Source organism: Caloenas nicobarica, chromosome 1 (genome assembly GCF_036013445.1).
Source record: "Caloenas nicobarica isolate bCalNic1 chromosome 1, bCalNic1.hap1, whole genome shotgun sequence".
NCBI classification, from domain to species: domain Eukaryota; kingdom Metazoa; phylum Chordata; class Aves; order Columbiformes; family Columbidae; genus Caloenas; species Caloenas nicobarica.
This window is the reverse complement of record NC_088245.1, coordinates 201,102,250-201,390,607: the sequence shown is the minus strand read 5'-3', so window position 1 is coordinate 201,390,607 and position 288,358 is coordinate 201,102,250. Positions and strand designations below refer to the sequence as shown.

Genomic DNA, 288,358 nt, shown 5'->3' with positions numbered 1-288,358 from the left:
TATAAACTCAAAATTCAAAATGAACAGAAGTCTTTTGAACTTGTACCTTCATTATTTCTTCTATTTATTTCAAAATCCAGTTTAACAGGCTGATCATGACTACAAGCACCAGCTTTCAAAAATATCCATCAAAAATACAGCAAAGAAACTTGTACAACCAACAACATCAAGGAAAGAACAATATACAAATGGCACAATTTTTTTATTTTAGTGCCTATTTGAACCCAGGATAAGAGAAATTTCATGCCATTTAATAATCTATTCCATCCTATGAAATATGAAAGAGATAGGCCAGTTACTGGGAACACTAATAATAGCAAGGACAAAGGCCTGTTTCTCCTCTCTGCTCTTGTCTGTCCTACTATCCTTTGCTTATCTTCTCACCTCCTGGAGGCATCCTAAGTGTTGGATGTACAAAAGAACTTATCATGATTTGTCCCACAATTCCCTGAGACCCACTATATTCCTCCTTTCATGCTGTTCCAGCCCTTAATAACACAACCCATTTTACTGTTTGCTCCACTTGCTCAAATATTGTTATAAGACCCAATGGCTAAGAAGATTGCTTTGTCACTTTTAACCTGAGCTAAGGCTGTGTTAGCCTATATCTGATTATACAACAGTCATGGAGAATAGCAACTTGATAGTCCATCTGCGGTGATGGTTAATTGCACCTACACAGAATGTGTTAGAGTGTTGGTACATTACCATTATTATCCCAGTATACCATCTATTATTAGGAAGCTGAGTGTGCAATCAAGAACACAGCACGCAAAACATATATTTATTCTAACTGTGAGCCACAACACAGTAAAAAAGAAAATACCAACAACAACAAAAAGCAATTCACAAGATGCATCTAAACCCTGGAGCTTATCTTTCCAAAAGGAAGTTATTTCTTATTTCTGTTTTAATAGGAAGATATGATACTCTACTACATGCTAATAATGATTTTATATATTGGATTTGGTTAGTAAAAGAGCATTTGTATGGGTTTCATTCTAACTTGCATACTTTTAAAAATAATAATAATATTAATAAATATTAATATTAAATAATAATAATAATAATAGCTTTTCCCCAACGGGGCAATGCAGTCTACTGAAAATAGCTTCAGTGACAATGCACAGAATCCAAAGATTTTTCTGAAAACCAGTAGGAGGTAATCCAGTCTGTCTGACTTAGGTGTTTCTTCTGGACCAAGTTCAACACCTACTGCTTTCATCAGTGAAAAACCTGAGTCCCAGTTGCAAACAATGGCAGTAGTATTCCTGCTAGAAAAGCAACCTAACTATTGTGACTATGCAGTGGAAACAGCTATGTACCCAGGTAAATGATAAGCAGATAAAAAGCAGGTCACTGAGCAGGACCTCTTTTGTCACCAAAGGATTAACAAAGGTCCACACAAGATACCTGTAGCATTTCAGACACAAAAACATCCAGTTATACGTTCATCAGAATGTATGACTAATTGAAAATACAGGTGATGTTGAAGCTTGAAGGTACTTATCATATGGATAAAGTAAGCAGCCCTTAAAAGCAAGAAATAAAGATGTGACAGAAGATAACAAACCAGGAGACAAATGTTAAACAGACAGGTTAGGTATGTCTTGGATTTGGAGTGGTTTAGACTGGGCTCCTAAGCAGGAAACCCCACAATATGACAGCACTAGTACAAAAGTCTTACATTAACTACTTGCCTATTACATCCAATAAAGTGACACCCATTACAAAGCTAGTCTTTAATTCCATGGCTGAAGTTAAATGGGCCTACTTTAACTCTGGAGTAAACAATTTGATATTGAACAGCAGTTAAACTATTCCAGGGCCAACCCTGGAATAAATAGATTAAATTTCCAATATCCACACATTTCTGATTTCTTTCAGTGCAGCAGCAAAGTTCAGGGCTTCTGTTGTATAGAGGAGAAATTGGAGGAATGTATCCATACTATAATAATATCTGAACATAAAGACATGAGATCAACAGAGATGAAGAAACATCAGCAAAAGTTTACACAGATGATGACAGTAAAGAAACTACTGGTCCAGTCTGGTAGCCAGAAGCTCAGTGACTTGCTTATTGCACACCAGCTTTTTTTTTAATCCCGCAGTGTTTAGCATATAGCCTGACAAGTCCATAAACTGTTATATGGAATGGGAAAACTGGCAGCCTGTCTTCTACACAGGGATCCTGTCATTTTCTATCTAGCAGTCATCTGACAGAAAAGAACTCTCACTCCCCTGGACTGCATTTGTCTATACTAAAGTATGTGGAATGCCATGCAGACCAAGAAAATCTTTAATCTATATAATGATCTACATGAGTGTCCAGACATGTTTAGCTTGGGTTATTCTTAGTGAAAAATTGAGAAAAATTCTCTTGAATTTAGCTCCTAGGAAAATAATCTGTATATTGATATCTCCAGCATTGTTTTCGTTATTAGCTCTGCCATGAGCACTCTTTATGCAAAACAATTTTAGAACTATGCAATAGAACACAGTCAAAATCTACCTTGATGCTGGATAAGTTATTTCCCACTAAGAAAACTCTTGTATTATAATTCATATATTTTTAGAGCTTTAAGACTTAATAATGTCATCTCATATTTGAATACAGTGCTTATCTTGGATGCTGAGTTATGAAATGCTGACGTGTAATGCATAATCAAGGGTTTCCAAGTGAATAATGTGACAAAGGTCTATGAATATAATTAACCAGCTTGAAAAGGCAGAGAAATTAGGACTAGGCATATATAAAACAGAACTCCAGTCATTTAGTCACAGATTATACAGGGAAGATTAATATTTTTTAAAAAACACTTTAATCTTGATGTTGACAGTAGATAAAGTTAAGCAGGTGATTCATTTTTACCTCATACATGTTTCTAACATCTATAAAATGTACACGCTCTTGAACCGCTGTATAAATCTAATCTCACTCTTATAGCTTGCACATAATAATACTTGTTTCAGATTTTTACAGCTACCTTCAGATAAGAGAACTATTGTCACAGCACCTACAATATACATTTCACAGACTATTCATGGCATTTCATAATCAACAATATCTCAGTAGGTTCTGTTCTTTTGCATATAAAAGTCATCATCGGCGTTGATTACTCTACCCTTTATTTCCACAGTGTAATTCTTTTGAAGTACAGCCTAATAATTATATTATACAAATTGAGGTGTACACACTCAATGCAATTTAAATTATGTTTCCTCTACACTGAAAAAAAAAATAAAAAGACCATGGAAAAATATATGTGCTACTCTGCAACAAAAGCAGGAGGCACATATTTTTTATGTTCACAAAACTACATTTTAAATGTTATAACAGTTAACATTTATTTTAAAATTAGGATATGCCACTGCTGTTAACAGTCCTAATTGAGCCAATTTATGTACACACATTATTTTGTCACAGACTTCCATACAGAACTTTTATTTTCTCCCAAACTTCATCACTGATTACTTAATTAATTTTTCTTGAATAACTTGTCTATATATGCTGCCTTACCATATATAGATGATTCAAACCTTGCTCTGAAGACAAAATTATTTATTGTTAGATGATTCTATATTTCTTAATGATACTACATGCAGTTTATTAATAAAACTATATTTTAATAATGTCATTTGAAGAGGATGAAAGGAATTACCCCATAAACAGAGAAATTGGGCACAGGCAAATGAAGGTGGCCCTACTTTGGGAACTTTACCACATGCTGCTTCTGTTAGCAAAAAACATTAGACTGAGATGTTCCAGGAACAGCCATCTATTTGCAGGTATGAAGGGTTTTATTTAAACAGTCCCAAGGTATTCCAGCTGGGCAGCCAGAAAATAAAGAACACAAGTAGCAAAAGAAGTGGATGAAGTAATTTCTAATATCATGTAGAAAATATTATGGAAATAGCAGGAATCAGATGCAAATCTTTAGCACAGCATTCCAGAATCTTACCAATGATCACATATATCCTAATAAACAAAAGAGGGTCAGGAACTGATCTCTGACCCTGCCAGTGGTGCAGCCTGGCTACATCACATTTGACTTCAGGTCTCCTCTGAGCCCCCTGTGAAGTACCTGTGACCAGAAGACATTATTTTTATTGTTGGCAGATGGGTGGGAGGGTCTCAATTCAAAACATGCAGCTGTGCACGGATCCCTTTCATTTTGTGTCTACACTTTGGACTAGTCCCATCTAGAGCAGAACTGTCTTGGAGAGCACTAGTCCAAGTAGTTTAAAATAGTTAACCAATAATTTGATCTCACTTGGGAGATACTCCAGAGAAAGGGTATTTATCAAAATGAACAGTTCCTCATCGACACAGGTCAAAAAAACCCAAAAAAGTTTGCAAGAACTTCGTTCTTATTTGTATGCCTAAAGAACAGAATCATTTTTAATAACATCTGCCAGCTCCTGTTATTTTCAAAGGGGAGCGCCGAGCAGGCATTTATTTACTTCTAATCTCAACTGTATTTGTTCTGAGCATTTTTTGATTTCTGAGACATTGACAAGTCTTTTACTCTATTTGCCAGCCCTTTGGAAAAGTTTGGTGTAAGTTATGAGATTAAATCAAATATTTCTGAATTTTATATCCTACTATTAATGTTGTTTAAAATATAACTACTAATTAAACAATTCCCACTGATGTTTCATTCTTTAGTATTCTTCTCTGATGTTCATTACCACTATAGGAATGTAAAAGGTTGTTACTTTGAAAGTTGAAAGTATAGTAGAAAAGACTTGCTTTTTCCTTTTCATTATCCTCACTACATTAAAAAAGCCCTTTTGCCTTTGTAACATCCCAAAAAATAAAGAAAAAATATCCTTTTAGATTAAAACTTACTCTCACACTGTGCCTAATGGAACTATCTATTTACTTCTAGTACCCTGAATACTTTTTTATGTGTAGTGCTGTTATGCATGAAAAATGCTATAACTTCAAACCAGAAAACAGTATACTTATCGCACTGTGTTTTATGTTATATAATTGATCAAAACCCAAAAGCACTGTTTTTTTTCAGAGAAACAGACAAATGATTTAACTTTTTAATTAAACTTTAAAGCTTTTAATTAAATGCCTAAATTGCAAAGAACTGTTTCAGTTTAAACTGTCTTTAGATTGCTGGATATGTATTTTCCTATTGCTTCTCCTCTGACCTAGAAAGTAACAAAGAGCAATAAATCACATTCTTACTTCTTAATTGGTACCATTAACACTTCTTTAATTATCCAAGAAGACAAGCACTAATTGTGCAAATGCTGCAGGTAAAACAGAAACTGATGCTTTTGAACCCAGTTCTGTCACTAATGTATTTCAAATGCTTTTAAAGTATCCGCCAGCTGAATAACTTCATTTTCTTCTTTCCCACACTATTGTTGTGCTATACTTGCAATGCATTTCCAAGTGAAGTAGCGTGGCCCAGCAGATAAAGCACAACTTTAATGAATTCTGTAGTCTCTTTTCATCTGACACTAATTTGAGGTGACCTTGAGGAAGCAGCTTTCATTCTTTACACATCGGACACTTTTGTACCTTCTATATGCAGATGATAAACTCTTTGATACACGGAGCATTTCCATGTCTGTGCCCAGAAGTCCATGTTTGTGACTCCAATGAGGGATTCTAGACACCACCACTGTGCTAGAAATAAGAGAATAATTATAATTTCACCGACACCTGGATCTCTTCAGTGGGTTTGTTTTGTTTGGGGAGAACAGAACTGTTATCAGTCAAGACGGTGGTGAGGACAACCACAACAGAATGCAGAAATCAATTATATCAATAATCAAATATCAAAGACATCCACCAAATTTCTTTTCTGTTTTGAATCTCGACTGTGAAGGACACTACCTTTCCATGGAATATCCGTTGCTTTTTTATATGCTATAACGTTGCATTATATACTCATGTTCTAGACTAACGGAGCTGTGATATAAGTGCTTTATATTGCTTATGCGCTAGCCATGGTGTCAGATGCCTGGCCCCAGATATGGATTTGGTGGATAGTGATGGGGACGCAAGAGCTGCTGCTCCATGAAGAAGACTAAACCAGGAGCTGAGGGTCAGGGCTGTGCTCTCACTGACCAGTATACAGTCCCACAAGACCTGAGCAGGGCCACCTGGTGATAATAAGAGCTTTCTTCACCAGTGTAGTGCACTTCAGACACAGTCGAGCACTAAACATGGTTCAGGGTTCATCTGGAAAGTCTGATCAGAAAAAGCAGCAGACTGGGCCAGAGAAAGACCTGGAGATAAGACTATGATATACGTCCAAAGTCCATGCAACAAATGGGGCTGCAGACAGAATACAGATGCCATGGGCCTAAAGTGTGTGCAGAACACAAGGCTTCCTACAGCATCAATCCAAGGCCTCTCCCAAAGACCGGTCAGCCTCTCTGAGGAAATATAGTACGTCCCCACTACAACCTCACTTTGCAATTTAGAAAATGCAATCTCATTCTTTCCAAAGGGTTTTTGTCTTAAAGTCCTGCTGCAGCCAATGCTGAGGGAAGAGAAGGACATCAGAAAAGCTGAGGACTATAACATAATCCTCTTCTGATTTGGTACAAGCTAAGCAATATTGACTGGGCATGCTCCATCTCAGCTACCACAGAAGGATTTAAGAAAAAACTGTAAAACCTGTACCTAGCAGAAGCTTATTCAGCACTGGATGCCTGAATCAATCATTCAAATTTCCATTCTTTTTAAGCAATGAGCTCAACCTTTTAATGAACTGATACGACAATCCATTGAAAAGATAAAACATAGTAAGAATAGAGACATTCTAATGCACACAATTAAAATTGGTTTGGTTTCTTTACAAGAAAAACTATAGCTATAAAACTAAGAGGAATTTGGCCAACTTTTTTTTTTTTTTTTTAAGCACAGCACCTTATGCAACAAAACATTTTCTTGCTTTAAGTACATCCTTGAGGAAACTGCCAGAATGTGCTACTTGTTGAATTAAGAGTGAAGCAAAGGAAGTTACTGAAGTTTCATATTCTCTTTCTTTGCTATTTGTCTATGGAGATTTAAAAAGTTCCTTCTTTTATTCCCCAACACAAAATTTCAGTTAAATATAAAAGATCTCAACTTGGTACAGGCCTTACTCAATATTTATTAAATCAATGGGGCTATTTCTCTAACAGTTGCTGTGAAATCAGGGTATCACCTAAGAAATAATCTTAAAAAAATATGAAACCTAAACGTAAGCTTATGTTAATGTAGCATGACAAGTACCATACCCTTCTTATCACACTCTCTCAAGTTCGCATTTCTATCCTGATGACAGCTACTTTATGCTATTCTATTATTTACTTTAAACATCAGATGACATTAAAGCTCATTATAAAGTAAAATAAAAACACTTAAATAAGGCAAAAGTCAATCCAAGGTAAAATGTACCTTTTTATTCTGGTTTTTAAGAAGGTTTTGTATTTCATTTACAATTTGGTGTTAAATTTGCTCTGCTGAATAATGCCATCACACTATATTGGCACAAATTACCCAGCCTCAGGAGAGGAGGTGGCATGTTTTCATGCTATGTAAAATCAAAACAGATAATAAAGGTTTATACTTCACTGGTATCGACGTTCTGATGAAGAATACTATTCCTTCATACTTGAATTTATATATACAAAATTCACATTTTTACTCTAGACCAGAAAATTACTGGTCTTATATAATAATGAATCTGTAATTATCTTGAGTGATTGATAGGAAGGCTTCATCCAACTTTAGTTTTATCCTTCTGACTTGATGTGCAAAAAATCTGATAAGGAATAAATGTTGGTCATTGTAATATGCTTGACAAATGGATTAAACTCAAGAAGTTAAAACATTCACTGAACATGTTTAAATTAACAGTCCATAATGCTTTGAGAAAAATATTCAGACAGCTATTGCTTTTCTGAAGGTGCTTCACAAAGTCTGCACAATTATGAAAGTGTGAATTGCAGCAAAATAAAATATGAAAAAAGGGAATCTAAAGACAGGTTTGAAGGAAAGTAAAGATTTTCAAATTATATTGGTAATGAGAAACTCTGCTTATAGAATATGCCCATTATTACATTTGAGTGCACCCTCACCACGTTTGCAGATGACACTAAGCTGACTGGTGCAGTTAGTACACTTAGGGAAGCGATGCCATTCAGAGGGACCTAAATGCTAAATTGAAAGGGAATTAAGAATTTTGTGTTAGGGCACAAGATGGATTGTGTTTATTCAGATTTTATGCAAAATTTTCTGCAATTATTTTGAAATAAATCACTCCCGCTTACATAACTATGAAACACAAAGGTCACTGGAATTATAATAATGATGCTACATATGCTTTTATGTACAGTTGATTGCTGCTCACAAAGGATCTGAGTTTTCAAGCCCAAACAAATCACAATAGTGCCATTATTTATTGTATAAGTTCAGTTCCATCTCAGAATGTGGCAACAGGCTTCCAAAACTGGGAGGACCAGGTTCAGGGACAGAAGAATAGCTGGCTTGCACATCTACAGGCAACATAGACATGACCCTCATGCAGCTATTCATATCTACATTTTTTTTCCCTTGGATTAGCTCTCTAGACCCCACACCTGTTTTCCAGAATAGGTTTATGTATCATGTAAAGGCTTCCTTTTTTCTTGGGGGAAGAAAAAAAAAATACACCAACTCAGAAACACATCTCTCTTGCTAATGAAATCCCTGATTATAATTTTATTTAAAATATAGCAGTTGTGATGTCAGTCTGAAAAAAGGTAGTGATGTAAAGCAGGTGAGCACAGTTTGCAGCATTTCTGGAAGCACTGCCTGTGCCTTCTTTCCTTAGCTATTCATAGTCCCCTCTTTCAATTGAGGAAAGAGAGGTTCACAAGATCAGTTGTATCCAGAAGGCAGTCAGATTGACTTCTACAGTTTCTTCATGTTTGTTTATTATCAGTCTATACATGCAAGAAGCAAGAGTATAGAAACAAACCTTGTATGATCTTACAATAGTGAGTTTATTCGTATTTTTGAAAATAGGTGTTTATAAGACAGTTAAAAAACATGTTTACTGGAAATACTCAGCAACATATCCTGGTGAGCAGCTCTGGCACACATTGGCACACTTCCTGGGAGACAGAAATCTGAAGTACATGGCAAAGATATTTGCATGATCTGATTTTTATGCCATCAGAACTCATCCTGAATGAATTTCTAAACCACAGTGTAAAGCAGGTTTGAAAGCTGTAATATTTGAAGAAAAAGTGATTGTTATATAATTAAACATTGGCAAATAGGACTAACTTAGGGTGAGCTATTGATTCTAAGTAGTATTGGAAAGGCAGGAAAAAATATTTTCAGACAATGTTTAGAGTTTAGAACTTGGCAGGCTGCTAGGCAAAAGGCAAGATAGAGTTTAGAAAAAGAAACAGGAAAGTGATTCATTGGATAAAGACTATCCTCATGTTGTAGGGAGTTGGACCATAGTATTTGAATTCCCAAATAATGCAATATGTGATCATTTAGGTTCCTGTTGTGACTGTTTTGAAATGTTACCCTTAGCAACACTAATAAAAAGGTCATTTGTATTTCTGGTTTGTTGTGGCTCTATGCACTGCAGGTATTTTCATTGTAAGAGTAAATATCTTGGTGGTAAACATTCCATAGGTTCTGATTCCCTTAACCTTTAATGGAACATGACTGCAGATTGAGAACAATGATTTGCTCTGTACAGTTTTTGCTAACTTAATCAAAATAACTAGGAGGAATCTAGACTTCTGTATGAATAACATTATTTCCAAGCAAGGTACCATGAAGCCGTCCCATCCACTAGGACACAAACCATAAAATAATTAGATCATAGCACAACGGCAAAGATAAAAGGAGGAAGATCAGATCATGAACAATGATTTCAATGAACTTGTTGACTTAGTCCATCTCAGGATACCTACACCGATCAGGACCAAATTAGTCCTTAGTGAACTTTGATGGTCCTCAGTCTTGTCTTTGAATATTATATTGCTAATTGAGATCTATCCGTTTCTTCAACAATACAGCAACCAGTAAGTTCATAGCAAGGCAAATTTTAGGAACTGATTCTGTCTGTCGACTATGCTGACAGATGTTTTGAGGCTTGTCTGCCTTGAGAAAAAACACAGATTTTTGAAAGGAAAAAGCTTTTGAGGGCCTAGGTTCTGCAGATCAAACAGGCTGGTTCAGTTGCTGGCAGTAAATATCAACGTTATTTGATTACAAGGATTAGCTAATTGTAGGCTTTTTTATGAACTATTCTAATTTCACCTGCACTGGATATCTTCTTTTAGTCTTAAAAACAATTATATAAACTAAATTTATATTTTTGTTAATATTAATGGACTACTACAGAAAAACTCTGCCTGTGAGAGACTGCTGTCCTATCTTTTGACAATTTAGTCGTTAAAAATTGTATCGGTCTGCTGAACAGAGAAAAGGATTCAGGTCAGTCACCAATTAAATAAAGCTTTCAAAACCTGTAAACTGATAAGGACCTTAATCTCTACAAGAATGTCTGATGAGAGGTGCCTTTTTAATTAGCCTTGTCATGAAGACTTCTAGTGTAACATCAGACTTATTGTCTTGACACCAGATATGAAACAATGAGAAAGACAAGACACAGTACAGAGAATCTTTTTGAAACTATACAGCACGGGAAGATTTGAGGAGCCTACCTAGAAGAAGATGATTTCCAATACATCGAGTTATAGCTTGTCCTGGTTTTGCATTGGAAATCATCTTCTTCTAGGTAGGCCATATTTAAATACAATATCCACTTCTACTTCTCTAGATATATGCAATTAAGTCTGCAAGATAGTTACACACATTAGACACTGCATATTTTAGATTTTATGAAGTAACGCTCAGCTATCTTTTTCAGCAAGTAATTAGAGTATTTAATATTATGCACAAGATAATTAGGAAAACCAATTACAAATGGATTGAAATGGTAAACAGCCTAAGTCAACACCACCCAGAATGTATATACTTTATTCATGGTGCATCTTATAGCATTGCTAATACACAGTCAAATTAATCACGTCAGTAAGTGCCTCTAGATCAGAAGCGATTAACCCATCTAATTGCTACAGATTACAAATTTTTTCAGGGAAGATATAATTTATTATAAAATAGATGGAGGGCTCTCTTCCCTACAAGGTTCTCTTGTTTCGTTTGGGTGCACATGCAAATGCTACACGCTTGGTCTTTGTGAGTCATATTTTTTCTTAAACATTGTTTTATCAGTAGTTCTTATTTTCATTCTTCATACGATCAGGTCACTAAACTAAAATAACAAAAAAGGAGATAAGTGAAATGGGTATTTTTCAAAATAATTTAAATCAACAGAAACCATTAAATTTTATTGTAAAATAAATAAAATGCTAAAACTGGCTATCCACCTTTTTATGATCTTACCTACTTTGAAGTGCTTTTTTAAGTGCTCTCCTTATTGATTTACCTGTCCCCAAGAAGAAAGCAATAAAACTACCTGGCTGGTCTGAACATTTGAGCACCACGAAACATAAACCGATGTATCTCTTAAGGACTCAGGCTTTTAAAATGCTGACATTTTTATTTCTGTTTCACCATTGGGGTTGTCTAATCTGAGACATGAAAAACACAAAATGGAAAATATTTGAGAAACAGGGTTTTTATAAATGCTGGTGGCTAAGAGGAAAAAGCCTTTATTGAACTCCAGTTTTACATTATTTTCAAACCGACTTTGCTCCCACTCAAACATAAAAAAGTGGTATATCCAATGAAACTAACGAATTTAAGATGTACACTTGTATTTAGGGCCTCTTTTCCCTGGATCTCAATCCAGGACCTTTTCGAGGTTCCCAATGCAACATGTGGAATTAGAGAAGCAGGATTGTTAAGGGAACAATAGTTAACTCTGTGCTAGACCAGATAATAGATACATGAGCTTGCAGGCACATGCATCTCATTATATAAATCTGAATAACTCATATGTTAAAGAGAGGCCTGTCCCTGGTTACTGTGCTTAGCATACAGATTCAGGAGGCAAAATGGGACGTTAAGTGGGACAACATCTCTTTATCATTCTCCTTTGAAAAAAAAGCAGGAAAAAAGAAAAGTATCACTTCTTTATATTTTCTTGCCTTTGTATAAGAAAGCAAAATGTTATTTATTATATTTCATTTTTTTAACTCAAAACCTTTCTGTTGATATTCTTTCATCTGTACTTCGTTTAAACATACTCATTTTTTTTTCCTCACAGCTTCCCAAAAAATGCATAAACATGATATTATTAGGGATTAAGAGGTGCAACTTATATCAGAATGGAAATTAAAGTCTTTATATTTCACTGTATTTGACAAGTCATTTTGTCTTTTAATCCTTCTTAAATACACTGCATGAGAAATACTAATTTTTAAAAGTATCCAAACATTCAGTTTAGTCAACAGTGAAAAAGTATTGTAGAATTATTAACATCTACTTTATTATAAAATAATAACTGTGCTCTGTGATACAAGGAATTAACTAATTAACACTTGACTAATCAATACTTAAAGAACTAACAGTTAAGGAGCTAACGCTTAGAGAGCAAACCCTTAACCCACATTGCTTAGAACCCTTAACCCACATTACAATTGCTTAGCTTTGCTTAGCCTTGTGTAAGAGAAACAAAAGTTTATTGACGACTTTACAGGCCTTGCAGGGAGACAAAATCTCGGGTGCATCCTTAGTGCATCCTTGGGTGAATTAGATAACCGAAACTTGGACACAGGGCAGGAGATACGCCAGTTCTAGCCAACTCAGCAGTCTGAGTCCCAGCCAACTCATCACACCAGGCCAGAGGTGAACGTGTACAGAGATGACAACCCCAGTCCCTGATCACTGCGCAGGTGCAACCAGGAGGGGCCAAAGGTGGAGACTATGGAAATGATTTCCTGGAACTCATTGTAATAAGAACTGCCTTCTCGGGGACAGGTTATGAATATGTATAGGCATTCCTAGAACTTTCATGAATATGTAACACTTTACAGTATTTAACTAAGCTCACAGCTACTGGAAATTTGCACAAGTCTTTGGTGAAAATTATTTCCCCGTGTGTCCAGCGCTGAAATAAACATACCTGCTTTACAATCTTACAGGTTGTAAGGTCACTTTCCACGCGTCACTCTGGAGCACAGTTTGAGAAGAATTTGTTTCACAATTTTCCAGGCCTCCAGTATGAAAATTAGTATGGAATAGTAGGTAACTTTAAAACATTCGCTATAAACAGACTACTAGGTAAGACGACCACTTTATTTTTCCAAGAACAGAAAATACCAGACACCTGATATCTGATGTACTTATTTGTATAGAACGCCTCAGTTTTCTATCAATTTCTGCTTTTCCAGCATTTCCTTGTTAAATGAGATAATCACCTTTGATGACACTGGTAAGAGATTGCCAGAGTTGGTGTGTTGGCTCAGGTGTGATGGCCACAATCAGCCACACTTCTTTACTGTCTTACAAAAAACAATGGACTCATTATGCTCGTCATTTAACTAGTTGCATATGAGGACTATCAGATATAGACTGGCATTCAATCCCCCCAGAACCATTACTTATTTTTGCCTTTTTTTTTTTTTTTACTCGGTGTAGTAGGAATTCCAGAAATAGGGAATTCTAAACTGATTTTGAAGATCAGTTTAGGAATTTAAGACATCAAACACAAATCAAATTACAAGAGAGTAAAGAGTAGAAGATAAGAAAATAAAAAATTGGCATGATCTTTCAAAAATATTTCAGAATATAATGGTGCATTTCTTTGCTGGATGTAGTCCAGGGAGAGTCCTAACAATGCTTAAAGTTTTGCCTATATCTCATGGTAGGGCTGAATAGCTCTTAAGTTAAAAATAATGCATTGGCCATCCGAATTGGAGTTGTGCTACAGGACATCTGTTAAAAAAAAAAAAAAAAAAAAGTGAAGTTATGGAAATATAACAATTAAAAAAATGCACACCAAGCAACCTACTCTTCTTGGCGAGTCTTGCTGATTGGAATGCCAGGGCTACAAGAAGCTCTTTATTAGGGTGTAACAAACTGTGAAAGTAGATTTCTGGAACCGCACCAATACAATGCTGTTGCTAAAAAATTGGACGAATATAATTTTAAATCACTGCAATAAGCACGTCAATGGCCAGGAGCAAGCAAAAAGCAATTTAAGAATAAAAACAGAGTCATAAAATATTCAAGGAGGCCAGAGGATTAGCACTCAAAGCAAGTAGCATTAATTATGACTTCTAAAGCAGAAAAAATTGCTGATAGACCAAATGTCATTTAGCTACAATTGCTCTGAGCCAGGTTTTAAACACACTACATGAAAACAGTAATTATACAATGTTATATAGCAAGGGATGACACAAAGTTGAGATCAAAGGTTAATTCTACAATTGCCTCCAAACTTAGACTGACAAAATTCCCAAGACTGTTAAGGCCGGCAATGAGGGACTTCTTTGTCAACACAGATAAATATGAATAGAAGGAAAAATGGACACACATTTTCAAAATCAAAATAGTAGAGCACTAGTGAAATTGTGGGTAGCATCAGGCTTACAGTTTGTAGGTCATTCTTCCTGCATTTTCACCCCAAAATAAGCAGGAGTCTCAAGAAAAGTGATAGCACTCTAGAGGTTTGAAGGAAACTTAACTTTTTACCCTTCAGACCATCTGGAGGTGATGTTAATTTATGTGCAATATGATTAAAAATCTAACTCAAGAAAAATAAGTTTTCCACTATAACAGAAAGCTGATCTAATGCAAAAACAATTTTCAAGTTAACTAAACCATAATTCAGAGACCAATAGCATTAGGATTTGAAGATAATCATTAACATGATATCTATTATTTTCTTCATGACTTTACAATTGTTGTAATCTCTGTTATCAGTATTCCCAACAAGATCTGAAAATTGTATAAATAAGACAAGACAGAAACTTGTCATGCATAATATTTTTTAACTTAATTTTGAGAAATAATAGGGACATGAAAAAGCTATAAAACTTATGTGATATAAGGACTGATCAATAAACAGGTTTAGGTTATGGCTCAAAACCTCTTTCCACCAAAACCTTAAAAAGCTTTCCTCAACACAGATAAAAAAGAATAGACGAGCAACTGAAGAACTCTTAACAAGTCTTGGAAAGACCACAATCACAAGAAAAGTCGAAAATCATAAATGAATTGCATAAATATGACACTAGACTACCCAGCATAATAAAAAGCGACAGCATAATTGCAAACCTAACACAAAGTATATTTGCAGATGAAAGCATGGTCACTGCATATATGACAAAAACCCCTGTTAAAAAACGTATTTTTCAATACATTATGAAGAAAATGTGACTCAGTAAAGAATAACATACCATGTAACATTAAAAAAAAATAAATAAACTGTACAGTAATAACCTAATAAACACCAACATTGAGTTTGACCAATGAAGTGTACTGACATCTTATCTTATTGAAAGAGGTCAGGTTGAAGATCTGGGAGCTGAAGCAGCAGGTGGTGTTCCTATCTGGAAGACCATCTGCTTGCCAGGTATCAATCCCAAGCACAAATAAGAAAGAGTAAAGCAAACAGCAAAAAGCTCTTACAATAGACTTATCAGATTTTGAAAATGCATGCAATTGCCTTCATTGTAATTAATTGCAGAACCCACTCAAATATAATAATATACCAATAAATAATTAACATAATTAAGACTTTAGATCTTATACCCAGTTAAGATTGCACACTCAAACTAAGCTCAGGCTTAAGTAAATGCTTCAACATAATGTCAAATGGTGTCAAGAACATGTCTTTCTTGCTTGACATTGCTTCATTTTAAGAAAAATCCTACGTAGACACATTGTGTTGCTCCACAGGGGGAGCATGGAAGATGTAACTGTGACTAAGAAAATAGCTCTTGGAAGTAACAGCTTAACCAACATGCATGCAAGGAACAAAAATAGTAGACCATCACAAACCAAAATTTGAACACAAAAGTCTAATGAGGACTTCTTCAAATCAAAACTCAATATAACTTTAGAAGACAAGGAACATGAGAATTAAGTGAATTTGCATATTTTGGCTGTAAAAAGCAAGCATATGGGGACATCAACATATAAATTCTATTAAATCTGCAAGATAGAATCTTAAGAATTAACAAAAGCTTTGCTTAAAAATGTTCAACTTAAAGACCAAATTCCATATCTTTAATTCAAATTTAATTTTCACTCTTAGTATATAGATTTGAAAACTGAAAATCTTCCAGAAGAATAGACAGGTGCCTAAAAGCCTCTGGAAGAAAATACCTGAGAACATTTGTAGATATTAAATCTAACAAATACAGAATTTTCCCAGACACCTCTATCGCATTTTCAAATTCAAAGAAGACAGAAACATGAGAAGGTTGGAAGCAGGTAAAGCCAAACCACCTTCTGTGACAGATGCACTGGAAATTCAGATAGAGTTACTTTAACAGTACAAACGACCACAAAGGTCATCCAAGGACATTAGAGCTTTCCTTGTGCCAGTGTTACTTGTGATATTCTGGGCAAAATTGTTTGTATGTTGTTCTGAAAGTAGCTAGTGGAAAACACAGATGTTTCTCTTTGCAGCTTATTAAGTTCACCATGACTTTAACCTTTTCAAAATTGCTAATGCAGGACTTAATCTGATGCAACTTATTTATTAGTTAGCATGAGTTTGTTAGACTGGTGTTCTGCGATTAACAAGGAGGCTGTACACAGAGCTCCATCTGAAAATGGTTCAGAAGGGTTACTAATCATGGGAAACACATTTTTATGGATAGGTATGACACTGATAGAAAGTATTTGGAGGTTCAATGGCAACTATTAAACAGATGGCCTCACCAACATCAGGGTACCATGAATTAATATGATCATTATATAACTGTGAGTCTTTTATATGCTCTTTATAAATAGAATCTTAAACCCAGAAAATACTCCAAAGCATTTTACCTTTGAAAATGTCATCAAATAACTACTATTTCTACTTCTAGGTTTTATCACACAAATAGATCAGAAACGTTATACTATTATTTCCTACATACATACCTGAAGCTATCCTGGCCATAGTATTTATGTAACCTAATAAATAATTCTAAAATGCATAATTAGCCAGGCAAAACTATATTTGGAGATTTTCCTCATCAAATTTCTCATGCATCTAGTTTTGTTTGTAATACTTTTGACAGAAATACAACATTTTCTTGTTCTGTATAAAAGGATTTAAAATTCCAGATACCAAGATGTTAAAATTTAAAATATTTTTAATGTAATATATGTATGCATATAGCAGACATATAAAAATTTTCAATGGTTTGTGTTGTAAGTGGTATGTACTACCCCCATTGAACTTTACAAATATCACATTGGAGACAATGTGCCTCCTGAGGCTGCCAGCTGCTTACAGAGTATAGAAGACCTCCTTGGCCACTGAAATAAGGGAGATAATCTGTTCAGGAAGGAATCTATGACTAATACACTTCATGCCTATACAACTGAGAGGAAGAGTGGATACAGAAGGCAGAAGGCTCTGTTCGCCTCCTTCCCTTTTTGTATCTACAAAAAACCCAAGCTCTGTCATTGTGTCAACAGCTCCTTGATTTCTAAATAGCTTGTGAACTCCACAGAAAGCTTAAACATCATACTCCTGTGACAGGTAACGTGGAAAGAGATCCATTCACTAGAACTTGGAAGTTTAAATCTCAACTAGTTTCTGCAGGCTCACAGAGAGAAACAAGCAATTCCAGAGGGTGATTGACTACATAAGACACTTCCTTCTGGTCTCAACAGACCTGATGAGGTGCTCTCTGGACATGACCATAAGTTTCCACTGACTGCAATGGCAATTGGGTTGACAAGCTCAGATTTAAACATCATCTTTCACATATTTAAAGCTGGCTGAGGTGAACATCTACAGTGCAAGCATTGAAACCTTCTAAATATTACAAATAGAACTGGCTGGGTTAGTGGGTTTTTGATGCTGTCTCTCAACACAAATACAGAAATTAAAATCAAGTCCAATTGAAGATGAAAGTTGGGGGTTTTTTCTAAATGGAAGTAAAGCAAAAAAACCCACTTCAGATTGTACATATTTAAATTCTAAATATATTGTGAATTTACGCTTTTTTCATTCCTTTATTTCATATTCGATCTTGAACATGTTATTAATTCCTTTTCTATACAGCCAAGTATGAATAGAGAAGACTACTGTTTTCTATTATATTCTGTTCTTTGTAGGTGTTTAGTCTGTTTTCAACCAAATTTTAGGCTCATGCATGCAAGAAAGTATCCAGAAAAATCACTAAGATCAGTTATGAAAGGTTTATTATTCCTGTCTTCTACTCAGGAAAAAGCTCTATAAGACATGTATAGTTTCATTTTGGTGTGTTTTCTCAAGCTGTAGTGTAGTCTCATTACAATACAGTTTAGCAATTTGCCATGGGAAAAAAATGAAGAACTACCTAGTCCTATTTTCAGTGCATAGAGCTTATAGAAAGATTTTTTTTTTTCTTGATCAGTACTTAAACATTATTAAAAGCACGACAGAAATTAAGAGGAAAAACTATTATTTGCTTATGTGCTATATACAGAATAAAGGGAAGATAAACAAAAGAAATGTTCACTATATCCAGGTCAAATACAAAGAAGTATTTGGACTAGTTACCAGTGGTCTTCTTGTTCATTTCATTGGGTCAATGGGCCACAATACAGAATTCTACGCAGGCTACATAACAATTTCATGTATTTGACTTGCAGTGAGTGGTGTGGAAAACACCAATGCATTAATGCACCCCACACACCTCTTGCTTCTGCATGACTGAAATGATAGAAAGCCAGAACATGATATGAATTATATCTGTGCAATAAAGTACAACTTCTTGTGCATACAACAAATTATAGATGAAAGTTCACAGAACAGACTTAAGGGGAAACCTCACAGTACTTGAAGGCCTGGTGAGAGGGTGTCTTATAAGATAAACTGATTTTAGATAGATAGGTATACACACTGGTATGCGTTTTTGTTAGAGAAGAAACAACTAATGAAATGTACTTTGCATAATTAAAGTGCATCTTCACAGTGTTCAGCCCACACTCGTTCTGAAATGGGAAGTGTTCATTGCACTACTACTTTTGCATTCTCCTCCATGTTTCCTAAATATTCCATTAACTCTCTACTATATGTTCATACCCACTGTTTTTCATGAATTGCTGTAATTTTACCTCCAATGTTTTGTTATTGGAGGGCAAAGAAGGAGCCCTCATTGCTGAAATTATGAAAGCCAAGGGGAAAAAAATTGCAATAATCAGCTCTAACTAAATTTCATTCACTTAATTTTAGTTGCTTTCTTTGCCTGGTTCTTTCTCTTTTGCTTTTGAAATGTAAAATAAAGTAATTGCATTCATGTCATGGGAGTTATACCAAAGTTGGCCATACATGGTGTGTTTTACCAGCTCTGTGATACCAATTTATTAGCAGTCTTTAACTTTACAAATCACCTTGAATTCAAATAAATGATTCAAGAACACTTACGGTTTATTTACCTTACAAATTGCTTGTGGACTTAACAAGGAATTCAAGCAGCTTCCCTGGGGTTTGCCATTTGGAACCTGATTTATCCTATTATCCCTGAAATGGAGAGAAACAAAAAAGGCTCTTGAAGCTAAGGTTCACTGACATCAACACATCCTTAGTAATTTTTAAAATATAACTTATTTAGTAAAATATAATTACGGAGTGGCGTAGTGGTCCTGATCATCACACATGGCATGACCATGTACATGCACGACGAGCACAGCCCTCAGACCGGTGCTGCACAAGTTTTGGCTGCAGGACAAACACAGTCGACTGATTTTAACAGAGGAGCCTGCAGGCAGCTCCCACTCAGTATCAGCAATTACACCACCTGCCTGGCCTTGCTTTTATCTAACAGTGCAGCAACAAGTTCCCACGCGAACATCCCTCCTGTCTGACAGCAGAAATAATGAATAGAGTTGTTTCGTTGTGAGAAAACAAGGAATAGCTCAAAGGACCAAAAGCAGATAATCTCTTCTATGGACAGGGTCTGCACAGCGTGCTGCATGGGGACTGGAAGGCCATTTGATGCTACACCACTTGGGGTTTCAAGCATCTAAAAGGACGTAAGATTGCCTATACTGTTCTCTTCTTGTAGCATTAAACCTAAGAAATAGCTTTCTAAACGCTACGTTACAGAGTCTGAGTGCCTTTCTCAATGGGATCATAATGGACCAACAAGAACCTCCAGGTACAAAACAAGGTATTTTCTGTCATTCATCTTGAAAATATACTTTTTCGTTCCTATGAAATATATATTGCTGATGCAAAAGTTAGAAGTGAATACAGATGCCTCATTATCTAATTAAATGTCCATTGTGAAATTTCACCTTGAACTAAATGAAAATTGCATTAAATTAAGCAGATCAGTATTTATTTCAAGACCAAAATTGAACACTTCTTTTCTTGGTTGTACTTGAAGAACTAAAGAAAAAAGAATGCAATAGCAAGACTCAGAACCAAAAGAGATGAAGATGACATACACGGTCCTCCTAGAATTCCAGCTTTAACCCCAAATTCATTTAGATTAATGCACTGAAATACAAGTCTTCAAAATTAGTCTTTACTTTAAATGAAAATAACATAGAAGAGGCATTCAAGTAAAGGGCAAAGTATATCCTTCCTGGATTTTGTGATGTGCAGGTCCTTGAGAAGTGAAGGCCTCTAAACCTATGTCCATAAAGTTGAAATCTACATCCATAAAATCGAAGAATTGTATTTTTAATATTCCAAGGGCTTGATTAGCATAAATTAGTGCCCAGATGCCTGCAGTAAATTATAGGTGGAAAAAACTATTGCTTTCCAGTTCTACAGTGAGAAAGGGAGGAACAATAAGACCACACAAAAAAATTTCTTATTAGCAATTTTCTTTTGTAAGTGTTCTGTGTAATATCGATTGGTGAGATTTCTAAAGCGCTAGTAAATTAACATTAGGAGACAATGCAAGTGGTCCCGAGATATGCTTCTAAATTTAGTTTTGGTAGAGGCAGCATGTCCTTTTAGTAACCTGCTGTAGAGGAATGGATAATCTGGGGATCTACTTTGGTTTTCTTCTGCCTGTTTGAATGGTGTATAAAGTATCCCTTTGCAAAAGAAAGACTTGCTGTTCATTTTACAACTGAAGCAAGGGATATATTTCTAATGAAAGAATACCTTTGCACACCAAAGATTATGAAGGGGAGGGTGGCATAACTGAAATGTGTTCACTTCATCATTTTAAAATCTCCTGCTGTCTCCCTTTTCTCATCTACTAAGGAAGACTTCTAGCTGAGGCTGGATCTACTTTCTTTGCAAAGAACCACACAGAGAAAAGCAGAGAAAAGTTCATTTTTTCTGTTAAAATGAGTAATACAATTGTAACTAGTTGCTTACACTGGCTCAGAGCCCAGCATGATTAATGATGCTTTCAAACTGGTTTTAGAGGAGCACTTATGAATCTCGTGTCTGTCAGTTTTCCAGGGCTTTGCCTGTTTATTTGACTGCCCTGTTGCTCAGAGCAAAACAGCGGGCTTGGACTGAGGAATTTTCAATTTATATACTTATATGCTGTTAGATTTCTGCCAAAGTTTCTATGAGTAGGGAAAACTGTGAACCTTGGACTGAGAAATTAGTGTCAGTAGTGACAAAACAGATTTATTCAGTATCTGATTATTAGCTGCCTTGATCAACCTGTCCATGGTGTACACAGAGTCCAAGAGTGAAACTTCCTGCCTTGCTTTCCTCATGTACAGGAAGAACTGGAGATTGTGAAAAGGCGGGTTAACCAGGAGTTAAGTCAGTGTATGCATTTACATTCCTCCCTGAATTGTCCAAATTTTTAAAAAACAGACTGCAGTATTTCTGTAACTGATATCGCACACTGTATTTACAGTCCCTATAATACTTCCCACTTGCACTTAGGCAAAATTATTTGAAATTATTAATTCTGCATACTAAGAGGAGGCAGATAAAAGAATACCATAGCTTTTAATTTACTTCTTTGAAAAGATAATTTGCCCTATACCTAGGAGCACATTACCGCTAGAGGAATTTTGGTTGAGTAAGCAACCTCCTTCCACTTCTATCTATCCTCACAGTACGGAGCATTAAGTAAAGCATTCAATACAGGCAAATGCCAAATCCTCCCCTGGGGAGGAATAACCCCAGGCACCAGGGCTGACCAGCTGGAAAGCAGCTTGGAAGAAAAAGACCTGGGGGTCCTGTGGACACCAAGTTGACCACGATCCAGCAATGTGCCCTCATGGCAAAGGTACCAACAGCCTCCTGGTCTGCATTATGAAGAGCATCGCAGCAGGTTTAGATCCTTCCCCACTGCTCAGCAGGAGAAACTCATCTGGAGTCCTGTGTCCAGTGCAGTGTTCCCCAGTACAAGAGAGACATGGACATACTGGAGACCGTCTAGCAAAGGGCCACAAAGGTGATTAAGGGCTTGGAACACCTGTCATATGAGGAGAGGCTGAGGGAGTTGGGGCTGTTCAGCCTGGAGAAGAGAAGGCTCGAGGGAATCTTATCAGTGTGTATAAATACTCGATAGGAGCAGAGTAAAGATGACAGATCCACACTGTTCCCAGTAGTGTTCTACAACAGTCTGTAATTATGTGGTGCTATGATAAAGGCACAGTCATGTCAGATTTGCTGTCACAAAGGATAGTCCTTATAAATTTTAAAAAGTCACAGGTGGTAGAAATTAGTTTCTTTGCTTTATGCCTTGTGCCAGAAGCAAATAATTTATTCGTGCTATTAAATGAACTGTATAACAGTGACAGCAAAAATTTGAGCTTAATCTCTCTCAGCAAAGTATTACCACCTAAGAAACAAAACAATAGTGGTATGTAATATATAGGACATATTTCAATCAGGTTCATTATAGGAATGACTGTTGTAAAATATCCTTCTATAAGAGAAGTGGTGTCATGCTGCATTGAGTATTTTCTTATTTTGCATACATTAAAGTGGATAAACTGGAGGAAATATTTCATAGAAAGAAGATCAGCACACATCAACTGCTGTACATTTTTCTAATTTTCCAGATTTCCACATGTATTGCTGACTTACAGCTGTGCAAAACCCAGCAAATTTGCCAAAACATTATTAACATATCAGTCATATTTTGTGCATTAAAATTGGAAATTTAGTAACAGGAGAAAGACTCTGTACTCCATTTTCTACCACTTCTGAACAGTTTCTACCTAAATTTGCAAAACAAGCATTCTTCAAAGAGAGAAATACAGAAAAAAATATTGGTAAAAAACTCAGATACAGCATTGAACCCTATACCAATGATTACTGGAGTCTTAGTTAAGGAAGGTTCCAAAACATTCACCATTTCAAGCGAAAACAGAAATTTAACCCAACTCAAAAAAAAAAAAAAAAAAAATATATATATATGTGAAGAGATATGAAAAAGAGTAATTTTACCACCATTAATGTAGGAGACAAAGTGGTAAAATCAGTTCTTTTCAGCTACAAGAAAAGAATCATTCTCAGTCTTCTTGTTGTTTATGTGATGCATATGCTGCTGTCAGTAAAAACAGGAATTATCATCTTCATTAGAAATAGTATTTTAGAGGATAAAATAGTAGCGCTTTCTTAAAACAACAGACATTGAAGAAGAAGGATAATATGGCTCCTTATAGACATTTAGAAGGAATCTCAGTATTCCACTTGCTTTTAAGAAGATGGAAGATTTACTTGGTTTATGGCAAGGTTTTGGTAGTGGGGTGACTGCAGGTGTGACCTCTGTGAGAAGACACCAGGAGCTGACCCCATGCTCAACATAGCCCATGCCACCTGGCTCCAAGATGGACCTGCTGCTGCCCAAAGCCAAGCCCATCAGTGATGCTGGTGGCACCTCTGTGATAGCATATTTAAGAAAGGGTAAAAAACCACTGTGCAACACCTGGGATAGAGAGGAGTGACAAAATGTGAGAGAAACAACTCTGCAGACACCAAGGCAAGTGGAGAAGGAGGGCAGGAGGTGCTCCACGCACTGGAGCAGAGATTTCCCTGCAGCCTGTGGCAAAGACCATGGTGAGGCAGGTTGTCCCCCTGCAGCCCATGGAAGTCCACAGTGGAGCAGATCTCCACCTGCAACCCACCGAGGACCTCATGCTGGAGCAGGTGGAGAGCACATACCAGAGCAGGAGGTGCAGCCTGTGGAGAGGAGCCCACACAGGTTTTCTGGCAGGACCTCTGGCCCATAGGGGCCCCGTGCTTGAACAGTCTGCTCCTGAAGGACTGTACCCCATGGAAAGGACCCATGCTTGTGCACTTCTTGAAGAACTGCAGCCCGTATGTAGGACCTATGTTGGAGAAGTTCAAGCAGGACTATATTTTGTGGAACAGACCTCACACTGGAGCGGGGGAAGGAGCAGCAGAGATGAAGTGTTAATGACTGACCTCCATTCCCACGCGCCTGCGCTGCTGCAGAGGGGAGGAGGTGGAAGAATCAGAAATGCTGCAGATCTAAAGCTGGGAAGAAGGGAAGAGCGAGAGGAGGTGTTTTTAGCTTTGTCTTTGTTTCTCACTATCTTTAATTGGCAATAAATAGATTTAATTTTCCCCAAGTTGAGTCTGTTCTGCCTGTGATGATAACTGGTGAGCAACCTCCCTGTTCTTACCCTGACCCGTAAGCTTTTCTGTCTCCTATTCTCTTATTCTTCTTCCATCCTCTTGAGGAAGGGGAGTGATAGAGCAGCTTGGTGGGCACCTGGCAGCCAAGGTCAATTCACCACACAGGGTATAAAATTACCAAGTATTTTACCTGATCAGCAAGATGATATTAGATCTGGTGACAAAAGGAAAGGTGACGAGCAGCAAAGGTTTTGCGTTTTTGTTCAGACTTTTTAAAGATGGACAAAAGATCTCCTGGCAGCCACTGTGATTTTACTGGAAGTATCACAATATTAGATGTTTTCTAAATCTCAGACATCAAGCTGAAATGTACATACTTTATTCAGATGGGCTATAAGGGGTTTTTTTAATTATTATTGAGAAGAGTACTTAATTTACTATCTTCTTGTGAAAACCCCTAAATATTACCTAGCAGTCATTCCATGTGGAAAGACTTCTAAGTTTGTCAGTTCTTATTCTCTTATCAGAAGAAAAATATCGTCTTTATGAGGTATAAGGTAGACGGATGGGTTACTATAAAAATTCTAACAGGACACAGAAAAAAAAGTCTTAAGCATTTAGAAACTGTTCCTGTCACATAAATTTGACATGTACCTTTGCATCTTTCTTCCTTGCAGATTGTTCTGTTTCAAGACACAAAATACAATTCGACACTCCAGGCACAGACGGCAGCAGAAATAGGAACCAGAGACAGCAATATCTTCATTGCCTTACAAGCGTACCGCTGCCCCATAGAACATGGATAGCCGATGCTACCAGTCAATAAGAAAAGAGACAGCTTTACAATATTAAATGCCACCCACTCTGTAGAGAGGGTGCTGGTAAATTCCTTCTTCTCCTTTTTTCTCTCCACTATGATAAACTAGGAAGATCAGGAACAACAGCTGCATGAGGAAAAGATTATGTGCAGGAGACAAGGGAGTTTAGGCAATAGTACGAAAGGGTGGAGCAAAAGAGGATGTTGACACAGAGACAGAACATGAGGAAAAATTTATGCAATAACTTCTGAAACAAAAAGATTTAACCATTAAGGCTTTGTAATAGAGATATAAAGTTCAATCTTGAGGCTATTTGGTCCCTTGAATCACAAAGTTCCATTGTTATGATGGTATGATAGGCCATTCAGCAACACATACAAATAGCTTTCACTGAGGAAAGGACCAGACGTGTTTAGGCCACTATTTTCCAAAGCCTAACAAAAAATTATTGTAAACTCCTCAAACACTGAGCAGACCAAAAGCAGGCTACTCTCAGCAGCTACATTATCAGATAAAACCATCCTGCTGACCAGAAGCAAAATGAAAACTTTGAAAGTCTCCCTGTTAGATTAAAAAGGGAAACATATATGCCTCTCTGTTCTTATTCCAGTAAGAACTATGTATTGCCTGGCACCTACGGTTTACAAAATAGTGATCATATATTTTGTGAAATCTCGGTGCTATAAGACAGTTTTCTTGAATTATAAGAGACACTTTTCCCCTTGCAATATGTAATTGTTATAGCTTAACTTTTTTTTTTCCCAAAATAAAGACATAAGTTTGTGACCTAATTAAAGCCAAACTAATTCAATTCAAGACCATAACAGCAAGAAACTGCACTAGAAGATTTTATTTGCACATTTTTTTAGAGACAAATACAATGAGGAGAGCTAAGGCAGCCAACAGTGCAAACAAGGAAGCATTCTGAAATGAATAAACCATTGATATTGCACATCAGTAAGCAAAGTAACGGACCTGTGGCATGCGACCTGGGAACATAATGGAGATGAGCAAGCTGTTAAGCAGTGGACTTATGGTGCCTGAAAACTTGTGAGGATTCAGAAAATAACAAGAGTGTGAGTATTCGCTCTGCAGGAAGAGAATGACCATCTCCCTGACAGCATCCAAGCAATCTCTTGATATTTATAAAGCCACAGAATGGTGGAATAGACAATGAAAATACATCCTGAAAACATGGCTTACTGAGGCAGTATGCAGGAGAGCAGGTAGAGTGTTTTATTCTTTATAAATGGGTAAGCTAAGTCACACTCATGTTTGGGCCAGATTTTAGCAGATGAGGAGTTGACTCCAAGGTTTTCCTTGTACAATACCAAGAAAGAATCAGAAGAAGCTGGAAGATGAAGGTGCCAATTTAAAGAACTTTGAGTCCCACCAGCATTCAGCTGTTGAGAGAGATTTAATTTCCCTCCTTGTCTGCTTTATTAAAACAATGATTTTTCTTTTATTCTTCTAACAGGAAGCAGTATATTGTAGCAAACAAGATATCAAATGCTATTGTGTAACATAGCCAATTAGACGACCGTACTCTTTTAACACAAATTTCTATCCACTATCAAAGTGTAATAATTCAGTAAAATGAATTTTAACTCAGTTTAGTTAAAATGCCTCTACTACTAATCAGTGCTCACCTGGACAAAAAAGTTTCTGACCTTATATATAGTAGGTTACATTACTGCATGCATGCACAGAGGAAACATGCACATAATATATATATAATTGCTAGCATATTTCCTACTAGTCATGAAGAATTAATAGCTCCAAAACATAATATAGATTATCTATTTTAATGTACCCAAATACTTTTTTTTCTCCCCATGAGAAAACTCTGTATTCACACTTCACAAGGAGGAAAAACAACGGGTTCCAAGTAAACATACAGTAGTCCAGGACTTGTATCTGAAGAGATTTGAGATAAGTTAGTTGATCTTAAAGGATGACAGTACAAATACCAATATTTCTTGTGGAATGTTGTTAAGCAGTTCAAGCAGATTTCACACACCAGCTTACACAGTTATATCAACGACAATAACAAGTTCCAATTTTGATTAATACATTGAAGAAATATAAAAGAATAACACGCTGAGGCTTGTGTCCAATACTGACAGCACTGGACAAGGTTATCACAAATGTGATCAGTGACAAGCTGACAGTATTAGACTACCAGCTCAATCACATCATAAAGACTTACAGTCGATGAAAATCTTTTTACAGCCATCTACTCAAAGATAAACCTTGAGAAGGATAACTCCTAATTTACTTGTTTCTGTAAGTCTGATTTTTCGTCTGATTTGTAAGAGGCCAATATTTTGATGATTACTAGAAAAAATCCCAGTATCTGGTTCTGACAAATACAGAAGTAGTGCAACTACTACCGGTCTAAGGAACAACAGGGTAACACAAACAGTCTTTAAGTACATTATAAAGTGGGATATATAAATCAGCATATTACGTTTTTAATAACTCTAGCCCTTATTTGTTATGGAAATATGTTTTACTTGTGTTAACAACAAACAAATATTAAAAGGAGAATCTTAATGAGGTCTGTGATGCAAATGATGCATAGGTAATTGTGAGATTTCTGGGAAGGGGTGGAACATGTGCCTAAAGCTTAGAGAATGTGACCAGAGAAATGCACTTGTTATCTAGTAAAAATAGCCTTGTTAATTTATACGAACATTTTTAGAACTGCATGCTGGTTATCTGTGCACTTATAGCCAGTGAGAGACTCAGAGAGGTGCAAGCAAGGAGATAGTGATGATTTCATCTAACTCTACATCAGAAGCCTATAGCTGAAGCATCGTGGCGCACATTTTTATCTAGGTTGCCTTGTCACAGGGTGAAGTTATTGGTGACAAAATATTTAAAGCTTTGTAGCACACTTGGAGTGGGATGCCAGAAGGTGACGGGGACCCAAATAATGACTACTAATAAGCTTTAGATATGGGTACAGCTAAAGAGATTGTCCTGGGACTACATAGCTTTTGTTGGCTTATGGGGACTGTCTCAAGTTCAAGAGCAATAAACTGTGAAAACAATAGTCATAGGAAAGGCTACCCAAAGACGTCCAGGACTGCACAAAGAGCTGGAACAGATACATACAGGTGACAGGCCACTAACCAGCACTTGGGCACGCTGAGGTGTTGGAGTGAGTGTCCTATTCTGCCAAGCCCATGGCACCAGTCACAGCTGGAACACAGGGGCGAGGACCTGTTATACCCAGGCTGCTTAAATAAATTTCAGATTTTATTTCACTGAATGATGTGGTTTTTGTGGTTAGTCCACTGTAAATTCAACTAAGATTGTTCTCTGGTCTCCAGACCACTGTTTCCACCATTGCTCAAGTTTTCGCTGACAAGGAAGATTTTTAGGGCAAATAAACTGAAAAATGTTGCTAAGCACTATTCAGATGATGGCTGTGGTTAGGGAATGTTAAAGGTGCACTATTCCCCCTGCTAGAGTTGGACTTTTCTTCTCCTTATGCTTCTTTTCAGACTTTGGGAGGCTTGGTAAGGAGCCTTGCTTTGATTACCTGCATAGGAGAAGGTAACTGTTGCAAGTGAGACATTAAAGCATTAATAAATGTAACACAAATCCATTCATCTAAAATGTCTAGAACATGTTAAGTAATTTCTTGCTAGCACTGCCATATAAATATACTGACAACTATCTTTTTCTGGAACAATAATGGCATCTTGTGGACAGTAAATTAATATTTATGTGTGCAAAATTTACAAGAGAAGGCCAGACTATATTCAGTATCTATTCTCAACATTTAAGAAATAGAGGCAACAAAAAATCTAAGCCTCGCACACATCATTCAAGCTTAAATTTTTATCCATTTTCATCTTACTCACACAAAGTTCCAAAAATCAACCTAAAAGGTAATATCATTTTGGAGATAATATAACAGTATTATCCCACAGATAATTAAAGTATATTTTAATCACAAATCATTCACATATTCAGATTTATACCAAGGTAGATAAAATTAATAGTTCAAATGACTGCGCTTTGGGATTTTGGAAGGATCTTTCGTGAAAATTAAAAAATCAGCCTTGATTTCTCTGTCCTAAAGTAGGATTCAACGCGAGTAAAACAGGCTATAGCAGGATGAAGATTGCTGAAAAGTGCATCCCCAACAGTTCTCTCTCTGCAGCCACACAAGCTACTGTGAGGATGGAGTTCCATATTTAAAGGAAATATTAGACTAATTGAAAAGACCTAGAATACTGGTATTTTCACTTGTTCCCTCTGGTTTTCTCCTCTCATTTTCTCCCTCAACATATGCAATAATTAGTCACCATTGCTACCATATATGTCTGGCAATGCATAGTACTTTCTTTAGTAAAGAGTTAAGTGTCTCCCCCCAGCCATTTTATCACCACTCTGAAAACGTCAAGTTCGTATTCCTCTCAACTTCACAAAGTACTATTTCAGCAATCCTGAAGTTCTAGCCCTATTGATTTCCTTCAAATTGAACCATAAGAGAAGTAAATATTCTTTCAAGAAAATATAAAGAGTGGAGTTTTTTTTGGATCCTGAAAGCTCTGGATATTCAGGGAACGCCAGTGTTTACACTTGAGTACAGAAATTAGTGCTATTAGTTGTCCACAATAACAGAACTATAACTTAAGTCTCTTATGTGCCAGTGTTTATAGCTGCTGTCAAATTTAAATGACAGAATTTATCCCTCAAAAAATACCTATAACAACGCAATAACCACATGAGGAGCATACAATGAAGGGCTTGAGACTGGAATAAATCACTGGAATTGGTATGCTGGAAATGAGACTTAACTGATGGACAACTTAATGTGAGAATGGAATACCACCCAATACAGCTATCTATTAGTTCTTTTAGATCCATAATTTTCTCAATTAAAGGGCCTAAAAGTTGTGGGTTCTATCATCATGACCACCACATCACCATCCTCAAAGATGAGTACCATGGTGCCAAAAAAACCCGCTCAAAACCAAACACCAAGAGATCTACTCAACACTGCCAGTCAAAAGTTGAAACTAAATTGGTGCTATGTTCAAAGACCAGTTATTGTTCTACAGACACCAGTGAGGCTTACAAAACTGACATAAAAAAGTCAGATGAAGTCATCACACAAATATACCTCCATGAACCAGAAATGTATCTAAAGGCAATATTTTTAAAATGTAACGTTAATACTGTTTTGTCAGGTTGCAGTGCTGCTAAGCAGTGTCTATACTTTCCCAGAGCCATGGTTGCTGGTATGAACAACTGAAATGGGAAATTTCCATATGTGCTGTTCATCACTTTAATTTTTTGAACAATTATGTCTTGATCTTTCGAGGTCCCTTCCAATCCCTAACATTCAGTGATTCTGTCTTAAAAGAAGCAGGATCTTATTTTAATGATAAGAATTACCAAAGTATCTTTAGCCTGTGCCAATATTATCTTTAACGAGGAAAGTTATAAGCTTGTTCTGACTATCTATAGCGCTATAGGAAGAGATTTATTTATATATATGTTCATATATTTTAAAAAGCAGGGCTTTGAGAAAATAAAAGCTGTCATATTTTACACTTCAAATATAGCAATCACTTTCCATGCTTAAGACTTTTTAAAAGTTCAGAAGGACTTTAATGGCGACGTCCTGTCACACCACTAAGCAGTATACCACCAGTGTGTGCATACTCCAGAACTTCACTTAACTGTCTATCATACAGTGACCTGATTGCATTAACATCTTTTACTCTCTGGGCCCATTACTCCATCAGTACAACATAAGGCCATTTAGACCTCCCTTGTCTACTTATACGTTATAATCAGTTTGCGTAAGGGAAGGCGACTCTGACAGATCAGTGAACACCAGTGGTGAAACTCTTTACTCTCTCGTAGCTACAATTTTATGTTACATATTGGCTTCTCCTTGCTCCATAACTGCAGAATATCGGTATGTTAGAACTTGTAATTTTTTCCTAGCACACCCATTGCCTTCAGTAACATAATGTTTGTGTCCTGGAGTGGGGGAAAAAAACATGATGTCAACCAAAAGTGTTTTAATTCCAGAACAAGAAGATATATATTTTCTTTAGAAACATCTTTAAGTCTAACCAGCACTAGTTAATTTTTTCCCTTTCAAAATGTTTCATATTACACAGTCATAAACTTTAAATAACTTCAATATGAAATTCCTTCGAAATGCAGAAACTCTGCTGGATGATGTAATTCACATTATTCCATCAGTTTTCCCAACCTTAATCACTTTTGCTTTGCTGGCTGCCTGCTGACTGGGACCAGTAGAGGGCATTTTAGGACCGAGTTTCTATCACAAACTGTAGTTCGCTCACGTTAAGAGTAGATGTTTGAGAAGCTTATTAGAGTATAAATCGTAGCGTTTTCAACATAAATAGCAGATCCGCAAGTATTTAAGTAAAATTTCATATGCGACGTTTATTTTATTAAGAGCCATGTTTTCCAACTTGCACCTGTTTACTCTGCATACACTGAACTACTGCAGAAATGACATTTAGATAGCTAAATGCATAGGCACATTAGAACTTTATACAGAATACACTTACAAATTAGGGGGGGGAAAAACAGCACAGGAGTCAATGGCTGAAAGATTTCATTTTACTGAGCAAAATGCTTATTTCAGCAATATTAACCATTTAATTACATGTTCTTTACTTAAATTGTGAGATTATATGTAAAAATATGAGGTTAAAACTGGTTTTACACATTGGCTGATTAAATCCACACCATAAGTTTATTTATTCTTAAGTGGTATAGTTCTTAAGTAAAACCTTGTGAGTTTAGGATGTGGTTCTTCAAAATCACCTGAAAATCTGAATTTAACAATATGATAATGTTTAATTCCCCAGTTCCTACAAGTGAGCACGAATGGGAACAAGTGCTAAAAGCACAGTGTTACTGGAAGGTTTTAAAAGGTGTACACACAAATCTATTTGCCTAAGTACATGCTCAGTTACACCAGATGGGCTTTTCAAACGTGGATATTCAGTTACATGCCTTGATTTCAGCTTCTAGTTCTACTAATGGTGCTTGTGCAACTTCATACTGTTTGTTTGGAGTCTCAAGCTACAGACTCTGCAGAGTCAGCCACAACTGTACCCTCATTAAGTGCTTCCTCAGGTTACAGAGTTTTAGTTTGTGAGGGTGAATGACAGGGCTTCCACTGCAGTTTCCACAGGCTCAGATTGAGGACAGAGGAGGGACTTCATTAGTACAGTGATATATGTGTTCTCAGTGTACAAGGATGTTGCCTATTAGGCCCTGGGACAAGGTTTAGCCATGGAAGGTATTTATCATATCCCTTCTTTAGCCAGCTATGACATAGAAGATGTAATGTGACCTGCTTGTCTGGCTGTCACCTTCCACTGCATGACAAGCCACCCTGTCAGAAGCACATATTCGGGATCATTCACAGTTTTAGCAATGGTACTGAACATGAATTCCCACACACAAAGTATTATTTTGGGGAAGAACAGAATTCAAGTTGCAAACCTTCCTAATGTCAGTAAAACTGTTGGGTTCCCCCCTCCCCCACATGTACTCCCCATTTACTTTTTGGAAGAGAAACAACAAAATATTTCAAGTTTTCATCAAGCTAGTAATTTAAACCATCATTTAATATCAGATGTGCAGCACCCCTCTGGGGAGATAAAAGGCTCTGGAACCATAAGTACTGTATGCTGGCCACAGTCCTTGGTTGCACTGCTGGCTGGCAATTATTTGGCGAGGTGAAAGTACCTACATAAGAAAAGAAAAGTTTGTGACCTTGCTGAGTTTTCTAAAACAAAGTGCAGTTTTCCAGTCTACATGTTTCCATACAGTTTACCACCAAGAACCTGAAAAACCTGTTCTCATGTAAATCTGTCATGAAACAATATTACTTTTGGCAAGACACACTCCTGGGGGAAAATTCCAGTCAAATGAGCAGAGTGATACTGATCTAATGAAAACTATAATGATAATGACGGGGGGTGGGGGTGGAAAGGCAGAAAAAAGTCAAATGTCTACTCAAAGGTATCAGTATACATGCCTGACTTCAGAGGAGAAGTGAGGAGATGGGAAAAAAAAATAAAAGCACACCAAGCCCCCAAAAAAATCAGTCAGTCTTTTCTCTCAGGGTGATCCGACTAAATGAGGAACCTGCTTAAGGTCACCTCCAAACTCCACCTAAACATTTGCCAACAATTTAAAAGCTGTGTCTACACTGTGCCATTAATCACCAGTACAGGAGACTCAATATGGATTTTCAGTCACTTCAAGTGACAAGAGACTGGATGAAATACTGGTTTTCTGAAGCTAAATTCTAGAAAAGTGATTATGGTGGGAGGAAGATCTCTCAGGTGCAAGCTCACCCCACACCCAACGCAGCTTACCTCCTGGCTGATGGCAAGAGGGACTCCTGCTCACGCTGGCTGTGCTTCCTTCACATCGGTTCTGATGACCACCATGCCAGAGGCGACCTCCAGCCACCCCTCCCGGGAAGGGAGCAGCAAGAACAGTTTGCCCTGTGAGGAAGGATGAGCAGGAGCCAAAGGTGACCACAGTACAGGCAGCATCCTCACCAGCCAGGGCACAGTCCTGCTGCACCTGCACAGCAGTCCCAGACACAGCATGGTCCATCCAGATAGCCTGGTCAGAAGCCGCAGAAATACCGCCAGAGTGGAGACAAGACTAAAAGATAGGTGTGAAAACAATCAACATAGGTCTTAATCCATCCAGGAGGCACAGCCACGACCTACAGCACAGCTCAGAAAAATCTGTCTGCCCAGGAATGAGATTAATAGGAGCTCCTAGACCAGTGGGCTGCAACTGTGGATGAAGGTCCCAGGTGAGGCTGGTCAGGGTGGTTAAGGTATATTATTAATAGTTCTCTCAAGGCACTGATGTTTGCATCATGGAAAAATAAAGTACTAAAGAAAGCTGCACAATTACTAGGAACATTTCAAATATAAGGAGAGGTTACCTGGCTCTAGTCTCTTTAGTGTATGCACTAAATACACTTTTGATTTATAAATGAAAATATCATTTAAATAACTAAACTGATGAGCTTAACCTGGCCTCCTATTGCTGAAAACAGTAGCTAATCTTGATACCCTGACTCCCTCCCACTCAGGTTTTAGGCAATGATACATTAATGAAACAATGGCAATGTGCACTGATTTATGTCCTCTTATCTGCAGACAGATCTTGCCAACTGGAATTGTGCATTGGCGTCTCACGTCAGCAGCTGGAAAACATGATGAGGAGTTTACAGCTGTTCTTTACCCCATGGTTAGTAAAAGAATAACAGGCATTTGCTTTGTTAAACCTGAAGAATATGAGACTGCTTCAGAGGACCTGAGTAACTGCCATAAAGGCAGCAGTTCAAGCCAAAACGGGCAGAGGACTTTATAAAATAAAGCTCTTCTGGGAGGGTGAGTGTGTTTGTCTGTCTGTGTTTGCATTGAGGGAAGAAGTTTTTTTTCTAATCTGAGAAAGGAACAAACAACAGTTATCTGAAAACAGTTAAGATTTTTGGATCCAGGTAATAATTTAGAGGAAGACATACTAAAAGTAGAAGAATAGAGCAGTTTGGAAATTCATAGGCAGGCTAACAGGCATACATAGCATTTTGCTGATTCTTCATTTTCAGTTAAAAAAGTTCAAGCAGGAAACTAGGAATCGTGAATCTCCAAGAAAACAAAATAACAATGAATCAAAGACAATTTCCAGAGGGCTAAAAAAAAGAGGTATAAAGAGTGCAAGACCTGTCATGCACACAACTTCAGCTTCAAGGTACTTTGCTCTTGAAATGGCAGCAAATGTTCTGAGTTGGATGTCTAATTTACTCCATGTAATGGATAGGGTATATATAAGTTTTTGAAAGGCATTCACAGCAATCAGTATGCTGAGTATAACAGTGACTAAACTAGGGATGGATACAAGAATTTGACCAAATATCCATTTTTCCATTGCTTTTCTTCCAGCATCTTACCACAGAGAGGGAGAAGGACTTAGACTTGAGAATAAAGCAAGAAGGCACTTTATGTTCCTGTTGGAGACTGGCACCTATCCAGCTCCTGAGTCTTCTTGGTCCTCTTGGCAGGCAGGGTCATCCTTACTGGCTTTGTGATTACAGACTGTTGGAGGATTCGGGCTTCACAGCAGCCTTCAGAGAGCTTTGGTGTGAGAAGGGAGATATGTCTTCCCACCAGCTCAAATGTCAGGGTTGTAAGGAAGGTGGACATCAGGCCCTTGCTTTGGCTATATGTAAGGAGGATAGGAAGTTAGCACTAGGATTATGTCCAAGAACAACTGGAGCTGGACATCTGGGGTGTAGCAAGGCGTATGTCTGCCCAGCTCTGCAGAGGGTGTTAGGAGATGTGAGTTGGACTCTGGACCTTGGGCAGCTGTTAGGGCATTTTCATACAGTTGTGTATTCGAATCCTTTGGGAGCTGGATTGCAGAAGATGTTAATACTTAATTTTATGTAAAATGTATCTAATAAAACAGAATGCAAGGGGAAAACTTCGAATCACCCAAGATGCCAAATAACTCTGTGTAAAGGTTATGCTGAGGTTATGTCTCCTAAAAGGGAGCATTCAGATGAATTAATGAGATCCTGTTTCTCAGGAATGAACAATAAAGGTTTCTCACCATGTGGCTCATAATTCTAACACTTTCAGCTGAGAATGGAGACACCATCTACTTCAGGAGGAAATTCAAACCATCTTATTTAGATCCACCAACATTTCCCTGTACCGTGCTGAGGAGGCAGAAGAACAAAGCAAGTGAGAAGTCTCTACTCCTTGCTTGTGGTGGGGAAATACATAAACTGTAAATAACAACTGGAAAGTCTGAAGATATTACAGTAATAGACGCCATAAAAACAAGCTAAAAAGTCTCGTATTTCTTGAATGAGTCAGACTTCTTGGCAGCCTCTCATGTAACTGGTGAGGCCCAAGACTGTTTACCTCGTACAACAGCGAGCAGGTAAGGCTGTGTAAGTGATGATTAAAGATATAAGGGACAATCAAAAGAAGCCAGTTTCAGTGTAATGAAAATATAGGGCAAATAGCCCATGCAGACATTGAGTACACAGAAGTTCAATGACTGAGAGTGTCACCAAACTGGCAGTGGTACTTCAGGTCTGTAGGAATACACAGAACTCTACTTGGACCCTGTTTCTCCACGTGTTGGAATACTTCATTATATTAAACATAGCATTGGGCTACCAAAGAAAACAGAAAATGTTAAGCATGTAAACCAAATGCAGCAAGATCAAGCCAGCACAGCAGCAATTTTATATACAATTACTGCAGTATATTACAGGTTTGGTAGCTGAATCAGCAGAGCTTTCAGAATGGAAACCCATGAAATGTAAATCTGCACAAAGCTTATTTGCTATCCCGTATCGCTTATTTTCTAGAGCTACAAAAATCTGCTAGTGAAGACATCTTAAAGACATGTTGTTAGACATTGAGTTTTGTTTTTTCGTGTGCTTTAATTTTATGAGTCTAACTTTTTGATTTTCCATGGTGAAGATCACCAAAGCAGTACAATAAAAAAACTTCTTTCTTTGTTGTGGTGGCCTCTTTTTCCTGAATCATCCGATATTTTTCAGAAAATGGGAAAACTGTGTATTTTTCTAGTAGGTGATGTACACCTCTATGGAAAAATCATATTGTTTGTTAACATCGCAAGAAAGTGGGACATTCACTATATTAATGTAGCTCTTGTTGTAGGTAATATTACAAAGGTATGTATAAGTGTCCATAAGAAATTATAAATACTGTAATTTCTTATTATAAAAACTAGAGAATACTTACCAGTAGACAGAGAAAAGCTTTCTCCTCAATGTAAACTATTGCTTGTTCATAAACTTACCGTGAATAAGCCAGAGTATATATGTTCAAATTCATTAACATGAAATGGCAATTTTTTTAATATAAAATTCAAAATCAATCAGAAACTGGACATTCCAGTCTGAAATAAATTGAAAACAAGCAAATAAAATAAACAAATAAACCAAACTAAACCACACAATCAACAACAACAAAAAAATCAATCCCAAACCTGAATTTAGCTGGAGCTAAGCAGGTTCAGATGTTATAGTTTTGATTTCATATCAAAAGAAATAATATATCATTGCAGCCAATGTAAGGCTCAAACAAACAAGGTTCCTTAATACAGCAGTAGAAGTAGCCATGTTCCTAGTTTATCTTGCCCAAGGGTCATGTTTTATATTTCCTTGAGTTAAAAAATACTGATTTTCTTTCCAATTAGTGTGAACTGTTGCCTGTATTCACCTGCTGTATTTTTCTGCTGGTGATCACTGGTTTGATATGTGCTGGCCAAGCTGATTCACTTTCAGAACAAACTATCTCATTTAACTTAAGGAAGTGAGAAAATGCCAAGAAATAAATTACTTGAAACTCCAAATCTAATTTAGCAGAATTATTCCCCCCCCACCCCCTGAATTTCACAGATAACTATCAAAGTAGCAATGGCACTAAAACTAGTTTTATGCACAGTGATTCTTCATAGTTCTGCCTGATTGTTATGTCAAAAGAAGCACCAAACTCCCCAGAGTTATAAAAATCACATGGTTCAAAAGCAGCCTACAGTTTTTACTAAAGCATTGGTTTTTTACATAAAAGAAGCCAAAACAAGCTTGACTTTACTTTTCTACTTAATCTATCTTTTTTAAACATAGTATATATATTTTCCTTGCTTTTTGTGGTTGTTGTTGTTGTTGTTGTTTTTAACAACAAAAAGTAATATAGTGTCTGACCTAAATCAGATGGGTTTAGGATACATTAAAGGAATTACGAACATGAAAACCATAAAGACTTTTTGAGTAAGCTTTTTTAGAACTGCCTGAAAAAATAGGGCAAACGATTGTGTGTGTTGTCACTACAATGAAGGGAGAGCTCACTACCTCAGCTTAATTTCCAGAAAATGCAAGTAGCAGGGTAAAAACTGAGGTACCTATATGTGCCATTTTAGGAAAACTAATCTAAAAACTCAGATGCTCTTTCATGCAGGAAGCACCTACATTTTACCAGTGGAGTTCTCTATGGTCCTAGAAGATGCCCAAACAAGGATTTTTATGTACAAGCCCTCAAAACTCTTGTCTAAACTATTGGTTAAGTTTTAGTAAAATTTTCCATGGATCTCTGGTTTGGCTTCTGCACATACCCAGACCATCAGCTGGCACAACAAATCAGGTCTATAGTTGCTTCTGCGCTGATCCTTACAGAAATAATCAGACATGTTTTTTAACAACACAGATCAATAGTTCAACTAAGCTAATGCACTGAAGTAGTTCAATTTTATTTCTTTTCCCCTCTCACTTCCTGGCACTGGTGACATTTTTGTAGGGTTACTTCTGTGCTAGCATGTCTTCACTGAACCCCTGGGGTCAGAAGAAGGCAAGAGCAAAGGAAAGCGCAGAATCACACAGCCGTGGGCAGGGAAGAGCAGTGAACAGCCCCTTTCCATGGAGCTTGCTGCACTTCAGCTCAGATGCCACATTAACTGCACATATGTATTGCACTGTAGACTTGAGTAACAGATACAGACCAAACTAAATTCTGTACCGACACAGTGAAACTAGTCCTTTCACAACAGAAAATAAGACTATAATTTTTTTTGCATTTCTTGTCAGTTCAAACTGACAGAATATTTTCTGAAAGGTAAGGGCAGCCAGACTTCTGAGTCCTCCTCAGCTGCAAAGAGCTTTAAACTTTTAACTCTCTTTCCTCAGGAGCAGCTCTCCCATCCTCCTGCAGCTGTGTTACGACCCCACAGCACACACACGGCTCCAGACAGCTGGAGCACAAGTCTGACGAGGAGCAGCTGAGGGAGCTGGGGCTGTTCAGCCTGGAGAAAAGGAGGCTGAGGGGAGACCTTATCGCTGTCTGCAACCACCTGAAAGGAGGCTGTAGCATGGAGGGGGTTGGTCTCTTCTCCCAAGTAGCAAATGATAGGACGAGAGGAAATTGCCTCAAGTTGCAGCAGGGGAGGTTTAGATTGGATATTAGGAAAAAGTTATTTGCTGAAAGGGTTGTCAGGCATTGGAATGGGCTGCCCAGGGAAGTGGTGGAGTCACCATCCCTGGAGGTGTTTAAAAGACACATAGATGAGTTTCTTAGCGACATGGTTTAGAGGTGACCTTGACAGTGTTAGGTTAATGGTTGGACTTGACCTTAAATCTCTTTTCAAACCAAAACTATTCTATGATTCTATGGTTCTATGCTGCACAAGGGAATTTGATTTTGACCTGTGCTCCATCATGTTCTGTACATTTCTTTCAGAGTCTCTGCAGCATTTTTTTGCTTGTATTTAACATGTGACACATGCAGCATCCTGAAAAGCAGTCTGTAAACTTCATACAGGATGAATGCTTTAATTTTTCAGTTCCTCACTTAACCCCAGGGAAGTCTGACATTTTTTCTTCAGTATGAAAGCTTTGGAAAAGTGGTGTGGGGGCATTCGTGTCCATTTACTCTTCAGAATTTTTATAGAAAATGGTAACCAGAACACAAGTAGGCAATTTTTGCATTTTAAATGCTAGTTGCAGTTTGAATCAGCACAAAATTTATTCTTGGTGGGATGAACACTAGCATGATTAAACCAATTCCAGGAGAATGAGTTGTTTTGTAAATATAAGATAAAGCAGATGAGTTAGATACAGGGTTGTTGTTTGTTTGTATTTTTGTAATGTAATAAGTATCCCACGCACATTCAGAACAAGGAAACAATCCTTGACTGAAACAGTTTATAGCTAATGTTAAATCAGAGAAGTGAGAATAAAGAGATTACAGGAAAGTGACATAAACAGATATGGAAAGAGAAATCTATGTTGTTCAGTTTGCTTCAGGAGAGTTGAAGATCTACTCCAAAGTAAAAGCAGGTACCATCATTTGAAATATTTCAGATGTGAATTAAACCACTGTTAAGGCACAAATCCACATGGAAAAAAATATCCAATAAACCTAAAGGTCTGGTTGTGAAATGAAATTAATAGTAGAGGTGGCAGTGATAAACAAAGAAGTGGGATGAGAAAGGTAGTAGCTAGAAAACAAGAGATCTACAGGTGTGTGAAGATACTGCCAACACAGCATTCTGCTCTCCCACATTTAAGGCTTCCAGTCCAGAGAGTGAACCCTAACAAAACCAATGACAGGATAGAGATCACGCCTCAGGCAAAGATGTTTAAGTATAATGAAAACAGCTGTTTGTGGGAGGGGAGGAAAAATTTCCACTGTGATGTAACTTACCTTCAGTGAGTTTCCTGTCAAATATGTAGAAGATGTGACCTACCTCTCCCTACAAAGTTCCCAATAAACATTTCCTGTTCCACATCACATAGACCTAGAGACCAAGTCCAGGGCCTCTCCTTACTGTTAGAACCCATGGACAAGCCTTCTCTTTGGACTAAGCAAGGAAAACAGCCAGTTGGCAGAGGCACTGCAGATTGGCACTTTTCCTCTTGATTTTTGGATGAGAAATACATTTATTTGGCATATGTCCACCTCTGGTTCTGTTTGGGCTCTGTCCTGTCTCTCTGTCTCAGCAATCTGAGGCCACAAGGCTGCCCTTTCTTTTGAGAAGACCTAAATTATGTGGTTGGAAGATTCTGCTGCTGCCTGGAGGATGTCGTTACATCATGGGCATTACTGTTTCACTCAGACCTCAGACTGGTTTTCCATGTTTCTGTTATCACAATAATGTACGATTATGGTTCTTTTCATTTTCCTTAGATAATAATGTTTTTTCATAAAATAGAACCTGTTGTCAATTAAAAGGGAATTACATCAGTTTATTTAAGCAGACAAGTGAGAACTGTACAATTTATCCCTAATACTGATCTCATAACACAGAATCACATTCACACAATCACTAACTTTACTGAACCGCCCATCAGAACAAGAGAAAATAATGCTTGAGAAGCTGTAGCTCTAAATCCAAGCTCAAATACTTGAGTTAGCTCCATTCTCTATTGCAGGCTTCTAGGAAATCCTTGAACAAGTCATTTAAGTCACTTGCCTCAGCTTTCTTTCAGAACAGTACCTTACTTTCTCATAGCGCTGATAAGGCGAAGTTGTGTCTCTGTAGGCTGACTAACTACTACAGTCACTCTGCTTTTTTCTAATACCCCACATGACAGATATTATCAAAGCACAGCAGTCCAGCTTTCAAAATAGAGCCTCTAAAGCTGTACAATCCTCATAAAGGACATCTGAACTTACTACACAGTAGCTTGTAAGAGATTTCTAGAGATGAGCCTACGATAAAAGACCCACTAAAATATTTGTGTTGCAAGACACATTGGTAATTATACTACAAGCCTGCAAGTGTACAGAACAAAAAACTGAATTATTAAAAGTATCAAAAACTTCACTGCTAGATACATGCATAATAGGGAAGAGTTTAGTTACATATGTGATTTTAGCTTTATCATTTCCCAGCCTCTTCAATACATGGATAACAGTAACACTTCAAAATGTTTTCTTGAAAAGACAGACATAATTTGCTATTGTGAAACTCCCTGACTGCATGAAATCCTACCACTCTTCTCATGAGCCATGAACACAACTCAAATCTCAGCAGGATTTATTCCAAATCAGGGTTCTCACTCCTTTGCATTAGACTGAGATGTGACAAAATCTAAACAGCTCGACGTGACCCAGCAATGTGTGCTTGCAGCCCAGAAAGCTAACCATATCTTGGGCTGCATCAGAAGGAGCATGGCCAGCCTGTTGAGGGAGGTGATTCTGCCCCTCTGCTCCGCTCTGGTGAGACCCCACCTGGAGTCCTGTGTCCAGCTCTGGAGCTCTCAGTGCAGGAAAGACTGTTGGAGAGGGGCCAGAGGAGCCACAGAAATGATCAGAGGCTGGAACAGCTCTGCTGTGAGGACAGGCTGAGAGAGTTGGGGCCATTCAGCCTGGAGAAGAGAAGGCTCTGGGGAGACCTTATAGTGGCTTTTCAGTCCCTAAAAGGGACCTACAATAAAGCTGGAGAGGGACTTTTTACAAGGGCATGTAGTGATAGAACAAGGGGTAATGGCTTTAAACTGAAGGAGGATAACCTTCTAGTGGAAGGTGTCCTTGATCCTGCAATTCTATTATGATTTTTAATTCAAGTGTACTGAATGAGACCTCTCTTTGAAGTGGCAAGGATGTAGGAAGAGGAAATGTACTTATTTGTTCTAGATACATAAATGCTCACTTTGAGAAACCAGTGAAATCCTCTCTCTGCTACAGCAACCAAGCACCATTTCAGAGTTTCAAACCACAGAAAATTCCTTGTCTGCAGCAACTTAAGTACTTGGACAAAAGAGTCTGAGGTATTTTCTCAGCAAAAACTTAAATGAAAGAAACATTTAAAAAAATCCTAATGTATGGGGAAAATACACGTTTTGTTCCAGTAACCCAGTGACTTCAGCTCAAAATGACAAACTAAGTCATCTTTGGACAAAGACGGCTTACTCAATAGGTATTTGGGGTTAGAATGATGAGACCAAAGTAAAAGATACTTGACAAAGCTAAAATGATTAGATTCAAAACCCAGTGAAAACCATCAGAGCTTCCCTTGATACCAATTCCCTTTCAATTAGCCTTCATTAAGCTTAACTTTTGAAAAGATAGCCAAGAACTCATAGGCTTTCAACTCAAATATTAGGATTTTGATTATCTTTTCGTTTCTCAGTGAAGCTGATAAATTCCCCATGGCCAGGAACTATCAGTAGGAGAGAAAATGAGATAATTCAGAGAGGTGATGAAATCTAGAGATATTATACCCTGAAAAACAGGACCTAAGCGAAAGATTGACAGATTTTCTACTTTATACACAATTGACACTGCCTAGGGACTAGGATGGACTAGACAATTTTCTATGAAAAATGCAAGTGCTCTATTATTTATAGCTTTTAAGAATAAATGAGACTGTTCCAACATTTAAGTATTATTATCACTGGCCATTTTTTCTAGTCTAACCTGAACCTTGCATGCTGCAATTTAAACCAATTACGTTTTGTCTAGCTAAACTGAACATATAAACCAAACTAGGTACTCCTCTCCTCTTTCAAGCAGTCTTGTATCACCCCTCAGCATTGTCTCTGTATAGGACAAACACTACCTTCCTGCAGCATTTACTCATTTCCTAGATCTCTGATCATTATCACTGCTCTCTGCTTATCCCTCTTTATCTTGTCCATATCCTTCTTGAAACGCCATACCTGACAAGAGGACAAAGTAGTCCAGCACACCTTATCATTATAATGGAGCTGCTACACATTGTGCCTTTTCACAACAATACAACGTTGTTAATTCATGTTCAGATTGTGAACCTGCTATAATCTCAAGATTTATGTAAACTTCGATTTAAACAGCTGCTCCTTCTCTTTTATTTGCACTTAAGTATAGAATATTGTACTTATACTTATTGAGTAAATAACTTTTTCCAGGCCTTTTTTTCCACCAGACCACTTCCTCATTGGAACTACAGACCACTTTTTAATATCTGCAGAACCTGGCACCTTAGTGTCACCTACAAATATAACATAAATATTTTTTGCTTAAAAAGGAACTGAAAAAGTGGATTATTTTGTAAACTGGATGATAAATCTGTTAAGTCCTTTGATTATCAATGACAAATTTTATTTTACAGAGTAATCTCTTCATAGCAGTATTTCTTTTAGATACGATTTTGACCACTAGGAAAGCATCATCTTTAGGGGTGATCATTGAAGGACAAATGTTATTATTCTAATGAAACAAAGATTGCAAAAGTAGTTTAATAGGGCAAGAGTCTTCAGTAAAGCAGATCTCAGAAAACAGGGAGATGGTAAGTAAACTCATTTTCTGAAATAATTTGAAGAACAAAGAAGTACTGGTAGGAGTAGTTAAAGGTGATTTTGTAAACCAAACTATTCCAGAGCAAAAGACCATTATGGCTGCATTGAGAGCTCTTCAATAACTTGAAGCTGTGAAGAATGAATCATACAAAAACTGAAAGCCAGGATATATCAATAAAAGCTAAGATGTGAGGGGACATAATGTGGCATAAAGGATTATATGAAAAAGTTTTAGAAGTAAGAAGTAACAAGAAGACAAAGGGAACAGTGAGGACATCATTAAGAAACAAAAGATGCTGAGAAAGCAAAAATACCTAGAAGATGGAATACCAAACCACTGGCATGGATTTGTGAAGCACGGAAGATACTCAGACTGTTTAGTTTCCTCTTTCAGCAGAATAAATGGCCTAGTATATAACAAGGTGCAATAGACTTTGACATTAGCAAAATTTTTAAATGTTGGTTTGCACTGACATCCTAAAGCACAAGGCTAATGATGCTCTGATGAGCATGAGAAGGGTATACAAGCAGTTCGAAAAACTCACTTTCAAACAAGTAGTTTTCAGTAGCTTCCTCTCATACTGGGAGAACATTGCACAACTCCCAAAGAGATCTTTCCAAATTCCAATTTTCATTTATTGAAACCAGTCATGGTAAAATAGAAAACACTGTTGGTGAAAGGATCCAAATTAAAAATTATTTTGACAAATAAGATAACTAGCTTCATCTTCCTGGGTCTGGACCAAACAGAAGAACAAAATTATGTGCAATTGTGAGAAAATAAAATACGGAATACAGAAAATACAGAATGAGAAACATTTAGCTAGATGGTGGGAACAGAAATAGGCTAGCATTACAATGGTTTATACAGTGATGTCCTTCAAAAGAGCCGTCTCCTTCTAGGATGTAATAATGGGAACGATAATTAATCTCAGAAATTCCACTTTGGTGAGTCCTCACAGGAAATTCTCAATTCTGTGTCCGGTTTAGGAACTACATGTCTAACAAGAAACTAGAGAGAATCCTGATCAAAAATAAATCAATCAAACAAAAACAACCAAACAAAACAACCAACCAAACAAAAAACCCCAAAACAAACAAACAACCAACCCCAAAAATAACAAACAAAAAAAAAGACCAAGAGTTTTTAAGAAGAGGAGGAGTTTTTGGAAAAAAGAACAAAAGGCAGTGAGTTTGTTTGATCTAGAAAGGAAGATGGAGGACATATGATAAAAATGGCAGAGAAAGGTCTATAATCAATTGTTCTTCATGGCCAAGGGACAAGAAAAAAAAATACTATTGACAGCAAAGATTAAGGTTGGAGAACTTTTTCAGCAAGGTGGTGAAACACACCAGAAGACACTATCTGAAGAAACTAAGAAAATAAACTTATTGACAACATTAATAGGCACAAGTGAGTTTTTTTCTCAGAGATGGTTTAGGTACACTTGATTGAGCCTTAGAGAGGAAATTCATACTGCATGCTCCCTTTGATCCTCTCTAGCCTTACATTTCTCTATTTTATGGGAAAACATACTGCATTAAAAATGTGGAGAAGTGGAAGAAGGGAGAGTCATTACAACAGACAAATTACACTATACTCCTTTTCCAATACTAGGAGGCGAGAGCAACAAAATACATCATCAACGTCTAATTTAGCTTTAGAATTCCAGATTAGAAGCATTGGCTCCCTAAGGTAACTGTCTTCAGCCACTGTCATTTGTATAATTAAAATAATAAACAAAGACCACATGCAAGTGACTCTACTTTGAATAGCAAAATAGACTAGCAGCAGCTTCAATCACAACTTAATTTCCCATGGTGCCAAGTAACATCAGATAGGTTTGTGGGCCATGGGTACCACAGGCTGAGGACAGTTTAAACAGGTACCTTTGCTCCCTCTTCTCAGAAAAAACGGTATGATCATTGAGTAATGTTCCATTTTAAGTTACTAATACGACAAACAAAATCTGGATTGTTTTACATCATAGTACACTTCATTTCAGTGCTTCCACACTATTTTCTGTTCTCAGTCTTTATCAGTTACATGAAGAATTACCCAGATTAGCTATAACGACCTAATTTAACTGCTTTTTAGATGTGTAACTTATTTATTTTTAAATATGTTTGTAATATATTCGACATGCCTATTAAAATATTTCTGGTTAAACACTACTACTAAGAAAAAGCAGTTGTAACAAAAAAGTGTATGTTTTTTAAAAGAAATGCAAAACCAACAGGACTTCAAACAAAACAAGTTACCCTTTAAACTATAGTACAAGGATACACAGCTATTCTGTTGTCTACAGGAAGGCTATGCTGTTGCTCCCCTAATGTAATGAAAACATTATGAATTAAACAAAGAATGAAACACTGATGAGAAGAGGACAGAGTTCAAAGAAAGTGCACATTTCCCTTGTTCACATGAAGATCTATTGTGTATTCATAGATGGAGCCATGAAAAACAGCCTTCACTTATTATTTGATCTAGTTTTATGCTAAAACAAGAAGCACTTTCCTACTTTTTGGCAGTAAACACTTCAATATCTTGGAAGTTATAATGTAACTTACATGTTTCAGAGGAAAAAAGGGAAAAACCCATGTCATAGTAGTTTTCAGTTATACAGTAAATGGAAAAAATGCTAAAAACAGAGTTCCCATATAAATAAAGAATAAGAATATGTTTAGCTAAAGTATTCTTGGGGAGTTTAATGTTGCATTATTTATCTTCTATGCATTTTGAGATATACCAAAATAGTTATCCCTAATTTATTCTAGGATGATCATTTTGCTGTAAATCCTCAAGGGGACACTGCTATTCTATGATAGGTATTTTAGTAAACTTCCAAGTGTAGACAAGTTTATGGAAGTAACTTGCTTCTGGCCCATTAATCTGTCTCAGTTTCCCTACCTGTGAGCAGAAAAATGTATTTCACCACATGTATTCTATTCTGAACCTGACCCTAGACACCCAGAGTCATAGCTGGTGTCTTTCACCCTAGGACTGCTACTCAGTGGTTTTCACATAAATTGCTTGACTAGTTTTTGGAGAAGAATGGGACTAGAACATATCCTTGTAGGCTCTAATCACTAGGCACAGAAATTATTCTGCCCTTCTATGCCATAAAGAACACCCTTTTCCTGGATTCATGCAGAACTCAAACTCAAAGCTACTTAGCCCTATCAAGACCTTGGCACTTCTGCACATGCACGAAAGCAGAGCTCTAGGTAACACAGAGAGTTAGAAAGGCATTCAGGTAAACAAATTATTGATTTAGTTTCTGGTTTATCTACCTCCACAAATACATATTTAGATAATTGAAAAAATACTTAAAGATTTGCTTCAAAATGGCATTTGTTAGTTATTTTCTCCATCCGGAATTGCCCTACTTTCTAAGTGAACTTTTCTGTAATTAAAGTTAGTTTTCAGAGGAGAGATCGCTTTTGGTAAACCGGTAGTTCATGTGTCATCCAGTATTTCTATCACAGTGTTTAACTTGGCCAAGTCCAGATTTATCTTTTGGAACTGAAGCCAGCCTTTTACTTGGCATTTGCTTTCACTGCTTTATGACTGCCAAGAGGCTTCACACACTTGCCCTTTGGACAGGCACTTTAGCAATGGGCCTCCCCAGCTCATTACATGTACCCAATATCAGTTGTTACTGGAATCAGCTTGTTTCTCACACTTGCTCTGCAAGGGTGGACCTCGCAGATCTCAGCACTCCCAAGAAAAACTAGATGACACTGTCTCATAAAAAGACTTCCTTATCTTTTTTTTTTTTTCCGCAGTTATCTGCTGAGCCAATCTAAATGCAAATTATGTGCTAGAGAGTACGGAACACTGAGGACTTAAATTTTCCAGTGAATGGCAACTAATGTGAGACAGCCAGGAACTCTTGGCCCTACTGACTTGTGTGTCATATCTTGCTGACAGCCATAGCAAGAATAAACTAGTCTTTTTCTACTGAGTTAAACAGGCTGCAGCTTACAATTACTACTTCAAATTTACAAATAGTGAGGTATGAAGATTAGTCAGATTTCCTTTAAAGATCTTATGTACCTGCAAATCATATTAGAAAATTACTAGCTGGAAAAAATGATGCCATCTCACTGCCTTGTATTCATAGATCTGGTTCTGCACCTGAAAACCAAGAAGCATAGCAAAGACTTTACGTGTGATCTTCTACCAGTTGCCATCTCCTCATGTCTGTTACCACTACACAGTACGGCTGCAATTGCTATCTAGTTTCCATACAGTGGAGAGTCATAGGATCAAGAAGACGGCAGAGGTGTCTGTTCACTTTCCCTCTGTTGGTAAGGTTTTCTGTGGTATCCCTTCTACCATGAGCTTCCAAAGTGACTGAGCTTCCTTCAGGAATCTTGTGTTATTCCTGTCTTTCAAGGTCTATGCAGTCAGCAGTAGCCAGAGAAATCCACTTTGACCCAAACACCATGTAAAGGTGTAAGCAGAGGTCTGAGCCCTGCTTTTAGCTCATCTAGCACCACATGATCACCCAGTCCTTACCTGGTGCAGCCAGTTGACTAAGGACCGGACCAAAATTTGTTTACATCTGCCTGTAGCCTTTTTTCTTCTTTCATGTTCAAAGTATACAAGTGACAAGGCCAGTAAGGATGGCATCCACTTATGGAACCAGATTCTGGATGTGAAAGAATAATTTTGGATACTGATGTTAAAACTGAGTTTCTTTTCACCTTGATGATGATTTTAAGAGTCCCATTGTTTGCTTACTTATATCCAATAAACTACAGTAAATAAAACATCTAAGTTACTTACAGGATAATACAGACATCAGGCTACAACGGAATCCCAGCAAAGAATAAGTGAATTGAATTTCAGTTAAGATGTTACATCTACTGCCTCTCAGATGCTTTGCTTCCAGAGCAAAAACAAAAGCATGGGGGTACTTCTACATAGTACACAGACATGGAGAGTCATCCAAAGCCTTTTCATGCTGAGCGGAGCTCCCCAAAGCTGTCAAGAAGAAATGTGAGGCAAGGAGCTGTCTGAAGTTTCACCCTTCTAGAGATGGACACTGTGAATCAAGACTGCAGGAACCTAACACCTAACTTTCCCACTTTCTAAGCAAATGCTTTGGCTACTAAGATATATATATGAAACTGGCAGTCCTCATCACCTTGCTGTGATTTTTAAGGTGCCACATCTATTGCTTCATGTAGAACACTGAGTAGCCTTCCTCTGCTCAGTCATTTGTACTGTATCAATCCCACCTGGGATTTGGGAGCTTTTTGTCTGAGTGTCTGTAACTCACATGGTTTTATGCATCTACTTCTTCAGGTAAATGCTATTTTGAGCATACCATAAGGCAGAACCACAGCTGGCAGGGAGTATTCAGATTCAACAGAGACATACCCAGGAGGCTCGAGCAAACATAGTGTAAGAGTTACCAAACATGATTTTTAATTTCAGCCTTGAACTTTGCTCTTTGAAGCTTCTCCAAACCACTTGGAGCTAGTACAAGTACTAAAAAGACTAGAGTTTTTTCAAGAAATATTATTGTTCTGTAATTATTGATTACAATCTGAAACACTGACAGGAATGCGTATGTGAGTAGACCTTTGTGCACAGAGACCCATGTCTCAGGATAATCTGATCTGAACACACTAAATTACACGGTTTGGCTTTTAAAATATGATTCTGGCTACTTACTCTCCTCCTCTGACAATGTTAACTTGCAGTAAAAAAAAAAAATCCAAACAACGAAACAAACAGAACGCACTGGTAGCTATATCATCTGACAATCCGTTAACACCACAGAGACCATATTCCAGACAGAGCAGTATAGAGCAGTATCACTATCAGTTTATACCTACAAGGAATTATGAAACTTAGACTTACTTCCCTGGTTGGTTTGTTTGTTTGTTTTGGTGTTTGTTTGTTTGTTTTAATTTATCACTGCTAGCCAGTATAAACTTAGCATCTAGAATCTAAATTTAATAAGGAGAAACTGAAAACTTTTATCCTAGCAAGTTACTGGGAACCTTAACAATTCCCATGAAGAAACCAGTGGGAAACTTTGATAAAACAAGATCTTTAGAGAAGCTAAAACAAATTCAAATACTCTGTAAACAATTGCTCGAGTCTTCTATGCTATTACTATTTTCTGTGCTATATAGGTACAGAGCTAATCTTGTACCCTTGAGCAGTTCAAGTGGACTTAAAAGCATCACTATCCTTGCATTCTTTGGCTATAATCCCCCACTCTCTCAAGGGACAGCAGCAGTTTGCAGAAGACAGAGCAATGCCACACAGCTCTATATGCTCTTTTCCCATAATTGTGTACATTGAGGCAGAAGAAATAACAAGGAAGTTGGCAGAGTCTCTGTTCTAAAATATTCCCCTGTAGATAACAGACCCTCACGGTCCTTCTCGGCATTAACTGCTAAATTAACAGCATCTAACAGAGGTAGGTAGAGCCGTAACGCTGAGGAGTCCATGTGTAGCCACCTCCTCAGCACACGAGTAGGTGTGTATGTAGGAGTGCAGTCATTAAACCGACACACACCTCTCCTTTCCCCTTCCCAGGTAACCCAGCTAACAGTTCCAGGGTAAGGATATGCCCCAGGCATCCTCTGGAGTCAGGGAAGGGTCATTGATTGGAAATTATAGCTCAGTGTTTACATTTCAGATGAAGGAGAAATCTGCAGTAATGGATCTGACCTCATTAACACCTAAGATTTTAGGACAAGCTTAGAATAACAAAGAAAGAAGTGGATGAAACAGGACAAAGCTCCCCAGGGTACAGAAAAAAGGTATCTCACTTTTCAGTCATCTCTTCACAGCTAGTGATAACATCAGGGTAATTCATTTACTAGAACCTTCTACTTAAGGGACTGGTGCTTCTACCTACTTAGGTGTCTAAAGGAGTTCTCATTTAGTATAGTCCACCCTCTTCTAGCATACTGTAGCTTTCAAGAAAGAAGCTTTTCTGTACATCTAGGCTTCTCCTCTGTTTCTCTCATCTTTTGCTGAAACCTAGTGTTTCTACTAGGGCCCTGTAGTAGAACCTTTCAGAAAAAAAAAAATTAAAAAGAGAGACAAAGACAGTTATTTCTCATTTACGATAAAGCTTAGACATATTATGCTTCCCAAATGTATCTTCAAGTACCTTGTATTCTTTGGAAAACAACAAATTATGGGGTTCCACCTACTTACCTTTACATCAGGATTTTTTTGTTAACCTCTCTACAGATGTGCCGAATAATTCATTTAACAGATCCTCCTCAGATGCAGCCATAAATGCTCATTTTATCTGGCAGTGGAAGATAATGTAGGGTTGTGTTTACATCTAATCACTTATCGCTTCATGAAACGAAAATCATTCTTAACGAATCTATCTTCTGTAAAAGCCTTTGTTCTGAAAAAAAGGAATGGCAGTATCTGTGAACTAGTAGGATTTTTACATGGTATTCAATACACCGTATGCTGAGAAAATCGCAGTTCAACTAAGAAAGATGTGGATTATTTTGAGAAACATATGGAACCTGTTAAATGGATAATGTTAAGTTACCGGGAGGGAAGATGTCAGGCTGGAGGGAAGTTCATAGTAAATGTTGCTGAGTACATTATTAGAATTGGTCTCATTAATATTTCTGCTCATGAACCTGATACCAAAAGCAGCAATGGGGTTACGGAAATTCCGAAGATGAGAACATTATAAAGTAAGAAATGAGACATCTTGATTACCAGAATAATTGCTCTGAATTAAAAGGTTAAGTACACATAATGAATATTTCTGCTCTAATTTTGGCATCTGCTGGTTGAAAATAAGAGGGGGAAAAAAAATCAAAGTGAATTAGTGAACCCATAGAAATAATTTGGCCATAAACAGACAAATATAATCTTAATCAAAGGTATTTCCAGTGCAGCACTGTAGTCATTGATATGGCTGAACAAGGTCTTGTGCAGAATTTCAGTAAAACATGATCAAGTATTTTATTTTGTGACAGAAAGCTTTGATTTATTTAGATACTGTATGGAAGGTTTGGAGATGACATTATTGCATTCTATAACTACATTAAAAAAATATGGTAGAAGACAGAGAGTCTTTGTGGCTACAGATGACATTGAAGGACAAACAAGTGTGCCTAAAATAAATCTACAAATACACATAAGCCAAAATTTAGGTTTTTAATAATTGGAAAAATTCTATTCGGAACATCCTTCCAGTGGTTCAACTGAATTTTAAACGAAGCTTATTAGTTTACAAATAAAATTATATGCTACTACCTGTAAAGCAAGGAAATAAACTTGTTAATCCAAAAGTATTTTCCAGCCTTATTCTTCCTGTCGTTAGAAAAAGAATTTGTCTCAGGCAACATGTTAATAAGCAGAGTTTTGCGATCACTGTGAATTGAGAGTCTTCGGTGGGTCTGTTAATATCAACATTGACAGCTAGCTCAGAGATTGTCTTGTGGGTAGGAAGTTTCAGCCTTGTAGAAACAGAGAATTATTACTTTTTTCTGCATGTGATATAGTTAGAAATTACAGCCTCTTTTCCACACTTCTGACAGTCACAAAAATCTGTTGTGAAAACTAAGGATTTTCGACCAATGGTTAAGAAGTGTGAAGGAACTACAACATGCAACAGCTTTGAGCCTCCTCTGCTTTCGTGTTAAACTGTAAATATGGAGACTGTGATTGATGTGGTAGCAGGAGTGTGTGCGCAGCTAACACAGAAACATCACTGCCTTCTTTTTTGTCCTGAAGTACTATTACTTTTATGGCCAGTCTTGATGGTTGTTTCCAACGGAGCTATTGCTGGCTTGAAGGTGTGTTTACAGACAGCTCTCCTCGAACCCCACATGTACATTTGTATACAGACTTGCATACTGACTGGGTACGTCTGGAAAAAACGGCTCCAGATAAACACACAAGAATCATCCAAACGGCTTCTGTTTACTGAGATAAACCCACTCATGTACTTGGAAAGACACAACTTTCCTGTAGTAACCAGGCTCGCAGCTTCTTGAAGCTCCTCTCCAGGATGGATTTGGCCCAGCTGTATCCCCCACACCAACCAAGCGCCATGTCAGAACATGGACACTCCTATCTTTTAGTACTTCCCTGGTCTCCATCTCCCTCTCTCTTCCTCCTTTATGCTTCTCTACTCTCTCCTCTCACCATCCACCTCCCCTGGAGCAGTGCCCTGCCACAGGCCCACACACACACACCAGCCAGGCCGCCCAGGCTCTCATGGAAGATCCCCTGGCGGAGCAGGAGCGCCTGGGCTGTGCCCGGGCCCGAGCCCCGCTGCTCCTCCAGCTGCAGCTCCCGCCCGCAGCGGGGTGGGCTGCTCTCCTCCACAGCCGCCTCTGACAGAAACCGGCCTCCTCCAAGCGCACGGTTTTAAATCCCCCCAAAGGTCCCAGTCCCTGAGGTAGACGCTCGCTCTCTGCCTTCCTCTGGGCCTCCCAAAGCCCCGGGTAAAGGAGCAGCCGAGTGCGGGCCCTCGGGCCCGTGCAGATCCTCCCTCGCCCCGAGCCGGGTCGCTCCGAGGCCGCAGCCAGCCCGCCCGCGCCGCCGCTGGAGGGCAGAGCGCGGAGGGGGCGGTGGCGGGCGAGGGGCGGGCACTGCCGGGGCCGCATCCCGGCGTGTGAGCATGCCGGGGCGGGAGGAGGGCGTCCTCGGCCGGGCCGGGGGAGGTTCAGGCTGAAGTTAGGGCCGGGGAGAGAGGAAGAGGGAGCGCTGCCGGAAGCGGCGGCGGCGGCGCTGGGAGCCCACGGGCAGCATGTAGCTGGGTGACAGCCGCCCGAGCGCGCCGCCTCCGCCGCCAGCCGCCGTCTGCTTCGCTGAGGGGCCGCTGCAGCCGGTCGGGAGCTTCTCCGGGGAGGCGGAGGGGGCGGCAGCCGCGCCTCGCCTCGCCTCTCCCGCACTTTCGCCTCTGCCCTCGGCGCCGTCCCTCGGCTCAGCCGTCCCTCGGCCCGCCGCCCCTTCGCCGCCGGCCGGGGGCTGCGGCCGCCGCTGCCATGGGGCTGCCCACGCTGGAGTTCAGCGACTCCTACTTGGACAGCCCGGATTTCAGGGAGCGCCTGAAGTGTCACGAGATCGAGCTGGAGAGGACCAACAAGTTCATCAAGGAGCTGATTAAGGACGGCAGCCTCCTCATCGGGGCCCTGCGGAGTGAGTGGGGCCGCGGAGCCGGGGGCGGCGGGCAGGGGAAGGGGCTTCTTTTGTTTGAATGGGCGCCGGGAGCGGGCTCCCCTGCCGGCAGCCGCTGAAAAGCGCCTCCTAAACTTTCTGCCCCGCTCCCAGCCCGCCGCTCTGCCTCGCCTCCCCTCGCCTGCGGCGGGGCTGGGTGGGTGTCCCGGGGGAGCGGGGGCGGTGCGGGGCCCTGTCCCGGCCCGCGGGCCCGGCCGCGCCCTCCCCGGCGGGGCGAGCGGGCAGCGCGGCGGCCGCGGCTGCCGGGGGCGCGTCCGGCCCGGGCGGCCCCGCCTGGGGACGGGGGAAGAGCCCGGGCTGGGGCTGGGGCCGAGAGTGGCGGTTCAGGTCGCTGCACGGAGCGGGCGCGCGGTCTCTGGGACGCCGGCTGCTAATGAGGTGTCTTCAGATAATGGAGAGGTCCGTAATAAATGGGCAAAGCAAGACACTGAAGTGAGTTTTTACGAAGAAAGTTTATATCTCACCCCTGCCCCTCTTCATGTATTAGTCTACCTTCTATGTTTTCTGATTATGAAAGCGGAGATAAGGATGGACCGTTTCATGCTTTTAAAGCTCGGTGAGTTGAGCACTGACAGCTTCCCGGCCCCCGCGCTTTGAAGAGCATGAAGTGAAAACTAGGAATTGCCATGAGCATTGCTAGACCTGGCTTGCCCTCATCTCCTCTAACTCCTGGCCACCTACTTCTCGTCTTTAGTCGCTTTGGATCCCTCTTAGCTGTTGCATAGAGCTTTCCTTCAGGTAGAACAGAGAAATAACTTAGAGCTTCTCGTGCTGCAACATGTTGAAGGAAAAGAATCACTTCAGTCCTTAAAAATATCTGCCACATTTACATGGTATGCTGGTTTTTGTAGGTTGAAGGGTAGCGGTGTTGCTTTTTATGTGGACAGGGAACAGGTGTTAATCCTCTGAGCTCACAGGGAACCTGATGATGCTAACCTGAAACCTAAGCTCAAAGTTTGTCCATTTACCTGGGACAGGAGGTCAAATTCTGAAGATTTTGTTTGGCCAACAGTAGGATTGAATGTTAATTGTACTTGTTCATGCATCGACTGTACATAGTTTATTTACAGCACTGCATTTATATAAAGCAGCTACTGGCTTTTTGAGACTGTTTCATATAAGCGCATGCATTTCTGGACACATCTCTGTTTTAGTGTGTAGCTGGATACAAATCTAGCATCTTATGTGAACTCGTATTAAATTCAATAAATTCCCGTATTCATGCCCATAGAAAATGTGCATATATATATATACACGTGTATTATCAAGTTTTTAGCTATTTTTCTATATATATTTTTTCTCTTTCCAAAGCAAGAAAGTTTTTTAGTTGTACTTCAGGCCTTTCTCTTTGCTAAAACGTTTTCTCCATAAAACAGGAAGTTTGAGCTTGCTTTAAGTAGTGAAAATTTAAGCTTAATTAAACTTACTATTACATACCTAGTCCTGTGAGGTGGTGTTCACAAATAGCAATGGCAGGTTAGAATATCACATAGGTACATTTTCAGCCTGGGCTAGCACTGGAAATTGACTCATTTTTGTTCCAGATCAAATATGAACAAATACAATTTTTCTTAAGTTGTCAAAGACAGACTGCCGTGGAAGGAATATTGTTCTTGAGAAGTTATTTAGGCCTTGATTCTGAAATGAGTAATCCCATTACTTTTGTGAAGGCAGCTTGTGAGTCCTCGCTAGATTTAGGCCTTGTTATCTCCATGTTCAACAATTCTCTCCAAAGAGAGGCAGTATTTCTCTCAAGTAATGACTACTAAACTTGCAAGTTCTCCTGATTTTTGAAACTTTTTAGTTCAAATGTTACTGTGTTTGCCACAATGCTTATTGTGTTCTATTTGCAACTTCAAGATGCTGTGTGCTATAGTGTCATTTAGCAAAATCAGGTCTGCTCTGGTCTATTAAGAAGTATTTCTCCTTCATTTCAAATCCCTTAGTTTTGTGACCGTGCCTGCCACAGAGTACTGCCTCAGCTCCTGTGTTAGGGCAACTGGCGAAATATCTGGATTTTTCTCAACAAAATAGAAATCCTAGCTTTATACTGTACAGACTCAGGTGTAGGTGCTGCAAGGACAGTGTACCTGTTATGGCAAGTAGCACTATTGTGTATTTCCTAGAATAGAGAACTTTTGACTCATTAAAGCACACTAACTACTCCTACTCAGCTTTCAAATCGGTGGATGGAGTGTGGTTTGTTGGTTTTGGTTTTTTTTTTTTTTGTCTTTGAAGATCTAATCAAACAGCAGAGGAAGTTGTTGATTTTGGTGATGGACTCTTATAACTTGGTCTTTGAATACTTAATAACCTACAAGCCCTGAAGAACAACAGGCATTATTTACAATGTTTAATCTCTTTAGGTGATCTAGGAATTTTCATTTACATATTGGTTTTGAGGATCAGTTCTATTGGGGGAAAAATCCAGACTCTGCTGCAGAACTTCAGTGAAATGAGGTTTGGAACATGTCCTTCCTGCCTGTGTTTAGAGAAGAGACAGTGAAGCTAACTTAATGTACTTAGAAAATACTATACTCTTTTAAAGTTACCTAATGTAAGATATTATATGAAATGGCAATGCGTGCATGGTTTTTTCAGATAGAATTAAACTTGTATGTTACAAAAGTTAAAAGATATTAATTTGTGCACAATCCAGTATGTAAGAAGTTACTGTAAAAATGCAGTGTTTATAAATACCTGACAAAAGATTCCGCAAAAATTGAAGATAGAACAAATACACTTAATGTAGTATGCAAACATTTTGCATTTTAATTGTTGGAGAGGTCCCAAGATAAGGTCAGACTTTATTTTAATGTAGTTTTGCTACATTCGTTCTAAAGAATGCTGCTTTCCAAAGTAGTATGTAGAGCTGTAATATTGTGATCCATGAAGCAGCCGTTGACTATTGTGAAGGCAGTGAGAGCTGATAATACTAGGATTGATATAAAATCCTCATCATCTTTTCCTAGTGTGGTGTTTTTTTTTTTTTTTTGCACTGTTTTCTTCTCTGTCTAAATATGTAAGGCTCTGGGAGTACCCTAGAAGAGCACGGATTACATAGTCCAGTTTAGTTAGGTGTTAACATTGTGTTTGTAGTGTCTTTGGCTTCCTTCTGTCTTGTCCTACAATTAGTATTTGCAGTGAAAGACTACATTTTCTTTTTCAAATAACTGAGGTACAAAATATATTACTATCTCTTGAAAGGCTTAGTTTATGTCTGTGATAGATGTTCCTATTACATGAAAAAGTTGTCTTTCAACAAACATTTAACTTTATGTGTAGACACAATTAAGTAAGACCATATAGTTTTCTGTAGTGTACCTGGAGGCAGGTTTCTTTGTCATTAACTGACAAATTAGGGAAAAAGAAAAACTTCTAAGAAAAACTGATCTTCTGGTACAACAGGTGACCTTGATTATTAGGTAACTCTTAATTTCATAAGTTCTTCAGGTCCCTGGTTTAACAGATCTTTCAGATACATGTTTAAAATGTATATATATGTATACATATATGCTTGTATACTTCACATAGCGAGGTCTACCTGTAGCTGGACTCCTGAAGCAGAATTGGGATTTTTCCTTCTTATTGATTCCATCTTGTTTTCAGTTAAAACATCAAGTCTGTTTTTTCTGTACTTTTTGCTGGTAGCGTACTTCGTAATTTCATTGTAGTTGCCTTGTGAAGAAGCAGCCTACTCACAATCATATAGATTATAGAGGACATTTGATTATATAAATACTTGTATGCTTTCAATTTTTGTAATAGGCCTACTGTTCTGCCAAAGTTAATGAATGTTGTATTCAACAATCCGAAAAAGTAACATGCATATTGCTGTGCAGAAGCCTTCAGTTTTTCTCTCTGACTTTTGAGGCCTTCTCTCCACATCTTAAGTCCTACTTTAGCAACAAGTTCATGTATTCAAAGGTGAGAACTCTGTAAGTTTTGGTTAAAATGGTTGAAAGTTCAGTGCATTTGCAGCTACTTTAAGTAATGGTTTACCTTTTAAAGTGTTCTAAGATGGTGTAAACAGTAATGCAGTTTACAGTAATGCAGAGATGTGGTGTAGAATTTAACAGGTATCTTTAGGAATTTATAATTTAGTAGCAATCATCAGTACTTTAATGTTACTACTTAACACATGGAGAAACAGAAACAGGCACAAGATGGAAGTACCATCTTTTATAGGAGGTGTGAAGGGTTATTTTTTTTACCAGGTTTTTACAGAAATTCTACACAGAAAAGACTGCCTTGAAAGTGTTTTGACATACAGTTTTCCAGGGATGATTTTCTGCTCCTCTCATAAACCAAATTATAAAAATACAGTGATGAACCTGGCTATATATAGAAATTTTGGGGGTTAACTGGCTGTAAAAAAAAAAAAAAAAAATAAGGACAAAAATTACAGTGTAAGAACTTATGATCTTGTTATCTCTCTTGGGATTTTTTTTTTTGTGTGTGTGTAAAAAAAAAACCCCCCTTTGTATCTTTGCAGAGAGATGCATTTTCCCAGATATCTTTGCCTCACATATTTTAATGAGATTAAATCTTTACAATGTCTTTTCCAGATTACAACTGGAGCAAAACTGAGTTCATTGAATAATAACAACTTAAGTTTGGTAGCAATCATTCTCCTTTATTAATTTAGATTCTAAATAAAGCAACTGCTTCTTCATATTCCCCATGTGATACTATGATGGCAAATATGGAATTATTAAAGTATAGCTTCCTAGTGACAATTCCAGAAACAACTCGCATTGCCTTTGAAAACTGATTGCTTTTAGTTGTTTTAGTCATAAAATACAAACATGCACAACTTGCCTTTCATGTTATGGTTGGGTGAGAGGCAGGGCATTACAACGGATTACATTTCTTAGTCTCTAAATAAATTATTCCCTTACCAATGGGGAAAAAATTTCGCACTAAAAGGAAGTTGAAATTGAGTAATTGGCATTAATGTTTTGAAGTCATCTGCTATCATGTTGTTGTTACTTCTGATGGGTACTTGTTCTGTCCTGCTCAACTTCTGCTGATGTCTGAGTTGTCTGTGGATTATGGACATAATTTTCAAAAATAATTCCAACAGTGCTCAGCTTTTCATGCAAAGATGCCAATGATACGCTGGTTCCTGGCCAGAGAAGGAGCATATTTGCTTCCTCTGTTGTTTGAAGCAGCTGCAGTCTGTGTGTTATTATCTTTAACCAAATCTATATAGAGATAACAAATACTAGTATGTAGTGGACTGTTCCAGAGCACAGTATTTTCTGTCCATCACATGATGTTTCATTTTGAACTAAGGACCCCTGCAAGTGAATTCCCGTACTGTCAGTAGTGACCGCTGTGTTAATAAAGTCCTTGAATGACTCAGCATGGGTGTTCTTGTGCCTTAATATTGAAACAAGTATTCTTTAGAGAAATTTTGTAATTAGATGATGTCAGGTTACCAAAGGAGTGGGTTTGAGTTTCAGATGCCATATGAAATGATGTCTCTGCTTTAAGAAAATATTGCACAATGGTTTAAATTAGGATTGTCAGACTTCTAAACTGATTTCTGGAAAGGTCAGATGTAATCTATTTCTTAGTTGGCCAGTTGGCTTGTTGTCTACTACAAGCTTCATTTTCTGTGAATAAGATAAATGAATTCTATTAATAAGAGACCAGCTGCTTCATGAATATTGTCTTTACTACAATGGAAAATATGATGCTGTGGTCATTGAACTCGTACAGATCTCTTGGGTTTTTGTGGGCAGAAGTACTACAGCAACTTGTAGTTTCCTGTAATAGTAAATAACTTTGTATTCATTCTGTGTGAAAAATAGAGAGGACAATACAGTCCTTCTTACTACTGAATGACATGTAAAGCAGTGCTATGTCTTTGCCGTTTTAGTTTTTCCTATTGTCTCAAAATTGTAACTGTAAAGAAATTTGGAACATAGGAGAATTGGATATTTAACACTATTGCAGATTTCCTTTGTTAAATCCAATCTCTTCCTAGTGTCACATTATATAACCCCTACATATCAAGCTCCATTTTAAAAAGTTTTTATCCTTACTAGTTGTGCTGGAAGGCCATTCTAGAACTTTGTTACTCTGAAGGTTGAGTAACTAATTAAAAATAAATTTAATCTGGAAATTCAAACTTGTTTATGCTCATTTTCCTTTCACTCAACATTTCTGCGCTGTTGTTTACTTGGATTTGCTTGGGGAATAATCACATCCTTTCGCTAGACTGAACAAGCTGTTCTCATCCTCTTCTAAGAGCTTCTCTGGTTTCTTGGTCATTTCGGTAGCTCTTTTCTAAGCCTTTTTGAATTTCCTTTTAAGTGTTCAGGAGATCAGAAGTAAAAGTACAGGAAGCGAAAATAGTATAATGTTCACAGGTTTGATCTTTGCTTGTACTATTCTTTGAGAACACCAATCATTAAATTAAATCAGTGTTTATGGTATTGTTTTGACTATGTGGTGCTATGGATTCCTCAGCTCTATGATAAAAGATAAAAAAGTCTCGGGATCTCATAAGCTGTAGCAGTGAAGGAAATATTAAACTGAAGAAAAATAGCTTGACCTTCTTCCATATTAAAATGGGACTGAGGTACTGTTGGGCAGTAATCTAACTTCCCATTGGCACCCTGTGAAGTGCAAATAACTTTCATTAGAAAGACAATATATTTCACAGCACATTATGAACTCTGGGCTATGTTACAATACAGTTTTTCAGATCAGTTGGAAGTTATCAATTTAAATCATTTCCCTGTCCTGAATTATGCAAACTTGTGTTTCACAGGACACCAGAAGCCTAAACAACGTGTTGTTGTGCTGGTGTTTCGCTTAGTAATATTTAGTCATGGGGAAATGGTATGGAAATTCTGTGTGTCTTCAGAAGTCTTATCTTCTTTTAGCTTAATATTGAAAGCAGGATACAAGGTGCTGTGATACCTAGGCCATGGATGAGGGAATTGAGTGTACTATCAGCAATTTTGCTGATGACACCAAGCTGGGAGGAGTGGCTGACACACCAGAAGGCTGTGCTGCCATCCAGCGAGACCTGGACAGACTAGAGAGTTGGGCAGGGAAAAATTTAATGAAATATAACAAGGGAGAATGTAGAGTCTTGCATCTGGGCAGGAACAACCCCAGGTTCCAGTACAGGTTGGGGAATGACCTATTAGAGAGCAGTGTAGGGGAAAGGGACTTGGGGGGTCCTGGTGGACAGCAGGATGACCATGAGCCAGCACTGTGCCCTTGTGGCCAAGAAGGCCAATGGCATCCTGGGGTGTATTAGAAGGGGGGTGGTTAGTAGGTCGAGAGAGGTTCTCCTTCCCCTCTACTCTGCCCTGGTGAGACCTCATCTGGAATATTGTGTCCAGTTCTGGGCCCCTCAGTTCAAGAAGGACAGGGAACTGCTGGAGAGAGTCCAGCGCAGGGCCACAAAGATGATTAAGGGAGTGGAGCATCTCCCTTCTGAGGAGAGGCTGAGGGAGCTGGGGCTCTTTAGCTTGGAGAAGAGGAGACTGAGGGGTGACCTCATCAATGTTTATAAATATATAAAGGGTGGGTGTCACGAGGATGGAGCCAGGCTCTTCTCGGTGACAACCAACAGTAAGACAAGGGGTAATGGGTTCAAGCTGGAACACAAGAGGTTCCACTTAAATATGAGAAGAAACTTCTTCACAGTGAGGGTGACAGACACTGGAACAGGCTGCCCAGGGAGGTTGTGGAGTCTCCTTCTCTGGAGACATTCAAAACCCGCCTGGACGCCTTCCTGTGTAACCTCATCTGGGTGTTCCTGCTCTGGCAGGGGGATTGGACTAGATGATCTTTTGAGGTCCTTTCCAATCCCAAACATTCTGTGATTCTGTGGTATAGTTGGTTCTTCTACTGATGTTACTTGATATTTTGCAAGTTGCTTAAAAAAGAGAGGTTTGCATGTCAGATGTGCACCGTGGTGTCTGTTCGCAAAGGTACTCTTCTGTTCACTGAAAGATACTATGTAAATGAAAGTAGATATCGCCAATAGGATTATTTTCTTCTGTAAAGAGCCTTTAAGTTAAATAAACATCATGAAAAATAAAACAGGTAACAGTAAGAAGAATCAATGTGATTTGATCCTGTGTTACAGGGGTAAATAAGCCTCTCATTTTAATTATTCTTTGCTTTTTGTGCTGTAGCAAACTCTTTCTTCCTTTGGTTTCCTGTAGATGATGACACCTCAAACTTATTTTTTTTCTTTTTTTCTTTCTTTTTTTTTCCCCTCTCTTTCCCTCCTTTTCTCAGACACGAGTCTGGTGTTGTGTGTCAGTAATGCTTCGCTGCTCTGTGGTAGCAGCCAAGCTCTCCCAAAGTCAGGGTGGAAATGTTAAATCAGATTGATCTCAGCATCAGTCGTTGAATGATATTGAACAAAGACATTCCTCTTTTTGGATGTTTGCAGCAAAACCTTTTCCAAGTTGCTTCTTATAAGTTCTCATCTTCTCCATCTTAATTATTTTACTGCCATAGTAGCTTGGTATCTTGTGCTTTACTGGTGACTAGTTTATTACATCTATTGTGGTTTTGTGTTGTGTGTTTTTTTTTTTCTTTTTTAATAAATAAATCTTTCTGCTTGTGTAGAAGAGAGATCCACTGATCTGATGCAGTTTTTCTTTGATAAATCTCTGTTGCCTTTTACCCTATTTTCTATAAAGTTCTAAGCTTTTCTTTGTTCTTCAAACAGTGTTCCAAAGCATTGCTTGACTTTAAGGTCAACTTGATGAAGCATTAGTGGTGGACCATTATTCATTATCTTTGCTTCTGAGATATATTGTTTCTTCCCCATGAGGGTGGTGAGGCACTGGAACAGGCTGCCCAGAGAAGCTGTGGATGCCCCATCCCTGAAGTGTTCAAGGCCAGGTTGGATGGGGCTTTGAGCAATCTGGTCTAGTGGAAGGTGTCCCTGCTCATGGCAGGGCAGTTGGAACTAGATGATCTTTGAGGTCCTTTGAACCCAAACCATTCCATGATAGGTGTATATTTGCTATGAGAGCAGACTCCTTGACTCAATCAATTTAAATCTTGGGTACCAAGTCTTGCATTTTCATGTGGTAGTTTTATTGTTAAATTTTATCTGTCATAACCCCTGTTCGAGTTTATGGAGCTCTATCTTTTTCTTATGGAGCGCTATCTTTCTGTGTGATGGTGTCCTACCTTATTTGCCTTTAACCTTTTGCTTATGAATGGTGAGCAGGAGAGAAGGGAGGGGGAACGCAAGAACTCTACCTCCTTGGGATGTACTGTTTGTATAAGCTGTTATTTTGAAGCCATGAAAGTTATAGAGGGGTGATATTTTCCCTCTAAGGCTAAAATGACTTAAGTTGCAGGTAGCATCCAGGTGGAACTTGCTGCTTTGAAAAAGATTACTCCAAGCCTGAGGTTATCTGGTAAAAATAATTGTTCTCTTCTTGAACCTTTTCATGTCTAGCACTACCACTGCCATTAAAACAAGCTGTATAGTGATGTTTGAAGAAAAAATTGAAATATGCTTCCTTGTCCCTCTTGTGGTTTAGGAGTTAGCCTATATACAGGGAAGCTAGAGGGCTATGGAGCTGACCTTCTGGTGAGCTTGGAAATAAGTAAGACTTGAGCTTTACTGTAGGAGAGGTAAAATCTCCTTATTCTGGGGAAAGGCAGAAATTGTGAGAACATTTGATACTGCTACAGCTCAAACCAGCATGTATGTTTAGAAATACATGCCTTTGTCAAATATTTTACCTTCTAATATAAGCTGTATTAACTTGCATACTTCTATAAAGAGTCTGTTTTAGCAAAGAAAAATGATCTAATGGCTCCTTAATAAAAATTATAGTTAGCTTGTAATAAAGATGTTAGTTTGTTCTGTGTATCCAGAGATGCTTTTGTGAATCTTGTCCTGTGGTATGTGTTACTCTCATAAAAGGCTTGTTGATAGTTGCCAGTCAGTGCCTTCAAGAGTTGGGGACTGGCATTTCACAGTACCTCTAGTGGGTTGGATTCTCCACTCAAGTTGTGCTTTGAGGAGCCAGACAGTGGAGACCAGGCAGAGGTCCAGTAGTTCAAAACAGACCTGAGGAAAAGAATGGCTGCTTTCCATTGGGAACAGATCCGCTTAAACAGGACTTGGTTTGATCCAGAACAAAGTATGTGAGGTTAAAATAATCTTTTGGGCATATTCATTTTTAATTGACCACGTGCACATGCTTTTACTGAAATGTAAAATGGCTGGTACTACTTGCCCCCTGCTCTGGGTTCCAGCCTATTATTGTGCGAGCCTGCTTGTAAAACTAGGAAAAAATAGCGCAGTTTTGTGAACATCAATACATGAAGAGATGTTTTTTGATTCATGAATCTCCATCTAGGAATTAGTAACTGGGTATACTGTACAGATTGAATATTAGGATATGTTACCTTAATTTCATAATTTTATTGATGTATTCAGTACAACTGAAGTAGCAAGGAAGAGAGTGCACTTCAGCTTCTCAACATAGTTTCTCCTTGACAACTGCCAGTGCTTTGCTCTAGTGTTTTGAGGAAATTCTATGGCTTCTGCATTTTGTTTTTAGAAAGTATGGTGAGGCTCCTGTGTTGAAAAACTCGCTTTTCTTTTTTGAGAGTTGAATCACATCAAATTTCACTCTCTGTTGTATTTGCATAATCTGTTTGGGGACATTTTCAACAAGTCAAGAAGTAGTGAATGTGGCATGGTTACAGGCCAGTTAACATTGACTTTGAAAAGCAATTGGTTGGTGGTAGAGGAGGAGGAAGATGAGTATATTTAATAAATCGAGCACGGGCTTGCAGACTGACAGATGCCAGAAATGTATGAACTCTGCAAGTATAGGTTGAAGGGTTTTATGGATGTTGGCTATATTTGTTGAAGTTATGGGTGTTGAGTCTGATTCTGCTGCTTGTTTTCAGGAAAATGCTGAAAAATTGTGAAGGCTCAGGGAAGACCCTGTGAACATATAAAGGAGCACATGAAAGTGCTCAAGCTCCATGGAAACCACAAACACTATAAAGCATGTTTTTTGCAATTGCTTAATTGGAAGAGAAAGTTAAAGATTTATTTATATCACAGAAAAGAATCTTGATGGAAAGTTTCTGTATCTAACAGATCAAGTCATATGAAGAGCCGAGTGTTGGCAGAAGCTATACAAGTTAAGATGAGAAAAGTGCATCTGTGAAGTTAATAAGATATTTCCTTATGACTGTGATGGACTTTTCAATGCTAGAAACTCTTAAATTGTTTGGATTTTTTTTTTTTTTTTTCCACCCAAGACGCAGTCCCATGCAGTTATGCCTGTTGGACCTGAAGTATTACATCCTGAAGCTCCTGCTCAGTGGTAGCTGGTGTGTTGATTGCATTGCCAGCTTCTTGCCTTAGAAAGAAATGTTCTCAGTCTACCTTCAAGTCTTCAGGATTATATTAGTCGAATGTACCTGTGTATGTGGAACTTTGAAATCTGTGAAGAATACATCCTTAAGCCATTTTATAGATTAATATTTGTCATGTTTTAAAATGCTTTCAAGTGAGGCTTCAGATGGTTCCTTCTGGTACTCTCTTTGTTTCGGTGTCATCATGTGATTTGAAATGGAGGTGTTATGTTGGAATAACCATCTTGGGGGGGGGGTGGTTCATGCACGTATGTGGGTTTTGGTTGTGGCGTGGGGTTTTTTTTGTGTGTTGTGTGGTTTGTGGGGTGGTGGTTGTTGTTTTTGTTTAGATTTTTCTCAGTTCTGAATGCCAGACTGGATGGCTTAATTTAGTGTTTATACATGCATGTGCAAATATGTGTTGAAACGAAACCGAACAGTTGAAGATGGCAATACTACCTTTATTTCCATGTATACAGACACTAAATAAATATGTCCAGTTCAAGTTCCTATGCTACAGGTATGTAAAGATAGCAAAACTAACATTTTTTTGAAAGATCCTTAATGTTAGGAAAGTGGGGTTACGACCTTAGCTTTGTTAGCCTGTTGAGATATAGATTGTCTGAAGTACTTCAAACATCTTAAAATTCTCATAGTTCTTGTACATACATTTTTTTGTCATTTACTAGCATGAGTGGTTTAATCGGAAAACAGACAGATACGCTGATTTAAAAACACAGAAGTGCGTCTCCAAGCAAATTCTTGTAGGCATAAATGTAAGGCTTGGCAAGAGACTTAATTGATTTTTCTCACAAATACAGTCGGTACGATTGGCTTTTTGCTGTGTGAGCTTAGAGCTGCTGCATCTTCATGCTGTTTGGGAGCCTGAGGTCAAATGAGAAATCCAAAATATTTCATTTTATGAAGAGGAGTGTAGGCACAGCAGTACATTTCCTGTTTACGTAGCCAGATCTTCTTTGTATGCTGCGAGATTTCCTGATACACTCAGGCAGGATTTTTGAGTTTGCACTCTAAGCTATAAGTTTGTTGCTTAGCTCCCTGCAAATGCCGTCGTCTGCACCCTGGCCAGGGTGATGCAGCTCATGTGCCTGTGGAGAAGGGAACAGAGATGATGTTCATCTAAGTCTTGCCATCCCTAAGTAAATTTAAACCACAAATCCATGAAATCCACTGACTTCTTTTGGTTCCATGCAAATTAAAGAACTTCTAATTTTATATTCTTGAACAATATTGATAACTGTACATAATACGACTTTTTCTGTTTAGTGCTTTCTTTATGAGGTTGAAATACAGCCGGTTAAAAATGTGGTTATTTTATTTATGTTGCTACAGCATAGCAATGATGTAATTCTTTGTTTTGTTGATTCAGTTATTTTGTCTCTTAATGCAACATATCCCAAATCTCCCTGGGAGGGATAATCACCTTAAATTAAAAAAAAAAAATGTTGCAAATCACATCTTATTTTCCACTATCTTTCTGACAGTTTCCAAATCATTTGTCAGTGACATATGCATTATGTGAACTGTCACAATTCTTGTTGTCATTGGCACTCCAGAGCTTTTTTTCATTTGTCTTCTGTGAGAAGCTACAGTTCTCAGGGCACCTTGAGACCTTAAGACTATTTTACAATAAAAACTCACCTACTTTTGTCGCCTGTCTTGAGATGTCGTGAAGCACTGAGTACTGCGGTGATGCACTAAGCATCAGTCTTACAGTATTTTCTCAAACATTTATTGTACCCAAAGGAATTCCATGATATTTTGACAAACTCTTTCCTTGTCCCTTTGTAAATTAAAATGGCACTTAAACAATGATATATTTGTACAAAGGTAATGAAATACAAGACAGCAGTGTTAGGCTTACTAGTGAACTCTAGTGGGTTGGGGGGGCGATGTTTTAGTGGCTTGAGGAGGGGTTTTGGGTTGGAGGGGTTTTTAAATTCTTAAATAGACTTAATGATTCAAATATTTTTTTTTCATTTTTTTTTCCCCATTGTGGGGTGTGTGGAGGGGCTGTGTGCAGTGAACAGGAACAGGGACGACGAGATTCTGTACCAGTGGGAATTGGCGTTTCTACAAATCAAATCCCACATCTGGATTCTTGACAGATCTAAAAATTAGACTAGTTGAATGCCCAGTTTTTGCTTTCTTCTTTTCTCAGTTGTCCCACAGTAAAATAAAGCCTGTGGGTTTGGGGGTTTTATCTTAACATTATTATCTATAAATGTGTTAAATACAATTTTTCAAGAGTTCTTTTAATTTGTTTGATATGGGTGTTTCTAAAAAGTCCTTTTTAGTGTAGGAGTGGGATCTTAAAACAGATGATTAGTTCTTTTAAAATAAAATAGCATAGAAGGAGTTCAGCTTTTTTTTTCTGAAGCTAAATAGAGTATTCAGATAATAGTCACTATCAGTGCAGTAGAATGTGTCATACTGCAGTATGTCATACTAGCCAGTAGAAAATTTGTCATACTGTTTTCTTAAATTTTATTAAAAGTATGTTGGATCTTTAAATATGAAGTCTGATCCTCCATTAACTCCTTATTAATTCCAATGTAAGGATTGCATTTGTGTCTGAGAAATTCAGGAGGAGGGATTGATGGTGTTTTTACTACCTGAGAGATCCAGAGCTACTGTGTGGAATTGGGTCTCTCCAAAAGCTGGTTTCTGCTTCTTAAAAGGATGCCAGGTACAAGGAGAGTGTGGTGGATTTTTTTTTTTTTTTTTTTTTTTTTTTTTAAGAAAAAACCTTAAAGTGCTAAGATACAACAGCTTTTCCCTTTCTGCAAAACCTGATTGTTTCTGCATGGAACAAATTAATTCAGTCCGTAATTAAATCCTATTATTACTGAAATACACATTCCCGATTTTATGAGGCTGCTTTAGAGATGTGTCGGCATCTCTGCACTTCAGACCTCCAGAATAAAACTGGCCAGTTGGTGACTCATGCAAAAGTACTCAGCATCTAAAATACGTCAGACAAGGAGAACCTCTAAATTGCAGTAGCCACCTGCTAGAATTCCCTCACCTGTCCTCAAATAACCCATTTTCAGAAATGGCTTTATCTACCCTGGACTTGAGTGCAGGGGTCCTGCTGGGCTCCACAGCAGCCTGTGGCAGCCAGCTGGGAGTTTCACCATGTGTGTGCTGCAGGGGCAAAAGCTCCTTTGTCCTATGCCTGCTTGCTTGGTTGTTTTATCTGACGATGCTAATTTTTGTTCTATGAAAAATAGTGATTGTTGCCTCCATGCATTGCCGGTGCTGTTCATGTGTGGGTTTTTTGTGTGTGTGTGTGGTTTGTTTGTTTGTTTGTTTTAAAACCTTTCTTTTCTTTCTTCTTCCTTGCAGGTTTTGTTCCCCAGCTACTCTGAAAAGTTCCTGTCTAGTTGGTTTCTGCTTTTAAATAATCAAATCTGTCCCTCTGGTTGTCTTTTGCCAACATTCTTTGTGCCTTTTTCATGGTAACTGTCCCCTCTCTGAGGTGGATTGACAAGAAACTTCATGGAATATTTGAGGTGTGAATGCATGAAATATTTTCTACTTTGTGCTTTCTTTGTCTAATTAGCCTTAGTATTTCTGACTGTTCCTCATCATTGACTTGACATTGGAATAGCTGTAGACAGTGCTTTTACAAAATCTTTCTAGCGTATTAAAGCTAATGTAAATCCCATCACTACATGGATGTAATTGAGATTATTTTTTTTCAGGGGCATTAGCGTGCGCTTCCTAAATTTTATTTTCCTCTATCTTCTTACCTCCCTGACATTTAAGTTTGTGACATCCTTCTGCTGCTTTTCAAGAAAGGAAAAAATGAAACTGATTATAAACATCATTATAACCATCTATTTCAGCAGCAAAATATGTTATTGAGTATTAACACCCTTTTTCCAATCTGATCTCCAGATTCTTTGATGGATCTGATAAATAGTAAGGCTTCTTTGATATCCTGAATGGAATTACTTGGTGGAAAAGAGAAATGTCAATAGTGATAATACAGAAAATCTACTAAAATTTGATTCTGTTATAAGAAGCTGCCACAGAGTTAAGTACTTGTTGCTGTCTTTGTGTGGTGGCAGTTGTGAAACCAGTTTGGTAGGTCTTTCCTGTGAGATTCCAGATCCTTGAATATTTTCCTGGCTTAAAGCCCACATCCTCTTGTATTCCTTTGAAGACGAATGCTCTCACTCAGCTGGAATATGTGCTTTGTTGTGTTCATTACTTAGCAGAACTGAATCTTCAAGAGAAGTCTTCTGTAACCTTTTCTACGGCTCTGCTACTGCCATAGCATCCTTAAATTAAGAGTTTTGTTTGGATTGTAAAATATACCAGGAATATCGAGGTTGCTAATGAAATTTTCAGGATTACATAGGAATTACTGGAATGTGACTTTCAGGAATATGTATCTCTGTACTCGAAAACTGTTATGTGAGCAGCCCTTGGTATTCCTTTTTCTTGCTTGTTTTTCCATCCAGGTGAGTTATGTTCATGTCAGGGAATAGTCTTCCTTAATGTTGTATTAATTTGACTGGTTCTGATAGAGTGATAGTGTGGGGTTGGGTTTTTTCGTGTGTGTTTTGTTTGTTTGGTTTGGTTTGGTTTTTTTTGTTTTGTTTTGTCCATGTGTAGAAACACTTCCTGTCAATACCAGTTCCAATATGTGAAGGGGCAGTTGTGTGTGATCTTTTTGCAGTGATTGTCAGACACCTTTTCTGCTGAATGTGAGTGTGAGTGGTCCAGGCAGCCACCTTTCATCATTATGTACTGGTAGTCAGAATCCTATGTTGAAGAAAATAACACTAAACACTGGTTTCAAGGCCCTTGGCTTTTGAATTCTTTCACTTTTTCCTCCATTACACCCTTCCTAGAAAAAGAATAACCAATGGACAGAATGCACTTTTTTTTTTTTAATTCCTTTTCACCCCCTTGCCAGTAGTTAAATCAAGCTTGAGAGTGTCTCAGTAGCTATCTGCAAGTATTTGAAAGGATCACATTAAGGGAGAAGTGATTTGAGTTCTTAGTCTGTGTTGTGTGAAGGATATTCCTGTTTACAATTCTGATTAATTTTGTATTAAACTGAACACCATGGAAGTGGCAGTTTACTCTCTGTAAGTTCTGTGTTCAGATGAGGGCAATAAAATAGTTACTGTGAATAGCCATTGTCCAAGCAGGTAGGTTTTTGGAAAGATGACCATAGCTAAGAAAACTAATTTTGTTTCCTTTGTGTATTGGAAAGGTTTTGGACTAAAGTGATGTTTCCCAGATGTGGCTAGCATTTGAAAATGGAGAAATGTAGAATCATAGCATAGGATCATGGAATCGTTTTGCTTGGAAGAGACTGTAAAGATCATTGAATCCAACCACAACTTGGCACTAAACCATGTCCCTAAGAACCTCATTTATCTGTAAAGGTGGTATGGGAGGGGCTCAAGAAGAAAGGAAAATCTTTGGGGCTTCTAAACTAACCAGAAAACATCAACTGGGTTCAGTCTTCAGGGTTCCAGACACAGAGGAGAAGGAAAAACCATCTCAGATAACAGAGGTTGCACAAACCTGACAGTTCAGGGAATCCTAATCACGACAGCACAATGTGCACTGTTAGTAGATATCCATATTTCTTCTGTGCTTTCAGAAAAGGGTTAGACTATCTTTTTTTTTCTTCTTGCTTCAGAATTCATTCTCAGGACTTGTTCTCCTTTCCAATATACAGTCCTGAGGAAGAATTACATAAATTATGCCTTGCAGGGAAAAAGACTTGTTTTAGCAATTCCCTACTTAAAAAATATGCCAGACTTTCTCCATACCCTTGGGAGTAAACACCCAGGAGAAGATGATGAACGATATCTGGTAAAATATTTCCACGTTATGACCTTTAGGTGTATCACTAGGAATTTTTTTGAAGAATGTCGGAATGTTGTACCATTAGAGACTTAATAGCTCTGCTCTTCCATTTATCTTTTAAAATCTGAAATTCCATAGCAAAAAGAATGATCCTATAACATGGCGAAAACATGGTCTGAAAAAGATGGAAGTATTTATCAAAGTTTTCAACATAATATTTCAACATAAATACAAAATTATAAAATTATTCTGCCACTTGTGCATACAGATTCCTGCAATGCTTAATTAAATGATAAAATGCTTTTTTTATTTTTTAATGACCAAGTAACACATTTTGTGTCTATCACTTTCTAATGGAGACTATATACGGTATCTGTAGTATCTCTGAGTTTGTTACATTACTCTTAATTTTATGCAGTCTTCATTCTATGCATTATTTCCAGTTAATGCTAGGTCTGTTATTCCATTACTGTACTGTTCTTATTGAAAGAAAAAAATGGTATCTTGTTGAGTTTTGGTTTTGGTTTGTTTGTTTGTTTTTCCCCAGGTTATCTTTTGTTACTTCAAGTATTATCTGTGTCGCATAGCCTTCTGCATTTAATTTTAAAATAACTTGTGTCAGTCATAAGTTTTATCAGGAAGAGTTCTACCAGGCCATGCTGCAGTCACGCAGATGGTATTGATAAGGAAATATTCAGGTAACTGTACTGTTCTATGCTATTGCAGTAAATGTACTCTTATTTAATTTTTCTTGCAATAGTCATTTACGCATACACTTGAAAGTTATCAGAACTTCAGGCTATAAGATTTAAGAAGCCAAAATGGTCTTGAGCCCTTCTGCTTTGCCTATCTATGGGGAAACAATGAAAAAGAGGATCTGAGTAGTATTCACATCCAGAAACATGTTCCTTATTTTCATTCAGTAACACAAAACCCATGAATTTTAAAATCACTTTATTAGGTGTATTTTGGGAAGCTATATACCAACAAGTAAAGTTAGCAGCAGCATCATCTCTAAGCCACTGAAAATTCAGTTCAGGAAGACTCCTTAAACTGGAATCTTTACTGACTTTTGCTGCAAAGGCAGAACTTCTGAGGGTTATTATTAGATTTTGTTTTCCTTTCAGGGAAGAGAAGTTTCATTTTTCATGTTGGAAGTAGGAGGAGGAAGGAGGAAAAAAAAAAAAAGACAACCTGAGTGTCATTACTGAGAAAATGGCACTATAAGTCACATTTTTTGCTTGACTTAGTTGGTGTTCTTCTTCTTAGTAAATGTGTATGTCTCTTAGTGGCCTCCAAAACCAATAGGAAAATAATGCTCAATGAGGCTGTTTATGTCAAGCTTCATATTGGTTCTCTCATCCGTAATATTTTAAATTGACAGCAGAACACACAAGATTGATTTGTGCGTTTAGCTTGAGGGAATGATACCAAAGTTAAACTTATCAGCTCTTTGGCTGCTAAGTGGTGAGCATGACCAGCTTGCATTGAGGTAGCTCTGATTATGTCAGTGTTCTGGGTTCTTGTCTGTGCAGAATGGATCTTGGGAGTATTGTTTGCTATTGAAAGGTGCTTGTTAAAGATTTAGCAAGCCTATCTTCGTGCATGATGAGCTTGATAAGAGATGTTATGATACATTGTATTTTAGATAGCCAGAGAATCCCAGTCCTTAATAGATAAGCTGTTACAAGAGTCAGCAGGAGTCATTATGGTCTCTCTTGACAGTGTCTAGATTGGGGATCCTTAATTCAGAAACAATTAACAAAACAGAATGACTCCTTTGGAGAAACTATATATTGCCCTGTGTGTGAGACTCGAGGATATCTATAAAACCATCTGCTAATTGGATGCTGTAATTTTAAATAAAAGAATTAAAAGTAATAAAAAAATAACCTATTTAGTGTTATGTTTTTCTCCTCTTGCAGCCAATATTATAATGTACTCTGCCTGTGTCAAGGAAGCTAACATGAGTGTTTTGAGAAGAAGGTGTTTTACTTGGCTACTCGTATGATCTCTTGAGCAATTCAAAGATCATGGGCTGTTCACTGATTCATGTTTACTTACATGTTTAACTGGAGATGAAGCAGGATTACAGTCAATACACATTGATCTCTGAAAGGATGATCCGTTGCAGTTAAGCATTTTAAATGTTCATGAAAATTAGAAATACTGCATTTGGAAAGCAATGTCCAAAATCCAGACTACCATGTTTGTGCTCTGTCAGTTTGGTTCATATTGCTCCTTGTAAACAACAAATGTTGCCTAGACTAACTGAAACTTTTTTCCCCTTACAGAGGATTCCAGTTCTGTTTTAAAAAGAATTGATGATTTCAGAATTGCATCCAGTTACAGAGCTTGCTTGGTTTTGATCTTGCTAATGTTTCCCATGTTTTTTTGAAAAGCATAACTTAATGGAAATCTTCCCACTAGTATTAAATGGAGGGTAGAGAAGCCAGTATATTAAGTGCTGCTGGGCTTTTGAAATGCAATCTATAACTCCTTTAAGCAGCTTTTCATTGAGAAAAGGGAGAGGAGGATGTGCTGGAATGGAAATCCAGCCAGCCAATGAACTGTGAGTCATGAAGAGCTTGTGCTCCAAGTGCAATTTCTTGTGGCATGCTGGAGGGAAAATGATGTTATAGTGATGTCAGGGCCATTCTGCAGTCAGGTTTTGCATAAAAATACAGTCCTAGGGTTAAACACCAAATTTTGCTTTATTAGTACCTTCATTGCAAATAATTGGTTCAGGCTCAGAATATTTTGATCTTTTTCTTCATCTTCCCAATGAATTTTTGACTTATTAAAGCTGCACTGTGTGCAGAAACAAGATTGGTGGATGTTTTCCAAAAGCATTGTTATCAGCTATTCCAGTGTTGGTTTGTATGTTTCCAGAAGGAAATTTTCCCATTTTCTTGGAGAAGACCCATCTGGACTTCCTCTAGAACTTAGATGCAAGCAAAGAAGCTCTCTATTTTCCATCTCTCCAATATTCCCTTGAATATTGATTCTCGAGATTGAGCTGTGATGAGGTTAGATTGAAATCTTAGTGGGAATTAATCTCAATTAGTGGGAATTAACATGATTTTGCGAAAGAGAAATAAAATTCTGTAGCATCTGAAAACTAATGGAAACATTTTTTATGCAAAAACCCTATATTAAAGTTATTCAAATGTCAATTGTTTCAATTAAGAAACATCAGAGCTTAATTGTGCAAACCTTAATTGTTCTGTCCTGTTCTTGTTCCATTCTTCTTTTGTGTTTTTAAAGATGTTTTAACTAAAGTTTAGCAAGTGGCTGTTAAGTAAGCAAATATGTTTGTTTGTGGTGTGTTCCTCATTTTCCTAGAGATTGCAAACAGATACCACTAACTGCTGCAGCTGAAGTAACCGAGTGTTCTGTAGGGACTGCATTAAATGAGTCAAAACAAGGTTGTGTTGCTTTCTACTTTGTAATGAAATTTGGATTTTCTTCTCTCCTTTTAATATGAAAATCTACTTTTAAAAATTATGCCCCACTGGAAGAAAAAGGTTGCAGCTTTTGTGGGGACTGGGAAGTGTGAGGAGCTGCATTCTTTCCAGCTCTGGTTAGTATCTCCTGCTCTGCAGGAATGGTATCTGGAATAATGGGCATGAAGCAGGGACCCACAGGGCTCTGCCTAATCACCAGTTCAGTGTGTGGCCTTGGGCAGTCTTGCTTTCAGCATCTCCGTCTGTCAGATAGGGTAATGATGCTCCGTATGACATAAACATATCCTCCTTTTACCGTCTTCCTAGACTTGGATTGCATGAAGGCTGAGATAATTCTATATTCATTACAGGACTTGGATACTATGCAGTAGGCCATAGTGGGAGGAGAAGAGGAGAGAGCAATATTGAACTCTGACAAGAAAATCAAGTATTGAATAGCCGTCCACATAGTGACCATCCACGTGCTAAGAATAAGTTAGGAAAGGTTTCGAAGGAGGAGGGTGAAGATAATACATGTGTGAAAGGAGTAAAGCTGTATAAGCAGTCTTCATTTAAGCCATTTGGGTTTGGTATCCCAAATCAACTTTTGACAGCTATTTATTTATTATTGCAGTTATTTTTAATGTTAAAAGTTATGCTTAGCATACCTCATAGCACAAATAAGCAAATTCTTACTGGAAGAATTAGAGTCTTGTAATATGACTAAAGGCACAGTGGTCCACCTCTTCTGGCTCTGGAGCAGTTAAAGATGATACAGCCTCCAACTGTCCATCATCACTCATCCCCTGGAGAACATCTCCCACGGTTCAACCAGCAAGATAGAACATCTTTGTGATCCTTGATTTTGCAGCGTTAAGTCAGCTCTCCTTCCTTTCTTGTTGTCCATTGCAAAAATAGGTGACCCTAGATAGGTAGCTAAAGAGAGCTTACCTATGGTGGCGTATTGGCTCATCCATGAGAGTGAGAACATCCTGTTAGCAGATGGTGGTCATCAGCTAGTGGTGTCTTGAGTCATTCAAGCTATAGGCAAAACATACATGTTCAAATCTTCCTACACTGAGCTGAAGAACAACCATGCAAGGTCAGACTTGAGGCTTATCTGGTGTTATATCCTGTCTCTAGATACAACTGAGTGCTGTGCTGGGAGCTGGTTTGTCTCTCAGGCACAGCACGGGCTGCCGAGGGGAGGATAAGAACCGGCAGAATGTGGAGAAGCTTCCGCTGCCTCCGGCAGTTTGAGGCTTGAAGATTTCCTGGGCGAGGGGTTATGGTTTTAATAGCTCTCAGTGGATTTTTTTTTTTTTTTTTCTGTGAACTTGTCTAGGTCTTTCTTGAACCCACATAAAATTTTTGATGTCCACAGCATCCGGTGGCAGGGAGCTTCATGATTTCACTATGTATTTTACAAAGAAAAGCATCTTCTTTCTTTGTTTTGAGCTTATTTCTTGCTATGTTAATGGCCTTTTTGTTTTCACTTTGGAAGAGACAGCCACCATTTCTGTAATGCTTGTGAGTTTTGTAGAACTCTTAGGGCTCCCCAGTTGCCTTTTCCAGGCTGATGGCTGAATGCATTTCTTTAAACAAGATATTCTTACAATGATTTACCTTTAACTCATTTCCGTGTGCTTTTCCCAGATACTCTGGGATGGTGTCAAGGAGTAAGACAAAAATCTGTATATAATGTTTAAATGCAGGTCTCTCATGAGTTGATGGAATGACGTTAATGATAATTCTGCTTCTTTTTCGCAATTCAAAATAATTACTAATATTTGTTTCTTGACTGGACCTGAGCATAGAGTAATAAAACAACTTAGTTATTATTTATCCGTTTTAATGACAAAGGTCTCATACATGAGTGATAATAGCTAGTTCAGAACTCATTACACATGCCGTAATATAAACACTACTAGTACTAATGGATGGTAAGAGTATTAATTAAAGGATAGCACTCTGCCAGGAAGATAACAAGAGGATGTTCTCATACGTTCCTAAATCTTTTCTTGACAGGAAAGCAGAACAAAATTCCAGAGCATTAAAAGTTGAAAAAAACAGTAGATGAAATATGTAGAAGCCTATTTGGTCCTTCTTACAACGTATTTGACCTAATAAAAATTAGGCAGACTTCAGCAGAAGATCATTAAAGTTGTTTTTGTCTGAGAAATTAAGCAAAAGTGTCCAATGAAATGAATGTAAGGGATAGTTCTCGTTCCTGTAGCAAATGAAGAGCTTGTTCTTTGACATAGTTTCATGCGTAGAGAGAAACCTCATATGATTACTGCTTTTTATAGGGTTCATCTTTCTATCTCTGGCTGAAAGCGATAAGACTGCAAAGTATGTAAGATACAAAAACTATTTCATGACTGTTAAGGAAACAGTCACATGCAAATTGGAGTTAACTCCAAACTCCTTGGGAACTCTTGATTCCTGAGGTGGAAGAACAGGAGCTCACCTGGTGAAACAGGTTTGTCGTTGTGCAGTTCTTTATTTAACGAAGCATATTTCATTTGGCTGTTTTTTCTCCTGTTATCAAAATGTAGGTATTTTGGTAACAGATTTCTGAGTTTGGGATACTGTGAGTGATTTAATTTAAACTCTCAGAAATTTATCTTTGAGGCGTTTAAGTGCTTTCATGACTCTCATCTCTGCGTTTTCTGAATTCTTTTCATATTTTAAAGGTAGAAGAGGGTTTCACTAGCATATTAAGCTCGTTTGCTATATAAAACTTATGTGTTGAGTATCCATTCTCCCGAAGTAGTGAGAAGTAGTGATGTAGTGAATTCGCTTCATGATAGACTGAGTGCAAGAAACTTCTTTAGGCCAAATTTGGTAAAGATATTTAGTGCCATTTAACTTTACTGGACAAAATCCTGCTTGATACGGGGTCTCAGTTCTGTCTTCCCCATCTGGAAGTGTATATCTGACTCTCTAAACAAATGTTACATCTGTTTGTGTGTGTGTCTGTTAGCAAAAAACCTCACGCAACCCTGTTATGTGCAATACTGAAGTTCATGTGACTGTGATATTAGTTGTCTGATCAAAGGAATCTAATCAAGTGTTGTATTCCTGAGCTATAAGAGCCCAAAAGAATTTCATATATAAAGTGTTTCATTTCCTTTAAAGCGAAATGGTAGTATTTTTTTTTTTTAATGAGCTAAATATACACATTTTAATTTTTTCCCTCTCTCCTCCTCCTTCTATTCTTACAAAATATTCTACTTTGTTGCCCAAGTGCAGAAAACTTTGCCAGGAAGAAGGGTGAGCAAAGCTTCTGTTTCCCATGACCCTCAACTCTAATGTTGTTCCAAGAGCTCACTACTCACAAATGCCTTGATAACTGCTTTCATTCCTTTCATCCCTCCCCCGCCGTCCCGCACAGGCCAATGTGACTGATTCTCCCTCCAGCAGATCTTTTGCAGAACAGGGGAATCTACTTAATGTAAAAATCATGGCACATAAAAGCACTTAAAGATATATTGCAGAAATTTTTACAGCTAAAGATCTGCGTGATAATTACTGCAGTGATTTATTCTTGGTTTTCCTAGAAGCAGTTTCTTAATAGCTCTCTGTTCATACCAGAACTGACTAACCCTATTTTTTATTTTACCCACTGGATACATATTTGGGTAGGGGTGGTAGTGGGGAAATTGCATCTCATTCTACACACACACATATGCAGCACAGAACTGGCAGAACGGATCTTGCCCAAATAGTCAGGCCTATGACTCCTCACGAATGTGTTGCAACATAGGCTCTAAATATATTATCATATATTGCTTTGTGTTCCACTGTCTGTTAATAGGCACATGCATTTTAAAAATTTCTCCAGATACTCTGTGAGATTAAGAACAAACAGAGAAAGCTGTATTTTAAAGTACTACTGAAAGACCATCTGATGCACCAATACTTTACATCGCAGTGGAAATCTGGGAATTCCCATATTTTTTTCTGGCAACTCCTTGGTTGCCAGACAGGAAGTCATTCTTTGCTTTTTCAACCTCTGGCAGCATCTGCTCTTAGTTTCTCTGCCCTTTTTTGTGGTGCTTCTCTGCCTGCTCACTGCTCGCCATCTCTGGGATGTTTCGGGAGTTGTGAGAAATGACGCAGCAAGCCTGATAAACCCTGTTTCAATGGAAGAGGCTGGGGAGGGGAAAGACAGGGCTGGGGACCCAGCTCCCTGGAAAAGGCTGATACTGTTCTGGGAAATAAACATCTGTAGGGTGGGGGAAGAATGTGGAAGATCATGAAAGAGCATTTAAAATCCCCAGAAGGAGCAAGAGAATGTATGTTAGGGGTCAAAGCAAATTTTCAGGGAAGAAAGCTGAGGAACCTAGGATGGATAATGGAGTGGTAGAAAACCGTGCAGAAATTGAAAGTAGAATGGTATAGATGAAGGTATGAAAAACTAACAACAGCAAAAGAAAAAAAAAAGTGTAGGGGGAAGAAGTTAACATTCTAGCTTTTTCCAGTCCTTTAGGATTTCTGTGTAATCTTACACTAAGGCTGCTGTTTTAAGTTGTTTGCCATTTAGATGACTGTTGAAAAAAACCTTGAAATTAATTGTATTTGAAAAAGGGATGAAAACTGGTGTGTGTGCAGTGTTTGGTGTTGGCCAAACAGTTCCACATGGCTGTGCATCCTTCAGTTGGATAGCTTGGTGTGCTATCTACATTACATCTGAAGGAGGTTGTACACTTACACCTGAGATTTTTAGAGCAACCTTGAGTTACACCGACTTGAGATGTTGCACCTCAACCAGTATTAATGCAATTTTGTAGAGTGAGAGTTAATGTATGACAAAGACTATGTGAACAAAAGATCCATCATGTGGCTCAGCTACAACATCTTGTGTGCCACCATGACCCAGACTCTTTTGGTGTATGTATGTACGAAGTTGGAGACCAGCAAGCTGCATCTCTCTGGAAAGTGCAGCCAAATGTGCTGAAAGGCAACAGGCTTAGGAAAACACTGGAATACAGCCCTCAACTGAAGTGAGCAACTTGAATGTCAGGTAAATCTCTAAACAAAGAGGAGGGGAAAGAGTGATTATTTACTGTATATCAGATATAATCCTAGCTTCTTCTCAGGTATGTTTCATATGCTTTACTGAGTGGTTAAAAAGTTAGGCTAAAGAGTTGAGATCTTCCTGATGAAGAACTATGGAACGGTTTTATCAATAGACACAGGGAAAATACTACAAGAGTGCGGGGAGTATTGATTTTCAATTATTTGCGAATGGAAAAAAGTAGGGAAATGTAGTTTGTTTTCAAAGATTTAGTCTTCTCTAACAGAGAAGAACTATTGCAGTATTCCAGTATTGGAAATATTGGAATTCTTACTGTGGATCTTGGTCAAAAAGCTTACTGAATGAAAATAAGCATATCTGCAAAACTGGCATTGTACAGGAATGTTTTGGTTGACTGTAGTTTAGAAAAATATAATATTATGCTAGAAATAGTGTCAGAGTTATACCCCACAGCCAATCTTTGTCATTTCAAAAGTAAAATGAAACCAAATGCTTTCTGAAACTTTTAGCCATATTTATGGAAAATACTAAAAAAAAAAATGCAGTTGGTAGCAAAGGAAGATTTTCTGTTCTGCTTTTAACCATGTGATTAGTCACTTGTAAAGGCTTTATTGTTGCATAAGTTCTGTGAATATGGTTTGATTGGAAGGTATAGACCTCCGTAATTCCCTGCATAGTCAGTTTGGTTTCTAATCAAATGCAGCAGTATTGTTGAACAGTCTTTATAAACTAAAATATTGAAAGAAAGGATTTTGTAGCAATGAGGTAAGGAAATAAAATACAAGAATTGGGAATATTAAAACAAGATAAAATGTCACCACTTCATGTGGAAAAGCGTTATGTATGTGCCTTATATTTAGAGAAGCAGATGTGCATTACATATGGTGTGGTGTCCTCCACATTGATGGCCATAAGGCATACATTTTTTGTTGCATTTTCGTTATTTCGCATATTTATAACTATGCAAAGTCGAAACAATTTAGTCATTGTATAGAATTTACAGCTTCAGCATACTGCACTAAAATTCACTTCTTTATGTTCTTCTAATTATGTGAATAAAGTTAGGTTTCCACATCTATAGATGAAGTGAGTTGGGGTAAGGAGAGGAATAATAAAAAGAGGGATGGAATATTCCTAACATTGTCTTTTTGACTGTATAACATTAATTGGTTCAACTGTTGTTTCTGGGAAGTTTTGTCAAATAAGTTTTATCAGGGATTTTGTCAAGTAAGCATGCAAATGTGACCTGAAAGAAAAATCCCCCTCTCATTAAACGTCAATGTTGTTCTTGGGGTGGCTTCTTCAAGAATGTGTTGGATTTAGTGCTTAAACATAGGTAAATTCTAAGAATACCCAAAGTACTGTACAAGATTCTAACATAAGGAAGTTGGGACTTAAAAATGTTGGTCTGAATAGCTATGAAGTTTGTAGAAGGTACGGACTTTTCAATAGCTCTTGCATCATAATGTTAAGAAAGCGGGGACTTTGTTGTGTTTGGTCGGGGGGATTTCTCAGTACTTACTAGAATGAGAAAGTAAATTGTGAACTTTTCTCATAGAAATATTCATGAGTAAGAAGGCGACACTGAGAAATTTCAAACTGCTATAGTGCTTTATTTAACCCCAGAGGAATGCAGCAATGCATGGGCTGCATGTTGACATATTCTGCTGATGTCCTTTCCCTGGAGATTATGAGGAAGAAATGAGCTTCCCTGAAATTAAGAGCAAACCATTGAGCCTAAGGTGGAATAGTAATGTGGGATTGTTGGAGTATGGAGTTGTTTATTTTAGTTGCTTATTATGGTTCCATGAATAGCAAGTTGGCAAAGAATACACACCGATGAAAATAGCAAAGAGGATAAAGAGTTCATTGATAGCAACAATGAAATACTGTGTCAATAGAGAGCAATGGCCCTTGTGCTGCAAAATCTTTGGCACTGGATTCTGTATTCACTTGTGGTCTTTTCTTGTGGCTTCTTCGGAAGGAATTATGGCAAATGGCCAGCAGTAGCTCCATCTGTCCCTGCAGATAGTCTCCCCTATGCCAGCTTACCCTGTGTGTTGCCAAATAAAATTATTCTGCAGAAATCTGGGAAAAAAAAAAGTTTTCCTGTGACAATTGGAAAAGTTAATTTGATACACAAATAAATTTGTCTGAGAAATAAGGAAATAACATGTCTGTGTGTATGTACGTCATTAAATAGACTTCTAAAAATAGAAATGCCGTGGTCAATATTCCATGCAATGGTATAATCTGTGAACCATGAGTGGTAGGAAAGGCTCTAGTATTGAAAGCCACTTGAAAGCGAAGATGGCAGAAGCTGTATCAGCTGACTACAGATTTTTGTTCATGTTTTAAAGGCATAGTAACATGCATTTTAAATTGCTTTCTAACTACAGGTGACATGGACGTGTGCTGGTGGTGCTGTTTCATTAAGCTGAGGTTACCTGTTCTGGCAGCAAAACCCAGAATTCTTTTCACGTAGAGTTGAGGGAATTAATTGCAGTACTGAGATATATGCTAACGTCCTTTACAGGTCCCTGTGTTTGTCCTGACCTGCTATCATATATACATTATAATATTGGAAGATTTTCTGTGTGTGATGGTTACCTATGGCTGTTGATTTTAATTTATTTTTCGCTTTAAAGCAGTAGTGAGTGACAAAGAGTGGAAAGAGGCAAAAATTGTGGAGAAAATGCATTTTGGTGCTGTTTTCTGAATGAAGACCAACTGTGAAGCTGGGATTTTTAATGAGAAAGCCCTTAGGCAGGAAGAAATTTGAAATACAGTAGTGATATACACAGTCTTGTATGATCACTGCTTTTAACAACTTAATAATTCATACTGCCTAAATATAATTGTACTGCCAGCTGCTGTGTTTACAGTCTATGATGTGGAAAAAGATGTCCCACTGTGACATGTTCTAGTTACAATCAAATTGACTGTAGCAAACACAGAAGCTGTTGAAGTTCAGTGCTTCTCAGTGGGGTGTTCTTGTTCCTCCAGCTTATTTCTGGCTGTTGATATAGCTCATCTCCCTGGAGCTCATTCTCATATAAAACAACAAAACCAAGGCAGTTCCTGATTCATCTTCGTAGTAGAGAAGCGTGTCATGATGTACCTAAGGAGACATGTATTTCACAAGTATTTTTCTGGCTAAATAGTGTTTTACAGATATTTGTAATACTGAAAGGCCTTTTTTCACTTGTATGAATTTTAAAATATTTCTGTCATTTGGTGCAGTAAGAATGCTGCAAATCATGCTCGTAGCTGCTGTTTCACAATAATAGTGTCTCCGTTATAAATCTACTTGAAAACAATCTTTATTTGTAAAGCAATTAAAAAGCCAAACCAAACCAAAAAATTACGACAGTGACTCCTTTTCAGGTACCGAGGAGTGAAAGTCGATGAGCTAGAGAAATGGTTCTCTGCATTTTCGCATGCTGTTTTATCACGTATTTTGGCAATATTGTTCAGTAACTGCTGTGTTATACTCGCATATTATGGCTCCTTAATGCTCGGTTTTGTTGAGTGGCTTGGGTTTTAATAAACCTGCATATCAGTGCAGAACCAGATGATACAGCTCATCGAGCGCTGCAATGGATCTAGTCGTATCTGGTAGCAGAATCAAAACTGCCCAGAGGTTTGAAACGCTGAAGGAGGCTGTACGTGGTCTCCTTTCCAGTCTTCAACTGTCCTGAGATTCAGCTGACGGAAGAATTGCCTCTAATATCCTGCCAGCGCAGCCATCGCCCCTTTGCTCGGCTGGCTTTGAAGCGGTACGGTAACAACTAGCTTTGTGTCAGATCACCAGATATGTTGCTGTTACTATTTTAGCCGGAGCGTCTGCTGTTTGAAGTCCCGTTTGCTGCATTCCAGCTGGCACTCAGGAGTTCATTTAGGCGTGTTTAATCTTCTCACTGGGTTTCAACTGCTGTTTTTCTTTATTAACCCAGTGAATGATACCAAGCTTTTCCAGGATGATTGACATCAGTCAGGAAGAGTATTGGTTTTTGAAACTCCATCTGCTAATGAAGTCATCTTTGTAAGCAAACAAGTGGAAAGACTTTGGCTTTGATGTATTTGCTGAGGACAGTTTCTTGCAGGCTGTTATTAGGGCAGGGATATGGGTCCTTCGTTAGTGCATAAAGTTTCTGCTTTTCGAGCTTGTTTGACTCTTGTCAAAAGCTTGGGCTTTCTTCTTTTCTTCCAGCCAATCAGACTGCCAAAACCAAACAACAACCTTCCCCACCCCAACCAGAAAAAAATTACCAACTTATAGAAATGTTGTCAAGTTTCTTTATCTGCAGCACCTGATTGTTGTTGTGAAGGGCTGTGCCGAAACTAAGATACTCGTTGTTTTGTTCTTCAAGTAATAGCATCCATCATTTCACCACTTTGGTGTGATGTATTGTTCTCTCCTCCTCAAGGCTCTATAAAAGAACTAATTTTATGATCTCTTTAACAAGTCTAGGACAAGAAAGTTGAAGAACAATTCTAGTAATACAAAGGGATTGCATCATAATTTTATCATCCTGTATCCAGTATGTAAGGCCCTATCTGAAGCTAAAAATAAGTTAATGTATTACAGTTCAAATTAAATCTTCCTTTTTGACAATTTGAAACAAAGTGAATGTTAAATATGCCTGACTTCTAGGATAATGCGGAGGTTTTTTCCATATTTTTATTGGGTAAATATGTGTTAAGCAGTTTGATCAAAACCACAAACCTTCAGGAAGAAGAACAATAGAGTAATGTGTTTCCTGATTCCTCTGTGGCTTTCCTGAATGGATGATGACTTTTATTATTCTTTCATTAGCATTATGATGCTGATGGTTGGTATTATATGTATCCATATCTAATAGCAGTGTTATATTACTTTCTTGTGGTTAAGCTGCAATTATCCTTTTATTGTTTCCGGTCACGTTGTAGTCTGCTGCTTTTAATACTTCCTCCGTCAGAGCTCCACAAAAAAAAAAACCTTGCTGGCCAGTTGACTTGCTTCAGCCCTTACTAAAATAGGCTACTCTGTCTCACTTATTAATATCGCTTTCCACTGACTGTAAGTGGTGTGAGATGGTTACTCTTGACTATATGGCTCACTGCAAATCTGAACTGAATCCTCCTTTGGAGCTGGGGATAACAGGGAACAAAAGGTGCAGGTGAGTACTGTCAAAATAAATGTTAACAGAATTGCTGGTTAGACACAACATTTATGGTATCATTGAGACTTCTTGAGCAGTTGTCCTTTCCTGGATGGTAGAGTTCCACTGTCAGTCAATAAAGCTGATAAGGTTTTTATAGTAACTTAGAGTAGGTGACTCCATTCAAAAGAGAGTTTCTGTCCTGGGCTAAGTCAAATATCCTAGTTCATGTGGACTCCATGAAAAGAGGGACATGACTACCAAGATGTACATGTTAGAAGATGAATAAGAGTAACTCTTATAATGCCACATGGCTTGCAGATGATAAAAAGGTGATTTGTTTGTCATAGTTTACTTTACTACGACTGGAATGAGCAGGATGTATTCAGGGCTCTCAGGGACATTAGCACTCTGGGATATACAGTGGTAAATGACAGCTTGTAAAGCTGGACAAGGTCTCTGCTCCATCTCTCTGCTCCATCTCTCTACTCTTTTCATTTTTTTTGTCCAGACAAGATAAGGTGGTAGTGATATTGTTTGCCTCTGCTTGATTGAAGAGGCAGTTGCTTTTCAACCTGATTTAGTGCAGTTTTGAGTATTCATATCTCTTAAAGGAGGCCTGGTTATTGCACAACTGGTCCATTCTGTGACTAGGTGAATTTTATAATCAAGTAAAGTGATGATGCTCCTAAGAAAGAAATTGATAAGTATAACTAATTGCACTGTTTCATCCAGTGTTGGTTCAACTGCGATGTTGAGCTTTGAGTTCTTACAGAGTAATTTGTGTTACAGCCTCTTGGAAGCTGTCCAAGTAAGCTGGAATTTTCTGAGAATAATATTTTTTATATATTCAAGTAAAACTAACTTTGTACAGAACCTGTAAATTACTGTCACAAGAAACATCTTGCCTTGGAACTTCATTTTATTCCTTGCTACACCAAACACCTTTAACCTTAATATGGTATCTTCTAATACTTTCAGGTTATTAGAGTAGGTCTTATAGAGGCAGACATCTCCAAATAGTATTGTTCTGGATCATTTTATCAAATATGTACAGAGCTCATTAATGAGCTCTGTAATTCTTACTACATTCTTCATACCCACTATTTCGAAGTTAGGTTAAACATGCCTCCTTCACGTTCAAAACATAGAAGCATTAACACTGTTGGATTTGCTGACACAGTGAAAGAGAGAGCAGCATCTGTATATGACGAATCCGGGATATAAAATGGAGACTCTACCTTAGATATTTTTATCATTTGTTTTCCATTCCCTTGACACTTGTTCCACTGCGCCCTGCACGTGTGGATGAGTGATGGGGAGAGGCCACGTTCCCTCATTTCCTTTTGCATTCACAGAGATGCTGGTCATTGTGGACGGCTATTAGACTGCCCAGAGGAAATAAATCTGCATTCCTGGTAGTGATGGTTAATTTTTAAATTTCAGTGTACTTGCAATATAGAATCTTTTTCATTCAGTCACCTTAAGGTCATATTATTCCTTTTGGTATCAACTGCTATGCAGCAATTCTATAGAACGGTTTAGGACTCAGTGTAGTAACCTGGTGGAAGAGCCAACAATAAAGCTGTGTTTCTTTCCATTAAACTCAAAAGCACCCTGCTGTGATTAAGTTCAAGTTTAGGTCTTTCTAACAACTATAGGACAATCAGTTACTTAGAGAGCAAAGACGCTGTATTTGCATGAAATGGAGTGCTTCAGCCTATAAAAATCTATTTTTGTTTTTATACAAACAGTAAGAAACACTTTGTATTTAGCATCTGATTTGTTAATACAGCACAGTAGGAAATGTTCAGCAAGGATACATTAATTCTGGGGAGCGTTCTTTCCTGTTTTCCTTGCTTTTTACAAAAAGACACAGAATTTGTTTACCCAGTTCTTTACACCACAGTTATTTATCAGGTAAGCATATGAAATTCCATAATAATACAAGAAAAAAAATCTGTTAATGTCTCTGTTGTGTAAAGACTGCTGGTTCTCTTGTTGGACTGATGTTCTTTAAAGCTGCGTGTAAAAGTAAGAAATCAGCAGGCACTGGGTAAATACAGACCTGGTGCAAACTCCTCATAGGGATTCTGTTGCATGATAGTAGTTACCTTTAAAAAAAAAAATCAGTCATCTTACTGTGTGTATTCTTATTTGGAGGTGTTTGAAAGATTTTTTTCAACCCTTATTTCATTCAGGATAGTGGAATGGTTCTTACTGTTGGAGATTGTCCAAATTTAAATGACACATTTTTGTGTGTGCGTCTTGATTTGGGACACTAGGCCAGTTTGTGTGTTTATGTGCTAGGTTTTATTCCTGCCAGGAAAAAGGTTAGCCTTCTAATTTTGTGTCCAACATTGAATAAATGAGTATTTATGGCTTTACAATAACAGGGGGTTAAGGAAATTGCAGAATCACAGGATGGCTGAGGTTGGAAGGGACCTCCGGAGGTTGTCTGGCCCAACCCACCCGCTCAAGCAGGGCCATGTGGAGCTCATTGCCCAGGACCATGTCCAGACGGCTTTTGAACATCCGCAAGGATGGAGACACAGATACATGATGCTTTTAAACCAGAATTTATGATTTGTCTTTTGTTCATGACTTATCCTTAGCATGACTTCTGATTAGATTTAGCAGATATAAGAATCTTAATTGCCAATTTTCCTAGCTTTAAAATAGATAGTAACTACTCCTACATTTATCCAGTCCTAAAATTACATTCGGCCCTTTGAAGGCAACCGGCAGGCTGATGTGGCCCCCAGTGAAAATGAGTTCGACACCCCTGATCTCGGACATAGAGAATTGTTGCTATTTTTCTGAGCTCATCTGGACTGGTAGCAATTTCAAGTCTTCACCAAATTCATTAGTTATCACATTCATCTCTGTATGTGCCATTATATACCTAAAAAAGAAAAAAAAAATAGATCTATGTGGTTGCATTGATATTCTGTATTTATGTTTTGGGTTTTTTTTTTTGGAGTGTTTACGATTCTAATAGAATTTTATGCTATGGAGTTGGATTAGTTTGATGTTTCTTTAATCTGAAGGTCCACTGTGTGCAATTGAGTGAAAATAGTGCTCATAATACATGGACAACTTAGTTGATAGGCAAGCATTGTGGGTTATTTTTTTCCCTTCAATTTCTTTTTACAAAGCTTTTACATAACACTATGTTTTAATGTATCAGAATAGTTAGAATGTAATTATTTTGATAATTTTTACAAAAGAAACTGTCATGATCTTTATTTTAATCTGCAAACTAATCTTGCAGTATTTTAAACAACAGTGGTCTACTTACATATGGAATTTACCATAGACATTACCACTAGTAATTTCTTATTTTTCAAGAAGTATAACAGTTCTTCAGTTGTCAACATAATGCCTGTATTAATGTTTGAAATCTGGCATCAGCGTGTTTCATAGGTCTCTGAGATATCTCAGGTACTTTGATTTTGAAATGTGAACGAGGTCACTGTCCAAAAAAGATAGTAGAAAGGAAACTGTGTAAACGTAAAAATGTTTCATGCAGAGATTAATGAAACCTTGCTCCAGTGAAGTGGTAGTGGAGTAGTTCTGATATTTTCCTTTTCTTTTTCTTGAATTTTAGATTTATCCATGGCAGTGCAAAAATTTTCACAGTCTTTACAAGATTTCCAGTTTGAGTGTATTGGAGATGCTGAAACTGATGATGAAATTAATATTGGTAAGTACATTCTGTGCTCTGATTGCAGTAACGTTTTATATTGTTTCTCATATATTTAATATGACATTGCAAATATAGATGGGCAATTCGTGGTGTTTTTTTTTTAATGGAGCATGTAAAAAAAAAAAAGAAATATTCAATGAGTAGAAATGATGCAAGACTTTAAAAATACATGTCAAAAACTATGTCTTCATGATACAGCTCGGTTCATTGTAGGGGAGAATATTCAGCAGTAGTTCGTAAACTGAATCATCTAAATTCTGCTGCTATTTTTAATTTGCAGTCAGTTTTCATTGGGATACTAAAATGTACACAAGTTTCCTATGAAACAACATAGGTCTGCAAAAAAACCACTTAAGTGCTTAGTAAGACACAGGAAGTATTTAAGGTCTAAAACAGGAATATGTTCTTTACAACTTGTGCATTCCTAAGTATATAGTTGTGTGAACTTTTGCCGGTAAAATTTACTAGCTGCTTAATGTTCCACCTCTGTGCACACCCGGAACTTCTGCATTCAGAGAACTGAACAGCTCAGCTAGTCTTGAGTATAAGCCTCTTTAATATCATCAAAATATTCTTCCCCCAGCAGGCTAATCCTGGAAAGATTTGCAGGATTCAGAAATTCCATCACTTTACCGCAAGGCATTGTGGTGGTTGCAGTAATGCTTTTGGGCAGTGGTGCAGCAGCCGGAGCGCTCTAGCTCCTGTCGGTGAGAAACTTGGATTATAATCCATCTTCAGAATGGCTACATTCAGTGTCACAAGCCTTACGTACCACACAGCCCCCATGGCTCTCCTGAAATGTCTGAGAGGAAGAAAGATGGTTATTAAAGAGTAGTTGCTTCTAAAAAGATAATTTGGCAGTAGAAGATGGAATGTAGGACTTGTTAGTATTTTTTTTTTTAAATCTGTGTAATGCTGAAACGCGAATTTAGGCATATCCATTTTCAACCATATCTCATATTAAAACCTATTTTCAAGTCATAGAATGATAGAATCATAGAATCATTGTGGTTGGAAGAGACTCTCAGGATCTTCAAGTCCAACTCCAACCTAACCTAACTCTGGCACTAAACCATGTCCCTAAAGAACCTCGTCTAAATGCCTTTTAAACACCTCCAGGGATGGTGATTCCACCACTTCCCTGGGCAGCCTGTTCCAATGCCTGACAACCCTTTCTGTGAAGAATTTTTTCCTAATATCCAATCTGAACCTCCCCTGGCACAACTTGAGGCCATTTCCTGTTGTCCTATCACTTGCCACTTAGGAGAAGAGACCAACACCCTCCATGCTACAGCCTCCTTTCAGGTAGTTGTAGACAGCGATAAGGTCTCCCCTCAGCCTCCTTTTCTCCAGGCTGAACAGCCCCAGTTCCCTCAGCTGCTCCTCATCAGACTTGTGCTCCAGACCCCTCACCAGCTTCGCTGCCCTCCTCTGAGCTCTCTCCAGCACCTCAGTGTCTTTCTTGTAGTGAGGGGCCCGAAACTGAACACAGGATTCGAGGTGCAGCCTCACCAGTGCCGAGTACAGGGGGACAGTCACTGCCCTGGTCCTGCTGGCCACACTATTCCTGATACAAGCCAGGATGCTGTTGGCCTTTTTGGCCACCTGGGCACACGCTGGCTCATATTCAGCTGCTGTCGATCAGCACCCCAAGATCCGTGTCTGCCAGGCAGCTTTCCAGCCACTCTTCCCTGAGCCTGTAGCGCTGCCTGGGGTTGTTGTGACCCAAGTGCAGGACCTAGCTCTTGGCCTTGTTGAACCTCATACAATTGGCCTCATCCCAACGATCCAGCCAGTCCAGATCCCTCTGTGTGGCCTTCCTACCCTCCAGCAGATCAACACTCCAACACAACTTGGTGTCATCTGCAAATTTACTGAAGGCACACTTGATGCCCTCATCCAGATTGTTGATAAAGAGATTAAACAGAACTGGCCCCAATACTGAGCCCTGGGGAACACCACTTGTGACCAGCCGCCAACTGGATTTGGCTCCGTTCACCACAACTCTTTGGGCCCGGCCATCTAGCCAGTCTTGTCCCCTTCAATATTTCCCTTTTCCTGACTGAGTTACTAATAATTGGGCAGAAGCTCTGAGCTACTTGCTTTCCCTAGCAAGGTTTTCCTCATCCTTACCCCACAACATTATGATAGGTAGGGGACTGTCATCAAAGATGGTTGGTATTTGGTCATTGTCTTCCACTAACCTGTGGCAGGGGAGCAGGAGGGGAGGTTCAGTTTTGCTGATGTATAAAAGTAGAGGAGAGAAACCTCTGAGTGGCTTCTATTCTGATATAAAACTACATACATTCTTCAGATGTATCCAGCTTGGAAAGAGACAAAAAATGAATCGTGTGTACGCGCTCTTTGGCATTCTACATATTATTCCTTGGCTGTTAAAGTTAACTTTTAGATATTTTATGCATCTGAACTAAATATACAGTATCTCAGTTATATGTCTTAGAATTGATCAATAACTTTTAAAGACATAAGGTTTTGCATTTAAAATGAAGTGTCTGGGGACAAAGACAACTTTCCTTTTACCTGTAACTCAAATGTAGCAAAGAAAAGACATTTTATTGTTTGGACATTAAACAGACATTTACAACTATTTAGGAAAAAAACAGAGTTCTTGAAGCTCGACAGCTGATTTATTTCACTTGGAGCTTCAAAGAAGGGATTTCTAGCTTCTAAAGCGCTCACTGCCTGATGGATTGTCGTGTACATCAAAGAAGCTTATAAGAGTAAAAGGTAAACTGACGGGAATCAAATTCAAGTCTAACAAAGCTTGGATGATACTGTGTGCTTTTATAGAGTAAGGCTCAATTTTTTGTCTCCCTAGAGCAATGACCTAGAATTTGTCCATATCTTTAACATGTCCCAACAAGCTAGATGTTTGCTTATCATCAAAGACAGCTTTGTGTGGATGAATCCTGCTCTGCGCCTCCTTCTTCTTTCACCTCCTTTTTTTAAGAATGTCTACAACAGTGCAGCCCATTGGCAAGTTTTACTTCAGTCTGCAGTGCTATTCTGACTTGATAAGTTTTGTACAAAACCACTGTATACATAGGCGGACTACATTCTGAAGATTTTAAAAGACATCTGTATTTCAGGCTTAGCATTGGAAATCTACCCTAATCCACCTTAGCACTGGAAATTCATGAACCGAAAAAGGCTTCTTCTGTCAATATGTGATTATTTCTGTTAAAAAAAAGTTTCAACTTCTTTCAAAGTTGAAATACGAGTGATTTTTTTTTTTTTTCTTACCAGTAATAAGTATTTGAAACTGAGTTGATAGCTCCATGAGCTTATTTTTGAGGCAATCCTAGCGTTGAAGGTCTCTGTTCAGTAACTCAGTGCAACCTAGTTTTTGTTTGCTTTTGTTGCCAACCTGAGTTCTAATAATGGCGCGCAGTTTTATTTGCATTTCCTATAACCCGTGCCATTTTAGATGCTCTCTTTATACAATTAATCTATTCCAATAAGCCCATTACACATAATACATGAGAAGTAGTTTTAGTTCAGCTCCATGACACACTCAGTACGAACAGAATTATGATGCATGGTGTTCTTCATATTTGTTTTAATCCATCTGTTATTTAATCCAGTAATTTATTTGGGTTTGTTTTGTTTTCTTTTAATTCTTGCCTTTGACTTCTAATTTTTATGATTGCTTACTTTTTATTTACAAATGCTTAATTCTTCCATAGAAGTAGTGACAAAAAAAAATCTACGTGTCTTTTAGTGGCTGTATAATGCATTTTAGGTAATCTTTCCATGTTGTTGCAAATTACTCTGATCACTTACATAGCCATTTTCAGCTATAACATGCCCAGTTTAGAGTCAGACATTTTGTGCGTGGATTGTAAGCTGTTCCCCTGACTTTCTTGAATAAGCAAATGGGCTTGTTTCTCATATCATCTACAACTTCATTTTTTTTTAAACTGTGAACATCAAAAGATTTGTGCTATAAAAAGCTTTATCAGATATTTGCCTGCAATTTTGGTTTGGGAAATAGTGCTTCCCAGCTTTACTGGCTTTTAAACATTAAAAAATAAACAACTAGCAACAATTGCCAGTGTTGTTTCTTCCTACGTTTTGAAATGCATGTGGCAGCATGTGATCTGCAGCAGTGCAAGGGCCATAATACTGGATAGGGCCATACTAATAGATAGTAGAACATGGGTATTAGCTCCAGCTGCATGTGATTCAGCCAAGCTGTAATTTTTTAATGTCATTTAAAAGTTATGCAGGCAGTGACATCTTTAAAGTTAAAATAACACAATGAATGAGAGTGAATCAGTAATACTAAAAAGGCATAGTAATGCAGACTTGATGTAACCCACCCTTACTCAAAGAAGAGGGTGTTGCTTCCCCCATCGTACTATCAACCGTGCTTTCCTCAGTCTGAAATATTAATAGCCAAGACTTGACAACATTTTGCATTCACTCTTTTAGACATATCATCCTGTGCACAGTTACTCTCAGCTTTCTTTGCAATTAACATTTTGCACAAAGATTAAATACTTTAAATTGACAGTGAATGAATGTAAAGGAGGTCAGTGATTTGTCATGCCCAGTAAGAGTTTTGTGCAAAACAGATGCATAATTTTTGTGTTTCAAACCTTTTAGGTAACATAGAATGTTACGCAGACCAGATAGGTGCAAAAGCTATGTTTTTAATGAACGTGTGTCTTTTTCCTCAGTATACACGGTGCGGGCATAAACTTTGCAAGGAGAAGGTTGCCCAGCTCCTCCTTCCCTGCTATTATCCAGCTTGTGTCACCTGACTTCTTCCCCAGGAATCTCCCTGTTTTTGTTCTCTTCTGTTTGTGTTATCTGGATTGTGGCTGATACAGATGAAAATAATAAATATTATTATTTAACTCAGTGGCATTCTGTCTTGTTCCTTTAACAAGTTCTTCTCTGTTTTGTGTTGTGGCTAATTATAGATCAGTGTGATTTAATATTAGCAGTGTAAGACCATATTCTTCAGAACTAAAAGAAACCAAGACGAATAAATACATTCTGATATTCTGGCATTTTACTTTAGTATCTGTTTTTAATTACTGTGTGCTATTTAGGAAGAAGCACTGAAAGGAATATGTATTTCAGTCTGTCACTGCTGGTTTTGATTCCCCCCCCACCCCCCCACCCCGCCCCGCCCCGAAGAGAATTATATTATGACAGATGTTTCAGGTAGCATTGGATGCTCGATTTAGGAGTGTAATAGGATTATGATGATCTAGAAATCATTAATTGAGCCACAAGAAATAGGTCAGAAGTTCTAAAATGTGGTATCTTTCCTTGTGGGGACTGAATTCTTCTCTTGCTGCTAGCAGTTGTGGCTCGTGATCTTTGACTCACAGCTCAAGTCATTAATGGGATTATTAAAATTGCTAGCAACTAACCATCTACAGAATTGTTAACTCGTACCAGGCAATTATGTTGTATACAGCAGTTAGGTTCAAGTTGAACTTTGAAAAATCACCTAAAAGGTACTGAGCAGAAATAGTTGTTTGTTTTTTAAACAAAACAAAAATAAACAAACAAAAAACCAAACCCACACCAAAAACCACACCAAAAAAACCCAAACAGGCAATCTCCAAAAAAAACCCCAAAAGACCCCAACAATAACAAGAAAAACCACCACCAACAACAAGAAAAGCTTTAATAGTAGTTGTTAGAGTCCACTGCTCTGTTCTTAAGGCTCTCTTGTTTAAGCAGTGATGCCAGAAGCTCAGTCTTCTTTTTTGCTTGTATTGGCCATCCACACACACAGTGCTTTTGAGCTGGCAGCTGCTCTGACCTCTTGCAGAGCCTGTCAGAGGATGAGCATCCTCTCAGTCAAAGCAGCAAATAGATCTGTCTTGGGAAATAAAACTACACAAATATGGGGAAAAAAAAAATCAAAGTTTTGTTCCATCCATATCTTAAAAAAATATAAACGGTTAATAGGCATTGAGGTGCCAAATTCCACTTTTTTTTCATGGTACAAACTGTGTGTGCAATGCTCTGTTAAAATGAAGAGAATTTATAGGAGCCTAAAGTGCATGGAGGCAAATCTTGACATGTCAGTCTGTGGATATTGCAGCCTCCAAGTCAGGAGATTCTCTTTGGGAGCCACGTGGAGGCTAATCAGGAACCGCAGAAGGTGCCTGTCAGACTAGTTGCAATTTCAAGCCACTGTATTTCTGTTGTTTGTGGTGTGCAATGGCTTCTTGAGTTGCCTGCCTGTTTAGGAATTATTTATTAAATGCTGTTGAGCCACTTGGATATCTTGCAGGTCATCTCCTTAATCACTTGAGGTTAGCTTTGATGTTCAAGAAAGTTCTTTTTTAGGGTTAATATTCTACCTATTTTGCACTGAATTCCCGTTCGTAACCAGGTTTCTGAGTGGAATTACCAAATACCAATTAAGTCTAAAATGAATTCCAGTGGTTCAGGTCTACGACTGCCTTATCCAAGCCAAGGAAAGAGGAGGATCTTGTCACCACCTTGAGGGCAGAATTCTGGGGGTGGATTTTTTTTTTTTAGCATAAGCATCATCACAATAACTTTTGTAGTGCTTGAGTTTGCTGAACTTGTGGAGCATATTAGAGACATGGGTATTTACAAAAGGCTTTTTTTTAAGATGGGTGGAGAAGGGTTGAGTCTTGAATTAACACAGAAAGCTATTTGCAACTGAGAGTGAATTTGCATACAAAGATTGTATGCTGTTTTTTCCACAGTAATTACCTGCCTAGATTTGCCAGCTCTTTTTCCTCCAGTTGGAAGAATGGATTTTAAGATTAACTTTTTAGATGACCTTCAAAGCAACTTTGCATTAGCTCCTTATAAGACCTGAATCACAGGACACGGTTCTTAGGTACTCTTGTTGGACTATTTTTATCTACAAAAGTTAAATAGTAACAAATTATGGGAGGAAATCAGCACGATCAGGGTGTGAAATGCCTGAACTATTTGTTTAGAATTTGTTAAATCTGTTCCTAGCATTATTTTTTTGATCCCTGTTGCATATTTAAACAAATGCTACCTGTTTCTGGCATGCTATTGTTTCTTAACTCCAAGAAATGAGTGATTTTATGCTAGTCTTAGTATCCTATACAGCCTTCAAAGCAGCATCTGCACCAGGCAGTGAAGTTTGGCATTCTCTTGGTCCAGCCCAGAGCTCTTGTCCTTGCTGTGGAAGGTCAAATGAGGCTGACAAAGCAGGAAATAAAACAATGTTACAATCATCTGTGCAGGAGGAAAAGGAAAATTAGATCAACAACACAGGTCTTGTTTTTTTTTCTTCTCCAAGATACATACCAGAAGGTTATTAGAATTTGCATGTTCCATTCTCTGTTACCTTAAGGTGTGTATTCAAATGAAAAAAAAAAAATAGATTGGGGTGGCTGATGCAGTTACTGCCCCTCGTGTCTGTCCTACCCTTCTTCTGTGGCAGTAGTAGCTGGATCTAAAGTAGGAGATCTCCTGAGTCACTGCTGTTTGCATCCTGCTGCACTAATGGAATTTAAAATTCATGCTAGTTCATTTTATTCTATTGGACTGCAAGCTGCGGTGTCTCAGACTTTGCTCCACTTGCATTGGAGCTCACGCTGTTTACAGAAAGAGGTCAAGGCAGGCAATGGGCAGCAATTGCTTTGGTTGTCCTGGTGCTTTCTGCTGAGGAGATTAAAGGAGTCAACACTTCATCTGAACAGCTGAGTAGGCAAGTAGACAGGTCCATGCCACTCACTGATCAAGATGAAGTATCTGTTGTGTCTCTCATTAATAGTTTGATCTTCTGGACTCTGGTAGACGCATTCTACTTTATTTTCCTCATTCCATGCCTTCAATGTACCTCTTCTCCCCTCCTTCATCGCTTAGCTTTGATATTTCTAGAGTTGGGCATCCCAGTAGAAGTATGAATGTCTGTGAGGTGACAGGCCAAGGACTAGAGAATTGCCTTACAGAGCTGGTCTGAAAATAACTGGTATGTAGTGTTGCTGTGTACAATACACTTCTAGTGAAAAGGCATAATGCTTTAGAGTTGTCAAGCTAGTATATTATACCTCTTGAGCAACAGGCACTCATTTTCAAAAACAGGTAGTGGTTTGATCAACTCGGCTTTGAGAGATATTCATTTTCAGGTTTGAGCAAATAAGATGAAGAAGGATTTGTGCTTTCTGAAATCAAAATCCTTAGTAGAGATTAGAGTTTTAAGCCCAGGAAGTCCTTGATCCCTTTCTAGGCCTAAATTCAACAAAGCTATTATGGCAAATGGAACATTTGTTGAAGTATTTGGTGATATTTTTCCTAATTAGAGTGTTTCACCATTCAAGTAATAAATGTGCTGAACTTTACAAATCAGAAAAACACTATTAATGATTCTCAGCTGCATCCTGAATACATTGCTTTTCCTTTTACCTCTCCTGTTTCAGCACCCACAAAGAGCCACACACAAATAAGGTTTGTACAGCTGGAAAGATTGAAATATCATTTTTTTTTTTTTCCTTCCTTTAAAGTATGGATGTGCCTCTGAAGAATTGGGGATTGGCAAGCCTGAAATGTAGTCATAATGACTTCTAACTTCTTTGTTTATGGAATGCTAGGATTGAATATTACTTTTGCAGCTTACTAAGTTGTATGTTGCCTAGTGATTACTTCCCACGTGAGCATGAAATAGCAATTGTTTTCTTAGAATGAAAGATTTGTGTTCATAATCAATTTATATCACAATTTTTTTTAGTGAGGTTGGGGAAAGGAAAGCAGGAGAGGATGGAAAGAGACTCTGATTTAACAAGAATCCACATTTGATCTTAGCTATATCCCAATATTTCATGTTTTTTAAAGCTATTCGTCTGACAGGCTGTGGATATCAGTCAACTCTGGAGAAGTGTGATCTGTTCTAGTTAATGGTTAATTTATTTAAGGTAGAGATTAATTGGATTATGTGGACTTCTACAGTATAGGAAGTTAGGCTGTTTGTTTCAGTGGGTGCCAATTCAAGCTGCTGGGGTTTCAATGTAGGTCTCCTGAAGCACTTTAAGATCACTTCATACCTGTTTTACGAAAGATAATGTACTGAACATTGTTCCCCACCCCCTGCTGAGCTATGCAGCTGTGGGGCCCAGCCCCAGGACTGCTCTGTGTGTGGCTCCATCAGGTGGAAACAGAGGCTGGTTTCTCTTTGACAGATAATGAAAATATTAAACCTTATTTTGTAGTGGCATGGAGATGCAGCAGTTTTTATAAGCACTTCTTTAAAACCGTTCCTTTTATTCTGTGAGAACATGGTGAAAATAGATTTGCTGTGGCTAGTCCTGAAAGCCTCCGCTCCTTCACAGAAGAGTACAAGGAAGGGGAGAGACAAGAAAAGCAATTTACTAATTTGTGGAAGGATTTTGATACAGTGCTCTGTGAGAGCAAGTGACTGCCTGGGACATCCATTCAGTCCCATGTTCCAAACAAAATGGAAGAAATTGCTTAGATTGTTTAAAATGTTTCTGCTGTCACTTCAGGATGCCACGTTTTGGGAGAGACGCGATAGAGTCAGTAGGCTTTTTCTAGCACAGCCCTGCTAGTGTTGTATTCAAAAAAATGGTTATATTGAAGAATTCATGCTGCAGAAGATGAATTTCCAAATTGAATGATATATTTTCAAAACACTTGCTACTTTTGAAATCAAAGAACATTAACACGGGGTATATATTGCAGCTGTTTTTTCAATAAAGTGTTAAAAGTGTGGCTGTGGTATTTGAATAATTGTTTGGTGTGGAGTTGTTTTGGTTTTGTTGTTACTAACATACTGTGGGATAGGCAACCATTATAAACTTTAAAGATATTTCAAGACTTTAAGAAACATTTTGCCTTTTTTTGATCCATTTAAAGTATTCTACTTGTATTTGCTTTGTGAGGCTCTGCATGAGTAGGGCATGGCAATATACTGGTATTAAGTCAAGTAATTAGGCTTATTTAAATTGTGTAACATTGCATGTCTTAAGGTTATCTCTCCAAGTATTGTGTTTGACTAGTGCTGACAGTGGATCTGGAAATTATAGATAACCTGACTTTCTTGCAAGTCTTCTTAGTTTGTATATAAACGTGTAGCTTTTTTTGTAGACTTTTGTTGAAAAGGAGTGGAGTGGAAAGTGTAAATGTCTTGGCTCAAAGCATTGTTTTAATTTTTGTAGAAGGCTTATATTTGTTTAAATATTTGTGACACAATAGCTACTTCTTATAGCAAAGAATGCTTGAGTATGATACTGTTTGTAACTGGATTTATTAGGCAGACAAAGGTTTGTTTCGGTAAAATTCTGTAGTGGGGAAAAGGATTTTTACTCCTCATAGCAGCCCTACATTTTATGTTTTACAAATGTTTAGGAAAAAAACCCTCATAAAATACCGTGCCATATTTGCTTATTAGGTTTTGCAAGATGAAAATACTTTTGAGTTAAAATTCCAGTTGCGTAATATGGTATGTACATGTTATACTGTACTTACAAACACATCTCGCAAAGCTTTGGGCTTTGATTAGGCTTAGGTCTGATCTTGTTCGGCTATCAGTCCACTCCGCGAGGCACACGAGTCGTGCTCAAACAGGGGCTTCCATTGCTACCGGGGAACGTGCTGCCCCTTGTGCTGCTCTGTCTGGCCTTGGTGCTGTGGCAAGACCCAGAAGACTGGTCTGGGGAAATGCTCGTTCCCAGCAATGGAAGGGCTTTTGAACAGCTGTTTTTGGGGAACACTCCCTAAAAAACATAGAGGGGTTGAATGCCATAGCCAGGGGAGGAACACAGGAGACTGATACCGAGGCTGTGATAGTGTCACTGCTGGTTTTGTCTTCATGGGGAATTTGGAGCACTTATTGTGATCCCTCTGTCCTAATACTGCAAAGAGCCAATAGGCTCCAAATTATGGTGTAGAGGACAAAATACCACCACAGTTCGTGTGAGTTTACAGTGCTTTAATCAAATGAAGCAGAGAAATTTGTTGGGTTTTGTTTGTTTAGTTTTAGTTATACGGATTTAAGTAACTGTGCTCTGATAAAGTTCTGTGCTTGTCAGTATATAATGGAAGATATGATCATATTTGGAGAATAATACATAGTCCTTGAGGCATAAATTTGGGCACAGAAGTCTTAATTTTGTCATTTTTCTTGCTTCCTTGTTTGTGTAATTTCTTTCAAGAAGTTTTAAACCCAGACATTTTTCATATCTGTGTCTCTTTGCCTTTTATAATATTTTTCCTTCCCGATGTATAATGGGTTCATTTGGCAAATTTAGATTTATTTTTGTCAGGTAGTACACTCATTTTCAAGAGTTGAGAAACATTGGCAAAATACCTTTCCCTATGGTTCAAGGTGGGAATTCCCACGGGAAACAAAATTACCACTCTAAGTTGCACTCCCTGGGAGGATCTTAACTCTTACAGCAATAGTTACTATTTATTTTTTCTTATGGGCATGTCTGTGTTAAGTCAGGATAAACTATCCTTGAAATTGAATGGATTTTTTAAAAAAATTTTTAGTTAATCAGAGTAGAAAGTTTGAAGTCTAGATTAGGTAGAAATTGCTTCAAAATCTGAAAGATCATGGTGCTAATTCATAAAAAATCATTTGATTAAGCCCTTGCAGAGTTTACTTAGCAGATTAATTATAGAAGCAGATATTAAGAATGTTCATATATTGAGTCCAAAACTGCTTCAATTTGTCTGGTCTGTCCTGATTCTATCACAAGAGCAGCACAGACCAGAGTTGCCTCTATCTTTGAGTACCTTCCCATGATGGAATTCTTAAAAGATATTTGTGGTTATTTGGGCTGTGAATTTAAACCGCTGTCTGCTGGCAGAATTTGCCTTCAATTTGAGAGTGTCTGTCAGGGTATTTCCATGTAATTTTAAAACTTCTTGCATCTTTGCTTCAGCCTGTGTCTTTTACTATCAGAAGTATATTTCGTTGTATTATAGGAAGGTACAAATAGTTTTTTGGTTGGTTTTTTTTTTCCTGTTCTTGTGGAGGTTGTGGTAAATGTAAACAGAGACTGAAGGAATGCCTGAGATCCTTACTACAGATCCATAAAATCTGATACCCTGATTAGGAAAATAAGAGAAACCAAATAGAGGATAAGGCAGCTCATCCAATATTAATTTTCCAAATTTAAAAAGAGACTGAAACCCCATGAAGAGATGAACCATTATTTTACTATTCTAACTTTTTTCCACGATGGAATCTTCTAATGTAATTTATCTTTTGACACCAATACTCAGCTCAAAGTTAAAGTGCATCTGACATGCTGCTATTTTACAAACTGGAATTTACATAAATACCTAAGCAATATAACCTTAAACCTAAACAAACGGAAGTAGTTTCCTCTAATTTCTTGGGAATGAAACCCAGAGCAGAACTAAATTGGTAAGAAAAACAACAGTTTCAAGTTCTGCACCCCTCTTCCCTGCTTTTGTTTTCTGTTACGCTTTCCCAGTAAATATTACTTCTGGTACTGAGCTCAGTCTTCTGAACTAAGTTTTTCTAAAATGTTGCCACTTGGAAAGTGAAGGAAACAAATGCAGGGTAGAAGTGGCAGGGGAAATAGCAGCAGCCAATGAAACGTGAAAACCTGAGCGAAAATTGAGAAGATTTAGCAGATGCGTACTTGTCCAAATACAGCTTTTCTGAAAATCTGTTTAAAAAATATAATACTGTTTTCTGTAGGAATATGTTGCTGTTGTATTATACTACTGTTTCTTAAATTATCCTGCAGTGATACTCAGGACTAGTCAGCATTGGTTATGAAATATTTATAAATTGCACAAATTATTCTTTCAGTTTGCAGACTAAGGCACTGATCTAGCAGCTTGTTCTCTTTGGGCTAAACTGTAATTCCATTTGAAGCTGTAGATCATTGTACACTTTTAATGTATTATGGGCCTTATTCAGTAGAAAAAAAAAGGAAGAAAAAGAATTGTTAACAAATCAGTCCAGGTTGTGACAGTGGTAAAGGAAATCAGTGTTGTATAAGGTAAGGCTTTATTTAAATCCACAGCCAACATATTGAAAGATAAAGAGAATGGAAGGCTTTAGGAGCCTTATTTCAAGACAGTCCTCTTTTGGGTTTACATCTTGACATGTTGAACACTTGCCATAGTGGTGACCTTTTGAGACATCCCGTTTAGTTACCTTTAGAAACACACTATGGATCCTATATGGCTTTTGACATCCACAATTCTTGTTAGGTAGAAAGTAACGAGAAAGTAGATTATTGTCATACTTATGGCACCCTGTCAGTGTTAATCTGAAATCTGTGATTTTTCTGTCTGATCAGGAAAACCATGTGTTGCTCCTCTTGTTCTACTTTTTTTTTTTCCTTGCCCTTTTTCAGTATAGCTTAAAGCCACAGGCAGGAGGATGGAAATTTTATTTGATGTCGTGGGTTTTTTTAAAACTGCTTGAAGTAGTGTGGCTGCAACTAATGCTAGTCACTAAAAGCTCTGGAAATATATCTGTGAATTAGTAACTATTTAATAATATATTTACTTTCATTTTAGAACTGTAAAAGAAAGTCTTTTCCCCTAGCCCCCCCTGCTCTCATGGATCTTAAGTTTATTCTGCTTTGTCACTGAAGTCTAGTAAACAGATAGTAATCCTTAGGAAATTTCCTTATGGGGCTTAGGTCCACCTTGAATTCTTGACTTGGTAATGTATAATTTACTGGCAGAAACTCCCTTGGAGGCTTTAGCTGAAGTTTGTACTCAAGCATGAATTGGGAGCCTGCCGTAGCACATCCATGTGAGGTGTGACGAGGTCTGGAGGGAGGATGTTCTTGACTGACCTTTCTGCCCAAGTGTGTCAGGAGCACCGTGCAGGCCAGTCCTGGCATTTCCCCCATCACATCAGGAAATCTCTGACAGGCTTGAATGGTTTTGGCTCTTGTACACCAAGATGTCTGAAGAACAAATGATGTATTTCTATACGTATATTTTTTTTCCGTGCTGGCATTCACATATCTGAAGATGGTGGTGATATCTGCTTAGAATACTATAAAATGTTGTTTAGTGCACTTAAGAGGATTTAAAAATTGCCTTTGCATTGATTAAGACTGTATGTGCAAGTATAAGTTAAACCAATAGTCCATTTCACAGAAAAAAAAAATATTCTGTGTTCCACAGTAACTTTCCATTCTATCTTGAGTTAAACATTACCTTCCAAACTTGGCTTTGTCTTTGAGTTCAGTATTGGTCATATATAACTAATCTTAGGTAGTTGCTTTCCTTTTTTCATTAAATACAGATGGTGTCACACCTGTTGTATGTAACCTTTGGCAGTGCAGTGTAACACTGTACTCTTTAGTATTAAGCTTATTATTGAGTAGCTTCAATTACGTCCGAAAGCATATTTTTAAGGTGATACATTCTCTACAAAGTATATAACAAAAACTTCATAAAGTTTATTAAGTACGTGTTTTTGGTTTTTTTCCCAGGATCCCTGGGGTTGATTTTAATGCATTAAACCAGAATTCTAGATAATAAATGAAGCATATTTTTAATAATACATTATATCAATTCAGATAAATAAATTTGTATCCTTTTTAATTTCTCATTCATTCACTTAGTCCTACACTGAGCTTTAGTTCTTTTTTGATCATGCAGATGGAGCCATTTGTGGAGCTGTGCTGTATGTTTTAAATGATAGGGATTAAACAATTAATGAAAGACATGCATCTTTTAGAAAAAAAGGACATTGCTCATTTAGACCATTAAGATTTAAGCTGTTGGTACTGTTAGTTTGCTTCCTTGTGAAGCAAATTAATTAAAAGTTTTTTCATTTGAAAATAAAGAGGGTGTTGGGGTGTTGTGGGGTTTTGTTGGGGTGTGTGTGTGGGGGGGAGGGTGTTGTTTCTTTGTTTGGGTTTGTTTGGTTTGGTTTTTTAAATAAAGTAATGGGAGCCATTTCTCCTGAATGAGAGAACTTTGCAGCAAGCTACTGCTGAGTTGGGAACACTCCAGAGAAAACAGCTGGCAACCTGTTTTAATTGTGATGAATGAGACCACAAGTGTACAGACGGGTACATATACAATTGTTTTTACTTGTTGGGTGTTGCTTTTCACAAGCATTATTTCTATCATGATGCCAAGTGTAACTTACAAGTCCTTTGAATAGCCCTTAAATAAAAAGCAGACTGTAAAACTGGATTTTGTGAACTAGTATCTCCTAATGACTTAGAATAACATATTAAGGCAGCACTTTGTTTTACTTGAAGTGACCCACCAAGAACAATTTGAAAATAATTTAAAATACTTTCATATTTCATGTGTTATGTTACATATTGTACTTTATATTATTGGTATGTTGTCAGAATGTATTTCTTATCAGCACATTCCCACGACATTTCCTCTTGTGAAATACTTGACTCTTCCTCCCCCCTCCCTCTTTTGTATTTACAAAGTTCATTTTAATGCTTCTATTCTGATTAAAAAGAAGGAGGGGGGAAAAAAGTGAAAACGTTGCAGCATTAGTGATTAAAGGTTGTGAGGCTTCATGCGTAATAATTCCTGGGCTTCCTGACAGACAACAGTGGGCCGTATCTACCTCAAATAGTTTTGATTTTTACATCTGTTTTTTTAACTACACAAAATAACCTCAGATTATTATTGTTGAAATATTTTTGTTTCCTGTTGAGAGTATCCAGAATCAGGTGTGTGTCCCCTGTGCCTCGGGTTCGTGCTGCAATCTGGAGAGGGATCCCAGTTGTGGAGGGGAGCGATGCCCCTGCCCAGCTCCCCGGGGTGTCTGGTGCCATGGGGTGACCCGTGCTGGGGAGGCCTGAGGCCCCGTGGGGAGCTCCGAGCTGAGGATCCCTCCATGTGCCCTGGGGGTGACCTGTCCTGGGGAGGGCTGTGCCCCACAGGGAGCTCTGGGCTGGCGATCCCCCCATCTGCCCAGCCCCGTCCCCAGCTGGGGCAGAGCTGTCCCGTCTGCAGCCAGAGGGGCTGTGGGAAGAGAGGGGAGGAAGCGGGAAAGGTGTGCGCTGTGCAGAGAGGAGCCAGGGCTGCCTTGCCTTCCCTTTCCCACCTCCCACTGCACCTTAGAGTCATAGAATCATAGAATGTCCTGAGCTGGAAGGGACCCACAAGGATCATTGAGTCCAACTCCTGTCCCTGCATATGACAGCCCCGCAGTTCACACCGTGTGTCTGAGGGTGTTGTCCAGTCTCTTCTTGAACACTGTCAGGTTGGGTCCGGGACACCTCCCTGGGGAGCCTGTTCCAGTGTCCAGCACCCTCTGGGCTTCCAGCACAGATCAAGTTCTCTGGGGACAGAGCCTGGCTTTTAATGAGATCAGACTGTGTATGGGAAGAAGGATGTAATAGCATGAAAGATTTGGAAGTACTGCAATATTAATTGGTGCCGTAGAGAGCTGCCAGTAGTAAAGCCTTTTTTGATGTTCTGTGGTGCCATTGCAAGGGCAGAAGAACCAGTGGGGTCACCAGAGACATCCATATTGCTGAGCTCTGTCTGCATACTGACTGTCCATACTTCATTACGGTCTGAATTACACAATTCACACGTTCTCCCTGTGCACCTCCTGAGCTGGGAAAGGATGCTCCATGGCTTTGTGACCACTGATTGGGGCAAAAAGGGTGGATATGGATATTGGGCAGCAAGCAACAGAGGCAAAGTCGGTGTTGATGAGGTGTCTCTAGGGTCAGGGAATGGTTAGTCTTAGTGCTGCTGAGACTGTAGGTTCTGTGCTCTTACTGAAACTTTGACCTTTATAATCTCTCCAAAGGTGATGAGGCAATGGGGCAGACAGGGTGGAAACAGCTTCTCAGTCTTCAGCTGAGCCACAGTATAGCAGGTGTATTAGTACCTTTATACTAGTGTTAAACATTGAGGAAAATATTGATTTCTACACTTACAGAACATATTTTTATAGTTCTTTCTCTATCCTGGTCTTATTTAAATCCTAAGCAAAAGTTTTGACTCGGAAACTAAAAAACCCTCTGGTTCTGCCTTGAAATTAAGAAGGTGAATCAAAAGCTTCTCTTAGTGTTTTGTTTCTGTGTTGCTGTGGTTTTTGTTTTTTACTTCATCCTCACAGTTACCAGTCATGCTTCTGCCCCGTTTCTTCTTCCTGCTGTTCTTCCTTCACTGTCTTTTTGCTCCTAAAACACTGAACATTGCCTGACTGGAGAGGATTGTTGTTTTCTTCACAACCATATTGCTTTTACCTGCCTGTAACCTTCCCTTTCTATTTGAGTTAGATAAAGTCACGACTGTGTTTTGGGGCTGAGAACTGTCAGTGCTTGGCTGCTCAAAGGTGTAAAGTGTTAACTTTCTAACTGAAGATGATGAAGAAAAAAATTTCATGAACCTTTGTTGTTTTAAGAACAGCTTGAATGAAGTGATCAGCAGCTTAGGTGAAAAGCACCATAAGGATTGATGTGGGTAGGGAAAACTTAAATTTCAGTAGGTTCTGGATCTGCTGTCTTACAAAGATATAGTGCTTGGTATGATAATTTCTCTTTAAAATAGCTCTATCATTGTGAGTAACTCTACAGTAAAAAGTGAAAAAAAGAGGGGGATGGAGTTTTAACATGTGACTGCAGTAACACATCATCTTGTGGTTAAAAATGACCAACTATTTCACTGAAATAATCTGGGAACAATTTCTCTTGCTGGCTTTACTAGAAAGTCAGCTGTTTTTCTGAAGGGCATCCTAATTCCCTGAATAGGTAATAAAATTAAAACAATATGTTTATCTAGTTTATTTGAAAAGATTAATTCTAATGGCGGGTAAAGAATCACTCTGCCACATGCGCAAGGGATGAACTGGCTCTGTCCTGTTTCCTACAGTCAAGGGTATTTTCTCATTAAATTTTGGCAGATATGAGTGTGAAAATAAGAAATAGTTTGGCCACGTGCGTTTGGCTCATTGTTTATTTAAGGTTTTTTTAGGTTTTGTAGTGAATACATAAATATTCTTGAATGTAGCACTCAACAGATTTCTCGTCAGGTAACTTAACCAGTCAGTTCATCATCAATTTCTTTACCTGGTTTTGACAGATGGGTTATTATGAGCTGACTCTAAGAGATTGAGTTAATGCAGTGGATAGTAAACCTTCTTGATCTCAAGATGTAACTCTGATAAAGGCTGAGATGGTAACTATCTGAAAGTCAGTAACTGAAAGGCTCAGCTAGTAAACCTGAGTTGAGGAGTTCAGAAGGTTGTGCAGGAGGCCTAGAATTTATTTTACCTAAAAGATGACAAAATTTTCTGGTGTTCATCTTCTCAGGGAAAAATATTAAAGGAAAAAGGCTTAAGACCCAACTAGATGGACGTTTAACTTACCAGGTGTATTTGGAGTGAACAAAGTGCTCATGAGTAACAATGAGGAAAAAAGGATTTGTCAGCAAAGAGTTACTTTGAGGTCAATATATGCAGGTGTAGCATTACAGTTGCAAAAAATAAACTGTGTAAGGTCTTGCAGAAGAAATTGGAACAAACAGTAAAGTGTTCTTCAGCTGTAAAAGTTAAGAGAGCAAGAAAAATGCAAGGATGACCTCTGCAATGTCCAGATGGGATAAAGGAGAAGAGTAGTTTGGGTATGGTCCAAAAACGAAGTAGTAATTTGTGAATGCAGATGAGACAGTTAAGCTAAGTTAGACACTGGTTCCCTCTTAGAGGGTACTTGAACGTAACACATCCTCTAGACATTGTACTTATTTTCTTAAATCTTTCAGGGAAATTGAGAGGGGATGAAGCCATATGTTTAGAGAGTGACACATTTTGTAAAAACACTTCAGAAGATGGAAAAATAGCTAAGAGGGCAGGAATTCTGTTATCATACCCTCAACAGTGTATGTGGGTTAACTGCAAAGACTTTTTAAAGCCTTTTATTTTGAGAAATTCTGCAAGTTTTGTTTCCTTGTTTTCCTCTTTAAAAGAATATTTAGGTTGCCTCAAGTTTGTTTTGAGAAGCTGCAGGGTTTATGAATCTGCATTCTGAGACCAGAGCTTTAAACGATCAAATTTAGCATCCTGCCATTGGCAGCAATTACTGCTAAGATGCATCAGGAGAAAGGAAAAATAACTACTTGGCTCTATTTATTTAAATGGTTCTTCTCTGGCATTTTTATCTGTTGAACTGTGATGCTGAATTCTGAACAACCCATATGCCCTTGAGAAAGTAATGTAAATGAAAAGATAGATCTTTCTGGAGAGATTTGCACCACTCGCTTGCATGGGAGTAAAACCTTAAGAGTTTCTGGAATGTTTTTCCCTTTCTTGCCCTCTTTTACGGGTTAATACTTTTATTATGTTTCTGTTGACATCTGCTATAGCCCTTTGACTTGTATTTGAAGGCAGTTTCGAGCAAAGACCTTCTCCCAGTTGTAACAGAACTCAAAGCTTGCTTATAAATCAGTCATCTGTTCCTGTCACCTGGGAGCTTGTCCTTGCAAAACATAAAGCCAAAGAGCTGCTAAACCTAAACAGTTGGCATAAGTAACAAATTTCCTCTGAAATGCTGACTTTCAAATTTTTACCTGAATATTTTCATAGTACGTGCAAATGCTTGTTGCTGCATTTTTAGAGGAGAAGCTCAAGATTTTTCTTTGCAGTTTCTTTCTACTCTTTGTCTCCTAAAGTAGATTTTCTGGCTGATTGTAGAATACTTTGTTTTGAGACTGATCTATGCACATTTCAGGAAAATCAGCTTGCCATACTCCAAATTTAAAAAAAAAAGTTTTTAAAATACTCATAACTCTTACGATTCAGGTTCTTTTGCTTTGCTTTTTACTTGCTCCTGAGCTGCTGCTCACTTCAATCTGTCCCCAATTTAATGACTACTGATTTCAGGGAAGTACTTTATAAGAACAGTGTCTATCACTATGACTTCAGTCCAGATAATGGACTCATCTGATCTTAAAATGTGATGTTGACCCGGTCATTCTTTTTGTTTTCCTTTTAGCCCAGTCACTGAAAGAGTTTGCTCGGCTCCTGATCGCTGTTGAAGAGGAGAGGAGACGACTGGTAAGTTTGCTGGCAATAATACATTGCATTGAGCATATTTTTGTATAAAAATGTACAGTTTTCCTATTCCTTCTGAAGTGCTGTTTTATTTTTTTAATTCGTGTAGTAGATGTAGAGTATTTCATAAGAATCACTTGAAATTCTGCAAAGGAAGAAATGTGTTAGCACAGACTGCAGTAATTTTTAATGTAGTGTTGAGCCAAATACTTTTGCATGAATTTAAAAACTGTTTCCTCACAACTTCTTCCCTCCCCACTCCCCGCCTCAAAATAACCTTTGAATGCTGCTGTACCTTCCCTTTCTCCCATCTTGTCTTATTAGTCACAAGGCACAGCAATAAACTGAAAAAATAGAGCTTATAGTAGAAATGTAGATCGATATTTATATTTAAGGAAGTTTCAGTGTTGTCCGGTGAATGTATACTAGTAATCCAAGAATATAATAAATAAGAGGTAAGAAGAGAAACCAAATCATTCGCCTCTGGGAAACTCTTGCACAATACATTATAGATCAGACTTGTCAGATTTGTCCTTTTTTATGGTGTTCTTATTCCCTTTGTTTCCATACTGATGAATCCACAGTATTATTTCATTTATACTTCTATTCAGATGTAGCTTTGTTAAAGAAGTCTTAAGTATATTCTTGTACAAGTATTTTTTTTTTAAATTCACGTAAGAAATGAAACTGCTTTTTTCCTTCCTTGTAAGTCAATCATGAATAAAGAAGAGAGGTAAGGATTAACCTCAGTAGGGGGATTTTTAAATATTGTGAAAGTTTAACTCACTCAAATCCATCCAATGACTATTTTTGCCTTTGTTTTCCTCTTTCTTACGAGTACTTAGGGAGGTGAGGAAAGGGATTTTCTGACTCAGATTGGAGGAAATTTATTAATCCAGGAAGAAGCTTAAAGTTCTCTTATTCCTAGGAGTAAATAACCACAGAATTACTGTCCTCCCATTTCTGTTTACATAAATATTTTAAAGTTGCAAAATCATAGACATTTATATGGTACGGTTGCATAGCTAATATCACCTAAACCTGTAAAAGTGCAAAATATTTTGGTTCATGCTAAATATTTTTTCCTGGGTGGATGGAAGAGTGAGAATATGATTGTTCAGTACTTACCACCTTAAAAGACATTTACGAGAACAGATTACTTAGAGAATGTTTCAAATGAATAGCTTTCCAGTTTAGGTTAAAGATTATTGTGAACTGACAAAGCAATGAATAGGTGAAGGTTTTCTTTTTCAGACTGGTTAGTCTTTCATAATATGTATATGTAATTTCCCTTTATCTTTTGGTTGTTTTTTTGTCAGATGAGTCACTCTTTTTTTCACTTGTAGAAGTTTCTGGCCTCTCTATGGTTTATGATTTGATCTTTCCATGTGACTTTTTACTTCATGTCTTGTAGGAAGGCCATTAGAGCAAAAAGAGGAAAAATATTATTAAGTGAAAAAGACCAGTCAGAGAGAAGGATATTTTTTGTTCTATTTCAGTATGACTTTAGTGGGAATGCATGGATTATGTAGCTGAGCTGTTGGATCCAAATGGCAGGTGAGAGACTTGGTTGAGATTTTAGTCTCACAGAAAACTATTTTACACATGTCTATAAGTGTAGTAGAATGTGATCATCAAATAATTGTAAACCAAGTGGCAAATAGTATTTGTGTGCGGAGAAGCTGCTCTTGATGGGAAATCGTTTGCATCCAGCTCTTTGCTGAGTTTGAAACAGCCCCATTCTGTTTGTTCTTCAAACGAATGTTCATGCTGAGGCCATCGAGGACACAGTTACCGTGTTAGTGATATTTGAGTAAGAAAATTTAGCAAACTTAGAATTTCTCTGGTTTTAAAACCTTTGATCTGCCTGTTGGTGGAATTTATTTAATTATTATTGGAATTAAACTTCCAAAAATATTCATTCCTTCTAGACCCAAATGCAAGAATGGGAACCTGAGGCTTGAAAAAATACATGTAGGATAAACCAGTCCCACCTAGATCTCTACACAGTTACTGTGCCCGTGCTTTCCATTAGGGGTATGTTTTATAAATGAAGAAGTGACTTTGGTTGTCTTTTTTCCATCTTTCTGAGTTTATGCCCAGTGCTGCTTCACTTACTGCTCCAGCCCCGGGTCACAAAGTGCTAAATGCTCTGTAAAAGCAGCCAAAGCGCTGGTGCTGCACTCACTTCACAGAGTCGTACGAACTGGAGATCCTGCTATGATGCAGTGCACTGACTTACAGATTGTGTCTGGTTTTATTGAGAGGCAAAAGACAGGCTCTCCTGACGTTTTTCTGCTGCAACCCACTAGTTTGCAGCTTTTCATACTATAATGAATGTACATATTGTATTTTATGGCTTTGCTTTAGGGATTAGAAGCTTAAAAACAAAACAAATCAAAACAAAAAAATGACACAGAAAGTATCACCTTCATCAAAGATGCTTTTTTTGTTGTTGTGCAGTTCTCTCACTGCAGTTTCATGCATGCCATCATCAAATCCAGAGGTCCCTTTGAGGATCGGGGTGCCGTCCTAGATGCTGAACAGATTGCTAGTAATAAGAGGTTTCTGCTTGACAAACTTGTGATTTAAGCGTGAAATCTTCAAAACATTTTTTTGCCTGTTTCTGAGGAAGTATGGAGCATTATTTGTACCCTTTGATTCCTCTGCTAGAAGCACTTGAAGCCAGCCAATTTGCAGATTAGGAATGATTTTAGGAAAAGTTCTCAGATTGCTGGAAAGCTTGAGGCTGGGCATGCAGGTCTTTAAGAATTTAATTTCTTTTACTTCTGCATAAAAAGAGAACACTGATAAAAGTGATTTTTTTTTTTTAAAAAAGCTTGTTCTTTTTAACATTTTGTAGAAGACTTAGAGAAAAGCAGCTAGTCAGGGTTAAGACTTTTTCTGGATATGCTTCATCATACCATTTACAACTCCCTTTTAATTCTTGAAGTGTGTGACAGTAAAAGACAGTATTGTATCAGCATATGCTGCATTTATGGGAAAATGGAGTGGCAGACATTAATTTTACTTACCAGCTAATGATTGTATTTCATTGCCTTGAATTTTATATCATTAATTTATGAGCATGCATATGAGTGCATGATTCAGATTTGAATGTGGAAAGTATGTGTTCGTATCGCCAATTTATTTCTCACCTGATGCCCATTAAATTCTTCATCAGTAAAATGATATTTTTGTTTTGGTGAATGCAGAGAGATGTGTTGGAAGGCTTGCCCACTGAATGTATAAATTAAGTGTTTCCAGTGGTCAAGGAAATACTGAGAGAGGTACTTCGCAAATCCTCTGTCCTTTTTGCATAAAGAACCAAATGGAACTCATTTTTGTTTTCTTTAGAAGAAGCTAATGAAATAAGATATTATGAACAATATTACTGGGAAAAACACTGAAGCGTAAGGTTAAATAAAACTTTGTATCACATACATAAATATTCTGTTCTGTAAAGCTTTGCAGCCATTATTGTTTGCAGCAGTAATAATATGGTGATTATTATGAGTCAATTTCTTTTATCCTTGTCTTTTATTTCCTGATGCTAAAAAATTGACTGGTAGTCCTCAGAAAAAACAGAGGTCATGCACCAAACATTTTCCCTTAAAAAGCAAATAAAACAAAAAATAACTTTTAAGACACCTTTTTATGGTATTCTGCCTTATGTTTGATAACTGTCCTTTCATGCTGCTGTTAATTTAATGATGCTTTTGGTAAATGGTGCTTTTAAAAAAACCCCTAACAAACAGCTCTTGGGTTTTACAAGTAGTGTGCCAATAGGATAAAAAGTCAGATTGATTCCCACTGCTTTTCCACTGACTTCAGCAACAAGCCACCAGGGACTGTAAAATAATAACCTCCCTCTATTTCCCAGTGATTGTTAGGGAACAATAGAGACGCTATAATTTAATTTCATGTGAATATTTGCATCTATATCAAGGGAACTTATTTAAAATGCTTTCCTTCTGCTCTTGCTGGACTTTGATTTTTTCTGTTAAATAAGTGATATGCTTTTTTAAATTTTAGAGATAACATTCACTATTTATGTTTTCTATTCATTTGATATTGTTAGTAAACTTTCTAACAAATAGAAATGTACTGGGAGTCATATAAAATACTAATTCCTTTTCCTTTTATAGGATTATGCTGTGTTGACACAAGAATAGATGAATTAGTTCATTTTGAGATCCCCTATCAGTTTGAAGCATTGAAGGTGTTCTCTTGAGTGTTACGTTGTCTTGAACGTAACTCCTTGATTATTTCTGAAAGTTCACTAAATCCCTCAGTGAAACAGGCCTTTTAACTGGTACATTCCTTGCTATTTACCCAAGTTTGTATGGGTTGCTGGCAGGTGATGAATGGTCCCAGAGCTTTTCTCTCTGGCATCATGAATCAGTGAGATGTGTTTGGTTACTCTGGATTCCTGACTAATATTAAATACCTCAGGGCACGGTACAAAAATTCTGAAGGGAATAGTTGTGTACTATGCTCGAAGAATATTTTTCTTTCTAGCATCTGTCTCCTTGTATCTCATAATCTTCGTGCTTCAGAGAGTATCTCATTGTTGTGGACTTTTTTAATATAAACTGGATGTTCTCATTGTGGTTCTGTATGTGCTCTCACTCAAGGGGTCTGATGCTATCTTCTTCTAGGGAAAGCATCAAAATATTCAGTTTCAAAAGCTGCACTTGAAAAATAACTATTAAGACCAGGTATCCATGGAATGGTACATAAAATCAGATACAGGAGGACACAGCATGCTGTTGAGCAGAATTAACCTTTTCCCTATAATATGAAGGGGGTTACACATTCCATCAGAAGAGTAAGCAGTCTTCTGTCCACAGGTGCTGCTCTATTACTCAGTTTATAAAGGGGAGAAGCCATAAAATCACGTACACAAGTACCCTGAGATGGCATAGCATACACTTGGCATTTTGTTTCACATGGGCTCTCTCATAAAATGACAAAAAATAGTGTATGATGGCGTTTTGATATACTTGGTAAGTGCTTTCAGTGCTCTTCACCTCTCATCAATTTTGGCATATAAATTAACTTCTTTGGTGGGAACCTGCCTGCAAGGAGACTGTCTGAAGGCGTATTACTGCTAGTGAAGGAACACTAGTGCGAATGAGAGGGTTTCTTCTCTTTGCAGTTAGGACTGGTTTTTTGTTTTGGTTGCCTCCCCATTTTTGCAACTTTAATAAAAAAGCACCTCAAAGCTGGTTTTGTGGTGGTGGTGCTTTGTTTGTTTGTTTATGTTTTGTTTTGTTTTCCTTTACGTAAGGTGGGCTGTACATATCCTGTTGAGCAATTAAGGTAACATGTGATGTGTCATTAACCTGAATCTTTGGAAAGACTTTTTGAATTTGTGCATCAGTAATTTGGAAATACCCATTTCCTAAGTAACTGAGCTTTCTATTGAACAAGAAGCACTAAATCAGTACAGAGTTATTTTTTAATAAAAAATTTTTTATTCTTAGTTATTTATTTTTTCCCCTTTTCTTCCTCCTACCTCAGGTATAGTAGCTACTTATTTGATATTAATTGGAGAAGAGATCCCTGTCTTTGGTAAAAGGAATCCTGCAAGATAGGAAAATATTGATTTGAATAGTTTTGTTCATTAGTTGGTTTAGTTTGGGGTTTTTTTGTAGTCCATCATCTTACTGTCCACTTGCAGTCAAGCCAAGTTTTAGAAATCATTGGGAAAATGACTGAAGACAAATCACATGCCTTCATAAATCTTTTTGGTGAATCCCCATTTTAAATACTTGCTATATATAAGGACTAACCATTATAAACATTTCAGGTCTTACTTCAAATATAACTAAAAGTTTATGTTACTATAGCCCTGCTTGCTACCCAGTTCCCCCACTGCTTTTTATCTCAGACTCTTCTGCTCCACTCCCTCATCTGAGCCATTTGCAAACTCTGTGGGAAATGAGTGAAAAAGACAAGAGAGGAAACACCTCATCCTTCACCTGTTATTGAGTACATCACTAGGGAATTTATTCTCTGTGCAATGTAGAGGTATCAGTGCCAAACTAATATGTCCTCACCAGCATGATTTTTTGATGCCTGGAAGTGGACAGGAAAGGTCTGCAGAGTAGGGCAAAGCACCAGCAGGTTATGTCCTCGTCCTCTTTTGCCTTCTAGGCCAGGGAAGGTGGGATCTAAAGGACTGGTTGGGGAAGACGTGTACTTGTACGATCTCAAAGGAGTAGTTGCTTTGCTAGCAGAAAACCAAATCTGCACCGTTTGAGGACAGCTGTGCCTCAGAGTGCAGCAGTTGGTGATTGCTGCTTCATCCCATTTTACTCTAAATTGCTCCTGGAAGTCTTTGGACAAGCCATGGATACTTCCAAGGGCTGCAGAGCTTAGTAGAGTATCTTCTGCCTTGTTGTCTTCTTGCTTTCTTTTTGGTCCTTCTGGAATTTATCTCAGATCCCAAACTGTGAGAAGAATAAGTTTTGTCTTTACAGGTGAAATTTGCCTGACCTATGGTTGCACGTACACTGCAGTAATCTACATTTTTCCAGTCCAGACTCACATTATGGAGTCTGTGGAGAGAAATGGGAACTTTTCAGGTATTGTCAACCTTAAGCACATGCTTGACAAGTAATTTACTGACAGTGCGTGCATATGTTTCTCTTTGGGATGTGTGTGAATTTTTACCTTGTAAATGGTTCATTTGTGTGAATCTTATTTTACTTATTTTACATAATAGAATAATTTTTGCTTATGGTTTTCATTTGTCTCTTTTGGAGAAAAATACAGTTTGTCTTTACCTTACATAATATAATATAAATTCTATTTTTTTAAATATGTAATACAATTTTGTTGAGGCTTTTACCTGTTAGACTTGGAGATTATTGCAGAAGAGAGTGCATGTTGTCAGCAGCAGTGTGTGGTTTCCTGCTCTGTTTTAGCTCCAGAATGGTTGGAAGAACTGTGCTACAGAAAATTTTAACTAATGGATGATTTTCAGAACCAGCTTTCTACCCCAGTCTGAGTCAGCTTTGTGCCCCAGCTACTGTCAATGTAAAAATTGGGAGGTAACTCAAGTGGAGTTCAGTGAGACCTGGAAGAATGTTTTTGTATTCGTATTAATTGCATATTTGTAGAGTATTTTTTGGACCCTTTAAGAAAATGTCCAGTCTTCCCTGTTGCGTTCGTACAAGTGTTTGTTTGCATAGTGAACATAATTGGAGAAGTGATCCAGCTGGAAAAATAATTCCTTTGGCCCTGACTTTCTATCAACTCCTTCTCACTGCAGTGCACGCAAGAAAAATGATGACTTTCTGGTCCAGAATTACTATCAAGATGATAGTCATTTCTATGATATAATGCTATCAGAAAGATATTAGAACTATACCTTTACTTCCCTACAGATGTTATCTGTGACCACTATAACTGATAAATGAAATCAAGCAGTGATTGGCATATTTTTTCTCATGCAGGCTTCCTAGAGAGAAGATCTGCAACATGATCCTGTGTTGTGTTCTTGTTGAGGGAGAATTTGCAATGCAGCTTTCCCCCTTGCCGTGTCTTGGGCTAGAAGGAATCCTGTTTGCTGTCTTTCTCTGCACCACTCAAGTACAAAAATACACGTGTTCAGTGACTGTTTATTAGCACTTGTGCTCAATTAAAACAACAACAACAAAAGAAAATGAAAAAACACAATGATAAAAGTAAACTGCTCACATTCTGTTATCATTATTGCAGTTTAATATCTAACATCTCTATGTATGCATAGATATTTCTGAACTTTCTCCAAATAAAGGACACATACTAGACAATTTGTGGATAAAATTATGGGTGCTCTTTGTACAGAGCATTGACTGGCTCTCCCAGAGGATGCTGTGTCAGCTTCCATGATTTCCTTAGATAATAATGACTAGGAATGCATATGGAGCTCTTAGTGTTACTTTCCAGTTTTACACTGGGTATATTCCCCTAATTTGTTTATAGTTCTAATTTCTCTAATAATTTTCATTCTTTGGAGTAATTTGTTCCATTAGGACAAGAGGAAAGGGCGTCAAGTTGCACCAGGGGAGGTTTAGGTTGGATATTAGGAAAAAATTCTTCAGGGAAATGGTTGTCAGGCATTGGAACAGGCTGCCCAGGGAAGTGGTGGAGTCACCATCCCTGGAGGTGTTTAAAAGACATGTAGATGTGACACTTAGGGACATCGTGTAGAGGTGAACTTGGCAGTGTTAGGTTAATGGTTGGACTTGATGATCTTACAAGTCTTTTCCAACCTAAACAATTCTGTGATTCTATGATTATTTTTGTGGAAATGAAGAAAAAAAAATGAAGTCATCCTGTGACATTTGATTATGATAATATTTAAAACATCAAACTGGTCTCATTAGAAACTGTTTACAACTAGTCCCTCTCACATCCATGTTACTGCCCACCTGTTAACATCTGGGATGGAAAATATAGGTCCCTGTTTTCTTTAATTTTGCTGAAAGGACTTCTGGTATGATTTTAGTATGACAGAGTAATGCCATTAATACAGAATTTGCTCAGAGTTTTACGATGATGATGATGAAGTCAGCAGAATACCTATTGTTCGTATTTTGCACTGTGTTTCTTAGCAGCTTTCTCTTTTTTCATTTCCTTTGGAAATATGAATTGTTTCCTATTGATAGGAATGCCCACAGTGGAGAACCGTAGCAAATGCAAAGCCTTTTGCACCCTGTTCTGCTCAACTTGGTCCTAGATAGTTCCATTGCCTTGAGAACCTGTTCAGTTGCAGAAGAAAACAATCTGACTGTTTTTAGAGACAGTCTTTGCCCTTTTCCAATGTAGTTGTCATAGAGTTGAATTGTGATATAGTTATTTTCTTGTAGAAAACATTTTTGTCAGAGGTGTGAAAGCACAGGTCTGTCACCTTGATCTCTGATTTATGTTGGCTGGGTAGCTGGCATCAAACTGGGAGTGCTTGTTTGTCTTGATGGAGCCAATAGACAGTGAGTAGGACCTTGGGTGCTTGTTTGAGGGGAAAAGGGAGTGGAGACAAGGGTCTTCACTGGCTCTGGTCCTTGTTCACAATACTTCTTAATATTCATGTACCTGTAACATCATGCATAAACAGTAGTCAAAGCCTTAGTAAAAAGGCTTTGGTAATTAGTGTGCTTATAGTATTTGCTCTTCAGTTTTCTGCAGAGAATGGAAATGTAGGAAATCCATTTATTTTTAAAATATGTGTGTTGCAGGAGTACTACACTGTAGATTAATGTAATTGATTCAACTAACTATTACATTTTCTCCTGCTTTCTATGTTCATGCTACTTGTATTTGCATTTACCTCCAGATGGATATCCGACTAGGAAAGCACTAGGATGATTGCTCCCTATTACAACATAAAATGATTACAGGGAGTCTTTAATCTTTGGTCTATGAAGCTTTTTATTAAAAGATTTAACAGCTTGCCGTAAACAGTTCCATGATTTTTAGAGTGCACTGGTGAGCTGGCCTGGTGCCTTAGTAGCGTTCCTTGGAGTTCTTAATTGATTAATCAGCAGCGACTGCAATAAGAATAGGAAGTGATTATTGAAAACCAGTCATTAACACAGTAACTCATGGACAAATTTCTGAAAAATCCTGGTTTACTTTGCAGCATTTCTCTATTAGGAGAGGAGATTGCTTGCCATTCCCAATTTTGAAGAGTATAACTGGGAGACAGAGCAGTGAAATCGTCCCTTTGGTAAAATCACAAAATGGGGGGTTAGTTGGAAAGCGGCTTGCTACTTCTTATTTTATAAATCTCTTTTGGTCTTGATTTCATACACTCATTTCATGTTCCCTGTATTTCGATGCATATGATCTTGCATTACAGGACAGCAACTTCCCATATTGTTTTGAGAGGCATTCATCAAGTACTGTGGCTGGAATGAGTTTATTTTAATGACATTTTAGTCTTCACAGGAAGGCAGGTAGTTGCTATTTTAGCTTGTAGATGCTTTGGCTTTCAACACAGTCACTAACCAAGTGTCTTCTCGGATAACTGTTGATAGAGAAAAGAGAAAGGTGTTTGCACTTCTAAATGAGTATTTTAAAGGAATCTGAGTTTTGCTGGATCAGCCGACCTTATAGCCTTAAAGTTTTATGCATTTATTTTGTGACTGCAGAGGGAGGGAAGGGAGTTGCTTGTAGCAGAGGGTACATGTTGTGCCCATTACTAACCTGTAACAATGTGGGAGAATGCTGATATCTGACAATCTACCATTTTCTCAATTTTTTTAATGGATTCTGAATTTATCTGCGCTTCTCCAAGTAATATTGGAAAAGGTAGTTCATTCCTACGAACGATTTATTTTCAAATTTTTCTTCATGTTGTCTGATCACTGGAATAGTTTGAAACCCCTGGTTTTTGGTGGTTTTTTGTGTGTTTTTTGTTCGGTTGGTTTGGGTTTTTTTTTCTTAACTGTTATCCTGGGAAATGTGATTAAAAATGGAGAACAACACAAGCACTTTATGTACTAAGGGTATGTAGAAAAAAAGATGCCTTTATTTAAAACAAACACCACCAAAACAAACAAATGCAATCAAAACCAAACAACACCTTTTCACAAGAAATCAAGTAAATTATGTTTTTTGAAGCCAAGGCAGCTCAATATTCTCCCTTGGGGAACCTGTGTAATCCGCATGGGCCCATAGCTGTATTACACACAAAGATGTTTTATTTGAAGTGTTCTCATTAGGATGTTGTCATAAGGTTTGCAGAACACTCAGATTGCTTTTTAAATTATTTTCAAATGTCTGTAGGAGCTAAATTACTGTTACTTTGACGAACTTTCTTAAATACATCTCCCCAAGCTAGTGCTTTTACTTTGAACTAAGCTGGTTTTTTGGCAGCAGTGCCAGTTTATTATGTACCCACTTCAGAAAACTGACCTGGCTAAAAGCAAAACAAAACAAACAAAATTTTTTACTGCTTATTTTTCAACCATGTTGCCACAGGCTGTTTCAGCATCACAGCGACATAGGGCAAAGGAAGTCACAGAGAGCATGAAGAAGCAATGTAAGATCAGCAAATTCTGCTTAAGCTAGCAGGATTGCCAAAATAAATGCCTGTGAATCAAGCTCTCGGTGCATTTATTGCAGCCCTGCTGTTGCAACCAGTTGTGATCAAGGAAAGAGGTTATAGGAAATTGTAGCAAAAATCTGGAAGCCATATCACACAGTCCTGTGGAAAGTTCCAAATTACGTGGCCAAGGAGTCTGGGAGCCTTAACAATTAAATGTTGTGAGAGCTGCTTCTTTGGATACCCATCCTTCAGTAAAAGGCTACCTTTAAAGAAAGTGTGCTAGACACTAGAAACTAAATGAGCGCTTTCTAAATTGATTTATGTTGTTAGTGATATTTTCATGAGAGGATGAAAAAGACTAAGAAACCTGGATCTGATGCTGCTTCTAGTGCTTTTACTCCAGATGTCTTGTCATGACATGTCACCCCAAGTTCTGCATCACTTTCTTAATTATTTGTGCTGTTCCCAACATGCTTATTTTGAACTTTCACCACTGACCATTGTCAGAACCTTCTAAATTATAATTCTTAAGCATTTGAGGCTTAAACAACCCCTGAACATTTTACTGTGTCAGCTATCAGTAATGCTTTGTAGGCATGCGGCAATCAAATTGTATTTCAATTTAAATTTTTCTATAACTTCATGTATTCTATTCCATAACTTCATTTCATATTGATTTATTTACTGTTATGTCTATTTTTTAAAGGAACATCATGACATTTTCCTGTGGTTGTAAGGAATTAGCCTGAATAGCTACATTTCTAATTTTCTCTTTATTTTCTGATGGGATACTGGAGCACTGTACACACAGAGTTAATGCTGTCAATAGCATGGGCATAATTAAAGGTTTTCTATGGATCCTGCACCTATAAAAATTCCTTTATCTCTGAATAGTTCAAATCTGCGGCTAACCTACCTTTCTTCAGAATATATCTTAAACATTCATACACGCGCTTTTGTTTCCTGAAAGGATACGTACTTCCAATCTCGGAGTTAACAGTTCCTGGGCATGGTACCATTACAAACAGCTCAGCTGACTTTGGCTTTATGCCTGGACATGTTCATTCATGAAATAGTTGTTAAAACAAAATACAACTTCCAATTACATTCATCTCTTAGAATAGCTAGTTTCCTCAGCACCAACTTGTTTTTAAAAAAACATATTTTTAGTAGTGATTTTTGGGAGGATCGTCCTGTTGGTAGTGGAGAGAGAGCGAATAGCAGATTGTTTGGATACTGCCATGGCTCTTGTATCAAGAACCAGACCCCGCACAGAAGCAAAATCTTTAACTATCAGACTGCATTTTGTAGCATTTTGGTTTGGGGGGGGGGGGGTTTATTTGTTTGTTTGTTTGTTTTCGTAGCAGCTGTGCAATATAATGCAAAGGGATTCGTAATCGTAGTAAGTAGCAGAGCTTAGTAGCTCTTAACCCCACTTTTGCAGTTACTGGAATTGATCCATTGAGATCTGCAGTGTCTGTGAAGATGAAAATTCATTTTCATACTGGCAGGTAGCGCAGGTTGGTCACAACTAGTGACTGCAGGGCCAGCACAACCCTGCCTGGCTGCTCGGTCGCTTCTGAGCCTCACTGAGAGCAGCAGGCAGGGGTTCTGTGACCACCGATAAACTGGTGCATACAGAGTTGCTTAGTCCCAGTAGCCGCTACTTAACCACTGATGAAGCATTTTTAGCTCACACAGAAGCGATTGCGTGAGCTGCTGAAGAAGTAAGTAGGTAGATCAATAGTTAAGACCAGTTCCAGTCTGAACTGTTCATCTTGTCTGTCAAGCCATCGCTGTTTAATTTGAAACGGGGCTCAATGAATGGGAGTTGCAAAATAAATCAGACGACAAAGGGGGAAACCAGTGCGGTTACTGATGAGTTCATAGGCCCACGCAGCTTCGCTTTGTGCTCAGTTGTGTTTGAGCCTTTTTCTGTCACGTTCTAAAGCTTGTTACCACACCATGTTTGGGATTCAATCTTGTAACCAACACAGATTTCAAGTAAAGGACTTTGGATATTTATTCAAACCATTTCTAAAAGACAGAAGCCACTTCTGAGCTCAGGAGTGGCTGTGGATTGGGATGTGTTTACCCAATCTATATTCTGGTGCACCCATTTTGTATTTTAAGCAATCCTAGTTGTAACTTTCCCTGTGATCCTGGTGAGACTTATGTTAAGGGAGAGCTGCCAGTATGAAATGAATGCCATGGACCTGCCATCAGATATTTGTTTCCAAGGTGCCTGTTTTCAAAATGACAAACCAGGCATACTACTTGTTATGATAATGGCTGTCATGAAAAGGAACAGAGTTTTCAGTTTGGTTTTTTTTTTTAATAATTAAGGGGTACATTTGTTATTGTCTTTAACGGGGTAGCAAAAGTTACATTTGCAACCAAGCTGGTAGAAAAAAAAAATCAGTAAAGATTAGTCTAGCACAGTATCTTAAATGTGGCAAAAGCTGTTACAGGAGCATCTATGCCAGGAGTATGGTGTCGTTTCAAAGCTGTGATAATGTAATTGCACATTCTTCTATAATTTGGAGAGTTCGATTTCCAGATCAGCTTATAAAACTGAGGGTTAGTAACACCTAATATGTAATACTGTTTTTCCCTACCATAATTATTAAATAGGTTTAACAGGGCTACATACACTAGTAGTGAAGTTTTGATAGTTGATAACATTTGTATTCAAACCTCAGTCACGACAAATGGCTGTGCTTTTACAATGACTATAACTTACCCGTGCTATTAGTATAATAGTATATCAGAAGTAATTTCATAAAGTTGTTTGTAAGTAGTTCATACATCCTTTACAGGCTTTTTCAGTGTTCTGGCAGACCAAACAAATCACAGTAGCAGAAATAGATTAATATTTTGATGTTGGTAGCAGTTAAAAAGCATAAAACCATCTTTCTGAGTTTTGACTTATAGATTCCGTAACAAGCCAAGATTTTATATATATATATATATATATATATAAACAATTATGCAGTGTATTTATTGTCCTAGATTAAACACTTACGTAAGCGTTGACAGAGTTTGAATAATTATTCAAAAGATTGTAGATACCTAAGCATGTGTCTGGATGATATATGTATAATTTTATCTGCTTCTGTGTTCGTGTCTTTATCCTCATAATATTATGTAGGCATTTTCAGAACCTGCTAAGTGTAAAGGCAATGAGCTGATGAAAGAATGAGCTCAGGATCTGTTGGGTTTTTTTCGGATTGTCTCATTTGCCTTTTTTTTCCGCATGAGTTCCTGAAAAGAGGGAATTTAAACTTCTCCATTTGTATGTTATTAGCAGAACTTTTGTTTCTGCGTGTGGGAAGTTTCTGTGAGTGCTGCTTACATCATCTAGCTAAGAAGAGGCGATCATCTGACAGGAAGAAATTGGGAGAGAATTTAGGCTGAATGTCAGGAAAACTTCCTCAGGATGAGCTATGTTGTGAAATGCTTTGCCAAGGAAAATAGAAGTGTCTAAGGCACAAACTGAGATTGAGCCAAGTGTTGGAAAATGTAATGTAGAAACCGAGTACGTATCTTGTATTGCTCAGTGACCATGCATCCTTCTTAGCCTGAACCAGGGCTGATCACTTCATTGTTAAGGATTGTTTAATAACTTATTTTAAAGATGCCCTTCATGATAGTGGGCTAAGAAATCGTGCATTTCTCAAGACGACTTCCACTCTCTTTTTCAAGGGCAGGGATTATGGGGAAGAGGGCAAACACTTGGAAGCTGGACAACCTCTAATGAATATCTGCTTTCCGAGTTGGATTTAAGAGTAACTTCATTAGCCGTGACATTTTCCCAAGACCATTTTGAGTGAGGCTCTAAATACATTGATTTTAGTATTTAGGAGCCCACGCTTCTATGGAGAGTTCTGTAGCTGGCCAGTTTTTGTTTCTTTCTTTCTTTAAAGAAAATAAATGGAAGGAACCACTAAGTCAAATATAACGATTTCTGGCAATTTGGAAAATTTAAAATAAAATCCAAGCTCTAGTAAACTTTTCTGACAACATACTTTTATCTCTCACTGTTAAACTTTCATTTAGGGCTTTTGTTTGTTTGTTTCAGTTAAAATTTTGGTGTGTGCTTATTTTGGATTCGGAAGAAGTTGCTGATGACATATGGGCACTCAGGCTTTTGATCTCTTTTAGAAGGCTGCTGCTAAACAACATCTTGTCTGTCTGTTGTGAAGTCTCCAGCTTCTGTCTAGGAAGAAGGTACCCGTGCTCTCCCTTTCTGTTTTTTTGAGGAAAACATATTTCAAGTCAGTTTCAGAAATTCTGACAAAGCTTTTTAAAATAAATGCTGTGATGAGTCTGACAGCTCAACATCCCTTAAGAGATAATGCGTGCTAATTAAAAAGCATCGGTTTTCCTTTTCATAGTATGTCAGAAAGTTCTTACTTTGATTAGTTAAGTGTTTATTTATTCTTTTATCGATTTCCAACTTTCTCTTTGCATTGTAGTGGACCTCACAAGGAGGCCTCTTCGGGCTGCATTCCCTCCACTCTGGAAAAGTTTTGTTGACATCTGCACAGTGAGGGAAACAGGCCTGGCCAGGAAATTTACAGATCAGCATTTTGAAAAGCAAAGAGACCAAGTAATAACCATACAGAACTAATTTGGAGTGATTCTTAAGTAGGTCTGACAGCCAGAGTGAAAGCATCTGGGAAGTTTTAAAACAGGGACTTTGTAAAGTGAATCTTCTTGTTTATTTGCTAAGATTTATCTTAATCAGATATGTTCTGTAACCATTAATGCATTGAATTTTGAAAAAGGAAAAAGAAAAAAAGCCACAAAAACTCTCCACCAAAACAGAGATTCCTTCACTTGTTAAATTGAAGATTCCCACCCAATACAAGAAGAATTGGTTTTGTTGTGTTTACTTTTTCTTTGTGGGGAAAAAAATACTTGTGATAAATGTTTAAGAAGTGAAAGATATTTGTAATGTAGTAAAGTATCTACATTGACCAAAGTACTCAATAGAATAATTTAGCATTAAAAGTGTTGTGAAGCATAGGTATACTTGAATTCTGGAACTATTTTTTCTTAATTGGTTCTGTGCTCCAGTTACGCTGTTTCCTGTGTTTATGTAGCCATTTCCCCCTTGATAATATGTAATGTAAACATTCAAGCTGAGGATTTTTTTTGTTTGTTTGGAAAGCCAGAAAGGGAGGAAAAAACAGAAAACTTTTCTGCTGCTGCCTATCTGAAATAGCGTTCTGGAGTTCTCTTTTGCTTTCATTTATGGTTTGAACTCTCAGCTAGTCAAGAGACATGCACTGTTTGTACTAGTGATATTGATAAAAGAGTAAATATCCAAACTTGTAAGTACCCAACTGAACTGTTTTTCCTTCATCGTAGTTGTACTTGTGATTACTTTCTCTCTTACAGTTTTCACTGAGTTACAGTCCGTGCAGTAAGCCATAAAAATAAATGACATCTCTTACCAGATGATGAGCTACCTACCATGACCATATCCATTGCTGATTTATGGCTGTCTTCTAAACATTTTCATGGGCTTGCTAAAGAAAAAAGAGAAAACAAACAAAACAACTGGATTTTTTTAAGTTTTGTTTTTGTGGTTGGTGGTTTTGTTGTGGGTTGTGGGTTTTTTTTTTTTCTTTAACACCAGGTAGTTCTTTTTCCTCAGTGTATGTAAGTAGTGCCTGTTTAGTGTAGATGGAATACACAGAGAAAGAGATTTCTCTAGTTAAGTGTCCACAGTGCTGTGTTCAAGTTGTTATCTTCTGTCATTCACTTCTGGATACGGGGGAGTTACTTTTCAACAGAACTGTTTTGTTGACAGAGAAACCGATAATTTTGGTGAAAACCAGTAAACCATAGGGGGAAAAGGGTGTAGCTCCTTTAGTTATGAAACCTACCATCTTCAGTCATCTATGTAATTCTTCATAGATCAGAGAAAGTTAAATGCATTCTTCAACACTATGAAAAATGGCCCCATCTATGTAGAAAATAATTCTGCTGACACAACTAAGTAGCAAGACTAAGACATGAGAGACTAAGAGAGAGGAGGGACAGAAGGGAGATACACAGAGTTTCCAGCCCATGTTATAAGTGACAATAGTGACAAAAACCCCAGTGAAAACAGGAGTATAGGACACAGACAAATCAGAAGTTCTTTGAAGTGTGTCCTTGTGTACTACAGGAGCACCGTGGCATGCACAGTCTTTGTTATGTGAAAGGATTTTTAGGAAAAAAGAAAATAACTAGCATGTCCTGAAAAGAGATGAGTGAAAGCACAGCAGATCCACAAATGGAGCCCCAGATGTGTGCAGCAAACTTTTCCCAGTATATTATTATCTACTGGGCTTTTATGATCAATTATAAGGCACAAGTCAGTTGGGTTTACCTCTTTGCTTTTGAACTTACTGGCCTTTAGCTTCTGTTAGTCCTTAACTCTGTAGGGTTAAGCTATGACTGTTTTTCACTTAAATCAAAAAGATTTGGAGGGAAGGAAAACCTTAATGCACAGTGCTCTCTGCATTTGAATTTTACTTTACAATGATCAATGCATGTAGTATTCAGGTATTTATCCATAAGCAACCAGGTTCTTTGCAGTGTCCACTTGCTGCTCCAGCTCTCGGTGCAGTTGCTGGCTGAGCCTGCCCGGCACTGCCGAGTCCTTCACTGCCTGCTCGGGAAAACAGGTTTGGTAATGGCTAACACTGCCTTATAGTAAGTCATTCTATTTAAGACCCCCAATCAAGTGAAGAAGAACCAGTTCGTGCCTTTTGGTTTCTGATTTCTGAGCACACTGAAGATGAGACACTCCAGTTCTCCCTAAAACTTTTATCACCAGTACCTAGAACGGGAAACTTCTTAAACATGATCACAGGTTTTCTATTGGATCAACACATCTTAGAGTCTGACCATGAATGTATTTTGCCTTCATGTTGGCCAAGAACTGTTTTGAAGTGGTCTGTTCCTTCTGTGAATGATATGTAAGTATTGGAGGCTCTCCTCCCCATTAATCAGAGACACATTTAAACATCTTGCCCTTCAGGTTCCTGATGTTAACTCTTTGTAGCTGAGCTGAAGGAGGGATCCCGGGTCACTCTCCAGGCACTCTTCAGGCACATAATCATAATGAGTTCACCTATCCTAGATTCAGTATTATTTTTTTAATGTTAGGAATCTTGAGTTCTGCATTTTGCCTTCGGCGCCCAACAGGAGCTGTGTTAGTGACAAGAGGGTGGTTCATCTGTGTGAGCCCTCAGGCTGTTAAAGACCACTGACTCACAGCGGCAGGTTTGTAGATTGTCCAGTTTGTTTTAAATTCAGTTCTTAGAACTTTGCTGTGATGAATATTTCATAAAATGGATCTAGGTGCCCTGTTTTAAATGTATATCTGTGGCCTGAAAACCTGAATTAAAGATGGCTTAATAAAGGTAGTGTTATAGGAACTTAATTTACAATTCTGTAGATCCATAAGTTGCTTGAGGTAGATATGACAGGCTTCATTCTCAGACTGGTTCAGTGGTGCTGTCAGTAGTAAACATAAATACTTTACACTGTCACTAGGGTGGTATTCCTCTGAATAGTAGCAGGGAGATTTCTGAGCAACTTTGGCTGTTAGATGCTTTCCAGCCCATAACCACTACACTCGGGAGTGACCAACACCTTAAATTTTGCTCTGAAGCTAACAGAGAGCAGGTAAAAAAGGTCTGAGCATTAACAGTCATTACATAATTCTATCAGCCTTCACACGGCATCTCCCAGAGCACATCACAGAGCCCAGCTGGGGTTGAGAACGTCTGAATAGCCACTGTGAGCTCCGCAGTTGCAGAGAAGGCTCTGAGCTTTTGTGTTGGTGTGTGGATGCTGTACATTTATTTTTCTGTTGCCGTTGAGGAACCCGGGAGCAGCAGTTGACACAGTAGGACTGGCAGGCTGAGACTGGCTTGTGCAGACACTGTTAAGTAATTCAGCAAAGTGCTTTTCCTTGCGTGTACTTCAGCAATGCAAAGTTCAAGCAGCACTTCCACCCTCCGAACTTTTATTGCTAATGAGGGCCCTTTATTCAAATCCGTTTCTTGGCAAGGCACACTGTGAGAGGAACGGAGTCAATTTTGTTAAAAGTTACTGTGGGAGGGCAGTAACAGCATTGTTAAAACCCATGTCTGGGCAATTCCCTTGATACCATTCTTTGCATCCTAATTTCCCCATGAAGCCTAATTAACAATATGCCAGTGTTTACATCTTTATTCAGTACTCGTAATACTTGGGGGATAGTGTTTGACATTTGGAACAGAGACTTGACACATGAAAAGAGCTGTGCAATTTTTTATTATTATTATTTTATTCAAGCTACCAAGGGGGAAAGGGAGAAATAAATGAAGATGTAGCGAAGAAGTTAAATTAATCATTTTCATATGAAATTAATTTTGGATTTTTTTCCCTTACCACTTCACCTACACTATAAAGCGTAGCCTATCTGAATTTGTTTGGCCCCCTTTTGTTTGCAGATGTTTCTTCTTGGAAGTATCTGATGTTTGAATGAACACAGGACTCCTTTGCCAGAGTATGTGCAGAGTGGGAGAGGAAGTTGTGTGCTCACTTTGCAAACACTTTCAAGTCTAAGATCTGATTTCCTTCAATTCAGCGCATGTAACTAGTGTGAGTTTATTAATGGTCATGAAACTAGCCATGCCCTTTAATAATTCAGATGGATTTTTTTTTTTTGTCTTGATACTAGCCTCTGGCATTCAGTTTCTCAAGACCATTATGTATTACTATCACAATCTCATTTTTATTTCTTAGAATCCTTATCGGCTGCTGTTTTTCATTTATCCACTTCATTTTCTTGTTTATCTTGTAAGATGTATTTTGTTGCCTTTCTTGAAGGCTACTTTCATTTGTATTTGTCTTATTTGTAGATGATAAAACTATAGATTTTGTTATGTAATCTCTTATTTTAAAAGACACTTAAGTGTAAATTTTTGGTATAATAATTTTATAAAAGTAAATACATTTAAAAGTCTGTAGTAAAATCTTAGACATTTTTGAAGGGTAGCATCACATGGTTTTCCTATTGTAATCTGCGTTTGTAAAATACTTTTGTCATGACGGTAGCAGGAAAAAATATCGTTTGAACTTATTTGGGTGAAATATTTGAAGTATTTAACCTGTCTTCATTCAATGGTGTAAAAAGGAAATTTAGCAGTCTTTTGAGATTTGCAGTAAAATAAAGAATTATGAGAATATAAGAGAATGTCTTACTTCACACATATATACATTTATACATATACATATGCATGTATATGGAACATGACTGTTTTCACTAATCCATTTTCTTAAGGCTCTGTTTTGTGCATCTTGAAGATGTAAAATAGAGTTACCATAAAGATGTTTGTAGCAGTTTCACTTAAGTAGTTCTCAATGTTTAAAGCCATGTAATATTCCTCCAAGAACAAATCTGCCTTCTGTACGCAGATGGCATTGTATTATATGGTGTAAATAATTTTTGAGGCTGTCCATAAAATGTATTAGACATCTCATTGCCACTGCGTGTTATCAGAAGCAGTTTTTTCACTGGGTATGTGGCAGGTTTGTAGCCTCTGACTTTACTGCTAGTTGGAGTAATTGGTAATATGTATTTGCTGCACTTTCTCAACTCAGCAGGACGGTTTGAGCATCAGCTATCAAAATGTCTTTAACAATAAATTTGTTTTGTCAAACCAGACCATTTAGTAGATGGCGTTTATAATAAATGCAATTTCTGTTCCACACGTAGACAGTGGGAATTGAGTAGGTTCTTCTTGGTGCTGTTTAAAGTTGTGCTTGAAGTATTAGTGATTTGACAATGCCCAAAAATCTTCTGTTTATGACCAAAACAGATTAGCATACAAACATTAAAATTTAACTACTGTAAAATAACAACAATTCTGGGAGTTTAAATATAATGATATTTTCCCTTTAAATATTTATAAGGCAACAAAGATATTTTAAGCTTACTGCAAGTTCTCTAATGTGGAATTTAAAACAGATGGAATGAATATTTAGCTTTTCCCTCCAGAGACATTGCAGGCAATGAATGCATTGAGTGAACAAGATAGTTAAAGGGGAATAGCATTAAAAAGAAGTATTATATGAACATGTAGATAATATACTTTATCTAGATATGCTAAACACCATTTCTCCATCTTTAAAAAGTTTTAATATATGGAAATTTTGTGGCTAACTTTACTCTCTTTTGCCTGCAATGATAAGTTCAGCCAGAAATAATCTGCCTTATTATGCAAAACAAGAACCGTTGAGATGCACATGAAACTTGCTGCTGTAACTTCATGATACTGGTATCCTCACCAAAGAGCCTTTTTTTCCTTCCCTATGTGTCCTGTCATTCACTGAGCAATGTTGAAAATCAGAGTCCAGTCTTGCAGTCCTCAAGTGTTGTCTGTTGTGGTTCATGAAGAGGTGAACAACTCATTAAGAAAAATAATCCTGAAATGCTTGAAGTCCTTTATAAGACCTGTTACTTTCTGTATCATTCTGTTAAATGTTTGCTCTGTTGGGAACTTGTCCTTTACTTCTATAAGACCTTGCCTTTAGGTAACATAATGATGTTCAGATGTTTCTGGAGCAACATTAAGTGAATGGGGCCAGATGGTGGGAACTTCTGATTTCTGAAGATCTGTTTTCCCTGTTGGTTTCCGTCCTCAGCTGCGGTGATCCTTGGATGAGCCCTGTCTCTGTCAGACCCCAGTGAATCTGTTAGTGACAGAAAGTGCGAGGAGTAGAGGCGTCATGCTGCCGTGGGGCTCCGTGACACAGGGCGGAATGCTCATCTCTGAGACTGAATGAAGTCTCGTCTTAAAGAGAATTGACATGCAATGGCACGTTTGGATTTTAACAGGCAAAACAGCTTAGATCAAACCAGCAGTTTTGAGTGTACCTGTTTCAACACTCCACACATATATTGGTTGGTGATAACTGTAATAAGTGTGCCAGAAATAAATTAAATATAAGCAAGTCAAGAGGTATAAGAATATTATTTCATTTGTGCCTAATGATAAGCCATATTCTCTATTACCTAATATAATAAAGTTTAACTTATATATTCCATATATAGCACCTGCTTAGAGTTAAAATGTATTTAACTATTTTTTTTCTTGTAAATTCTGAAAGCAAGTAAGTTTTACCCAGCTTCATTGGTTGTAGTACCTTGGTAATGTAATCCTTGTAATTCCATAAGTATGACTAAATTGTAGGTCAACTGTTTGTTTACGTATTGGGAGTGCTATATACCTGTGCGAGTGTCAAGTTGGACTTTGGAGTTACCTGGATAGTAGCCTTTAGTGAATCCTGTAATGGCTGTAATGTTTATGCTGGCTGTGTTAAATCTGGCTGCTTTCTGCTGAATGAGAGGCCACTGTTCTGCCATCCCAGATTTTTTGGGGGTTATCCCATAAAACTTTAAATGGGTTTGCAGTGTCCCTGAGTAAGAGCAGACCTCAGGCCCAGTGGCCCAGACATTAATTTGCTTTCTTTCGGAAAGATCTAAACAAAGTTATATTTAGGCTTTATACATCATGGATTTTAGAAAAAAAATATTCCCAGAAAGGGTTGTCAGGCGTTGGAACAGGCTGCCCAGGGAAGCGGTGGAGTCACCATCCCTGGAGGTGTTTAAAAGACGCCTATATGAGGTTCATAGGGACATGGTTTAGTGGTGGACTTGGCAGTGTTAGGTTAACATTTGGACTCAAAGATCTTAACGGTCTTTTCCAACCACAATAGTTCTATGATTCTGTGGTGAACTCAGAATTATCTTTGTGGAAGCAGAATAGCAAACTTGAGTTTGGTTGCAGAGGACCTCACTATTCCATGATGTGATGCATCTTGTCTGAAAGGTGTCCAAAGGGGTCACAGAAATCATGTGTTTCTTTCTCCCGATTGATTGGAAAGGGACCCTTATGTGGCTGTATCATGCAGAGACTGTGGATATCTGATGTTGAGTGACTGAGTTAATTGTCTGGTAAGTTCTTGAGATTCTCTGTACTGGTGTTGTTATTGAGATGGTAATGTCCTCTGTCAGGTCTTGCTGTTGGCAGTGCATGGACTGATTCATTGGGGTACTCTTAAAGTTCCCAGATTTTGTGGAGGAGCTGTTAATTTGAACTCAATTTTTTTTTTTTTCCCCTCTCAATGCCAGTCCTTAGAGTTCTTATTTCTCTGTTGTTACTTGGCCCCAACGAAGGAAAACTACTGTTAGTATGGAGTAGTCTCAAAGATTCAGAGTTTCAGGGTCATTTACAAGGCTTATCTTCTGGGAGGAAGAAAGGAGCTGCTGCTCCACAGTCATTGCACACATGGAGGATGTTGGTGCCTCCTTTCTTTCCAAGAGAATCAAGTTACTGGTTTAATGAAAGGAGTACTGAACCTTGGGATCTTTGAGTACTGAAGTACCATAAAGATAGTTTGCTGTAGAGATGGAGATACCACAAAAAAGGCAAGATGCGTGAAAGTGGTTGGGCTGTATTTGGTAGGTACTTGCTATGTTGTACCCTCATCTGAGAGAGCACCTTGTTCAGGAGCATGTGGAAACAGCTCGGAGAGCACGTGCCTCAACTTTGAGACCGTTGGGTGTAAAATGAATGAAATGTGGTTTATATAAGCACTTTGTTAACGATTAATGTACTGATATCTTGAAAATATTTTAAACTTAATTATTTTAATAACATAGTCTGTCCTGTGGCATAGTGGATAGTTTAAAGATAGGTGAGAAAATATAGTAAAATGGAGGATTTCTAAAGTGGCATGTGCTTATTCATTCATGCCAGTGTGCTCACAAATGTGTTGATTGCAGACTGTAGCATTTTATTCCTTTCCTGATACTTGGGAGGAATAAAGGAAACTGCCAAATGGGAGAGAGAGACCGAGGGGACCTCCTAGTATTTGATGATATTCTCCTCAGCTTATGAGACAAGGTTGGTTCTGGTTTGTGATCACAGAGATAGTCACAGTACTCTCTGCAAGGTCTGCTTGTTTTTATACTGTGCTTAGCAATCTTCTCAGCATAAGTGGGACTGTTTGTTCTTTCATTTTATTTATTTATTTTTTATCTTTCCCTTTCAAATGAAGTCCTGGGAGTAATCCTTGAATTGGCTTCCCTCAGTGAGGTACTCAGCTTTTCTTTGTTCCGTTAGCACACAAAATAGTACAAGTAGAGTCCTGATGCTTTTCGTGCTTTTACGAACTATGTTTCTTTTCCCTCTTGAGAATGTAATTTCTTTCTTTTAGTACTGGTCTCAGTTACAGTTGGTATTATACTCCCTACCTTACCTGTACTAGAGACTCATGGAGGAAAAAGCAGAGTTAAAATTAATGCCGCATTGGTGGGCTGTTAATTTTGTGAAGTGTTTTACTCTGTGTAGAAGAGGAGAAGTGTTTTTCACAAAAAGTGAAAAAACTATGAAAATGTGCGGGGTCTCTTTGTATTAAAGAGCAGTATATTTACCTTGATATGTGTGAAAGATGCATTTTCTTGAAATACGCACGACTAAAATTTTTTGCAATAGCTTGCTTGAACTGAAGGCTTTAACAGAACTCAACCTCTGATTTAAAAAATAGCTTTTACGTCTTTATTTCCCTCCTCTTTCAGTCTCTGTTCAACAGCACATGCCTCTTGGAATTTTCTTTTTCGTCTCTTCCCTTTTAAAGCCCTGCAGTGTCACCGTGGTGAAGCATGGAGTCACAGGAAGGGCAGCAGGTCAGGTTGAATGCTTGGCTAATTGTTGTGGGATTTGAGTATATCGGGCAAACAAAGTTGGAGGTCTCCAGCTTGCCTGGAATTCTGAGTGTCCTGAAGGAGGAAAGCCGCCTGGGCCGAGGGGCAGAACGAGGGCTGGCTGAGCACTGGGGTGGCAGCCGGTGCCTCCAGCAAGGAGTCCTGCACAGGTGGAGGTGAGGCAGAGCTGACCATGGACCTGGAGAGCTCTGATGTCCAGATCACTCGCTCCTGCAGTCCTCACCTGAAGTTTTTCCGTGCCAGAAAGATTTGAACTTTGCGGGAGAATCTGGCTTTGGTCAGGATATGGGATTGTCAAAATTCTGTCAAAAGTTTCCTAAACTGTCTCAGATCTTAACATCTCACCAATGATCTACTTTTCAAGATCACATTTAGTTCTCCATAAATGAGGTTGTGTGCTTTCTAATAGCACTCGCCTCTGTCCTAGCATCACTCAAAAAACTGGGTACGCCACCAAGTTTCTTTTCAGATGAACCCTGAAGGTTACCACTTCCCAGCTGAAGGGGAAGTTGAGGATTTCCTCCTGGTTAGTACAGAGGTGGATACAATGTCTCTACTTGTCTCTAACTTTTTCAATTTTTCATTGCCTGGAGATAGAAAGAGACACTGATGGGACCAGAACAGGAATGCATATCATAGAATCATAGAATGTCCTGAGTTGGAAGGGAGCCACAAGGATCATCGAGTCCACCTCCTATCCCTGCACATGACAACCCCGCAGTTCACAGCATGTGTCTGAGGGCCTTGTCCAGTCTCTTCTTGAACACTGTCAGGCCTGGGGCCGGGACACCTCCCTGGGGAGCCTGTTCCAGTGTCCAGCACCCTCTGCGTGAAGAACCTTTTCCTCATGTCCAACCTAAACCTCCCCTGGCACATCTCCCTGCCATTCCCTCAGGTTCTGTCACTGGTCACTAAAGAGAAGAGTTCAAGTACTACAGCATTGTTAGAGGGCTCAGAGATAAAACGACAGACCATTCTTTCTGTAGGACATTTGTCTCTGAAATATAGATGCTTGCAATGAAACCACTATCTTACTTCATCTCTCTGAAAATCAGTATTTTTGGAATAGTAAATATTTCTGACTTTGAAAAAAGCAGGACAGAATCTGATGGCAAATACATTGAAAGATAAGGCTTTAAAATCTACTTTATCCAGTCACCCATAATTAGATGTTCTGAGGGAAAAATGCGTCAAGAAGCCTCATTTACCAAGACCCCTACCAAGTAATTGCAAAGTCAAGATACACAAAACCCGAAATCCTTATTGCAATGTTAAGTTTAAAATATTATGTGTATGTACCATATTTTTTTCTGTGTATATCTACACCTCGTATCAATGTGTACTTTTTAGAATACAAATGTTTAGGTTTAAAAAGTTGATGGTAGAATCTGAGGCAAGAATATTCATGAAAACTGACTTTATCCACAGATGGCCGATTTTTCTTCTTCTTGCTCTGTAATCAGTAGAAGAGAAAAACTCCTTGAGGAGATCTCACATCTGAAGTTAGATTCTTCCTCTATATTGTTCTTCAGGGGAGTGTTTCTCCCTTTAAAGTTATATGAGGACTCTGTAGGGAGACTGGCCTTTCTGTGCTAAAAGCAGCCTTTGTGCACATTCTCCTGGGTCATTTTTTGACTGCTTCAAGAAACAGTTATTTCAGGTATGGCATAAGGTGTGCGACACAGAAAATTAAAAAATAACGTTCACTTGAAAAAGTTTAGAGAAAAATAGTTTATTCAGCCATATATAACTACTCTCAGCCTTGACTGGCATGTGATTTATAGGCATCCCCTTGTGGCCATAAATTAGGATCACCTGATGCAGCACCAGGTTTTTGCTGAAAAGCTGGATATTGCATTACACATTATACATGGAAGTGTCCAACCTATGTAATTACTGGACCGTAGTTGAAGCTTTGTAATCTTCTGAGCCTGCCTGAACACCATCTGAATTTTAGCTCTGCTTGAAATAACTGACATTGCTAGGGATATTTTTAGAAAATTAACACAAGCTTGGATATTGTTTGATGTCGTCTTTTTTTGTACATGTGAGAGAGATTAAAATAAATTTCAAATCTATTTTTTGTTTTGTTTTCTAAGTAGATGAGTTATCTGTGTAGAGTTTTCTATACAAAGTTGTAAAAATATTTGTCCTACTAAGGTCACATAATTACAGGCATTGAAATTCACATTGTTAAGTTGATGTAATATTTACACTTTTAAACTTTTTAAGGTAGAAACTGAGGACTTGAGTACGTGGCTAATGTATTATCATTACATGTTTATATTCTTTGGAGCATGTAAACTTGATACATAACTAAGTTACATAAATGCTTGGTTGTATTTGATCTCTGCTGTTCTATTTGAAGTTGTGTTGATTAGGAGCTGTTGATACAGGCCGCAGACTGATAGAAGTGTTCTTTTCTGACACATCGGATGTTAGGAATTTTTAGGAACTGAGGGAAGAATTTCAAATTAAATTATTTCTTTTTATCTAGCAGAGCAATATATTTTCATACTAGAAAGGCATTACTATGCATATATTAGCTATGAGATTTGTTGCCACCTTTGAATGAATTTGTTATTTTCTAGAAGTCTTATACCAACATGAAGCAAATTAGTGTTGGTCAGCATTCAGAATTTGTGAGTCACTCAGTACTTCAGGGAAATGAGTTTTATTTCCCACATGAAAGTGTGGTAATTCCATGTTGCAGTTAAAAGTCAGATAAACTTGATTTAATTCTGAATTCTGTCACTGTTAAAGTGCCTTACTTGATATTGCTGCCATCATCTTCTGGCAATTGGGAATCCTGTTAACTTCGTTCTCTGTATGACCTACCTAGTCCTTAGCCCTACAAATAAAAATATAAGATGAAAAGGTATGAACTGTTCTTCTTACTGCAATTAAACATTGTAGATTGCCAGGTGAAGCTCAAAGCTTCAGGTCTTAAAATTTTTGTGTCTAGATAAAGCAGGTGCATCTATGTTTTAGGTAAATTTCTGCTTATATTCACTGGTGCTACCTAATAACCGAAGTGGTCTGCATACCACTATCCTAAATCCAAGGATAGGAAACTAATTAGAAAACTCTCTCAAAAAATTTACATTAACTTAAATTTAAGAAAATCTAGAAATGGCAATGTTCAGATATGTTTACAAAATCTTTATTCTTTCCTTTCTAAGATAGTGTAGTAGTTACGGTTCTCATAAGGATGTTAGTTGATGGTGAATTTTTTTTGTTCATTCTACTGATGATTGAAATGTTTAGTAAAAAAGAAATGTTTCATAAAAAAGAAATGTTTAAAAAAATGCTAGTCAATATTGTCTGCAAGTGTAGATGTGGGGGTTCTGTATGATGTGTGAAAACCACAGTTTAATCTCATTATTGGTACATTAATTCAATTTCACAGCTAATTTCTGAAAGCAAGGAGGGTTGGAAAGGTGGAAGATCATGAATCAGACAAGACAAATTAAGGTGTTTCACCAAATTGGCTCAAAGGCTGTCAGAGCGTATTGAAGTGTTGCAGTTACGCAAACAGAGAATGACCTCGTAAGTTGCCAAAGCTGGCTTAGAAAAAATATTTTCAATTTTTAATTTTTTTCTTTTTCAAGTGCTTTTTACTAATTCAATGTGATTTGGGTGGTACTTCTTTTAATGGTATTTTTATCAATAATGCTGAATAGAGTTATACATACCAAAGTTAAAAAGTTGATTCAGTTCTTTAGTTTAGAACAATCTGTTTCTTTTTTACTAGATCTAATATAGCGCTCTCAATTGTCAAAGTGATATTTTCCTGTTATGTCTGCCTGATACTTCTCTAGCATCTTAACTTAAAAAAGACTGAACTGACACTAAGTTGAAACTGCATGATTTTTTTTAATTTTTTTTATTTTTTTTTAAATATGGAGAAACATTGGTGCTTTTGCCAAACAAGAGAAACAATCACATTATTTGATTGCCACGTATTAGCTATGCTGGGAGCTGGAACTGTGTAGCATTCAATAACTACTGGATCAAGAAAGTATAATTTTTCTAAAGGTGTGACTAATCTCAGTAATCTTTTAAGGATAAGATCTGTGTTTTAAACACAACATGGATTTCTGATGTTGCTGTTTACAGAAACCATTGCAGTCTTTGACATTTTTTGCCTGTTCCAAGTGTCTGTGATTTCAACCTAGCACAATAACTGAAAAGGAGAAGGATTATCGTCTTGGCAGGAAGAAAGTTACTCTACTAGGACCACACAGTGAAAATTTCAGATTATCTGAAGCAATCAGATTTCTATAGAAATGGCTGTGGGAGGATTAGATTCCTAATTGGCGGGGGGGCCGGGGAGGGACTGTCTGCTGATTTGTAACCCTTAACCAGGAAACTGTAATGTAATGAAAGGAAACGAATAAATGCATGAATAAGGCAAAAATTCTTCTTTCTCTTTAATTTTCAGTTTCCAAAGCTAGGCACAACCTGGTGGAAATCAGTGGGGGTCTTTTCACAGTAGAATGTTCTGTGTCTTGTAATACCGGCTGTTGAAATGCGTCTGCCGGGACTCTGGTAAAGCTCAAGTTTTGCTTTGGTATTTTGCAGCTGTGTTCTCCCTACCCAAAGCCCAAGCCCGTCACTTGCCGAACTCCTCGTTTTGCTGGGAGGTGAATTGCCACATCGGGGCTCTGGTCAGTAGAAGCTTTCAGCCTGGGAGGAGCTTGCAGCATGTTCTGTTGATGTGGCTCAGCCACAGAGGCACAAACCCTGCCTAGATGAAGTGCGTGACATCTTTTAATTAGCCCTGTGACACCCAGTGTCCGCTCCTAGTTGCATATTTAACTGCGGGAGTAAACAACATTGTGCTTCAGCCCAGCAAAGCCACTGCCCAGACAACTCCTCTCGGTGCCAGATGCTTCCCATGAACATGTTCTTACACAGTGTTTGGAGCAGGATGTTTCATTTGCTTTGCAGCAGCATTGAGTGAGGCTGGTCATAGTTGTGTTTCAGTCATTTTAAGGCTGTCAAGGGGCTAAACTATGAAGTGAGGTCTCCTGGGGTGGTGTGGAGGCTGCCTAAACATAGCATTGAGCAAAGGGAAGAGCCATATTCAGCCCCACGTGGAGTTAGTTTGACTGGCAGTGACTAACAGCAAGACTAGCAGTGACTGCTGGTATCAGTAGTGACTACTTCGATAATACAAATGTATCTTAATTGAACTGTGACATATTTACTATATTGTTGCTGTATATAGCAATGACTCTAAAAGGCAGGGAAAAAGCTTACTTTTGTACACGAGAAAGAAAAGGTGCAAACAGAATCACAGAATGTTAGGGATTGGAAGGGACCTCAAAAGATCATCTAGTCCAATCTCCCTGCCGGAGCCAGAACACCCAGATGAGGTTACACAGGAACGTGTCCGGGTGGGTTTTGAATGTCTCCAGAGGAGGAGACTCCACAACATCCCTGGGCAGCCTGTTCCAGTGTCTGTCACTCTCACTGTGAAGAAGTTTCTTCTCATATTTAAGCGGAACCTCCTGTGTTCCAGTTTGTATCCATTGCCCCTTGTCCTATCATTGGTTGTCACCGAGAAGAGCCTGGCTCCATCCTCGTGCCACTCACCCTTTACATATTTATGAACATGAATGAGGTCACCCCTCAGTCTCCTCTTCTCCAAAGTAAAGAGACCCAGCTCCCTCAGCCTTTCCTCATAAGGGAGATGCTCCACTCCCTTCATCATCTTTGTTGTCCTGCGCTGGACTCTCTCCAGCAGTTCCCTGTCCTTCTTGAACTGAGGGGCCCAGAGCTGGACACAATATTCCAGATGCGGTCTCACCAGGGCAGAGTAGAGGGGGAGTCTGTACCAGTGACTCCAGCCAGCCTTTGTGGTTCCTGTATTTGCCAAAAGCCATGTACATGCTCTGTGAGCTCTCAAAGCTTCCAGCTGCTGCCTCCAGATGTACATACTTCAGTTCTACCTGATTGTGGGCAAGTCATTTCACGGGTTTGTTACCCTTGTTAATTTTAATCTGCCTTCCTTGGGACAGAAATTATCTTTTAAGTGCATGCACTTTGCCTTGCAGAAAGTGTTGAGTGTCAGATAGCTAGATGTTGCCCAAAAGTCTATATATTTTGGGGAAATGTTCACATGAAGAATGACATAGTTTTCTAGTCTGTTCCAGTCAAACTGATGGAGTATGTTGAATGCAGTGAAAATACTGCTCCCCATCCTCAGTGCCTGATTTTTATTTTTAAATGTAGCCTGTTCTGATCACGGCATCATCAAGTATGCCAAGTGTTGTCTTTGCTGTCTCGGAGTTTGTTAGTTTAGGATGTCAGAGAGAGTCTCGACTTCTCCTGAAATTCTGCCCTTCTGAGACAGATGTGGTGGTTCTGTGGTCTTTGGAATTGTAATGTTAGGTTTGGGAGGAAAGAAAATGTGTTTGTCTTTCAATGGGTTTATTCTATATGTTTATTATTACAGCCTTTTGGGAAGTTTTCATGCTCAACTGACAATGTAATTATCATTTATTGTTACAGAAGAGTCACAAGAGCTGTATTCATTCACATTTGGCTTAGATACATGTTAGATTTGCCCAGAGCTCCAAACCTGCCCAAGCACAAATGTGGAATGCGATTAGTATGGCACAGACTGGACTGGTGACGAGAAAAAAAAGCTATTCATACAGCAAAGCTCAAGTTTTGCTTATAGTTAGTATAGCAGCATATTGTAACGTGTTTTATTATGCTTTATTTCTGATGTGTTGGCAGTTTTCAGTTTCTTCTGATTTTTCTACAGTAAAATCAATGTAGTTGCTTTTTCTGTCTGTCCCTAAAAGGCATATGGTGAAGTCATGCTACCTTTTTTAAGTGAGTGGCACGATGGCACGTCTGGCATTTGTATTCTGCTGCATGTGTATTTCCAGCCAGGGAAATGACCAGGGACCACTTTGAGTGGTCGCTGCTGGGAATGGTCTTTAGAGAGGGGTTCCCAGGACTGGATTTACACTAAATAAACAGAGGCCACGAGGGGAAACTGTGATTCATTAGGAACCCTGGTTTAGGTTAAAGTGATAAAAATAGCTGGAGGACATATTAAATTAGTTTAAAAACTAGAAACGTGAATTAATCCAATCTAGAGTACTTTTTAAATTGTCTACTTTTCTTGTAGAGTTCTCTGTCCTACTCTCCTCTGTTCAGTATAACTAAGTATATAATCCAAAGAGATAGCTGAAAAGATTCGGCTGTCGAAGATTCAGATTCTGTAAATATGGGCTTTTTTAGGCAGTGCTGTCAGTACTACTGTGTTTATCTTCTCTGTTCTGCCAAAACATGTTCCTGGAAGTTTTCATTTTCTATTCTGGTTTTAGACAAGATGCAGGAAATGGAAGTACATTACCAGAAAACCCTTCTATATGTTGCTTCTACATCGTTCATTACAATTGCTGTAGTTTTGCATGGAAATATTCCATAATAGGCCAGTGAACATGCGTGTTGTATGTTTTGTGTAAAGAAGATGTAATTATTTGGCTCGTACCCATTTGCTCTTACCAGAATGTTATAGACATGACTTTTTCAGTCTTGCACGTTGGCAGAGTTGCAATGACTCCACTTTCTGCAAATACTCTGGATTAAAAAGCTATGCTTTGTGTTCAACTTTGCAGATCCAGAATGCTAATGATGTGCTAATAGCACCGCTGGAGAAGTTTCGTAAAGAACAAATAGGAGCAGCAAAAGTAAGTAGCTGTGGAAACAATTCTTTGTAATTTCATGTTTATTTGAGTTTATCAGTGTGTTTTGAAGGCTGGACTGAAAACAGACATTTGTATTCAAACATAATTGATGCCACCCTCGTTAATGTATTGGTAAATTATACTGAGTTCTTTGCTTCAGAGAAGGAGATGATTTAGAAATGGAGTTTAAAGACTGATTATGTGCATGGAGTACAGCTCTTGCTACTGTTGCATGTTCTTACCTTCTGGAGTTCTGTTTGCCTTCTGATGTCTGCATTTACCTTACGTTGCATCCTGGGTTAACCCAGAGCTGCAGCCGTGCGTGCAGCGGCCCTCAAAGGGCTGTTGTAGGAAGACCAAAAGAAGTCAGCGTGCTTTAGGCATGCCCTCTTTCTGTCTCTGCTTTCCCTCTCCACTTTACATGGCTGATGCACTGCAGTGATTCATATTCATATTGCCAGAGTATTCATGTTGCCCAGAGGTTCTCCCATGGGGGAAATGCTCCAGTTGATGTTTTAAGCTAGTTCTCTGGTGTTAAGTGTTACATCTGTAGGTTGTCTATACCAGGGTTCAGTAGTCAGCCTGGAAAATCGGCAATATTGGGGAAGGTGATTTTGGAATGAGTTGTTAGTCTAGAACAGCTGTTTCCAGTCTGATCCTGGACTCTTAAGTGGTTATCAGCGGCTGCTTTGATCACAATCTCAGAGAGATGCGTAAAGGCTGCGGTAGTCAATTAGAGGTATGGTTAATAACAGTTCTGTCTGTCGTCCTAAATATGCTAGTTCTGAAGCATTTTGCATCTTATATTAGCACTCATAAAATTTTCTGGTAAATTTTCCATTTGTAAGGTTAAACGGTATGAAAAAAATCTCTTTGTTGTAGCTGAGGTTGCGCTTGTGTGGTACTCAACCAACCTCAGAAGAACAGAGCTATTGGAGAGACCGAAGGCTTATACTTTTTGTACTGCTATTGTGATTATGTAGCAAACAGATGACACTTCTTCTGTACAGGAACTAAGTGAATGTTTGAGAAGAATTTTTACTGTGAACTTGAGGTCAGTTTTCTGTGAAATGGATGTTCTTTATCCTCTTACTTGAAATGTTTTTGTGTACAGCTGCATTCTTCTCTCGTCCCACCCCTATGCTGCTGTGAGATGCAGGGCTGGGAGTTTATTTACTGTGCTGCACAAATCAGACTTTAATCCCAGCACAAAATTGGTTTTAGTTTTCAGCAGGTTTTAGTTGCATTTTTCAGTTCTTTGTGCTACCATTTCATTTCATATACCTATACAGGATATCATTCTTCTTTGCAGAGAACCCTGTTTGAAAGCATAACCTGCCGTACTGTTGAGTGTCCTGGTATCAGCAGAGAGATGAGCTGCAGGTGGTTCACAAGGCTTTCTGCAGAACTCTATAAAACACTTATGTCTCCTTTGAACATATCACTCAGTAGATGTCAACACATTTGATGATCTAATTGAAGATGACTCCTTTATTTTTTCAATCAGCAAGTATTCAACTTTAAAGGCGGGGCACTATAGGGCAGGTTGAGTCCTCTCTATTCGGTATATCACAATGGCTGGTTTCTTTTCCATCCATATCCCTTCCAGATAAAATATGGGCATCTGCTCATCTTACATAATTTGTGAAATCAGTGATCGTTTTGACGTGTAAGTGGTCACACATCAGTGTCCTGAATGAGTTCAGGAGAAGCCTTTTTCCAGTGTCTAATGCACTTCATTGTGCAGTGCGATGTGTGTTTGGGGCAGTCCAGGATACTGGCTTGACACATTGATGCCATATAGAGAGCTCTCCCAACTCATTGTTCTATAAAATGTCAGATAAACTCATATTTTCTTGCACTATTCATGGAGTTCAACTGTCAATCTCGAAAATGAGCGTTTCAGACCACCTGTGTAACCCAGATTATGATCTAAACATTCGCCTCTGAATTGATTTTTATCAGCAGAAGCAATTACGGTTGGCCTTTAACTAAATGTAATCAACATAAGGAAATGAGAGATTAATTACATTTAATACTGTTTTTCTAGTAATTGCAAAATAGCAGTGTCTAATCTAGGAATAATGAGACCAGTACAAAATAGAGTAGAAATTTGGCCTTTCTGAAACTCATTGTTAGTGAAGTAGAGAATGTGGTCAGATTGCTTACCTCCACTTGTGTTCACTGGCCTTGACCCTTGAGCATTTATGAACTCTTATAAATATGGAATGAGTTGATCTTGCTAGTTTTTCATCTGCAGTTAATGAAGATTTGCCCAGAGATTTTGCTCTCTGAACTCCTCTGGGATGATCTGAACTGAGAGCCAAACAAAAAAACATAAATGCTTTCTTATTACTTGGATTTCAGCAGCAAGGTTCACAGGACACTGGTAATGTCGCTTCTTATTTGAGGGCTTCTCTAAACATGTCAGCTGTATGGACCATGCATCAACTGTTATTTTATGCTCTGAAATATCAGATTTGAGAGATTTTTTTCCCCAAATATTAATTTACAGCGGTGTGGAGGATCACATTAAATCAAACCAGACTTGCTTCTGTTTCTCTGCCATCCCTATCACCCCTAAAAACCCAAAAACATTTCTGTACTTCTGTTCCTCTCCAAAGAGAGGCTGAGGTGGTGCAGACTCCACGGGATAGATGATAGTTACGTCATATTATATATTTCTAGAGCTGTGAATAATTTACATCATAACATCTTATAGACCAACCTTTTAAGAGATTAGGTATGGAGACATGAGGTTCCTTGTGTATGCTTTTTGCATTGGCAATTTCAGCAACAGCCAGAGATGCAAGCATCTGGTCTTTGTGATCACCCTGTGTTGTGAGAGTGCGTTTTATAAGCAGTGGCGAGTGCTGGATTCTCTCTCTTCTAACTGAACTTTGAAATAATTAATTTTAGTACCCTGTTAAGCTGCATTTCCAAATTTCTGGAGGAAAAAAAATTATTAGATAGTTGTGTTACCAATATACATAATAGGAAATTATGTTTGGTACTACAGTCAGGTTGGATGGGGGCGGGGGAAGATCATGAGAGCAAGCGCTTAAAAGTGTTTACTGGGTTTTTTCTTTCTTTCGAAAACACCAGATAAAATTCAGCTGGACATAAAAACAAGCAATCTTCCCCACTGCCCCACCACAAACACATGGGGGCAGGGGGGAAGGAGGAAATGTTTTTAATTAATGACAGTTTTCACTGTGATAATCACCATTTTGTTTTAATACTAAGTATTTAGCAAGGTTTTTACTACCATGATGAGCTATCTAGGACTATCCTATTGTTGTGTTTAATATAGAGAACGGGAGTATTTTATTTTTCCTTTAAGACTATATCAAGTTTAGGCAAAAAATATAATCGCAGAAATCAAAGAGAATATGCAGGATAAAATATGTCCTGTTGATGTTACAAAGCTATATTTCAAATACAAGGGCAGCATAAACCCAGAGTGCAAAGTTCAAGTGGTTTTGGATTGTAACAAGAATAACATTAAAGAGCAATTCTTCACATGCACTTCAAAAACCTGAAGGACCCCAACAAATTTGAGAAACATTCCCCATAAAACATTAGTGTTTGTAATCAAAGTAGCAATACACAATTCTGCATCACTTGCTCTTCTGGATTTATGCTACTCGCTCTTCTGTTTTTATTGCACATATTTCAGTTCTTCCTTTTCTGTACACACTCAGTTTAAATAAAGCTGAGTTCTCTCCGGAGACTACACAAACCCAGCTTTGCATCGGATAGCCTGTTGATTTACTCCATCTGAGTTTAAAAAAATGACCTCTGCAATTATTGTAGAAACGCGAGCAAAAGCCGGGTGAGGTAACTGGGAAAGGATTTCAGGCACGAAGTGTTTTGCCTTATTTGGTAAATGTGGTTTGCGAGTCCCCAGCTGGTGACTTTGGTGAGATCATTGTGTGATGTGTTATGTACAATAAGGCCAAACTTTCATGTTTCTTTTTATCCATTTGGTACAGTATTTAGCAATATTTGTTCCAATGTTCATTGACCTTCAGTACAACTTAGATCAAAGACAACAGAAGCAATTTTAAGACTTAAAAGGAGAGTTTTGTTTCCTCCTTACAATTCCATCCGTTTGTTTCATAAAATTATTTACTTTGGCCAGGAGGATTATTTTTTGTTATTACCTACTTTCATTCATTCATTTGAAGCTGTGAATTCCATTCTGTTTGGGAAACAAATCCATGTTAACTGCTGGGATTAATTTTCCTGCATCCATGTTCACATCTATAGGCACATGATGTATGTAGGCATGCAGGGGCTGGCACGCTCTCTCTGTGTTTTATTTGGATTGTCCAGAAGTCGAGAGGCATAAAACAAAGAGAAAAACCCCCATTTTTTTGAAGTCTGTCAGAGAGCTGTCAAAGCAGAGTTTTAGATTGGTATCTACGATCAGTTAGAAATGCTGGCATGCCTATTTTGTGAACTAGTCTCCTTGGTATCTAATCAAATTACAGCACTTGTTGTTCCTGAGAAAAATGAATGACTTTGCTCTAGTAGGTATGGTGGAAGGTGTTTCATTATAAGCAGCATGTGTTGCTCAAGGTTTGGTCCCTGTGTCCACTAGTTTGGGATATTTTAATGTCAGCCTGAACCTTAGAGAGGAGGGGGCCAGGGGAAGCAGCAGAAGTAGAGGCCAGGCCGGGATAATTGATGGCCAAATGTTTTGAGTTAAAATGCAACATAGTTTCCCAAAAACTATTACTACCAGCATTACCTGAGATCTGTTTTTTATAAGATAACTTATTCTGTAGGCAGGAAAATGCAGTGGATCAAACCTATTTCTATTTCAGCAAGGCCTTTAAAGCACTCTGCATGAGAGCTTATAATTTAGTTTACATGGAGATTATTATAAGTAACCAAATCTGTGTAAGGAACTGGCTAATGGCGAAAGGGCAATGAGTTTTTGTTTATGGGAGATATTGTCTGGTTAGAGAGAAGTTACTGATGAGAAGATCCCAAGGGGCAATTTGAGATTGGTCTTTTATTTTCAGTAGTGATCAGGTAAGAACAGTTGGGTGGTGCTGACACAGCTTGGGGTTGCCATAGGCTGGGGCATTGCCAAGGCAGAGGAGGAGGAGGGCTGGAGGATTGGGAAGAAAGAGGAGAAATGACTGAGCTGGAGGAACTGAGGCTGCTTGACGGTCACTGTTATGGTTGGACTCGATGATCCTGAGGGTCTCTTCCAACCGGAATGATTCTATGGCTGCACACCAAAAATTTACTGATAAAAAGCTCAAGTGGCAATCTCTTTAGATACTATTGTCTTTAAGGATCTATCCCTGATAGATAGAGAAGTATGCATTTTCTTTAGGTTTTCTTTTACTGGTATAAATTGTTGGGTTTTGGATTAAGCTTGTGAACTGTGAAAGAGCTGTAAACTGCATTTGTAAATACATTTAATTCCAAAGTGTTAGTCCTAGGTCACTTTTATCTGAGGAATAATGCAGAATATGTTGTGTAATCTGATATTTAAACTAGTATTGAGAGATGCAAGAACTGAGAAATGAGAAGACTGATGTTAAAAATAATGTTGGTTTTATAATGGTAAATTTTGTTTGTGACAGTTGTAAGAAGAGTTGAAAATTTGAAAACTTCAGATTAAATATTGTTTAAAATGTTGTTTCATCCTGATTTTTGCTTTTTTCCTCTGGATTTTAGTGTCTATGTATAGAGTCTTCTGTGAATTGACCCAGATCCTAAAATTTGGAGTAGCTGGATTGTTGCTTTATCAGCTGCAGCTATCTACTTTTGGATTTGTAATTTGCATTTAACGAAAATGTATAGTATTAAAAAAATGGATCAAATGTATTTTTACTTTAAAATATAGCTATTCAAATAAATTTATGGAAGTAGGAAGCTGAGTAAGACCTGCATCAATTTGGTAATCTCTATTAAATTAGAAAATAATTGTAGTGCTACAGTGTGACTACCCACTGCTTCCTTTACACTTCCATGTGTGAAATGTTTGGGATGTTTCAAAAATAGTGGTGAAGAGCCCAGTATGCACGCACTTCATCTTTTCAGGCAGTCTTATTTTTTTTTGTGGAAAACCAAACCATTAAGTTGAGAGATATCTCTGGCTGAGCACCTGGATCCAGAGGCTTTTTGTCATTCTGCAAATACAGCAAAATTATTTTCTCATTGCAGTTTACTTCAGTTCAGTAACTGTTTTTGTTCAAAGTTGAGAAACTTTTAGGAAGTTAACTGAAAAAAAAAAAAAGGAACAATTCTAAAAGCTTGTTTCACTTTTAGTGTATTCCTTTAAAAACAAGAGCAAACACTCAGATCTCATAACTAAAAGATTGTGGACACAGTGATTAAAAACCATCAGTTCAATCCATTAACTGCAGGTGTTTGTTGGTAAACAGTTAATATTATGTAGAAAATCTGTTTTCATAAATTTTGTTAAATGCATTCTTTGTGTTAAAATGTAAGTATGATTAACTGGCTGACTGACTAAAACCAGTTTCTGAAGCTGTGTTTTTTCTGCACTTTAATAAAATTCTAATTTGCATCCCAAAGAAAACAGATATGAATTAATGGTAAATAAATTAGTCCTCTATAGTAAATAGGAAATCTAATTTATTGTGTTCTGCCAAAACATTTAAGAATTAAGGCTTAGAATAAATGTGTTAATTGGTGAAATTGCTGAAGTCAGTATACAGTGTATTTATGTTGGGAAAAAGAACCATTTATTAAAAAAAAAAATCTATGGTTAGTAAACCAGAAAAATAAAAACTTAGGTAGCGAGTATCAGTCCGTCAAGTGGACAACAACAGAAGAACATAAAAATGCAAGTGCGCAATTGCAAATTAAATTAAGGCTTTTTTCTTGCTAATTTAAATTGGCTCAGTGTCACCTGTGTCACAGGAGGGGTTCAGGGACACTGCGTCTGGACCCTACGCAGCTGCTCGAACCTGCTGGGCTCCTGAGCCAGGAACAAACTATGAGCAAGGACGTTCACCTCCAGACTTAATTTCCAGTTCACAGGGGAACTGAACTTCTTGTTGGGTACTTTGCAGCACCAGAGATTTGGCAACTATTCTCAGAAGCCCTACTCATCTATTATGTCCTTTCTAGCCTTGCTCTCGGCCACTGCATGGAGAGGATTACATTCCACACCTGAAAAACAGGGCTCAAGGTTGTTGATGAGACTCTTCAAGAATCTCAAGGAGGGCTTAAGAGAGATATAGAAAGTGATTGCCCGTGGCACAGAGCAGGACATGACGTGGGGGAAGCAGAGAGTTTAGTCTTTTGCCCCCTGCACAAGGTCTCGGTCTCCATCCAGCTAGTCAAAGGCATCTATTTCCCTGCTTCCCCAGGCTCAAAAGAGGACTCCACTCTGAATTTTGCCATCTTTATCAAACCAAATTCATAATGTTTTCAGAAAGGCAGTTGCATTCTCTTACCCTGCAGGGGTTACTTTAGAGGTGTGCTCATGGATGTTGCGTAGTCCCACAGCTGTACCAAACACGTAATACTTACATAAATCAGGAGGCTTTTTACATGGGCATAAATTAATCTGTGAATCTTATTCTTTTTCTCCATTGCTTCCCTTTTTTCTGTAGTGTATTTAAGATAAGAGCATAAAAATAGACGTATTATGTTTGGGCATTACTCAGATGATGCTGAGTCTATGGGTGATTATTCCACACCTGTGGCAGAGTTGCATTTTCCATTCTAAATAGAAAACAATTTGATTGAGACACTTGGCTGTACAACCATAGGTTTCCCTTTGTCTGGTATCTTGTTCGATCTATGCAGCAGGTTCTGCAGGGGCCTGGGAACATACAAACTTGAACTCTCTTACCATTGTAGCAATTTTGCTTTTTGCACGGCAAGTATAAAACATAATAGCTCTATTCCAAGGTGTTGTGGGTGATGGTAGTTGGCAAGTATCACTTCTGTACTGTAAAAAAAGATGGGCATCATTACTTGAAAGTTTAATGTGTCTTGGTGTAGATACAGGAGCACGAAGAGCCCCATCTTTCTGGCAGATGGAACACCTTCATTATTTCAGGATCTTTCAGGCTACAGTAGCCACCACAGAACCATTTGTTCCTGTGGAGCTTGCCAAGAAGGGATGGTCTCAGATGGTTGTTTTGATGAGAAGATCATCCCTCCATAAGAAGTGAACTGAGAACGTGGGTTGAGCTTAACAATGCCACTGGGGAGGCATGACTCTTCACCCCAAAGTGATAGTTTGTGTTCCTTTATCAGTGTTGTTAGAGGGACTCTGAAAATAGATGCTTTCAAAATAAAACGAAATCACTTCTGACATTAACCCCAGACTGTTTCCTTTTTTTTTCCCCTTCTCTATCTGTAAACAGCACAGCTTCCAGTTCTGTGTATTAATCTAAAAACTTTCTCATAGCACGCCTCAAGTGCTTCCTCAGGTCAGCGTTGCGGTCCCGCTGCGATGACGTGGAAGGTGGTGTGGGACCCTGAGCTGTGCTGGACGTGCTGCTGGCACGCTGAAATCGGGGATGTCTCTGACTGCTTGGCATAGATGAGAGAGAGATTCCCAGGGTATCTTTAAAAAGATACTACTACTTAAGGAAGAGATATGTTTATCTTCTGCTTTTAAAATAAAGCAGTGAGTATGTGACGTTATAAGCTAATCTCTCGGAACTGCTTTATTTGAATGACATTATATTCTTTGCAGCTTTTTTTGCATTTTCTTTCCTTTAAGTGCACAAAGGGAAGAAGATATTTGGTAACCATGTTGCTGAAATGGCCTCATCATGCACATTTTAGTTTACTGGCGCACCGAGACATTACTGAAATACACCTCGTTTGGGAGGGAATCTAGCATAGAAAGGAGGCGTGGAGAACCCGAAGTGGCTGTGTGTCCCCCATAGGGGGAAGAAGGAAAAAGCCAGTGCTGCTGGGAGGAATGTGGGCGAGGAGAGCAGCAGCATCAGGTGGGGGAAGCTGACGGGGAATGCTCGGGGAATGGGTGGTGGCCTCTTAGGGAGACAGAGGAACGGACAGAGAGAAGCAGCAATGGCAGGAAAGGGGCAGCAGTGGAAACCAAGGGAAGTTGTTGACTAGTGTAATACAGTTTTAAAAACTGGATGTTCTTTTTTGTAGTTGAGAAGTTCACCACCCTGACTGTTAGGATGAACCCGAACCTTGCTGTCAAGTGCAAAGATGATGCTACAAATGGTGTCGTGCCTGTAGCGACCCTGTGCTGTGCTTGCACTCCACGTAGCTGGACACTGTATCTTTAGTATTTCTGTGCACTTACATTAGTACTTGTAGAGCCAAGTCTGTCTTCTCTGTCCTTAGTATGAGAACCAGAGAATCAAGAAAAACAAACCTTTTTTCAGTGTTGGCACTGCACTGGATAACAGGTTGGTATGACTACTGAACTTGAAAGGCCAACTTCTAGATGTCTACACATGGATGAAGCTGAGATTTGTCCCTGCTTAGTCCAGGTGCTGATGTAGAAGATAAGGTAAAAATTGGAGCTGCCTGTTCCCCATGAGTAAGACCAGCCCACTTCAGTATCACCCATTGTCAGTGTTGCTTTTCTGCTGTCCGCGTGGTGGGTGTGAGGCACTGTTTGCATCAAAGAGTTGGCTGCAACCCACAGACTCATGCAATGCTGGTAGGTGTGTCTTTTCCTGTAAACCTCCTTTTCTTTATGTTTGCCGCATTTTGTCATCTGAACTGAGCTGAATTTGGTGCATGTTGAAATGAAGAACAAACCATAAAAAACATTGTGTTTTTCATTTCTTTTTAATGAACTTTAGGAAACTCTGTAAGCTTGTAGTGGAACTAGATAATGAGGAAAAAAAAATGTATATATAGAACTACTTTCTACTTTTGCAGACAAGCTCTCATCTCCCAACTGATTTTGTAAGCACTAATGTTAACAGGTTTACGTGGATAGTGTTGCCAGCTCAGTAACTTCAGCATATTGAATATTCTAAATCTCAACATGTGTTATTGCTGATGTGAGTGAGCTTCTGTCCTTTTGTCATGTAAGTGATAACTTAGAATTAGGTTGTATCTTTTTTTTTTGTCGTTTACTTTCTACTCAGCGCATATAGCTATATTGATTTCTAACAAATATCTGCATTGCTTATGACGTGGGCAGTTTATTCCGTATGAATTTTGATGAAGTATACGGAGTTAATTCAAGCTTCTTTCTAAATTCCTAAAGTGCATGGGTAAGTTTCTTTTTAAAATAAAGTCACAATCTTCTGTACAGGAGCAAGACACCCTTTTACTGTTCAGCTTCGGAAAGCTATCCTAAACCTGCTTCAGAGAAGAGTTTAAAAATTTGGTTTCTGCTGTTGTAGGGGGCTTCTTCATATTATTTAAGCAGTAACACACTGGTATCCTAAGTAAGATATTCCAGCAAAAATACTTCATGTTTAGTAGACAGTAAAAACAACAAAACTAGATTACGTGTGTAGACTCACCAGTCCTGCTGTTTGGGCAGCGATTTAACAGATTCCCAGACATCTAGCAGCTACTCCTGGAATCAGCAAGTGCCAAATCAACTCGAGACAGCTCTGCAGCTGAATAACAGGGAGTCGAACGTGTCCTGCTTTGCGACCTGCCAGTGCTGGCAGGTTTGCATGTCTTTTCACAGCAGCGCTGGGAACTTTCAATATTTTTTTCCATTGCAAGAGAGAATATTTTTGAGAGAAACAAATGGCGTTCTATGAACACATTTGTTCATTTAATAGTAACTGCTCCTTAATTTGAACAGAATTTTAGATCTCATAGAAACAGTGAAAATTTTCTGCAATTTTTTAATCTCTACTGGTAAGCACCCTCTGTCTGCACACATCTGATGGAATTAAATAGGGAAGTATTAGGAAATGGCCGTAGGATTCTTCTGTAACAGGAAATGCTTTTGAAAGTATCTGATATTTGGATCTGTCAAGACATTACACAGGGAAAAGAAAATTTTCTTCAGAATTTTATGAACCTGAAAGTAAATTATCTCTTGAAGGTTTATTTAGTGGTTTACACAGATGTCAACTCCATCCTAAACTTAAATTAGTTTCAGGTTGTTTAAAGTAAGTTTTTAGTTTTATGCATCTCTTACCTGATTTTAATTGAGGTTATTTTTTAAACTGACAGTTTTTAATAGCTGTCTTCATGGCTTTAATGCTGCTAAACATTCTTGTATTCCCAGTTTATTGCCTTGTTATACTTCATAGTTGCAATATGTTCTTTTTACTATAATTATTTGTGTTACACCATATTCTTTTCTGGATATTCGTGGTTGGCATATGGTTGTTGGTTTTTAGTAAATGAATGATTTAAAGATATATAGCGTTAGGACATTTAATTTTCTACATGATGCATTCAGCTTCAATTTGGAAGTGTTTTCACTAGCAGTTATGAGTAATATAAGTCATAATTTATGACTATATTAACCCTATTTTATATTAAGCATCTATCATTTCTTTATAAACTATACCATAACTTTGTTCCACTTAATGTTATTTGCTAACAATACATAAGCAATGCCCATTAACCTCCTAGCTTTCTCACAGATTTGGAGAGACACTATCACCTCATGATATGTCGAATTCTGATTGGGAGGAGGGAAGGAGTTTTACATCCCGTTTTCACCTTTCCTTTTGGAAAATGTCTTTTGGCCTTATCTTGAACAGTGACCATGCACATAACAAATCAAAATGTCTACCAAAAAGAAATCCCCCCATCCAGACATCTATCACAATGCAGTCTGTGGTCTCAGATGCCTATGATAATTTCAACTTTATTAAAACCAAACAAAAACCACCAGCCCACTGCATCAGACTGGTAGGAGTGGAATGGATTGAGGTTCACCTTCTCCAGCAGCTTTAATTTAAAGCCTGAAGTTTAAAAAGTTAAAGCTCTAGGTGGTACTTTGACAGAAATGATTGATGAGTTTCCAGGGCAAAGAGAAAGGATGAGGATTACTTGCAGGAAGGTCATGTGAGGAAGAAAGGTGACCGGAGGCTGCAGGGAGCAAGAGACATAGCCCAGAGGTCGGGAACAGTGTCTTCTAATGGCCACGTACCTCGTGCCTTGTGTCGTGGCTGGTGCTGTCTGTTCTGGTAACAGTACAGCATGGGCTTTCTTATCCGGCCACATCTCTTTTCTCCTTGGGGTTTGATCCAAAGTGGAATCTAGAGGCAGAAGCAATCCTCTGTCTCCTAACCTTTGAGGAGATAGTTTTGCATGGAAACTTCCACTGGCTTGTGGAAAAGTAGTACTGTCAGTCTCGTGGGCACAGAGTGTTTTAGGGGTTGCAGAACAGGCTAAAGCTGGAGTGAGATCTGTCTGTGACTCCACTTAGGATGCGCCTGTGCTGTGAGTCACCGGCTGAGTGTGCGAGGTGAGAGCAAACTTGGCATAAACTGCCGTGGTTCTTCTCTTCCAGAAAATGAATCACCTGCTCCTGAGTGTATCTTTTTTTGTTAATTTTTATGAAGTAAACAGTTTTCAGACGCTTCAGTACATTCAAATATGTGTTTTTTACTGGCATAACAGAAGACATTTCATGCGAAGGGGACTCACTCACCTGTTGGAGCCAGAGTTTTTTTAGACTTTTCCCATAAACATGCCTGAGGGATTAGTACAGTGCCAGAAACACTGTCCTGCTGGCACTGCACCCTTGTTCCCAGAAGTATTACCAAAGTAAGACACTAACGCAATCAAGACTGCCAAGTAATCTTTATTCTCAGTCTACTTCTATTTATTCCCCACACATTGTCTACTTGCAGCTTTGACGGGAGACATTTTGTTTTGTTAAAAAATGAAGAAGCAGTTAGGATGTGCTGCCCCTGGAAACACTGTGCTCAGACTAGAAGCTGTTCTCATGTCAAGGAAGCCCTAGATTGATATTTTCTCTGTCATTTAGCTGGTGTAAACACTGTAAAGGTGGTGGTTGAGCAGACGACTGTTATAGCAGAGAGATACAGTCTAAATGGTGGCCAGCAGTGCTAGCAGAAGACCAGGAGCCTTTAAATTCTGCGTGTCTTCACAGATGGTACCATGAAGATCTTTGTGAACCTTGTAGATGTCAGCACAAAATATAAGCAGCTGGATTTGGTGCGCTGGGAATAGCATTAAATGTGTGAAGGGATTCCCCTTGGCATTCACATGCATTTGACCTGCGGTATGGTAGAACAGGAGCCATTTCGGGTGGCCGGGTTCTGTTTTCACACCTTTGACTTTGATTCTCACCAAGCAGCTTAGACTTCAGACACTTTTCCAGGTCTTGTTGGTAGAGGTTGTGTTAATATGTTAATGTGAGCTCAAGTGCCTGACTGGACTTATCCATTTTCTGTATATCAGCTTGACTCTGAGTTCGTGAGGCAAGAGGAATATCTACTGCTTGTATCCTAAATCTATTAGGGAAGGAATCGGTGCTGACCCAGCTGGACTGGGTGATTCCTGGTCTGACACATGTAATCCTGCAGGAGCTTTGCCCGTGACTTCTCATCTCGTTCCTTTGGTCCAGTCTCTGAGGCAGAAATGCAAGCACAATGTCAAACCCAGGTGTGCAGCAAATGTCACCTGCACCCAGGCCTCTCCTGGACAGGGTATCCACCACTGAGCTCCAGCAGCTTGTGAGCAAAGGCTTCAATATTGTAATCAGGCAGATTCCTGTCCCAGCTTTCAGTGACGTGGGGAAAAAAAAAAAAAGTAATTATCTTTGCATTTTTCATTGCATCAGTTGAGTTTGCCCTTGACATGAGGGTTTCCTCAAGTTGGTGACATTACCACCTGTGTCTCTTGGATTTTAAAATAATCCAGTTCATTTTTTAGTCCAGCACCTTAACATAATTGTCTGAGAAGATAACACAGTATGCAACTAACTGCACCTTTTATTCAAAAGAAGCTTATCTGTGGTGTATGATCAACTGAACTTGGTTTCTGTGTGTGACCAAAGAAGATGTTGAGATACTCAGGTTGCTCTTGCTTGATCACAAAGACCCGTCACTTGAGTATTCCCCAGGAAAACTGGGGCTGTGGAACCAACGTGTTATTTCAGTCCCAGGGAAGTTTATTTATTGGCTGATAAGTCATTTGGTGAGTCCTGCCTTCTGCCTTCTCTCTTTTAAGAATGTCTTTGGGAAAGATTTTGGAAGATAATTGGTATACCTTCTTTTTCCCTTGCTAGGCAAAATACAAGCTTTTCTTTTTTTCTTTTTTCCTTTTTCTTTTTGCTTTTTTTTTTCCTTATATCTGCATAGCTGCAATTAAATAAAGAATAGTATTGGGAATTTTTCTGTATTGTTAATTAATATTTTGTTGGGTCAAATACCCGCTTTTCCCTCTGTCTTTTGAAGATATTTCTATTACGAGGTAATGAGAGCATTAAATTGTGCATATTTTTCATACTAAATATATTTGAACTTTCTGCAGGATAAAAAGTATATGATGTATTTTATAATCTAGTATAATTACCATTGTGAACTTTAGTCACTGGCGCTAATCAGTAAGTAGTCTGTTGTTACAGCTAGTTGATAAGCTTTCATTCATAGCATTAAATTCTTCCTTCTGTTTCTTATTTCTCTGACTGACCTGACTTTCCCATGATATGACAAAGAAAAACAGGGTGGTGCTACAATTTCCAGGGAGAAAGGAGTCAGGAAAATAATCACTACAGTTCTGAAGATGACCTGATGTTACTGCATTATGTCCAGTAACTAGTTTTTCCGCCATTAATAGCTTTTGCACATGTGTAAGTAGGACTGCTGGTCTTCAGCTTTCTTTGTTTTCTCAAAGTATTCAACTCGTTAGTCATTAGAAAGAATCATTAGGACTTACGTAAGATTGTAAAGGTCGCTGGCAGGAGGTTGTTCTTAATTGAGGGATATACAATTTTATAATTAAAAATTACATTTTTATCATTAATAATACTCTGCTGGGATATTTACTTTAATCCCTTCTGGTGTTTCCTAAAATTTGGCACTTCTTGAAAGATGGAAAAGCTTGTGAGAAAGCTTGCTTTTTCTTAAATTTCAGAATTAAATTTCAGAATATCCTATTTTTAAAAGTTGAAGTATAAATTTTAAATTAGATCACAGAAAATACGATGTTCCTTAATCTACTCATAGCAGTAGTTTTCTTTTGTATTATCATGTATTACAGTAGTTTTACAGTAGAAGTGTGAGGATTATCTGCACATGATGGGAAAAACTTAAGAGGAGTGAGAAAGGAAAAAAAGCAGGATAACTCTTCTCAATAAGACAAGCTTAAATATTCAGACACATCAAAACATTATTGGAAACAGACTTTTGGACCAATTTCCTTTTGCAACCACGTATGTTCTTTTCCATCATCCTCATATTTTAAGAATGTGGGTGGAAAATAAGCATATATAAGTCTTAAATGCAAGGAAGAGGCCTATATCATAAAATTTATTATACTCATCTTCCTCTTCCATAATGTTTTTATTCAGCAAAGACAGTGTGACAGGTAGATACATTTATAAAATTTGGAAAAGACTAGTTTGCATTAAATGTCTGCAAGATACCACCTACACAAAACCTCATGTATATTTATTATGGGCAACTATTTGAGTCTGTTGTATAGGTTTATTACTTATGGGGAAAAAATCCTGCTTAATATTGTATTGAATAATTGAATCACTCCTTCTTCTGTCTTCAGGCCCAATTCAGATTTAAACCCTAAAAACATCAAAACCAACAAAAATGGCTTTATATCCAGGCCTATTTTGGCACCTATTATTTCTCTTCATTTAAGTTACCTGGGATATTTAGTCAAATACTTTACTTGGCAATATTTTGTTTTTCAGGATGGGAAGAAGAAATTTGACAAGGAAAGTGAGAAATATTATTCCATCCTAGAGAAGCACTTAAATTTATCGGCAAAGAAGAAAGAATCTCATTTGCAAGACGTAAGCACTAAACACGTTCTTACCCAGTTTCACATTGGCGTAGAGATCATGATAGCAAAGTGGTTCTCTTCAAGACATGCTGTATTTCGTTAATGTGAAAGTGCACTGATTACTTGAGTCACACTTGTTGTGAATGTGAATTCTTCAGTGGGATTATAACCCTAGTAAGAGTTATATATTTTAACAAGGAAATGTTCTGCTTGTCCAGTTTTGTGTACTTTAGGTAGAGTTCATGTTTATTGGTTGCAACAACAGAATTATATTACTACAATAAAAATGTTAGTTTTATAAGGTATATGTGGAATATTTAAAAGACAAATAATTAATTGCTTTTTTTGCTGTTTAATTTATTACTTGATTAAATTATGCTTCTGTTTCACATAAATTTTAATCTGTGAGACTGAACTGAGGTCACTTTAATGGTCCTTTTTTGTGTCTTTTTTTCCCCTCTTTTTCACCTTATTCTGAGATTGGAGCATCATGCTCTGAAATTGTATCCACGACTTCAGCTTTGAAGAGTCTGTATGGCTAATTCTTTTCTGTTGCACAAACCAAACAAAACCAACAAAAACAAAACCACACCACTTCTAGTTTAACAGGAGGACTCCAGGGCTTTTCAGTATGCTGGTAGAAATAATTATAAATTGTCTTCGAGGCAAATTACAGTAAACTCAGCAATTTGATGTCAATGACACTTTGGGATTTGTGCCAGAAGTAATTACAAATTATTTTGATGGGATTACTGTTCTCACAGTGACTCTTAGATCATAAGGATTAGTTTGCAGAAGGAGTTTTCACAGAAGATATGACCATCGCTCAGTCAGATAATGCAGGATTTTTTTTTTCATGTTTACCAGTAGTAGTATAATTCGAATTAAATGAGGCTTAGCAATTCAAAATTTGTAATACTGTTTATACTCCTGAATTACCATTGCTGTCCATATAATAATCAGGCTAGATAAGGCATTAGTTATGTAGCATGGGTTAATTGTTCCACCTGTATGCCCAAGTTTTATATGTACAGCTTTCACTTTTCCTAAATATCGTGTATATTAATGAAGAAGCACTTCTGTTAGATGCTAAGCACCAGCTGAGAAAAAAAAACTCTTATCAAAATGTGGAAAAGTGAACTTAAGCACCAATATTCTCTAGAATAGAACTAAAATATATTAAATGAAATATTTTACTCTTGAGACATGAGAATAATTACAGTCTAAAAACAGCAACTGAAATGAAAAGTAACAACTGTGAATCTAATAAACTGTGGTAGAATAACAATGGATTTGGCTCAAGTATATAAACTAATGGAAAACCGCATGAATTTTTCCACTGTGTCCTTAAGTGACATCTCTGGATTTAAAAATCTTATAACTGAGGCTGAAGTTTTTTTGATTTTCTGGATGTCTTACTTGTAAAGCATCTGGGGCGTTGCTTATTTCTGTCTTCCCCAGTTTTGTGCAGCTATAGGTGTGCTGAATCAGCAGCACACACCTACCATAAGTAGAAGTACAATAGCAAATTAGTATCAAAAATGTTAACTGGGGAGACTTCTGGCCTCTATCCGTATCGTAAATAAAATGAGGCCAAGCACCAATTCCCAGCCTGAAATCCAAGTGGTAACTCTTGGCTTAAAAGTGGCCTATAACAAACATGGGGACAGACTTTTTAGCAGGGCCTGTTACGACAGGACAAGGGGTGATGGTTTTAAACTAAAGGAGAGGAGATTCAGGCTAGACACGAGGAAGAAATTTTCTACAGTGAGGGTGATGAAACCCTGGCCCAGGCTTCCCAGAGAGGTGGTGGATGCCCCATCCCTGGAGACATCCCAGGCCAGGCCGGACGGGGCTCTGAGCAACCTGATCTGGGTGAAGATGTCCCTGCTCATGGCAGGGGGTTGGACTAGATGAGCTTTGAAGGTCCTCCCAACCCAAACTATTCTACGATTCACATCCAGAGTGGTTTGGGTGAGCCCCGTGTGTAGCCCTAGTCCAGGACAGAGTTCCTTGGAGCAGCCAGACCCCAAGCAAAGAACCCAGCGGTGCTGGTGGCTGGGGCTTTAGCTTTCAGGGCAGGGGAAGGGAAGTCTTTGCCTCAAGCCACCATCATGCATTTAGTGAGATGGGAAAACCATTTTTTTACTTCTGCTGTCACACTGAAAAATACTTCTTGTTTAACCCACTGTTTCTTTTAATTGTTGAGGTTTCTTGGTACCTCATCACATTATTTGAGCTAAAGCATACAAGGAGTAGTTCTCGTACTGTACTGGGCTTTTTTACCTATCTCATATGAATGCAGCTGAGAGCACTTTAGGCATCTAAATTTTGATGATCTGAACATATATTGCATATATTCATCTAATTGAAACGTGTTGGATATTTTAAGCACCTGCAAGACTGGTTATGCAGTTTACATAGATAACGAGAGGTTTTTTCCTTTAGCATCAGAAAGAAACTTTATCGTACTGTCTTTTCACTGCCTACAAGAGTCCACAGTGGAGCAGAAAAGGGTCAGAATTGAGTGATGTGAAATTTAATAAACTCCTGATTTTGTTTCTCTGAAATCTGTTCCAGGCTCAGGCATAGAGTAAAGGCTTCAGTCTCCAAGATTATCTGAAGTTCTGGTATAAGTTTTAGCGATATCCTACGTCAATGAAAATATTACTCCCTATAACTAGATATCATACAAGTAGAGACTCAGAATCATATCCATCAAATCTTTTTGGTTTTTACATGCAGTTTGAAGTCATAGAAAAATGTGTGAAAATGTTTGAAACTTTAGTCACTTTCAAAGTGGTTCTTACATATCTGAATCCTCAGTGTTCACACAAATCCATAAGCTTCTACAGAAGATGTATTTTGGAAATTATTATTTAGTCCTTGTACAGTAGTGGTGATTATCACCTTAATTTCGGAATCCATGCATATTTCAGATGGCACTTGGTTGTCCTAAGTATCATTACAACTATAATCTGCTTAAATGCTGTCCAGAATAGAGATGGATTTAATTAGGTGTTTAAATACTTCTTCTGAGTCGAAGCCTGAAAGAGCTTATTTCTAAAACTAGATTCTATTATTTGCTTACAATTAAAAGTGAGAGCCGAGGTCTGTCTCAAGTGCTTATTCACTGCACTTCTGTGAGTGAGGGTTTGCTGGATCATGTCCCAGAGTGGTGGCACCTGCTTCTGTTCAGCTTTGCAGCAGTATTACCTTTGTGATATGTTTTGTGAAATAAAACTATTAACACAGAGTATCAAAGAAAACAGTAACTGAATGCACTACGTTAGTGGCACATATCAGAATTAATTCTGTGGTAAAGCACTTGTTTATTGGAATTTTGAGTGCTTGATTTCTGCTTTGTAATATTAGGTTTTGTACTTAATTTCCTGATTAGTTTTTTATAGGCATGGGAAGGAAATGCTAAGTGCTGAACCATTTGAAAGATACCACTGAAGCCCATGCTGTGAAGTAGCGCTAGAGCACTGCGCTAGGGAAGGGATCAATATTATTAAGAGCCTGTGTGGCCAAACCATGTCCTTAACTAAAGTGATGTTAATTATATATAATGTTATTGATGACCAAGCCCTGCCTGAAGAAAAACACTGACATTTTTGCATTTCTACTGTTAAAATTACTAAGCCTCTTTTATGATGTTTGCTGTTTTAAAGTTTGCTAGCAAGCGAAGACCATGTCTAGCTTTTCCAGTTTTCCCATATTTGTTATTTTTAGTGCCAGAATAAAACTAGAGAATGGCACACGTCAAAAATAGCTGAGCTGCTTTCACTCACATTGCAAATACCTGATAAAATTTCTTTTTGACCTAATACTAATGCAGCCCAAAAGGGATTTGCTTGAGAAAATGATTTGTTATGAAGAAGGATGAATTAAAATGCAATCTGTGTCTCTTCTTTAGGCATCATCCACATACTGCACTGCTTGTCTGTTAGGTCCCTCTCTTATGGCTTGTTTAAATTGAGGATAAAAGCCTATTACTCTTTATCAGCTGATAAGAGTTAATTCTTTAGTTGTTTAGGCAGAAGACTTTGTTTTGGTACTGGATCTTCATGTCGGGTGGTATTATTCAGGCACATCTGACAAGTATTGCCTTGTTCTTGCATGCAAAAATTAAAATGTGAAAAATAATTGATTTATGAGGTTAAGGACTTAAATATGTTTATATTCTAAAAGCACGTGACTCATGCTATGAAATAATTGGTTGCAAGATGTAGTTAAAGACAGTCTATTTAAGAAAGAAAATACCTTATTGGGAAGATATTTGAAGTTGAGAAATACATATATTTCAGTGCATGTGATACTCAAACATTTCAATAGAGATATTAATCTTTTTCTTTCTCCTTAATTACTCTTCTACTCTCTACTATTTCTAAACTTTCCATATACCAGAGACAGAGTTCCTGCTGCCACCTTTCTTTTTTTCTCTCCAGGCTCTCCTAAAAAGCAGAATATTAAAGTGCAAAAAGGAAGAGGAAATCAAAAAGGCACGGGACAAAGGCATGAGGCTAAAATGCGTAATGTTTGTTCCTTAAACTTGCATTTAGATATTCTAAGTTGGTATTCTAGTTTTCAGGAAGAAAACTGAATCCCATGCAGCTTGTAAAGCGATCTTATGGAAGATGAGTTTGTTAATGGCAAAATCTGGTTTTAAAGCAATCATGAGAGTAAATTAATGTTGTCTGTATTTCATTTTGTCTTTTAGGCAGATACACAGATTGATAGAGAACACCAAAACTTTTATGAAGCATCATTAGAATATGTTTTTAAAATTCAAGAAGTACAAGAGAAAAAGAAATTTGAATTTGTTGAACCTGTAAGTTTTGTGTTTCATTTTCTTTAGAATGCACACACTTAAAGCTGAAAATTGAATTAAAAATATCTGGTTTTTGCTCCCTTTTAAAATTGTGATAGCAGGTTGTTTGTATATAGACAGACAGTAAGATCTTGGCTTGGGCATTTTCCATGTTTATTGAAGGTTGATGTAAGAGTATCATATCTACTGTGAAGCGAAATGTCTGCTGACTTGAAGTGTGCGTAACATTTTAATGGGACAACATGTAATGTTGTGTCTGTGCAAGACATAATGGATGTTTCCTAATACCATGGTTTCATGGCTGAAATTTTGAGCTGGTTTTCAGATTTAAATACTCCATGTAGGCAGTGTACACATATGTTTTTCTGAGTTATACATGAAATACAGTGAAAAATCAGTTGTTCTTTAGGATGGGTAAGGGGTTTTTTTGTTCGTTTGGTTAGGGGTTTGTTCATTTGTTTGTTTTGTTGGTGGAGTCATTTGTCTTCAGTTTTCTTTGCACATAAAAGAAAGCATATGTTAACACACCATAAAAGAGGAAGATGAAGTTGTGTTTCGAAGTCCATATTTAGACCTTTGATTTTCTCCTGGACTGTGTTTCCACCTCTCACCCTTAACTATCTTCTGGGTCAGTCAGTACCAAAAGCTGCTTCGATATGACATGCTAGCATATTTCTGTGGCATATTAGGAGTATTGCTACTGTTCATGTCATACAGGAGTAGCTTGCCAATTGCCTGATTTCATTAGTACCTGTAGCCCTGGACAGAGGACACCCAGTGTCACCTGTCCCTTCCCATTAAGCACGCTGAGCATCGCAGAGCACCAGCTGTGAAAGACGAACATGACAAGTATAACTTTTTCTCTCTCCACGCCATCTTCCAGCTCCCTTGTAACTAACTGAAGCAGCATTCCTGGCTGTGAAACAGGTTGAATCACATCTCTAACACCCAGTGTCACCAAGAAGAGCTTCTCAGATGCCTCCCTTCCATGAGATGAGAATGTATTGTGTAGTGAATGTTTGACGTTGATACAAACTAATGAACCTGGATTCAGCAAGCAGTACTTACAGAAATCCTATCTTTATGGCATACAGCTGCCAAATCTTAGAGACTGAGACTTTGCTCGGATTCCTAAATAAGAACATTTTTCTACCTGTCACAGATTAATCCAGAGTGTCTCTCTCTGTCTGCTTCTGCAAAACTCTCACATCCTGGAAAAATCTAGCAGGCTCGACCTAGTTCTGGAAACTTTATGCTCCTGTAAAGTCACAGAAACTTTCTGTATTGAGAAGACTTTGTACATTGGGAAATATTATTGTCCAATTGCATATATTTAAAATAAGGTGTCTTTCATTCGATGTGCTAGATAGAGAGGAAAAATAAATTTGATTTTATATATTGTAGCTGAAGATACTAAGCTTTATCCTTTTGGCCAGGAGCTATCCCCATGCTATGTCAGCCATCATAGCAGCAGCTATGAATTACCAAAAGGAAAGAGTGATTTTTCAATTCATTAGTGCTGATACTGAGCAAGCAAGCAGGGGAGGTTACTGGTAAACTCAGTCGTGTGGACCTGGGTATTTTTGTCATCAGGTGTACACATCCAGTAGGTAAAACTGACTTTTGAGTGCATCAGTTGCCATCTTGTGTCAGATCAGTAGGCATTTTAGCCTGGTATGCTGTTTGTAACATGCAGGTATGGGAAATACTCTGGTGACTGGGTAATAATAGCTCTTGTAGGCGGCTTCTTCTGGCTTTGGGTGTGAATTTTTTATAATCAATCTGCATGTAAGTGGAACTTAAGTTATAACATCAGTTACAAAATTTTGAACCCTTAAAATTCTTAATTTTTTGTTTCTAATCTGTTGCATACAACATGATGGAATAAAATAATTTACTAAAACCCATAAGGCAAAGTATGCCAAGTAAATTATAATACACATCAGCAATACCACAAGACAAAGTTAAAAAAAAGTCTTCAAAATAGGCTTTCTAAAAATGCATACTTTATGTAAGTGATGTTGGAAGTATGAGAATGTGCTCCTAGATGCAAGTAGATGAGGACAAAGCCTAACACTTCAAAATCACCTTTCAAAAGATTTGCCATATTATTCATTTTCCGCTGTGTGTTCTATGGACACTCAGATGCTGGGAGGTGCTTGGCCGTGTGTCTATGTAGACATTCCTCCTCAGGAGCTCTGCTCATTGTGGTGCCTTTTAGTGCTTGTGCTGGTTGTGTCTCTGATTTATCAGCTCAGTGTCACATCTCTGTATGATTCACAGACTGATGTGTTACTAATAGACTCTTCGAAGGTGAGTTTAACAAAATAAAAGAAAGGCTGTTAGTGCAGTGAAAGAGGAAACTGTGATGCCCATGTGAAAGAAGGGTAAGTTCGTGACATAGGAATCGAACTTGAAAAGCACATGGTCTGCTGGAGCTCCTTCCGAAACCTTCAGTTTCTCTGCGTCAAAAGATAGGGATGGTCTGGGAGCCAGAGTGGGAGAAGCAGCCGAGCAAAAATGCTGGGTGGGTTACACCTGGAGCAGTAGGACGCTAGAAGTCTGTAAGAGCGGAGAATGTTCCTTCCTGGAGGAGAATGGGGAGAGATTTTAAGATACAAAATGTTAATGACTCATACTCTGGATAGGGGATTACAATATTTAGAGTAGACTTTTGCAGCTGTTCCTCAGGCCCTGGATTTCTCTGCTGTTCTCTGCATCTTGTCTCAAGGAGCTGCTAACATGTACTAGAATGTGAGTAACTGACAGCTGCCTATTTTTCATAAAGATCATAAATTTAAACTTTTTCTCAAGGACAAGTCAGTGTTAAAATTTAAAGGAAGTTAAACAACACAACAAAGTGAGGCACAACAGTCTCTGTTCTTAGCTTTGTCCTTATGGGCGCGGAGAAGCTAGTCCAAACCAACGCAACTTTCTGAGGATGTTACGGTTGCTAGGAGAAACACAAATTCATTCCTAGAGCTCTGCTTTGTCCCTCAGCAATGCCAGGGTTTCCTTGGCCTGTAGGAATCCGGGCACGGAGCTCATAAGCAGTAAACTATCTGAAATGTGAGGGTGGTCCGTTAAATGTCATGAAAGCCCAGATGTGTTTATTTAAAGAAAAAAAAAAAAGTAAAACAACCAACAAACCCTGCCTGTAATTGCATGCAGTTCCATGACACTTGACTGGGGGTGTTAAACTCAATTTCCTCTTCTTTGGATTTTCTACATTATTAACTGCATTCACTTTAATCTGATGGATAAGTACCTTCTGGTGCTATCTACTTATAAATAAAATGAAACCAGGGAGACAGGGACTTCTGGCTGATGTGCTGCAGGCCAAAGGTTAAATTCCTCCCCTATCCGAAACCTAAGTACGGTCTTCTTCCTGTGAGAATGAAATGACCAGGCAGTCTTGAGGTCACCAGCCCTACATAAAAATAAATAAAGTCTCAAGAAATAGCTGGATTTTGTTTCAGGTTCTGTGTTGAAATCCTCGCGGTGCTGGGGTAGTGAGTAGCATTGTATTACGGAATTCAGACCTTGCTTTGTGACTGATTAGATAGTCAGACTGAAGTAACTATAAGGCACTTATTGAAATGAAAAATTGTTGATATGAACACATCAGGCATTGTATGTGAGGTCTGGTGAAACAAACCACCTCTTTACGCATGAAGACCACTTTGAAATACATTCTGAAAATATTTTTTGAAACAAGAAAAGGGCTGGTTTTATTTTCTTTATTATTTAATACAAATCTTTTTAAAATTATGAGCCTGCCTTTAGCAGCAGTGCCACTTGTAACACCAGCAACAAGAGAAACCCACTGGGAACATAAGCCAAGCGCAGAAGTCCTTGGCTTTTAGATCTTCTCCATGCAGGGCTGTGGCTGTACCTGTCCCACTGGAAGTGGGCCCACTGGGTACGTGGTGTTTTCTGGTGTCTGTTCTTCCACCACTACTGACACATACATAGGAGCAAATACCATCCTCAGTGTCATTTTTTTCAATACAGAACTTGAATAAGCTGGTCTAAGACTTGCATATAATAAGCATATTTTTACTTTTATTCCTATTTTTTTAACTGCTCAGAATGTATTCGACCAAGAGAACCTCAAGGCTGGATCCTCTGCAGTGCACAACTGCCAGAATACCTGAGCAGTACTTTAACTAAAATGCGTTCAGATTTTTCTCAGGGTTTTTTTCCTGCTGTTTTTTTGATTTCTGATAAATTCAGCTTTGCTGCCATCTTGTGTTATTTTTTTTTCCTCCTCAGCATTTCTCTGCGTAATCTGTAAAAGCGTTTGGTGTGGTGGAAAATGATTTTCTTCAAGTATTGAAGCTGAAATTTAAACAGTTTATAGTACATTCTGCAGAAATGCCCTTTAAACCGATCTTTCATTCTGATCATTCAGGCATAAGCTGACATACTGAAACTTTCTCCCACTGATTCCTTTGTTGTAATTTTGGTTGCTTTAACATTCTGCTCTGGAGGCAGTTTTGCTGAACGCTCTTATTGCTCCTGCAGTGCTGCTTTAGCTGAAAAGGGTGGGTTTAGCAGCAGGCTCCTACTTACAGGTTAAGTTAATCCACGTCCTTTTGACTGAAACAAGTTGGAGTAAGCGCAGGAGTAGTTACGCTGCTGTATCTGAATCAGCTGTAGCTGGGGACATGGATGAGTAACTGGATCTGGACTGTGGGCTGGGGCTTTGCACAGCTGGAGCCAGAACAGAGCCTTGGTTATAATTTCCTTGTACCTTAGTAATAAAAAAGGAAGATTAGTTTTCTGTCTTTTCTTTTATGTAATTCTTTCTAGAATTACATTATAAACCTTAAAATTATAGAACTCTTTCTGTCCATTCACATAATTGGAGATTTGAAGATAAATTGTTGTATTTGGACCTTCCTCAGAACCACCTGAATAACCAGGAAGAGGTTTGCAGAGCCAGGTCCTTAACTGGGATAATGATTTCAGCTGGGCAGAAAACCATGTAAAGCTGAAACAATTTACACAAGCAGTGGAGCCTTTCACTTGATGCGGGATGTGGTTCAGGAATTCACACCCATTGTAGAAGCCCTACAAAAAGTGGCTTTTATGCCCAAGGATGTTCTCAGTTCTTCAGGCTCCATGACCAGCTCACTGGGCAGGCATTGGCTTTCACCATCTCTGCTTGAGGCCAGAGTTTCGTATGATGAGGAAAGGCTGAGGGAGCTGGGTCTCTCTAGCCTGGAGGAGACTGAGGGGTGACCTCATTAATGTTTATAAATATGTAAAGGGTGAGTGGCATGAGGATGGAGCCAGGCTCTTCTCGGTGACAACCAATGATAGGACAAGGGGCAATGGATACAAACTGTAACACAGGAGGTTCCGCTTAAATATGAGAAGAAACTTCTTCTCAGTGAGGGTGACAGACACTGGAACAGGCTGCCCAGGGAGGTTGTGGAGTCTCTTTCTCTGGAGACATTCAAAACTCGCCTGGACACCTTCCTGTGTAACCTCATCTGGGTGTTCCTGCTCTGGCAGGGGGATTGGACTAGATGATCTTTCCAGGTCCTTTCCAATCCCTAACATTCTGTGATTCTGTGTGATCCTGCAATACACCCTAAAAAGTCAAGGGAGAAGTCCTTCCCCCAGCCAAGTCTTCACGCTTGTGCCAGTGCTGATGATCTATTAACCTCAAACTGCTTTAACTGACCAACGCAGCAGAACAGCAGGCTTCCCCAGGCAGAGATGCTCACCGAAGGGCTCGGTGGTGCCAGAGCTGGAACAAGAATGTGCGGGATACGTGACAAAGCTGAGTGGGGAGGGGAGGAGGAGTGGGAAGGCGAGAGCACAACTCCAGTCTGGCAGCAGCAAGTCATCGCGTTAGCTCCTCTGCCCGGAGTGCTGCGTCCTGGATCTCTCATCTGCCAAGCCGTGGAAGTTTGCACATTAAAGGCTGTGCAATGTCTTGTGATGCTGCAATGGATGGGCCCCCAAAATTGCAAAATGTTATTTTAGCTATTCCCCTGATATATATGTGTTACCTTAGTCCAGCAGTCTCTTAGTGAGCAGTAGGAAAGAGGGAGGCAGAACAATTTAACTACATTTCAAGTAGGACTGAGTGTAAATTTAAGGAAAATATAAGCACAGTAAAAGCTGCAATTTTATGCTGTTTCACTTTCAATAATCTATAGCACTGGTAACACAAAGAGAAGTGCATTAAATATGAATGATAGTATTTTTGTTGCCTGAGTCTAGGCTACTTCAATAGTCAATGGAGAGAGATAAATATTTCCATTGGATCATCCTGAAAGAGAAGCCTGAAAAAAGGAAACAGAACTATTCTCTCGAATACCTGTGTTTTTTTACTGAGTTAGGAGGCAGCCTGGACAGCTAGTTACTCAGCCTAGATGATTAGCTTTTCAATGGCTGTAATACACTAAGATAAATCTGTCGTGCTGTTATAGCTTTTGTTATTGTACATCCAAGTTAATATATCTTCTTTTGTTGTTTTGTTTACTTGGATGTATATGAGCTAAATTATATATACAAAGAAAACAGTCCATAATAAAAAATTAAATGCTTGTTATTTAACAGCAGGTAAGAAGACTTACAGCAATGTCAAAATATTTTTTAAATTTAAAATGGAATAAGTTAGAAGGCTTTTAAAACTAGTAGGTGGTAAGAATGCATTAATTCAGCAGCTAGAATTAAGTGTTCAGAAAATCTAGTTGCACTTTTTACTACTTTAGCATTATTTTAAAGCAAACTTTAAAAAGGACTTTCAACTGGATATGTGCAGACTTCAACTGTTCTGTTGGAGTCAGTCACAGACATACCAAATAGAACTTGCATTTTGTTCAGAGCAGGAAGAAATAGTCTGGATTTCTTGTGTTGTGTTAAGCTGTCCAAAACATACTTTCAAGAGTCTCATTTGTGGAAAATAGGTCATAGCCCAAGCAATTACTATGAAGAAAGTGAAAAAAATATTTTGAAGGAAAAAACCTTGAACTCTGAAAGTATGAACTTGGAAAATGCACAGTATCAAAGACTCCAGCTGAAAAACTGGACGAAAGAACTAGGACATTGAATTTAATTATTATGGAAATGACAACTTCATGATGCAAAAGTCTGTTTAACACCTCTCTTCCTTAAGGTGTGGCTGTGGATTCCTTGCTCAGCAAACCTTTGCAATTGCACGTAATAAAAACTTAGAGTGTTCCAGGAGCTAAGACACAGAATGTTTTTTGCTGATGGTTTGCCATATTTTGCTGCTGAAAACTATCAGAAAATCAACTGTGCTTGGTTTTTGCTTTCTAATATTCACCTGAATAGAAAAAGTGTGTAGCAGTTGCTAAGAACTGCTTTTCACTATCGCAGTCAATACCTATTCCGTATAAGTTTGTGCATGTTTTATTGGTGTTACGTAGCATTAAGAGCGCGTGTTAAAAACATATAATGCTTCTCAATTTTACCTTTTCAGCTGTTGGCCTTTCTTCAAGGATTATTTACATTTTACCATGAAGGATATGAACTGGCTCAGGAGTTCGCACCATACAAGCAGCAGCTGCAGTTCAATTTGCAGAATGTAAGGATGATTTGTGTTTACACCATTTTGTTTGCTAGTTTAATTTCAGGATATTAAAGTAGACTCGTAGCACTTTATTGGGGCTCTAAATCTTGCAAGCTGAAGTCAAATGAATCTATGAATAGGCAGAAGTTATTTTTGGTAATTTAATGTGACGAAGATTTCTGTCAACAAATAACTTTGGAAAAATTAATCTGCAGAAAGTCAATTTGTGATTTCCAGGCCAAAATTTTGGGAGCGGGAACCAGAAAAGGACAGCAACCAAGTTTTGATTAGAAAACATAGCAGTCCAGATAGGTTTAAATATTCGTAAATGCTTTCTCAAGAGTGGGGCCTGTCTTCTGGAGTAAGTGCATGTCCCAAAAATGCTCCAACTAGTATAGAATGATGTGGTTTCTTTCTTTAAGATCACAGATTGCCACAAAAAGCTTGTCTTGCTGTGTGCTAGCTTACCGCTGTATATTAAGCATACTTGGGAAGCCGTGCTCTGGCTGTTCTCTGCATTTATTTTGTCCACATCAGAGAACTGGTGGGACCTTCCTCCACGGTGAGCAGCTCTCACAAGCATTCAGTTCCACTGGAAGAAAGGGTCTGTTATTTGTGTAGAGAGTTACTCTCAACTGAGCAGATGAATCTTTTCCTGTAGTAAGGTCTGAGTTTGGTGGTAAAAGACATACAAGATTAACTGTGCCCAAAAACACCATTGCCATCAGAAATACCAAAAATGCATTTAATCAGCATATTTTTCTGCTCATCATAACTGCCATATACAAGTGTATACACACATACAAGTGTATATATAGCAGGGTGGGTGTCAGTCTCTTCTCACAAGTAACAAGCAATAGGACAAGAGGAAATGGCCTCAAGTTGTGCCAAGAGAGGTTTCGATTGGATATTAGGAAAAATTTCTTTGCGGAAAAGGTTGTCAAGGATTGGAATAGGCTGCCCAGGGAAGTGGTGGAGTCGCCATCCCTGGAGGTGTTTAAAGGACATGTAGATGTGGTGTTTAGGGACATGGTTTAGTGATGGACTTGACAGTGTTAGGTTAACGGTTGACTTGATGATCTTAAATCTCTTTAAAAACCTAAACAACTCTGTGATTCTGTATTTATTTCACTGTGTAACTCAGATGTTACGCTTCCAGGGACATACAAGTAAGTATATACAAAACATCTTTACACCCGATCTGCATTAGAACTACTATCACTTGCTTTTAAGGCAAAAAGTGAAGTTCAACTTGTTAATGTTGGGCCAACCCTACATTTTTCATGACAAGTAACTTCAAATTCCAGGAAAAAAAAAAAGTGAAGAAATTCTGTCATTCCGTCATTTACTCCAAATGCTGTATTTTTGGGGTGACTCCATTTCTTTTCCATTTCATTCTTTCAAGAAAAGATACTCAACAGAAATTTTTGTAGCTCCATTAGAATCAAAAAATCTACAACAGTTTAGAAAATCTGGCATCAGCTTTTGTGGATAGTGCCTTGGTCACTGAACTAAAGGAATATGAAACAAGTGTGGGATTACAAGAGCACCTTACCCTGCTCAGCCGCTATTCCCTGTAGGTTACTGGAAAATAAAACACTTGACATTTTCCCTGTAGCATCTTGCTATTAGAGAGGCATGTGTTGGCTCCAAGTTGGACAACAGTATTGCTTTAGCACTGTTAGTGTAGATCTGCATTCTCAGGAGGGCTGCACTCTTCCAGGTTTGGCTGCAATTACACACAGCGTGCCTCTGTAGCCCCTTCCCCTTCTATGTCTGTTGTTCATATGTACGTATAGATCCCATTTAAAACACTGCTTCGGGAAATAAGGCAAAACCTTCTCCTTTTGGATCAAAATGCAAATGTTCTCTCAAGGTAGAGCATCTCAGCCCCTTGTCCTTTCAAATTATGTGTTTACTACTTTCGGTTTGCTACTGAGACTGTTTCAGGTAAAGGCACAAGGGGTCAGTGTTGTTGCACAGCACAGTTTCGGTGAAAGGGTGAAAAATGTGCTTCAGTCCAAAGATTCATTTACTGTAATATGGCAAGTTCTGAGAGGAGCAAGAGCCCACAGCACAGACCAAAACTGGCATTGTAAGCCAGAATATGTTAGTATCTCCTGTGCTCATATCTAGAGAAACAGAAATATTAAAGGATTTTTTCAGTTTCAATGTTAATTAAGGAATAGTTAAACTTAATATCTTCTTAAATATTATATAAGTGCAACTTGAAGTTGTAAATAGACTACAGAGGTAGAGAGAGATGTAAAGTTAGGCAGAATGATGTATTATGATATTATTTTTTATTATATTTATACATCAGAGAAACATACATGAAGATACAGTGGGGTATGGTATGTTGTTCACTCCTGTTGCACAGAAACTTGGATCCTGGCTCCAGATTTAGATCAAGAGCTTCCTTTTGCCAGCTGGGCTATCTACTGACTTGTCACTCAGAGCATCGCTCAGCCTCAGACTGAAATGAAAGATGTAGGGCAAGACAAACTGAGGACAGTGTTCAGGGACAATCGTGTTCAGCCCATCTGTTGTAGCTGTCAGAAGTACTCCTCTCCATTGCACTGTGTGTTAAGGTCTCAGAGAATAATTGACCTGAACTGCTGTTTCTGTTCTTAAAATTGTCCTACAGGTTAGAGCAAGAGCAGTAACAGCCGTGAGAGTAGCAGAATAGTGGTAGATCAACAGCTCTTCACAGGTCACCGCATCCTAACGTGCCCTGTCATTGTGTTCGCTGTTTCAGCTGGCCAGTGATGTGCTTTGTATGTCCATTTGGCTTTGTTTTCTATAGTTTAATTCAAAATCCTGGCTGCTTAAAAAGTAGTAATTAAAAACTTAATAGAAAAACAGCTATAAGCTCTCAAAATGGGGACATTCATTCTTCAATGGCAAGTCCTTCTTGAAGGTCTCAAAATGACTTCTGTTAACTTCGGTCTGAATTGATACTTCACCCTAACAATATAGTCTGGAAAGCTCAGAGAGGAATTTTACCTCCCTCTCTAATAATGTTTATCTTCAAGAAGAAGATTTAACATGTATGTTATTATACTACTGTGCAACTCTATGAATGGCCCATAAAGAGGGGAAAGTATTCACCAGTGTATAAAGCCCTGAGAGTATCTTTCTTGCTAGTCAGGATTAGAGTCTGTAAGATGATTTTGCAGAAACATTACAAAAATCTTTTTTTTCTATTACCTGTAGGAACAAAGCGTTCAACATCTGGTATGTTAGTAGCAACCTGTCAAACCTCTGGCACCTCATAATAATTCTCTACTATACCGTGCTAGGTGTGTGGAGGGAAACCTGGGCCTTACTGAACTCAACAGGAAAAAATGTCCATTTACATGCATATAGATATTAGCAAATATGAATAACCCACCTTTGTACCTCATACTTTGCTTGGCCAGATGCCTGGTTACACACACGACATTTAGGACAGACACAGTCCTTCCGTGCTTTTGGCACAGTTTGCACAATCCTATCAAAAAATGTTCATGACAGTGTGGTTAACCTGACTGTTCTTGACTGTTCTGAGTACCAGCAGCTACGGTATTACTGCAGATACAGATACACTTGTGGAGAGACTGCAGCCATTTGGAGACATTAGCCTGGCATTAAACCAAACTCATGTTTTCTGCACCGTACTTCAAGTGGTTCAGTGGGACTTCTTATGTTAGGTGTGGGGCTATGCCATCAGCAGCTTCTAGTTCAGCCTGGCTTCTGTCTGTGTATTCTAGAGTGCACGGAGAGAAAGTCTGCAAAATGCTGTGTAAGCATACCTGAAAATATGAAATTGCCTCCTTTCTGAGGTTACTGACCTGCAGAAAGAGGAAAGTTACTATTCTCAACGTTTCCTTTACACTTGTGTGCTTGAGTTCTTCGTTACTGTGTTATTCCTAGGCTTCTAGGGCAATGAAGAGTATTATTCTTGATTACTGTTTTTTTTGTTTGTTCTTCCTTTTTTATCTCTGGTAAATGCTTCTGTTGGTCTCCAGTACAGTGTCCTTGGCATTATTAACAATTAGTTCTTCATTGGTTTTTAGTACTTACATGAGTACTTTTTGTTTGCTTCTTTTTCTGGGTATTAGACCAGGAATAATTTCGAAAGCACTAGGCAAGAAGTGGAGAGACTCATGCAAAGAATGAAATCAGCCAACCAGGATTACAGACCACCAAGTCAATGGACAATGGAAGGCTATCTCTATGTGCAGGAGAAACGTGAGTAAAACAGATACACCTTTTGATTCGAAAGGCACAGCAACAAATGTAAGGACGAGAAAGTTGTTTAATTAGCAGGACAACACAACAGCTCTGTGTTTGAATGTCTGCAGACTTCTGCTGTGGTTGCCTTCCAAATGATTGAGAGGTTCAAATGAAGAATAAGTGTTTAACTTTTCAGAAAGCACTCAGAGTAGCTGCAGTCAGATGGGGTGGTGATCAAAATACTTGTAAGCAACTCAACTCCTGCCCCCAGGTCCTTGTGGGGTCCCTGCTACTGGCCACCCCAGTGGCTTACTGGTAGCAAGCTCTGCTCTGACTGGCTGCCCTTCACCTTGCAGTCACCCTAAGGGTAAATGAACATGCACATAATGGAAAACAAAGGTGTAAGAGGAAGAAAGGTGACCTAAATACAGTCCGCCAGCTTCAAAATAGCTGTAAACCTATCCTATGTTTCATTCACTTCATGAGACATAAGAATGAAGTGATGAACTAAATGAAGGAATAAAACTAAAGTTGTTGAAACTACTTTGAAGAGCCTAACAATACATGATGTTGTAAATGAAAACAGAACCAGGAAATATGTGAAAAGTCATATGAGAGAATTCAAAGCTATACGTCACCTGAAGTATCAGCTGCCGCTGTCTTATACTCTAACCAGTATAGAAAACCAAGCCCAACTAGCTGCATTAGGTAGGATCATGCAAAACCCTCAGAAGAATAGTTTCCATTACATGGGGTACCCAGATTTGTCTATTTATTTATTCATTTTTGTATTTGCTGTGGAATCAGCCTGACATTAGAAAAGTATATAGCAACGTTTTGAGATAGTGTGTACATGCTTGTACAAGTTTGATGTTTGTGCAAAAACTATTAAATACATCTTTACACCTTATTTCTCAATCTAAAAAAATAGAAGGCATTTGGATATAGAATTCCTGTGTCAGACTTGACCCCAGTTGACCTCAGCTTTGATGAGATCTTCTTCACTGCTCCCCTTTTAGATGATAACTCAAGAGACTACATGGAGTTATAGATAATTGATTTTCCAAATAACATCATGAAATTAATCTTTATTCCATATGTGAGCTAAAAGAAATAAACCTCAATGCTTGTCACCGTTAACCTCTGCCACTTTTGCCCTCAGTAGCACTGAAAGTTTTAAGAAGACTCTTTATGTTTTAATTGTGTAATAATGATAAAAGAAACCTGCATTAAGTGGAAATTACACTGAGCCCTGCTAATGGGGGAGGGAGAAAAGGAGTGAAGCACTGGGCACATGCTGTCCTTCATTAAATAGTGAGAGGCCAACTTGACATCCTCTTACTGAAAAGAAATTTGTTCATTAGTTTATTCTGGAGTAAAGAGTAACAGCGTCTGTGATCTCTGTGTCAGTGGGGAAGGTATTAGTTATGTATTTCCTTGTCATGTGGGTTTACTTTCTTAGAGCCCTCACCCCATAGGCTCATGTCAAATTTTGGACAACTGGGTTAAATACTTGATATTCTTGAGAGTAAAACTAAATCCTGCATATATTTATTAGTGAAATGCATGGTGGTAAATATGTTTTTTGAAAAAAACGGCAGTAGGCCATGAATTGTTTTTTATTCAGATGGACAGTCATGAGGAACTTAAAGTTTCAGTGCAGGTTTCTGGTTATGATTAATGAAAAAACAGGTAACTTCTAAACTCATCTAAAATTGCTTTCAGAGGGCTCGTCTTTCTTGTATATGCTAAAAGAGTTAATGAAATGCCATCAGAAGGAAAATTGATTTAGCATTATTATAGATTTTGTTTTGCTAAGTGAAAATAAGTTACATTATAGGAACAGAACAGTTAAATTCTGAGGCTGAGTTGACTTGTCAGTTCATGACATTACTTCCCTGTGAAACGGAAGCAACAGAAGAACTTTGTCTGAGTTGGCTTAACAGACTGTGTACATTTCCACATCTACATTTGTGGATTGCCAGACGTCCAACTTTTATGACCGATGCAATCTTTTGCATATCCACTACCTTTGTGGAAAGCTACATTTAGAAGACATTGTAGCTATAGCAAAACTACTAGATTTGGTTTTAACACCTTCCATTTTTACTTAACTGTTGACATTAAAAAAAAAAATGTATGCATATATATATCTAACTCAGAGTTTTTTCGTTTTAAAAAGAATTAGAAGGTCCAGATATACTATACTTTGAAAAATCAAGATCATATTTTCCCTTGAGTAACTCCCATTGAAATGAACTGGAAAACCACATGTGGGTTGAAAGTATCATCTAGTCCTTTCCTATTCTGCCTTTACACAGTAGTTACAGTACTGCATTATATACATGCATTTTACTTTGGCACCTGCCTTGGTGATGGCTCTGTAGAGGGGGACTGTGTTTGAATGCCAGGCTCTGAAGCACGATGCTGGCCAAAGGGAAAGAAACACTTTCCCTTCTTGGTACCTCTTCACACACAGCCACTGTGTTTGGTTTCTGCGACCCAGAAGCTGTGTCAATGCTGGTATTAATAAAATGAATGGGGCTGTGTTCTGCCACTGGGAGAGGCTTGCAGAGAATATCCCACCCTCTATGCTACATTTCCTAACCTCAAAAATCGAGAAGCTTTGTCCAAGTTACCTATTGACTATGTGTTACCTAGTGACCGTGAATGCTGCCAGCACTCTTTATTAACCAGTGCAGTTATAGCGATAATGTTCTGGCCCAAGGGGGAGCAGTCACACTGCAAAAACCTGAATTATCTTGTCCTCTGCAGTGCACCACTCCTCGAGATGTATCAGTAAGAATTCTGGGTGCTTATCTTGTTCTCTGTGCTATAGTAAACATTTTTTTCCAGAAAATTGTGAGAGATCTTGGCTGTACTTCTGGGATATGGAGAGAATTATGGAAATGGTGTCCTCACAGCAAAGAACACATTATAAATGCCTGTGTCTAAGCTAGGTTAGCGGCCAAAGTTTAAAATAACGTGCCACCTCTACCATCCAGCATTTTACTCCTCATCTCTAAACCACTATTATTTGAGAGTCCGCTGTTCCTCAGCTTCCTTTCCTTTTCCGTAATGAAATCACCCTCCAGTGCTCAGCTACATAAGATGAAACATATCTCTGAGCCAATGCCATTTTACCCACTCCCTTAGGTAACAGGTAGAAGAATGGAGTTCCTATGGTACTACCAGAAGCATTTATTACCTTTGAAAAGAGTTCTGAAAGTAAAAGGGAAATGCACTCTAACTGCATGACTTCATTGAGTTTTCTGTGTCTAATACTAGACTTCAAGGTTTCGCTCAGAGACAGGAAGTAATACTGAATCCTAGTGCTTCACTTGGGTTGGTAAAATCCTCAACTGTATTTCCTAGGCAGAAAAATCCTCAGGATCTTACCTGTCTCCTGCCTGTCTACTCTAGTAAAATGCTGTTACATATCCAGTTGCCAAAGAAAATCAGTCTGCTGGAATTTTCTTGGGCAACCTCATGAAGCTGCAATACTTGAGAATTATACCTGGAGAACGTGTTCAAATTAAAAAATTAGGGGAGTTGGTTTTGGTTTGGTTTGGTTTTTCTTTTGTAGGCTACATGTAGATGCTGTTGCTTCATTTCTCTGCTTTATCTAACTACAACTAAAATAATCATAAAATGCCAAAATAATTATATTTAATGCTATCTTTCTTTAATCTAGGACCTCTTGGATTTACATGGGTAAAGCATTACTGCACTTACGATAAAGGAACAAAAACATTTACAATGAATATAGCTGAAACAAAATCTGGTGGAAAAGTGGTAAGTTTCACATGCACAAATGCATACATGAACTCTATATTCCATCATTTATATTAAGCATTCGGGAACTGTTCAAGACAAAAATGTGGTGAACAAAGCATAAGGCTGTTTTCATACATGAAACAATGCATGTCTTGTATAGATAAATATTTAAATAAAACTATTTTTTTTAAAACTTACATAAACCATTTATTAAATAACTTCTCTAATGTGGTAGTTGCAAATGCATAGGAAATCAATCACATTTGCACAGAATGATAGAATCGATGAGGTTTGGAGGGGTGCTCTGGAGATCACCTAGTTTAATCTCCATGGTCACTGCAGGGTTGAACAGAGCAGATCAGCGAGGCCTGTGTCCAGTCAGGTTTTAGATGTCTCCAAGGATGGAGACCCCTCAACCTCTGTGGGCAACCTGTTTCAGCACGTGACTACTGTAAAATAAATGTTTTTCTTAAATTCAAGTGGGATTACCTGTGTTTCAGTTTGTGCCCATTGCCTCTTACCCTTTTACTGGGCACCACTGAGAAGAATCTGACTCGGTCTTCTTTACTCCTTCCCATCAGGTACTTATAGATAAATCACTGATAAGATCCCCTTCTCCAGACTGAACAGTCCCAGCTCTCTCAGCCTTTCCTCACATGACAGATGCTCCAAGTCCTTAATCACCTTGGTAGCCCTTAGCTGGACTTGCTCCAGTATGTCACCGTCTCTCTGGTACTGGGGGACCCAGCACTGGATCCAGCACTCCAGATGTGTCTCAGCAGTCCTGAGCAGAGGGGAGGGATCATCTCCATTGACCTGCCCGCAATGCTCTGTCTGATGCAGCCCAGGAGGCTGTTGACTTTCTTTGCTGCAAGGTCACATTACTGGCTCATGGTCAACTTGTTGCCCACCAGAACCTGCAAGTCCTTTCCTACCAAGCTGTTTTCCATCCTGTCAGCCCCAGCCTGTCCTGGTGCCTGGATTTATTCCTATTCATGTTAAACAGTGGTGGCCCCAGTATTGACCCCTTGGGCATACCACTACAGGGGACTTCTGCTGTGAGCTCTGCAGTTCAGCCAGATTTCAGTCCACTTCACCGTATCTTTATCTAGCCTGTACTTCATCAGTTTGTCTATGAGGAGGTAGTAGGAAACATCCTGTTGTATTAGGATGTAGTGTCAAAAGCCTGGCTAAAGTTGAGATAAACAATATTCGTTGTTCTTCCATCATCCACTGAGCCATCCATCACATTGTGCAGGGCTATCAAGTTGATCCTACATGATTTCCCCTTCATTAAATTCATGCTGACTACTTCCAGTTACCTTTCTGTCCTTAATATGTTTGGAAATGTTTGTCAGGATTATCCACTTCATCATCTTCCCAGGGACCAAGGTGATGCAGACTGGCCTGTAGTTTCACATAGGACGAGAGGAAATGGCCTTGCGTTGTGCCAGGAGAGGTTTAAATTGGATACTGGGAAAAATATCTTTACAGAAAGGGTTGTCAGGCATTGGAACACACTGTGGGAAGTGGTTGAGTCACCATCCCTGGAGGAGTTCAAAGACACGTAGATGAGGTTCTTAGGGACATGGTTTAGAAGTGGACTTAGCAGTGCTAGATAACAGTTGGACTTGATGATCTTAAAGGTCTTTTTCAACCTAAACAATTCTCTGATTCTGTATCCTTCTCCTTGCCCTTCTTAAAGACAGGAGTGACGTTCGCTTTCTCCCATTTCTCAGTAACTCCACTGACTGCATCAGTATTTCCAACATTATAGAGAGCGGCCTTGTGATGATGGTGGCCAGAACTGGGAGTTAGTCAGCTTCGTTCTTGAGAAATCTTTTTATCTGCATGTGAGAGTTGACAGAGTTACATGATATTCATTCTAACATGTAGCATACAATCATGTTATATATGCAGATGCTTGTAAAATTTTGAGTATTTCTGAAATATAATGATTAAATAACAAATGTGACAGGAAGCTATTAACTTTAGTCTTATTTTATATACAAATAAATTATTCTATATGTTCCTAAGTAATTTTAATCCCTATTTTAAGGCATATTCTTTGGACTGTTCATACAGTTGAATTTAAGATGCGAAGCCAAGGTATATCAGCATACTGCCTGTGGTAATTTTGTTTTGTTTCGTTTTATAGAATGGCCTTGTTACCAGCTCACCAGAAATATTCAAGCTCAAATCTTGCATCAGGAGAAAGACAGATTCAATTGACAAACGTTTCTGTTTTGATATTGAAGTTTTTGAGAGGTTTGAATTTTTTTCATTGTGTTGAAGTTAAACAAAACTGCACAGAACAATGTTTCATCTGAAGTTCTTTAAGTTCTCATCAAAGAGATAGTTGCAGACACTTTTCACATTATTTATTCCTCTAGTACGTTTTGATTCATTACAAATATGCATGGCCTACAAGTTAAGTGCATTCTGGAAACTTGGACAGAAGATTGAAAGGAGAGTAGAATACAAAGTTGTTTGGTCATTATTGTAAGGATATAACTTTCAAAGGCTGATAGAGAGTTCACTTTTCCCATTGATTTGGTATTCAGGAGGGAAGTAGTGAATTTTTGTACGAGTCAGCAGAGGAGATAAACAGACAACAAAATACCTAGAAATTTTTGGTGGGAATTTATATACAAGGGCAACATTAACGTCTTCTGAATGCCATGTTGGTAAAACTTGGTTTTCTCCTAAGAAAGAGAAGATGCACTGGCCAGTATTGATCTCAGTAATGACTAAGAATGTGAGCGACTTCATATAAATATCAACAGTGTTGGAATGCTGTCTCGTGGGCATTCTATGTTGGCGAATCAGTGAATTAATTTCAAATCATTTCTTGAAGAACTCATTTGCCTATGATCACAAATAGAGACTAGTTCTTTGTACATACACGTCTGTTCATGTAATTATTTCAGGAACAAAGATTGAAATTGGTTCCCTTTTCCTCTCTTGGGTTCCCATGACTCTTTTTCTATGTAGTGTCAAAGCTTCATCACCAGAAAGTATATGCCATGTTTTTAACCTCTATTGTTGCAGTTAAAGCAGAGCCCACAGAAAGAACTGGGTTTTTTTAATCCTCTCGCATAAAAAATTCCTTCACTGTGACAGTATTCAGCTCGATTGGCTTTACATCTCCGTACTTAAGATGCTATCTCAAAGCTCTTTTTAGGCAACCATTATAAGGCACACTTCTTTTGACTGGCTTTGAATGTCCATATTGTGTTATGATGACTTTCAGATTAAACGTACCTACTTCTTTTCATTTACCATGAAAGGAAGGTAGATAACCACCTCAGGCATAGACATATTTAATCACATTCAGCTGATGCATCTTGCCCTTAAGTTTTCCACCCTCAGCATCTCCTCACTGAAAAATGAGTTGTATTGGATCCTGTTTGTGGGTGTATAACTCATCTTGCAATATGGAGGCGCCTAATACCTGTTAGAGGGTTGTAGCGCTTAGGCATCTAAAATTATGTGTTGCAGTAGTGAACTTTTAAGAAACGGAAATGTTTTTAAATCTAGCTCAAAGTTACTGTGTTATGTCAGAAGCCATCAAATTTACTTAACTTTTCTGTCTTTTATGTATTCACATCAATATGCATTTGGGTTCTGACTTTGTATACTGTTGGAGAAAAAAAAATAGTGACTTCAGTATATATGTATATTTTTGACAGACCTGGAATCATCACACTACAAGCTTTTTCAGAATCCAACCGAAAACTTTGGCTCGAAGCAATGGATGGAAAGGAACCAGTAAGGATGGTTTTTTTTGTTTTCATTTCATTTTACAGTTTTGTGGCACAGTTATTAAAGAAAGAAGCTAGTATGCGTTTTAGATACTCTGTTACAGTACAGGCAAATACAGTTCTGTTCTTTGTGAGACACTATCACAGATACACAGTGAAGATAGGTACAAAGGAGGAAAGCAGAACTATTAGTGAATTTAAACCTTTATTTATATTTAATTATGTTAGGATATTTAATGTTTGAGTACTATGGTAGCATATTGTCTAATAAGATTCATGGTTCAGATCACATTTGTGAAATGGTAGTTTCTGCTCTGGTAAAGACAAACCATCTTTTGGGCAGCGTTGTGAGGTAAACAGCACCGTCTTGAAAGGCACTGCAAAAAACATAAAAATGTGTTGAAAGCTACTAAGAGATAGGCTTGTCTGAGATTTCCTCCCGCTGTTAGTCTGCTCTTGAAATAGTCACCGAGTGAGGGTGAAACCAGACCTGTATCCAAGGGGAAAAAAATGTTTGGTCGATTTTATGAGATAGCGGAGCGTTTTTACAAGCTTTTTGCTAGACTGAAACAGTACAGAAATTAGATCAGTAGTTGTACTAAAATTTAACCCATTTGGAGTCTGCAAATCTGACTTCTAACACATTTTAGTGCCCGTAAATTTAGTGCTATTAAATCCTTAGTCAATCTAGAATCTCCAGGCCAGCCTGAGTAGGTTTGTGGCACCCGTCCTGCTGGCCCTCTGCCTTCTCCCCAGCAGGGAAGGTGAGCAGCCGTGGAAAACTGCAAACACAACTAGTATGATCCTGGGTGAAAGGCCAGGCTGGCTTTCCCCTGCCAGCAAGCTAACAGACAGCACGTTGCAGCTCGCTTAAGAACTACCAACAAACCTGGCAATAAAGAATTTAAATCACAAACATTGACATGTTGCGGTTTTATTTTTTACAGATCTACACACTGCCAGCCATTATTAGCAAGAAGGAAGAAAGTAAGCTCTTTATTTATATAGAGTTACCAAATATTGCTAGATTTCTGTGATTTCCTGGTTTCTAGAAGTATGTGTGTGAGAGAGATTAATTATTTTACATTTTCTTTCTATTGCTGTGAAATAACTGTTCATTGGATTACATGATTGGGTTACACAGAATCACATCCCATGCTATGTAAACTGTGCGAAAGCCTTCAACTTTTGTATTACTATAAACATAAATTGGAAGAAACTTCATTGGCTCCAAAGCTACAATATATTTAACAGATCTGTAAAAAGTTTCAATCAGTAGTATCTGCCTAAATGTAAATACATGCCAGTGTGTTGAAATAATAACCCATATGGATCACATCTTTTTGGTTTTAGGTGTATATGTCTCTATGACACATACACTGAGTAATGAAATTATTACACTTAAGGATACGATTAGATTTATGTGTATAATTTTATTAACACATATATGTTGTTAACATAGTATTAAGAAAAATACATACAAATAATTTACATGCATGGGTGTATGTATCTCAGAGAGAGAGAGATTTGCCAGGTATGGACATACATCTTCATAGCAGGTATATTTGAGACTCTAGAAATCTAAAACTTAAGCCACTACCTCTGTTTTTTATATGATGATGTTTATTTTAATGGTGACAAATATGCTGCTTTAAGATCTTCTCTATACAGGTAGGCAGAGCAGCGAGCATTGAAGATACAAAAATTAACTATAAGTACATTCACTAGAAATAAGCTCACTAATTAAAGTCAATAACAAAGATTGTTTTCCTATGTTAGCATTTTACAAGCGGTTATGTGCATGTGCAAGGAGCAAAGAATGTTGTCGTATTAAAACCAATTAATATATTCTGTTCATAACGTAGGTCCTGAACTGTTAAAGGCATTTTCCTCAGCAGAAAGGAGTACAGGAATCCACTTTTAAAGCAACAAGGTTTCAGCTGTATTTGTAGAGGGGCTACTGGTTTCTCAGAAACCAGTAGTACAATATTCTGCTCGTAATGAATCGCTAATGATTAGAAAGTTGGATTTCGAGTGCTAAGGATTTATCTACAAGAATACTATTACAGAATGAGTATCATAATCTCCTGGATAGATGTGCATCAGTCCTTCTTGACTAACATGTGAATGTAGCTAAACAGGGAGATTTTGTGTATTCCTACATTAGAAAATAATGAACTTTTTTTCTTCTTTTTATAGTGTTCTTAAATGAAGCAGGTTTCAACTTTGTGAGGAAATGTATTCATGCTGTAGAAACAAGAGGTGTGTATTAAATAGCAAATTATGTATTAGATTATTATGACTATTTTTTTGTCAAATATTACTTCAGTTAATTCTACATATTTTACAGCTGTGCTTTGAAGTGTGTCCATCATTCGTTTTGTACTTTTCACATTTTATCCATGTGCTTTACACTTACAACTGTTGCCACAAGTTCCAACAGCAGTTCTTAACATATCATTTAAGTGGTTTTTTAAAACATTTTCTGCAATTTCATGTTGCTTAAACAGCTTAATAGTTTGCTAGTGGGAATGTACAAAAAAAATACTCAGTCTGCTGATGGGGTGATACCTTGCAACTCACAGCAAATTTTTAATTAACCCCTTTCAAATGAAGAGGTGTGGGTGTATTGTTTTCCATAAAAAGAGGGAATCTTCCTGCCCATGCACTGAACTGCCAGTGTGAAACTCCCTTCTGATCCAAAACCTCTGTGGCTGGTCTCCCTGGGCAACACTGAGCCCAACATGAATTCAGTTTCACAAGTAACAGTGTTATGTAGCTTTTGAATCATTGCTGACTCAGAGCTTGCATTTTTTCCTGTCGGGGGGCGGGGGGGTGGGGAAAAAAGTTTTCAAACCAAAACACCTAGGTTATCGGAGTGAGATCAGACATTGGAATGTTATCTTCGAAGAAAAATTGGGGAATTTTTAAATGGTAAGACCTGAAATGGGGAGAAGGGAAGACTGCTGGTGTTAAGAGGCTGTTAAAAACAATAAAATTAACATCATTGGAATACTGAAATACTGTGTCGTGAAGGTCACACTTCAAACCTTATTTTTTTATTAGTATCTGTGCTATTAAAAAAAAGTCGAAACTTATGGGTAAATTGGGACTTGACTGTCTCCATTTTGCATGGGGATCCATGCATAATATACAAATTCTCAACTGAAGTGTTGCCATGGTATACTATATATGTTTTTATTTTGGGTACAATCATTATTTCTCTATAGATGTCAATCATATCTTAATTGGAAGGGATGATGTCCTAAACAAATACAGATGTATAGTAATTCCACTGAAGTCTAGGTATGATAAACTTGTTTGACGTGTAATGTGTTTTAAGGCTGCTTTTGAGTCTTATTTTTCACTTTTCCCAGTGATCTCTTTGTTGTTTGCTAGTATGGGTAATTTCTATTCGAAAGGGTACTGTTAATGTAAAACTGCGATTAGTGTATAGTGTGGATTCAGTGGAATGCATTTGTTAATATCCCAGAAGATCATTCAGTAGGGTAAAGAAGTACTTAAGAATGTAATTGTACAATTTCCATAAATACATATAGACGATTTGAAAACATACACCAAGGACGCATCAGTGTATATTGAAATAACCATTATTTTCATTGTGTTTGTTTTCCTAATGTAGGTATTACAATCCTGGGGCTGTACAGAATAGGAGGTGTAAACTCCAAGGTGCAAAAGCTGATGAATACCATATTTTGTAAGTATCTGAAGTGAACCTTTGTCAATGTGCAGCATATGTGCTGTGGTCCCTTTTGCCTTAACTGCTGTAGTCAAAAGAGTGTGTCATAATATTTACAATTTCCACTAAATTGAGTTTGCAGTCTTAAAATGAGTGATCCATCTACCTAGTTTCTTGTATGCATTAGTATTCAATTTCTGAATGCAATTATTGACATACAGGAGCAAAATACTCATAAAATACACTTATTTTACCTTTAAAGTCCTATTTGGCATATTTCGGAAGTGTTCCAAAGCTTAGTTCTGTAACACAGCATAACTGTTTAATAGACAGTTGTTCTAGTCTTATATACATAATTTGGCTCTGTAATGCCTGTATTTAAATGTCTAAGCCAAATACAATAGTAATTCTCTGTTGACTTGGGCTTATTTTACACTTTGATACAGTGCATACAGTTAATGTTTACAGGTACTAAATAATGCTGAATTAATTTTTACTAATACTTTGGCAGAGATTGAAAGTTTCAAGTTGATCAGATTGGTAGATAATAATTTGGCTCATAAGTAATCATGTGAACTAAATGACTGATCTGTTAGTTTCTGTTTTGCTGCTTTTCTAGTTAGTGTGTTTGTGAAACTATAACACAATCATAATTAAAATTTCTACCAGCTCCTAAGTCTCCTCCTGATATGGATATTGATCTGGAACTTTGGGATAATAAAACAATAACAAGCGGACTGAAAAACTACCTCAGGTGAGTATGATGCTGCACAAATATCGGTATTCCTTTTCTGGCCTATTAATCTTTCTCTTATTAAAATCATATTACATTTCTTGTATCTATTAGCATGGTAATAATTGAGTATATTATTATCTCACCTAATGTCCCTGTGATCATGTATAATAATAAATCTAAAATTTGTCACATATTTTCTGCCTTATTAAGATAGTCATGCCTTATATAGCCCCAAATTTGCCAGAGTTTAATTAATTGTATGTTTTTATTTAAAAATGTTTAGGTTAACCACGACACATGTTGTGCACAGTCTTTCTATTCTGTATCTGTGCAAAAGCATAGGTTTTTATCCTGTGCTGTTCATATATTCACAAACAAAATATCCCTCCAACATTATCATTTTCTCTTAAAATTTTTTGCTAATAAGAGACAGAATTTTCAAGAATTATGGTACTTCCAAGATAACACTTTTTTGCATGTCAATATATAATATTCAAAATATATATAACATTCAAAAGAAACATAATAAAAAGCATTAAACCCAGATGGTGAGTGTTTTATGCCTTCTAAAAATCTAGATTTCCTAAACTGCTCCTCTAACAAAGGAAAGTATCACAGAAATCCCTATTCACTCTGGAAAATATGCCTAGGATTTATAGTGAAATGCTCATGTAAACCTCATTGAAAAGACTGGCTTTGGTTGAAGAAATTTTTAATACATCTTCAGAAGCACAAATCATTGTAGATACTGTGTGAAATGAGAACGTGAGCCTGCAGCAGCTGTGCGCTTGTGTCTGTAAAGCAAGTCACAGTCTGCTGGTCAGAGAATGACTCTTCTAGGATCTCTACAATCAGAATTTCAGTCCCAAATTTCATCATGTTTTTGCCTTTCATGGGTAAAGATCGCTTGTGCAGCCCACTGTACCATGTTCTGCAGCTGTATTTATTCCTATTCTACAGCTTGGGAATCAGAAAACAGTGAGTCTCTGTGCTGAAGTCAGTGCCAGTAATAGTTCTCTTATTAACTTAGATGGTGACACTGGATTCAGCTCAAGAGATTTTCAGACTGTGTACGTGACTGAGTTGTATATTACTTGTAATCAGTCATCACTGAATTGGGTTTCCTAGGACATACCAATATACTTTGTGCAGATGTTGAGGGCTGTCATAATCACACCCATAAAACTTAACAAGACTTTGAGTGATGGCTCTCTTTAAAATTTTCTTTTTAATATTTTACAACCAGGTGTCTTTCAGAACCACTGATGACTTTCAAGCTGCACAAAGATTTCATTGTTGCTGTTAGTAAGTAAAGTAATAAATAATCATTCATGAAAGTAATATGATTTCTGACTCGTAATCTCCTCAGTTTCTATCCTTATTTTTCTCCTTGGTCTCATATTCAGTGATCCAGCCATGGATCCGAGTTCTTCATGTCACTGTATGTGACAGCACAGTGCCACATGAAAGCCCTCAGAACAGAGAAGTCTCACTAGATGAAGCTGTTCAGTGGTTTGTTCTGTGTGACTGCCTTCTGCATGGAATTTTGAACCTTGATTTATATGTTGGTTTGTTTTATATGGGCTGATAACGCTTCTATAGCATTCAGCCCTCTGATGCAGGGACCTTTATTTTCCCAGTTTGCCTTGAGAAATGGAGAGGGTGATAATTATCTCCTTTTCACGAATGGAGTAATTAGATACAGAGATAGTAAGATTGTTTTTTATAATGACATCAGTTTAGAATTTGAAGTTATTTCCCCATTCTTGCCTTGATAAGAATAAAAGACACTTGAGAATTTTAGATGTTTCTAATATCAAGGAGTAAAGTCTTGGATTTCAGTGAAATGGCACATTGGGTCAAAATCACTGCAAACTTTGTTGGTTCCAGTATCAGTGATAACTACTTTTGGTGAGTTACGTGAAATACAGATTTCAGAATGTCGTAATAAATATAATAAAGTCATCCTCATCATTTTAAAGGCTTCTTGTAATGCATGTGTGTTGTAGTGTACAGGCATTTGTGCCATTTGTGGTCGTGTCTTAGAACATGTTCTAATTTATCAACAATATTTGTTCTCTGTTTAATAGAGTCAGATGACCAGAACTACAGAGTTGAGGCAGTGCATGCGCTTGTGCATAAGTTACCAGAGAAGAACAGAGAGATGCTGGACATCCTTATCAAGCACTTGGTCAAGTAATTATTTTCTTTTTATCTTTCATATTATTGTGAGATGTGATTATTTCTGCTTTAGATTTGTCAGTGTTGCTTAATCCATTCTCTGTGCTTAAACAGTATCACTAGATGTCGCATTTTGTTTCTAAAATGCTCCTCTCAACGTAGATGAATTCTACTCACCGTAGAAACAAAATAAAAAAACCCACCAGAGCCACCGAAATGACAAGCTATGTTTATGAAATGAACCCACTCGATGTTTTAGTTCACATTCCTATTTACTACAGGAATTGGCACTACTTAAATTTAGCAAACACATAAAACTATGCTAAGATTGTTAGAAAACACTGTGTTGAATCTGACTCGAGGTCCCACATTTCAGAAATGAATGGAGACTAATGTGATAATACTTGGCCTTCATGTTTGATCTTATTTTTCTGTCTAACAGTTCTGAACTGTAGTATCATTTGGAAACACTAATTTGAAGTATTATTATTTATATTTTTGATATCTATGTAAATGTCCAAACCTACTTTTGAATCTCCCTTGTTTCATCAGCTTCTCTGGGTATTAACTAAATGTTGGATCAAAAAGATTTTGCGTTTCTTTGAACTGATGACCCTCTGTCTTCACTGAATTACACTTGGCATGTGCTGTGAGACAAAAAGACAAGGTTTTATTCTTTGTCTCTCTATGTCAATAGCTATGATTACATGCCTTTATTACATTACAATTTATCATGTTTCTGCATCAAAAATTATTCATATCACTTTAGTAAATCTTTGGCCAGTTTTTCCTGGCATTTGCTGAATACTTTTATTATGTATTATTCTTTCTGATTTAGGATGCTATATATTCTAGTACATTTATCAATGATCTGGGAATGTGACTACTGAAACAGCAGTTGTTCAGATAAGGCCTGCATGACTGAGATATGTAGAAGACATAAGTCCATGTTGTATTCATTCCATTCCATTCCATGTTTTCATTCCATTCATTACATCCCAGCTATTCTGCTTTTTTGATCACAGCTTGAGCCCCAGCCTGCAGGGAGCTGTCTGCAGTGGAGCCTAATGCAGTTTTGCTTCCTCTTATAGACATGAAAACTTTGAAAATTTCTTTGATAGGAAATCGTTTAGCCCTAATAAATTATTTTTAGCCCTTTATGTCGTTAGCCCCCTGGAGAACTAACATGTTAACAACCTGCTGTGAATGCTCCCATTGCAAAAACTGATTGACCTTACATCTTGTCACACATGGGGTAACCTGGAGAACCAGATGAAAACAAGTTTCATAAGTTTTCTTACTCACAGAGTTGTTTGATTAGTGAAAAACATGTAATGTCTCCCCCTTTCTAACCCTCTAAAAAGTTAAAACATTTAATGAGGGCTTAATGATTTTGTAAAAGCTGCTGGTCTGGAAGCCCCAAAATGAGCTGTATATATACATAGGAATTGACTTATTTGTTGGCCGAATTAGTTATAGGCAAACATTTCTTTCTTGACCGTTTTCCTGGCCTCTTTATTCTCGATATGACATCAGATGCATTCCCAACAAAAAGCCTGCCTGCAGTATTCTCTTCTTTAATTGTTCTCTTTAATTCTTGCCTATCATATATTTGATAAATTTACAGTTTTATACTGAAAACTTTCAGTTCTTTCCAACGTTCAGTTTACTCCTTCTAATTTCTTTAATAATTTTCCAGCTGTTGTTTATGCTAGCAATTCTAATGAGACTGAATTCAAAATTAGTCTCTGGAATGTATTAACTATCTTTCTTCCTCATCTTTTTCCTACCACTGTGTAGAGATTTTTCAAAGAACAAATGACAGATAAAGTGCCTAATTTTATGTAAATGGGAAAATATGAAAAAAAGAAACCTAAACAACCGTCTGTTTCTTCATTCTTTTGTTTAAAATCCAGTTTCAAAATGTACATACTTTCCCTATATTTCTTTTAGCTGTTCAGTTCCTTTATGTGTGGTTTTGTGTCTAGCTGAAAATACTATACCTTTAACTACAGGTTATAAAACAAGAATAATATTATTTCTTCTTGATTTAGGTCTTAAGGTCTTTACATCTCTGCCTACCTTGACTTTTGTGTCACTGTGCAAAATTAAGTATGATCTGGATGCTGTAGGCTGTAAGTCATTCTAAAAACAAACAAAGCCAGCAAATCTTGAAAAGCAGCCTGCAGAGAGGTGATACTGCATGAGGATATACTCAGTCAGCTAGGCAAACATGGGAAGTTTGGTATTATTTTCAGATAACTCATTTTTTGTTTCGAAACCTTCGTAGTCAGATTACCTGTCTACTTTAAAGAATAAGGCATTCTTTGGTATGATTTAGTAACACCATACTTTTCTAAGGTAGATAGTCAGGAGTCTGCAGTCTGGTAGTATCAAAAATTTACTGGTGATCTATCAGAGAAAAGAGATTTTGAGGAGAAAGCAACTGTACCTTAATGAATGCCTTACAGCTACCTGAAATGCACAATTACCTTGGCCTATATCTGTTCAGCAGCTCAGCAACAGTAGGACTAGGTCAGAGAAATTGGTTATCAAAATGATTCACTTACAGGCCTGTTTTTTTTCTTTTTTTGCAAGAAATTGAGCCTTTGAAATGCTCTTTGGAAGGTCCTTGCTGGTCACAATGTTATTAAATTCACCATTCCTTTTATTAACCACGCTACCAAATTTGTAACCAAGGAAACCCAAACACAGGACAAACACCACTTTCTGTCTTACACTATAAGACTATAATGTTTGTGTAAGATACCTTAACAGTTACTGTGCGGCACAAAGCAGAGTAATATTGCAAAGGGTTATTTTTTTTTTAGGTTTTTCTAAGAAACCTAGAGCTAACTAATTCAAAATTCTATTTTCATTAGAATACTAGTGGACTTCCCCAACACCCCTTAGTCACCTAAGCCAAACATAAGATCTGTCACAGAAAAAATTAGATAATTGGCTAAAAAAGTGCTTTAACAAGATAGGTATTTTCATGATATGGCTTCCAGATAATGATCTCTGCCAGTGTGTCTGTCTGAAGTAAAATTTTGGAAAGTGTTTTTGGCAAAACTTAAAGAATCAACATTGGAAACACCTAAGAAGATGGGCATTTATTTTCCTGCAGTTTATAATCACATTGTCTCCAGTACAAACCCCTTTCCTATATTTCTTCTGCTTCTCAATGTAAATGGGATGCTAAAACATTCCTGTTCCAAATATGAGGGGAGGATTAGTTCATTATAGAAGTAATTGCATAGTCTATCTCACCTCTGTACCAAGGTAATTCTACTGTCTTATGAATTCTGTGTGTCCTTAGTGCCCAGTCAACAGTGAGAATGAGAGAAAGCGTAATGTGAGTCCAGACATGAGTTTGATCCTGATCTTAACGAAATCCTCCAGTAGCCTTGGAAAAATCTGATTTTTTGGCACTGCCTTTTTAATCTTTGTAAGGGGATAGTATTTATGTTATTTGCTACCAAAGTCTGGCCTCAGCTAATGCTTGTATAACATTTTAAGAATAAATCAAGCCAACTGAGAATGTTATTGGAAGGAAAACATAGCAGATGTCTCCATAAACCTGATTAATGAAGACTATCAGAGAAAACCCGGAGATAAAGTTTGCTCGTACCTGCTAGTCTGCCAATATTTTATAGATTTTAAGGTTTCTTCATTTTAAAAGGTACAAGGGTTATTTTAATTATGTGGGAAATAGCTAAAAATGCTCAGCTTGACAATGGTTGCAGATAGCAGTGAGAAGGAAGAGGAAAATGTGAACAAGCGCCTCAGTAGCTGATTCCATTTGGTAGCAGATTCATTAAAATTGAGCATTAAAGCAATTATCGATTGGGATGATATTTGTCAGACATGACGCAATAGGGCAGCTGTGACTGGGGAATCACTGGCAGTTATTTTGAAGGATTTATGGTGATACAGTTTTTATTTGGCAAATCTTATTCGTAAGGAGGGAAAGGGGGCATTGAGGATTACTGATTGGTGGTTTTAATTTTACTAACTGATAAATTATTGAAAAACTTAGTTTTTAAATCCTACATAAAGAAGAAAAGTGACAGAAAAAGTACAGTAAGTGATAACAGAATATACAGAAGTAAAAGGTTAATATATTTTAAAGCCAGAAGATGTCATGATGATCATTTAGTGTTATATGTACCACAGAAACAGTTATTTCATTGATCCCATGTTTTCAATGCATTAATAAAGAGATCCTATTGCAATGTAAGTGTTTTCAGTAACTAAGTTTCTTTCCTTTACATGAAAGCTGAGATATATGGTTGACCTCTGTTACGGTATTTTCAGCCAATCAAGTATTTAAGTTCCTGTGTAATCATTGGAGAGAGATGGGTGCCTACCCAAAGACTCCTAAACTTTACATGGTCTGGATCTCTCTGTGGAGACCTTCAGAGATTGTTGCTTTTGCTTGTCAGTTATGTCAGGAAATTAAATACTTCCTCTAGGAAGACATACTCATTATCTATTAAGTTACTGCAGGATGGGAACCTTAATGGAAACACAGTAGTTGTACTATATAGTCTTTTGACTCCAGTAAAAGTAAAAGTTTAAAAAATGTTCTTAAAGGGGAGGCATGAACTTGGGGTCTTGTTAAAGAAATTGTGTTAACAGGTTTTTGCCTGTTGGAATTGTAGTTTAGCACAACTATTTAATTGCATATTGTTTGTGTTCATTTAAAGGGTATCGTTACACAGTCAGCAAAATCTAATGACTGTATCCAACCTTGGTGTTATATTTGGACCGACTCTGATGAGAGCCCAAGAAGAAACCGTGGCTGCTATGATGAACATTAAGTTTCAGAATATCGTCGTTGAAATTCTGATAGAGCATTATGAAAAGGTAGAAAGACGTGATCTGACTGTTTTGTGATAAAGAGAAACTAAGATCTCATTTTCATTACCATCCTTATGTTCTTAAGAATAAGAAAACCAGCATTTGTAGAAGGTCATCGATAGAAAGAATACCTTCTTCCCACCCCACGCTATGGATCTGTATTCCTAGCAAGTCTTTTGTGGCTGTGCAAGGTACAGATCTGAGGCGTAATCTCCAATGCTTTGAAGGAGTTGCTCTGAATCATCAGGTGCTTTCTGAAGATTGCTGTGTCCTTCTTGTATCTAGAAACAGAATGAGAAGGTCATAACTTTGCTCCCAGCTCCTCCATCTCTCTCCTGCTATCAGTGTATGAAGGTTCACTCTGGGTCAATGCACGGATTCTGCTCTGAGCGTCAGGTCAGAGTCTTTCTGACCATTGCTGTCCTTTGGGGAGAGACCAGCTGCACAGTGGAGATCTAGTCTCACCTGACATCACGAAACCTCACCTGACATCAGTTCTCTTTTCATGAGCAGCATCAATGTGGAGCCCCAGCACAATCCCCCATTTCTGTGGACTGTGTCGTTTTTCATGTGCATAGGTACTAGAGCAAAGGTAAAAAGGCAAAAAGGAAAAAAAATATCTCAGATGAGGTTTTATTCCTAGTTACAGGTTTTAAGCCCATCATGTCCTTGCAATTTAAAAGTTCTTCAATACTCTGGAATATACAAACTTATCTAGTTACTTCTTTTGCTTTGAAGAAAGGCCTGTCTGTGCCTGCCTGTCTATTTTGTTTTCCCCAAAGAGACCAGTAAAAGCAAAGGTCCACCTCAAACTCTTTCCTGGAACATTAAATAAGAACTGTTTCATGTTTTGAGAAGGAAAATCCATGAAATATTAAACACTTTTGTCACTACCGTTGCAGGGATCAGTTTCACTGAAAAGCCTCCTCAGATTTTGTTTTATTTTAAACTGCTTGATTTCAGAACTCAGCAGAACAGTCCAGACCTCCTTTACTTGATCATCAAAATAAATTTTTTGGGGAGGATCTTTTGTTGAAATATATCACCTTCTCTGACTAACAAAACAAAGTGAAAAGGCTTTGGGGTTGTTCCATTTCATGTTACTCAGCTAAGAGGCGGTTCCCAATCAACACCAGAATCCCCTGCACTAGTTGGTCAGTAAGTACTGGCAGTACTGTTTGGTATCACCAGTTATATTTCATAGGGACTCCTCAAAATTGGTGCGATACTGGTAGCCTCCTTGCCTGTAGCTCCAAAACATACATAGTATGTGTTTCCAACACTGAATTTCCCCTCCAGAAAATTACAAGCTCTTACAATACAAAGACCATGACTGCACAACCAGAATCACCCTTACTTTGTTTCTCTGTCTCTATTTTTATATTGATGTGTTGCTCACCAATACCTAGTACAGTATTAATGTACTTCAAGAGCATCTCAAGAAATGCAGTATTTGTTACCATAGCAGTATAATTGCTTTCTTGTACTCCGTGAGTGGCATAGAGGTATCTTTTCATTGTTCACTTCATCCTCTTCTGGGAGTGCCCTATTGAATGGGGATCCAGAAATCCTTGCAGAGTTCTGTTCTGGCATTGCATGGTATTAACCTGTGACACTTGGCCCTCTCTGCAGTATGGAGACTGGACATTTTGGATTCCTTCAGCAGTTTAATGGAGTAGGCAATCTTTGTAAAACCTCTTCTCCATTCCACAGAACTAATTCCATCTCCTTCTACAGAATGCCATAATAGATACTCAGTTGAGTTTACAGCCTGCACTAGGAGGAATAGGTGAGAAAGGACACCTGGGAGAAAAACACACAAATATTTTGGTTATATCTTTTGCTTTCGTCGTCCTCCAAGGCAATTATCATTTTTACTAGAAGTATCCAAGAGAGTTTTTAGGGTCTTTCAAGACCTCTACTGCATGTGTCTTGGGTAGTGCAGAACAAGTGATACAAATGAAAGTCACCCAAATTACTGGATTTTCTGTATTGTCCTGGCTGGCAGGCTGGCCATCCTTAATCAGCATAGAGTTCTTTAAAACCTCATGTGTACCTGTGTCACAGGTACAGTAGTCAGATACCCAAAAAATGTTAGTATTTTCTGCAGCAATGAAGTTGTAAGGACCTATTGTACATTTCACAGTTTAGACTGTTAAGCACTTAATAAGGGCTAGAAAATAAAACTATTTAAATGAATATTTTAATAGAATTAGTATAAATTTTAAACACAGCTCAGTATTGTGGTTCTTGGATTGTAAAATGACATCAGAGCAAAGCTTATATTCTGTGAATTCACTCTTGCATGTGTCAGACCATTACAGCATTAATTTCAGGAGCTGTGGTGAGGAAAACATGAATTAATAACAGAAGTGGAAGAGTACTTCTATTATTTATGACATTTATTTACCCCCCCCTCTTTTTTTTGATCATGCAGATATTTCACACTGCGCCAGACCCCAATATTCCTCTTCCCCAACCTCAGTCCCGATCAGGTTCAAGAAGGACAAGAGCAATTTGTCTCTCCACAGGTTCACGTAAACCCAGAGGAAGATACACACCATGTCTAGCAGATCATGATAGTAAGTTTGTCCTTGTTGACTCATTGTCTTCCTTTTTATGTCTTGTCTTTTAACTTTCCTGAATAATATCCAAGAAGCATTGTATTCCGATAATTACAAGCCTGACATATGGGAATTTCTCAGCTTGTTTACTCCTGTGAGTCACAGCCGCAGTTGGATGACTGCATTCCGTGCTTCTCTCAGGCAAGGAAGGATGTTTGGTTTTAGGCAAGTCTTGCATTGCATACCATGTTCCTAAATCTTTTATAGTGAACTTTATATTCTAATCTAAATGTAGTCTACTTTGAGACTCTGAGGAGTTTATTACATGAAGTTCACCTCATTTGCTTGTAAGATGATTATTAAGGTTGGGAAACTGTAAATAGGATCTTTTCTCCTGTAATAAATGTATTTTAGTCAAGGTCAGGAGATCAAAACCATTACTTGGCTTTTTTCACATTCATGAAGCTGTGGTAATTGGTTCAAAGTGAGCCACTTTCTAGATTTGCCAAAACCACTGAAATGTTTAGTTTTTCTGGAGTAGAAACAAACTAATATTTGGGGGAGAAATGGTATACTTATCATATGGCTTACTGTTTAACAGCAGGGAGTTACGTGTGTAATTAGTTGCTGCTTAGAATGCTTATTCATTTTTATGTAAATGTGACTATTATAAAGTTTCACTTCATTCATTTTCATCTAGTGGGCCATCACTTTTTTACTTACTGGCTATACCATTGAGAAGTATTGAAATTGCAGCAAAGACCTTATCTGTAGTATTGTGTGTAGTTGCGGTCACTCGTTGCCAAGGATATTGAAACATGTGGAGGCAAAAGCAGCTGTATCATGTCGAATTAAAGACATTCATCAAATATTGAAGTTGTAAGGAATGAGTTGTTGTCCTTCTGCAGGATAGGTGTTTTATAACAGGTGTGACAATTCAGAAAGTAGGATATCTATAGACAGACTTATGGACTAGTCTGAGACTGCAGAGATCCTCAGCAGCTTAGTAGCCAAAGTAAAATTTAATTCTTGTGCCTGCAGGCTATACAATCCTACATTTAAGAATGTAAATGTGACAAGTATGACATTTGCCTTACCACGGAAATCCAGCAAGAGGCTCACCACAAAGATATTGTAACTGTTGTTTTTCCTAAGGATATTTATACTGCAAGCAGTTCTTTGAAAATGTAAACTTTTATGCAAAATAGTTTACCCTGAAGCCCATTATGTCCAACAACTCTAAAGAAATATCCACAAAATGCAGCTCTTCCAGGTTAAAGATAGGAATATGTGTGAAACTTAGAGTAACTAAATAGACATTTTGTCTTAAGAATCACTGCCTCTGAAACCACAGATTAATGAATTTGATGACAGGTAAGGTACAAGGGAATAGATGTGGCATGAGGAAAATGCATACGATTATAAAATGTAATTCTTTTTTTTGTTTCCCATTCTTCCCCTCCCCTCACTCCTCCCTAGGTGACTCATACAGCAGCAGCCCAGACAGCACTCCCATGGGCAGCATCGAGTCTCTCTCTTCTCACTCCTCCGAGCAGAACAGCACCGCCAAGTGCACGCCCTCGCAGCCCCGGGAGAAATCGGGAGGGATTCCGTGGATTGCCTCTCCCGCTTCTTCTAACGGCCAGAAGAGTTCAGGCCTCTGGACTACGAGTCCAGAATCCTCATCAAAGGAGGATGCAACCAGAACAGATGTGGAGTCAGACTGCCAAAGTGTAGCTTCTGTCACTGGGCCAGAGAATGCCTCACCACCAACAGACCTGACCAAAAAGAGTTCTTACAGTCTGTCTGGGCTGAAAAGGTCTTCAGCATCTTCCCTCAGGTCAACTCCATCAGCTGAAGGTAATGCCCAGGGTCTTTTAGGACACCGGTGTTTACTGTGAGGTATCAGAAAACAAGAGCTGCATCTGAAAGCTAACAATATGTATTGATATTTATTTTTCAATTTTTGTGGCATGTTCTTTCAGTTTTCAAACTGCTTCTGACATATTTCTGTTGATTGTTACCTGTGCAGTTCACACAGCTTAAAACATAAACACGTTTCTAGAATTTCGAGTGCTCTATCTTGCTGCGCCTCACCTAGACCACTGACTTGTCAGGAGATTGCTGATTTATAAGAGTTGGCAGGTATGGTTTACCACTGTGTGAAAGGAATGACATGTTGTAACATGATTGATACTGATCAAATGTAGCATTTAAATTTAAAAAGCACTAGGCTTAACATATCTAGTAAGTAACAGTTTTTTCACTCCTTGTCGATGTGGTGCCTGCCTTTTTTTTTTTTTTTGACCACTGCATCTCTTCAAATAGATTGAAATAGGAGATTGAAGGAAAGGTGTGGGGTTTTTAGTGTGTTTGGGTTTGGTTTTTTTTTTAGTTATGGATTTTACAGTCCATGCCATTAGTTGAGATAGGACTGGACAGATGGGATAAGAAGGTAATCCCTGGCATGAAATGTATATCTGAAAACCTGCTGAGGGAATGACTGCTTCATTCTTCTCTACTTGCATGGTTTGTAATCCAGTGCAGCAAATAGATTAGCTTGAACACAAGGTTATGGCTGAATGGTCCTGTATATGGATATGATGTGCAAGAACAACCACAAGTTTACAAATCCAACCTTAGGAATTCAATTTAACTGCACAAATTAGGATGTAAATCTTCCTGTTCAGTCAAAGGAGGATGCTGCTTCGAAAAACACTCTCTGAGCACCTAAACTTGAGCCTGTGCTCCAAATAAACCAGTAGACAAGGTTCCCCACGAGACAGAGAAGCTTAAAAATATGGTTTCTTAATTTAGACAGTTCTGTTGAATTAGCTGGAATGCCTGTGAACCCTTGCTGTACTCCTGTGAGTACAAGAGGTGATATTGCACTATATTGACAGCTATGTGGCAATTACTTTAAAAGAAACACCTTGTTGAAATCAGGATATTTTCAGTGTTTTGGATTATGAAGATTATCAGGCAGCACTGAAACAATGAGCTCCAGTGGACTGAGTGCTAGTGCCGAGTTTGCCACTGAGCTGTCAATGAGTAATACAAGTGCAGGTAGGGTAAATATGTGGTTATGTGCAAAACCACATATTAAAAGTTTAAGAAAGTTCTCTCCCCTCTGTGTGCCATGGAGTGTACAAGCTTTTTCCTGACTTCTAGGTATGAATTAGTGTTATACTAACAGTATTAATAATGTAGAATAATAATTATCATTAACAAAAAATCATAATGTAGGATAATACTATAGAATAACAGTAGTAGTAATATAGGAATTGGTTTTATATTTTGGAATCTCTTTTTATTATGACAGCTTTGGGAGCATTATTAAGCATCTGTTGTTCTTGGGAATAAAGAAACACAGAAGTAGATGCAGTTCTTGTCTCACAGAATGTATATGCAAACAAGGCAGTAGTCCACAGATTGGTCAGCTTACAGGACACGTGGCCATGCCTTGTATTCAGTAGAAGGACTTTTTGTGTGTGCAGTACAGTCTGTACAGCTATAGATTTATCATAGAATCATAGAACAGTTTGGGTTGGAAGGGACCTCCAAAGCTCCTGTAGTCCAGCCCCCTGCCATGAGCAGGGACATCTTCACCCAGATCAGGTTGCTCAGAGCCCTGTCCGGCCTGACCTCGAATATCTCCAGGGATGGGGCATCCACCACCTCTCTGGGAAACCTGGGCCAGTATTTTACCACCCTTATTGTAAGAAATTTCTTCCTCATGTCTAGTCTGAATCTCCCCTCCTTTAGTTTAAAACCATTGGCTCTTGTCCTGTCACCACAGGCCCTGCTAACAAGTCTGTCCCCATCTTTTTTACAGGCCCCTTTTAAGTACTGAAGGGCTGCAATAGGGTCTCCCCAGAGCCTTCTGTTCTCCAGGCTGAACAACCCCAGCTCTCTCAGCCTGTCCTCCCAGCAGAGCTGTTCCAGCCTCTGATCATCTCTGTGGCTCCTCTGGCCCCTCTCCAACAGGACTTGTTTTATCAAGTTACAGTAGTAATTGTTTTAGGCACCTCATAATCATTAATTACTACGTATTTGTTTTTAAACTGCTTGAAGCTCCTGTGGATACTGAAATATTAATTCTTACAAATTACGTGGTCTGATTTCATAGTGGATGCTGCTTTAAGCAGGAGTTTAGACTAGATGACTTCCTGAGATCCCTTCCAACATGAATTTTTTTTCTACAATTCTGTGCAGTGTACTATTTTATAAATGTTGGGTTTATTGTCACTTTTTAAAGCATGTACCATCTAGCCATTTAAGTGCAATGTAATTTTTTAGCCTTCAACTATTTAATGTAATTTCTTCATTCTTGCTGTTGGTTCTTTTCTCCTGACTTTCTCCATGAAAAGCTGTTTCTTCTGTGTCTTAGTAAGTACTTTATGTATTTTTCTTCTCTAAAGCAAAACAAAACAAACAAAAGAATCCCAGCAACAACAACAAAATAAAACCCACACCAAAAACAACGAAAAACCCCACCACCACTTTGCTTTGCATGTTATACATGTTGTGAAACTTCAAATTAGCTTTAATATTCCCTACAATGTGGTTGTTTTCTGTAGGTAACAAAAGCTGCAGTGGATCTATACAGAGCTTATCTTCAGCAGATACCAAAGATACACCAAAGGCTCCACCAAACCCCGATTTGCCTCCCAAAATGTGCAGGAGATTAAGGTTAGATACCGCATCAAGTAATGGCTATCAAAGACCCGGATCTGTGTAAGTCATCAAGGATCTTTGGAGATTTGTGGTGTTATAGTATTGTCTACTATAAACTGATCCCAGGGAGCTACACAAGTAGCTGAAAAAGTATCCGTGAATACTTTATTTGAATATTTCTGTATTTGTGAATTATTTATCTAGCTTCATTAAAATTGTAAACAAAGGAGACACGGCACAAAGTCTGTTGAAGTCAGTTGAAAGACTCCCATTGATTTCATGAAGCTACAGATAGGGTCTGTATTGAGGAAATGTATCTTTGGAAAGTGGTTAGAATTATTATCTCTGGTTCTTCTGGAATTTGAGGGTTCAAGGAGCATAAACTCTACTTACTGTCCATGCAGTTGTGTCAAAAGATCATTAGATCTTACTTGTGTGAGATCAAAAAAAAAACTTTTGCTCTGAAATTTCTTTGGTTGATGCATGTGAAATAGTTGATACCTTTGGTTCTTGTGACTGTTGAGGTTTTTTATGTTGAGAAGAGGATAATCCTAAGTAAAAATGAGCTTGTTAAGATTTGGTGTAGCAATGTTTCTCAGTGCTTTTAGCACAAACTTAAAGAGTCAGAAGATGTTTGCTGTAGTCCTGACTTTGACCCAGCATTTCTCTGTCCCCATGAACAAGTGATGTAAAGATCTACAGAATACCAAGAAGTTCTCCAAATAATGCAGGACTCCATTCAGCCTCTCCACTTTTTAAACTGGAAGGGATCACCGTAGTCATTTCACAGACTGCAGTGTCCTAAACAGAGAATCTTGCACAGCCCAGAGTTCCAGCCTGATAGTGACAGACTGGCAGTAAAAACACTTCCAATATATGTATTTGCCATCCATGAGTATAATTTTAAATATGGGGTGTTGAGATTTCCCTTGATGATTCAATAAGGCACTAGAGCATGTAGATGTCAGGCCCCAGTTAGGTTATGCCCTCAAGAATTCTGCTGAATAGGGACTTGAATTCAACTTTTGAATTTCCTCTATTTCTCTAAGTGAGTAATTAAAATTATTTTTTTAAATGTGTCCATGACTTTAGATGATTACAAGTGAAGTTAGTCTGTGTGTTTTATTAATGGGCAAAGTATAAAGGAATGTGATGCTTTATTTTCAGAGTGGCTGCAAGAGCCCAGTTGTTTGAAAGTGCTGGTTCACTTAAACAAGTTTCTTCAGGACGGTAAGTGTTTCATAGTACTTAATAGTTTGTAAAATCTCTTCTGTTTTGCTGGCTTCAAAGACTGAAATAGGAGTGTTGGAGCTTTGTTCTGTGTCTTTTGAACAGCATCATGTGGCATGCAAAATTTTTGTCGTTTATTAAACTCACCCTTTCTCCAGAAGAAAATAAATCTAATAGAGAATACCAGCCTGTCTAGCTAGTCTGTCACCTGGGGGAATTGCAGTGAGAGATGCTCAGGTTAGTGATCTGCTTAAAGACAGAGCTACAAGAGTAAATTAACAGGATTTAAATTAGGATGAGGGTGCTGTATTTATTCCATACAGCTGTCTGTATATACATGCATTCAGCAGAGTTGCAAACATGCTAGTTTATGGTAGTTTGCTCATGTAGGCAAGTCCTGAGTAACAGCTGCTTTAGAAAGTTCAGGATTAAGTTGATCAGGATTCCCGTCTTTGCCATCACTCCTTCCCCGCCTCAGTATCTGTCTGAAGAAACTGTTGCCCTTTCTTCTCAGTAGTGTGCAGAAGGAATGATTTACATTTTCTTTACATTTGCATGCATGGATTTGGTGGATTTGATTATTTCTTACATTAAGTTAGGATGTGTTGAGGAGTGTTTGTTGAGGAAACATTATCTTCCATGCATACTAAACAGCCTACAATTAGTAGGCTAAGGCAGATAGTCAAATAAATGGAAGTGCGAAAAAGTTCGTCTCTCTTTTCACGGTCTCTGCATTTCAAGTTCTTTGAAACAGAACATATCTTTTCGTCCATCACTTTACTCATTGATACCAGGAACTGTCAAGCTTACTGGAAATGTCAAGCCATAGATAAAAAAAAAAAATAAAGTAAAATGTTAATCCACAAATCCGAAAGTAGTAGTCTAAAGTAACACAGCTGTAAACGAAGATGTCAACATGTGCTGAGATGTGGGGCAGTGGAATGTGAGTGTCCTCTCTGACGAATCTAGCAGGGATGAGGAAGAGAAAGCTCAACCTGCACAGGCCCACTGATTTTGTTTGAGAGAGGCAGTTTACGTGAATCAAGGCTGTTCTTGTTTTTTATATTGCATGAATTGTAAGGTGGCAAAAAAAGAGGGTGGCGGGGGGAAAGGGAGATGGAAACAGCAGGACATTAATTTAAGGAAGAAAAGTATAAATGAAGAGACTGGAATGTTCTTAAGCCGGTGCCCTAAGCTGGGAGCGATGACTGCTTTAGCAGTTCTACATCATTTCACCTCCACTGCTGTTCCTTCTCTTATTTCGTATTGCTCCCTTCTTGTAAACTCTCCCCTGTTGTTCCCTCAGAGCCTGTGCCACCTCTATCTGTATATAAAAAGCATGTAAGAAGCAAAAATGTGTCAAAGGAAAAATGTAGCAGTTAGATAATGGATATGGACAGCAGATAACAAAGCCAAAAATGCTGAAAGCCTTAATAGCTCCTCTACTTCAGCCTTCCTGAGAAAGCAGAAGAGCAACAGTAATGAGGAGAATGGAAAACGAGAGGTCAGCAGGCAAAATGAGGAAGAAATAAGAAGTAGCTCAACTGTTCTTATAGTGCTGCTCAAGTCTAAGTAAGATTTTACAATTCAGAGCCAGCTTTTGTTTACCTCTCGTGCATCTTATGAACATGAAGGCTGATTTAAAACCTTTGGATAGTCTTTTTTTGCTCTGAAGTATGTAGAAATCATCGTAATTACACCGTGATCTGCCCAGTAGAAAGGCCTTGTGAGTTCATAACTCTGCTGTCTAATATACAGAACAGAGTGGAAGACAGAGAAACTATTTTTAAGGTGTCTGGTTTGATACCAGAAATGCTCAAATCAAGACAGTGTTGAACTGTGTGCAGGGGTAATTTACCCTGCTAGAAATAACTAGTTCTGAGCTTTTAAGCTACTGCTTACCTATGCATTATAGTATCTAAGTAGCTTCATTCTTATTTGAAGCACCTGTTGCCAGTTGTGGTCATTTGTACAGCAGGCGGACCAGAAGTACCTATATGGCTTTGCAGTCTCACATTCTCATCTATATTTCAGCAGATAATTTTGTACTCAGTGCTTTACCACCACAGTGGCCTGGTCTTCCTTAACTCCTTCTCCAAGTAGTCTTTGCAACCCTGCTTTCTGACTTTGTATAATGCAATATCTCTATTACGAGTGTGTGTCCCCCATCTTTATTTAATGCTGGGACATTATTTGACCTGGCTGCTTTCTCTCGTTGTACACATGAGTACATACCCCCATAGTGCTACCAGTTTGAACAGATTTCTTTTAGACAGAAAGAGAATGAAAGGCCACGGTACATGTTTTAGGATTATACAGGGAAGACCAAAATCTTATGCCCTGTCCAGCCTGTGCTCTCTTTTTCCAATTCCGTAATTACTTTGACTTCTCAGACATCCCATTTCTTCCCTACTGACTTCAAGTTTATTAATCATCCGTCTTCCAGACGGTGGTATTAAGCTACTGTGTACACTGAGACCGATCCCTATTGCTAACCTAGTATGCACTTGAAAGAAGTGAGTTTTCTTACTACTTTCACAAATATTGCAGTTACCCAACAGCCTTAGTAAGGCCTGAGGTCTCTTACTGCAGCTTCTGTGCAAAAATGCTTGAACATGTAATCCCTGACTTTGTCTTCTTGACTACGATTTAGAGCTACACAGAACACCAATGAATTTCTCACATAAAGTGAAAAACTGCATCATAAGAATAAGGCTTTTCGTTAGAAAATAATTCCTAGAAGGAGGAGCTGGTGACAGCAAACAGTTCTGGCTCAGTGTCGGGGTCTCTGGGTGCTGGGCTGGGACTTCAGTAGGAGCAGGCTGACAGTCTGAAGCCCTGTAGACCCATGCTCCCCTCCCAGCCATCTGGTTAAGTATCCTTTCCCAGTCATTCTTCTGGTTTTGTTTTCATGCTATATTTTGCATTCCTTTAAACACCTGGAATGCCTTGCCCAGCCTAGCCAAGTGTTTTCTACTCAGTCCAGCTTGGCTGTAAGTCTGCCACCTCCAGGAGTCTACAAACCTTTCTTCTCCCTCTAGGATAATATCAACAAATGAGTCATCTGAGAGAGATTCATGTGTTTTCCCTAATTCGTTCCTCTCCTGGATTTTGTGTTTGTCTTGCTAGACTGAAAACTCATTAGGGCAGGAGCATAGTTTTAAAGCTTATTTATAACTATTATTATTATTACTACTATTATGAAAGGGGCCTCAGGTGTTGTTGACTGCATGTTGTCAAGAAAAATAGTTTATGATCTGATGAGTGCTGATCCTTTGACTGCTAGTGTAAGTTTATTGTTATGGGCTGAAAAGAGATGTAATAAAAAGTAGGAAAAGAGAAAATGCTTTTTGTTTTTGTTTTTTTTTTTCTCATCTGGAGTCTATCCAGTAAAGTCATGGAAAAAAGAAATTTCTAGGAAATAGGGGTACCATTTTCTGAAGTTTTATTTTTCTGTGCACTAAACAACATAAATCACTCTCTTCTCAGATTATTAGCATCACCCTAAGAGAACTGTAATAGATTATGGTGATGTTATCACATGCTTTTTTGCAAACACCGTAAGTAAAAATGTCCACTTTCATAATTGCACACACCAAAAAAAAGCCCAAGAACCTGGAAGCCCTTTTCATTGCTAACGCTCCTAGCTGGATAGGTTGAAGTGAGAAATAACTAATATGAGAACCTAAGTAATCAAAGTGTGGAGGCCATAACCAGAGGCTTGAAAATTGCTCCAGAATGACGAGTAAATATTCGTAGAATCTGTCTCTCATTATACCATCACACACAGTTTGTAGATAACATTGAGATGTAATTACTCTGTGTCAGGAGACAGGTGATGGGGAGAATCCTGTAATTCATGAGCTTCTGAGAAACCGATGTCTTTGTACCCTGTGTTTGTGTGTCTGTCTAAATGTCAAATGTTGGGAAGTTTTCTCTTGCCAGAATTGAGCAAGTCAGAGCCCATGTTTTCATATCTTCTATTTATTTTTAAGGTAAACATACTTGGATCATGTAAAAATACAAGCTGAAAACAGAAAAATTTAGTAGACGTAAGAGAATATAGGAGAAAATGGCATTTATTTTTCTTAATTTTTTTCTAAGGGCACTAAAAACCAACATTCAAGAATAACTTAAATAATTCTACCTCGCATTTGAGTATTGCTGTTCTGGTTTATTGTTGTCTTAAATGTCTTTTATCACAGTATTTCTCAGGTGTCCCATGCTTAACATGGGAAACTGGCTTGGTAGTCACGCCACTTAGTAAAATCAGATTCAAAATCATCCCTGTGCTTTAGTAAATGAATTACAAAATATCCTATATTAATTGCAACTATAATAATTATTAACAGTTAATCTCCTCTTTTATATGTGTAAAATCCATGATTATGCCACACAGGAAAAAGCTGTTTTGTAAGACTGTTACTGATCTGGGTCAGTATAATTAGAACATCTGTAGTGCTCTTTGTTGTATTGACTTTGATGAAAAAGGATCTTGAGAGTAAAGAATGCAGTTCTAGTTTATATGTAACCTTCGGTAAAGTCATCTAATCTCCCTCTGTATATTTTAGTATATATTTTGTAGATTATTATGTATACATTTGTATGCATTATGTGGCATAATGAAACTTCACACCTGTCTTGTTGACTGTGGAGGGCAAGTTCTTCATAACACTTGGCACCAGGGAGTTGTCTTGGAAAAATGCTAAACAAAGCAGTCTGCGCCAGCCAGAAAACAAGCTAACATTGAAGCGAAGTAGACAAACAGGGGTCTGGTGCTCATGTTGTTCTAGTCAGCAGTGGGGATGAATCCAGAATGATGGTACTGAGAGTTGGAAATGTTTTCAGCATCCTGAAGATAAGGTGCCCTTGGATATCAAGGACACAGCTCAAAATTCTTGACCTCCTCTGGGAATCTCAGCCTGAGAGTCGAACTCTTGATGAGTCAGTTGTTCACTTAAGATGAAGGCAAAACACGTCACTTGATTAGTCATAAATCAGCTTCGGAACTTTGTCTTTAGAGGGAGAAATCGTTTCTGGAAAGCTTACACGTACAAACTTGGGATTATGTCCCTCCACTCATACTCTTTTAGAGACTGAGATGAACAATGGGTGATAGTACTGACTGGCACCAGGGTGTGAGGCCAGGGCAGAGGGATGCTCACTGCTCCCTTTTGGAATTCTGTCCCTGATTAACCTCACCAGGGGGATGTGGAGCTCCAAAGGCGAAGTGCCACAACCCCATTGACAGTACACAACATCAAGTAGACCTCTTAAGCTAATGCTTATGATGTGGCTCTATTATTAATCTAATTTATGACTCTGTTATCTCACTGGTTTGGGAGGAAAGACAAAATAGATTACATGTCACTTGCATATACACCCTCTCAAAAAGTATGCTAGAAATTTTAAATTTCACCATAGGTCACATACTGGGTCATTGAGATAAATGCTGACTGGAAGGAAAGCTGAGTCAGTAATGCCCCATCACATCATACAAAGGCGAAATAATCAAGTTCGTCTTCACTTGTTATAATGTGGGTTTCCAATAAGTTTTAAATTCATAAAAACTGGTGCTTTGCCTGTATAAATTGAAGGAAAGGTATTAGATAAAGCACAGGAGTCTGGAGAGAACTCCTAATTTCCATCTCCATGTTCAGTTCCTCATTTTGTATTTTGCAGAATCAGAGTGCTGGAAGCCATATCGAGAGCTCACCTAATCTGTCCTCCTCGTCTGGGATATAATCATTATATATCTAACTGTAGTTCTTTTACAGATACCTGTGAAGTGGCTTTTTTTAAATTGTTTTGTGGGCTTTTTTTAAATTAATTTTTTAGCAGTGAGAATTCTTCAGTTCGGGATTCTTGGCAGTTCCAGTGCTTCACTATTCTAACTGATAGTGGGGTTTTCCAGCTACAGATTAAGAGACATAAACTTAGTTGAGCTGTCTACCTGTAGGTGTCTTCATGTCAGGTATTATTTAAGGAAATATTTCATTGAAGGTTCCGCTGCCTGCAGCAAAGAGCCATTTGTTGCACTCTGATTGTTGAGAATGGCGAGAGCCATTTGTTGCACTCTCAAGTAGGCGTCAATCATAGCAGAAGCCAGGCTGGAATGGTCAGTGGAAGTGGCATAGAGGTTACTTATAGACATCTAATTTTAGGTGGGTGAAGTTGAAGCCCACCCCAGACACCCAATTTAACTCACAAGTCATATTTTTAGACCTTTAGTGATCACTTTTGATTTGTCTCCAGGCCATCCATCAGTCGCTTCAAGCAATATGCTCTGGTTCAGTAATCATTTGAATGACAACTTCAATGAGAATGAAAGAAGGATTTTTAGAGTTTTAAATCATGTTCCTGTTTCAATGTCTAAGTAGGATGTTGGTCTCTTTTCTGCAATAACATGCTTGTTAACTCCAGTAAGCTTGGAGTTATTATCTGCTGTAATAACACTCCTCTGACCTGCTGTGTAACTAGTCATTACCATCTTGTGTGTGTGCAACTGATTATTCCTACACTTCCCAGGTTTTAATTTCATTTCTTTATGTGTTTTTCCTTGTTATTTATTGCACGCCTGTATTTTTTTATTTCAGGCAAGCAAAAGCCATGTATTCCTGTAAGGCCGAGCACAGTCATGAGCTGTCTTTCCCACAAGGGGCAATATTTTCCAATGGTAAGAGTTTTACATTATCTTTTTACATTTTTATATAGAATATATGTGTGCATATATACACATATATATATTACTGAGCTGATTATCCACAAGGTGAAGAGAGCATAATTCCATTTTCAAATCTCAGTTTTGCCCTGATTTTTCCATTGCTCTTGAATCAATACTGTCTAAATAAATCTATTAACCATATATAGGATCTTTTAACGATGTTAATTTATTGTAAATATGTTTTGTTTGTCTGGCTCTTTTTTTTTTTTTTTGCAGTGTATCCATCAGTGGAACCAGGCTGGTTAAAAGCAACTTATGAAGGCAAAACAGGACTCGTTCCTGAGAATTATGTTGTCTTTCTCTAGTATTCTTTAGTGGACAGCAATATCTTCATGGTATCCATGGTAACAAGTAATAAGCACTATGATTTTTATCTGACACAGATATGGGATCAGCCCGTTAGCTGAGCGGTAGATTTCCTTCAGATACTGCAGCCGCAGGTTACACGGCTCCCGCTCAACGGAACAGAATGTAATGAAACAGTTAACAGTTTCTGTACTGAAGACGGTACTCTGTTTAAATAACTTCCATTGTTTGCAAAAGGTTGTTCTGTTCTTCTTTTATGGGTAAGGAACACTAGAGCAATAAAAATCAAAAAAGTTGCCATTTAGCTGCAGACCTTCAGGTCCTGGGATGTTGCTCACAGAAGTGTGAAATTTAGAGGCAATGCACTCTATGATGTTTCTTGCAATCTATAGTATTTAATATGGAAAATTGTATTTTTTTCCACAATGTAACTAATGCTTCTATTGTGATCTGAATGCTCCCATAGAAAACTTGATTGTAAAATTAGTCCTAATCATTTCAAATATGAAATGAGTTTTCCATAAATCAGAAGTTGGAACTTCTGTTATTCTTTGAGATTAAAATGTGTTGTAGGACTTATGCAACTGATAATGAAATCAGTTTATACACTGCCTGAGCAGTAAGTGCTCATTCAAAATGTGATATGTTTAACAAATGTTTCATTCAAATACTTCTTAGATTTATTTCCTCCTCTCTATATCAGTATAGATAATACTAACAACCTTTATTTCTGTGATACCCATCATCGGGAAGAGATTCTCAGTGTATCTCAGAACAACAGCTGTGGAAAACAAGGAGATGCAGAATCTGGAATGACTGGTAGTCACGTGAAGTGAGCAGTGAAAAACAGCAGTCTGTTTTGAAACCTGAGATAAATTGTAACCAAGTCCTTTTCAAACTTTTTCCATTACAAGTAAGACAAATGGCCTGTGAAGTAGCTAATTTTATAAGCTATGGATGCTGAAAGCTCCATGTAGCAATAAAGTGTTTAGTATTATTGCTCCTGGCTTCTGCTAAACTATTTGACAAAGATTTCTCCCATTCCACAGAATAAAAAAGCCTTACTTTCCAAAGGTTTTGTAAAGACCCATTGATCGCTCCTGGTAGGACTGAAAAAAACCCACCAGCAACAACAATAACAACAACAACAAAAAACTCTCCAAAACCATAAGCAGCTTTTTAGATCTGAGCATCTTCCTTGCACACTTCGAGGGAAAACATGCACTGCTTGCTTGGCTAGTTACCATGCCCGACTGAAAAACAAGATATTTAAGCTCCATATTAGTAATTCTCTGGCATTAGTGCTACAGAAAGAATTCACTGTTTCATAGACCTGTCAAGGCTTAGTTCTTTCTTCAGTAACAGAAATCAATATATCAATTTTCCATTGATTTCAAAGTTGTACACTACTTCCAGAAAGTTTTAGGAAGAACTTCTGTTAGGATTAAAAAAATCAGTAATCTTTTAATTGCTTCTTTTTTCCTTCCATAGCCTTTTTCTTCTTTTACTTAGAAAATAAGATTTATTGCCAGCATAAAGCAGCACATCAGAACCTTCTTTACTTGCATGTAGAGCATGATGTCTGCAGAGCAATTCTGTGTTGAATTCAGGCTGGTGGCGAAAGCCTGCAGGATCCCTCGCCTTGCTAATTAAGTATCAAGGGGCAATCAGGGAAAGAGAGAGGCTGAAAGAGCATCCTCCCAAAAGTGATCTGCCTTTTCAGAGGGCAGGAGGTTGAGGACAGACCCCTTGAATTGGCGACTGACTGCTCTGGGTTCTTTCTTCATTCTGAACAGTTTAATTCCCAAATCACATTTGACTTCTCCTTAAGACCAGACCGTGTTCAGCGCATTGTGATGAAGGGCAGTGCCGGACATCGTCAGGCAGTGAAGGCAGACGTGTGTGTGCTCATCTCATTTCCCCAGAGCAGGTGTGGAAGGAAATGAAGGTCTTTTCTCACCAGATTGAGCCTTTCTTATGTTTAAGACAAGCCAAAATTTCTGAGTGTAAGCTACGCCTGAAACTGCCATTGCCCTGAGAAGATCAACATGGGTTTGGTTGTGTTTTTGCTGTATTGCACAATCCAGAGATGGCAGGCTGTCCAAAGCTCTGGTGACCTTCCCAGCAGCGCAGGGAGGGAGGCAGAGCCGAGAGCTGGAGCCCCAGCACGTGTCTCACCCGGGCAGAGAAGTGCAGCAGTCCGGGGAAAAATCCCAACTTCTGTGTATTTCACCGGGGTCAGTGGCAAACTGACCCGTGTTGAACATCCTTTGATGACCTCTTACACCTCTTCAGAGCAATTTAATTGTTGTGAAATTCTTGAGGAATGGTGAAATAGCACACACTCTTATTTGCTTTGTTTTTAGCCTGATTTAAAAAGAAGCGGGGCGAGGGGAAAGCTGACCATAGGTGATCTTACAGCCTGGGTATGTCTGGGTGTTCTCCAATATTGTATTTTGCAACCAGCTGATCTGAGTGCAAGCTAGAGGACTCAAAGATGCTAAATTCATTAAAAATTTTGTAAAACTGCAAAGTTCAGTTACAGATTAAGTAGAGCCTGTGAGTGCTGAGGGAAAGGTTGTAGAAAGACCTGGAGGAATCCCTGTGGTGTTTTGTCTGTTCCCCTTCATTCATCTCACATTAGACACAAAACTGAATTGCAGAAGACAGCTCGATAAGAAACTGGATCTCCTTCATCCTTCTGCTCACAAAACAAATCTGTATTTTCCTCTGTGAGACTCTGCACTTTCTCAGGCCCTTCTTCTGAACCAGCCATGATGGTCACAAATAATTTTAAAGTAGCTTAGTTTTAAAACAGCATTTACATCCAGAAAAGGTTATGCTCATTCTTAATTACAGTTAAGCACGATGAGCAAGGTTTTTCATATTTTTGAAATGTGTTATGGTTTTTCTGTTCCTCTCTTCTGTGGTACACAACAAGCACTTTCTGTATATTCTCACTGCTGGGTTGGGGGTGCCCCAGCTCTTCCTTGACTTCCCAGGAGGGAGTTTCTCTCTACAAGAAGCTGCACAATGAACTGGAAAGTTAAGTAACGAGGTGTTCAAATGAGGGAGAGGGCAGCACCAAAGCTTGTCTGATGATGATACTCTCAGGCCTGACCAAAAATGTCTTCTGATAATAGCAGAGGATCAGAAGTCTGTTTAACATTTAAAGGAAGATACAATATCTTGATAGTGCATTACCAGAAAATTAGGCAAGCTGGATTAAGTTACTTGACAGTATTGATTTACTGTGTTTTTTATGAGTCAGATTCCCGCTACAAGCAAAGCTTGTGCAATATTTTTATTATAATTATTTTTATCCTTCCTAAAAGGATGCAGCATTTTTTTTTTCCAAATGTCACTGTAGAACTCAAGGTAGATGGTCACAATTCATATTGTGGTTTCTGTTTATCTTGTGGAAATAATGTCTGTACCCACAACCTAAGTAATTAGCCATGTTTTTTCTTTGTTAAACCTTTTGATACATGTTGCAGTACAACATGAATCCATAGTGTGAAGGACTGATATATTGTATGATAAATATGTAAAGTATATTAATATTTTATATTCACACTTTTTATTAATGATGATAAAGATGAAAAAATATTTTTGGTGTAATTCCTATGAGTTCAGTATTAAAATGTCTTTGCCATATTTTGGCATTTAGAGTTCTATGTAACAAAATGCTTAAATTAAACCATAGCTATCACGTATGTCCCTAACTGACCTATAAAGTCCATTGTTCAACTATTTCTGGAAAAATATTATGCACAGATTTGCTGACCAGCGCTATTCTATGATAGTAATAGTAACTTATTTTCCTTTTACATGCTTTATGGTGCTAATCTCTATTCTTTGCCTATAATTAGATTGAATTGTAAAGTGCCCTTAGGAAAGATATGTAAGGAGAGGAAAAGTTGCCAAATTCGGCAGTTCAGAACAAAAACTACAACAATAACAAAAAGCATTGTATGGCAGTAATTTGATTTTTTTTTTTTGTTACATTTCTCCACTGGTCTATTTTCTACTTGATAAAATTGCATCAGAATAAATAATGAAACTAGAAAGCATATTGTTCTTCAAACTTCTTTTGCTAAGGCAGCGGTTTGTGCAATTTTGGGTTGAGCAGCGAGAAGAGAAACCCCAGTAGGGGAGCACATCCTCCAGGCTGGGGTGGATCTTCTCCACTGACGGAAACTCCCAAAGCTCTCATGAAGCCCAAGCCAGACCTTCGGCAATTTGTAGTGAGGGTTTGCTGGCCAGAAGCCCCCAGAAAGTAAAGGGAATATTCTGCTAATGGGGTAACGTGATACAGCTTGGCATTATCCCTTCTTTCAGCATAGTGCCCTGTATGAATTATTCAATGAGCAGAGATGAGGCTGTAGGCAAAGCTCAGCCTCGCTCCGTGTGGTCACACAGCCCCGACAGCCGCTGCTGCCGCGGCCGCTCCAGAGCCCGGCTCTTGGTCTGGCTCTTGGTCCGGCTCTTGGTCCGACGCTTGGTCCGGCTGTGTCCATGCAAGGCAGGAGGTCTCGGTTTCGGAGAAGATTTTTCACAGGCTTTGGGAGTTTGCTTTGTTTTGGTTTAATAAGGTGCTTGGTATCCAAACAGCTACTAATTCAATGTTGTAATTTGGTCACTGAAGATCATAGCGTTGTTTTTCTTGTCCTGTATGTGGCAGTATTTAATAAGCCATTGGATGATCCTTGTTAAATTTTACATATAGGGAATGGTGCTTCAACCCTCGGGTGTCTCAGCTGAAAGCTGTTCTGCATCTGAGCTTTTTGCAAGTGTTTTACTGGGAGTTCTCATTTAAGTTCTGACACTAAAGATAGCACCACGGTCTCAGCACTACAAGTTTCTGTTATAGCAAAGGGCAAAGCAGCTAAACAGGGCACATGGATGGTTTCAATTTTCAATTGTATTTATAACAATTTTGAAGGTATTAGAGTTTATAGGGGTTGCTTTAGATACTATATGGTATTTTAATAGGAAAGTATATACAATCAATAACTATATATATATTTAATAAAGTCCTACTAAATTATCTTATTGAACTCTCTGTTTATTTTGTAGTGTGGTTTCAATAATTATCTGCACTCTGTATATATCTACATGTAAATAACTGGCATGACATGCATAAGCTGACTTGCAGACATAATTCTATGTTGTACCTTACACTGTATTTCAAAAATTTGAAAAAAAAAAAAAAAAGTTTTTCAAAATAAAATGCCTTTCTGCACAAACTGGTTTCTTTATTATTTTTAAATTTGTCTCTGGTTCAGCCTTTTCTTTTGTCCAATAAATAACACTTGTGTGCTACTTCCATCCATACCTGCATTTTTCAGTGGTTTCACCCATGAGGATGCTTTACATGGAGGACTTTACTCCTAACATTGAGCAATAGGTATGTGGATGAATACTAGACAATGTCACCTGTTGTCCTGGTCACATGGAAGTCTCCAAAGATATGGCTTTTGAGGAAAAGAAAATAACAACTTTGCACATTAGGTAAAAAGAAACACAGCGGTTGGTGAGGTCTTTGCCGCTGAAAATGAGCAGGTGGGCAGCTGGCGGGAGCGGGGTTTGGTGACCTCTGGAGATCATCTAGTCCAACCCACCTGCTAAAGCAGGTTCACCAGAGCAGATCGCACAGGAATGTGTCCAGGTGGGTTTGAATGTCTCCAAAGAAGGAGACTTCACAACCTCTCTGGGCAGCCTGTTCCAGGGCTCTGGCACCCTCAAAGTAAAGAAGTTTCTCCTCATATTCAGATGGAATCTCGTATGTTCCAGTCTGTGCCCGTTGCCCCTCATCCTATCGTTGGGCACCACTGAAAGAATCTGGTCCCATCCTCTTGACACCCACCCTTGAGATGTTTATAAACACTGATGAGATCCCTTCCCAGCTTCTCTTCTCCAGGCTGAACAGACCCAGCTCTCTCAGTCTATTCTCATTAGAAAGATGCTCCAGGCCCTTAATTATCTTCATAGCTCACCGCTGGACTCCCTCCAGTATTCCCTTGTCCCTCTTAAGCTCCTACCGTTTCTCCAAAGCTTTTCACCTCAGGGACCGCAGCTTTTCTAGCCCTCAGGAGGGAGTTCTTTCTATTGCCACCTGTGCCCAAGGCGAGGGCAGTGGTGGGGTGACCTGTCTCACCTTTCTCCTGAAGGGACTCCAAAAACTCAAGAGGCTTTTATACCCCTGAGGCAATCAGGCTTTCTTATGATATTAACTAAAAATGACCAGCCAGCTGATAAACTCTTTCCATGCCCGCTGTGTGGTCAGGCCTGGCTGCTGCCTGCACCCCCGGGCTGCCCGCCTGAGCCAGGGCACGTTTGCCCAGGCGCTGTCCCTGCAGCTGCCCCAGGGACACGGGATCCTGCACCCCGCAGCTCAGGGCAAGGGGAAGGGTCTCCATGGCAGGGACGGGAGAACGCGACCGGGCTGGTGAAGTGGTGACCGGGCCGTGTTGGCTCTGCTGGAAACCTGAGGAGAAGGGGCTGCAATGGGGGCTTAGGGCTGAGCTGTAACTTCTTGCCTTTACTTGGATCTTACTGAACTTACTGGGGCGTAACAGCGATGACATAACCTGTCACCAGAAAAAGGTTCTGTGACTGACCCTGTCACCACTCGTTCACCGAAACGCTCCCCAGCACTATGGGCACTTTAGGGAAGTGGGCGAATCTGAGGGCAGCAGCGCAGCTGAGCACGGATGCCAGGAGGTACCTGACCTGCCCTCCCGCGCCCGGCAGGTTGGGAGTAGATCTGCCACCTGTGCCCGTACCCGTATCGGTGCCTGGGGCCGGCACGTAGGGCTGGAGTCACCTCTGCTCCCAGAGACCGTGGGCGCACACGTGGTGAGAGCTGCCAGAGCCAGCCCTGCACAGCGAGCAGGCACGCGGGGAAATGAAGAATATGTGCGTTTCGATAGTTCATCAAAAATGATCGGTCATCATAGGTTTTATGTTAAAAATCCGAAATAAAGCAGTGGGTTTTTTCTATTAGAGCTTTCTACCGTCTCCCATGAGGTTGCAGGCTACATGGATTTCAGATCCTTTAATCTGCAGGAGTGAACACAGACTATTTTGTGATCTATACAAAGTCTTAAAATAGATCTTATCACTCATTTTCCCAGTGTCTATAGGGCCATTTTACTTGGCATGGAATAACTAAGATTTTTCTCTGTTTCTGGAATCAAATGTTCTGGCTTGCTATATTTTGACATTTCAGTAAGCATTTAAAAGTAAAAAGATATTCCTCTTAAACTAACTCAGTGTTGCTTATTATTGCTGAACGGATGAGACACTACCTGTGTTTCTCACCGGAAAGAGTGAAGAGGGAGTTCATCACTTGGTTGCATTAAGACGCTTTATTACAGCACGTGATTCTTGTCTGTTTGGAAAAGTGGATCTCCTGGTCCAGGGGCTTCATTGCTTGATATGCCTACAGTGTGGAGCATAGAGCGGTTGACTTGTGGAATAGTTACGGTATAAAGCGGACACCAGAGTGATCCGTGGCCACGTGGAGCCTCTGCAGCGCTCGGCCGAGGGGCAGCAGGATGCAGCCGGGGGCTGCAGCCGGGGTGACCGTGACCCCCGCGCTCGTGAAGAGGAGAAATGTGGGTGATGCAAGGAAACGGCACAGGCACGGGCTGAGCAGGCTGCAAAGTCAGCTCAGGTCCCGGTTGGGAGCGTTGTCTCATGAATCGGGCACTATCCATTCCTTCGAAACTTCCCTGCGTTTCTAACACGAACACTATGCTTATTAAAGACAGTAAATAAGGTATGTGCACTTTCATCTTTTAAAATTTTACTTCACATCTATAAAGCTTTTCCTGTGTAATTTGGATTGATCACTGATAAGGAAAAGAAGTATTCAAAGATTTTCTTGGCTTCTTTTGTAATGGTTGGTTGCTTTTCTATTGTATTTATGGCAACAAGCTCAAAAGCTGAGCTAGCCTAGAGCAAGTGCCTTTGCCAAAGATCACTGTGTGCTTTTCAATGTAAACATGCCAGGATTCATGGGAACATCGAGTGACCTCCACAGCCGGTACAGAAAGGAGTCTTAATTCACTTGAAAGCACTTTGGTAATTGGAATACATCTTTCTGCCAGTATAATTGAGGAGCTGATTAGTTAGACTTAGCACGGGTGTATTTCATTTAAAATTACTGTTAATGGCTCTTGGGTGCCCTTAGAAGGGATTAGAGTCCCATCTGAATGAAAAACACCAGCGATTTATTTTTGTTGATGGTCATTGCTTTTGCCTTCTTACCAAAAGGAAAAAAACCACCCCACGTTCAAAGGGAAACATGCGGCTTACCTGGATTGCGGGTATTTTCAAACGGAGAGCGGAAACGCAATGCTCCCCGCTACGGCGGGCACGGGCTCCGGCCCCTCCAGCGGGCAGGGGGCTGAGGGCTGGGGGGCTCGGACTGGCTGGGCTGGGGGGCAGACGGGGGGTGTGCGGCGTGCCTGGCACAGCAGGAGCCCCATGCTACAGCCAAGCTCATTTTCGGGGTTCTACAGCCCAGACGTGACCGTGTGCTCGCGGCATTGCTGGGGAAGCGCCAGCGTGTGCCGTGAGCAGGTGAGGTAACTGCGCGGTGGGAAGCCCCATGAGAAACCTCGCAGAGGACAGTTCACAAACCCGGGCGGAAGAAAGATAAGAAACGTGAGCTTGGTCAACCTAGACGGTGTTCCTCCAAATAAATTAACGGGCGAGCAGGACACAACTGGTTCCCAGAATGAAACAAATGCTGTTTGGAAGGGCCTCACAAGAAGATAACAAAGATTAGGGTTTCAGCGTGCCTGAGCTGAGCACAAAGCGCTGGGAACGGAGGCTGAGAAAGCGGTGATGACGCTGTCCTGAATTAAAACAAGCAGGATGCAAGGAAAATCCACCAAAAAAAAAGCATCTAGGGGCTTTGGCAGCACCTTCCAGGGACATCTGAAGGAAGCGGGTAGAGAGCATAAGACCTCAAGGAGATTTAGGTGCAAACAAATTGTTTTGGGCAGCGGTGATGCAACTAAATCCTTACATAAAACTACAGCTTAAATAGTCATTGTAAGTTTATTATTTCCTGCTGTTGCTGTTGGTGGGGGGATGCTTACGTTTGGTCCTGAGAAATAATGTTTCTCTTCTGTCATTATGACAAATTGTGCCTGCCTTGGATGGCAAAACCAGTGATTTGGCACAATGACCTGCCTGCTGTTACCAGCCCAGCATCAGGCACCTCCCCAGGCCCTTCCTTGGGCAATTTGCAGTGAGTGCCGTGGGTGTTTCACGCAGCTTCCAGCGGTGAGTGGTGACACCGGTGTGTTTTGGAATGGGTCCTTCTCCCTGCCCTCCCTATCCTCCTGTAGTTCAGATGATGCAAAACAAGCAAGCACAATTAATTTTACCTTTGGAGCGAGGCAGAACTGAGTTGTAAGAAGAGTCCAGGTTCTGCTACCACTGAAGCCTTTCTTTAATAATTTTTTCTCATCTTTGTTTAAATGATGCCTTGAAACATTTCCCCACTGAATGAACTGGGAAGCCAAATGTCCAGATATCTGTAAGTGCATCAGCATGAGAAACTCAGGCGAATGCTCTTGTGCTTTTTTTAGCTATCAGCAATTAGCTCTGCTGGGTGTTTTTTTATCCAGACAGAAACCGAAGGAACAGTGCTTCTCTATCACGATGTTATTTGTGCGCATCTCTCACAAACAGCTCCTCTCCTGCATGCAGCAGGAACAACCACAGCTCTTTGCTTTTCACAGTTTCCAAGGTCAGCCTTCCCCTGTACGACACAGAACGTTTGAGTGGAACAGCGGTAACACAAAGCCCATCGCCGTGGGTGATGTAGGACAAGGGACCGCCTCATAGCGCCGCCTCAACCTTGGCTTGGTTTGGTGCCTTCTCCAGTGCTGCAGCATCTTTATTATTGACACATACAAAGGAAAATGATGGTTTCATCTGAATTATGGCATGGCAAGATCTCTGGCACTGCTTACTTCTTTCACTTAGATAACAAAGTAGCAGGGCTGTCTTCCCTGTGAGCAGCAGATGAGTATTGCAAGAACTCATCAGTATGTTTAAGTGGAAGTTCGCCTGCACTGTGCAGAGATGAATCAGTCTCCGTAGCGCCTGCATCATTACTGAGTCTGAGATGTTACAATGAGAAAACACCTTGTTTAGGCAGACTCTTATTAGCTAAAGGATAAAGCAAAGGGCTTAAACATCTCATTTCAAATAATGAGTAACATTACTTTGCTCTTTATACCCTTCCATTATCATGCCTGTTAAAAAAAAAGACACACACCACAAACACAAACCCAAAACCATTTTTGAGCAAGAGTATGCATTCAGCCTGAATTTGGATGTAGCACATATACACAAAGTCATTCGTCTCACCAGAGGTACAGCATTGCATAAATAAATAATTGGAGACTAAATAAAGGTACCAGTGCAGTCCTGAACTGAATGCGTATTTAAGTTGGAGCATGGCCTTAAACTTTGACACCTTGTAGTTCTTCAGTGTCTCAAAAATCCTTTATTTTCTTCTATGTGCTAGCTGATAGTAGGACTTTCACTTTAAAGAAATTCATACATATTTTTGTACTGATCAAATGTCTTCCACTATTGTTTAATACCGCATGGAATGTTTTAAAACTAAATTCATTTGGACAAAATCATCTATGTGGTAAATCCCAGCCTGGTCGAACTGTTCATGATGTGCACATGGAGTGCTTGATACTCTCTAGGAGATCGATTCACAAGAACGAGGACGTTCAGAAATGAAACTGAAACATCACTTTCGAGATGTACTGTATTATGTGGAAATAACGTGGAAAAGTATCGTTGCTGCTGGCGCAGTTAATGCTGCTCTGAGGGCACATGAACATTGCAGCGTATCCTTAGCAGCCGCGGCACCAGCCCAGACCTGAATGACCAGTGCTCCCGCAGAACGAGAGGGGAGCTGGTGTCCCCGTGGCAGGAGCCCACGCGTCCCAGCCATCCCACCCGGCCCCAGCCCCGGCCCTTGCCCGTTGGGAGGTGTTAGTGATGGGGAAACGATCACATTAGTGCTGCAGCCAGGACCCCAAAAGCCAGAGCTGACGTTCCCTGTTGGGGCAACCAAGAAAAGGTGACACCAGGCAACCTCAACAACCCCTCTGTGCCGGGCAGCAGGGGAGGAGTCGGGTGCCCCGGGGCTGGGGATCGCACGGTGGGCAGCGTCTGGCTACTCTCAAAACCCCGCTATAAAATATACATAAATTTGTATGTTGCTGTACTAGTTGTGTTTCTACTTGGACATATTTTGTCTGATAAGGAGAGGCAGCAGAGCGCCAGGGCCCCTGCTCCCCATCAGCACCTGTAGCTGCTGCTGCAGTGCATCCACCTACCGCAGTGCAAGTCACACTTGTTCATGATTTTTTCCTTTCTGTGTATTTATGATGGAAGATCAGCAATGCATTGTAACTTATTTTTCTTTTTTTATATGCTAGCAGTTTGACAGTTTGTAATTTTTACTAAAATCATTACCTTCCACACGAGTAAAAAAAAAATGAATTATTGTCTCCCATTCTTTGAGCCTCGTAGAGGATCTGAATTGAAAACAAAATGGAAAGTAATTCCCCCTTCCCCATCTGGGTTTAAATTCAGTAAATAAGCACTGGGTGTGTTGTCTCTAACCTGGAGCTGCCAAAGTAATCAAATAGAAATGAGCCTCCCTCGTGGGTGCTGCTCCGTGTAGCTTTTCCAGCCAGGGGCAACGGGGACTTAAACACTTCTCGTACTACTGCAAAGTAAGCACATCGCCAATTTATTGGACATGACACAACGCAGCTAGACAACAACTTTACAAAAATACTTCAAAGCTATTATTTTAGATGTACAAATATATAGATGCAAGTTCCTCTTCACTGGAAAATACAGAAATCTTATACAAGTTTCTTTTAAAAAAATTAATAGCAATAAACCATAAATTATGGCCATCATGGTCTTGAATGTTAGATACAGAAAAACACTAACACCAGCCCAAATATGACTCAAAGTTCAGGATTATTTGGCTTTTTTCATGGAATTTTCCATCAAGGATTACAAAGCCTCCACAACATGCTCATGCATTACACATCCAAGTAATCTTTGGGAAAGAAAGTGTGTTGAGGGCAGCGAGGGGAGAATAAACATTTTACAAATATGGCATGTAGAGTTTATCCAAAATTCAGAAACTGCAAGAGACCATGTATTGCAAAAGTCCCCAGCCTGGTTTTTCATCCTTGGGTTTTCCTCTATTATGTAGTTTTTCTTAAAATTAATGGCTGTCTTCAGGGAAGGCTTTAAGGATACTTTAATTGAAAAATCTTCTTAAAGTAATATTTTCAGAATTTCATAGGTTTGGGGTTTTTTTAATGTCAGAGGTTTACAACCTTGCTTTGTGAGAAGACAACTAGAAACATGACCTGTATTACAAAGTTTGAGAAAGGACAGTGGTTTCTGCACACCAGTAAAATATAAGCTGGCTGTAGCCACCGCTATGAACTGCATATAACAGCAAACCCAATGCCAACAATCTTGTGCAAAATTATCCTAAGTGAACTGGCCAGTGCACAGCATGACTATATTGTGGGCTGAGCTTCGGGATATGAAACTTCCAGTTAAATTTTTAAGTGAAAAGCCTTGTCATCCTCAGCTGGCCAACCCATGGTGTGTGGTGACAACAGTCCCGAAAGATGATGTTCCCGTCCACAGTGCACAAAGCCGTCACCATGGACCCCAACCCACGGCCGCCACACCCCGACTCCTTGGGCATACCAAGTGATGTGAAACTTACCCGATTCTGCTGTCACATCTCTTCTGTTTATTAGTTTATAATTTTTGTCAAGTGTGTTGTACTTTGGTCTATCAAATAATATGCCTACATAGACCAGCAAAATCCACGTCTTACTGTTACAAATGTTGCTGGGATCCGGGAAAATGGTTGGGAACATGTTAATTGCTCTACAGATATCTTTGTCATTGCTCTGAAAGGGAAACACCACATTTCAGATACAACATCTCCAAATATTTCTACCAAAAGGAAGGTTCCTCCTTGTAACAGCCTGCCACCCGCTAGCCTGACATCTCAATTCCTTCACTGACAGTTTAAGTTGGGATCCCGACTTCTCTGAGCTAGAGATGAAAACTCATTTCACTCAAACTGCTTTTGATTCATAATGATGCACGAAGTGAATTATGATATTTATATAAATACATTTATTTATACAAAGGGTATGTACTAATAGTAATGTGTCCACCCCGCACATCCACCCAATCACTTGGGCAGCGTCTGGAGCCGGGCGCAGGGACGGTGTCACAGCATCTGCCTGTTTCCGTATGTGTGTCTGCATGTCTGTGATCTTAAACTATGTATGGCAGCTGTGCCTGCTCCATGTTCCCTAGTTGTCAGAAAAAGTACTGTGTGAAACACTACTATTTGTAGTGACTGCTTTAACTATACATTTATATATATTTGGTAACAGCTGCAGTCAACTGCCTTTTAAATAGATGTATCTATTTGAGGGAATTTATAAAGTTCATGGCTTTATGGTTTTCAAAGATTATATGACTCCTTGGAGCTTTTGGAAAGGAATTAGGGATCCTATTAAATTTTAGTATTCAATCAGCCTTATTCGGGCACTATATAATATAATCATACACTCCTTTGAAATAAAATTGGCTTTTAAAACTGCATAGTGGTTGCAGATCATTGGGTGTTTCTTTCTCAGGTACCCTAAGCAAAAGCATTTACACACCTTTCTGAAGGCACAATGCCATGTTTATGTCTGTTTGGTGCTCTGCTTATTCAAACTCCACACAGCCACAACAGACCCGCTGGAATAAATCAGGATTTTTGAACAGTGCTATGATGAGAACATTGTTCTCAACTGGAGGCATTGCACATCAGAGTCTCAGACTGGACAGAAACCAACACTACAAGGTATGGAATGTGAGAGCATTACTCTATTTTTATCTAGTATATAGGCATATGTGAAAACTGTACATGCAATATGGAATGAGCAACTTACACTGATGTTCATAGAAGTGTCACCTGTGTAACACGAGGGTCCTTGTACTGGTCTGCCCAGTTACTTCTGTCTTGATGGCAAAGATATTTATTATGCCCACGAGATGCCTTTCATCCCTCGTTTGAAAGTACGCAGTCATGGAGGTCACTGTGCAGAGCTCTGGATTCCTGTAAATTACATCTTTCTTCTTCCTCAATATAGCAAAAAGAGATTTTAGTACTAAACTGGCTGGGTGGATATTCAAATTGAGCTGTGGGAAAATGCAATAGAGTGAGACTACTCAAATGACACTGTGAGAACTTCCTCACTGAAATGCGTGAATGCCAAACTAGTGGAACCATTGTACCTGTAGATGTGAAAGGGTAATTTAGTTTTCATGGTCAGAAAAACATGATCTATGGCTAAGAGACTTGTGATGGTATTTTTACAATGAGCACAGCTCAGAGTGGCAAAGAACTGAAATGTTGCCAGTTTTAAATGATAAACTAGAATTAAAAGAAAGCTCACCACTCCTTGACATCCTTTATATTCTGTAAATACCTGGTACAGAGCATTCTGGGCCCAACCCAGGAAAAAAATGCCTAAATGTGAATGAAAAAATACATCGAGGGAGCAGCTCTGCTCATGTACTGAAGTTATGCAACTACTGCGTTAGTTCCAACAGCACTGAAAGATTATTTTCTGAGGGTTATGTTCTCTTTAAGGTGAACAGCCAGCTAAATTTTAACTTAGTTATTATTATCCACGCAGTTATCTTCTACTGCGTGTTTCTGTCCAAGCATCTGAAAAGCTCCAGTACCACACTGCACGTAAATAACATCAATCTAATAAATTAATAGCATTCATTGAAAAAAAATCTCATAATTTTAAAATAAAAAACACCTAAAATAGGACTTTCCCCCCCCCCGCCTGCTTTTCATCTTCCAAGGAGGAAAAGAGCTAAATTAAAAACAAACCCTCTGGTCAAGTCAGGTCATCATGACACAAAGCAGTACAAACCAATAAATCCCACGATGCTGACAGTCCAGCCTGGCAGGGCGCACACAGGCTTTTGAGCTGTGGAAAGCTGGGAGGGCTTTGGTGCTTGGCTCTGTGGCTAAAAACTGACTTATCGGAAGGAGAGAAAGGTCAGCGTGCCACAAATGGCCTGTCAGGCAAGAAACATGTACTTGGAGTTGCACCACTGCATGGGTGGAGAGCAGCCGCGTCCCCTCCTGCTCTGGGGATAAACCAAGCTTAAGTTTTGTGCAGGCAGGAGAGCAGGGGAAGGAAGGATCCCTACAGATATACTGTTCATGCTACTGATATGTCACTGATAAAGGAGATAAATATTTGGTTTCAGATAGGAACATGGGAAAGCAGCTGACCTTCCCAATAGAGATAATTGAGAGAGACATCTTACTGTACTTTAAAAGAAAAAAAACCCAAAAACCTAAGGTATTAATGAAGCATTGACTGGTCAGAAAACAACAACAGAACTCCCAGCTTCTCTACTGTAGATCTGACCCAAGAAAACACAACTGCAGTACAGCTGAAGGAACAGCTAGAGTTCAAAAATCCCTAAGCTTCAGTTTATTGTGCACACATACACCAAGACCATTCCAAAGCGCCATGAAATCAACTGAAAGTTTCTCAGACTGCATTTCCCCCTGTGACAGACGAGGTGTTGATGAGCCCACATTCCCCTTTCCCTACAGGCTGGTCAAAACTGTTGATCCAGCTGAGATCTGTGACAACGCGAGCCAAGCGTTTGGCCTTTTGCATTTCTTGGAGCACAGCAGGTACAACTGTGAAGGAACTTGGTGTGAAGGATCAGGACAGCTTGCCGGGGCTGGAGGTCTCCTCTCCTCCGCACCACAGTGTCACAGCTCTCCAAACACAGCCGAGCTCTGCAACCTGCAAAAGTCTTTAAAAACTACAAATGCGACACCTTTATAAAGCCGAGTAACAACAGCGGAGCTCAAAGGAAACGGCTGACCATGGTTTTGTTTGCTTCACTGGAGTACCAGCAGTCAAAAATACCTAAACTGTACAGAACAGGAGGGGCTTAGCTTCAGGCATAGCTGGCATTATTTAGTGTAAGACAAAGAACTTTTCATGACAGCTCAGACAAAAAGTTATGTCTGCAATGTGCAGAAGATGGTAAGCTTTTTGTTAGTACAACAGGTCTCATACCTTTAAAATGTCATCAGACACATCGTAAACATCGGAAAACAAAAAAGTCCATCTGCCAAAACCTCTTATTTTTAGTACGCAAAATGCAACATAAGAAGATCCAGCATTGTTATGCCTTGTCCAGCGTATTGAGAAGCAATACAGGATGGTTTGTAAAGCTCAGATCAAAAAAGACCTTAATATTTAAACAAATACTAATGCAGAGAAATACAGATAACTAAAACATCTGGTACTATCTAAAAAACTCCAAGAAAAAATTAGTTTGCTGATGGACGCTGCTGTAGTGTTGGAAAGTCACAGTACAGGAGATTCCTGTAGGCAAGGAAGCGATCATGGGGTTTGGTCACTGTTCGTGGGGTCTGTGTAATCCAGAGCAAATGATGGTATCGAAATGGAGACTCAAGGCAATTTTATAAATTGGGCTCAAGGCTGGAAGTTCTCAAAGTAAAACAGTTTCTTGTAACTTCAGACAATCAAGTAATGAATGCAGGACTTTCAAATTCACATAGCAGTGACATTTAGCCAATCTTGTTCTGTTTCGTGTAGCACATTTATCATGACCATGAAGTTCTGGGTTTTTTTCTGTCAGCTAAAGATCTTTAAGAAATAAAATTTGAAAATGTTTTTAACCTTTGCGGTCTATTCCCAAAAGGCATCTATTTTTCCTTTTTGCTTATGCCTTTGAGGCAAATATAAAGCATTTCAGACTAATCTGCCGTATTTATGGGACACGGTGACATGGGAGCCACTTGGAACAAACTTTAGGCATTTAGTAAAAGGCAGATGCAGGCTGATCTGGGGCATTGCTAAGGCAAGTATACTGCCTGCTCCATTTTCCAACTTCAGAATTAGGATGTCAAGGAATATTATTTAGTGTGGGAAGTTTCTGTTAGAATTTTAATCTAAACAGTAACATAGAGAGTCTGTTTATTCAATGGTAAATCATGTGGCAATGCTTCAATTTCCAAAGAATGCATGAAAATATTGTTGTTACACAAATGTAGAATGGTCGAAATGGACGTTTTTACTAAGTTTCACAATTACTAAATACAAATACAAAGAAAAATAAAGAAAACAAAACTTCATATGTAGAAATAAAGAATTTTGTGTTATTTATTAAAACATAATTGCCTTAAGGATCACAGTTAAAAGTCAGACTGTATTGAATATGAAAGAAATTGCTTGTCTCTGGGCAGATAGAAATGACGAATCTAGTCAACTAACAGAAAAGTCTGCTTACACCGTTTCATCTAGAGCTGTGTCTTCACACAAACTCTAGTGAGTTTTGGACAATTAAGTGGGAATCTCAAAAACATTTTTATCCCCAGACATAATGTAGCTTCTTCTTGCTTAGCTTTAGGAAATGCTAAATAAGAAGATACCTTTAGATCTACCTTTAGTTGTCAGTTGTTGACATTTTTTTCGAGAATCGGGACATAATTTTTATGAACAAGTAATATCACTTATACTTGTAATGAGGGGCACCCTGATTTAATCTGGGATACTGAACTTACATCCAACGGGCCTTTGTTCACGTGACAAGGATATGTCTGTATTTGCACCATCAACGTTATGTTGTCAGGTGGTGGGTGCATCCCACATGGAGTGGGGAAGAGCCAAAGCACAAGGCCAGCAAGTACCAAAGTACCTTTCCTACGTTGTTAGAGAATTTGAGAATCATTTTTAGTCACTGGCAAAATTTGTGGTATTTTAATACATTCTTCTTGTGCTTTATCCGTTCCGCTGTTGTTTGAATATGTCAACGATTTACTGCCTTAAATCCATGAGTTGCTCCATATTCACATCAAAGGAACAAACATCACCACATTATAACGTTTCAGTCTTCTTGAATGTATAAAGCTCATTTAGTCCGATTCCTCTTTTACAGTTGTCCCAATTATAATGGCATGCCTTTAAAATATAAAATATGTAACTCCGCGAAATAGTACTGAAATGAGCCAGATGTGTATCAAAATGTTTGTAGTCATATTTTCCATTTCTTTTTGCATTTAATCTCACTATAATTTGATGTTAATGACCGTTTGAGTATTCAGCAGTGGAATTCAAAACATTAAGACTATTAAGAGTTGTAGTCAGTGAAAACATCTCTATTTAAAGCTTCTGAAATACAGAATTTTAAAGATGATGAATTTAAGATAGCTAAGTGATTTTTAGCTTTAATAAGTGCTGAACTTTTAAGGAAAATAACAAAAACCAAAGCTGAGTTGGTTTGCATACACATCACTTCTAGTGCAATACACACTGATGTTTTCCTAAGCTTTCCCATTTTTGAAGGAGAGCTGCACCAAATGGCGCAGAGAACAGGATGCCGAACTGAGAGTTTCCATGCTGTATGAGCACAGACAAGAATATGAATATGAATGTATATTCTGTGGCTAGCACTTCAGTCACTCATGAAGGTATTGCAGTGACATCTACTGAACTCTAGACAGCCAACTTTGAAAGGATATTTCTGTGAGGCAGATTACATAATAAAAAGTGAAATACCCATGAAAATATGTGGGCACTATTTATTTTAATTTCTCCAAAATATTGTATTATGCACATGCCCACATGTACCCACGCACGCAATGTACTAAAGTAAAAAGTTTACACCATGTCATACCAGAAATTTTAGAGCATGTAAGAAAAATGTATAACTGTTCTTAGAAATCTGAAAACTCTATTCATTGTCATGCTTAAGCATATCTAAAAAGCAACCTAGCCGAGTTTACAAAACATTTCTTACCACTGTTGTGATTTTTGCAGTTAAGGAATCAGGAACTCACAATATGTACATCAAGCTTAAATGACTTGTGTATGTTACAAGTATAAAGCAGTAGGCAGGGTAAATATGACAAATATACTGAAGTCCTGACATTGAAAAATCTTGACCAAAATAAACAAACAAAAAAATGACCCAGAAATCATCCCTATGATAAGAGAAAAGACATTTCACTTTTTGTGAAACAGAAGAGGTTTCACCATCCCTGCCAGAATCTTGGGTAGCTGGGCAGCAATCACCTCTGACATCATCTCGGGGAATTCAACACTCAGTGCACGGGACTGAAGAAATGTGTTCAGACAGAAGAGATGGAGCTGTTTCACTAGCTGGATTTAATAAAATACAAACATGATAAATCAGGCTAAGAGTAATGCAGCCAGATAAACATGCTGTCAATCACTTATACATCCATCAGCTGACATCATTATGTACCTTCCTCTGTCATTCCCTGAATCAATAATGTGGGTACTTGTCGTTCCCTATCAAAATATCCTCCCATGCCAGAAAATCACAAATATAGCTAAGTGGTATGTCATATAAAAACAGTGTCTCACTGATATCATAAAGTGTTACTATCCTCACTCATGATATGCGCCATGAGCAAAGGCACTTACTGAACAACTATTCGGTCTTTCATTTTATCCTCCTGTTCAACCCTTGTCTCCATGCCTTGGTTACCACATGCTATTCACACATTGCTCTGAGGACAGCATGTGCTGTTTCCTTGTCAGCTTTTCCATGGTTCTGATGATGATCATGCCTGGGTATACCGCAAACATTAAACTCCGTAGGCACTCGTCCCTTGAAAGCAGCTGCTCAATGTATGTGACTCTTTCACCTCTTTTATCTTCTCTGAGAAGTTCCAATTACAAGTTTTCCTTTAAGACCTGTGACCTTTATGTTGTCAAATACCACACTATTTCTGCTACCCTAGGCTTTAACAACACACAGTCTCTCTAATGTGATTTATCTTTTCCTTGTATCCCCCATCACTATATCAGCCTGAGCTGAAACAGGGACTTGAACTAAAACACTCTATGGACCAAACACTCCTCTGACCATCACTTTGCAGGATATTTCGCAGCAAGCCTCACTCACTTCCCTCAGGCTATTTTTCTTTGTTTAAGTATTTGAAATGAAGAGATTGACTGTCCAGCCCAGTACTCAGAAGAGTTTTCCTGTGGATACTGTGACACAAATTATTACTACAGGTAAGGCAAGACCTTTTTTTCCCAAGCAAGACCATTCCAAATAGGTTCCTTGAGCACAGGGCTGCTGTGAGGAGTTCACTGACCAGGACTTGTTTTTGCAAGTCAAAGGTAACTGAACTCCAGGGAAAGAGGTTCAGAACTCACGGTCCTGAGTGACGACTGCAGTCTGACTACCAGCAAATACTTAAAGTTAAGCTCCATATCCTCCCTTCAGACTTTTGTACTCTTTGCCCTCACCTGTAAAAATGCTTTCTGTACTTGTCTCATTCCCCTTTTGCTGGTATCTGAGACATTGTAATAGCCAAATTGTGGATACGGCTTCTGTGGATGGCAGAAGCTGATGGAGAGGTTTGTGCATTGGATCAAAAGACTCCAGACCACCTGGTGAACCTCATAATTATCAAAATTGTTTCCTCTCTTAACTCCCATAAATGAGCTCTTCATAGTTTTTTTTTTTTTCCTCCCAACAGAAGGAAGAATTAGTGACAATGAGAGCTTTTTGATTAACAAATGAATTTATTCTCAAATGATTAAAATAAAATGCAGATTTGCCAAGTACAGAAGAATAGAAACATGCAAAAACCCCACCTTTCCCTGAACTCTCTGCGAGCCCCTCACAACCAGCACGGAACTCAGAAATGCTTTTCCTGAAGTACCTTAGTGCCGCTCCCTCAGCACTTGCTTAAACTCTCAGCTCTGGCCCTGTTCCTCTGCTTTCTCTGCTCTCTGCCCCTCCTGCTGAGATACATGAGCCATTACAAAACAACATTCATGCTGGTAAAGGTTTATACAAAATGTCATTCCTCAGTTTTAATGGATATTAAGCCAATAGGATACCTGCTGGAATCTCAGAGATGTGGAAACGATTCAGCCACATCTTTAGAGACACTTCTGAATCTCTATGATACCACCACTAGGGTTCTCAACAACTACTCAGTTCCCAAATATAGACAGATACTGAAAAAATGGCATAGAACATACACATAAAAGTAGTTGAACCAAGGTTGCGAAACAAATCTTGGTTGTCTTTCCTTAATTCTCAGTAGCCTGACTTTGCAACTTGAATAGCCTATTCTTTGCATTATTTAAATATTTTCATGAACCTGTATACACACGCACACACACATGCTGCCCCCTACCAAAAACCATAATTGTACTAGTTACGTTATAGAAATAATGAAACAAAATGGTAGCATTCAAATGCATGTTTCTCAAATACTTAAATCTTGTATACTATATAATACATAATGTATGTATTGATGTTGAATATACAGCTATCTATTCATACAAATATACACACTAAAGGAAAAATGTAGAGGTTTTTTCTTTTGTTGTTTAGAATTGTTGACTAGCTACTTTCCATAAAATTACGTTTAAGAAACACTAGTTCCTACACAATAAGCAAAACACATTAACGAGGAAACTTACATCATGCATGGAATCCATCAGCTTTGTAAGTTGATAGAAGCGCTGTGAGTTGGCCACAACACCTTTCTGGCGCAAACCTATTGCCTTCACCAGTTCTCTAATGTAACTCGTTCTCATCTCATCAAATTGGCTTTGACTTCTTAGACCTTCCAAAGGAACTAAAAAGAAAGTCACACTTGCGTTGCAATTTATTCTGAAGGCAATGAGAGAAATTTAAAGTACAAGAACAATTCATAATATTTCACGCTGTGCAGTGCAATTCATTATTATATGCGAGGTGCTTCTTCCCGTTCAACAGTTACTCCAGAAACAGTGATACAATTAGTTAAAGGGATATACAAGCAACAACCAGTTAATTGGGCAACCTGCTGATGTCTATAAGTAGCGTTAAGCTTCAGCTATGCCTGTTCGCTGAAATTAAGATGGCCAAAAGAACCACTCCTGTCCTTGAGGAAAGATGTTATGGACTGGCTCGTATTTAGAGTGCTGAGGGTCAGCCCTCTTCATAGCACATTGATCTGGGAGAGACCTAGCTGGGGTGGCTCAAAATCGAGTCAAGGAATGAACTGACAACTCGTAAGTAGCACAGACAGCGAAGCATCCAGGGCTCAGGCTTCCTGTTTGGACCTATTTCACTTAGCATAGATGCACTATCAGAGGCTTAAATGTGGACAGCTTTTTAGAGAAATTAACAGCGAGGAGTAAATGGTTGAACTCCCTCTTGATGGTCAGTCACAAGGACCAAAGTGAGGACACAGAGAGAACATTGAGAAATGAACCTGCTAGCAACCGCTAGTGATGACACCATATTTGATCACTGATGGTAAGTGTTGGTAGCATTGTAAGGCAACAGGTGTAAGCTCTAGACTCTCATTCACTTGACATGGCAGAGTGTAATACACAAGTTTTATACTTTATGTTGTCAGAGGCAACTAAGAAATGAAAAACTTGATGAAAAAATATTCCCATCTGGCAATCAAATCTAAATTGTTGTGTCGCTGTAATAATCATACATTAAAACACTGTCTTCTTGTTAAATCTATTCCCCTTTCCTTCCTCTCTTGCCAATGACATTTTACACTGCAACGTCACACTTAACATTTCGTATTCTGACAGTAAGCATGAGGGGAAGGATTCACTTCATCGAACTTCAGACACTTTCTAGTATAGGCAGCTCCATCCAAGCTAGTTACCACAGCTTGCTGCAGTGGTAGTGGGAAAAAATCAGGCAAGTCTTGGGCACAAAACATGTTCACTGTTTTAGAAGTAGCTTTAGAAAGAGAAGAATTATGCTGTAGAGAGGCTTATTTTTCTCCACAGATTCTAAAAGAATGTCACGGGGACTAGCTCACACAGTTAAATAAATCATCTGCTAGTTATCTAGGTATCTAGTACATCTTCACTCTGGTATCAGACCATAACTAATATCAGGCCACAGTAGATTTCATTTGAATCTATTTAAAAAAAAAAAAGAAGCTTGGTTCATCATGACATTGACTTATTCAATCAATAACACCTAACTCTCAGGTGATTTGTCACTTTCTGGAATTAAAACGTAAATAAATCCCTGTACTGACACTCCGCACAATGCATTGTATTGTTAGATACCTAGGAATGGAATTCTTAAAAGAGAAACCACCTAAAAAGCAGACAGCTGCACAGGGGTTGGACCTAAACCCATTCCTTGCAAGAGAATTAGGTAGCAAACCCTGCACTGAGATAAGCACTGCTCCCCATCTACAGATCAGAAACCCTGTGGTCTAAGTCATGTCTGGTTCCTCAAAAGAACGTAAGGGCAAAGGAGACACTTCAGGCAAACATATTAAAACTACATTTCCCTCACTTTGAACCCAAAGAGAGCTGAGAAGGCAGAAGTTCAAATCTCCACTCTACCTGAGTTAAGCAGAAGGCTCCTATTTTGTAGGAGATTGCCCAAAAGAGGAAATGATCCTGTTTGCTAAGGCTGTTCTTGCTCACTGTCTCCTCAGACAAGTACTGAATGTCTGGGGGAAGGAGGGAGACACATATACAGAAAATCGTAAGTTTACTTTAAAGACAAGTGTCTAAGCACAGAGCTGGGCTATGGAAGTCAGGGTCTGACTACCAACTAATATGGAATTCAAACAAAGCTAAAAATAGAGAATAGAAATTCTGACTGCTTCCACAGAAAGTACATTCATAACACCATATTTAACAATAGTCCAGCTTTTAGGGATGACATGTTAGATTTATTTTGGCAACCGAGGGAGATAAAATGCTGGACAAGGTGGAGCCTTGGTTTGACTCTGTACAGCCTCCCATGTCCAGGCAGACAAAGGAGGCATCTGAAAGTGTGCCTGTCACATCTGCAGCGAGGGTCTGAATGGAAAAGTTCAGTTTTGTGGAGAACGCAACGTGCTTAGAAATAATACTCACAAGCAGGAATAGTCACAGTGGGGAAAAGTTATGGCACGGAAAAAGAATAGCTTAATTTTCAAAGCCTGGATGGTTCTGGGTATGTCTAATAGCAGAATTACAGACATCTATGAAATCTTTTTTGCTTATAAAGTGACATTCTCATGGAATTTAGAGTTAGGTGGATGCTATCCTTGACTTACGTCTCTAAACCAGCAGTTAAGTCCTTCCATTTCACTTGTGAATTAAGTTAAAAGATCTCTTCCAGCAATTCATGGCCTGTTTCCCTAGAATTCTGCAAAAGCACAGTCACAGTCCTGTCTAATTACGAAAGGTTCCACTAAGCTATTTATTTGAGTGAAGAAGTACGTCTTACATGCATAAATTCAATTTAAACACAGGTAGCTCAAACGTTCCTTGCCTCCGAACATATGTAAAGAATGTGGATGCTTTTATTCAGTGGCAAGAGCCCAGCCAAAATCTTATGCAATAAGATTTTGCAATTCCTCTAAATCAAAAAGTCTGGAAAGTGTTAGAGCTAGAACTGAACTTGCTATATGTTTTTTTCTCTCTTTTTTTTGGGCATAGCTCTACTTTCTTAAATCATAGTGTTTCTGAACTATTCACAGTATTAGTTCCTAGATGTATGGCCTCTGCAAGATGGAGACTTATTTAGAAGTTTTGGAGCACTACTACAACACAGAAAATTACATATAGTAAATAAGGACCTTAAAATTGGAAGAAATGCGGAAAATAAAAATGTTGGCTTCCTTTTTGCAAAGACTAATTCTGTTTTCAAGACAGCTTTAAAACTGTCAGAAGTACAGTATAAATAAAAATAGTCTAAGGCACAGCAAACTCAATGGAAAAGCTGTAAAATCAAAAATAGTGTTAATACTTAAGCTGGGGTTTCTACACAGAATCAGAAATTTATTGAGACTGACATTTAGTTATGTTTAACACAAATTATTGGTTCTTCAAAATTATATAAAAAGTAAAAACCAGTTCATCTAAACAATAAATCAAACATGAGACAGAATGACAGACTAAAAGCTGGGACTTGATTTAGTCTGTGAAAGCTCAAAACGGCCATACTTGCACATTTGAAGATTAAGGTGAATACCATGACTAAAATAAAAGTACTCTTAAAAAACAACTTATAACGAAAATGAGGTTATATTTTTTTTTAAAACAGTTTTGTGGAATTATATTTATACAGTAGCAAATGTCTAATAAATGTCACAGCAACAACGGTTATATGTTTTCCTTTTCCCAAAGATCTGACAAAGTGTTTTTTCCTATAAGACAATAAGTGCAGGAGAGAACAAAAAGCAATACTCATCAGCACAGCTAGAAGTACTTTCTTTTTTTTAAAAAAACCTCATTTCTTGTATGTCTATAAACATATAATCTTAAAAATGAGTTTCTGAGGGCAATGCAGTTGATAAAGAATAGTAGCTGGATAAATACTGTTAAACTGATGCACTCCTAAATGAGAGGGATTGGACCATTGCAATATTTTTTGAATTTGAACTTTGTGGGACAGAAATGGAGAGGCAGAATATATACACAGAATATATACAGCCAGAATATATATACATATATATACATGTATACATACATACATAGATATACAGAATATATACAATATAAATGTATCTAAATTTCACAGACGTTTAGAATCTCCCTCTAAGATTCAGATAGACAAGGGAATTCATTTTGTGATGAAAACAAGGTGGAAAAATTTTAAATAGGAATACGTGTGAATTCCAGCAAAGCAACATTAGCAGAGTGTATGGTATTTTGCTACTAGTTTAGTAATTTTTATGTTCATATGAGGTAAATTCAATCTTTACTGCTTATGATCTGTTTTTTTTTTAAGCATGAGCTTATGCAAACACTGGCCAAGTACAGCTTGAGAAGGAATAAAATTCAGTTCGTTATCTTTTACTGAAACTTTGTACAACCAACAAGCTGGTTATGCAGGGTTTCCACATCTCTGACTCTGTGTGTAGAGAAACAAACTTCAACATTCTTCCAATTATATTTCTCTGAGCTGCTTATTCTCATTTCTAGTGGTACCTGTACTGTTTTAAAACTTCCTATTTGAGGATTCATAACTAACAATTATGGCCTCAGCACATGTACATTTTAATATTTTAGTTTTGGAAAATAACTTCATCAACAGCCACATTTCCCATTTAAAGTGAAATCCAGCTGTATCCTGGATTCTTTAAAAGATATGTATGATTAAAAGTGACCACAAACCAAAGAAAAGCATTTCCATTTGTTTACATCTGTGCTAAACTTGGCGTATTTATAACTACAAATGTTGAATAAATGTTAGTATTGTTTGCCATGTGCACCTCCCCAATTCTTTTGCGTAATCATGCTTTAAGTTCTTGGCCAAGATAAAGCCCTCAGTCCTGACAATTTATTAAATATTTTTAAATATATTTTCAATGCTTGTAAGTGGTTTTTTTATCTGTGCAGAGTCATTTAAGCTGAAGAGCTTCCATACAAAAATTCTACAAACTCTATTTTAAAATGTGTAATGCAGTATAGCAATATATCAAAAGGGATCCAACATTATGCCAGTGCCTTTATACAGAATAAAACCAACTAAGAATTGCAAATTATTTGTTCCTTATAAACACTAGAAAAAATATTTTTAGATCTTGGAATGCTAACATTCCTTATATAGAAGTTCCCATTTGTTAAGCCAGGTAGCTTAGCATTCGTCAAGTCAAACAACATGTTTCAAAATGCTTTTACTAATGATATGTTACAAAGAAATAGAAGAACCTACTTGTGTTGAGAAGTAACAGTGCTTTCATACACAGGAACTCTTCTTGGCTGACTTGAAGTCTGACAAATTCCTGTGGGAGTTGCCACATGGACAGGCACAGGGAATAGAACGATGATTCTTTCATCCTCTGTCTTACACCCAGAAAAGGTAAAAAAAAAAATAAACCCCATGAAAATAAAGAAAAGGAATGGCTCTGGTACTAGTTGCTTGAAGGAAATGTCTTGTTAGCATTTGAATTACCACATTACAGAAAGTAAAGCGGTTACACACACAAACGATCTGCTGACCTTTTTGTACCTAGACTAGTTTTTTTAATCCTAATGAATGTGCTGTTATTTTGCATGTTCAATCTGTTACTGCCGCCCAGAAAAAAAAAAAAACAAAACCCAAAACCCAAAGTCAAAACAAAACAAAAACCAAACAAACAAAACAACAAAACCCAGAAACCTTGGAAACTATCAAAGCTGAATGATAACCACCAAAAAAAGGCTTTTTATTAATTAAAAACATCCTAATAATTAATACGAAGTACCTTTTTTTTTCTTTTAGAGGTTAATAGATTTTTACATTCTCTGAAAAGATTTCAAAGCATAAAATTGAAGATAAACATGAAAGTTTACAGCAAACTTGTCCTTAGGTTTTGCAAAAATGTCTGCATCAAAATACATTCTATCTAACATTGTACTGCTAACAGCAATAATATTACTTTGCAGCATTTTATGCCATTAAAGAAACAGTTTAAAATGTTAAATGTAAATATATACAAAAAGTATTTAAGTAAACTTAAATAATACAGCCTTATCTAAACTCCTGTAGAACTAAATTGTGCAAATCACACAAGGAAATATACAAAACTGTGTAGTTTTTTGCAGCATTTCAAACTTACTTTTCTTTTTGAGATTTTGGTATACTATTTTATTGCATATATTTATTGGAAAGGCAGTTTTCAACTGGAATTACTGCAATTGTAGCATTTTAAATTTTGTAAACGAAACTGAATTCATTGTACATTAAGATGAAGACCCAGTAACACTGGCTGATTTTACAAAGAGGCATCCTCATCCAGATGAATTCGGTACAACAACAGGATTAAATTTTGCCCATCCCCCTTACAAAGTTCAGATCAGTGTTCCAACATGATTGCAGATACTACCATCAACAATGAAAACAGAAGATATTTTCCATGAATAAAAGACTTTTCTCAATGCACCTTTTTCTTCTATCATATTAAGCGTTATTCTTATCTCAAATGCAAATTATTTCAGCTTTGTTCAACATCTGATGTCTCACATCAGCTTTTAAATGACTTAAACACAAAAATTTAATCTGTTATGTCTGAAAGTACTGGCTACTTCTGTAGCTACTTTAAATCTCCCTACTTATTCCTTTCTGGTAGTCTCTGTCAGGGTATGCTTAAATGCTGTTCTTAGTCATGTTTTCAGACACTGTAAAGTATAAGCAATAGTAAATCCTTGTAAGGTTTTAATACTAATTCTTGAAATCATTGTCCAATTAACACTTCTTTCTTGGTCTGAAATCGATGGTACCAAACAAGCCATTCCCAAGGAGCACTACAACTCAGTTTGCCAAATGACAGATTGGCTGTGAAACAATCTTTGGATTGTGGTTTCACGGTCATTTTGAAACAACTCAAGTGTGTGTTGCCCCTGTAGAAGGCCTTTCCATTCTCCCTTTGCACCTCCAGATATTCACCCCTGCTATTCCGGCATCAGTGCCTGCACGTCCACGTGGTGAGTCAGGTCAGGGATCATCCTCATCTACTAGAGGCTTTTTCTGTGGTATTTCTCAAGCATATCATTTCCCTATCTGCTTGACAGTGCAACCAGATAGTGTTTGAGCTGTTAAGTGAAATCACGGAGATACATGACAAGGCAGGGAGGCAGGTGGAGTTGACTTTTTTGGCTGTGTTCAGCAGTTACCTTTGCTTAAAGTGATCGTGAAAGTACAATCTTAAACATCACCATAGACAAGGAAGTTGCTTATGTTTTACGGATCTAAAAGTGAATTTATTTCCCAATAAATAGTTGCAGCTATGACTTAGTGTACTCGTTACTTTCGATATCTAAACCTTTGTTTATAATGCTTCTAATATGACCCTGATGTTCTTGGTTCTACAACTAAGAGAAGGGCATGTTGCCAGCCCACCTCCTTCTCAATGTAGATGGTCTTGAGCTACAAACAAGAAGCTGTCTCTGAGGGATTATAATCAGGGTTCACAAATCTCAACCCTAGTCTCGAACAAAGTCTTCAAAAGGTGGCAGCAGTGGTCCACACACAGAATAATACTCCAAGACACGACATTACTGCCTAAAGCCACTTCACTCTGTTTCTTCTGAATGTAAGCAGGAGAAAAATCACAGACTCTGCTGGCACAGAATACAGTCAGAAATTCTCTCAATCTCATCCCTTCAAAGTATTTCAATTTGTACAGCATAATTAATACACATGGGAGAGGAAAGAATTTATTACTCTATAACCTCACAGTGATTTACAGTCATTTGGAAGAGGAAAGGTCAGGAGCTACAGGGCCAGCTCCACTGAATAATTTCTATGAAGAACTTCACTGGCAAGAACCTGCATGTCTATCGGTTTTAAATTCAGGTGGATGGATCATCTGTACATCCACCTCTTGATCCTTAAACAGGTATATCTTACAAGAAAACATGTTTAACTTTCATCTCACTTCATAGTAGTTCTTTTAGGATTTAGAGGAAAAATAACTAAGAAAAATGTATTCAGGAAAAATAAATAGGGAGATTAAATTATGTTTTACTATTCCTGGAAACCTCACATGTATTATACCCAAAGTACCTAAAATTACAGCTTTGGTAATATTAATTTGCAGAGCTGAAAAACTAACAAAGGCTGAAATGAAGAATATCTGAATTCATTGGCATAGTGAAGGAAAATCTAAGCCAATGACCTCTCCCCAAAACCAGAAAAGAGCAGTCTCATATGTTTTATCCTCGATATTAAAATTTCTTCTTGCTAAATTATTACAATTTCCAGACAAGAAACGTACTTTGGAAAAGCAGAGTTTTATCAGAAATTGTCAAAACTGAGTATCCTAGACTACATACAGTTGACAAAACCCACCCAAACAATGACCAAAGAAAATCCCACTTAATTCCATTTGTTAAATCATAAACTCACATCTTATTCAGATGAATTCAGGTAAATCTGACAGCATTTTTTAATTTTATTTTTTCCTTAGTTAATAAAAGTATTATTTAAACTCCTTTTGTTTGGCTATGTCAACATAATAAACCTTTCCCACAGTTACTGAATTTTAACATGATCAGAGGACTTTCATCTGCTGTTAATTATGAAAAAGAACAAGTAATGAATGAAACATTGGCCTCAACAAAGATGCATCCTCGTTGACAAAAGTAAGTTCAAAATGTCATTAATATTATGCAACAGCAGAGTCTACTTACTCATTTAGAATCAGATCTGGTGCAAAATATAACATCTGACCACTGACATGTTTGTATGATCTCCATCCCATCGCAAAAACCATTAGACTCATCCAGGAATACTGGATGAGGGTTATCTGATCATCAATATGTAAATTTCGAAATCCTGAAAATGACATTAAAAGTTAAAATACTTAATAATTCTAATTCAGACAACAGTTGAGGAGGTATTCTGAGATTACAACTTTGAGCTATAAACTAAGAACACCTAGAAAGACAAGTGCTTTTGGGGATGAAATTTGTGAAGTTTGTGTAATAACTGACTACCTCACCTTGATAGTTAATCTCTTGCCTTTTTGTTCTGATCCAATATTTTGGAATGATCAAGCCAAAATTAATTTTAGCAGTCAGAAGTGACTATTTCAGTAAGTAGGAATGGATTTCATTCTCCTTTGGTAAAAATATGACAGTTTGTAACATGATCACTGTAACCAACTCTTATTTAATAGAGAAAGCTTGGACTTAACAAGAGATACAGATGTAATAAAATAAACATCCACATATTAATATATTTCTTGCACTTAACTAAAGGGGATTCATTTGTGTGTTTGCCTTTGATAACTTTTGCTCTTTGAACTTCAGAGATTGCTATGAAGTATCTGAGTCAATCTATCAGCTTCCTGCCACTGAAAGCAGTGGTCCTGCTCTGCATTACCTGTCCTGTTACCTCCTTCAAGCAAGCTCTGGCATTCATGCCACCCCTCAGTGAACTGGTTCAGCTCATGAAGCCATCAGAAAACTACAGAGAGTAAAAAAAAAAAGTTTGTTTTCTTCTCACTTAAGGAGATGAATCAGTTCAACAAGAGGTCTGACAGCACAAGCTGCAATGGCGAAGGGCAGTGATAGGGACTGCCCTTTCCTGCAGCAGCGAAGTGTCAAACAGAGCTCACATGAAACTGTATTTCCAGGCTTTCTTGTCAGTATATTGATTTTTATATGTCCCAGGATCAGGCCCCTATAACCATACAGTGGATGTACATACATGACATGGACTTTTTTTGGAACCCGGTCTTGACTCTTTGTAAATTCAGTTACTTCTCATTACCAGTCTACTTGTGAGCTGCTTAGTCCTAACTGGTACTATTTATTGCAATTTGTTGCTTTCAAAAATTCATTTTCATAAGAACAAAGAATACACAGAAATATAAACACTTCTTTATGCTAAAAGACTGAAAAATAGAGTTGAGGGGTTAGTGGGGAACAGCTGCTATAACAATCATATGCAGGAACTCTTTGGGTTTCCGGGTTTTTTTGGAGTGAGTTTAAACATTCAGATGCATTCCTCCCAGAGCACCCTCCTATTCAAATGTATTTGATTGGTGCATATATTATCTGATGAAGTGGAAGCTTAATCATTTTAGAATTTGTTAAGAAATAATTAACAGGCAGACAATAATATTCTCTTTTGACTGCTCGTCCTATGATGTATTTGCTTAACTAATTCACTACACATAAGAAGTGCTATTACCTGGTAGCAATTTCGACCATTTCACTACACAAAGAAGTTGCCTCTCACAAAGATGATTTAGACTGGTCAGCAAGGAACTTGGTGTTTCAGGTTTTGTATTGTCATAACCAGCATAGACAACTTCAGGCTCAATGCCTCGTAGAACACTTATCATTGGGGGAACAAACTGTATTTCTTGATTTGGAGAAAAGGACAGCCTTTGGGTTAGAGATTGGCTTTCATCTTGAAGGGTTGCTGGCTGCTGGAGTGCAACATCTAATGTCCTCACAACCTTAATTTTGTTAAACTTTTTGAATTTTCGACCTGAAAAAGAAAATTGTTGATCTGTTAAAAAGAATTAACCAGAAACACTAATATTTTCCAGTAGCTCTGAATTACACTTTCATGTATACAAGGAAATTAGAACTGTCTTCTGAATAAGTTGTCCTTTTTTTGACTTTTTATATAATTAATAATAATGGAAAATTTTTAAGAGTTTCTCCCTCCATATCCTCCTCCTTTCACTAAGAGATGAATAGAACCCACCCATTAAAATTATTGCTATGAATTCTAGGTTACAGTAACCTCAAAGTGCTTTCTGGTTCAGTTCCCACTGTTCTATCATATGCCGACAGCTGAGCCAGCTGGCTCTACAATTCAGTTTCTATTCAATGGTAATTAAGGATACTGTTTCTTTTTTCTCCCTAATATTCAGAAACAAAATGCTAGTAATTAATTACTGCACATAGAAATTCCCCTCCTCCAGTTCCATAAAGGCATTTCAGTCTCACAGCTAAATTCTGTTTTGATGATCTGTAAAGTTTTCCTTCTGCTTACCAGAAAGAAAACAGAATTCAGGTGATGAGTGAAAAGCCGGAAATACTGTAAAACCAAACATCAACACTTACAAAACTCTTCACTTTCTAAAGGATAATTTATGTTTCTCAGTATTTGCAATTCTTATTTCCATACTGCAGTGGTTTGAAGAACACTAACTAAAAAAAAATAGTTGAAATGCTTTCCCAAAATAAGCACAAGTTCTATGTCTGCTGTGGCTGTGCAAACACACAGAGCTCTAGGTTGCAACTCTGCAAACTTCTTTCATGGCAACCGTCTGGCAGTGCAACACATAGACCTAGCAAATCAAACCTCAGGGGTTCAAAGACAATAACCCTCAGTTAGATATTGTCATTTTACTAGTTTTAATAAAAAGAGAAATCCGCATAGAGGTGGCTGCATGGAACACATTCACTTTAAATAGACTCTCAAAGGTGATGAAAACCGTGTTAGATAATTAGTTTTGCGAAACAAGTTTAGCTTAGTGAAAAAAGGGTGTCGCAACAAATAAAAAAGCCAATAAAGATACTGATACTTATGGTCTTATGGTAGACGAATGTGGGACTGTAAGAGAGATGCAGGATGATGGCACAAAAAAAAAAAAAGGTAAACCATTTTGCTAATGAAGAAAAATACAAAGTTTACAGTTTCGACCTTAAAGAAAATAATAAGGACGGGGAAGGGTTTGCTCAAAAAAACCCCAACAGAAATCACGTGCATATTTTCACTTGTTGAGGTGTTGCATCCTTTAACAATAGTAGAAAAAGAGATGCACCGAATTTCATCAGATGAAAAGAAAATCCACGCCTATCAAACTGCTGAACCACTGAGAAACTGCATTATGAAATGGCAATATGCAAAAAGCACTCTAAAAGTAGAGGAGGTGAAAGGTAATAGAAGCCTAATAGTAGGCATCCATGTGGTTGATTTAAAATCCAGTTTATAACATGCATATCAAATTGCCTTTTGAAAAACTGTACTTTTATTTACAAGTGAAAGATTAGACAAGGGAACTTACCACATCCCAAAGGAAGGGGACAAAGACTTTTCCATCTCTTACTGACTTTATTTTAGTTAAAAGTAGTGCTGCGCTGTCAGAATGCAACCAGTGCACCAAAGAGGCCCCTGGACACTGGGGTAGGGAACTGCACATGCTCTGAATTCATTCACAGCTATTTACTACAGCATAGTCAGACTTATCTATTACCTTCCTCCTTGGAAAGCTCCAGCCTTCCAAACTACACACTAAAATAGAAAGGTTCAACAAAAATGGCTTAGGAACATGTCTATTCCATTTTCTTCTGATGCTCCCATATCATACAAGAGGGCGAATTTTATGAAAATCCAGTGTCTCCATTTTGGAAGATCTAGGATGTACACTTCAGAGAATTAAACTGACCTTTTCAAAACATTCATTAGTACACAGGTAGTATAACTTTACACAAAATTAATACATCAAACATTAAAAGATTTCTTATGTGATTTTATTTTAAACAGAGCAAATTCTGTTACTTAAATTAATTATTCTTGATGAGGACTGGTATAACTGGAAGCAGAATCAATCCTCTTGTTTGTGAACTAGACAAGATCAAGCAGATGAACACAATCTAAAAAGCAACAATGGGCTTTTAAAATCTAATAATTTGTGTTATTCCATCATAAATATGCATGTTTATGCATTCCACACACAAAAAAGTAATTTGTACACAAAAATGCAAAACTTCAATTTAAATTAAGACAGTATTTAAAATCCAAAGGGAGTATACTAAACAAAATTTCAAGAAAGACACTTTATTGATAGTATAAATATGAGTGATGGGGTCTTCAGTTATACTTATCCAGTGAAGTCAGGAGTCATCCTCATACTCACTTAACTGTGAGCTTAATTAGTATTAAGTACTCAAAAAATCTTATGCTCATTTTGTCAATTGTGGTAAGAATACAAATATTTCTGATTAGTGACTCTTTAGTAAAGAACAAAACACAAGCTTACACCTTATGTTACAGCTGAACCAAAAAAAAAAAACCAAACCCGAAAGAATAGACAATATATTATGACAAGAGACCTAGAGCCAATTCCTATCATAACAGAGCTATACATAGTCCTAAACATGCTGGGAATTTCCCACTAACTATTGTTCAGTCATGAAGGAAAACAGAAGGAACAATGCATTTGATAGTTCATAAATAATGATTTCAGGTATTTTCTGAAATAATAGCTTCAGATACTTTTACAGTTCAGAGAACAAGTAAAGAAAGAAACCAAACAGACAGCTTATCACACGGAAATGTTAGCAGTTAATAAGTAGCCATGTTTCCAAGTGATTAAATGTACCAGAATTAATGTCACACTGGCTTGCAGAATTGCTTATATGTTTATTTCTAATTATGTTGCTTAACAGCCACCAGTAAAGCAACTTGTTACCTACCTACTGGAGAGGTGACTACTAATAAGTCAGAGTAGACTTCCCCATCTACCACAAGGAGACCATGTCAAATTAATGCAAACTCTTAAGGACATAGGGAAAACAACAGAGATGAGACAGTACCTTAGTTTTTCAACTGCTGCTTACAAAAATATCCAGATAATTTCCAGCTGTAAGGTAAACAAATGTCTCCACTTATTCTTAAAATGTGTAAAGGATATTAATCCACTCTGGAAAATATTTATCTTAAAATTAAAACCCGTATGTGCATATTTAGACAGCACACCTTTTCTTTGTAACACTTCCATTAATTTAAGATAGCCAGCCACTCAAGCAATTTCCTAGTACGCACAGTTCCCTTACCCTTGATCACTCTAAATAGCATGTGCGTAGTGCACGTGTACTACATGTACCTAGAAAACAGAGAAATTTTAAACATAAAATTGAATTAATCTCATAATCAAATATGATTTTATCCTTAATACATAATTCTGTATTTTAATATTCTTTTAGCTAGGTATCCAGAACCATACTGCCAATCAGACATTACTGATAGTGGGCATTTCCTATTAAAATGGTTGGGTTTCTAGTAAAAGCATAACATCTCACTATCCTTCTCCACACTCTGCAATCAGGATGTCAATGATTTATTATTCTTGACAGAACACCATGGCTCTGATTTTAAGGTCACTATGCTCTTACGTTTTGTGTGGGAGAACAAGCTGTGTACACCTTAGGAGGGTGTATACAAAATAAAGGAACAAAGCAGCAACGCAGAAATAATACATCTTGGTTTTAATAAACCATTTGATGCTACCACAGAAAATATTACCTGGAAAATTAATTCAAATTTGTCTGCATGTAATCATTGCAATGTGGACTGAAAGATGACTGAAACAATGAAGAAAGTGATAATTTAGCAATACAGCTGAACAAGAAATCTTTGATAGACAGCCTGGGAAATTAGATTCACTGATAGGAGAAAAAAAAGCGCTATCCTATTAGGTAGAAAAACAGAAAGGGGATAGATTAATGTGTCCAGTTATGAGATGATAAAATTCAAAGACAATTAGCACTTCCACAGAGAATGACAATTAAGGAATTACAAAAGATATTTTCCTTCAACATATTAGAAATAAGAAACAGTCCATATAGTTAAATTGGTTACTAAGGCTATTTGTTGCTATTCTATAATTTACTAACAACTAACTGCAATTTATTTTACAGCAATTCAGGTTAATTTAATTGCTTTGAAATCAAAGTCAGAAAATGGAACTATTGTCCATGTAATATTATGTTATTATCTATATGGTTGCCAATCTGTAACATTCAGTGGAAGAGAAGTGTACTTCTCCCAGCAGTAAGTTTAATTTAATTACTGTAATAAGAATCTTTAGAATCTCATAGTTAACATCCTGTAAAATCTTAGTCCTTCTCACCTTGATTAAGCAACATTGGAGGTCTGTGTTTAGTAACTGGAGGCTAGCATTAAGAAATTAAGGAGCAGGAGTAAAAGAACAAAAATGTATCTATGTAAGTTCTGAATGGCAGAAATCAGAAAACACACACAATATCTTAAAATATAATAGGCTGTAAACACAGGAAAATATTTAAAGCATTGAAAATTCAGATTTGTTAAAAATATCCATTTGCATAAAAATATGCAATTTGTTCTGTGAACTGGAAACTTGCTTATGGATTCTTACATCCTGGGGAAAATTATCTAAGCTCAGTAGGATCCCATAAGTGAATCATACTGTGTTGATCAGCACAGCAAGTCACGGGTAGGAAATATTGTTCACGTGATACAATAAAGGAAGTATAGGAAATGGCAGAAGAGCGATAGTAAGGAAGATGAGAACAACAGCAGAAATGGTTAAACTGTCTATCTTGAGTCTTTTTGTTGGTTCGAATTTTAAACCCTCATTTACAAATAATATAATCTGACTCCAGTTTTTCTCAATTTTTTGCCTACATTTGTCTTCTCTTTTCACTATTAAGCGCTCCATTTCAATCTGTATTGAATAATTAGCTTACTAATCCCCTCAGAACTGCTGACATCACTAAGAGCACCCAAAATACTACACTCAACATGAGGCAGCTGAGAAAAACCTAGAGATGCCACAGTCCTGGCTTCATTAGATATTCCCTTTTTTCCATTGTCCCTCTGTTCTCTTTTACTTCCTTTTTGCTGCCAAATGATTTATTTACAGAAGAACACCAGTCCCCCCCCAAAATGGAAGACAGCTTTGATTAGGTATGTTTAGAAATGGGCTAAACAATGCAATGAACTGGCTAGATAGAACGACTTAGCACTAGGTACAAAGAAACTATTTATACTTGCTTAGTAATGGCTGAGAAAAAAAGGTGATGCAAAGAGGAACTTTTTACTCTTCAAACCCAATGGTACAGAACTAAGAGTCAGAGCACCTTTATCCTCAGGTCTTGGTTTCAAGTATGAGGACATAACATCCTCGTATGAGGACAAACTAATACGGACAGACCATCTCAGAAATATTGCTAACAAAAGCATCCACCTTTTTTCATTTTATGTACCTCCACCCAGAGCAAAATGTATATATTAAAAAACAGTAGGAAAACTAGCATCCATAAATGCATGCAAAATGTAGAACGAAGCCAAACCTTCTGGCTACTCTTCCTGTGTAGAATTATGATGCAGAACAATGCTGAAACACAACAACTAGATGATGCTAGTGAGTCATCGCACACTCTTCTGCTTGTTGAAACAGGGCTGCCTGTGATGTTAAAATACTTGGGGTTTAGTTATTGGTGTTGTCCAGGCTATCATACGCAAAAATTCTGATTAGATCATCATCAGACTCTCGGCTGTGCAAAACTCACAGCCTGGAATGAATTTTTACCTGTATTAATTTACACCAGTTACAAGCATAGAATAGTTTGGGTTGGAAGGGACCTTTAAAGATCATCTAGTCCAATCCCCCTGCCATAGACAGGGATATCTTTTATAGATCAAGTCACTGAAACATTACAAGACAACCTTACAAGTTATCTCAAACCTTAAAAGACAGGCATTCTATCTGCCACATCCTCCTTTCCCAAGTCTCCATTCTTATCACACATTTTCCACAGCCCACTTTGGACCCCTGTCTTTCCCTTCTCCCAAACCTGAGGGACTCTTCTGTCACAATGCTTCAGGTTCAGGGTGAAAAGTCTGCCTTTGTAGTAACACTGTTTCCCTGATGCAGTCCTACCCCAGCCCTGAAACACCTGTTCTCTCTGATTCATCCCTCTTCCCTCATCTGGTGTCACCAACACGCTTGTCAGCTCCATTATTTTTCACCGAGAGGCGGCACTGACTGACCAAGGTGCAGGAAGGATTGAGAAACCGGAACCCCGATTAGATTGCTGGGTCTCGTTACTCTGTCTCCAGTGGTGTGGGGTGAGAGGGATGCAGTTTGGAGAAGACAACTCAAAGGTCTAGGGAGGCTGAGGGGCACAGGACACAGCCTGAACTGCAGCATCACCTCTCCCTCCTCTCACCCCACTGGCTGCTCCCGGGAGCTGCAGCACCATCGCTTGCAGAAGATGAAGTACCAAGAGCCAGCAACAGCTGCTTACTGGTTGGGAACTGCTGATTTATAGCACTGATAAATGTATAAACTATAAGAATGACACAATGGCCACGCATGCAGAATACTCCAACTCCATACAATACTACAGGAGCTGAAAGCGTATAGATGTGCAAGCAAAATATCAGCCTGAAAACTATATACACGTTTTAATTTACAAATGAACACGGATTGGCCAGATAGTACACTTACACACAGTATATAATGCCGGTTCTGACAGCGACAAAGAGCAATATATAAAATGCAGAGAGAATGGTGAGAGAGGTCTGATACACTAAAATAAATTATATTAGGATGAAATCAGCTTTTTTTTTGTTCTTTTTTTTAATTTCCTTTGAAAACATATTATTTCTATCTTCTTTACATAGCCATTTCTTACAGTCTTTGTCATGTATTTTGAGGTGTTGTGCTGGTCCAAAACTTTATACAGCTAAAGTTCTCATGAAAAAATATGAAAAAATACACATCATTCCTGCATGTCAGCACAGCATAACTTGCCATGTGACTACCTGATCCTATACCATTCTCTCCCTGTGGGTTTCTAAATACACAGTGCTCAATTTTGATTAAAGTTGCATAAAAAAGGCAAATCTGTTACAGCAAGAACTAATACAAAGATGAGAATTCCCAGCACGCAGCATGCAAAGTCTATGGTGCTGGTGCAACCTCTGCTTGGCCCTCTTCAGTGGAAGAGAAGGATATCATTTTATTGACATAATGATGGAGAGCACAAGAGAAAAGAGAAGGAGATAGTACCAATTCTTGATTTTAGCGTCAATCTTGATCTTCTTTTTATTTTTTACCTAGAGCAAATTCTCTGATCCAAAATTATTAACAAATACACACCAAAGACACAATTCTTTCCCTTGCAAGAAATAGTACAAGGGTACACCGTAGGAAAGAGACATTCCCACAGAAAGGTTTTTCTTTTTCAGGATTTCCAGACTCATTAAAGAAAAATTAAAGGAATTCTAAATTATTTTAAATATCAGGTAATTCTTCCAAAAATAACCTTTTAATGTATTTCTTTCCTTTGCAGTATTAAAGTTTAAACTCAACAGATTGAAGGTAGTGTTCTTGGTGTTCTTGACTGCCTGCTTTTCTGAATCAGATTTGAAAAGCAGCTCACCTCCCAGGACCATCCCAGCTTGACAGCACTTCCTCAAGCGACACGCCGGACAGTTCTTCCTACGAATTTTATCAACTATGCAGTCATTTCTTCCAGCACACAAATAGTTGTGCTGCCCTGTAGGCAACAGAAAAACAGAATTAATACCATGTTTTCTAACATGACAAAATTATTTCTGTGTATAAACACTCCAAAAATAACAGAGGTTCAAAAAAGTATACTCGACCCATTAAAGGACTCCTTCATTTTATGCTAACTTTTAAATAACAATGTATTCCTATTTAAATATAATAATTTATTTGGCCTGCTTAGGAGTGAAACTCCCCAACTACAAAGTTTCAAAAGAATTAAGAGACAATACGAACTACTTAAATTATCGCACTATCCATTTTTCATATGTAAATCAAGCATGAGGAGAGACCAATTTATTCCTTTCAAAATTATTTTTTGTTTACATTTTTGTTCCTGTTTTTAAAGTAATTAAGCGAATTTTGCTTGGATTGATGTGGAGTTTCCAAAAGAAAACTGAATGGAGAATTTGGAGCATTAAGTATTGCAAAAAATGAACCCTCTAGGCAGAGTAAATTACCTCTTGACAGAGAAGCAGTTTGTACTATACTTGCTGAAATACCAACTGAACAGATGCAGCCAACGTAGCCAAAAAGGACAAAAAGAAGGACACTGTAACTTTTTGGTTTAGGTAGGTTAGTTCTTAGTTTCTTGTTTAATTCTGAATGACTCAGTTAGGAAGAGCCTGTCATTACTGTGTTAAGATGGAATTTTTTAAATGAAATTAGCTTCTAGCTGAGCAAAAAATGAAATTCAGCTGATGTCCCAACATTCTTTTAAGCACAAGCTTCAATGATACTCACAAATTTCACTTGAAGAGAATAAAAAATAAGTATACTTTTATGCTTTAGTATAATATTGATTATTTCTGTGATCAATTTTAATTTTGAATAATTAAGCCAGGCTAAGGAAGTAGATACGTAAGAAGAAATCAAAGCTGATCTTCACATATCCTTTCAAATTAGGTCCAAGTTTACCCTGTAAGGTTTAACTTTAAAATCCTGCCTGTTTGTGCACATCATCCTCTATTCATTTCTGTATTTTCAGTTTCTTACCGGTACCTAGCATGAACACATGAAAACATAAAAACATTATTCATTTAGAGAGCAACAAAATACATCATAATAGTATGGACAGACTACAGGAAGTACTGATATCATGGATACATCCCCTATGGCATATTGTGGATGTGGACCTCCAACTATAACTGACATTAACATCAACTCTCTTAAATTTTCACTGATTTCTGGATCAGTATTACTTTGAGTGAGCCATCTGATGTCACCAGCAGCAAATATGTCTGAGATTATTATTCTACTCAGATGCTGCTATTCAGCTTTCTTTATAACTCTATTCTCTCCTTTCTCTGCACGTGGTAAAATGAGCAACTGTTCACCAATAACTTTTCTCCACAGAAGAAAGACAAACTGAAAATGAATCCTCAGATGAGAGTGCAGGAGAAAGAACATTCTATTCTAACAAAAGAGCTAGTGCTAAACCATGTGAAACAATATATTTGCTTCTGTGCTAACACATTTTTAGATAATTAATTTACTTCTTACCCACACTTTTAAGACTACTTGTTTGGTTCTAGCAAAAGAAACCTGATTGCCTGAAATTCATTTTTATAACATTTTTTTTCTTTTAAAAAACAACTGGTAAAATAAAACCAGCTGCCTCACGCATTGCCTGGCATTTTAAAAGTATTTAGTAATGCAATAAATCAGAAGAAATTCTCATTTACGTTCTCCCAATAATGCTAATCCTAGATTCCTTCTTACAGGAGACGTTACCAAAAGTAACCAAATGAATAAAAATCTGTCTTGCTTTTGGCAACAGACCAGGAAGCAAAACACTTTATTTTGAACACATCTTCCTTCGGATTATTTGCAGTTTTTCCTTGTCTTGCTTTGCCTTCATTAGCTACAAAAGCATTCAGTCTTTTCAAAGGCAAGAACAGCTTTAAAATAAGCATTTGCTTTGATCTTCAAAAAGTTAATATTATTTCTATTTATTTAATAAACTGTATTTATCTACAAATATAATAATGAACCATGACCTAATCTTTATTATATCTTTACCTAGTTTATTTCTTGCATAAAGTCTCCCTGATACCAGCATAAAAAAGCAAGAAAAAGCCAAAAACCTGCAAACCCAACCATCCCATGAGACTATGGTGATAAAATCTCAGGTGCTTCTTGATTCTTACTGTCAAACACTTCCTTGTCTTCAAGAGTATAAAAAAGCCACAGTTACATCCTGAGCTTGAATTACACTTTCCTGTGAGTCTTCCACTCTGCTCACCACTATCCAATCTCTACCCAACACCTCCCATCCCTAAGTGTACTCTACTCATTCTCATTCAGATGCAACTTATTTGGAAAACACATAAGGTTCAATTATTTTGTAGTCTCATCTCTCGTGGATTTTTTTATTACCTCAGTCATCTGATTGGATCCCATATCATAAAATCTAAGTAAATCTTCTCATCTGAAACAATTTCTACCATTCTGTGAAACTGCTATTTGCTTGAAATTAATATTTAAGTAGCAGCAATCATCTGACAGCTTGTGTAAGAAATGGAAAACATGCCAGATATCTAGTTAATTTCAAAATTATGGGACAATATTTAGTTAGATAAAGCTATGTGGAATTTTTTCATGGGAAGCTAAAATACTTATTTGAAAATACATATGCAGTATCTCAGTCTTTAGGATCATCTGTATGTTAATTGATTGGCTTCAATATGTGAGCATTGCAGTTAGTTATATAAAATGCATTCACTAATGAAGTATCCAAAGACCTCTGTCAAGATAAAATCCCTGTTCCTGGTAGCTGGTCATTCAGTGTCTTTTATATGACTACTGTCAGTATTAACAGGGAAAAAAAAAAAGAGAAAAAACGGGGTAACAGTCGAGTCACTAGAGCATAGGTCAGAAAGTAAAGATTGATATTTGTGTTTCTTACAAAAATATGAATCTGGCAACTTTCTGGCAACTGTCACTTTCTCAGAAGCCTTCACTCCATGTTATGTTTCTTATACATGTTTACTTTTCACCTCTTTTTGAAAGTGCACATTGTAGCTCTCTCTCAACTAATTAACATTTTTCAGCTTGTGACCTAGATTTGATTTAGAATATGGAGAAAAAACAGAGACAATTTCATCTGTAACTCATATGTTCCAGATTCTGGTAGGATAGCATTTTCTTTAACCTCCAGCAAAGTCCTTTTGTGTTAGCAAAAGTGGAATTCCTAATGCAAACAGGCAAATACAATTTTAATTACTGTAATGACTAATGCTATACTGGCAGGTTTATATGAGAAAGTGGTCAAAATGCCAATGGTGCACACACACAAACACGATCACAGGTTTTGCTGTCAGTAAAGCACTACAGATCCTACTCCGGCACTAAGAAATTTTAATCCAAATACTGCTGGAAATTGCACATACAGTGTCTTTAAATTAAAAATGGCAGTATTAATTTAGCTCACTGACATGCCGTAAGTCACTTAAAATCACTCAAATAAACTAATGAGCTGCAGAAGTTTTGCAGATGTGCAAAATATGGAAAACATAAAGCTTTATCCTCACCAGGGGTATCATATGCAAGCAGTTATTTGTGTAAGTGCATCTGTGCTGAATTGACGCCAACCTGCACAGAAGCAAGGCTCTTGTTTGCAAACTCTCAGTTCCTCCTCTCTGCAAATAAAAGTACTTTTTCAAATCTTTTTTCTCTCTCTCATATGATTCTGCCTTCCTGTATCATTCTTAACTGGAAATGCTTTCTTATAAAATCACTGTATCCCCACCACTGAAGGACTGTTCTTTGCAAAACATATCACAGTGATTCATTTAGTCTAGTTTTAGATTTCTGTCTATAAACCTGCAGATAGCCATTGCATATCTTTTACGTATCTTTATAAATTATTTTATTACCAAACATCTCCCAATGTTGACTTTTTGCTTGCTGAGAGCTAGCCTCCAGGTTTTGCTCAATAATTTACTACCAATTTGCTTTACCTCTTACAATATTTTTTCAAAAGTAACAGTTCAATCAATAGGTTAACAAACAAACAAGCAAACAAAAAAGTAATTACTCTTTTAACATAATTAAATTTAGAACTTCTTGTGGAAGCCGACAGGAAACATGGTTTCAAAATAAATGAAATGGAAAACAGCTTCATCTCTATACCAATAATAAACACAATAGTGCAGATGTAGCTTTGGAGTAACACTTGACTTCTGGAAGCTCAGACAATATACTAGCGGAAGGATCACTCTGTACTTGCTCTGACAGTCAGGTTTTCCATAACTAGGCGAACAGCCCAGCCTAGTTCATCATCAGAAACAGTAAACACAGCAAACTTGACCTCTGCTCTGATCTAAATCAACCACTATTCTATTTACACTGCATCAATGTGCAAAATAGCAAATGTGGGTTGAGTTTGCCTCTCACTATGTGGGTTTATGAGCTTCAGTCTCGGGAGAACTAGGGAACTATACTAGACAGTTTGTAATACTGAAAATACAGCCTTCGTGTCCCTGTATGCCATTGCAAATCATTACAATCTCCAAGATTCCATACGCCTCAAATAATGTTTTTTAATTATTTAATACCAATTTCACTTCTGTGACAACATTTTCCTAAAACGAAAAAAGTCACTGAAGTGAGGCTTAAGACTCTAATCACTTAACAAAAATCCATATCCCCCACTGACCTTACCATGCATAATCTTTTCATTAAAAAAATGAGTAGTTAGCAGGAGACTCGCTTTCAATTTCTCTCTTTGCCTATTAAAATTAAATTCTCCTTTCCCACCTCTTAAGCAGGTGCCCTAACTAGTACTCTGTAGTGTATACTGGTATAAAGACAAACTTGCTTCACAGCAAAGAATTTAGAACTTAGAATTCAATGGAGCACAGAGGGGAAAGAACTGATAGAAGAATAACTTGTATGTTCCATCCCGGAATCTTGTTCTAGCTGAAATAATGTGGCAATCCTTTCTTCATAATAATAGAGTTCAAAGTGAAAGCAAGGAAGAATGATTGCACCCCGAGTTATCCGGCAGCCTGGAGGTCAGGGCTGCAAGGAGACAAAGGGTGTTCGAGTCCCTTCAGGCACTGGAGATGATGGACCTAGCTCTCACGTCCTGGGTGACAGCCTCACCTCTTCTACGCACTCAGTGATGGGGTCTGTGATTCTAACAGGTACTAGTAATTCCTTCATCTCTGTGAAGGTAGTCTTTCATTCCTTTGCTTTAACTAAAGGTGATTTTAAAAAGGGTTGAGTAAAAACATTTTGTTCAAAAACAAAGTAAAACCATAAAATGTTCATTCCTAAGTCAAACCTAGAATTTTTTTTTATAGTGCATTTTGCTTTGGTGAATAGATTGAAAAGTGATCTTTGACTTAATTCTGCTTGCAACAAACTTCTTGAATTATTCCACTCCATTGTCTACTGCTTTTAAACACGTAATCTTACAGTCCTCTGTCAGGTTTTTTTGCTAAGTAGACCACACAAAATTGGGTTCTTTAGAAGGCAAGCAGCATTTTCAAACTACTATATATCCTGCACTACTTTCCTTCTCTTCAACAAACCACTTCCAAGGTTTGTGAAATCCTTGACTGACTCTTTCCTTTTCTTGATCCTGATCTCAAAATCTTCCTGCCTTCTGTTGTGAATTCTGCAACACCATTGTCTTTTTCCTTCACAAATCACTTCTTCAGACAGCAACCTGAGCACACGGTTTTTATGATATCTACCGAACAGAACAATTAAATGTAGCTATCCTCTTTTTCATTCATTTCTGGACACAGTTAAAAGTTACAATCCTGGTTTCTCAAACTCGTTAATTTCACTGTCTGTTCCATCATTTCGAACAAGAAAAACAAACCAAAACAAACACACAACCCAAAACCATCACAACAACACCAAAATGAAGTTAAATTAAGACTTGATTCACAGAATCTATCATGAACTACAAAATCAGGATTACCATTTCATATTGATTTTCAGTCTTGTTTGCCTAGATTGTTTACTACTTCAACATCTTGGAAGACATAAAATCTTTGAGTCTAAATACAGGAACTGACAACAGTAAAAATTTTCCACAGCTAACACCTTTCAGAAGGAAATGCTGGCTCTTACAAGTCAGTATTTCCAGTTCTTTTTACGGCACCATGTCACAATTGCTCCTTGGTCACCATTTTTAAGCAATTAACTACATCAGTTGTACAAATATGGAAAATGATGGAAGTGACAACTTTCTTGTCAATAAGGGGTCTATTTTGTATAAATATAGAACCTGGGACTTGAACACAAAACCTACTTTTGAAGCACTCCATCTATTTCAGAGGTATACATCATTAAAGTACCATTTGTGCTCCTGATCCCTGAGTGTTGTATTCTTCCACCAACATAAGAAGCATTATATTTCTATTTCAGTCATCCCATCATTCCGATCTCAGTAAAAGTATTACAGCACATCACCATGATGATTTTTTTCATATATATTTTCCTCTTATTCTTTGACTTGTCCTACAACTGAACCAGTGGGACAGAGTCACTCAGTCTAAGAGTAATAAAAGTAAAGAGAAACATTAGTAGCAGAGAAAGGTAATGTGCAAAAAAATCAGATATTGTTGCCTGTTGTTCAAAACACTCAATGGACAACACACTACTAAAAAAAACTTAGAGGGGATTAATTTTACTAACTAGATTCTGAAGTGTGGACATCCAGCAGAGCAAGTAGCGTACACTCCCTTCTTGGACACAAGAGAAAAATAGGCACTTTAGGATGCAATTTATCTTGAGTAGTTGTCTAATTTTGGTTAATAGTTTAAAAGCGATTGGTCCATATATGGGTGTTCACATTGTAAATATCTACAGCTTGGTGCCACAATGGCTTGGTGCCATTTGATGTGATCTCACATCAAATATTGTCTTTTACAATAAGGGAAGACGGTATCATAACAATTGGACAAGAACAGGCTAATATTCTCATGGATCTCAATGCCTGCATGTAACTCTTTCTATGTTTTAACTGCAGAAGATGCCAGGTTGTTGAAATGTGCTCAGACATTAACTGATATTAAGCAACAGTCACTTGTGAAAATGCAGAGTTGTGACTATGTATTACCACGAAACCTCTGCAGTGCAACCATATATTACTACAGATAATGGCAGATTGTAACATATACATGATCATTTGTTAAGTCTTTCCATTCCATAGTTTCTACAGAACCACCTCTTACTAGTACACCATCAGTTCTGTGTAACAGATGCACAGCTTAAGGAGATAGACACCATCAAGCCTAAACCTCAGGTAACAGTCTGACTATAAGTACTTAGATACTTACTTTATATACTTAGATCTATTTTATACATTACAGAAATGTATTAGCTACCTTGGGTGATATGGGTCAGGTTCATATGACCCAATGCAGACAGTGTACATCATCACTGGCACTCCTTTTAAACTCAGTACAGAAAAATGCTTACTGTTAGAGTTCTGTTATTTTCATCCCAAGTAGGTATCTAAAATAAGTCAGGGAATTACTTCCTAGAAGTTTTTGTTTCTCTCTGTTTACTGTAAAGTGAACTTCAGATGAGCAGCTCAGGTTACTCACGTTGTGCTCACCTAAAGTTAGAACAGAGGAGTACCAGCAACACTGAGCAGACTGTTGCTGGTGCTCTTCAACACATGCAGTTTTACACTACCTGAAATAGCTTCTATTCCACCTGAAAAGATGTTCAACATAATACTTGATCCTGTTTCTAAAATAGTACATAAAGTTAAGCCAAAAATTGTAGCAATTCACACTTCTGCAGCTCATTATGTTCCAAGCCGTGTCTATTGGGAAACCAGTAGTAAGTCACAATGAGAGCAGTAGGAAGCCCAGCATTAGCGCAACAGCTAAAGTACCAGAACAAAAGAAATCTTAGCTCACTCAATCGTTGTGCCTAATACAAATCAATTCATCAAATCGATGTTTGTCAAGTGGCTGAATAACAAATACTTTTGAAGTCAGAAGTACAACGAAGACATACAATTATTTATCAGTGCAGATTTTCCTTCTTTCCCTTTTCATGATGCAAATTCTTTGTTCTCACGAAACTGACATTTCCCACTTGAATTTTAGGACCCTCAATAAAGTAACTTTGTATATTCGAATTTGGAAATACACTTAGCTTCCTGTACATTAGCACATTTTGGTCATGTGTAAAATAAAAGAGCTTTAATAATATTAATTCTGATATATTACGTGAAAAGTATTTCTGTCTCTCAATTTGCCATGTGTCTGCTTTGTGTTTGTATGTTTGAATGATTGTATGTTTTCTACTTCATGAAACTTTCATGACTATCAAGTTTACAATACACACTCTACTAAACTCTGATCCCAACATCCAGCCTGGAAAATTGGATTACACCTGCAGAGTTAGGAGAAAAAGGAACATTTTACATCTGCCTCATCAATTTCACAGACAAAAGGGTCTCTATAGTATTGCACTTCACTCCGTTTTCAAAGAGGATTTTCTATTAGTGGCTGGTATTTTTTTTTAAGACTTGGCATGCTATGCCATTTTACATTTTTAAGCTATATAAAAGTACTATTTAGTCTAGCGATTTTCCTTATGCATAGTATTTCACTACTTACAGAGTGAATCACCCTGTCATCACGAAACTGTCTATACATAACACAAGTCGGGTAAACTTTATCAGAAAGTTTGGTTGAAGTGACAGCATTCTTACTGTGTAGATGCAGCTCATGTTTAATTCTTCCACCTTCCTCTGCAGGTACCTCTCCATATACAGAGGGTGAAAACTCATGTGGAAACCCTACTTTCTGTCAGAAGTGTTTGCCAAATTCAGGTCTCAGAGAGAAGAAAAGTTCACACTTTGTCAGTTAAATATTATCTACTACATATGGTTTGGCTTGTTCCCTCGTGCTATTATCTGCACAGAGGTTTCACCTTGACCTTGAAGAACATATTAAAACTAGACAAATCTGCTATACAATCACTTGATCAATTTTGTAATAGGGTATCAGGTGTTTAAACAAACCAAGAGTTAGTTTCTGACCCATCTGCTGTAATATCATGTATTTATGTTGGCCTCAATCTCTTCAAGTTTAGGAAACTAATTTTCATCAGATGTCAATATTATAAACAAAGTGCAAAGGAATGAAAATGCTTTATATAAATACAGAACAAAAAAAAAGAGAAGTGAGACTTTATATAGAAAACACAGTACTTTAATTTTTTTTCATGATCTATGTTATATTAACTTTTCACCAATAAAACTAGTGAAAAGGAGACGCTTTCAACTAAAAGGCAACACTGCAGGTCACCAAGAAACCACGTGTTAGCAGGAGTGTAACTCCAGAATTCCAAAACTCTACACAGGGGGTTCCTGTTCAGGACAGAAATTTTACTACAGTGTTACACAAGCATTTTGATCATGGTTACCCTGCATGGTTTTACGTGAAGATATTTTTCTAAGACATTACTAATGACCACTTGACAATTTACTGCTAAAACATTAAGAGTTCATGCCTTAATCTTCATTTTCCTAAAGCACCATTAGACGTATAACCCAGTTTTGTTATCATGAACAAGATATATTGGTGGCACTTAAATAATGCCTGATCATCAACTGCAAATTACTTTACAAATATAGTAGTTTTGCATATTTGAAAGCATTTTGAATACTATTTCTGAAATTTTTTTGATTGCCAGCTCTAAACTGCTCGTCACTCTTAGGTCACTGACAGGAACGGCACTACCCCATCAGCACAATGAATCCAATTTTGTCTTTTCAAACTTCTTAACCAAATATAAATAACAGTAATTTTTGTTACTTTCATTATACCTAAAGGAGATCTTTAAAGGACGTTTTTAAAGCCTTGTGATTTGTTTGTACATTAAGTGAATCAATGGACTGGTACATCAGTTCTTTGTAAGGGACCAATAGAAAATGTACAATAAATGCAAATAAATGTTTCCTAAAAAATGGTATATTTTTCCCTTTTCTCCTCCCCACTTCCAGCACTGATTTTTTTCCTACCTGCTATACTAGTTTCCCCAAAAAAAGGATTTGCATTTTTATTTAACCTACTTCAAGAGTAAAATACTTTTATTGGTTCGAGTAAAATAAGTTTGTTGTACTGACACCATTCTTTGCATATATAGGCACATATGCAGAGCCGAGAACCCAAAAGACAGAAAATATCTACCAAATCATACATATTTAAGAATTCATTGCCAACAAACATTCTAAAATAATTCAATTCTAAATCAACACTTCCATCTTAGTGATCCTTACACAATTTTAGCCTGCTGCTAAGCTGTGTATCTGCTAACTATAGTCAAATGTATGATTAAATCATACTTAGTATAGAAACATTTCTGGGTTCATCCACACAGTTTCAAACGATTGTTCAGCCTGAGTATTTTAAATAGACTCTGATATTATTTCAAAAAGATCAGAGATGGGAAATTGAGTTTTCTGGATAACAAAATGGTCCATTTTATCCCCAAGGAAGGATTTAACTAATGCAGCATCTTCCACACGCTAGGGGAGAGTAAAATAAATGGTGTATGAACAGAACGATTTCTGTGAAAAAAATTACATAGGCTATTAAATTTGAAACAGCCAATATATATGAGATTACAGAGATACTTAAAATAGAAAATAGACATTTATCTATGTACTTGAAAACTTCACAACATATGAAAAAGATTGCAAAACACAGAAAATCCAAGAAGTAGCAAAAGCTATCTATTTCCAATCATTTTAATTTCTGATAGTGATCGGTACTTTATGGAAAGTATATGAAAAGTAAAGTTTTGATCATGATTTTGCACTCACCAAGTTTAACTTCTTATTTGCATGAATTATTATTAAAAAAACCCCATATGCCTGTAGTAGTACTAAAAATTTAAAAAGGTAAATAATGCATTCCCACTCAAAGAAATTATGGGCAGGAGAACATTTTACATAGGAAAATGTTTCAAATTCACACATCTGCCACGGCAAACATTTAAACACTATTTTCTATTGCATTTACAATAAAAATATTCTGTTTCTTCTTACAGAAGAGTAATTTGTCACTTTTATTTCTGATAAGAAATAAACAAAAAAGTACTTTAAATGAAACAAACTATCTATCCATAAATGGGATTACTTCAATGCTAGTTATTATATCCTGTGCTTCCATTAAAAAACAAGAAGTTAATCTCCTTAAGGAACTCTCTGTAGAATTGTACTTTCTCCACAAAAATGGGTAACTGTATTTGTTCATCTTACTCATGCCCACGCTGCTCATGCCTGTTATTTTTTCCCACAAGACTAAAAAACCTGTATTTTTTCTTAGTATAGTCAGGTAGTCTGAAGCAGTTGTGCATTCTTTGAATATTCTAACCAAAAAACCCAAACACACTTCCTCACCATACTCTCAGTCTTTGGAAACATTTAAAAATTGAGAGAATGAGGTTGCTATGTAAAACATAAGCATTTTGTTTGTGTAACTGTGCTGACCTCTTATTTCTCTGAATATCTATAGTCTTAATCTGGTAAGATTCTTCAAGTACAGACTTTGATTAAATAATTAGTGAAAATAACCTTAAGATACTGCTACTACTAATTTATATGCCTCTTTAATATTTATCATTAAAATATTCATGCTGAAGAGCAAGATGTTTTTGAGCAGGTTCACCTGCTGCACAATGTGATACTAGCTTAGGAAAGAGATTAAATTAAAAAGTGACAGAATCAAATAAAAATTAAAATATGACTATATAGATGAAAAGTGGATAATAAAACTTATTTTTAAATATGGCCTTCATAAATTACTTTATGCTATGTGTGTTTCTAATGGCTCTCTCATGAATCCCATTAAATGCACTAGAGAAAATGCAGCACTAGCTCCAAAGTTCAACTAGCCCACCTAGTCTGGTGTTATCATTTTGCAAATATCTAGTATGTTAAAGGAAGAACATGCACATATGCTTAACATAGAAAGTAACAGCACGCTGGAACAAAAATTCTAATTCTATTTTGCTAAGCTTTTAATTTTCCAATATTCTCCTTTTCATTTGAAGAGCAATAAACTCTACAAAAGTTGAATAAACTATGTATCACAGCAATAAAATACATGATGCAATTTTATTATTTTAAGGAATCCTATACATTGTAAAAATGTTTTTTAAGCATATGGAGCAGAAATTTGAACATCCTAGTTTTGAAAGGATCAGATAAAAATCAGAAAAGGAGACAAAGCATAAAATGTAGAAGTATTTGTTTTACTGCTTCCTCAGTTGAACTACATAAAGCAATCTGCTCTTATATTCAAATTTAAAACCTCAGTGGAGAAGGCATATAACATAATCCAAAAATAAAAAAAATAAACATAGGTATTCCTACTGTTTTTTTAAACCTGCAGCTTGACTTTGCAATTTAACAGCTATTTGGAACAAAAGTCAAACCCATTTATTATTATTATGACTTGAAATAGCTCAGTGAAACTTGAAATACTTCCATAAATCTCAGGAAGCCAAATTCTGCATCTTGCAAGTAAGAAAAATTCCACTAATTCAAAAACAGAATGAAGCCAAAATAAATTTTTATCTGTCGATCACTAGTTCATATACACAAAATTTTTCTTTGAATAGTATTTACAGGCAAATTGTGTAATACACAAGATTTTTATGAAACTGCCTACTTGGAAAGAGTAACTGATAAACAGTAAATAATAAATAGCAAGTAATGAAGGTAAAACAAATAATACTAGCAAAATCAATTAAGAAATAATTTAGTTGGTATTCACTGTCATATTTAACCAGAGTTGCCAAAACAAAAAACATTGCTACAGTCATAACATTTTTAAACATCAGCAATAAACAAAAGGCACGTCCTTAGCAGTGGCCTACAGAGGTACATTCGAAATAATTAGGAACAATGGCATCATATAGTACCTTCCATTGCCCTTTTAAAGAAGACTTTACAGCTTCCACAGGTAAGTACTCCATAGTGGCAACCAGAAGCCTCATCACCACAGATGAGACAAATCTTCTGGGGTAGTGATTCAAAACTGTACTGAGAACTCTGGCTGGTTTCTGTATCTGGCCTTCAAAAGAAAAAGAATTAAGAGAAATGAAATATCCAGTTTTGCGACAGTTAGCTACTTACCTGTATTAATCAGTTTTATACTCAAAACTTCCTTTTAAAATTTGCAATCAAGCTACCAAAGGACAAGAACAAAACAAAGTACATCTGCCTTTCTGCTTAAAGGTTTATCTCTACTAGGCTAAAAGGCACATTTGTAACATCCGCCTAGTCATTAAACAGAAAAGTTGTGGACAAAAATCATAGTATTTTAATCCGTTTTAGCTAAAAAAAAAGGTACAATCTAGGAACTCTGTTAAAATGTTAATCTTCCTCAGATCAACAGCTCTTGTGAATAAAGTCATACTGACTGAAACTCTTTTTTCCTGTACATAAAATGGCACGGAGACACAATGAAATGGAAGTCGACTGAATCTCATATGTCCCTTTCACATGGGAAATAACTAAATTTCATCTCGGCTAGGAAAATCTTTAATACCTGTTGCTTCCCATTCAGCTGCAGCATTCTCATCAATAACTATGATGGGCACATCGAGAAAAGGGGACGTACTTCCGAATTTCTCTCCAAGAAAAGAAACAGACTAACCTACTTAATCATTATGATTCCAAAAATCAAGGATTTCCGCTGAAACTGCAGCACTGCAGATAGGTATTTTTGCATACATTTCTAGGTAATAAACGACATGGTGGCATCGTAGTAAGGCACTTCATTCTAACAAATCAATATACCTGTGTTTCAGCTTTCTTTTTTGTGTGAAATTAACTGGGGTTTATCCCAAGTCGGGGACAATATTTTGGAGAATATTTGGCTATTTAGGAATATAGTCTCGCTGAGGGTGAGCGCAGCCTGCAGAACACTCTGCTCCCCCTCTCTGGGGACGGTCACCCGCTGGGACATCAGAGGCACCGAGCCACCGGCAGAACTGGGGGTGCCGCTACACGGTGAAGTTGTGCTGGTGTCACACACACCTGGGACACCCCGGCGTGCACCAGCAATGCAGAAAATGGAAACGCGGCTGCAGCTACCGCCTAAAAACTCAGACGGGGCTCCCGTCCTTCCCTCGGCACCATCCAACAGACCCCGCAGTGCCAGCCCCACACCCTGAGGAGCAAGCGCGGATGTACCCCCGGAGCTGCGCGACCCCTCGGCCCGTCCCCTCAGCGAGGGCGCCCCCGCGCACGGTCCCGCCGCCCGCGCCCTCCCCTTACCGCACGTAGCCGAGGTAGGGCTGGCACAGCGGCGGCAGCCCCTCCTTCAGCACCGCCGCCGGGAAGCCCAGGGGCTGGTGCCCGTTGAGACCCAGGGGCGGGTAGAGGCCCGGCGGCGCGGCCGACGTGGACGGCAGGCTGTCGGGCGCCGCCGCCGCCGGCCCGTAGGCCCCGGCCAGGAGGGTGGTCTCGGTCTTGTAGAGGACGCACTCCAGCGAGGGCTCCGGCCCGGGGCGCGGGGGCTGCGGGTACTCGGCGCAGCCCGCCGCGGCGGTGGCCCTGCCGCCCGGGTAAGGGGTGGGGAGGCCGAGCCCCTCCTCCTTGATTTTCAGAGCGGGCTGGAAGTCGCCGTAGGCGAAGTGCCCGTCCTTGGGCTCCGCCGGCGGGAAGGCGAAGCCCGCCAGCTCCGGGGGCGAGGAGCGCGGCCCCGCGGCGCCGCCGCCGCCCTCGTGCTCGGCGCCGTCCAGCAGCTGCCGCGTGCGCGAGGCCAGGTACGCGGAGTTGAGCGGCAGCAGCGGCACGTGCAGGCAGTCCGGGCCCGCCGCCTCGGGCCGCGCCCCGCCGGGCAGCGCCGCCAGCCCGGGGGCCTCGCCCTTGGGCACCGCGGCGGGGCCCTCGGCGCTGCCCCCCGCCTCCGCCGGTTTAGCGGCGGCGGGCAGGGCGTCGCCGGCCGGCCAGAGCGGGGCGGGCCGCGGCGGGAGGTGCGAGGGTTCGGGCGCTCCCGAGGCGGCTTCGCTCGCCTTGTGCGAGGGGCCGCGGCTCATCCCGGCGTCGGGCGCCTCCGTCCCGAAGAAGGACCAGGGCGCCGCGGGCACGGCGCAGCCGGCGTGAGCCACGGGCGCCAGGAAGGTGTCCAGGACCCTGTCCAGGGCGTCCTTGTCCGAGAGGGAACCGCTCCCCGGCCGGTACGCGAGGGAGTCCCGGTCGTCCTCCTCCCCCGGCTCCTGCCGCGGCTCTTCCTCCTCGTCCTCCTCCTCCTCGTCGCTGCTCTTGGGGTAGAGCAGCCGGTCCAGCGAGTCGTCGATGGCCTCCGCTTCCCTGCGAAAAGGGTCTCGGCCGGGCTGGCCCTGCAGCAGGACCGCCCCGTCTCTGGCAGGCGGAGGCGCTCCGGCCTCCTTGGCCTTCACCTCGGTCATGCTGGCCCGGGGCAGCGCTGGACACCGGTGACTCTCCGGCCCGGGGGGGCGGCCGCGCAGGGTGCAGGCGGACGGGCGGCTCCTCACATCCCGGACGTGCCCGCTGAGGCGGCGGCGCAGGTCCCGCTCATATGGCGCTGCCTTCGGAGGGGCGGCTCAGCCCCGGCCCCCGCCGCCGGGATGAGGGCGAAACGGGGCCGGGGGCTGCGAAGCCTGGAGGGGAGAAACGATCGGAGCGTGCGGGAGAGCGGGGTCCCCGTCAGGCTCCAGCGGCGGCGTGCGGGCTGCCGCCCGCTGCCCCCCGCTGCCCCCCGGTTCCGCGCTCCGCTTTTCCCTCCGCTGCGCCCCGCCGGCCCCGCTCGGCCGCCGGCTCCACGCCCCCTGCCCGCCCCTCCCCGCCGCCAGCCGTGCCCTCACCGAGGGGCTGCGCTGCCGCTGCGGGGCACCGGCTCGCCCCTCCCGGCCCCCCCGCTCTCCGCCTGCCAACGCGGGCGTCCCAGCCGCCCGCCGCTCCGCTCTGCCTCCGCGGGGCAGGCGGGCCGGGCACCGCGGCGCCCCAGCACCCTTTCCAGCGGCTCCTCCTCCGCTCCGCCTGTCCCGGCACGTCCCTCCCATCCCTCTCCCTTCGCGTCCGTCTCCCCGTGCTTCAGGTCTGCGCTTTCTGACCTCCCCCCGCCGCCTGGCTTTCTCCTTGCTTTCTCGTCTCTTGCCCCTCATGTGCTCTGCAGGTGCCCCGTCTTCACGCTTCACCGTCCTGAGAAGTGCAGCTCTAGACTGTGCACGGGCTGCAGGCAGGTTGAGTAGGTCGGTGTTTTGGAAAGCAGAGAGAAGACAAGCTTCACTCCTTCCCAATGACTACAGTATAATCTTCCTTTTGTCTGTTTTCCGCCGTCCCCTTCAGACATTCACTGTAATTTTCAGGATTTATCTCTGGCCCAGTGTCTCTCCTGATATAACATCCATTTTTCCAGTAGCAAAGAAACCAAGGCGTTGTAAAGTGCTTTATATTACATTCGGGGACCTCAATGTATCCTCTACACCGAGAAAGAGCAACATTTTTTCTACGTGTTTGGAAAACGGGGCATTCTTTTCTTCTAATATTTTCCTTTAATTACTTTGTCAGGGTGAATGAGAGCACATTTAAAATGGAGCTGGTTTACAGGAGCTGGCTGATTAACCTGCATTAGCAAGTTACAGTCGAGCCCAAGTTAATTCTGACCAAGAAGCTGTCACCAGCTAATTGCTGCTTGGCATTTAATATAAAATCCTGACTTCTTGGCAGAGCCCATTTAGCTCAATAAAACAATTACTAATTGAAAAACAACCAAACCGTTAATATAATTTGCATTATATAGCAGTCTCAGAAAACAAACTTGTGTTGAAAGTTAGAAAGAATAAATTAGTGTAGGAGTCCTCATGACTCTGAGTAGTATCAGTGTATTTTTGATCCATAGAGAAATGTGTGCTGTTATGTGCTTGTTTATGCTCTGCAAGTATAACATGCTTTTCAGAAAACACTTTTTTTTTCGAAAACTCTGATCATGAAATAGTTACTTTTGCTATTTTGCTTTCAAAATATTTCCAGACTGAAAAAGACAGCTTCTCGGGGAAAAAAACCGTAACATTTTGAAATTATTTCAGTGTTCTGAAAGCTACCATCAGAAATCGCACAGGACAAGTTTATAGAAGCAGTGGCTTCAAACAAACCTCATCGAATGTGGTGTGTATATTCTACATTGTTCTTGGCAAAATATTACTGGCTAGTAGACTACTTTGGGAGTATGCCTTTTATTCCTTTAAGAAGTAGGAATTTTAATTTTTAAGAGAGAACTATACTATTGTGGTAATAGCTAACATTTTAACATTTAGATGTCATGTAGGCACCTGTATATACATTTAGGAGGTTCAACAGAGTGATAAACACCAAAGTATGTTTGTTATGTGTAGGAATATTTCCTGAGCGGAAGTGTCTCACACTGTTTATGTTACAGAGGAAAGAACTGTTTGACTAGCAAGCAGCAAGAATCAAAGATGTCTTCATAATACCTATCAGTGGAACCGATGTTAAAAGAGCACTCTCAAAAGGCTATTCAGGTCTGTTATGATATGACATTAAAACAAATAATTTGAAGTGCTTCTATGGCTACTGAGCTTCTGTTTTTCAAGATTCTATATTTCTCCCTTCTTCCAAGCCTTCCTTTTCTCAGAAGGGACAGAAGTTCATCTCCAGCACTGTTCATCTCCGTGCTCATTTTTTTTTCCGCTGATGTTTTCATGCTTACTCAGCTAGTTGTCATGCCTGCTCGTAGCCACCGTCTTGCTTTCTCATTTCCACTTCCCCAAATGCTCAGAGCATTCCTGGCCTGCATCTTTACAGGAGTGTGCCCCAAAGACTTGTTTCCATACAGTGACTTGTTCTGTCTTGCTGCTTCAAGACTAAGAAAGGTAAAGAGCCACAAATGGTAGGAAGAGGAGGTCCTGAAAGGAAAGGAGCCCCAAGTAGTTTCCACAAGACCAACTTGCTGCTGCTGCTGACTTTACTGCTAAAATTCTACACTAGCAAGACCATGTGACTGTAAATACCTGTACATTCACCGGGAATATGTGTTTACTACTTGCATTATTTGTTAGCAGTGAAATATTGTGTAAGTTTTCAGTTCTTCCTAATTTCATTTTTATGACCTGCTAAATATACTCAGTTCTTTAATGGTAACAGTAATTATGCTGAATTGCCAATGTTTATGGAAAACATTTTGAGTTCTTTAGCACATTTATTAGACTTCGGTTTACATTGACTTCACATAATTCTATGAACTTTCATTGGAAACTTTTGCTATTTTCTTCATATTATTCTGTTCATAATCTTCATGCTCCATCCCTAGAAGTGTTCAAGGTCAGGCTAGATAAAGCTTTGAGCAACCTGATCTGGTGGAAGATGTCCCTGCCTATGGGACATCTACGGGGGGTTAGATTAGGTGACCTTTAAAGCTTCCTTCTAACCCAAACCCTTCTATGATTATGTGATTCATTCATTCCCTTTTGCTATCAGATATTCTCGCATTGTTTGGATGCTTTTCCTGATACTGCCATGGTATTACAAGATTTTCAATAAGACCATTTAAAACTACGCCCTATCAAATTTATTGACATTCTAATGTTGTTGTCATTAATTGGTTTTGATTTATTAATTTTGTTGTTGTGGCAATCACCATTACACAAAAACAGCCAAGTTTTTTTATGGTACTTCCCCAGCTAATTTTCAATTACAGGACATAAAAATTGAAACTGACACTTTAAATTCAGATCTAAAAATGATATTTTTTATATTGAATAAGTTTTTACTGAATATAAACATTTCAAAAAGCAAACAGCATGAATAGGTTTGTACTTCAGAATATACCTATTTTGGATCAAATAGTAAAGCATTGAAGAGTTTGATTGACACTACATCTTTTGAAATTCAACCAGAACTTGCAAATACAATATTTGGGAGCTCGATTTATTTTTGTGGCTATTTCATTGCTCTGTTCAGCTGTAGGAAGATTAAAAGCTGCACTTCTCATCTTGCTTCGCAGCACAATTTCCTATATAAAACATCAACAGGAATAGTAATAGGATTGTACTGAAAACTCTCACTGTGATGCTGTAGATTTGCATTTAATTTTTTTAAGCGGTTCCTGAGCATTTTTTTGACCATTCAGACATTCAACTGTACACTTTCAAGCAGCAAAAATTTTTGGTAGACTCTTCGAAGAATTTCTAATGTTGTTAGTTTAAATAAAAAGAAAAAAATGCTGTATGAGAAACAAGACAAGTGCAGCCTCCTCAAACCCTACATATATCAAAATCACAAACCTTTTCTCTGACCATCTTTTCTTAAAACAATCTTGAAGCATGGCCTAGGCGTCAACAAAACCTAAATTCTGTTTCTCAGGCTAAGTGTTCCATTTGCATGACAAGAGCACTCCATATAAACAGTGCCATAAAGTTAGTGACTTAATGTTTAAATCTGGAAAAGGACATATTTATTGCACCAGAAAACCGGAATTACTGTCTTAGTCCATACAGAACTTTCTTATAGTGATCACAACATTGTTCTGCACTCTGAGGACAGAGCTTAGAAGTTAAAGAAAATGTTTTATTTTTTCAGATGATCAATGCCTGATAATTTTGTAGTATCATTGTTTAGGACATGATACAACCAAAAATGGGATTCATCTTTTATAAACAAAGAGGAAGAGAGACTATCTGCTTCAAAGAATTTATAAGCTCGTGGTCGAAAAAAAAATACCAAACTAAAAATGGAACTCTATAACTGCATTTTGCAATCCCTACACTACAAAAACCCACCAAGTTTTCAACATGTTTTGTAGAGGTTAAAAATCATAGTGTCATGCAAATAACAGCACCTTCTTGGTATGTTAAAATACTTGGCGATACGTACTTCTATGGTTTCATCCCTATTCTGGAAATATTTAGACCCTTAGTTAGCTTGCTGAATTCCACTTACATTAGGATGCCAGCAGACATTAACTATGCATTTCTCAGAGATCATCACTTTTGAAGTACCAGCTAAGTCATGAAAACACTGAACACGAGGGATGTGGCCTGATCATAAATCTTCGCATCTGAGCACTTAATGTCTTTTAAGGGGCTCTTGTGATCTGAAGCACCCTGATTGAGAGCCATGATTTTTTGGCAGTGCGGTGTCTAAGGTGGGTGCCTAAAGAGGTCTGAATACAGTCTGAAATCCTTAAAATACAGTGTAAATGTGCTCTGCTACAATGACTAAAAACATTATAGGAATAATAGTTTTGGAAACTGCACTGTAAGAATACTTGCTTTTTTCCTCAGCATGGACGTACCACAATGTAATTAATCTCTGTGATCTGTTATCAAGTGTTTTGTTCCTTAAGATAAACCATCAGATTAAAAGAAAATAAAGAGCTATCGAAATTGTTGGCATACTAAATACAAGGGTGTCTTGAAACAAATGTAAATGCAAAAGGCATCTGCAAACAGCAAGGTATGTGGCAAAGAAAATAAGCAATAGAGTTATAAAAGGAGATGAGGGACGGGAAGCTGATCACAGTGCACACTACATTATTTCTTGCTCTCAGATGCTAAAGTTGACACGGGCATAATATCGATATGGGAAGTGAAGTGGGCTCTCAGCCACTTTTATCTTTATAAATTGTCCAATGAGGGGAAATAGATGGGCATTGAGTTAAATTCATGGAAATGATCATTGCTCCTGGGACAGAAGTAATATATATTTTTTTTATTTTTCTTTGTTTATACTTTGGCTAACGCTCACTGAACTGCGGAACATAATACGGTTTTAGCTGACAAAATAAGCAGGAGCACGACAAGTGAGAAAAAAAGAAGAGAAGAGAGATGCTTTCTGGTTTTATGCTCTACAGAGAATGTCATTGCTTGCTGGGTGACATCCTCAAAAGCTTCCTTGACTGTTTTGTCCTGTGGCTTTCAATGAATGCATCACCTGGACGTGCCAAAGGGCACATGCGTTGCATCTCTCAAGGCCTCGCTAGGCGATCCTTACCCAGACCCAATATCTGCCTCAAAGTGGCTTTGTTGCTACATTATGTAGCCTCAGGAAAAATAAATAAAGATTGCTCTGTATAAAATATGGTATTCGATTATCTGTATATATGAAATACATATTTCATATAAATATGTAAAGCAGCTGCATACAGACAGCTGAATTTGGTGGTGCGAGGTAGAAGGAGATGACTCCCTAGCAGTTTAACATTGATGATAGTCAATGTATTGCAACAAGTCTTGTTTGCTGGCTGGAGAGTAGGAAGTTGCAACCAGTGATACTCAACAGATGTTAGCATTTCTGAAATTCAGAAAGAAATAGTCAATAACTCTTCAGAGGCATTAAAACTAATAAAATTGTGAATCCTAAATAATTATAGAAAAGAAGATGAAAACTGGATAGAACCTCAGGGGAGTTGCAAGTGAATTTGGAGATCCAAATTGACATGAAAATACTATGCAACACGAAGATTGCTTGTTGAAAACAGGTATGTTTGGACTTACCATGGTATGTTTGTGTATGACATACACAGGTATGTTTGGACATACCATGGACATCCATAAATCCATGGGTCCAGATGGGATGCACCCGCGGGTGCTGAGGGAGCTGGCTGAAGTCATTGCTGGACCGCTCTCCATCATCTTTGCCAAGTCTTGGGAAACGGGAGAGGTGCCTGAGGACTGGAGGAAAGCAAATGTCACTCCGGTCTTCAAAAAGGGCAAGAAGGAGGACCCGGGCAACTATAGACCGGTCAGCCTCACCTCCATCCCTGGGAAAGTGATGGAACACCTTATCCTTGGTGCCATCTTAAGACATATCAAGGATAAGAGGGTCATCAGGGACAGTCAACATGGCTTCACCAAGGGGAAGTCGTGTTTGACCAACCTCATAGCCTTTTATGAAGACGTAACAAGGTGGATTGACGATGGCAGAGCAGTGGATGTGGTCTACCTTGACTTCAGCAAAGCATTTGACACCGTCTCCCACAGCATCCTCACGGCAAAACTGAGGAAGTGTGGACTGGATGATCGGGTAGTGAGGTGGACTGCAAACTGGCTGAAGGAGAGAAGCCAGAGAGTTGTGATCAATGGGGCGGAGTCTGGTTGGAGGCCTGTATCTAGTGGAGTGCCTCAAGGGTCAGTTCTGGGACCAATACTGTTCAATATATTCATCAATGACTTGGATGAGGGAATTGAGTGTACTATCAGTAAGTTTGCTGATGACACCAAGCTGGGAGGAGTGGCTGACACGCCAGAGGGCTGTGCTGCCATCCAGCGAGATCTGGACAGGCTAGAGAGTTGGGCGGGGAAAAATTTAATGAAATATAACAAGGGGAAATGTAGAGTCTTGCATCTGGGCAGGAACAACCCCAGGTTCCAGTACAGGTTGGGGAATGACCTATTAGAGAGCAGTGTAGGGGAAAGGGACCTGGGGGTCCTGGTGGACAGCAGGATGACCATGAGCCAGCACTGTGCCCTTGTGGCCAAGAAGGCCAATGGCATCCTGGGGTGTATTAGAAGGGGGATGGTTAGTAGGTCCAGAGAGGTTCTCCTTCCCCTCTACTCTGCCCTGGTGAGACCTCATCTGGAATATTGTGTCCAGTTCTGGGCCCCTCAGTTCAAGAAGGACAGGGAACTGCTGGAGAGAGTCCAGCGCAGGGCCACAAAGATGATGAAGGGAGTGGAGCATCTCCCTTATGAGGAAAGGCTGAGGGAGCTGGGTCTCTTTAGCTTGGAGAAGAGGAGACTGAGGGGTGACCTCATTAATGTTTATAAATATATAAAGGGTGGGTGTCACGAGGATGGAGCCAGGCTCTTCTCGGTGACAACCAACAGTAAGACAAGGGGTAATGGGTTCAAGCTGGAACACAAGAGGTTCCACTTAAATGTGAGAAGAAACTTCTTCTCAGTGAGGGTGACAGAACACTGGAACAGGCTGCCCAGGGAGGTTGTGGAGTCTCCTTCTCTGGAGACATTCAAAACCCGCCTGGACGCCTTCCTGTGTAACCTCACCTAAGTTTTCCTGCTCTGGCAGGGGGATTGGACTAGATGATCTTTTGAGGTCCCTTCCAATCCCTAACATTCTGTGATTCTGTGATTCTGTGATTCTATGTCAGTGAAAAATGCATTTTCTTAAAAATGTATCAAAAATATGCACATGCAAATATTGCACTTCTTGTGGGTGTTTTTGTAGTAATTTTGTAGTTTTAACCAGATGTATAACTTTACATTGCTATCAAGCCCTAATCTAAACATCCTTTTGGTCTTTTTGTGTAATCATAAAATATACTATTGTAGCAAAATAGTTCATTTTTTGTCAGTGTTGAAACAACTCTTATCTTTCCCTCTGCTGTGTCTTGACATTCTTGGCTGGCCTTTGCAGATCATGTCTTACAGTGTTCTCTGTCTTGTTATTTAAGGGATCAAATTTTCTCATTGGATAAAATAATTTTAAATAATAATTTTTTTATTTATGCTGTACCATTTGAGGAAAACAGTTACCAAGAAGAAGATTTACTTTGCCTGCTTCCTAATTTTTAAGAATTGTAGGCAAAACAGTGTTTGTCTTCAATTAATATTTCCAGAAATTGAATTTGTTTATTAATGGTTAAACCCTCCACAGTCTTCATCACTGGGATTACAACGGGAATCTAAGGAGGCAGACAGGAGGGCTGCATTATTGCTGCACAGCAGAGTGAACGTGTACTGTTGAAAATGGCTGAGTTACTTGGTTAAATCGAAAGCAAATTACTATCTCATGGCATGGCAAGGGTAGCATTTTTCCATAATTTGTAGAAAATAAGACATATATGTGTGTGACAAATTTCACTGCCTGGTGAAGAATAGGGTGCAGTGTGTGAGGATCAGCTATGGGGGTATCCATGAGTCGGGCAAGTCTGCAGTAGAAATGCTAAGATGCCAAGGAAGGTGTCCTGCGATGTTAAAGTAAGCAAAGACCAAGGTAGGATCCTCCACCTTTTGAAAGCTGCAGATCTATCCAGATGCTGTACGGCAGTAAAATCCAATTGTTTCTGGATTGGCCAAGTGCTGAAGACCAAAACATTAGACTCTGAGTTTTGCCTCAGATACTTGAATGCCATAAGTCAGCACAGCTGCATCAGATCCAGTGAAGATATTCAACTTAAAAACTGTCAAGGGACCAATATTCTTTCATTCTCCCAGTTCTGAAGTTCCCTTAAAGCATGTTGTTTAAGGATAATAAATGCCAGGTCATTGTTTCTCAAGAAACCTAGAAGACTCTCACATTTGTACCTTTGGGTCTGGATACTTGTCTAAATAGTAAACTGCTCTCAAGGTGTCAGACAAAACAGGTGTTTCACATTTAACTGATTGAAAAGGGCTAAGGTATTCCAAATTCTTAGGAAAGGGAGCGTAACCCTGAATTGGAAGCGGAAAAAAAAAAAGTCAAGGAACCCAGAAGTGGAGATTTACCATGCAAACACTCAATTTAAACATCAGCAGATTTTAATTTATTGCTCAGTATTCAAGAGCCAGAGTTAAGCCACAAGCCCGCTAGGCACTGATTTGGATGTGGGATATTAAACAACAGAAAGCAAAGGGAAGATGTAGCCCTAAGACATGACGGTTGCTCAGCTTCTTAAGTGAATCAGAGGAAATTAAATTTCATCACTGAAGTTTAGCATTTCTACATGCCATTTATAAAGGAAATCAATAGTGAAACTTGTATTGAGTATGAAAAATAAGAGTTCACCACTTTAATTAAATGAGATCTTCTAAAACATGAGAAGGCTGTCTAAACTGGCATAAATTCTGGGCTGTTTAACAGACTGAGAAAATATTGTTTACTGAAGCGTAAAACCATCAAGGTACGGAAGCTATTTTTATGTTCACCTGAAATGACAATTTGAAGATGGGTCCTTTTACTAGACATGGAAAGACATAAAATACCTGGTTCCTTGTGTTTAATACTAACTCCAAAGAAGCAAATTTATTCATGTCAGTAAAGAGCACAAACTTGCTAGTCCTTGGTTTTGAGAAACTCTGGTTGAGCTATTCTTTGGTCAAGTAGCCGTGTTAGTTCTGTTATTAGTTTTAGTTGCTGGTGTTGTGTTCATCCCTAGAAGTGTCTGCCATTGATCAGAGCCCCAGTTCTATGTTAAGTATTTCACAGACCAAAAAGTGTCCTGAAAACCGCTCACAGAAAAAGATAATGTTAAGAAGAGGGTGTAGTTTGTTGTACAAATAAAGATCCATGTAAGGAAAATGTTCATTTCATCACAACCCCAGGAGCCTGTGACAGCTGTTAATCACTCTGCCCTAAAATTAATCTCCAGATATGCTAGCTTTGAAATTCTGGCCATAAAGCATCTTTACAGGGATATTGTAAGGTGTGATTTTCTCATAACTTCCTCTGCCATCTTCTTGCTACCTTAAGCTAAAAAATAATAGCTACACTTTCCCTTTGAGGCGCCAGTGCACTCACAGGGATATGTAACAGCAAAAAAGATGCTATCTGTAGTGTTGTTTGCCCTAAAATGAAAAAAAAAAAAAAGATTATCACTGGTCATGGGAAAATAGATTAATGAGGTAGGAAGTAGGCTACCAGGAGTATCCCTGGACTGGTGGCAGCAGGTGGCAGGAGGGATGAAGGAAGTGAATAGAAAGGAGAAAGATTGGCAGCGACACCAATTCCATGATGACGTTTTGGGCACCAGTGGGAGCCTCTTGCTGCAGAGACAGAAGCCTGGCTGGCTTTGCTTTATCATAGCCTGTTTGTCCTGTTCTTCACCCCCTGTTCATAACAAATCTCATGTTAAGCCAGAACTGCCAGATTTCTACAACATTTCCAATGAGCAGTCCACCAAAAATCTGATACTAGCATACAAATCTGAATGAACAGATCAGATATAAATTTTGGCTGAGATAGAGTGTAAGCTCAGTTCCTAGTAGAATACAATTGATAAATGAATAGGATACTTGTTCCAAGCTATTGGAAGTCACCAGAAAAAAAAAAGTGGCAGGGGATTAATAATTTCAATCTGAAGACATTATTTTAAAATATATTTTATAAATTACATATTATAGAAACATATCTAATTAATTTTATCTAAGATTTTATATAAATTATATAAATATATTAACCTCAAAAAATATTACTTTGGATTTAATGAATGCTACTACTACCCCAACTCTACCCAAGGATGTCTGAATTGTACCATTCCTCTCTGTGCTAGGAGAAAATTTCCCTCCTAGTCCCTAATCCCAAATTCAGAATACATGAGTAATATATAGTGAATGGGTACATCAAAATATACTGGAGAAACAGCGAACACTTAAGGTTAAAAATATAAACTAAGCTTTTCTTATTTGACTTCATATCCGTTCTTATATTTGTACATTTTTCTTCTCAGTAAATGCAATATTTTCCTTTAGTCTTTAATCATAAGCTATATTGCATGACCATTCTGCCATGAGTTGTATTTGCTCACTCTTTTTAGCTTGTTTGCTTTCTGAGGTCAATCCTCTTTCTCTGGTCTTTCAAAACACCGTGTTTGGTCCAGATTTTTAAGTGATGAGAAGTGACCAGCAGTGTACTTGTGTGAAGGTGCTCTGTTACAACAGAGAGAAAATAAAAAGTATGATGAGAAGCTCATTTGTTTGCTATGACAGTTATCTAAAACTCATCTGTATTCTGGAAAACGAAATGCTGCCATTTCCAGGATAATATATGATGTTGTTTACAAAACACTTTCATTGCCATGGGTCTGGCGATATTCACCCTTTTACAAGCTTAAGGGGAAAATGAACATGACCAAAGCCACCATGTCTGATCCAAAAGGCAATCTGAATTGGTGCCACAGCTCTGTGCTTTGGGCATCATTATGAGATGAAAGCAAAAGCAGTTTTTGAGTAAACAAAGCATAAATACAAAATCAATCTAAAACCAGAAAATTATACTGACTTATATTTAGATGCCTCTCATAGACTGATATATTTAACCTGTGCTCTGTTACTAATGCAGGACTTCGCTCATCAGAAAAGGTTTCTATCTCTGGTATAAACTTCAGTCAGTAAATGTTCCAAAGCTTTAGCAGTCGTTCAGAAAGGATATGAAGAATGTTCCATTACACCAGAACATTAAAAAAGCTTTCAAATAGTACAGAATGCAATTACCCAAATAAGAACCAGGTCACAGCACTAGATCTGCTGTCCTGACCCATGTAAAAGCAGAAGTTGTTTTGTTTTTTTTTTAAATGGTGACTGATGCTGAAGACGTGGCATAGTGACTCAGTAGGTGTTTGCACTGTGCAGGAGGGAGCTGAACAGGAGAATCAAAAGTCATTTTTAAGAAGAAAATTAAAAACATGAATTAAAGCTTGCAGAGTTTTTTTATATATTTATTACTCTCAGACCCTGTACAATCAAGAATGAAAGAATCATGAGCACAAGGCTCAAATAATCAAGAGGCAATTTAGTCTATCATAACAGTAAGGAAATGTAGTGAAGAAAGCAGACTTGAACTTTTTCCTTGTTTTCCTTTCAGTCTAGTGACGGCTTAGCAGAGGCCATGGTCTCAGTTTCGAATTTGTGACAGTTTGTGGCAATTTCAAAGTGACAGTAGTTTTTTCTTTACCTTGTTATTTTAAAAATACAAGGAATTAATCTGACAAGAAACTGCCGTGTCTTAGCAAAGATTATTTTCTCAAAAATGGATCTGAACAAAAGCACCCAAACTTTTTTTGGAGGCTTTAGTTTCTTTTCCATTGTAGATGTTTCATGGTGTAAAGCCTTTGTTACTTCTCATCCACTTTGAGATGTGGGAAAGCAGCCTGCTGGTTATGGAAATATAACTCAAAGACCGGAGATGATATGGCAGGGATCCCAATACCTGTTGAAATCATATACGTACAGTAATGTAAATTATTTTTCTTCCTTTTTGAGTGATTGTTTGAGTGGATTATTCTAATCTTAAAGATTCCTACATGTTTTATTCATCAGGAGAAAAAAAAAAAGAGAGGAAAAAAAAGAAAAAAGAGATCAGTCCAAACTGGTAGCAGGTCTGGAATCTTTTACCAAAGCATATTGGGAGCAGGGGATGTAGACTGAGCTCCTGGAAACTCCTCCACAAACTGCAGAACCAGGACTATTCATTAAATAATATCTATTTGCTGAAATATTGAGTAGAAATGTGTTCTCTTTGTCTGCCAGTGTCCTGAACAAACCGGAAAATTTTCAAGATGTCTCGGCTCTCTTGATACGAAAGGATGAATGCCCCATCAGAACTCACGTACAATTTCGTTTCATCTGTGCTGGGATAAAAATTTGGTGAAAAAACAGGAAGATGCAATGCATTAATTCAAACCAAAACCAAGGCCACCTCATTAAAAGAACTGTGAAGGGCATTGTCATCATGGGAGATATCATAAGGGTGCCCTACATTACGGGCTTGTGTTTTGCTGAATCTTTTGTTTCAGGATGAATAGAAAATAAAAGGAGCATATTCTCAAGCAGACATACAAACAATACAGCCAAAATCACACTGGGGTGTGCATATGAAGTGGTCCCCTGACCGACAGGAAAATATGGGACAGGTCCTGAAAGAAAGCTGAACTTGTGAGATGCAGCTTTGATGGATGCAACAAGGCAGCCTGGGGGCTGGGAGGGAGCTCTGCAAAAAGGACCTGAGGTTCTGCTGAGCGACACATTGAACAGGAGCCAGCAACGTGCCCTTGAAGCAAAGCAGGCCAACATCATCTCGGGCTGTATGAGAGTGTATCCAGCAGATACAGGGAACTGATCATTCTACTTGCCCTGGTGACACACATCTGGAGTGCTATGTCCAGTTCTGGCCTCCCCAGTACAAGTAAAACATGGATGTGCTGGAGTGAGTCCAGTGGATGCCACCAAACTGGTCAGCGGGATAGAGCACGGAACATATGAGACTGAGTAAGGTGGGTTTGTTCAGCCTGAAAAAGATAAAGAAAAGGGGAAATCTTATTGCTGTCTACAATTACCTGGTCAGAGGATATCAAGAAGGCAGAGTCACAATCTTCTTGGAGGAACACAGCAACAGGAAGAGAAGCTACAAACATGAACTAAAATGTAGGAAATTCCAGTTAGTCTTTCTATTTTTTAAATACTGGAATAGTTTGCTTTGAGAGGCTGAAAGATCTCCATCCTTGGAGGTGTTCAAAACTCAACTGGACAAGTTGTAGGGCTTGGATTTGGTAACCTCCAGATGTGCTTTTCAACCTAATTATTCTGTGATTCTGTGGTTCTGTGACTGACTTGGCAGCTAGCAGGTGGGAATGGCTACTAGATACACTTGAATGGAGATAAATGAAAGCTTGTATTTATTTAAAGAGATTATATTGAGTGTATCTATAGCATATTTACACAGTTTTTGTATATCAGCATACAATACATAAATTTAGGCTACATATACAGATATATATTCTAGGATAGGTAACATTGCAGTACATTGCAAAAGCGATTGCCACAGTATCACTCTGATGAAGAATTTCTTGCTCTTTGTTAGGCAAAATGAGTCTAATGCCATCAGATGTCTGTTATTTCACCTGAAGGATTTCTGTGTCAAGTCCACAACACAGAGAGTATAGTATCCAAGTTATCAGGCAGAGGGAGATGGATCAGGCTACGGTGACGGGGTGATCAGCCATGACACACCTAACCTGTGCGGTCCAGAAAAATCTTCCAGGTTCTTTTGTGCACCGTAGATATATCCCGAGTTCATGTCAGGAGGAAACCATGTACCACAAATCATCTCTTTTTCTACTAGAAAGAAACAGGAATGTGGGCAGAGAGGGAGCCACAGTGTGATTCAGAAACCCGGATGGGAGGCACACCGTGCACGTTCAATACAGTGCACGGAACGTGAGTACAAGTGCCAGAACTGCCAGGTCTAAGTCAGCACTAATAGGCTGTTGTGACTGAAGTCAGGCCTGGGCTTCCTGGTGATTTTGTGACTTAAGGACATTGTGAGAAGATGTACAATAACCCCAGAAACTTTATTTCACTTCAAAGTTTTATTAGGGCGCTTATGTTAGATTTAATAATGGGTCAGAGTTGTAATGTATAAATCTACTCCTGATATTTTCACATTAGCATCTGCTTGGTCCAGCCTTATTATTTGTGATTCTGTCTGTCCTGAAATAGCCTAGTGCCTCCTTCATTGAATCTATACTCAGTGGTTGTCACCTAGGTATCTCTCCAGAATGTGCCACTGCATTTAGATACGTTCACAAGTGCTAAAATTATTTCCTTTTGTGTTTCAGAAGCTAGGCAGTGGCTATAGGAGTTTATGACTACTCTTTTGATTCTCTCATCCCTGAAAAAGTAAGAAATACTGAGTGCTGCTTCTGATTTTAAAGAGTCTCCAAGTAAAAATTGAATTAGAAATCCATTTTCAGCAATATGTGTTGTATACGGTCTGCTAGAAATAGCAATATGCTATTTCCTGTCCAGAAACAAAATGTAAGGGTAGAGGTGTATCTAACAGAGGAACACAAAGCAGAGAGAAGTTAGAACTCAAGGTGTCAAAAGGAAAGAGATCTGTCTATTAATGTCTATAACCAGAAAGATCCTGTTCTTTTGGACATCAAAATGAATGGTGCTCAGTTACATTCTGCTGGCTGTGTCTGGTTATTCAGGTGTTATTCAGGTGAAATCCAATGGTCTGGTTATTTATGACTGTAAATCACACCGAGTGTTCTTCCTCATATTAATATTTCATTATTGTTTTACTTTTTCAAAAGTAAATTTACAAACAAGCAAATTAAAAGACAATTCCAAGAGAGATCCATTAGAAAGCTCTCTTAAATATTCAGTTGAGATATTAGATTGACAAATAGATGATTGGGCAAAGGATTTAATAGTATTACAAAGTAATAAGACATTTTCAAAAATAGATTCTCTGACATCGTTAATGATTATTGCCTTTCTAATTTGATTTTTATAATTTACTACCAAAAGTGAAGAAATATTGTATATATCTTTTCCTTTTTTTGTGCTTATATTAAAGAGCTTGTTGTGGCTGAACAGACAGTTTAGTTCTCCTTTCCTTTCTTTTGCCAAAGGAAATAGTTGGAATTTTTTTCTTTTTTAGTTCTTCTTGATATAGATGACCCATTTTTGCTGTTGCACACTTCTGTAAGTCAAATTGCGTATTAGAAAAATGAGATACTTTTAGCTTTGCAAGCACACAAGACAGAAGCCAACAGAAAATGTCTTTTTTTTCCACAGACTGAGGCTGCACATGTAGAAGATCAGTAGACATATTACCAAACAGGATATTTTCCACTTTATAAGATCTTGAGTTATCTCTAAGGACTTAAATGCTGTTAGTAACGAAAATATAAGGAAAGTGTTAAGTTTTAGGCAAACTGCTTCATTTCAATCGTGTCCATAAGACAGGTCAGTTCTGAGAACTACTGTCTGTGCCTCAGCTCTCATGTAGCCAAAAAGGTCTTCTATTACTAGAGATTTGCACAAAATATAGTCTAAAGTAATGTGCCAAATTCTGTCTGCTCTTCAAGATTCCACAACATGCAATTTCAGCTACTGCACATTGTCTTCCTAAATTCCTCAGTTACACATTCATCTTGTGAACAGTAAGACCTTCCAAAGCTTAGAGATTAAAAGCTTCTGCAATCTGTTATTTCCTTCATTCTGTTACCCACTTGAAAAATAACCTGATTACAATGTAGGCAAAAATAATAAACCAAACAAACTAAATTATGCTCACAGTCGAAACTGTGGAAGTCGTCAGTTCAACCAATGCTAACCATAGCTGGTTTGTCTGTAATTACGAGAATACGTAGGTGTTTTGAACACCGAGGAGATCAAATGAAGCTGTGAGGTTTTCCAGTTTTGAATCTGAGAAGGGTAGATTTGGAGTCATTAAATGTTATTATTTTTTTCCACATGTACATCTGACTGATTTAAGGATCTGCTGCTTTCAGCATCTTTTCCGTAAGTCTCGTCTGACTCATATCCTCTCATCTGATAAATGACATGATCCTGGTGATTAGGTCTCTTATTATATGGGTTCGAATCTTAAGAAGACTGCTGTGTGGCAACACAATTATATGTGTTCTTGCCCTCATCTCTTGTTACTCATAAAAGGAAGACTCAAGTATGCCAAAGACACACTCTTCATAATCAAAATAGTATGTCCCTGCCTTGTTATTTCTTTTTCTTTATATTGATTTAGGTTTGTTATTTAAGATTGATCTTACGCTTTTAGTTTCTTAATTTTTAAATATGTGATTAGCATTTGCATATTGTGCAGTGTGCTGTGAGCTACCCCTAAAATGCTCTACAGCCATCCCTCCAATCTAAGGATGGGATGCTCAGCTCACATTTAATCCACGGGCAAGGGCAGAGGTACAATACCAAGTGAATGCAATTCTCTGCCTCCTGGTGCACCCCGGTTCTGCAGGAGCACCACTGGTTCCAGCACTGTGAAGCCTGAGCTCACAAGCCCTCCCAGGACTTACCTGGCCCCACAGAGGAATTACAGTTTCGGCAACTCAGTAGAAAAGATGGGAGACTATCAGAGCCAAAGGAGGGGTATTTAGGGTTTCAGGACATGTAGACATCCCTCTCTCCTGGGTGTCAGTAGCAATAACTGGAAAAGCTCTGGCCCGTCTGTTCCTTAATCCCTGAGAGCACAGCCAGGCCTGTGTGAATCCACACAGCAATCGGTACCATGCTGTAAAAAACCAGGCGTCATCTAAGTTCTCTTGAGTGTAAACACACAAACATTCTGGTAAAGCTCCAGTGTGCCCAACAGCACCCCTTGCTGTACTGTCTTTTTTTTTTTTCAACCTAGTAACCAACCTTTGCTGTCTTGGCAGCCGTCACTCTCTTGTCTTCAGTGTTACTGGCGCAAGCTGGATAGGTTGTGCTATTTTGATTACACCTGCTTAAACTGTAGTGATGCCTCCATAAGTACATACACAGTATGAACATATACACGAAGCACGGGTAGGTGCCCTCACTCATTTTCACCAACCAGAAAAACAATATGCCCTTGTCTTGTTCATATACGAGGGGGAATAATTTTTTAAGTATGGTTAAGTTTATGATTTGGAGAGCTTGACAGGCTGCATTTTGTGATTTTGGAGACTGGACTTTTCTGAGGAACCCTTATTCACCAAAATACATGAGGTATGTTGGCTGTTTTTTCGGTTAAAAGGTATAGTGTGTTTTCAGCTGTTGTATTAGAGAGTGTTTTGACTGTTTCTTGATGGCACTTCAGTCTGCCAAACTCTTTGGATCTGATAACGTTACCTGAGAGATTGAATAAGGCAGCTAGGTAGGAAATGAAGTTATAAATATTTGCAAGGTACATATTTACAAGTAAGAGCAATGCTGACTGCTTTGGAAGCGGAGTAGGCAATACACATACAATGAAGTATTCTGTTTTCTTAATGGAGCGTTGCGCAGATAGAAATCAAATCACCCATCCCCACTTTACTATTTTTGCACCAATCAGTCCAGGTCACTTAGACTTTCGCTCCATTTTGAGAAGCAGAATGAAACAAAACAATATGATTGCTGTTAACCAGGTCGTGCCTTCCTCTCTGTGTGTGCCGGAACATCAGTGTCATTCTGATGCTCTGCTTGGACCAATATGATCAAAATATTTCATAGCATCAGAATATATTTCTCAAATGTAAGTAGTATTTTTGTCTGAAACAGTCCTAGAAAGCATTCTAAAAGCCCAAACAGCTACAAATATCTTAAGTCCATGTACAGACTCCATTATCACATGCTGCTGTGCAATATCTCCCTTTTGTGAATATCCCCATATCAGACTGCCTCCATAATTCCCACTGTATTTGGTTATTTATTTATTTAAGAGTTGCCTTAATATTTTGATTTGAGCCATTGTGGTGTCTTGTACTTATTTTTTCTTTCAAGTATTGACCTGAGCAGGGTTGTTATCCTGAGAGGGACCAAGTTGTGCTTATGAGAATAGGCTTAATTTTAGACAGATTTGCCTTCAGATATGTCATTGAAATTTAGAAGGGCTTTCTCACATTACTTGCTTTCTTACCTCACATGGTGCATTTGTTGTTTTGTGTATTGTTTTCTGATGACAAATAAGTCTTATGCCATCTACCATCCATTGTGAACAAACAACTGTATCTTATTTATTGCCACTCATCCTTTGTTTCACTGCTCAGTCTTCCTGTGGCCTTAGAAAAAGCTTCTCCCTCCCCATTAACTGCTCCAAAAAAAATACTGCTCCCATAAAGAACAGTAACAATTAACACTTTTACGTATTAGTTTTAATAAACTGACATCTCACATTTGGAAGATGTGAAAATGTGCCTGAATTTTGTAGAAGGGAAAATGGGGACAGGAGATATTTGCAAGTGGTTTTTGCCAATAATGGTAGTGACTGCCAAAGACAGAAAACTCTTGCTATAGACAAGTTTGTTGTGGTCGCTATAATTTTTGTGTCCTGCTTTCTCTTTTACCTGATCTTCTGCTTGGTGCTTTTCTCGCCCAGTCACGCAGCCCTTTGCAGCAGCAATTAGCAGCTCTTCCTGATGGCCTTTGGATGTAGTGGAATTTTTCAGGCATTAACGGTGATTTCCAAAACCTCGGGTGTTCTGAGCAGGAAATGAGAAGGAAAGTATGTGGGAAGAGAAAAGTATTTGAGAAGTGACTGAGCTCCAGCTCCTCTTAAAGACAGGGAACATTCTTTTCTTTTCTTCTTTTTCTGGCAGAGGAGTCAATGAGAAATGGTAGGGATCGAAATAAAAACTGCAAGGTTTATGCTGCCTAAGATTGGTAGGTATGTTGCTATCTGCCTCTTCTGTATATCTTTTTCCTTTCAGGTCAGTCCTTGGCATATGCTCTTTTGGGGTTGCGTCTGCACATGAACATGAGGGTCATACACACTCTTCACACTTCACTATTTTCTCCATTTCATAACTCTGGTCACATTTTATTCCAACTAGTGTTGTAACATGAGCAGATGATGACTGCATGTATGTTACTTACTGACGTGTCTTATTCAATAAATAATATTAGAAGAAGTGCCACATAAAGGGTATCCTGACTTCTGGCTGCTGAGATGTATGGGGCTGCCCGGCAGGGACACGCTGGAGCAGTGTGGTGAGGGGGGCTGGCTCCTGACACCCACCAGGAATGGAGGAAAAGCTGACAAATGTTATTAATACCACATACACAGCACAAAAAAATCAGATCACCTCTTACAAAAACAAATGTTATTCCAAGTCATCTTTTCCTGTTTTTTCACATCCTACTTGTCCCCAGATCTTTGTAACAGGCATCTTGCAAAGCACTAAATACAAATGCGTTGTTATATTTGGTGCCATCCAGGGTGGTACCCTTTGCCTAGCTGATACACAACGTGTGGTCTCCATGGCTTGTGTACTTTTACACTTGGCAGAAGAGTGACCTGAAGCGCTGGCCAAGCTGGCTTTGTTTCATTTGTGGGCTTGTTTGTGCACTAACAACACTGATAATGTCAACACGGCTTTAAGAATAGTGTTTGCTAACTTGTTCTGGCTCTGAAACAGCAGATTATAAAATGCTGTAGCGTTTTCATAAACTCGTATTTCCTCATTCAGCAACAGAGCAGGTATAGTGCTAACATTTTAAAAACAAGACGACACTCCTCACTAACCAGAAAAAGGTTGAAAAAACTTGATTAATTGTCAAAAGTAGACTGGGAATTTATTTGCATCTTCGAATCTATGGCTGGCTCATATATCAATTATTTTTGTGATCTAGGCATAGTTACATCACTTTTGTTCATCCATTCCAGAATGCAAAAAATACCAGCCCGAAAAGCACTGCTGGTAGGAGAATGTGTGTTTTTTTCACTTAAGAGAGTTTGTGGAAGAAGGTGCTATTAATTTAATATTTAGTTTATTTGTGAAAAGTGTCAATATAATCAACTTAGGCCTCTATTGGTAGCCTTGTTCTTTACATTTTCACAGGACAATAACATTTCCATACCAACTTTCATTACCTTGACCTTGGATGTGTATTACATGTATAACAGTGCAGTAAAACAGTCTTCAGTCAGCAAGGTAGGGAACCATTATTTAAATTCAAACACACAGAGCTACACTAGGATGAGTTTTCCTTATTTTTTTCCGTTATCAAACTGAAGCAGAACCCTAGGAAGAATTCATAATACACTAATTTTTGTTGTTGTTTTAAAGTTTTGAATGTTTTATATTTATGTGGTCATTTAATGTGCTTTGTCTTACAGCAGTTGTACATGTATGTTACAAGAAATATCAAGTGTTCTGATCAGTTTTGTGAATCAACAGCATGAATTAAACCAAAGGATGATGTTACTTGTATAAAGAAAAGATCTTAAGGCTACACAGCTAAATACAGGTTTCAAGAGTGTTCAAAACTGCCAATTCCTTTTCCTTATTCTTTCTGGTTAATTTCCTAGATTTTTTGTATGATTTATAAGTATGAAAAAAAAAAAGAAAATACACAAAAAAACAACCAACCAAAAAACAAAGAAAAAAACCCCAACAAGTACCTTCCTTTATATTTTTTGGGAAAACACACAATTTAAAATAGTTTGTTCTTTAAGTGTCACCAGGCCATTTAAACTGGACATTTAAAGGTAGAGTTCGATTAACAGAGTCTCTGGGAAATTTTAAGTAAGCATGTATACTCTGCATAAATTCTTACTGGCTAATGTGTATTTGTACAAGCAGGAACATGGTGAGCTAGTGAAAGATAATCTATAAAATTGATGATTTTACTCTAATTTGTACATCCAACAAAACCATAGAAATTCTAAAAAGCCTTTCATAAAGGTAAATTTCTAGATGGACAGTAATTTTATGGGTGCATTCACCTTAACTGAGCAGTCACTGCTCTATGTATGTTAATTTTCTCATGTGTCTGAGAAAATGAGGTGTTAGGATGTGGCCTTTGTCACACTCAATATAAGCAAGTGCAAATGCTTCATTTCTGTAGTAGAATGAGTATTCAGAATTTCTTCTTTCATGCTAATGTAATTTGTAACCCTCCAGATTCAGTATTGAGTCTTTGAGCACTATTGCCAATCAGTATTTTAATGAATCAAAAAGAAGTGACAGTCTGTACTTCCGTACTATATTCTGAGTGAGAGTCCACAAACTCTTCACACAGAAGTGTAAATCACTCTGGTCCTGCTCCAGGTTGTTACCAGAATGATAGAATGTCCTCAGTTGGAAGGGACCCAAGGGTCATCAAGTCCAACTCCTATCCCTGCATATGACAACCCCGCAGTCCACACCGTGTGTCTGAGGGTGTTGTCCAGTCTCTTCTTGAACACTGTCAGGCTTGGGGCCGTGACACCTCCCTGGGGAGCCTGTTCCAGTGTCCAACACCCTCTGGGGGAAGAACCTTTTCCTAATGCCCAACCTAAACCTCCCCTGGCACATCTTCCTGCCATTCCCTCGGGTTCTGTCATTGGTTGCTAAAGAGAAGAGTTCGGTGCCTGCCCTTCCACCTCCCCTTGTGAGGAAGCTGTAGACCTCAATGAGGTCTCCCCTCGATCTCCTCCAGGCTGAACAAACCAAGTGACTTCAGCTGCTCCTCATACGGCTTCCGCTCCAAACCCTTCACCAACTTCATAGCCCTCCTCTGGACATTCTCCAGTAGCTTTATATCCTTTTTATCCTGTGGGGCCCAGCCCTGCACACAGTGCTCCAGGTGAGGCCGCACCAGTGCAGAGCAGAGCGGGACAATCCCCTCCCTGCCCGGCTGGCGATGCTGTGCTGGATGCACCCAGGACGCACTTGGCCTTCTTGGCTGCCAGGGACACTGTTGGCTCGTGTTCAACTTGCTGTTGACCAGAACCCCCAGAACCTTCTCCGCGGAGCTGCTTTCCAGCATCTCATCCCTCAGTCTGTATGTATGGCCAGGGTTGCCATGTCCCAAGTGCAAAATCCAGCACTTACTCTTGTTGAACTTCATGCGGTTGGTGATTGCCCAGCTCTCCAATTTGTCCAGATCCCTCTGCAGGGCCTCTCTGCCCTCAAGAGTGTCAACAACTCCTCCCAATTTTGTGTCATTGGCAAACTTACTAAGCAATCCCTCAAGTCCTGAGTCTAAGTCATTTATAAAGGCATTGAAGAGCGCTGGCCCTAAGATGGATCCCTGTGGAACCCCACTAGTGACTGGTCACCAACCCGACATAACCCCATTCTCTAGAACCCTTTGAGCCCGGCCCATCAGCCAATCTCTCACCCACTGCACTGTGTGTTTACCCAGCTCTATGCTGGACAATCTTGTCCGGGAGAATACTGTGAGAGACAGTATCAAAGGTTTACTGAAATCCAAAAGGATCACATCGACATGCTTCCCTTGGTCAACAGAAGTCAGTAGGGCAGGTAGGAATGATGTGGGCAGAGGTGGTGATGACTCGCACCAGTTGGGTGAGTCATGGCCTGGAGGCATCAGAGAGGCATCCTAGTCTTATAAGAAGGAACTTGGTGGTGGGGACAAGCCCGGTGCAGAGATGGGGGTGCAATCTCTGGCTTTCATTTGCTATTTAACTGACCCTTAGGGAGTGCAGCAATCTAGAGGACTTCAAACAGGGACCTGGCAGATAGTGTGGCAGTTCACATGGCAAAGCACATTCAGGGGTTCTGGAACACTGCTTAGGCTGCTGTTTACTGCTGGAACTCGCAGTTTCCTCAGAAGTCAGGGCACTGCTTCTATATCTTCCTGGTCTTCTGGGAACAGCTTCTGGGAACTCTGGAGAACTTTTGGGAACAGTTCTAGGAACTTCGGGGTGTTCAGGGGAGGCCACTGTGGTAGTGGGGCTGGAGCACCTGCCCCATGAGAAGACACTAGGGGAGCTGGGCTTGGTCAGCCTAGAGCAGAGATGGCTTCGGGGACACCTAACAGCAGCCTGACAATACTGAAGAAGACGTTACCAAGAAGACATAACCAGCCTTGTTACTCAGATGCACAGTAGTGGAACAGGAGACAATGTTCTTAATGCAGACAGGAGAGGCACTGATTTGACATAAAGAAAACCTCTCACAACAAGAATAGTTAAGTACTGGAGCAGGTTGCCTGGTGAGCTTGTCCAGTCTGCATTTTCCAATGTTTTCAAGACCTGACTAGAAAAAGCCCTGAGCAACTTGGTTTGAATAAAGTGTTAAGCCAGCTTGGAGCAGGAGGTTGGACTAGAGACCTCCTTAGGTCCTTTCCAACTTGAATTATCCTATGGTCCTAAGAACAAGCCTCTTCTGAAATCTCACCAAAACTGTTACAATTTTTCATCTATGCATGGACGTAGTCATATGTCAAATGAGACAGTATCACACTTAGTGGCTTCCAGGCCTAAGATCAGGGGGAAGAAAAAAACGAAGTGGCTTTGCAGCTGAAAGTGGTGGTAGGTTTAAAACAATGAAGCTGCAAAAGATCTACTTTCCCTTCAGAACAAGACAGTTTCAGACATACAGGTGCTTAAGTAGTATAATAGATGTGACATGGAAATCTGAATAAAAGTAGGCTGAGCAGACATAACACAATCAAACTGTCTCAGACCATATCCGAGTAACCAGACTGCAGAAGGATGTTTGCAACCTCAGCCCCGCAATGTTTGGAAAGAATTTCTATTTCCCTCCCAAAGAGCTGGAGCTATTGTTACATACAATATTCTGGATTCGAT

The 288,358-nt window shown here is 38.5% G+C and overlaps 2 protein-coding genes across 2 annotated transcripts; one reads left to right on the top strand and one right to left on the bottom strand.

Moving 5' to 3' along the window:
* Positions 1 to 54,285: 54,285 nt before the first annotated feature.
* Positions 54,286 to 210,191, top strand: ARHGAP42 (Rho GTPase activating protein 42). Its single transcript, XM_065638471.1, has 24 exons — positions 54,286 to 54,540; positions 89,068 to 89,163; positions 109,119 to 109,180; positions 141,648 to 141,719; positions 157,543 to 157,644; positions 162,358 to 162,468; positions 169,934 to 170,038; positions 174,127 to 174,256; positions 177,936 to 178,036; positions 180,177 to 180,286; positions 181,711 to 181,789; positions 182,730 to 182,769; positions 183,982 to 184,044; positions 185,426 to 185,500; positions 186,152 to 186,236; positions 187,465 to 187,523; positions 188,309 to 188,414; positions 193,109 to 193,268; positions 195,700 to 195,844; positions 197,306 to 197,686; positions 200,407 to 200,563; positions 201,671 to 201,733; positions 208,330 to 208,409; positions 208,674 to 210,191. The coding sequence occupies exons 1-24, from the start codon at positions 54,387 to 54,389 to the stop codon at positions 208,760 to 208,762; spliced, it is 2,625 nt and encodes an 874-aa protein (XP_065494543.1). The 5' UTR covers positions 54,286 to 54,386; the 3' UTR covers positions 208,763 to 210,191.
* A 17,756-nt stretch (positions 210,192 to 227,947) lies between these two features.
* PGR (progesterone receptor) lies at positions 227,948 to 264,108 on the bottom strand. Its single transcript, XM_065632177.1, has 8 exons — positions 262,973 to 264,108; positions 261,613 to 261,764; positions 248,567 to 248,683; positions 240,585 to 240,887; positions 239,078 to 239,222; positions 235,620 to 235,750; positions 230,417 to 230,574; positions 227,948 to 228,103 (listed from the first exon to the last, which is right to left on the bottom strand). The coding sequence occupies exons 1-8, from the start codon at positions 264,106 to 264,108 to the stop codon at positions 227,948 to 227,950; spliced, it is 2,298 nt and encodes a 765-aa protein (XP_065488249.1).
* Positions 264,109 to 288,358: the final 24,250 nt, after the last annotated feature.

Excerpts from the sequence above, each read along its gene's own strand:
- ARHGAP42 (XM_065638471.1), top strand. The coding sequence starts at position 54,387 with ATGGGGCTGCCCACGCTGGAGTTCAGCGACTCCTACTTGGACAGCCCG. Across the intron at positions 157,645-162,357 it reads AAGAATCTCATTTGCAAGAC|GCAGATACACAGATTGATAG; the intron begins GTAAGCACTAAA and ends TTTGTCTTTTAG. Across the intron at positions 170,039-174,126 it reads TGCAGTTCAATTTGCAGAAT|ACCAGGAATAATTTCGAAAG; the intron begins GTAAGGATGATT and ends TCTGGGTATTAG.
- PGR (XM_065632177.1), bottom strand. The coding sequence starts at position 264,108 with ATGACCGAGGTGAAGGCCAAGGAGGCCGGAGCGCCTCCGCCTGCCAGA. Across the intron at positions 248,684-261,612 it reads CTTTAAAAGGGCAATGGAAG|GGCAGCACAACTATTTGTGT; the intron begins GTACTATATGAT and ends TGTTGCCTACAG. Across the intron at positions 228,104-230,416 it reads TGATGGATTCCATGCATGAT|CTAGTGAAACAGCTCCATCT; the intron begins GTAAGTTTCCTC and ends TATTAAATCCAG.